The sequence below is a fragment of the Anguilla rostrata genome, chromosome 14 (genome assembly GCF_018555375.3).
Source record: "Anguilla rostrata isolate EN2019 chromosome 14, ASM1855537v3, whole genome shotgun sequence".
NCBI classification, from domain to species: Eukaryota; Metazoa; Chordata; class Actinopteri; order Anguilliformes; family Anguillidae; genus Anguilla; species Anguilla rostrata.
The window spans coordinates 26,471,892-26,685,225 of record NC_057946.1 but is presented as its reverse complement, the minus strand read 5'-3'; the positions used below and the strand labels follow the sequence as shown (position 1 = coordinate 26,685,225).

The 213,334-nt window shown below is 42.9% G+C and overlaps 1 protein-coding gene across 4 annotated transcripts; it reads right to left on the bottom strand.

Moving 5' to 3' along the window:
- Positions 1–8,655: 8,655 nt before the first annotated feature.
- cntfr (ciliary neurotrophic factor receptor) lies at positions 8,656–193,733 on the bottom strand. Of its 4 annotated transcripts, XM_064308251.1 has the most exons (9): positions 116,382–116,400; positions 116,055–116,136; positions 88,307–88,540; positions 39,741–39,858; positions 38,300–38,466; positions 34,735–34,898; positions 11,799–11,988; positions 10,224–10,347; positions 8,656–9,713 (listed from the first exon to the last, which is right to left on the bottom strand). In XM_064308251.1, coding segments are annotated over exons 2-9 (1,080 nt in total). In that variant the 5' UTR covers positions 116,382–116,400; the 3' UTR covers positions 8,656–9,712. The 4 variants fall into 4 exon arrangements, with proteins under 4 accessions (XP_064164321.1, XP_064164323.1, XP_064164322.1 ...); XM_064308253.1 differs by lacking the exon at positions 116,382–116,400 and adding an exon at positions 193,533–193,733 and having other exon boundaries at positions 8,656–10,347; XM_064308252.1 differs by lacking the exon at positions 116,382–116,400 and adding an exon at positions 179,573–179,753 and having other exon boundaries at positions 8,656–10,347.
- Positions 193,734–213,334: the final 19,601 nt, after the last annotated feature.

Here is a 213,334-nt window from a genome sequence, read left to right as displayed (position 1 = left end):
ACGGAGCAGGCCTGCAATCGAACCCAGAGGGCACCGTCCCGGACCGGGGAAGCGTGCCAAACCGTCCCTGGTGTCTCGCTCGGCTCCATCCATCCAAACCGTTCGAAAGGGAAAACAAGCTCCCGACGGCTTCCTGCGAAGAACGGCGTTGCCTTTGTTGGCTGAGAGTCAGCTTCCCTGGCTCCCGATTAGAAAACGTGATTCGCACGCAATTCCTATCAGGTGGAACATTTCCCTTAAAGCCAGTATGCACAGTAAGGCTTCAAATCTACAAGCCATTCTGTATTGATGGAACCACAACGCTCCTCTCCATATAAATGTGGCTTAATGCAAGGTTTGGAAGATGGAGGACAGTGGCACAGGGAATAGACCACAAGCTTCAGTCATCAACTGTAGGCAACATCTGTTCCCTGTAGTTACACATTCAGAAAGCTAGCTGCACAATAATACAGGTTTTAACGTATGCAGAACGTTTCATATGAGATTTCAGTAAGGCAACTCACTCATTTAAACTAAGCAATATTTACAATATTCCGATTAAATGCAAATGCAACATTAGCATCAAGGCTCTGCCTCTTATGACTCCCTGTTTGCTTAAGCCGGACAAAATTATAACAGGCAGTGACCACGGCAACCCCCCCCCCCCACCGTGGAGATCATATGAGAAGCAAAGCCCATAGGTGGACGCTAGGGTGGTGGGGGGAGGCATAAATACAGAGGTGAGCAGGGCAAGCAATGCATGGACAGCAGCAGCAGCAGCTGCTGTCCATGCAGGCAGGCAGGATGAGCTAATGGCATGAACAGGTGAAGTTGATTACATAGCCCTCCCATTAACACGGTGATTTGGGGTTTCTTGAGTTGCCTGCCTGAAATGGCTAAGCAAGCTTCCCGCCATTTTGTGGCCCAAAGTGCTTCATTTAAAATAAAGTAAAACAAGTATGTTCAGTGTAAATGTACCAGTGCTTGCTTGAAAAGCGAAAATAGAATAATCTTATCAACCATTTGTCAATTATCTTAATTTTTCATTTTAATTCATGCTATAAATAGAGGGAGACAGAGTATTGTGTGTACTTGGAGGTTTAGTGAGAAGTGTTCACTCACTAGCTTGTGTTGTTTGAGTATTCATGTCTCATCTCCTTAATTAGACTCTTTAGCTAATTTAAGTCATTTGAGTATTTTGTCTCATCTGCTTAATTTGAATCTTGAGCTCATTTAATTCATTTCAGTCTTTTGTCTCATCTCATTAATTTAAGTCTTGGATTATTTTGTTCTTTCAGGCATTTACCCTTATCTAATAAACATTTATAGCTAAATTTACCCTCAGCGAATTCATGTCTGAATCAGTAGTATTAACATTAAAATATATTCAACAGTGAGATAGGGCAGTCCATAGGGCAGCCAGCTCTCTCTGAATCCATATTCAAATCCCCTGCGCAGCCTGGGTTTTGACTCCTGGTTGTGACCCTTTCCATACCGTGTGGGTACAAGTACTCACATAGCCCAGTGGCCTATGGTTTAAACTGAATATCAAATAGCATTTTTAACTGTGGCATACATATTGACTGGATATATGTAGTGCAAAACTTGAATTCAGGACAAAACTTTAGCATGTCCTGTAACAATTTCATCATCAATCACTGCATTAATATCATTTACATCTGTTTGTATTCAACTTGTATGGATAGGTCTCATATTAAAAGAGTTCCAGGAACTTCAGATCTTCAGCACAAGTTATGTTCTTCAAGCTCAGTAAAATGCCTACAGGGAACTGGCAAGAGTACAGAAAAGCCATACTTCATCTACCGAGTGAAAGACAGCAGTTGGAAAGTAGTTATGGTTTCTTGCTGAAAGGTATTTATCTTTGCTTTAATCTGCATACCCTTATCAGGATACTAAAATACTAGCAGAATTTATGGGAAGCAATTTAGAGGGCAGTAACTCACTTTAAAATGACAGGTGGCAGGTGTAGCACAGGCCAAATGTCTATGCTACTGAAAATGTTATGGTCACACTTTTGAGCCATGGAGTCACCCTTTCATTTATTCAATTTCCAGTCAAATCAGCCAATCAGTGAAATTTTATTTTTCAGTGGCAGACAATAATGCGGGAAACATACATTTAACAGGAAATTACAGAAAAGCCTCCACCACTACATATAACATCAGATCTGTCAGTACACTCTTTCTTTTGTGAACCCTACTACCACTTTAAGTGTTCCATCCTTCCAATCAACAAACAAGTTGCACCTGTGTCCTCCCAACACTCAAATTGTTTCCAAAAGTGTCATTAACATTATGTTAGAACCCTCTGCCTTCAAAAGTGACCCTAACATTCAAAAAGACAACTACCCAACTACAGTGCAGTACAAGTGGCTAAAGGAGATATTTCTGATGTGATTAGATATAAGATAATTCCACTGCATAAGGAAGGAGAAAGTCAAAGGAAAATAAGTGAAAAAAACAGATGTTTCCAAAACAGGAGTTCAAAAGATTATAGCAAGACACAGATAAAAATAGGACTCCTAACTACTGTGAAAGAACAGGTAGACCACTGAAGCTATCGCCATTGCAAAGACAGTACTTAAAGATTTTATCTTTGAGAGAGAGGAAAAATTCAGGCTCTACTCTTGCTTCAGAACTGAATAAATCCACAGGTGTTTCTGTCAATCCTTCCACTGTGAGAACACAACTCGTTGCTATGGGTCTAAAAGGATGTGTAGCTGTCAGAAAGCCACTGCTGAGAAAAGGAAATAAACAAAAGTGAAGAAAATTTGCACCAGTACACCAAAACTGGACACCTGAGACATGATGTAAGGTTTTAGATCGATGAGTCTAAATTTAAGATTTTCAGAAGTGAGAGAAGGCAGTATGCACACCGCCGAAGCAATGAAAGATTGTTGGATTCATATCTATTGCCTATATTTATATATATCAGCCTAGATATATCTACACCTGGCCAAAAAAAAAAGAGTTGCCGTTTGGATTTTTTTGGACAGTGCCCACTGTACAAGGCTCTGGAGGCAGTGTTATGAACTGGGGTTGCTTCAATTGGTCAGGTCTAGGCTCAGCAACGTTATGCGGCAATAAAATGAAGTCAGCTGAGTACCTGAATGTACTGAATGACCAGGTTATCCCATCAATGGATTTTTTCTTCCCTGACGGCACGGGCATATTCCAGGACGACAATGCCAAGATTCATCAGGCTCGAATTGTGAAAGAATGATTATGGGAGCGTGAGGAATCATTTTCACACATGAATTTGCCACCAGAGTCCTGACCTTCACCCCATTGAATGTCTTTGGGATGTGCTGGAGAAGACTTTACGGAGTGGTTCGACTCTCCCGTCATCAATACAAGATCTTTGCCAAAAATGAATGCAATTCTGGACGGAAGTAAATGTTGTGAGGTTGCATAAGGTTGTTGAAACAATGCCATGACAAATGCGCGAAATATTAGAGTGTGCAACTTTCCTTTTGGCCAGACAGTGTATATCTATCAGTTAAGCATGGTGGAGGATCAGTGCAAGTTTGGGGTTGTATCACAAAATCTGTAGTTGGTGGTTTGGTTTTGATTGAAGGCATCACAAATGCTGATAAATGCTAACAAATTATAACATATCATGCATTTGCCTCTGGGCAACAATTGATTGGCAGCAAATTCATTCTAGATAATCGCCTCAAGCACACTGATAAGAAGGTCAAGCTGCCAGTGTTCTCAGAACAATGGACTGGCCACCCCAGAGTCCAGACCTCAACATCACTGAAAGTGTTTGGGATTACTTGGATCCGGAGAAGCAGAGAACACAACCAACTTTGAAGACTGAACTTTGGAGGTGTTTACAAGAAACATGGAAAAAAAATATCCCTGCAGATTTTTTCAAAAAGCTCAAAACGAGTCTTCCAAAACTAAATAACTAATGGTTTGATATTGTACATACACTGTAGGTTTTGTGTAATTTTGGTTTAAACATAATCATTTTCTGTCACTGAAAAATAAATAACTTGCACTTAATGGCTGTTTTCACTGGAAAGTAAATGAAAGAAAGGGTGGTCTCTGACTTTTACACAGTACTGTTTGTATAAAATGTTGCGGGGGGGGGGGAATTTAAATCCTACTCAGGGTCCCTCAAAGGCTAATACCAGCAATGTCTGAAAACAGAAACTCTGTGTTCTGCTCTCTGTACAGGCTTTATTAAAGACGGAGAAGGATGGATAACAGCATGACAAAATGGAGAAAACAAATAAAAGCTTCACCTGATGCCCTCATACATTACGAGCAAACTAAATGAGATATTCCCATCAGAAAAAAAAAACATATGAAATAAAAAGTCATCCTTTGGATTGTAATACACAACTCTTTGATTTTGGCTTTTTTCATCTTCTCCCCCTGTCAGACAGTGCTCTCCATCTTTATCTCTACCTCTGAAAGTACAAAGGAAAGACGGGCTCTTATAGTTTTGGCCGCTGCGCGAGTCGATTTTCTGACTCAACACAGCTGTGCCCCGAACGGGTTTAGGGATAGGGTTGCGTCTGTCCCCCATGTTCATAGCTATTTCGCTTTTTTCCCTCCTTATTTAGCAGGCAATGCACTCCACATACAGGAGGAAACTCACATATTAATAAGTTAGTAAGCTTTTGTAATGGAAACCATTTGGTTAAGCCTTGACTTCTGACGTAATGTTAGGAGGAAAGATTTTTTTGGACAGCAAAAACTGTGGTGTCACCTCAACTTTTGCAATGTGGAGCACTTCTGCAAAGAGGTGATTGCTGATTTTGTATCTGTCCTTTGCAATTTATAATCCAACTCTGCATACCAAATAGTACAATCATCATTTGACCATGGGCCCAGATCTTCAGGAAAGTTCTGCTCACTGACAGATTTATAAAATAGTAAACCTCAGAAGCGGCACCAAGTTAAATCACCCAGGTTAGTGCCAGGTATGGTTGCAAGCCAGAAAGCAGGCAAGTTCTGTTAATAAATCATTTGAAATATTGAAACTGTTTGTCAGATGTTCCTAAGTTCCTTAGATGTTCCTTAGATGTTCCCACTTTTGCCAGAACATCTAAAAAGTGATTTGCTGTTACTTCCTTTCTTTTGGTCCAGAATTTTCTTTTCAACGATCCAGCATTTTGCCAGTTCAGTTCTTCAGTAAAAACTCAGCATTGGCAGTATCAGAAATTGGCAGTATCTTTTATGACTTATCTCTCCAGCATCATGCTTGGAAGGAGGGAGCTGGTTGGGGGGCGGGTGGTTGCGGTGGGGGGGGGGGGGGGGTGGATTCTGGGTACCTGAGCACTTACCCATTTGGCTCAATGTGCCCCTTTGATTCAATTCTTTAAAATTGTGTTATTATTGTTGCTGCCATTAATTTCAATTAATTCATTTTGGTAAATGTACACATATATACTGTACAATAACTGGGTGCGATATGACAGTTTTTCTAGGTTGGGGGGCCCTTTTCTCACTTTGAGCATCTGCCCCTCTGAAAGTCACTGCATGGCCCTGTACTGTATCTCTCATTGAGGGCCAGGGTGACTTACAGTAAGTGAAGTGATTTGACATGCTGTACGGATGTTGGCGCTGATTCTCAGGGCACTGCTTCTACGCATTATGGCAGCACATCTTGATTGGGAAACGTCTTCACTCTGCATTTTCGTTTCGGGGCAATATTGCAGCAAGTCAAGCGAACGATCCTTGATGAACCCTCCCCATTTCTGGCGATTTCAGCAATTACAGTACACGGCATGCTCTGATAATCCTTCCCTCTGGTAGTTCATCTTCTGCCGTACATAGTCAAGTAAAACACAAAGGTTGTGCTCTGTTCTTTCGAGCTACTTTCTTATTCGATTATCTTGCATTTTCAGAATGACCAGTTCTCATATTAATGTATGTTTCCTCTCAAAATTATGTACCGTGAATACAGCAGCATTGTCTTTGCAAAGTAAGGACACAGATTTTCTGCTACATGCCTAAAACCTTCATTTGAAGTCTACTCAAAAAAAAATACCCTCTGAATTCAGCATCTACATCTTCTTCCACAAACTAGATTGAATTCTTTCCCTCAACTAAAGTGAAACAAATGCAGATTCACGCAGAACTGAAAGTATCTCTTTGTATACAAATCATGACTAATATGAGTGGGCCTCAATTCCAAACCATTAGCAATGTAATCATATCAACAAATCACAGGCCTGTACCCTGTACACAGACATAGTGTCTGGCATTTCTAACTAGTTCACAATACAGAGGTTCCTTCAGGACAAAACATTATAACACAGATCTTAACATAGCTATTATATGGTTTCTTCGGTTTATCACTGCGTGCCCGGATGTATTTAGGAGACAAATGGGATCGGTGAAAAGAGGCCTGCCGTTCTCCGGGACCTTCTGAAATTGCATGTTGCTTAAAGAGAGCCTGGGTGTATTGTACAGACAGCTCGAGGACCACATGAGGAAATTACAAAGAGGATTAATGCTGTGATCAGACTTCAAGTACAGAGGATACTTCCTACAGCAAGCCAATATTTCGGGCGCAGAAACAAGCGAAATGAATTTGCCCTTAAGTTATTCCAAGTCATTCATATAGTTAGCTCTCTGAAAAGGTCAGGGTTGTCATTAGACAGAGCAGAAGAAGGTAGCCGCGCAATGGCGTATTGATTTTTCCTGAATCCATCTTGGGGTTTAATCTTTATGTCTGATGGAGAACGTCAAAACGCCAGACTGCATTAACACTAGCGCGCACAACACTAAACAGTGTTAGTGAGGGTAAGAGTTTAATGGCGAAATGTACATTTGCAGGAAATAATGCATAAAAACGACATCCGAGTAATAAAAGCAATGGAAACGTCAATGTACGGTCAATTAGCATGGTGCTGGGCCACCATCTTTGGTCAGGAGGAAGTCAATCAACTAGCTGACAGAAGGGGAAGAACGTTCAAGGCAGATGAAGGTTTTTGAAAGGAGGCACATGGGAGAAGATCTCATTTGTATGGGAGAATATAAAAAATGGTAGGCTGGAAATATTCCAGGAGAGTATCTCACAACTCTTTTCTTTCTTCTCTTTTCTAAAAGGATTTGATCTTTCATTTTATTGGAGTTGCCTGTCACCGAAGATGTATTTTTCAGCTAATTTTTTCCATGTTGTTGTCTTTTGTTTTTGCTTGAAGGCTTCGTACATTCTGGTTCCCGAAGTTAGTTTTCAAATAAGTCAATTAACATATCATTTTTGCCTGTGTTTGAAGTTCTCACTGATATTACCATTCTCTGTCTTGGTGAAAATCACTTTTTCACATCAATTTAAATTGGATGGCTCCAAACATGTCTGCTTTATTAATACAGTCTAGATTTTTCTGCAAGAGGAGAAAAATGTAAGCAGCACAGAATCGGGGCATACTTTTCAAATTTGCACTACTCAAAAGTTCAAAAAATATTTGTCTTTCATGGTCTTAATGATGAAACAATTCCCCAGTGGTTCACATTCCCCAGCAGTTCACAGTATTGCAGATCAGGTAATTTCCAAAGAAACTTTAGGGCTGACAGTGGTACCCAATAAAAATGAAAAATGTGATTTCTGCACAACAAATAACTTATCTTTTATTAATGAATTTATTCTAGTGGAAAATGAGCTTGAAATACTGAAAACAATCCATTATTTGTCTTTTTAAACTTTCTGAGAAGGATCTCCTAGAAAATACATTTCACTGAGTGATTATTGAATATGAATATGATATGAATAAATGAAAATGCCACATTTGCTCTATGAAATCACTTCAGAATGCTTCTATTTTTGAAGTGAATCTGCTTTCTCCTCAATTCCTGTGCATCTCAGGCACTTCCCTCTGTACTGCTGGTAGAAAATGCAGCATTCGCTAACAGGGATGCAACTTAATTGCCACCAAAAACTTAACTTTGCTACACATTCTCTTCCAGTCCTGCGGAAATTTGACCTGCACCAACAGGGAAGCCATGACCTGATTATCTTCAACAAACCTTTGATTGACTCAAATCTACCTGGCCCAGTGATTTGTGAGAACAAGAAAATACTATGAATAGATGTAATCAGAAAAAAAACAGTGAATGTTGTATATTATTGCATATTAAATCAGGGAAATATTTGGTGCATTGACTTCTCCTGCCATGTTTTGTGAATTGCCTAAACTATACAGCTGTTCATATTGAAATTGACAGATCAAAATGATATTATGAAATTAGAGGAAGAAATTGTCTATTATAATATTATGTACATTTTTTGATGGATATAGCAATGCTAACCACATTAGCTTATATTAGGATAGACCATGCATCTGATGTCATGCAGTGTCGTTAAATAGCCTGGACCTAATTTCAGGATTAAAATGTATTGTTATAATGGTTAACCAATAGGAATTGGCCTACTAACCAAACAGAAAATCTGAACCAATAGCAGATCTCTACCATGCACCTTATGTGCTAGCCCCCTCCCCCACAACAGAAAACAGATTTTACAATAACAATACGATGCCAAGATACCTGCAAAACCTGTCCCCACCCCAAATAATTTCTACAAATTGAACTCATTTTGGTCATTTGGACCGACAATAACATTTCTTGTATTCATACCAGTAATATTAAATGATAAATGACGAAGACACAGGCTGAAGAATGACAAAACAGCACATTCAGTGTGAAATGGTCACATTTAATGAACAACCTCTCATTTTATATACATCTATAAAAAGAACCCAGATATAGGTTACAAGAATCTAAAGCTAATACATACATTATTAAATAATAAACTTTTTTCATGTTAAAGATACATATTGTAGTTTACAAAATATGATCTGGGGAATTAAGCAGTTATGAACGTCTGTAAAACCTAACATCCTAAATTGTACATTTTTTTGTGTAATAGTAAACAAATACATAAAGCCCAACTATATTTTTGAATAACATATTAACTTGAGATGCCTGCTAAAATGTAATTGCAAAAACAAATTTGCAAAGGCAATGAAATTGTAAGCGAAACGGCACGTCTCAGCCCAGGGCTTGTTCATAAGAGACAAACACGTCTCAAATTCATAAGTTAAAAAAAAACACAGTCCGTGACAGGCAGGTGGAATAGAATCGCTTTTTTCTTTCTTTTTTTTTTAATACCATCACGACACAAGTTGAAAAAAAAAATCAGTAAAAAATAAAACGCAATAGTTCCCCCAAGAAAACGGTTAGTTCTTTCATCTTGCTGCTAGCATTGGACACAGATTCCTGGTATTTCCGCTCTGGGGCTCATCCTCGCTACACAGGCACAGTGTTCGGGAAGCCAAGGATTATGGGGAAAAAAATTTCAAAATATGTCTTTGGTATGATGAGATAGCTGTATGTAACTGTAAAGAGTGAGAGACAAAGTGTACCATTTCTACAACCACTTGGCTAACAAAATCACAAAAAAATGATCAATATGACAAGAAAGAAAAGAAAAATGAAATTCCTTCTTCTGTGGCCGGACAAATAAGTCTTTTCAGTCGTATGTTCCCAAATCTTTTGCTTCCCCTTGATGTACACAACTGTGCCTGTGTGGGCATTTTTGCTGACATTGTTACTTTTGTCAAATATATTTGATCTTTGTTTTCTTTGCGACAAACTTGACTTAAATTATCAATGCACGATATCCATTAACATGTGCAAAATAGAAATAGAAGAGTTTCCTCAATTTCTTCCACAGGAATGAAACATAGACATCTGTATAAAACAAAACAAAAAAGTTACGTTAAAAAAAGAGAAACTCCATTCCTCGTGGAGTTTCAGATATGGAAAAGGTGTGACCATACACTGGCCAATAAGGACACTGTTTGAGTTCCCCTTAGATGATCAGTTTCTAACAGTGCATTCCTTTGTTGATGCAGCACGTCCTCTTCAAATATTCAAATTATGCTAAATTTGATTTCAACTCTTTAATAGGCATTGTACATAACATATAGTCGTGACTCACAACTTTAGTTTCAAGAAAGCACGTTTGGAAAAGTAACGAAAGAAAATTGTTTGCGATTGAAATTTAGGACCTGGTTCACTAAGACCTGTATGGCATAACACAACACAATAACACAATCAGTGATTGGTGCGAAACAAACACCACCACCAATCATCGATCACGTTATTGGTTTTGCATGTGCTAAACGGTTTTGCACCCGCTAAAAGTCTCAGTAAACCAGGCTCTCAACGTCAGACTGTTTCCACCTGTCTGTCACTCACCACATGACGGACAGAAGAACGGACGCCAGGAGCAGGTGAGATGACCACAGGAGCGCCGAGCTTCCGCCCAATGGGCTGCCCAGCTGGGGCTTTGCCGAGGGAGGGGCTGGGGAGGGTGTGGTCTCTGGAGGAGAGCGACAGAGCTACGTCAGAGCAGAGCGCTTATCCGGTTACAAACATTGAGTGCATCGCGAGCTAATAAAACCCATTAGCACGCATCATAAAAAAGCGTCAGCTCATTGGAACGCGTGGGCGCAAATCACAGGTCTCCTCATCAACTATCCATACCCTTTAAAATAATTACGCGAACATAAAAGTGTGTATGGCGCAAGCATTAATGGAGCGTGGCCAGAGCGGTGTAAATATGTATCGTGTGCTGTCTTACACTTTTCTGTGCATCAGAATAATAATTTCTGTCACGTTTCTTGAAACTCGACTAAATTTCGCACTGATGATGTGGCGATACATGTGCTATCTACTGGAGGGCGTGTTGCATCGTGCTGACGGTTTGGTATTGGTGCTAATACTGCAGGTGTGAGGCTGGGCATTCAAAGCAGCTGCATGTATGAATTAGTTTATTTATTTTTTTTTTTCCAATTATAATTTGCTTGTGTTATGATATTATTTGCATAGATTGGTGATGTGTGAAATGACTTGAGAGGAATGTGTGCGCAAATTAAATCACATTTTCGTTGGCTTCCGGTGAGACGCGTTATTGAAAAAAATATATATATATTACTCCAAGATTTATGGGGAACAGAATGGTACTGTGAAGCATTTCGCAAAGGGAAAACAAAAGTGCACTGGGAGAGTGTTGGGATATTAAACACCAACCACTGACAGTTCAAAGACTTTCACTCTGCTGACTTTTGATTTCCTTTTGCTAAATATAGACGGAAATAATATATAGAGCGGCGAGATCGGGAGTGAGCGACCAAATTCAATACCTTCCACAGAATGAAAATGATCACGTCAGCAGTTATAAGATAGCGCTTCTGAGCGCGGTCTTGAAGCTGTCCAGAGCTATTTATACAGTGAAATGCACACTACTTTCCGTGATGCGCTCAAGTCATGCACGATTGCATTCCGTCTGTTGGATTTTTGGATTCTTATCATCTTTCTCAGCCTTGTGCATAGCCGGCTGGACGCCGTTTCGCCGCCCTGGAGAGTGTTTATTTTTGGAGGAATTCCATTGTGCTGTGCACAATGTACGTTTTGTTTCATTTTAAACCCTGGAATGGCCTCAGTTTATTTTCTCAGGCCCTTTCAATAGACTCCGTTCAGAGCCCTGGATAAAGGGCATCTGCTTGCCCTTTCAAGCGCACTTGCGGCAGGAGACAGTAGAGGGCAGTGTTGAGTTACAAGTGCAAGATTTCGCTCCTTGTTTGATTACAGCGGCTTGGGTTCAGCTTAAAGTCTGAGGATTTAAAGGTGCATTGAGTTCAACACTAATGACGGCGCGAAAACTATGTGTTTGACTGGGAAACAATGAAAAAGATCTTGAATGGAGTTATTCTGGTACTTTGGTGGTGCGTAGGTAACACCAGGAGGGCCGGTCTGACGGGGAAAACGCACCTAAAATGGCCTCTGCCTCGGTGGTGGACGTGATCTGCTTGGGCTCCTCCATCCACGGAGTGGCGTGAACTGCCACGCTCCAGTCGCTCCACGTCCCGATCTCCGTGTCCTTAGCTGCCACCTGGATAATGTACTCCTTCCCCGCGTAGGCGTCGGTAATGGTGTGGGCGGTGCTGTCAGACAGTTCCACCTGAAACAACCAATCAAGAGCAGGGAAGGGGGGGGGGGGTGAGCACAATTAATGTCAGTCACAGAGGGCACACTGGAAGCGCGACGTCGAGCGCGGACGGATACGCCGTACTGCGGCCTTCGGCGACGCGAGGGTCGCCCGAGACCCGCGTGTGCTCATGGGAAACCGAGTCCTGGGACGCGCTGTGCCCGGGGAGCGCGCTCAGAAGGAGGGAAGGACTTCACACAAATCCGCGTTTCGATTCGCGTGGGGAGTGGGATGGGGGGTGGTGGGGGGGCAGGGGGGGAGTCGGGCTAATACGCCGCAGCTGAACGGAGAGTGTAAAATAAGGGACGGCGAAGATGGCCAAGGGTACATGACTCATCCGCTACATCCATCACGGCCCTGCGCCCCCCCCCACGCGCCGTCTGACATCACGGCCCGCTCAAGCGGTTACAGATGGGGGAGACGGTCCATCCGGTGCGCCACTCCTCACATCAGCGGAAACACGCAGAAAGAGGGCGGCTTGGCATTTCGGGCAGACGAAGAAACGAGTTCGCCGAGCCGACAGAAAGGAATCGGATAGTCAGCTGGGAACTCTCTTCCTTGCGGCAGCCTCCTCCGTGAGACTGAACAGCACAGAGGGAAAAAAATGTAGTCGTTTTTAAATAAATATAATAAGATTTCCATATCTTTGTTCGTTTCATGTTTCACAGCAACAACATTGTCACTTTTAATGGTTTCATGTTTCTCGTTCAGAGAGCAAAGGGTATTGTTTTTGGGTGAAGAAAAATATTGAGATTAATACAGAGTTTCATTTTTATTACTCTAAGTGAATGTTCATTTTTTCTGTGCTTCCTAGATTTGAACAACAACAGGGGGCTCATTTACACAAAAACTGTACATCACGCCACAAAACTATGCAACAGGGTTTCTGTAATAATTACTGCTTTAGTGCTTTAGTTTTATTGCTTTTTTAATATGATATAATTATTGCTTTAGTGCAGATGGAAGGCAGTCAGCAGTAACTTAAATTGATAGATGAACAACAGTTATGAGTTCCAGATTTTATTGTCTTTTTGCAACAAAATCCAGGTCACATGGGGTTTAATGTGACTTTAAAAAAATACATATAATTTTCAAAATAACTTCTTAGTACACACACAGTCAGTTGTGTTTAATTTTTAGTTTCTCTATCAAAACATGAATGGCTTGTAAAAGTACTGCTCAAGCATTGCACGTTAATTAACTCAATAAAGACAAGCTGATCCACTGAACTAGACCACCTATGGATGGGAAACCACCCAAATCCAAACTATTCAGACCATGCCATCCAGTAAATGTTTGACATGGCAATATCAAAGTCATGTTTAAACCATCATTTTAGGAGATAAACTAACCTCAATTGAAACCTTTATTGGCAAAATTTCTGCTGCTACCACTGTTTAACGAAACAATAAAATTAAAGTTCAACATTTACTAGTCAAACATCAATTTCTGCTGCTTTCAAGTACAGATTAAAGTTTGTTCATTAATTCATTATTAATATATTCCCAGACTAGTACATAAGATGGCTTTGTCATTTTTTGCAATAACAAAATAAAAAAATAAAAAATAAGAGTTGTAAATAATAGATCTTTGAAAACATGAGAGCAAGATTCAGGGACTACCGTGTAACTTTGATCTTCCACCAAATTCCCTGGATAAGCAAAGATGACACATCTCTGTGGCTGAGCGCCTTGAATATAAAACTCATCCTTGCAAAGCCTGTTTGTTTCTTGTGTAGTAATACAATTTCACCACCGATAAAGAATGTCAGTGATATGCAGAAGAATACACATGGCTCGCCTTAGACAAGCAAACATTTTCGCACCCAGATTGATTACTCGCTCCCCGTGGGGACACATGCACTTCTGGTTGAGAACCACTGACGTGCACGCGATTTGATCTCCGTCTAGAACAGGAGGGGCGTAATTCTCGTAGCTTATCTAGTCTGGGAATTCCATCTGATTCCAACCCAGTCAACTCTGCCAGAGACACGTCTTGTTATACGCACATATTTTACGACACACATGTTCCGATCCTGGAGTAATACCTTCCCCCAGCACGGCTCAGACAGCGGTCGGACCGCTCGGTGTCACACAAGCCAACGCGGCCTGTTTCAAGCACCTGCATGCAATAACACAGCCTTCTATGAGCAAGAGCCTGCTGTATACAGCCAAAATGACCTAACGTAGATGTCTGCAATGACATCACAATAATAAAAAATAAATAAAAAAACGTTTCATGTGACACAAAATTGTCTCAGAATTGATCTTTGTATTTCAGCATATGTATCCTCAAAAAAACATCAGCAAACAAGCGCTGCAGCTTGTTTGTTTTTCAATGCAAACAGAGCATCTGAAGGGAATTTGCTCCGGAGAATAGGCTCTAGCAGCCAGAGCTGGAGATGAAATCTGAGGAAGCCAATTTGTAAGGGAGCCAGACAGCAGTCTCCACTGTCTGCTGATAAGTTGACACATGGCGTGATGCTTTCTAAAAGCCCTCCTCTCCCACACCGCCCCAGCTGCGCTCTCAGCTATCTGCCCAGATCAGCACTGCACCTTTGGCCCGACCGCCGCACATATAATTCCCACCACTAGGGGGCACTGTGACGGTCTCTCTTGAATGTGTTCCGAGGAATGGCTCCAATTAATTGGTGGAGATGAAGGGGAGCGGGTGATGGGCATGGGGGGGTGCATGTCTACAAGTGGCATCTCAAACCCCATGGCCCACGATCTCAACCATCCCCCCTGCCCCCATCCTGGTACATTCGCCACTCCCCCCTCACCCCGGACCGCAATTACAAATTCCATCATCGCACCACATTCCCCCTACCCCCACTTGGTAATAGTAAGTCTACCCCCATGTCTGCAAAGGCAATTCCCCCCACCCCCACCCCCCCCCCCATATGCTCCAATCTTAAAGATATAAACAAATACAGTTTTTTTTCTTCTTCAAAGTTCAGTCAAGACAGGGAGAAACTTCGCAAACCACTTTTTTATATAAATTGCCTGGACTCCTCTTTCTTTCGGAAATAAAGTTATTGGTAAAATAAGCCATTTTCCTGCCTTCTCTTTGATTCCTGCCATTTGTGATTCCTTCCGCCAAAGCCCGTCATGATGACTGTGCTGCAATTAAGTGCTAAGACTGCTTTTTAATTTACTGAGTGAACCGCAAGACACGCCAAACTGCCACTTCCACACAACACTGCCAGTGTGGAAAAGACCAAATTAGTCCTGTTGAGTTGCACTCTTTATCTTCAAAGACAGACTCCCCACTTTGACAGGAAATGTGCGCCTTTATCTGAACACTCAAGCATTACGTTTATAGGCCTAATTTCATTAAGGGTATGCAATAACCAGCCAGCATTTTGTCATTTAGTTTTCACAGTGTCATTACTTTCTTGTTTTCATCCCGTGCGGTTAACTATTTGCATTCAAAAACATTGTTCACAAACATTGCAGTTGATTTGGATTGATACATTTTAGCTTTCTATTTTAAACCTGGAATATAATAATAATAATAATTATTATTATTATTATTATTTTTATTATTAATTTATTTATTTATATAGCACTTATGCAAATAAAAGTTACAAAGTGCTTCACACATAACATTCAAAACAATGAACAAATAAAAATTTTAAGATATTCAATAAGAAAAACAATAACAAAGTTATTGAAAAGGTTAAAAAAAAACAACAGAGTTGAACAACACTCTAACACGTTCAACTGCTCACAGAAATCTCACATTACAAAATAACTGTCATTTTTTTCCATATATTTTGTATCTCATCTGCATTTTCTTAAGAGGCAAAGTTTCTTTTAAGAAAAAGAGCACGTAGTTGGGTGAAATTGCATTTCTTCCAACATTTCTTCAGGCATTTTATACTGAGAAATATAAACTGGTAAAGGAGAAGACAAACAAACATGAATATTCAAGTAAACGAAAAACATAAATTCTAGAGTTTTACAGTAAAATGAATTTGAAATTACACTGTAAGACGACAGTGATACAAATAGGAGTGGTGTTACAGCAAGCTTTGAAGGCATTTTCATGGTCTTCAAAGACATCGTATCGACCGATTTTATAAATACATCGCATACCCCCCGAAAACCTTACTGTGAAGATTAAACAGATCTTAATCTGTCCCATTTACACTAATGTTTCGCCCAACCAGATGTGTGAACCACCAGAAAGGTTACAGCTGCAGTCAATAAAAGCCCAAATTGCCGAAACCGCAATGCGATGCGAACCATTCCGCCCCCCCACCCCCACCACCCCCCACCCCCCTTCCCATGAGCAGGCTTTCCCCAAACCAAAATGGCCAGTAAAACTTGAGCGGATTCTTAACCGCCAGTTTACGCCGCTTCATTCTAAATTTAAACGACTCTGAGGATGAGAAATCAGGCTGAGTAACTGTTTGCAGAGCCACACCACTAAACCCGGTCTCTTGGATGCTGTGTAGAGAAGCTTGGGTCCTGATATCGAGTGTATTGTGGTCAAGGCCTACAGGAAGAGGAGCCACCTCTTCATACGCTGTACACAAAAACACTTACTCAAAGGATGCATCGTGGCAACCGGATGTAATGTACTAGATCTTAGTTAATAAAAATAAAAAATAAGAGTACAAAAACTAAACATTTTTTTCGCCATGTTCCACCCAATAAAAAAAATAAAAAAACTTACCTAGATGCATAAAGCATATAATCTTCAAGGCTGTAGATAAACCCTTGCGAATATAGTTTTGTTTATGGTTTATTTTTTTAACGTATGAAATATTTATTTTTCCTTTTATTCATTGCGATTTCAATAATTCCCAGCAGGTTTGACTGTACACAGTAGTGGAGTCAGAGAATCCATCACACGCAGGAACAGAATCAACTCTCCTCTCATTCACATATCCTGTTCTATCAGGTTATACTCAGACCGAGCAGTTATGAAATATATATCACATCAGAAATGCATCTTTTCTAAATAAATTATTCATGCGGTCCTGTGAACAAAGAGCTAAGACTAAAAAAAGCTATCATCATATATCAGTACCTCAACACCTATGAATATGGCTGTCTCACCACCCACTCGTTCTTTGTGTATTTGTTTAATTAGTTCATAATTAACAATAAATAAAATATCAGTTAATTTAATGGATTTCACAGGCTAAAGCTACTGTATCAAAGGATTTTTGTGATTAATCGGTATGATTAGGGTAGGTTCTATTGTACACAGGTAAAAGCCAAAAAAGGATGCTGAGAGAATTGGCTTACCTACACCGTGTTTTACGAAAGTCAGTAAGCGCTTGAGCCTTGCAGTACTTATACACACAGAACTGAAGTGTTTAGCAGCAACTGTGCATGCAAGAGGGCCTGAATCTGCTGGTAACAGGAGCAGGTGTCGCTTCAAAATCAGGGTTACACATTTCTTATGGGAAGATTAATATCCTGACTGAGTGAAAACGAATGGAGCTGTTTTTGTCACTGTGAAACAAGTACTTCACAGAGTATGATGCCTCATATGTGTGTGTGTGTGTGTGTGTGTGTGTGGAAACTGAAGAGGTCAAATGTCAAGGATTCATCCTCAAAAACATAATATCACCTTAACACGACCGTCGCATCTGATCTATTTTTCTTCCGCGGTTCCTTAGAACATTACACCTACACCTGAACATCCTAATGAATTTCAGTTGCGCGGCATTAAAAGGGGCATTATGCATTCGCTCTTTGTTCCGGACAGCACCATTGAGAGGAGCTTAACCATACAGTGTGGGGAAAACAGGGAGTAGGGAGATTTGAACATTCTCCGGAGATTACATAAAGGAAGGGATACCGACCCCTTCTAACTCTGCCATCCCTTCAGATTTAACTATAACACCCGACCCTGACTCCAGGCTTTTGGTATGCAAATCAACGCTTTGAGGGAACTAAATTCTTTTATTCGAGACTCAAATTCTTGGGCTTCTTGCACGCTACTGTGTATCTAGGGCCGATTCAGCGAACGTCCCCTTTCCAAAAGCTGCTGGACAGCTTCTCTGGGTTCAGCGGGAACCCGAAAGTTTTTTTTCTTCCCCTCTCGCACACAAACACAATGTTCGGCTGACCCCGTAACCCCAACAGACCCCTGATGTAGTCTCAGGAGCCGTTGTTTACAGTAAAATAATTCTGACACACCGACCGTGCATGACTATCTTTAATTGGCTCTGTACCGTCAAATTTGGGAGGAAGTTTAAAAAAAAAAAAAAAACATCGCCCTCTCTCTCTCTCTGAAGTGCTGTTAAACCTCGCTGGGAATGTAAATATGTTCAGCACGCTGGGGGAGCGCGCGGCGCTACCGTCACGGAGAGAAAAGCAATTAAACGACACCAGCGCTTCCACGGCTAACTTTCCGCTGATGGGATGAAAGTGCCTGGGCAGAACGGGGCCTGTCCGTCAAGCTAATGAGAGCCCGTCCCACACAGGCGCCCAACACGCGCCTAAATCAAGCCCTGCCGCCGAGCTCACCGCCGCGGCCCCGGCCCGAAACGTTTAACGGGTGCCCGCCCACCGCGATCCCGTTAGCAAAACCCTCACCCCCCCCCTCCGCACCTTAATTCCTACGGTCAGGCAATTACTGCGTTTCGCCCGGGCGGCTAGCGAGTCACAGCCTCAGCACGCTGTTCTTAATCCGCCCTTCAGTCATTACCGCGGAATCCGCGCGAGCGCGCGGCTAGCAGCCGTACGGTACGTCGAAACGAGAAGAATCGCTCGTTTTATTCTGCGGCGTGTCGCCGATCTTGCGGACCTTCACGTTTCGTACAGAGGAACGCCGAGCCCGTCCCGCGTGGGGCGGTGGAGCTAAACCGTAGGAGGGCAACGGTTCACACGGTGCCCCACCTTAAGTCTTCGGTCACGGTTCAGAATATACTGTATAATAAAAGACCCAAAAACCGCACGAGGACCTGAAACACCAGCACCCATTTTCATTCACGTACGGTCTTCTCATGCAGCATCTTGAACGTATTTTCCTTCACTGAAATAATTTACCGTTTTTGAATTGAACTTGTCTAAACCCCTGCAGAATGGAAAAACTGGGAAATGAATCTCGATGTCACCAAAGTTTCATTATACATGTCACTGTAAGAGTAAAGATTTGGCTTTCCAGCATCCAAAATGGTGACATACATGTTATCGTAGTGAAACAGGACTGAAACAAAGTGCTGACTTTTTTTTACTGTTAACTGCAAAATGTTTACTTCCATAACATAATTTACGTATTGTTACACATGAGCCTGCAAGAATACAGCCCAGAATTATATTTCCTAGCCCCACAATGACATCTGTTCAGGGAATTCTAATTAATGCATTTTTAAAACATTGTGCTGCAATATTCCAGTTGAATCTGTTAAGAGGATTGTCTTTTCAAAGAAACAAAAAATCTGTGTTTGAAATAACAGCCACCCAAGTCTATGTGACTCAGTTAGATCTCACCATTAGTGTGGTAACAAGACCGTAATGATGTGCACATGTCATGTTCTATATGCATATGGGTTTTGGAGATGCGCACATTATTGCGCAAATGCGATTCGTTAAGTATACTGGTTAATTAACAACAGCCTGCACAATTAATTAGTGCTACAACAACAAAAAACATCAAGAACTTTAAAAAAGCTTCAATCAATCAATTCAGCACAAAGTCGGTTGCTTACTGAGCCATTCCAGCAAAACAGAGGCATCTTCAACAAATCAGAAAACCAGCTGAGAATATTTCAAACAAACAAGAGGTTTGCTCTTCCATCCGGACTGAAAAACAAATCGCAAAACATTGCCAGCTCAGACCTTTCTCCCCGCCAGTGACTAATCCACTTACTGCTCCACAGGTGATCACAGACACCTGTTTGTGAAGATTGCCGTGGATACCAACATCAAGCACAGCTTGCTTCTATAATAATGCGCCTTCTCGTCTCATCATGTGTCCATCTTGCGAATCGAGATGATCAAATTGATTCATAATCAGAAAGAATGGATTTTGTGCATGACTGAATTCTACAGCTGACTGCATTCATATTTCACCAGATGAGGGGTCACATCCATCATAGATATTAGCATTTTTCCAGTACTTTTCTCTTTGTGGAGCACACAATGCTTTAGTTAAGTCTCTGTTTTTTTCATAGGACTGTCTCTTCCACGATTCCAACTCAAATCAGCTTTATATTATCCATGACATGCCATATTAAGAACGAGTGTATAATTTTGTTTTTTTTTTAATTACTTATGCAATAAGATTTTTATTTATATAATAAACAGGGCTACTGTGAGCTATAAAGCTCATTGTTTGCAAGTCATTTTTTGGCACAAAATATTTGGTCTCCAATGATGGTCTCCAGTGACCAATGATGTTTGGTACTGAAATGAATTTGTAAACTGCTCTTTTATCTGCTCTTCTAACACAATCATATTGCAAAACTTGATGATAAGTGACATCAAGAGTAAACAAGAAAGATGCATATATTTTTCTCACTGTAAAACTTTTTTTCCATTACTGATCAAGGGCAGTAGTATATTAGACTAATTTCCGTGACTTTTCCATTATGCAAAAGGACTGCTTTTTATTAATTATGACCAGAACCAATGCATTTCAATTGAATGTGCAATTTGTCATTTAACATTAATAATTTCATGAGCTAGACATAGCTGGTTGCAGATACAATTCAGATACAAAAAAAGTTAGGAGAAGCTGCAATAACAATGCATTATTAATGAATCAGCCCTTAGATCTTATGATAAAAGGCTGTAAGGAGCCTCTGTCTTCTCAGTGACCTCTCCTATTTTTTACATTTTCTGCTAACCATTTGAGTTTCTTTAGCCATGTGTGTATATTAAGCACTGTTGACTTTCTAACATTGCATCCTTTTGCAGTACTGCTGACACATGCTCCTTATCTAATTTCGATATTAAATCTCTACCTAGATACAGAGTGGCATGGGTATTAAAATCATGTGGCATAAGGAATAAAAATAACCTGTAGTAGACAACTGTTTAGAAAAGCAATACTATCCGTCCTCTTCTCTCAGAAGCATTACAAACAGTGAGTCATAAAGAAAGAGTATATGTGCATCAATAACAGAGAGCCTGAAAGCTACTGACCAGAAAAAGAGCAGCAGGTAAAAGGATACGGAGACCGAACTGCAAGGTCAAAGCAAATTAGGGATGGTTCTTATTGTGCCACTAAGGACACCGTATCAGCAAAGGAACATTGGAAGGTGAGCAGCGGTCAGCTAATGAGCAGGTGGCTGCAGTCTACCCAGCTCAATGTAAACTGCTTCTATAGCACCGTAAAAGAACTAGTGTGCTTAATAGAGCGTTGAAAAACCACAATCACACGCAAACGTTTTATTGTACATGAGCAAGTATGTGGGTATTACTGCACGTAGGTATTGCAATATACAACTCTCAGAAACTTGTGCCCCTCAAAAACTTGATTTTAGATAGACTTGGGCAAGGGTAGTTATAGATGGGGTGGTGCATTTTCAGTATTTCATCAATCAAAAATGACACTTGTTTCAGTTTAATGACCACATTTTTGCATTCATGATAACATATTGATCATGCTACATCCAGGTTCATAATATGTTTGGTTATGAACAGTGCTTGGATTAGCCAGTACTTAACTCTGAGGTCTTACTGCACAAAAAAAAGAAATTTGTCACCTTTCTGTGTAGGTGTTTTGCTTATGAAGAAAATCCTTTGGTTGGTATTCATCTTGCATCAAAAAACGAAGCTAGCATTGACAACTAAACCGCCTCGCTATTAATTTGAAATTTCCAATGCGGTCCGACGTGATGCCAGTTTAATCTGGCTAAACGGCTGAATAAAGACGGAAATATTTAGTGTGGAAAAAAGCATACGGGGAACTGATAGGGTTGTTTGATTCATAATTTCCAACCTGAATGTTAGGTTTCACACGAACCTGTTCAAAGCAGTGATAAGACTCTGACAGGGTGAACAAGAGTCAAGAATGAATTCATTCACTGATTTGGTGCTATTACACCCACTTAAACCCCCCTGAAAGGCAAAAAAGATTATTATGACAGTGTGCTGCCACAATATGTAGCAAGAGTCTGATTGAAAGTGGAAAACAAGTTTATATGACATCCTAAGATCAAAACAAAGATACAAAAGTTAGGCATCATTGCAAGAATGCCTGTACATAATAATTCAAAATGAATTTTCTGAAATCGTCACATTTTTCTACAGCTCCAGATACTGAATTTGACTTTAGGAAAATGTAGTACTATGCTATATTGTATAATATATTTAAGTAGCTAGTATACTTCAACAAACAGCATTAAAGGGCAATGCTGTGTGTGTCTATGCTATGTGCGCAAATGTGCTTCATTTTGTAATTTCGACACAATGACCAACAAACAAAACATCTATATACTCTTTTTAAATAATATTATAATAATTAAATATTCCATCATGCAAATTACAATGCAAGCTACACTGGAGCATTTTGAAACCTTTTTGTTTTGATTCCTAAGGCCATTTTTGGCACCCTAGTAAATCACTATTTTGTCAATTCAAAAAAATGTAAATAAAATTAAAAAATAAATAAAACGTTTTAAATATTTTATAAGAATTCAGTTAAAATATAATTAAATAAGAGTGAGTATGAAATGGTGATGAAAATGAGGCTTTAAATCATCCACAATATTGTATAAGATCTTATGAGGCTAGATCAATTTTGGCAAAGCAGTCCCTTGCAATATGTACTTAAGGTCTTACGGTGCTCATGTTTTGTTGCTTTTAATGAGAGATTCTCTGGCTCTTACGTCATGCTTCAAGCGAATTGTTACCATGAAACAATACGATTCTTAAATTAACATGTAGTGTCATGGTTTTGTTCGAAAACGAGAGACATCTAATGGATAATTAATAATCTTTTGCCTTTTGATCAATACACACTCATGAATTTCCTTTTAAATGGTAATCGGGGAAGGAAATCTGAATTTTAAAGAAACACGTTTATAATAAGCATGCCTCATTAAATGATTGTTGTTTATTAGAAAATGCATTCAGTGGGATGGGGTAAAGTAGAGTGAATTAATGCAACAGGATGCAACAGGGAAAAAGTGTGTGCATGTGTGCACAAATGTGTGTGCGTGTGTGTGCATAACCCTATCTCTATAGCAGATGCACAACAAAATACATTTGCCCCTCTGGTTTACATGAATGCCAGAGAGAGTATTTATTTCCCAAACACCTGTATTATAGTGCATATGTTCCCTTATGTGTGTGTATGTGTGTGTGTGCATGCATGTGTGTGTGTGTGTGCGTGCATGTGTGTGTCTGTGAGTAAGGAGGAGACAGAGAGAGAGAGAGAGAAAGAGAGAGAGAGATGGTGGGTGCAAATTTCAAATGCATTGTTTGTGTGTGTGAGTGTGTGTGTGTGCACGCATAATGTTTGCCTATCTATTAGGGAGCAGGGGGATGGGAGGGAGTCTAGACTTTCATGAGCTAAATATCAGGGTAGACAGCTGAATAACCTTTTTTTCCCTCTAATTTCCTTTGCCATGCTAATGGTACTGCAGTACTGGGACTATTGATTAATCTAAGTGCTGGTTGGAGGAACAGAGTGACTTCTGGCAGATGCACAAAAGCCTATTAAACACATCGGAGGTAAAGGGAGGAGGGGGGGTTGCAGCATGTCAAGGAAAAGAAAATGAAAGGAAGAATGAATAAATGAATGAAAAAGAAAAACATCTAAGGAAAAGCTCTTTGTGTCTGTTTGGCTGAGAAGATGCAAGTGAATGGAATGCAGTTTTTATTTTTTATTTTGAGGGGTGTTGTATACACACACAGCAGATCCTGGGCAAATATGTATTTTCAATACTTTAACTCTTTAAATGCTGTTAAGATTTAAAACTTCTGCGGATGTTCAGAGAAATATGTCACCAAACCAAAGTGTATCATCATGGGAAATAATTCTGTTAATAAAAATGGTGAAAAAATTCATTCATTTTTTTGTGGGACCAGTTCTTTTGGATTTGTTAGTAATTAGCAGGAAATTCATTTGCATTTATAGGGTTTAAGTATGAAAGCATTAAGGTTTTACATTTAAATTATATATTCAGTGATCTGATGTTTTAGAGCTAATGTGCTCAGCCTCACACTCAGGGTGGGATAGCATTCATGCAGCCAATCATTTCTCAAAGAGAGGGGACTCCATTAATTAGGGAACTTGCCGCTACTCACGGCTCTGTATGGGGGAACTCTGGGCCCGATTGTGACTCCGGGAACTCTTTACGCACTCCCAGCTACACGCGACGCGCGCACATCTGGCGCAACGCGCTTCCTCGCTCGAGCTACGCGGTCGCTCCGCTGCCCGATGGGTGGTCCGCGCTCAACCGCACTGAATATATAATTAAATTAGTTCATCCCCACCCACGCCCACAGACGCAAAGTGTGCCTTCGACTCACAGCTCCAATTCCGTCGGCTTCTCCTTTTTAAAAAAACGATTTCTCGCCGCTACAAAGCACGGGCGACTTTAATTATGAAAACGCACGGCAGCGTGTGTACGTTTAAAGTTGTTTCGTTCCCACCGTGCACCGTGGGAAACACGACAGTCTCAGGCACACACTCAGATATATGTCTCACAAGCTCAATTTACATTTGGGCATTCAGGATACGGAGACTAAACTAAAATAAGAACGGAACGGAATTGGAATTGGAATTGGTCATTATTTCCAGCACTGCATCTTTATTTTGAAATGGGCCACTGGCGTCACGTTGTTACAGGCCTTAAATTAAATTGAAATTAAACAAAATAATCAAACTGGCTGGCAGGACATCGTTAGAACATTCAGTCATCGCTATGTCGACCTTTCCTTTTCTGAATGATTCATGCTGTTGTGTAGTTTCATTGTTTGCTGTCCCTTCTTAATATTGAATAGCATTCGTTTCCCACATGCTTTCCTTTCTACATTTGTGATAATACAGAGCTTGATATTGATAAGGTGAAATTGCAAATTGTACTTCCAGTTGCATAGACATTCGTTTTGAGGTTTTCGTTCAATAAAAAAGAAACATGAAACATTTGTATATACACGTAGAGTATAACTATATGAGGATACATTTTTTCCATATTTCATACAGTACATATTTGGTTTTTCACAATGATACATTTGTTTTTTCATGTATTCATTTGTACATTTTTTTCATTACTTTGCCAGAACGGTAGAAAGTCATATTGGAATAGTAAAAATGTTTTCCTAATGTTATGCTTTAGAGATGTAAACAATGAGCCTGAATTCTTGTGTTAGAAATATGAGACCCAAACAAACACTCTTTGCTTTCAAGGGTGGCCATTACCACTTAACTAGTGAGACATGACCCATGATGTCAAGTGATGAAAACAAATTTAAGTTGTCTAGAACCTCTGACTTTCAAAGCCACGTCTCTGTACTCTGCTGTGCGAAACAGTAATTTTATTGTGATCTGGTGCCAAATGAATCCAGCAAGGTTTTTTTTTTTTTTTGCTTGATGCCCTTGCAAATGTCCTAAAAACAACATAAAGCGTAATTGATTGAATTCTGTCCCATTTCTCACTGCTATAAGCACAGCTTAAAGGTGGAACTTGAAAGAAAAAAAGCATCGCTTGAAAGGATAAAAGAGCATAAAAATGGCCTGTCATATTTTCTGACAGGGCGCGTGACAAACGCGATGTGGTGCTGAAGAAGAGCAGGCGCCACACGGCTGTTTTCAGCCATTTCTTCTCCTTTTCTCCTGCTTTTTATCTACATTTTTCATTCTGAGTGAGACAGCGCTGGCTGCTCCTGTGTCGTCACTCCCATTGCCAAACAAGTGACGGCTTGGCTTTGAATGAAGTTCTAAACGTCTCCCCGTTATTTCAGTTTCTCAAAGGTTGGAGAAACAGACGATTCTGACGATCGACGCCGTATTTCGAACCTCTACGACGCTCAAAATATTGCCAGGAAATTGGTCTTTTGTCCTCATCACAGCTTTAAAGCAAATGAAAGGGAGAGAAGACTGTAAACCGAATGGATCTGAATCCGTTTTTTAAAACGTTTTGTACCACTTCTACTACCCCAATAACACTGAATAATTTCAAAAGTAAAGGATACACACCAACACACGGCGTTTTTTACCCGCAATTATTCATTTTTTTGATCTGTAAAATGCCGACGGCACTAACAACACCACAAACACAGTTCAGAATAAGAAATCTTCCGCCTGGGCGTAGCTGGCTGTGATGCCTTTATAGAGCAGCAGTGAGAGAGAGCGTGAGAGTGGATGTGGATGTTTCTGCCACCTGCGTGGAACAAAATGGATGTCGATGGCTGTTTGCTGCAGCTGGATACTGTATCGAAGTTTAAAATCACCTTTGTTAAATCAATCCCATGTGGCCACCGTGTTCCATATCTGCAAGAGGCCCATGGAGTGCACTTTTTGTCTGCAAGAAAAGCACCCCTCCCCCCCTTTTACCTGCCCAATTTTCATAGTGAGCTATTAGATGTGGGTGAGCGGCACAACCCTGAAATGCCATCTGGAACAACCGGGCGTGCCGGAGTCCACACGGTGACACGGGAGCAAAGGATTCCACAACCTTTTTAAAACCATCGGTCTTTAGCGGTTTCGATAGCACGCGCCGCAGAACACGCGCGCGGCGCGAGCAAACCGCCGGGAGGGCCAGGCCATAAATCTACGCATCCTCCCCCGCTCCGCGGCGTGACAGAGCCGGCGCGAGCCCCAGCGCCCTCGATGGCTCGGTCACATCGATGGCCGCTTTCCGAAATCTGCCTCGTCCCTTTCCTCCATTCGTCAGAGAGCGGGCGACGGGAGTCGCGTCGCTCTGCACAAACGAAGGGGGAAACGGAGTGACTTAACACCTGACAATAACCACAGGCACGGCTGAAGTATTTCCTTCACACCAACAACGTTTGGGGCATCTCAGTTTTACCGCTGCTACGCTCGTATTATGAAAAGTCATCTTCTCCCACGCGCACAGGTTGAGACTTGCATTCTCCCACACGAATCTATCCAAACACTAACTGCTGCTGTGTCCAGCATAGTGTGAGGTGCTGCCATGGTGATAAAAGCCCCCCGCAGTACACTGGGGTGCCAAACATCATGTAAAACAAATACACACCTGCTACCTCGAAGATGGTGGGCTCCCTTATACCATACTAATACCAAATCATACCTTTTCTCAGACACCACAATACAACACAATGAACAAGGGACCAGTAACCAGGAAATTCTTCTCTTTTTTTGGGGGGGGGGTGGTTCTTGGTGATTAATTTATGCATATTGTATACATATCTCTGAAATGTTCGCAGGGGGGGGGTCCGGTCTGACCCCAAAACCCCTTTGGCTATGTCTCTGCAATGGACAATACTTCTATAGAGCATAGTTGTGACCATGCACCGTACACTATAAATTAGCTGCATGTTATTTACAGCACTTCTGTATCCTAGCAAAGAAGACATAATCATACGTTTTATAGGCCATCTGAGGTTCCGCCTAACCCGCAGACTAAAAATCTATGGCTCACAATGCATTCCGCAGCTCGAGTCAGGCCCACTTATGCTTTATGAAATGGCCGGGGACTCGTATAATTCAGTTTTACGGGTGATCGCCAATTCAAATGGGCCTTAACTTGTCCCTTTTGTGCACTGGCTACCACTGGGTACGTTTATTTCGAAGACAGAAGGATCTTCCAAGATCTCCAAGGAACATTCTTTGTGGTATTTTTTTTCCCCCTCCATGCTGGAAATACGGTTTGGTGGTGGCCTGGGGCAAAAACTGCCCTTTCTGTTGGAATATAGCCGAGCAACTGCCCCCCTAAGGCAACAAAGGGGCAATACATCTGGTTCTCTTAAAATAGTCTGGTGGTGATAATCGTTGGCAGCACATGGTATTTACAGTTACGTGTAATAAGTGTAATGCGGTATACATCTCAGAAGCACAGCTTGTCGAACCGTTGCGATACAAAAACTGTCATCATGGGCTGTCTTCCGATCCTTGCCTATTGGCTCAACTTCACAGAAAAGTGTATAAGGTGAAATACAAAAAAGAAAACTGTAACCATAAGTGTTCTAAAAGTACAGGGTTCAGGCGGATACACAATGTTGTGGGGTGTACTTTCTGACAAGGTTTGGGTTCACTCATACCCCTACAATGAAAAGTTGATGTCAATCATTACTTAATGAAATATGCATGTCAAAGTTAGTTTTTTCCAACAGAGAGGGGTGTCTTTCAAGATGACAATGATCCAGAGCACAGGAAGTCAGCCGATGGTTTAATAATAAAGATACTGAAATGATTCATATGTCGTGGCCTTGGTCTCCAGATATGAACAAAATCAAGCATTCATGGGAAATTGAGTGAGAGACAGAGTTTTACATTTTCAAAAACTGAGTGGAAACTGACTGACTTCTCTTGTGAGTGATGTTGCATTACTTTAATAATAACAATAATAATATGAATAATAAATTGTTATGCATGTTTGATGGCCATTACTGTGTGAACTGAGAAATGTAAAGGCAGCTCTTGTTCACCTACTTTTCCAACCATTTAAATATTATCCAAGCGAGGTTTAATTGAGCCTAATCACCCATGTCAGAGCGAAGTCTTATGTGCCTATTTGAATACACAAGTCTTAATTCCAGCTTCCAGTATTGTGTCCTTAATTGATTAATCCAGGATCAAGGATGTGCATAAGGCACGGTGGAAGCTTAGGCTGCGACACCAATATAAAACATACTGTAGGAAAACTGGAAGCAAGCTTTCACACACATTATTTGGCCCAACACACGAATTGCGCGTGAATTCCCAAGGCTTCAAGGTCACCTCCCATCCAAACTGGCACTACGCACTAAAAGAAGAGATATTTCTGTTTTACGGCATACTGTGATATGCTTATGGGATGAGTGATGATTTTTTTTTGGGGGGGGGGGTTGGGGGGGTAATTATTTTGGAGAATGAACGACAAAATGAAGCAGTAACATTGGCAAGGACGCAATGTAACAATATCAATAAATTTTTGGAATACTAGTTTGCCAAGTGTAATTAATTACGGATAGTTATATATGCAGCATAATTCCGGTTTGATTCATATTATCCAGACTGAAGAGGAATTTGAGATTAAAGGGAAAGGGAAAAGGGACATTTTACCCAAAAAATGTTATGTTCAAACATTTTCAGAAACATGCAATATATATTAGTAAGCTTCTGGTTTTTAGAAAATGTGTCATTGTTATCACCAGGCTTCGTTAGGAAGTGTTTGGTAGAGCAGAGTGCCAAATTAGAAAATATTTGTCTTCTGAGACTGAGACATGGACAAGTGAATAAGTAACATTAAAGTCAAGCAATAAGCCAAATCCAATATCCCGATACCTCATGAAGTTCCTGTGGAAGACCACCGGTTTAGCATGTTATTTCTCTTCTGTCTTCCGTCATGTTAGTCACTGGATTTGCTAGCCACCAATGGAATGTAAAGGGAACATAACCAACAAAATACAACGCATTTTGTCCAGAAAAAAAATTGTTTTTTTAAAATGTGTACTAGAAACATTCCACACTACCCTCTGGTCTGAAACTCCTCCTATATGTGTTCATTTTTATATGAAACAAAATGTGCCGGCTGCAATAAGCCAAAGATGTGACAGGTGACATCTGAGGCATCCAGGTATAAACATATGATTTAATTTCTGACGCACTGAAAAGCCGTCGGAGACTGAAAGCGGGGACAAATTGCATTTCTCTCGACAGGTGCTATTGGAAATGTGTCACATTTAAGCAAATGCGCTCGAGCCAGATCCCTGTCTTTTTAACGGCTGCAGCGAGGGTTTGATGAATGCCCTTTGGTTTTTTTTTTTTTTGGTTTTTTTGCCCCTGGCTCATTCCCCCCCACACCGTGGGGCAGCCTATGGGCATGTCTCAAGAAGACGTTCATCATCTTTACACCGTGTTACGTCAGGCATGGCGAAGCAGCATATTAATGGGCTCGCCTTCGGAGAAAAATGCAAGCAGTTTACTGTATTCGATAATAGCCGGGATTTGTTTACTGCGATTGCCATAGAAACACAGAAAATCGCCGCTTGGCAGTCAGAGAAAATGGGTAGGCCGTGGGAATTAAATACGAAATTGCAGAGGCAGAAGTTTGTAATGCGTCCACTTGCGAACTCTTTATTTTGTTGGGCCAGGGTCATGGCATTTGAATTGTTTCATCATCATTAATAAACACAACTGAGCATTATGCATTTAGAAAATGTAGACAAAAGTTCAGGGTAGACAAAAAAAAAAAAGTATCGTTATTTGGATTCAGCCAATAGAAGAAACCATCATAGGGCAATAAATATGACCACTCCTATTTTTATATAGCACTCTTTAAGGTGTCTATTGTTGCTGAACAGTTAAAAAATGACCAAAATACAAAGTGAACCCACAGAGCTCACCATTATCTGACACAGTGACAGCCAATCACATGAAGTTCACATAAACGGGGCGGAGCCATACACATCAGTTTCATGAGTAAGCTCATTTTAACTTTTGAACCTCACACACTCCTAAAGTTTGTTGATAGCTGAGCCCACCAAACTGTATTTTGAGAAGAGAAAAAGGAACACCGCCAGTTAAATATAAATTAACAATAAACGTTTCCTACAGTGCACTCGATACACAGTTTACCTCAACTGCTCTCTGCAATACATTTTTAGAAGTTAATTGAATGGGAGGCTGTACTCTCTGATGGAACAGGGACATTTAAAAAAGACTGCAATACAATTTGAAAAGAAATGGGCTTAAATTAAATTATTTCCCATGGCGTGCTTGTCTTAAAATAAATGCGTTGTGGATGAAAGTAATTTCTTACAGGTTAAATGTTTTTTAAATGCCGTGCGTCACTCTCGGCAGTATTTTATTTTTATTTCAACATTTCTTTGTCAACCTCAAAGCACCGAGCACTGAGAATATCTTTTTTTTATAGAGATCGCCAGCTTTCACAACTTCTCTCAGGAACGGCCGGCTTCTCCTGAAGTGTTCCCCGCTCCAACGAGGCCCAGGAAACATAGAACGGATCGGCCAATGACGTGATTCTCATCGATTCTTCTGCAGGTTGAACAATGTCTTTCGTGTTCTGGAATGGGGGAAGTAAACTGGCTGTATTTTTGCTCTGTGTGGTGCAAGCTCACCTCCCTGTGGCTTCATCATCAGGATTGCTTTTTATATCGATCTGTGATTTAAACACTGCAAATGTCAGTCCTCCATCTTTTAAAAGTAATGACAATGTTCTGGCGTAATCCACCGATCACCAGTATTAAGAGCAATACTGGTAAATCAGTCATTATTCACAAGTGTGTTACAAAGTAGACTCCAGAGTGAAGCGACGAGAAAGAATTACATTTTAAAAGGGAAGTACTTGTCAAAGTAAACGCGCTCACGACTACAGTTAACAAATCAATGAACAGCACATTTTCAAAACAGGAAAACAAAATGGCGTGATCTATATTCTTGCATTTCCTTTTTTTATGACTGTAATTGCTTTAAAAAGTAAAATCTGCGTCCATCAAACGCCGCCGCACAGCGAATTCCTTAGCCGAGATGGTCTTTGAGAATTCAGACAAGTTGTTATGGTCTGGCTCATTAATCACCTCCTGCCGGCTTCCTGCTGCAGTTCTCATGCAGTCAGTCATTAATCCATTAGAGACACCAGATACACTTTTAGCCACAGATATGAAAATAAGAAGATAAAACGAGAAGGCAAGCGAAGTTTAAGTTTGACGATTCTCCGTTCGCGAGCGGCGACGCAATCGAGGATGGGGGGGGGGGGGGAGTGGCGGGCCCAAGCCGGGGTCTGAAGAAACGGCCGTGCCGAAAGAGCGTGGGGCGGGCTGTCGAAGAGCCGTCGCCACGCTGCCGTGCCGCGCCACGCCGGTGGGCTCGCCCTGCCCAAACGGACCGAAACAACCAACAGGGGGCAGCTCCACGCAGTAAGTGAAACTCAGCCGGGCACAGCGCGCATCAGACGCGGGCGTCGAGGGTCGTATCCGTTTCTGGGTTTCATGCCAACTTCTGCCCTTAATTACTTAATTAGTAATTACTTTAAAAACGTTAGGCATTTAGCTGCATTTCTTGACAAGCGCGTGGATGACAGCTGAAGTCTGTCCCTACATGAAAATTACTGTGATCCAATGGATGACTGAACCAGTGTTGGTCTATTCAGCCAGTTAGCTGAATTAGCCTGGGTAATTGGTGGAAACAAAAACCTGCATACACACTGGCCATCCAAGACCGGAACTCCCCCCCCGCCCCACCTTTCCCTCTCCACCCCCTGGTGTAGATCAATAGTGATGCACTCTACTTTCAGCAAAGCCGCCCCTGCAGTCTGTGTCTCGCAACCCCACTGGGTGACTCACAATTGAAGTTCTAAAAGTGGCACAAACAACTGGTCAACAATAAGGGCCTTATTTCGACGGGGAAGATGAGACAGCAGAAGGCGCAGGTGTAAATATCTGATGAAAACACAGTTAATTTGATGAGGTGCAAGCACAAAGAACGATAGCTGACCCAAGGCTGGGATTGTCATCCTATTAAGTAGTATACTGTATATAAGCTTGTCTACAGACAAGGATAAATATGCTGCTTAATACAAGAATTCTGAGGGTTACGATATTAGAAAAATAGTTATTGAATATATTGTCTAGGCATCTATACCCAGACACGATATTACATATAAATAGAATGATAAACACTCATGATATATTTGTTACCCAACTTTTTATGCTATATATGGTAAATATATGAGTTGACATGAACACATTGGACAGATTAACAATCAAATGTCTGCTGTAATAATGTGATATTTTGATATATTCCCCCATTTTAAAAGACTCAGTCATTCAATCATGTGACTGTAATTTTGCGGTAATGGTAGGCATGGAAACATATACTATGTCAACAGAGCAACAGTCTAATAACAGTGTTATAGTCTTGTGGAGAAGGCCAACCGGTTCAAGTGAAAATCCAAGATGTTTTCAAAATATTGGGACAAAAACGAACAGTTCTATTATCCTTACAAATATTTGACTCTTTTAAAGTAGCATGAAATTCAAGCCAGCTGTAATAAACCGAAGAAGTCACAGATGATTACTTGACTTAAGACACTGTGGGAATCATTTGCATATGCGTAATATTCTATTTCCAAAAACAAAATATGAAAGCCATACAAAACTTTCTAGATAGCAAACTTAACAGAACGGCAGGTGCCATAAATGAATATTTTAACAGTTCATTTTTGAAAATGAGGTCTATGAATTACACATGATGTTGATGAGGTAGCAGGAAAGACTAAATTATGATTCTAAAGCTTGGGATCGTTGACTCATTGATTAGACATGTAACAATATTGACATTTAGAAATCCTAACTAGTACAGTATAGCTTATTATGGCACTGCAAATTAATAATGTGCGCTTTGACGATGTGTCAAAACATGTATAACATCCAGTAAATATTGAAAATCCCTGATAAAAGAACATTTTTCCTTTTTTTCCATGTTGCTGAACTCTATGGAGCACCTTTGACACCTGTCTAGACCATCTTTACCAATTTTTACCTCTCTACAATCTTCAGATAATGACATGAAGCGAATCGGGTTCTTTCTACCGGTGATTTATAGTGTAAAAATTGATTTGAGGGTTAAATATTTAATCTGCGTCTCACTAATGCAGTGAATGAACTGAAGCGGCTGCTTGTAATACGCTCCTTGATCTTATGATATTTGCGAGACTAATTCCCCCCTGAACATGACAGCAGTTGCGCAGTGGCCATATTGACTTTTCTGAGGGGCCCTAGCAAAAAAAAATATCCCATGATCTTTATGCTGTCAGGGCCCGAAATCAGTCCTTTATATGCCAATTAATGAAAGGTTGACGATTATAACCCGTGTCAGGCCAATGAAGACTTCCAAGCCAATTATAAGGCGAGCGCGCATCGCTTGGAGCATCTATATAAATTGATTTCTCATCAGTCAGATTAGCGGCCCGAGCGGCGTGACTTTTAACACGGCCGGCTTCAACCTCGGCTCTGCTGCGACTCCCTCCAGTGGAACGAATCGCCAGGAGGTAGGCTTAACCAGGCTAGCGGGCGCGTCGAAGTTCACGGCTAGCGCGTGCTTTAAAGTTAATGAATGTGACTGTACGGTAGAAGCGTCGAGGTCTCGTCGTTTAATCCCCTCTGTGTCCGTTACGGAATTCAGAGACAGTGGCATCGGGTTTTGCGGGGTATGTGCGTGATGGTCAGTGCCGTCCCAAGTTTTGGGGAATACTGTATTTCCGGGACTAAAAACACAACTGGACAATCAAAGTTTTGACAAGAAGAATAAAAATATTATGTGATAAAAGACCCCCTGTTCCCATGAACAGGGTGGCACTGCAGCATAATTATTAGGGAACTGGGTTTGTCATTCAAAGTTTTTGGATTTGATACCCATCTCGCATGCTTCCATTGTACCCTTGAGGAGGGCACCTAACCCAAATCGCCTCACTAAAAATATCTAACTATATCAATGGCTTGTATGTCTATAACAAAAAGTTTAATCTGTGTAGGTTGCTCTGGATAACAGTGACTGGTAAATGACAAAATGTAAGGTAATCTTGTGACTGTATGAAAAAATGTGTGTAAGAACATGCCGGAATATTGCTAAAGAAAATGAATGAAAAACACTCACGTGCTGCCACTGTTCGCGAATGAGCGGTCTGTAGCGCAGAAAGTATTTGAGCGGAAAGTTCTCCACGTCGGGCCAAGTGGACGGGCTGTTCCAGGTCACCTCCAAGCGGCGCACGTTTTTGGGGACGGGCGTGGCCACCACCTTCTCGGGAGGGTCAGGTTTCACTGCAGGAATTACAGAGGGGGAAAAATGCCTGAGAGCTAATATACGGCAAGGGAAATATAGCTGACCGGATGAACAGGACTAGGCAGGTTGAGCTAGGCCCTGGGTATTACCAGGGGGAGCAATCTCTGCCATGAACTGTAGCATACGCCCTTCTGGTCATAAATGGTACTGCGCCCTTGTTTCCCCACAGGATCCAGAACACATTTCCTCCCCAGTAAGAGTCAATGAGACCTAGAGCTAAATTGGGCAATGGATTCAGTCAATTATAATAATCATTTTTAAAAAGCATGGCACCAAATGTAGCTTCTATCACGCCAAATATCTGTGCTTGCGCAGCTCGTTTGGGACCACACACCTGGGCCCACAGATTGAATGTTTTTTATTTTATTTATTTTTTTTATCAAGCACATCACATTTTCAGTCACCAAATAGCTAGTCTGGTTTCCAATGAGCCTATAAGGAAATTATTTTGGACGACTGAAAGAGAGGGTCCATTCACTGACCTGTGGGAAGAAAAAGCCAAATCATTTGTCATGTCAGTGATTATCCAAATGGAACAGCCGGATGAATTCCATACAAGATGGCTAAAAAACATTTATTTGGGAAACATTAGCTTTAGCAATCAAATCTGATTAATATGAACCTGATTCTAAGCATGCTATCACTGATGTATATATATTTTAAGTTGCTTATAGCTCTATTGAAAATATTTGGTGTTTTGTCATCAAATTATTCCCTGTGGCTTTGAAAATACTGAAATGCTTTCGCACACAAACAAAACAGTAGGCATCTTGCATTTAATGTGGGTTCGCAAAGTGTAGGTGCATCACTACACTGGAAAATGTCCAGTGCTAATTCAACTCTAACAGTGTTAATCCAGAGTGGGACCAAATGTTTTCTGTTGGAGTTAAATGAACAGCGGAAATTTTACTGTGTAGCCGCGCACATGCGTTTCAACAGCGTTGAGTAAATCAGTCACTCACTCAGTCACTCACTAAGTCGCTCACTCACTCAGTCACTCACTCAGTCACTCACTCAGTCGCTCACTCAGTCACTCACTCAGTCGCTCACTCACTCACTCACTCACTCAGTCACTCACTCACTCACTCACTCACTCACTCGCTCACTCACTCAGTCACTCAGTTACTCACTCACTCACTCACTCGCTCAGTTACGGACAAAGGCTGCTCTAGGCCAGTCACTAGGGTCCGGCAAAAACACAGGATGCCATACCAAAAATAACTGGTAGGCAAATACCAACAAAAGCACGACAGTAAAGAAAAACAAGCGGCCTGGTTTTAATAGAGACGACTCGTAGTCGGTGAGCGAAGGGCAGGCACGGTGCGGCGCTGGACGTTTACGGTGCGCACACAAGCCGCAGGACTCTTTCCAGTCATCCCCGAAATAGCCGCTTGTGCTCTCGAAACGACCTCAGCACCCGCCCGCTCCCCCGAGTTCCGCAAATAAATGTGTTTTTCGGCGCAGCAGAAATCTGTCTTCAAAGCGGGGTGGAGGGGGGTTTGGGTTCACCTCCGGAATGGGGAGCGAGGAGGTCGTGGTCTCGCGGCGGGCCTGGGAGACGCCGCCGGGGGGGGAGGAGCTGAACGGCGGCGCGGTGCGCGTCTCACCGGACCGCGGCGGCCCCGGGGAGGAGCGTGTTTGCGCAAATCCTCATCTGACCCCCCGACCCCACCCCCCGCCCCCCCAGCCGACGTTGTGTTTGAGAACGAGGGCCGCGCTAAACCGACGTCATGTGACCGAGGCTAAGCGCAAATGAATGACCCCTTTTCACTGACCGTCAAAGTCACATAATCGCGAGCGAGAGGAATTTCGATTATCGGAAAATAGTATGCCGGCTGAAACCATATGAACTTGCACAGTGTAGGAAGGATTCCGAGAAAACTGGGGATCGTTTGGAATGTCATTCTGTCATGGGACATATTTCAGGACTTTACTATCTCTTTGAGGTTTAAATGATAGAAATAAACACTAAATACTACTGGACATTATTCAGGCCTGTCCTATTTTGCATACGTTGAATGTCATGTCCAGACTTGGGTCAAATATGTATCTGTTTCAAATTCAAATACTTTTCTACGCTTTACTGATCTTGTCTGGTGTATTGGAACCAATGAAATACTCTCAAAAAGTGCAAATCCCGTCTTCTGGTCATATTGGCAGGCTCAATTACAACAGGCAAGATCAACCGAGCACAGAAAAGTATTTGAATCCAAAACAAATACATATTTGACCCAGGGCTGGTCATGTCATTAGACACCATGCAATATGCCACCTCTGCACTGATGCCAAATTGTAAAGGTAATTATCGTAAAGGCGCAAGGCTAAATTTACCTCGCTGTCATTGTCTTTCCACGCAAGTGCGACCCTTAAATACTTCCCAGCGAGCATTCGAGTCTCACGCTCAGAGCTGGGGACACATTCTGCCGTTAAAATCCGTGCGGGGGAAGTTAAAAACTCTGCACGCCGCTCCGCGGAAAAAAATATTTCCGAAGTTAATCCGGCGATCCAGATGGCATTAGCATTTTTATTGCCGTCCTGGACGTATGTAGCCATGCATGTAAACACTTCATTTACTCGCCGCGGACCGCAGAATTTTCTGCCTCTTCCAACCCCCCTCCCCCCCCCTCCCCACGGCAACGCTGTAGTGGGGTGCTGCTAGGGTTCTGCTGCAGCAGAGAGGCCTCAGCAGCTCATTAGAGGAAAAGCCTGTTAGTGTAATTTGCAATAAGTGGCAGTTGCTGCGGTTTCCAGATGTCTCCGTGTCAGACAAACAGGAGACAGATGTTCAGGGCACCTAGAAAAGCCTTCTATGGTGAATGATTATGGAGGCTAACACACGAGGCTCGAATTGCACAGAGTCTGCTCAGATTCAATACGGTTCCGTGAATCAAAGCTCATTTTTCCTGGCCTCGCGCATAAATAAGATAGGCTTTCTTTACTGTGCTGGGTACCTCTCACTTTTGCCGGTGTTCTCGTTTTATTTTTTAAATTAAGATTCATATACCTGACTTAGTCGACACGTAATGGGCTGGCTAATCATAGAGTGACATTCGGATTACTCCGCTGAAACTATTCGTTCTATCCCGGACCCACAGCGAGAGTATCAGCATAGGTCTGTAGAACATTTCACAAGGGTTAGCAAACACATGGGATTGTGGTAAAAAAAAGTATTTAGTGTAGAAACGATTCATCTGCCAAATGCCACGCCCCTCTCCCCGACCACAACCACCGCGGCCTTCTTCACATCTCCGCTTGAGTGGGAAAGGGACGCAGATGATTCTGAAAAACACTCAAGACCAAAATTCTGCAGAGAAAAAAACAACAACAAAAAACACGCACATTATCATTCGGCGTAAAATAATTCACGAGCGGACGCTACCTATGCTGTAATCATCAAAGGAGATGCCGCTGGATGCCCTGCCCAGTGCGTTCACCGCTGTGATGTTCACCCGGTACTTGAAGGTGGAGAAGAGCTGGGGAAACTTCACATGACACCGGTTCTTGTGAACTGGGTCCCTCTGGACTTCCAGGGTTTTCTGGTTGTGTCTGAGAAGAGAAGTTGAAGAAAAGAGAAGAGAAGATGAAGAGAAGAGAAGAGAAGAAAACATGAAGAGAAGAGAAGAGAAGAGAAGATGAAGAGAACAGAAGAGAAGAAGACAGAGGAGTCACGTTGTGATTCGGCGATTTGTGTTGTGGCACGGAGTCCTTCATATATTCCAATCGCAGACGTTCGACGATGAGAAGCCATCAATCCATTTCGGGGTCAGAATATCATTGGCCATCTGGTACGCTCGCTGCTTTCTTATGCTTTGCTGCAGTGGAATCAGCATAAGCATCAAGAGGGATGCAACCTGCGCTGCTAATCTGCTGACGGCCACATTAAAGAGTGGAATTGGCAGCGCCTTGGGCGAGCCCCAAGGATACCATCTGGCCGGAGAGGGGAGGCCCACGCTTACCTTCACAGCTTCCCTCATCACCTTTCCTCGCCCTCCAGCAATAAAACACTCCCAAATGTGATTTCTCCTCTAAAACCCCGGAGTGATTCTTCTCCTTTGAAAACACAGTGCGCCTTGCCTTCTCATGAAGAGCATCACCAACGCCGGCCCTTTAATGAGGGTACGAGTGCGTTCTACCACAGCTTCTGCACGTCCATTATTTGCGGGGCTGCTGGCAGAATGATCATAATCAAATGGCTTTAATATTTAAACGGATGGACAGATTATATCGAGCCGAATCAGCCACCATACGTCGCTTATGACTTATTAATGCGCTCTTAAGTGCTCTAATCAAGTATTACGAAGGTCTGAGTTTCAAAATGGAGCAATGTGCCACGTAACAATGTGCAGACCCTTGCAAAGTCCACAATGAAATATATGTTCGTTTTTAATTGAAGTGAAACATGCTGTACCAGTCCTACAATATTTATGAAGTGCTACCTGCTCTGAAATTGAGTTACATTTGCACTCTCTTGGATTTTATGAACAGGCCCAGTAGATAGCTTACCGCTGGCTCATAAGCAGAAAATCTGCACTTAGGAAAGGACTGTTTTAATCAGTGACTATTTTCCTAAGACATATCTTACCCTATGACTCACAGGAGTGTCACACTGTCATAATCTACCCATGTGAGATTACAACAGTCAACACTTGAAGGCTATGGGGAAGATTATTAGGCAATAAAGCACCAATCAAATGCAGACAGTGTCAGTGCTTGAAGATCCCAGGCTTGACTTCAAACACCTACTGCTCTCGGCACTCAGTCATTTTCAGTAGAGAGCACACAGAGGGAAAAAAAAAACGTAGAGAAAAGACGAGCCTTACTTGACATGCACTTCAAAATCAGTGGGAATGTTGGTGGGGCGCTGGAGGTGCCAGCTGCAGTAGAAGCCGTTGGGGAAAGTGTTGGATCGGCAGGTCACCGCAGGTTCTGTTGGCGGAGCTGGGGGGGAGGGGGGGAGGTTGGGGTAGGGGCAGGGTGGAGAGAAAGAGAAAGCTTAAAAACTAGCGCTGCACGAACCTGAAGAGCTCGCTCTCTGCCAAAAGATCAACCACCCACCCACCCACCCCCCCCTCCCCTTCACATGTCCTTCTGATGTAAATGCGTTCTCTTGATCAGTACCAAGCATGTGGGGTGGTGGGGGGGGGGGTTGAACATGCAAGTACATCTCCAGGCCTCCTCCTCCCAGATTAGACCCCTTTCTCACACCGCCACTGAACCGTGGCGCGCGCCCCGAAACTGGAACCGATGACCGGTTGCCAGATTGATGCGTGTCGCCTGATGTTTTGCTTATTCGTTCTCAGCGAAAGGCAGAAGGTTTGAGCCGTAATGGCTGACTCAGTGCACCGGCGTGCGGCGGAAACAGCGGCTCCTTAAAGCTTGACTCGCTCCTCCCGTATTAATGTTATTGCACTGGACAGGCAGCCGGCCTCTGCTTTCCCAGGCTCTCTTCTTCCATTGAGGGTTTGATTTTTAATTACTAGAGTGAGCTGGAAATGACAGAATTTATAGCGTATATGATATCCCCCCCCCACCCTCCCACCCACCCACCCACATCTCCTAATGATTTCCTCCCATAACCACATCCCCTCCCCACCCCACTTCCCACCACACACACACACACACACACACACACTCGCAGGCACAGCTGATTATATTCATTCCAAACAGTTTAGAGAGGCTGTCAATCAAAATTTATGTATCAATAGAGGGGTGACATTCGGCGTTAGCTGCATGACTCTCTCTCCCAGATGTAGCGAACAAATCAGAGGCAATAAATGACAAGAATCAATCACCGGAATGGATAATCACTTCAAGTTCATTACAATTTCCATTAATTAAACCAAACCAAAAAAAAAAAAAAAAAAACTGAGGGCATCTCAATAAATCAAATATAAAATCCAGTTATCCGCCGCAATCTCCCCATAATCATTCAGAAAAGAGAGTGGAAATTAAATCCAAACGATCAGCACGGACCGATCCATTTCACTCGCAGTCCCGCGCGCCCCGTCATAATTGCGTAGTTAAAAGTTTAGCGGCGCAAATGAGAAACTGAGAGAAAGTTCACAGCGCCGAACGGGGATGATCCCAGGATCTTTTTTGAAGAGAAAACACTTCGGAAACCCGCGGTTCGTTTGTATCTGATTTAACCCCGTTTGCTTATTTATTCACAGTCCCTGCTCAATCATTAGTCAGCAATTGAAAGATCAATTACCAATTTCGATGTGTCCTCTGCGAAGGAGTAAAACTGAAGTGCACGACATCGCAGAAGAACTGGTGTCGCTTTGCCGTTGCTTCGCGTGATGCGCGTTTCAATGGGGAAGCTCTGGACCAAGTGGTTTGTTTATTTCGAAACGTCACCGCGTGACTGCGATTCTCCTCTCCCGTTGCGACCGCTAAGGCAGCTCTCTCCTCTGTGCTCGGGTCCATCGTGGACAAAAAGCAGCGGGTTTGAAATAAAAAAACTCATACAATCTGCAAGAAAGCGCAAAAAAGCTGTTCTCTGAAATCTGAAACATAATGATGTTTAAAAAAAAAAAAAAAAAAGGCCTGATTGTTCTATTTTATGCCTTTATTGTTGAGTTGTTGTTGCTGTTATAGTCGTTTCTATGATCAGCAATTTTCCATCCAAAACAAGAACGAGATTGAACGATCCTTAAAGTGGGAGCTCAACCACAATTGCCCCCCAACAATGTACTCCGAAATAATTCTATGACAGAAAACTGATATTCAAGGCTACTACCATTATGAAAGACAGTAAGGTAATACAAAAAGCATGCACTAGACGTAGAGTTTGAGGTCTTATAGGTAGGTGCCCTATAGCACCCAATATCAGGAATAATCTCTCTCTCGCCATTCATTCCCAAGTCCAGATACATATGTTTCAATTCAAAGGGTTTTTCCCCACTTTTAATCAAAAATAATGCAACCAAATGTATAGAACTGCATAGAGTATCATATGTGTGTTTGAACAATAACATAAATAATGATGTTAATAGTAAACTTTAATTTAAAAAAATGCATTGTTCATAACAACAAACTGCAGGTAGTTTCCCAAACATACCAATTTTCCTACAGAAAGGGTATGATAAATAAAACTGGATAATCTATAAAGACAGACAGAGAATATTATTATCCGGGTCATCACACTCACCCCCTTCCCTGTATAAGTACTGCTTTTTTTAAAAGTGCTTCTCCAGGAAAAAAAAAGTGCCCCCACCAAGTCGTCACATAGCTGGTTGCCTATTTTCGTCGCAAATTGCCTGCAAACAGAGAAGGCTTTATCCGCAGATGTGGCCTGAGTCTTAGCGAGGCCTTTGGACAGATTCTCAAGATAATTTTATCTCTGGCTAACGGCTTCAAACAGAGAAAACGTCTTTGTTAATGAAAGCTTGACATTTTCGACACGTTGGTATTAATTGCATGCACATAGCAATGTTGTGCTTTGAACTGGAGAGACACACCCTAAGGGTATACTTCAAGGGAAGTAAAAAAATAAAAAAATAAAAAATCTAATAATAAATAGGCTTCATAAATATAATTTACTTCACAGTTCCATTCAATTTCCCTGAAAATAAAAAAAACTCTCCTATCAGGGTTAGTGTTAGTTCTACAGCCGTTCATTGGAATAAAACATTGAGATTGATGATAAAAACTGTGTTCTTTCTTCAGTTAGGGCAAATGTTTTAAAGTGATACAGCACATCTAAAAATCTCTGAATAGTCCCTGTACTCATTTCCTCCAAAATATGAAAAAAATTAATTCAAGAAGTCCGACGATCCTAAGTCGCAGTTTTAATTCCTCCTTTGGAAAGCTAACTGTGTGAGTGCGAGCTTGCGTTAAAAAGGTGCACTACAGGGAGAGCTAGTGCCCATTATAGTGCTAACATAGAGCCGGGGCAGTGATGTACAAAACAGAAAGTCATTTCAAAAGTCTGCTAACAGACATAACCCAAGCATGCCATATTGACCACTGGAAAACTGACTCCATATACAGAGATGAATATTACAGAAAACACCAGTTTGCTCATCTGATTAATTCTAATGGATCTTTTTGGCAGGGAGGGAGAGGGCATTATTATTTTGACATGGTGGCTTCTGGCCATTACTTTGCACCCATTGGGCATTTTCAGTTATTTGGAAAGTTTTCAGTTATTGTGCATGGGAAAATATAAAATGGCGGAAACAGCCCTGAATTCAGCTCTTGCTGTCTCAGATGCTCATATCGATTCTAAAATCTTCCCCAGTCACGATTGGAATACAACAAAAGAGAGGACAGAATAAAAATAATGGTCAGATTTGTAAATTGAACCCAAACGGCTGCAAGTTCAATTCACTCAAAGACATGTCAAACGCCGACTTTAGGCTACTATGAAAAAGTATTGATGAATTCTAAAAAAAAAAAAAGTTTTCATAATTAGTGGCTGACAGAATACAGAAAAATGGAAAGCGAGCTGTCTGGTACAAGTCATAAAAACACATGGAAAACATAAAAACTGCCAAAATAATGTACAAACAAGGCAGAATTTGACTCAAAAAGTAAAATCACCTTGACAAACAGAAGGAGCGAGTTAAGATGTTACAAGCATGAAAGGTACATAGTAGCCAGGCTGAAGAAATAACACTGTAACATTCTGAAATGGCTAACATGCTAACTGGAAGAAAGACTATACATGACTGAAGGACAGTAACCATCAGCAGAAATAGTTCGCCTGATACACCAATTTACTAATGTCATAGCCACACAGTGGATACAATGTAGGTTTTAAATTTGAGACTAGTTTGTATAAAAGGGTAAACATTTTGTTTTGTGTTTTAAACACAACTAACTACATATTTTATGCACTATATTACAGTAGATATGGAGCAAATAAGTGCTCTCCCATTTGACAATATATAAAATAAAATAAAAATTAAACGGAAGCACTTTTCTTTTAAAATGTGTTTGGTTGGTTTGGCCAGTTTACATGCTCTGTTTGCCTATTCCGCCATTTTGTATTTGATGGGTTCAGTAATAATCTTAAAGTTCATTTCCACCATACAGAAGTTGCAGATACAGTATTTTGAACTTCTTTTAGCCACACAAAATGGCTTTTCCGAGCTAAACTACTCTTTAAAAAAAAGGCTTTTTTCATTAACCAAAACACAAGTCTTAATTTCATTAATAGCCGTAAATGTTTTTCGCGGGGAGTTTTTTTGTGTAACAGAAGTAGGGTCACTCAGATAAATCCCCGAAACTGCTCACTGACTGAATGGTTTCAGCTGGTCCGCGGCTCCCCCCCGCTCCCCCCCCCCGGGCTCCGGAGCGATTAAAGGGCCGGGGGAATGAAAGACGTTGTTTTTGGGGTCAGCTGAGAAATGCGGAGCAGCCGGCGGACATGAAAGGGAGATAAGTGAAAGCCCCGTGACCCCGCCTATCATCGCCGGGCGCGTATCTGTCAGAGCTCTCCGCGCGGGGCCCCGCCCGCCGACCAGCCCGGAATGCCAGGAATGCGCCCGCCGATTGGAAACAGCGCGGAGGGCGATGAGGAGAGGGACAAAGCAGAGGGAGGATGGGGTGGGGTGGGGGGGGGGGGGGGGGTGCTCGTACCTGGAGAGAGAGGGGAAGGTCGACCCTCAATCTCCCAACCCCCCCGTGTCACTTCCAGGAAGCACCTCCTGCCCTGGCCAGAGCTCGGCCACACTGACCGTGTTTTTGACACTTTAAACATGTTCTGATGTCATGTGACACGCCAAAAAGGAGATTATGGGTAACAATCTGATTTTTTTATTTTTTTTCTTTGTCACTGAAACTGCAGTTGATGGAAGTGAAATTGCGTCTTCAGTATTTAATATTTTTTTAATGTTTCAAAATATCGACAATTGGTAGATATTGTGATTTGGTCACAGGGAAGCTTTCAATATTGCTGAACTTTGTTGATGAACTTTATTGATCGATGAAATTCCTGAGTAGAAATTTATCGTGTTGTCATTGTTGTTCGTGTTATGGCTCGACTTTGATAAAACACACCGGTTCTTTCAATTCCCCTCGGCAGTTTGGATCGAGGTGGACGTTCGATGAAACGCGCAAATTCCTAACATTCCCTCCGAATGTTTTTCAAGCTTAAAATTGATGAGCCACCGCCTCTGAAGCTCCTCTCAATACAAGGCTACTTCGCCCTGGCCTCGCCGCATGCATGCAGCCCATTGCTGGCAAACACTACGGAGTCTCGAGCCTCTTAATTTGAACAGGAACGGCTGTCGCTTGATATAAAGAGGAGGCAATAAATAACTCCCGGCACTGGTGGAACAGGAGATGGGCCGACCCAGTGGCTGCTGCTGCCGCCGCTGCAGCGGCAGCCAGGCTAAATGAAATGTTCCCATAGAAGTGCCAATAAATCATGAATTCACAGTGGGTCCATTGAAGTGGGCCGAGGGGTCTCAGGGAGCAAACTGCCAGCCGTTAAACCGCCACGGCTCCGTCCGTCTATTGCTGTCTTTGTCGAAAGGAAGAAAGAAAGAAAGAAAGAAAGAAAGATCACCGCACCGTTTCCTCCGCCCGAAACACCCGCACATCGCCGAGCGCCTCCCCTCCAGCGATTCACGTTCGCGAAAAACGGAACGGCCGACGCGACGGTGGGGGGATGGGGGGGGGATAAATAAATAAAATCGGCCCGGTCGTAAAGGACTTCTCCTGCTTCCTACGGGCAGAGACATCCTAGTTTGCTGCAGCAGGGAGACGATAAATCACGGAGCGCAGAAGAACCGTATTCACAATCTATTTCACAGCAAAAAAAAAAAAAACTAGGAAAAAGCAGGGAATACACGTGTACACGTGCATATATATACACGCGCGCGTACACACCTTTCTATATAAAAGAGTGACGTGTAATATAAATACCTTCGAGTGTGCTGAAAGCGCGTTTATTTCCATCCAATATCCTGTGTTTTAAAGTAACCTTTTAATAGAAAACAGCTTGTTCGGAGTCACTCACATCAAAGTGCTCCGGCTGCTGAAAGGCAAGGAGCCTTTTCTTAACACTTGCGGGAAATATAAAACACATTTAGGAGCAGAGCACCCTTTAAATTTCGGGGACCACAAAAACACCACATGTCAGACGACGGGAAGTGCAGGAACCGAACGTCCGAACGAACGAAGAGAGGAACAGCGGTCCGTGCCCGTTTCTGTCCGAGCACTCGATAAATATCTGTAAAAATGAAAAAATTTTAGATTCTGAAAGTTCGTTCGCATAACCTGTGCCTTGCATATAAAATTTAAAAAAGGAAATGGGCGCATTCACATTTAAATACATTTTACCTTTGAAATACCCTAGACAGTAGATGGATCAAAACAAAACCATCAAAAATGTCAAACGTGTATAAGACTCATACAAAATGCCATTACTAATGTGTATAAAACTGATTGAAAATGCCATTTAAACTAACTACTGTATCTATTTGTAATACATTTATTATTTATTTCTTCTTTCTATAAGTATCAATTAACTTTTTCAAGGAATATACAGGAGTAACACTGCAACAATAAAACAACAATTTTGTATGCTAACATATTACACAGTGCACAAAGCAAGTTTGAAGGTGTTTGGTTACACGTGTAAATAGCTGACAAACAGTAAAATGTGTCAATATTCATCATGCATGTTTCTTCTGTAAGAAGCAAGTGTTATCTTTGTTTATTTATTTACTTATTCATTCGTTCATTCATTCATTCATTCATTCATTCTGCTACTGTGCCTACATGCGACCAACATTATGTGTATACTGAACCACAAAATGGTGGTGCTTAAACTTTTGAGTTCAAAAACAAATTCTAGTATGGCTGTCATTTAGTGCAGAGGGGGGCTTGCGTTTCTGCTCTCAGCATCGCTTGGAGAGGGAGGGATTAGCAGTCTATTCCCTACATGCACAACAGCGACACCTCTGGTTGATTGGGAGCATTGATTCAGCCTCCAGCGGATCTAAGTAAGATGTCTACAAAAATACTGGAATGAAAGTAGAGTTGAGAGGAGGACTGTTCTGGCCCAGAAATGTGTCTTGTGCCTCCAGGGTGTCTCAGAAAATTTTTCAAATAATTATTTGACCCAGGCCCGGTAAGTAGGGCTGACCTTCGGTTTCGTGACAGTCCAGCACGGCCGGTGGAATGCCGATTGAAAAGAAACAACCTGGCTGGGAGAGAGCGGATTCAGAGGACCAGCCCTCTCCCAAATAAAGGAACCGTACTTCAGCAGGAACACATGATTGCATATTGCAAATATGGAAGCAAAAGAAACAACTATGTGTGTGTGTGTATGTGCATCTGTGTGTGTGTGTGTGTCTGTGTGTGTGTGTGAAGAAAAACAGAGGGGGGGAGAGAGAGAGAGAGAGAGAGAGAGAGAAACTAAGAGAGAGAGGAGAAAGAGTGAGAGACAGAGAGGCAGAGAGGCAGAGAGAGAGAGAGAGAGAGAGAGAGAGACAGAGAGGCAGAGAGAGAGAGAGAGAGAGAGAGAGAGAGAGAGCCCATCTTGAGGTTCACTGTCAGATCTCAGACCCTTCAGTCCTCTCTCATTAAGCTTATGGCTCGTTACGATGGCAGCTGCACGTTGATTGACATCACGGGAAAAGAGCGAATTGGCAAACTCTCCCAGGAACCAGCAAGGCCTACTAACACACGCTATCAGACCTTCAACCACACACCTACCCATCAACCCTCCCTGACACCTCACTAAATCTGCTGACCGAAAAATCACAGTCCCCTGAGCCGGCTGGATTGCTCATTAAAACACATCTGAAATGCGATGTGAAATTACCTCCGCGCTTTTAGCACAACAAGACGCTGTGTGCGATTACAGAGGCACAAACTTAGCAGTCACCGTCCGAACAGGGCGGAATACATGCATGAATAAAACTACAACTCCCAACCCCCCCGGAGGCTGTAATTCTATATGCAAGCCTTTATTGTGCAAAGTGGCAAAAAAATAACAAATTCTGGTCCAGGGAAGAAGAACAGGACCTTTTGAACGTTGTCTCTTGACTATCGATACTTCCACGGAGACGAAAAAGGGACGTTTAAGTGCGTGAGGAGGCCGCGAGTTATTTACATTCCGCGGGTGTTTCCCCTGATGGGTCCCGCTTCCGTGACCCAGGTCCCTCTGGGTTTGGGACCGGCCGGGCCGGGACTGGATCAGAGCGCCAGAGATCAAGCGTCCTCCACGCGGACTGACCCGCGGGGGCCCCCGGAGGACGCGGTGCAGAGATCACACGTAAGACGGTGATCTTTTTTTTTTTTTTCAGCGCGCGGAGCGAACCAGCACAAATAAATCTCTCAGTGCTGAGGCCTTTGGTGTCTGCTCTGTTGCTGAAATGTTCCGCCCCCCCCCCCCCCCCCACACAACATCATCTTCATCAGCTAATGACTCATAAAACCCTTCGCAAACTCCTATAATTATATCATAATGCCCACTCAAACAATTGTTTTTTTTTCTTTCAAAATGTTATACTTTTATGTCACATTTAAATTATGAAGTTATGTGAGTTTGTTTTACACGTTTCAGAGTATTTAATGATTTAATTGGTTTTGGGGGAAAAATTTCTAGTGAAAAAAAAAAACCTTTTAAATATCAGTGAAGCAATTTTATTCTGCACTGATATTTAAAAACTTTTTTTCCTACTATTAATGTTTTCCCCAAAACCAAATCTGTCATTAAATACGCTGAAAAATGTAAAATGAACTGCCCTGCAGCTAAATGTCAAACCTATTTCGACTTTTTTTTGCATAAAACGTCAAAAAGACCTCTGCTAAAGCACAACCTGCATTTGCCTCAAAGAAATACGTCCAAATGGGCATTCGCTATATTATCTACTTGTTGGTTTAATTTTTTAAATTTTTTTATTTGATTGTTTTTACTTTTTATTTTTTGTCGTTTCTACAACATCCTGTGCATACAATAATCGATCGAGTAAAAGAGACCATAAAAATGTGATCACAAAAAAGTTATGGATATTATTCAGGAAAAAAATGAATAAATACCACCTATACGTTACTTATGCATGATGAAAATACATATGCATTTGATTTATCCAGCAAGCAATGTGTACTTCCAAATAATGAACATTTCTGATGATAAGTGACACTGGATAGACAGACACTGGATTGTTTTTCAAGCACAGATTTCCAAAGGAAAAAAAATGTTATATTAATTTTTCTAATGGTTGGTATTTCTGATTTCAACCATATCAGAGGGCTTATTTGATCAACTAGCGAAACAACATTTTAAGTTCTGAAATACCTTTAATTCAGTGTTTCTCAAACAACATTTGAGTGAAAATCTGGTGGGAGTAATTCAGAATAAATATGAATTCATGAATATAACATTTAGAAATGTATTCTGTTCAGTTTTTTGATTATATTGCGCTCCCAGATTCCTTTAACTTTATTTTTATTTTCCAGCATTTGCTAGCACTTGATTTCCCCTTTGTATATCTAATCGTGTAAAGAAACCATTTTGGAAATTTCCTGTGGTGAAAGATTAGAAAACTAATCAAAGACCTTGGCGGTTTTTTTGTTCTATTTATTTGGTTCAAGTGTGCGAACTACAAACAAAACATAAAAAAAAAAAAACGCCTCATCTCTCAAAATACGATTATTCGACTTGATTTGTGTGGCTTGAAAGCAGCGGACGCGCCTTTGCCGAATTACTTCTGTTTTACGTCAGCGGGAGAATGGGATCCAGATTAGGGGCAGCTCGCTCATACGCGGCCGCTGGGGCCCCCGCGTTTTAAAGGAAGGGTTTCTCTGAGGGGGGGACATCACGAGGAGCTAATTTGACAGAAACGCCGGGAGGAAGATTGATGACCGGGAGGCATGTGGCAGAAAAACAAAAAGAGTTGAGAGAAGGGACTGACGGATGGAGGGAGGGAGGGAGGGAGGGAGGGAGGGAGGGAGGGCGGGGGGGGAAGGGGTATGGGGAGGGGGTTAAATGAGGAGTCAGAGTGGGTCGCGGCTGGCTTACGCAGCTCTAGAGAGATAGTGTTTGGGTGGTCCTAGGGCTACTGTCTTGTTTCCCTCCAGATAAGCTCCTCGTTTGGGGTCTGTGCCCTCCTCTGCCTTTTGAAGAGAGGGAAGCATTTTAATAGAAATTACTCCTGAATACAAATCCTTCAAAGCACCGTTAGGTGTTGGGCTGTTGGGTCTGGGCATGCGCGAGTGTGTGTGTGTGTGTGTGTGTGTGTGGGCGTGTGTGAGCTTGTGTGTCTGATTGTGCGTGTTTAGATGTGTGTGTGTGTGTGTGTGTGAGCTTGTGTGTCTGTTTGTGAGTGTGTGTGTGCACGTGTGTGTGCGTGTCTATACATGCGTGTCTATATGTGTGTATGTGTGCGTGCGTGTGTGTGTGTGTGCGTGTGCATGTGTGGGTGCGTGCATATGTATGTGTATGTATGTGTGTGCGTGTGTATGTGTGTATGTGAGTGCGTGCGTGCGTGTGTCTGTGTGTATGTGTGTGTGTGTGTGTGTGCGTGTCTGTGTGTGTGTGTGCATGTGTGGGTGCGTGCGTGTGTGTGTGTGTGTGTGTGTGTGTGTGCACATTGTCGTGCAGTGATGATATAAAATTATAACACTCATAGTGCTATTGTTAACCCAGAATGAAAGTGTTACTGCGGACTACAAATGGGACCAGCTGCATATATCTACACATTAGGTGATTCACGAAGAATGAAGAAATAATTGCAATAATTAATTACCTGTTTCGAGTAATTAGCCAATGCAAATGTGTAGTTCTCCTTAAGTACGGTGTCATTATAAAAGTATGTGTCATGGATAAAGAAGAAAAAAACGAGTTCCTAAAAGCAACTTCGAACACTAATGAAGCCAAATGTTTCAACGCATATTTACTTATAACGAATAAATGAAGGGCTGCTTGAGCAAACGCGATTCCATTGAAAAGACGTGATGTTGCCACTGCAGTGAAACAGGGCCAGCTCCGGGGGGGCGCGCCCCAGGGACCTGGGCTGCAGTGAGGGTGGGTTGCCAGAGCGGCTCCAGCGTTACACGGGGCGCTGGGGTAAGAAACGGCGGCCATTGTTCCCGCGCAGCTCCCTGTCACTCCACAGTGATGCTAATCGGCGTAATCTGACAGAGGGGTTCTGGCGGCTCGCTGAGCCCCTGCTGACCCCCCCCACCCCCCCCCACCCCTTCGTCCCCCCTCCCCCGATCCACCCCCCCCCCACCCCCGCATTCCTGTCCCGCCGTGTCATCCGGCAGAAACCGCCATTACATGCCCGTTTGTTCCCTTTGTGGCGTAGGCTTTCCCCGCTATTAGGAGCGGGCCGGGGGGGAGTGGGGGGAGGGGGAGGCTGGTAGGGGGCTAGCAGATGGAGGGAAGGGGGGCCGGGCGTGGCGTTCTTACTAAAGAAGCCCTCCCCGCGGCCCGGAGTTCCATCGGCCTCCCGTTTTTCGGGAGTTTTTTGGGTCAACGATGTCTACGAAAACTGAGATTCCCATCGATGGGGGGAAAATTCCACCCCTGTACTCTCCCCCCCGCCCCCCCCCTCCAATCCTTAATGCTTTTTGATAGAGGGGGGGGGGAGTGGATAGAACATCCTTTCCCAGCCAGCAGCAGTACGAGGGCGCGGTACTGTTTAGCTGACTTGATCCCCTCATTGTAACAGTGCGGAAGAGACCCTGACTGGGTAGGTGAGGGACCCATAATGAGACGGGATATTCAGTGAGGAGGAGCCCGCTGAGATGATTGTGCCGTCTCCATTACGAATGCGGCAGAAGTAATCGAGCTGAAAATTGAAAGGCCGAAGCGTTCTAAAACCCGTGAGGGAATACAAAAAGGGGCGAGGAAGCGAAATAGCTCAGGATGCTCGGGATAATCCAGCCCGGTGGCCCCCGATGCAATTGCAATTTAATGCTCAAGCGTGATTCGCGCGTATGTGAGATCCACTGCCGGTTTCTGGTTCGGGCGTAAACAACGGCGGGACCGAGAAGACAGAGCTTAGGCCTGGATTTCGACCTGGGTGTGGCAAGGGCGAGCGTAGTTTAGCCCGACGTGGCGGACTGACAGGTACGAAGCGTCGCACGCAAAAGCAGCCTTTCCCAGATGTTAATCAAACGCACGGATGCCAAAAACAGTCGTTTAAATTTTCACAGCTTTCCGACAAGGGGTACGATTTCCACGGGTAATAACCGGTCAGAATTACATCTGTGACTTATAAAGTAGAGGAACTGATTTCTGAACTCCGGCAACTGAGTGGTCAGATAACAGTACTACGCAGTTAAAATCTGCCAAGGCTTTGAGACAGAGTACTTTGCACACAGTACCTCTTGCCCAACACAACCAATTTACAATCCTTTGGAAATGAAATCGTATAGAAGTTTTCATATGGGACATCTGATAGGGTATAATATACCTCCATTGCCAGAGGACTGTTGTAGGGAGATGAAATCTCTAAATCAACAAAGCTACTGTTCTCACTTGGGTATAGACCTTTACCTTGCAAACAGGGATACAGCTGCATGGGAAATAAGATAAAATTGCAGACTTGTAGAGAGAGAGAGCAAATATTATGGAAGAGTATCAGAGAGAGCCCAGAAGGATGAGCAAACTTTGCATTAGAGCTGTTCACGTGCAGAAAAGTTTGCACCAATCCAAACTGGACCCATGGACCCATTTCTGCTTGAATCTGACGTGAATTAAATCACCTTGAAATGACAGAGGCTTGCATGCAAAGCGGACCTGCCTGATTTATCCAGACCCAAACGTGAGCAGACTTGTGGATAACCAGGCCCTTTCCAGCGTGGATTCAACCGGGTCTAGACTCGGTCCGAGTGAGAGACGCGGCATACCAAGCACAGACAAATAACCGAACGCTTAACTTGAGTATCTAGTCTACACATCTTGGCTCACTGAAATAGGCGCTGGGGAATAATTAACCCAAAAAAAATATTTAGTGTGAATGAAAAAGTAACACACGTGTCAGAATTAAGCCACTTCATGATATAAAGTGCACAAGCCAAAGTCAGCAGGCAAATAAACAAAGGTGTGCAATCCAAAAAATATTCAAAAGTTGCCCCAAGTTTCCCTCCTTCCCCAGTCCCTGTTCTATTTACAATCCTTGTTGACAAAGACCACAAAAGTATTCCGCACAGATGCTTTCTGTGCTCTGCCTAATGTGTGTTCTATTATGCAACAGAATGGCTCCATCTTGACTGAACATTCTTAATCTCACTAATAAGGGTTGTGTGAACTGAGCTGTGTGAGAGTTTGCGATTGGCTGACGGACAACAACAAGCACTGCCTGCACCATTTCCATGAAGATGGTGCAGAAGTCAGACCTGCTAAAATGAGGAGGAAGGAAAATATCAGCAGTAGCTGCATGTACCCGATACCTGTGACAATATTAAGGGTAAAGCCACACATCCACCGACAAAATCACCAGGCATCGCTCTCGCCTCCCATAATCTACGCCTTGTGGGCGTGTTTTTTAAAAGTGTTCCTTGAATGTATATCAACTGTATATTTTGGCAATCCCCACACAGCAACATGTCCTCCTTAACAGAACTATGTGGAATGGTGAATAAAAATTGAAATGGGACGCAGTTTACATGTCGGATCGTTAATCTGATTGGTTATCGCACCATGTTCCCCGTCTCGTCAGTCACCCCGCTCAGTTGCCTCGCATCGCCAGCTATCCCAGCATGCCCTGCGGACGCGAAAACCTGCCTCCCATTGAAATTAATGGAGGTGATTACAAAGCCGCTCCTCGTCTGAATTTTACACCGGGCCCGCTCAGATCCTCGGTTGGTTCCTGGGTTTTGTGTGACCAATGGAGCGCTCTTCTTTGCATCTTTTTAGTCAATCAGCAACTAGTATTTCAATCAGCGCACAGTGACTCAATGCAGCTGGACAAAGTGTGCAATATGTCCAATGAGACGTTTCAATCTGGCACCAATGCATAACACATGACAGATTCACTTGTCTCTTTGGCTGACAGACTCATCCACCGGGATGGGAAACCCGTTTGCACTGGATCCATTAGGGTGCACTGCCTTTGGGCTCTGAAAACTGAATTCAGACCTGCACAATACCGCATCTTAAAATAACCTGACTGTGTGCACAATATTGGCATTGAAAAAATGTTCATTGATCAAATGAAGATATTTTAAAAACATGAAATCTGAAGAGAGCGGCAGTTTTGTCGTTCAAGCTTGTACTGCTCACCAGTACTGGTAAAAGGCTTGCAGAAATCAAATGTGGCAACAGATTGATCATTACAGCATTAGGGCATTAAACCTTTACAGTCTTAAAGCCATTCCTGTTTCCAGCTTTTTCATGGAATTTCTGCAAGATGCATTATTGCCTGAGTATCCACAGACTAAAGCTACTGATGAGAGGGCTCAGGAAACACATCTGACACGCTGCCAATGACGATGGATTCTGGGCCAAACTGAAGCACAATTTACCTCCCGGTCCTCACTTTCATATCAAGCACACTGCAAGTCTGGAACGCGTCCGCACTCTGTGAAAACGAGCGACTGCTCAACGGCTCTCCGAGGAGACCTCGGCGTTAAACAAAAGGGTCTGAGGACACAAACATCAAATCTACCACCGCGCCGAAGAGAAAGAAGCCAACTGGCTCTGACGGGACAAATCTCTGAAAGATTTCAGAGCGTTGATCTGAATTACAAAACAAACACTCGGTTACCACTGGCCGGGTGAGGGGGAACGCATTTGAAATGTTACCCCGGGTCTCCCTGCAAAGAAAGAAAGAATTCCATTGATTCAGCGGACCATGAATGGACTTCACAGGATCATCCCCCCTCGAACCGTCAACCAGGCCCATCCCCCAATCCGCTCGCCGCACCTTCATTAATCTCAAGCGTGCCCTCTGAGAATTTCCAGTTTTCCCAAAGATTTAAAAATTTTCGGAGAAAGATGTAGGACACCTTTGCCCTGAGGTGGCTCAGAAGCAAGAGCAAAAAGACCCCTGTTTACAATCAGACCAACGCTCCCTCAATCACTCACCTGTCTGAATTAAAATCGCAGAAGCATTTTACCAAATAGTACAAGCATATACTGGGAACATTTAGCAGTGACAATATAGACACAATGTTGACAAAAACAAGGCAAAACACTAAGGAGAAACAGCCCATGAAGAAGTGTTGTTTCCAATTTTAAAAATTTTGAAATGAACTCATGCTCTAAAATAAGATGCCTGCAGTTTTCCATTTGCCTTTAGGTTCAGTATTTCTTTCCTTACTGATTCAATACAATATGTGCATATCCCATGCTAGGTATGTCTGTGCGTTCATGTGTAAGTATTCCATTATTTCGTACCCGGGATACAGAATGGCATATGTACATATCTATGAGGGCAAAGCAAAGATACCAGTATAAACCTAAAGACAGTAAAAATTACAATGTCTAAAATTGAAGGCGTGGGTTAGCCACAGATACATAACCGGTAAGAGTGACTAAGCATTAGACAGCCACGAGAGCAGAAGATTCAGGGAAGTGGCTCAGATGGGATAGGCTGTCAGTTTTTCTATACAGCTAAATCAATTCATAAAGGAGCAAGATTATGTTAAGTATTAGGATGTTCTTTATTTCTGTTTCAGGTCTTCAGCCTTTCAATATTCTCCTGAGACATGGCAATTCATTTCTGTCCCCTGTAGGGGACATGAGTCTGTGGTCATAATCTCATGAACCATATATTCTGCCATGCCGAAACCTACGCTATACAGTATGTGGCATTCAATAAAAAATAAAATTAGAAATTTTTTTTGTCATCCAAGAAACTTGTATTATGTGAAAACATTTTAAAATTCAGCCAGGTCTCAGAAGGATGTGAGCCTTTACTGATGCTGTTTTATTTCTCTGAACTCAACAAAGACTTTCAGTGTTTTGAGACATTTTTGAGGGGGTGAGAAAGAGGATATTTTCCTCTTTCTCACCCCCTGCAGCTTTTATATGAGTTTCAATTTTTTACCCTTTCAAATGCACCCATGTTTCCAAACTTGCTGAAGGGCAAAGTTAACATGCATATTTAACCACATAAACTGATCCTGGCATCTTATAAAATATATATATATGTACAATGTGTTGCAATGACTGGTAAAAGTAAAGGATGGGTGTGCAAGTAATAATGTATTCAGTACTGATAAGAAAGTGGCAGAACTAACTTGATCAAGGCATTTTAATTCTACCAGACAATTTGAGAAATTAAGCTTTGAAGTCCTCACATACCACATCTTATCACGTTGCATAATGTACATCTGCGTTAACAATGGCTATATACATGATGTCTCCCAGTTTATCTAGCAAGCAATGATGTAAGACTACAGTACATTACTGCCATTTGGCAAATGCTTTTATCCAGCAGGACTGACATTTTGGAATTCTTACATAGAATCCATTTACACAGCTGGATATGAAGCAATTTTAGGTTTAGTACCTTTCTCAAAGGTACAGTACAATGGCAGTGCCCTACCTGGACACTGAACCCATTTCCTTTAGGTTACAAGCCCAATTCCCTAATGTTAAAAGTCCAGGCAGCAAGGTAGGTTGTAAATTGAAGAAAAAACTTTGCCAGTAACCCACCGTTTCAGGTCAGATTTAGGACATTGTGTTTGACTTGAATGCCTCACCATGTCCTATTAATGGCTGACCCATGAAAATGCCTTTTCTAGCAGGATTGCTGCAGGGAAACAGCAGAGGTGTGCACCTCCACGCAGTAGAATGAGAATACCGCCTTAACGGGATGAGATACCCAACAGCCCCAAGCATTGGCGTCTAAATACAGTAGCCATTGTCATTAAGGTTTATTGATTGAGCTGTGCATATAACACTCAGAGATTTTACACTAGTACACTTTCTCTTTAAAAGGAGAGTTGTTACTCTAGTCCCAGAATTATTCTTTCATTGCACATTAGTAGATGGTAAATGGACTGCATTTATATATAGTGCTTTTATCCAAAGCGCTTTACAATTGATGCCTCTCATTCACCCATTCACACACACACTCACACACCAACGGTGAAAGGCTGCCATGCAAGGTACCAATCAGCTCGTTGGGAGCAATTAGGGGTTAGGTGTCTTGCTCAGGGACACTTCGACACGCCCAGGGCGGGGGATCGAACCAGCAACCCTCCGACTGCCAGACAACCGCTCTTACCTCCTGAGCTATGTTGCCCAGTTAGTACTACTCCAGTGGAACTGATTTAAAAAAATAGCGGCCATATCCGAAATATTTCCGACGCAAAAGCAAACTCCGAAATCAGAAATAACCTTTGAAAAAAAAGAAAACCCTAACCCCTACATTGTAACTGTGATAGCTGCCCTAATTAATTATGTGTGTGCGGTAAAATAAAGTCAATGAAGAGGAAAAACAGTAGCACTTGCCCATTGCTCTCCTTCCACAGACCATTTCCTTGTTTGATTGCACATTCAGGAACAACAGCAGCATGCTGGGTAATATCTCTCTTTCATGTATTAGTCATTAAGCGGGCACTGTGAGGCATTTGAGTCAAACAAAATGCGTAAGAATATATTACAGAACCAACACTCAAACTCACATAAGTACACTTCAGTCATTTCTGTATGGAGAGACACCATCACTTACCGCCTATTTTAACAGCAGAAGTGGAACAGCGGTACTGGTGTAGCCTAGATTCAGCGTCGGCCCTGGGGCTTTGGTGGCCCTGAGCAAGCGTGTCGTTGTGGCCCCAAAGTGCCCCGACATAAATCACTAAATCACATTAAAGAAAGGAAACTTGTATTGTGTGGCTCGGGGATGTTGGGGCCCTGAATGACCATACAGGCTCTGCCTAGATTGAACCAAACATCTAAAGGTACCAAGCAGCTATAAATGCACACTATCTACTCTCATGTATAAGTAAACTTCCATTGGACTTATTAATCTCATAGAATTATATTAACTTCGCAACAATATATTCTGACAAGACTGCAGATATTGAGTTTTGCGGTGTTATGAGGTACGATCGGTTGCTACTTTATTAGGCAAACCGCACCTAGTACTGCATAGAACTCTCTTTTTTGCTCAAGAACAGCCTGAATTCTTTGCAGCATTCAACAAGGTGCTGGAAACAGTCCTCAGGGATTTTGGCCCATGCTGACTTGATAGCATCGCGCAGCTCCTACAGATTTTTCAGCCACACAGTCATGCTGAGAAGCCTCCCATTCCACCTCATCCCAAAGGTGCTCTATTGGATTGAGATCTGGGGACCGTGCAGGGCCATTAGAGTAAACTGAAGTCACTCTCATGTTCGTGGAAACCAGCTGGAGATGATGTGTGCTTTGTGGCATGGCACATTACCCTGCTGGAAGTATCCATTTGAGAAAGGGTACACTGTGGCCATAAAGGGATGCACGTGGTCAGCAACAATGCCTATGTACGCTCAAATGATGCACAATTGGTATTAAGGGGCCTAACGTGCGCCAAGAAAGCATTCCCCACACCACTGCACCATAGTCAAATCTCTGCTCTGTTGACACAAGGCAGGACAAATCCATGGATTCATGCTGTTCATGTCCAATTCTGACCCTGCCATCTTGTGTCATCATGTTGAAGCGGAAATTGAGATTCATCAAAACCAGGCAAAGTTTATCCCGGACTTTAATCATCTAGTTTTGGTGATCATTTTCCTTTCCTTAGCTGACAGTAGTCAAACCCAGCTCAGCGCTCTGCTGCAGTAGCCCATCTGCTTCAAGGTTAGCCACGTTGTGCACTCAGAGATGCCATTCTGCGCATCACATCCTACGCATCACATTCTGCGCATCACATTCTGCGGCTGTTTCTGAGATGTTTCCGGGACCAACCACATCCGTCACCAGCACGGCCAAAGTGGCTAAGGTCAGACGTAAGGTAATAACTGGTTGAACAACAACTGAACCTCTACACCATGTCTGTAGGCTTTATGCAGGAGTTGCAGACACATCATATTCTGTTTGGAGGAGCAGGCTAATTGCATTAACGAGCAGGTATACCTAATAAAGTGGCCACTGAGTGCATGTCACCAGTAGAACCAATAGTGACTGCCTACTGCAGTGGTCGGGAAGAAGAAACGTGTTGCACCTCTAAATTTGTCTTGAAGTTTACCTAAAAAGGAGGACTCCTGGTGGTTAAGCCCATACTTTAAAGCCAATCTCACAGCCAATAAGACACAGGATTCTCTGCAGACTTCAAACAAAGACTGAATTTTATTTATTTTGAAAATACTGATGCAATGCCATTTTTTTTTTTTTTTGGTTGTCTGTCCATTCTGCGAATTTTTTTTATTTTTCAATGAGCACGTACTGAAAAAACAATCTACCAGTTTCATAACTGGATTCAGCTCCACGGTCGATTTCTCTGGGACAGAGAGATAAACCCTGCAGCAGTCTGCTATGTTACCATACGCTCCATTACAGTACGGAATATACTGCAGTATACCGTAGCTGCGTAGACGTTCTGCAATGCACAGCGGAAAATGTGTTTCACAGCGATGCATTGCATACAAACTCGGAAGTGCACAAAATGTACATCTTGCGTCTTGCGTCGCAATGCACTTTTTGATCTTGATGATGTATTTAGTGTTCGTACGGGTCACCCCTCAGCCCAAATTCTGCTTTTGTTTCTCTAACGGCAATGCGGCCCAACGCTGTATTGTTGAGTTCCTGCTGAGGCTGCATTTTGGCCAAACACATCGCCTCCCTCTATGGCCGAATTATGGCTTTCCCAAGAAGAGTGCCTTTCTGTCTTCATTAACATCAGACTGACCAAATGAGGACAGATCACTTGGTCAGCGAAGGCCTTGTATCTCTGGCAACTTGGAGAGGCTCACTTTAAAGCATCTGACCCATCTATAAAGTTGAAAACACAATTAAAAAATGCCTTTTGAGGCCTTCTTGATGTTTTCAGAAAATGAAATTGAATTTCAGCCCTGCGCAAATAACGTCTTATTAATTCACTTTTCTTTCTATGGGACGGTCGGGAGATGAGGAAGAGGAAACATGTTATTTGGTTCTGCTTTCCTTAATCACTCCTTTAATTTGGCATGGGACAACTCAGTGGCGCATGTGCAATTTGAACACTTAGAGCCAATCTGCGTTTGGTAACCCATAAGGATAATATTCCAGATTCATAAGAGAGTAATACAGTCAGTAATACAGTACACATGAATAAACAACGAATAAACAATCATATTCATAAAGATTAAGGAAAGGGGGAAATTGAGAATTCAAAAAAATAGTTAAATATCAGTTGTGCCATTAAATGTTGAATTGTCAGAGAAGTGGTAACATCTTATATCTTTGCAACAAATTAGATTCAGCACAGCTCTTAGAGCTAAGCTGGACCAAACTACTTAACTCTTAATCGCCGTACCAATTCTTCTCATTCTAGATTATTCTAATTCCCTATTGCTGTAATGGCCTCTATAAATTCAGGCAGGGCTCATGAAAGGCTCGTGTGCAACACAGTGACTTGTTTTCACTTTGATGTGCAACTGGTTGCACAGTCCTTGCAGTTGAGTGTTGCACAGTCATTGCAGTGGAGTGATGCACAGTCATTGCAGTGGAGCGATGCACAGTCATTGCAGTGTAGCGTTGCAGTGGAGTGTTGCACAGTCCTTGCAGTGGGGTGTTGCACAGTCCTTGCAGTGGAGCGATGCACAGTCATTGCAGTGGAGTGATGCATAGTCGTTGCAGTGGAGTGTTGCACAGTCCTTGCAGTGGAGTGTTGCACAGTCATTGCAGTGGATAGTTGCACAGTCATTGCAGTGGAACACGGCATGACTTAAAATTGTGCATGAATAAAATAATAAACAGGGATTCACCAATCCCTGTAAAGTAAATAAATAGATACAAAGGAATAAATAATAGATCGGAAATCTGCATTTAAAAAAGAACAGACTCATAAAACTGAGCCAGATCATTTCAAGCGTAACGGACCGGGGAAAAGCTGATGATCCAGTTAGGGTTGCGATCTTTTAAACTGGCAGTGATAAGACAGTGATAGATCATGTACTAGCTCCTCATTGCTTATTTCTCCTGTTCCATCTTTCTAAAAGGATTCTGCCACTTTGGGGATTACATTGGCCCTCCATAATGGCGGTGTGTAATAATTAATGGGATTATAAGATTACTCAGCCTTTGCTAAAAGCCAGACTGCCTCTGGTATCGCACAAGTCATTAGATGGGGAATCTAATTCTTTGTTATTTTTGGTTTTTTAATTATTAAAAAAAAAAGAAATTTAATCGCAGGCACGCAACACTTCCTCGGTCAATGAGAATCAAGTAAACAGAATAAACATGCGCAGATAATATACTGAAGTAAACTTAATCAGTTTTAGATTTACATTCAAAATGAGGGATGTGCCACACCATCTCTTACCAGATACTGTAAAAATATATTTTCTTCAGTGAAAAAAACGTTACTGGTGGCACATACGCCCAGATGAAATCTTACAAATGAAGGAATTGAACACATTTAAATTCTAGCTAAGCTTTACTGGTATTTTGACAGTAGTTGTGTATTATGGGCATCAGTAGTTACAACTTTTATGGTCCTGCACTGTGCAGAGAGTGCTTTCAAATTCACAAAATGATTCAATCATGGGGGGATGGTTATTACTACAAGACAGTAATGCTTAACCAAAAATATGTACGTCTATATTTGCAATTTGCCCACCACTGCCTTGCTTTTCATATTTTTAAAATACTTTTAATACCATTAAAATTATTTGTCAGTAATGTCATTTGGACATCTAAACAATGTGCTTAAGTTTCAGATGAAACAAACAAAAAAAAAACTGATAATTGTACAGACCGTAAAAGAAGAAAGTATATTTTACATAATAAAAAATAAAGTTGTGGGTCCCTGGTTTATAGCTCAAATTTAGTTTGTGTCCTGTTTACGGATGCGTAAATTAAAGGCGTATGCATCTACAGCCCTGCCACAAATAATTTGCCCAAACCATTTTGAAGACCATAAGATTTTCCAGACCTATAAAGAAAAAAGTAAGAATGTGCTTTAACGGAGTATTTTACCAGAGGAACTGTCAAAAGTATGTTTGCTTTCCACAACAGCTGTGCCTAGTTAAACTTTATTGACCTTAAAATTCAGCAGTAATTAAGGCAAACTAAAAACACAGTCTGAAGTGCTGAGACAGAAACGTTTTATAAATACGAATTAGGCTAACGGGCATTGCAGTTACTGTTTCTTTAAGTGAAATACTGAACAACATTGTTTCACTTAATTTCGTTACAATTTTCTTACTGACTCAAATTAAATGTTAAAATAATGAAAATAATTGAATCCACGATACCAAAGATACTGTCTTGTACAGCACATTAAATTTGACTAGACACACACAGTGGCCTCCATAATGTTTGGGACAAAGGCAGATTTTTTTTTTCTTCTTGTTTTGGCTCTATACTCCACAGTTTTATATTTGCAATCAAACAATTCACATCTAGTTAAAGTGCAGATTCACAGCTCTCTAATTTGTTAAAGGTTATTTTCACACATTTTGGTTTCACCATGCAGAAATGACTGTGTATAAGGGTACAGTTGAGCATCTTGACGTGTTCTACCACTCTGCTCTCATGTTTTCTGCTGGTGCCTCTTAGTGCGGGGGTGTACATTACACGATTTTCTCAAGGGTTACGACGTCGAGAGATCGGAGGCCCTCTCACACCTAACAAGGTTTAGATTTTGACAGCAGGTAAGATGATGGCATAGACTATACAAGCTCCTGACCGGATCAGACGACGTTACAGTCGGCAGTTGAGAGGTCATACACGGAGCCACCTCATGATTTGGTCAACGGGAATTGAAACACAGAGCTGGCTCACATAACCTCTCGCACCTGAGGAATTCAAGCCAATTGTGCACACATTTATCAAAAAAAGAAAGTCAAAAAACAATTGGGAGCCCATAAGCTAGTTGGATCAGTTTGGAATGGTATCGCATACCTTGCAAGTTGTGACGTTATAACCTAACGTTTTTCTTACTAATCTGGTCCCCATCAGAAAAAAAAAACAATAAGGAGCTTGCAACTCGTATAATGTACGCCCGCCCAGAACACACCGTTGCTAACTTGCATCAGCTAACTGGCCATCCATACGCACATGGCGCAAGATCCACCGGCTGAGGCGTATTTATGGGACTCGGCTTGATTTAACCCTTCATATCTGAGTAATCTCGCACAGAGACAAATCAAGAAAAAATATGTCTTTCTCCGAAACATTATGGACGATACTGCCCGTATTTACAGCAAGAGAATTGTTGCAAACAAAACAGGCTCCCTTCCAATTCAACCATGCCTCACATGCTAAACACAGTATCAAATAAATTTATTCACACACACACACACACACACACAAACAGATGTCTCGCGAATAGAAAGAGGATGCCCAGCGCACTTCAAGCCAGATAAATAAAAGATGACTGGGTAAGTGATCACCAGCTCTAGATGTCTTTACTCTGGATGTTTTGATGCAAAGTTGGCATGTTAGCTTTTGACAAACTATACACACGTTCATAATGATTAAAAACTGGAGCAGATCATGTGTGAAATAATGGGGGAGAAAGATAGCAGAACTCCTCGCTAGTTAATGGTGGGTAGTTCTTCTGCCCTTCGCTATCCCTGAAACTCGGACGGTACTACAGGATGATTTTACAGCATATCCATAATGGAGGGAGCTGACTCCCAAGAGCTGTGTAATATGGTGGCCTTGATCTTCGGGAACAGGAGGAGATGGTCTTACCCTCGGTTTCCCTCACAGCGCTCTTAATAGGACGAACACACTCTCATACGCACGGGAGATGGTAAGGTCTGGAATATCAGACAATGGTGGCGGTGTGAATTTTACATAAAACTATGCTGGATGTCATCAAAATATAAAATTAACACTACAAAAAGAGCACTCACTAGGAGTGACAGAGGGGGTTGCAACAATGACCTTTGCTGACAAATGCAGTCTGGGGAAAATAGCTGTAGAAATAAAAAAAAGTAAACAAATATATCATAAAAATACTATATGGTGGCCATGTGATACAAGTAAGTAATAGTTGGAATTTGTTCAACATTTGTCCTTAACTTTGAACAATTAAAAGTCAGAAAGAACACTCCTTAGCAAGTTCAGTGTGGTCACAAAAACCAACTTGACAAATTGAGTCAAAAAGTCAAAGTCAAGTCAAAGTTACGAACAAATGTTGACTGAATGATTATATGCGTGTGGAGAGGAATCTTAGACTTTATGCGAGAGTCAGTGAATATTTACACACGGAGAAATGGTGACAGAGCTTAGGAGGAGCGATCGGAAGACTTGCCCTGCTCCCTCCTCTGTATTCTGACTTTGCCCAAGCGAACCCAATCTGCTCCGCATGGCTAAACACCAAGGGCAAAGACGCAGCGCTGGCCTTCTGCAAACACACCGACGCATAATAATTGTACTCAGCCCATATATTAAAAGCAGATATATGTTGTTTTTAACTGACCTGTCAAGTTTGGCTCACATCCGTTTTTTTTTTTAAGCAACCGTTAGACTGCAACCATCAGCAGTATCCCTCATGAGGAAATGTGGGATTCTTGCAGAGGATTTTAAAAAACCCAGTCTTTTTTTTTTAATTCACGGTGGGGATTTGTACATGTTTCGCATGGCATGTGCACTCGCAAAAAATAATTTATTTTTCTATATTCTGTATTTCATGCAAATCCAACATATATTTTTGAACATTTATTTACATGCTGATTTCTAATGCATAAAAAATACATGCAAAATATTGCCATTGGTTAGATAGATGAATCTAGAATGAAGTCTTAAAAGGATTCAAAATAACTTAAAGCTATAGCTATATATAAGCTATAGAGCAATAAATATAGTATTGCACTTAAGAGAACCAACTTTAAACCCACTTTAAAGCAAACTCATTTCTAAATATTCCTGGGATATGCAGGAGTGCAGTGGATTCCACTTTGAAGCTTGGGGCATAGATTGTTCCTAAACACTTCACTTAACATTGTGCCTCATACTGCTGTTAATTCCAGCAACAGTTTGTGTTGCCCTTGACTTCCAATTTAGGACTTATTATAAAATAGTCCTTCAGTTAATCAAAATACCAATTAGTATTTTTGTAATCAGGCTCTAGATTGAGCCTCTTCGTTGTCATAAAACATCAATGTGACCTTAGTCTACTTACATACACTAACAAGGTGTATTTTTTGAATATCACTTTGTGATTTTGGCACTTCGGGAAGCTTTCATAAGGTGACCTCCAACATACAATGTTTTGTTTCTCTCCAGTCTGACTATAATTACTATAACCTAGCAGCTAATCTAGCGTGCCAACTACAAGAAATAACATATAATTATAAATGCCAGGTTATTGCAGTCATGGTGCAACTTGAGTTGTATATCGCATGTTCTATGTGATCAACTTTAGCCTCAGATGATTTGATATTAAAATGCACTCAAATGAGCAACTCTCTCAACATAACGCTGACGCCCCCTCACCCAACCCCACCCCCACCCCCCACTATAAAAGCAGAAAAGTGAGCATTTAATGCTGAGGTCATGCACCGGTATGGTAATGGCATGAGAAAAGAGGGGGGGGGCGGGGGAGGTCGCGTCTCTGTGAAAGCACAATGCATCACTGGACATCCTATAAATGAGACAGACACAAAGGGGATTACTTTACTCAGGGATCAAATTTCTTCTGTTTCTTTTAGAGCCCCCCCCCAAAAAAAAAAAGGAAAAAGAAACTGTGTCCCGGGTCTGCGCAGCCATTCTAATTTGGGCGAGGGGGAATCAAAGCCAGCCACGCTCGCCCGTGGACGGCGATGGAATGTGACACCGCTAATTATCGCGTGCGGAGCCGTGCAGAACTTAATTCCACCGGATAAAAGATTCTTTCTCCGCCCGCGCCACTCCGCTACAGCCGCTGTGCAAATCGCTCTCACTTTCGGCGAAAGGCGTAATGATACGACCATTTCCTTTGCTGCGTTCGATTCTCACCCCCCCCCCCCACCCCCACTCTACTTAAGACAGGCACACGGTCCTCAAAGAGCACAAACTATCAAAAGCAAGCCCAGGGACTTAAGATTTTTATAGTCCGGAATCCCTAGCAATAGCCCGTGGTGTTTATTCAAGCAAGGCAGCTGTCGTTGGCCTGCTGGTCCGAGAGAACTTTTTTAAAATTTTAACATTTCGAGCATGCGACTGGTAAACAGCCAAAGTCAACGAAAGCTGAATAAGGCTATTATTTCTAATTTGCGTATGAAATAGAAAAATATTTGCTGACTGCCTAGACAGCGATTAACCGTGTTGTTTCACAAATGTATTTTTGCCATTTGGTTTGGCGCCACAAAGAAGCATTAAAACCGTAGACAATTCAGGATGTTTTTATGCTATGCATGTTTGTGAAACATACCGAATGCATTAATGTGATTCATTTTCCTTGGCTTAATTTGAAGCGAAGGGTAGCAAACCAATATTACTTTAATGGCCGAAACAAACATTGAAGTTGGCCACATTTTCCGCTGATGTTGTTTTATTAAAAGTCTGACATAAAACACAAGTTGCTCTGTCGTCTTTCACTACGGCAAAAGGCAAAAGAGGATAAACATGCATTTCCAACAAAGACACATTACCTCTAATATGTTCTTGGTTATTTACAACCACTAACGTGGCTGAAACATTACTTCTTCTGTTTAGTGACCTTCCACATTTGCTAGACCCAGTGGAGCTGCTGACACAATCTCAATCGGTGAATCAAATTGTATCTATAAAGCATGTTTTACAAAGAATTTGTCACCATACGCTTCAGGCCCACACACTGACCTAAAACCCCACAGAGAAAGCCAGAGGCGACAGTGGCAAGGAAAAAACTCCCTGGAAACCATGTAGGGAGAAACTCTGGGGAGGAGTCAAACTCAATGGGGGGGGAGGGGAGCTACACTCCTTTGGTCAGCCCATAATGCAATGGGGGGTTTAAAGAGAAATCTAGTGTCAGGGTTTCAAGGTAGACAAAAGTAAAACTACAGTAGCCGTGAAGTTAGATGACTCGCAACTGATACAGTGCACTCGCAATCGGTCAGGTATAGCTACTGTTCAGTTCAGTTGAGAAGAAAGGGATAAATTGCTTGCAAATAAATGCATTACATAACTAACATTAGTTTAAAATATATATATTTCATTTAGAAAACTGAAATAAACATGGTTGTTTGTCATGGTTTAGTACAAGACAGTTTACTGCAGTTCATTTATGTTGTAAACGCTTTAACCCAACTGCAAACAACATTCAACTCTATTCACTTAAAACAAACTTGTTAATCCCTGTGCCAAGTTATTATAGTCCCTAAATTCCTTGCTGTTCCCTAGCAATACATTTATCAGTGAATTCATCCATGATACACCACGTCCTCCATGTCAAATTATTTTCTAAAAAGATGTGTGGATTGGTTATTGTATCATTTGTACAATATGCTGACACAAAAACGTAAGTTAAAGGCAATTCTGGTAAGAATTTGTGCATGGGATTTGTTTATTCAAGGAACCCTTGGCTACATTTATTCTGAGCAGAGAATTTAAGGTATAAAACTAAGGTGGCCGACCATGGTCCGGGAGAGTAATTTTTATGTTCATTCCTCAAAAACCACCACAAAAAAACTGACCCAAGAAGCCCAGTGAAGTGAGTGGACTGTGCCATCAACCACTTTAATTTACAAATTAAGTGCCAAGTAACAACAAAAACCAGCAGACCTTGCTCTCCCTAAGACCGGGGTTAGCTACCCCTGGAGCAAGTCAGGGACCTCCATTTATTATAACCACAATGCGTTTAGTCTGTAAATTTTGAATAGCAGTTTGCTCAGCTTGCCAACCGCGAGTGTGTAAACTCACATTCACAACTCCATCCAATCAGATAGCACTATTGGACAGCTGTCCAGGCAAGGCAGTGGGCCCCAACTGATCAAACTCTAACACAAAAAGACTTATTGAGTCTTGCCTGAAATGTAATTGCATTATGCTAAGTACACGCAGCACATCTTCTTTCCAATATCCTTGGCCATTTCATCTGTTCTAATAAAAACACTGGCCAAAGAGGAACATGTCCCACTGCATCCTGTTAAGCTGCTATTTTCGTATAGAGAGCGCAGTAGATATCTTCAATAGCAGGCAGTACAAAACCAGATTTTCCCAGATTTTCAGGCTTTGCAGTTCTTTCAGTTCAGGCTTTTGCAATCGCATACTGCACGCACACATGCTTCTTTGCCCTCGTGCTTGCACTTGATCCGTTTCTCTTTGATGGAGAGATGCTTGGACAAGTAGCAAGCCTTGATAGTTCCACTGGATAGCACTTCCGCACATCCCACACAGATCAGGTTTGATGACTTTCAATCACCCATGGCAACGGGCCTCATTCTTGATATATTTCTTTGTGCCATTTTCTCGAGATTGTACATTACCTACATTCTCAGCCTTTTTTTTTCTTCTCTTGAACTGCCCTTTCAACAAAAAGGCATTCATTGACATTTTTATTTAATTTTTACCATCTCCTCCTTATCTGCTGTCGCTGACCTGGAAATTACATTTGCAGAGTGATTATATTGAAGTTCAAAAGACTAATCCTGCCAATTGGCACGTTATCGCGATTGAAAAATCTTCCCAGTATCGGCGAATGTAAAATAGCTCAGAACGTATGATACGATATGCGCGTGTGCCGGTCACCATTATTCAGTGGCCTGGCAGCACAGTCTTCATGATTCAGCGCTGTTCCGTAATTGGTCCAACTGGAAATGGCCTTAAAATGAGACCGTTTTATTTTTTTCCCCCAGTCCTCCGAATGAAAAAAGCAATCTTTTTTGTTTACACTTGCACGTCATTTTTTTCCCTGTGATTTCGGGAGCCCGGCTGTATTTTTGAGGAGGGGCCTCATCACCGGAGCCTCACCGAAAATAGACAGAAAGACGAGTTCTCTGAGGTGAAGTGTTTGCAGCCGAGCTCTGCTCCTCTTCCTCTCTCTCCTTCAGCCCAGCGGCAGAGCTCTGTGGAGACTGTGGACACGGACAGACACGCTGACCGAAAACTCCGTCCCTGGGCGATGTTGACTCCGCGCCATCGGGAAATGGAACAATCCGGATTGGACACCTGACCGCGAGGCACGTCTCTACACCGGAAAAGTGTCTTTACATAAAGAGGCATTAGATTTATTACTTGAATATAAGAGCAGATTGTACTCTGGCCGCATTTATCCGCGGCCTGTCAGGTGACGTGCAGACTAAAATTTATGAATCCCGTTTTAGGAAATTAAAACAACAAATAATAGAGGTGATATTGCAGCTCAGTGTTAAAACGGAAGGAAGGAAGTTTAAAGAGTTCAACTTCGAGAAAAGGACAAAAGTTACAGACGCTGCAAATCTGAATTTGTTAGCCAGTTCTGTCAACCTGTGCGTTTCATGGTTCTGAAAGCAGTGTAAATCACTTACAATGATACCTTTGAATTCCTCAAGAAAAAGTGAGGCCCTTATTGATTCAGTCTTTAAGAGATCATTCATGTATTATGAATACAGTGTAGCGATGATACAAATGATATTGAAAATGTAATCCAGATTTAATTATAGAAAATGATGGCATTAACAGATAGCTTAGTTAATAATACAATTACAATTAACTTACTGCAGGGTACTGTGGCTACATCATAATATGCTTACTTGTATTAAATGAAGACCAAATTATAATGACATTTTCCAGAGTATATTTCTGTGTTATTGGGTTGTAATCTTGTGAAGGACACCTCCTCTCAGCACTCTATTTCGCATGCATGATTATAAATATGAGAATGTGTTTAATGTACATTTAATGTTTGCATTAATGCTGCATGCTCATGTCCCCGTATCCATTTGAATAGTTCAATGTAATTACAGCAATAATGAAGTCTCAATTTGGATAAACTACACTTAGAGATACATGCAAACATAAACACACACACACACACCACACACGCGCACAAACATGCAAGCATACACACACATGCATACACACATACACACACATACACACACACACACACATGCACGTACACATGCACACAAATATACATACGTACATGTACACGTGCACATACATGCATGCACACACATGCACACATACACGCACATGCATGCACACACATACACACTAACATACACATGCAAACACACACACACAAATACGCATGCACACACACACGTACATGCACAAATACCTGCACACACACATACACGCATGCACACACACACACACACACCAAACACACACACACACACACATACACGTGCAAACACACACACATACACACATGCGAACACAAGCACACACACACACGAACACACACGCACACGCACAAACACACACACACACGCGCGCACACACACACACACATACACACACACACACACGCACACACGCACACACACACGCACACACACACACACACACACACACACACAGCTCCACATGACCAGCTGCCTAACCTGCCCGAGCCCCTGAACTCTTGCACTCATGCATATATTGATCTTTTTAATGACTCTCATTAATCAAATCATCTGCTAAACCACTTAACTCTGGACATTGGGGGAGAAAGTAGGGAGGAAATCAATGTTCCTCGCATGCTGCAGCAGCAATGGCTAACAATGATGACCCTAATCACGTCTCATGAGCGCAGAGCCCATATTAGTGCATTATCGTTTGCCTCCGTCGGCCATCTTCCTCAAGCTCCATTTGGTGTTCAAGGTGTTGGCCATTATATAAACAGGAAATCATGTTTTATACTAATGGGGTAATCCTGCCACTTTGCTCAGATACATAATGCTTGGATAACCCTTTCTTGATTCATACATTATGGTCAGTAGTCACTCTTGGCTTTTTCTAGAATATATCAGTATTTGTGTTTCTGACTGTAAGTTAGTGAAGACATATGACTACACTTTGAAGTCTCGTTATTAGAATCTACCCTGATAACATTTTGGCACGTGAAAAAGGCAACTTTTATTGCCCTTTACTGTTGTAAGGCAATTAAATTGTCGCATACACCTGTGCAAAGTCGTTAATTGGTTTGCATTAACCTTGTTTACCCGGCTAATTATGACATTGTACACATGTGACAGATCATCAGAGTGTCCCCTTACTCACCAGAGAATTATTCACTTCAATTATAATTTTTTTTTCTCCAACAAATGTTAAATAATTAAGCAAAGCTGTGAAGCAATAAGAAAATACTCTGAAAACTGACTAATGTGCCATATGCTAGGCTTCCTGATGTGAACTTTGACTGAAGAGCTCGCCAACAACGAATGACGGAATCCATTTTAAGGTATTGGCAAATCTCAGGTGTCAATCATCGGACCCTTAGCTGAAAGGCTAACGGGCTTCAGCCTTCGTGGCATCAATCGTGTTGTCATCAAGCCCTTCGGTTTGGCTTCATCTCAAAACCAAGAAGGCTTTATGCCTCATTTGTCAGAGAGAGCGGCATCAGTCCAAAGATCTTCGACCAAGCAGTTTGATTTGATTAACGGAAATTTTACTTTTTAAAAAATGTTTAATATCTTTACATAATTCCTTAGGAATTTTGTCCAAACATGGCTATTTAACTAATTATTCATTATAACCTCTAATAGTTTTTGAACTATCATTTTTCATTTTTGAATTTAATTAGTTTAAATGCAAGAGGGCATAGATATTCAGTTTCAGAAAAAGAAGGACCCCAAAAAAAACAACATTAAATATAAATTATTTTTTTAATGTATTTATTTTTAACTCAAGTTGGATCAGGGCTAGTTTGCCTAATATTGTACCAATCTATAGCATGCAAATATGTCATAATTTGCCTATAAAGCCATTTAAAGCACCACTGCTACCAAGCATTGAAGTTTTCTTTTAACAAAAAAATATTATACATAGCGGCATTAAATAATTAAATAACAACATAGAAAACAGGCACTCAGTGAAAAGAATATCCTGTAAAACATAAGTAAAATGGGAATGAACATTCAAATAAGGCCATCCCATCTATAAAACTCCTATCGCTGCTCCAATCTTATACAATCTAAACCAATACAGCGACCTAACGCACGTCCACCTTCTTCCATTCAGCCGCAGAATTTACGCCAGAGGAGAAGCTGTAATGTAGCCTGACGTCGTGTGCGGTTTCCATCCTGTAGCCTTTAAAACGTAGCAGCCCAGCGTCCGGCCCTGACAGTTATTACAAGTAAAGCTCCGATTTATCAGCAGACTGCGGTTTACAAGTGTTCCTCCTTCGCCTCTGGACCCCGCCGAGGAAGGATACTCTGCCCGTAATCAGTGTTTGAGATTAAAGAAAGGGTTCCATTAAACATTCAAGCGCAGGGGAGCAAAAAAAAAAACACCGCTCCGCCTTGAGCAAGGCCTTGTGGGCGACCTTGTTTTGTTTACTGTTGCTACATTCAAGCTTCCAGGGAATTCAAAACAAATTGTATAGCTAAGGCATTATCACCAATAGACAAAAAACCATGTAGACTTAGTCGCACAGTGGTGCATGTAGATGTATTTTGGGACTCCTGTGCCATAAATTCAGGTTGAAATGTCATTCTAAGTATAAGCACATCAGCTCCTGCTCATGCTCCTGGTCTAAGCTAACAGACAATCAACACATTTTAAACACATTTTAATTAAATTTTTACTATAGCTTTCTATTATCAGATAGACATTTGGGATTATTTGTCCATTTGGGTTGATTAATAAATATTAGCGCACATTCCAAAAACAAAACAAGAGTTCAGTTACTAACGGTGCAAATAACAAAGAAATGGCTAATAGTGGCTCCAAAAATCTCATTAATTAAAAGTAGACTGTTCTGAATAGCGACAGCTGCGCTGAATACATTTAATGAAACGTGAGACAGGCTTCATGCTTATGTGTTTGAGATGCCTACCATGTAAACTAGACAAAGAAATTAAACAAGAAATCAAGGCTGCAGACTGAGGATTGCCAGACATCAATGTGATCCTAGTCTCTCAGGCAGTTTGTACAGTTGTTTGTTAGTTTCATTTATGGAAGTTATTAACAGACCAACAAGGATTGTAAATAGTAAGGTGGTAGATATGAAACAGTATGCGCATATAAATAGCTACAGGGTTAAAAATGATGAATTTAAATATGTATGCACTGTAAAAAATGTATTATTGTTACATGAAATTACTGTACACTTGGTTTAAACAAGCCTTCATAAATAGTACATGTGCAACGCAGTACATCTACACACAGTAGCCTGAAGACAAAATTCACACGAATGCTTTCAGATCACATGTATTATTTAACCTATCAGCTGTTAAACCATTCCGAGTGAAAATCCAAAAAGCTTCTTTTGGAATTAAGCTCTCCGGGTTACGCGGACATTTTCAATAAAAGCGCGTCTAAGTGAAAAGGCCGGACTGTTAGCATCAACAAAATGGGAAACGAAAGAGTAAGTCAGAGTAAGAGTTTTTTTTACGGAACTACCGTTAAATGGATTTTTACATCCCTTCTTGTTTTTAACAGGCGCAGTCTTGCATGAGTGGAAAACATACCCATAAATCAGAAATACACACCTTCCTAACTTGCCCACCAAAGTCAAAATTAGGATTGTGGGATTGCAGCATAAAACCTACCCTCCACAGGCCACTAAACTGTCATAACTTATTTTATAAATTATTATTCACATAAACCATTCTGCGGCAGAGCATGAAATATGTCAGTCGTGGCATTATTGCGGAAAACCTACCCAGTTTATTACAAGTCTGATTTTCTGTAAATGAATAAGCAAGTTATCCTAGCAAAGGCAAGTTTGTTGTTGATTTGTTTTTGGAAGTGCTGACTAAAACTCAAATTAACTGAAATGTTTGTGACCTTTCATTATTACATTTAGCTGAATTCCAGAAAATATTTCCAAATGAAATATTAAATGTTCATAATAAGGCATTAGGAAATATCCAAACATGAGGGTTGAATTGCATTAAATGAATCAACAAATTGCAACATTGATCATGAACAATATGAAAATGGTAAAAATTATTTCAACTAGTAATAGCAGACGTAATATTAACTGGCCAATTGACCAATGTTAATAGTATAAATAATGTTAATAGTATAAATAACAAATAAAAAATATGTACTTACCATACCTACATCCTGTTACAAAATTTAAATGTTTTTTTTCCCTAATTGCATGGGATTTTAGTCTTAGCTTAAACTAAAGTCTCCACATAAGTTTTCATGAGCATTTGACATTTAATACATCATGTTCATTTCATAGAAATCCAAGAAATACAATTCAATTGAATTGCTGAAAGTATAATGTTGTGTCACGAAGTGCGTGCATTGATTCATATGCATTTTATTATTTCCAGCATCTTAATATCAGATCATTAGCCAGGTAACCAAGATGTATTTCGGGTTGCATACCCATGATGTGTGTCAAATGATTGTGCTCATTCACTTGAAAATTAAGCTTCATTATATATATGTCATACAACCTGTAATTTAATTTTTATTAGAACATGTTCGTCCCACATGATTATACAGTGTTATATAGCACCATTATTCATTTGCTGATTAGCAGGGTGTGCGGTTTGGCTTGGAGCAGCCTATATTAGGGTCACGCAGTGGATGCTAATTTGAGGTGCCTTCCCATCGGTCCCTTTGTGAAAGTTCAGCAGTAGCCTCTGTCGCAAGAAGACTCAGTCGCACTGAGAGAGTTCTGCCGCTGGATTCTTAACATGCGAAGCCAAGAAGCGTTAAGCTACTGCGATGACTCCCTTCTTAACCCGTGGTCACGTCTTGCATCTTCTCCCCATTGCCGTTCGCTATGCTGTCCTTCACTGGAGACACGCCCACCATCGCAGGCCCCCATCACATAGGAACCCCCCCACCACCACCTACCCCCCAACGCCCCATGCCTCGCCGAGCAGACTTCATTTCGGCATGTAGCCTCCCCCCTCTCCTCTCCCTCGCCGAGATGTCGATCGCCCCACGCAACTCCGCAGCCCCCCCCCGCCTCCCTTATCTCCTCCTTGTCCTCCCGTACTCCCCCGGCCGTCTGGACCGGCAGTCGAAAATAGTCCGTCGATCTCCACCGCCAGGAAATTTTCATTCCCCCTCTCTTTCATCTCTCAATCTCTTCTTTCGAACGCCTCGCTGTTGCTATTAATAGCCCCACAAAATTGTTTATTGCTAGTCTCCACTGTCTACCAGACAGCCCATGGGAATTTCCTTTGTTGAACTAGACGCTCTGTTCTGCTCTTTCCGACACGGCGGTGCACCACCAATCCTGCTGGGACGCCCCAATGCCCAAATGGAAAGCTTCAAGCCTGCTCTGTTCCTTCCTCTGTTTCACTCATTGAAATTCCCTAAGCTGGATTCACACCTTACACACAGAACACGTCTCCTGCTAAGCCTGGCTACGCTGAGGAATGGCCCCGCCTCCAGTCACACAGTGACACCTCCTCACCAATCACTACAGAGACACCTTTTCACCAGTTACCACATTGTATCTTCCTACCATTCTCTGTTCTACTCCCATCCTCAGCCCCTCCCCCGACCCACCCTCTGTCATGTCGGCACTGTCCGCTGCACCTTCTCTCCCTCTACCATCTACTCCAAAGCCACGGCCTCGTTCCCATCGCTTGGGAGATTGGAGAGAACTTTATGCTCTCCGTCCCCTCATTTCCAAACCTACGCGACTCGCCTTCCAGGAGGCAGCTATCTGGCACCCTCCAGGCCAGCTGGGCTACAGAGTGAGGAACGTGGGCCAAATTTAACCGACCCAAATTTGTCCACCTGACAGTCCCTCCTCTAAGCATTTTCATCAGCTGTCCTATCTTCTATGGCTGACTTCCTCCAAACTAAAATTCAAAACTTGTCTTTAAACCCTCATGAACTGTTCACCTTCTCAAGCCTCTTCAGCATACCCTCCACCACACTCCCTCTCACTTCCATATTCCCTCTCAGCGCATGACTTCACCTACTTCAATGAGAAAGCTTACGACATCCATCTGCTACCTTTCCAGGCTCCTCCCCCTCATCCACCCTCCCCCCCCCTCCCCCACGCTGTCTCCTCTGATGCGTCTCCTCTCCCGTCCTCCCCGGCAGCAGCGGGGAACCGCGCGCAGCCCAGGCCTCGACTGGACCGCCTCCCAACACGCCGAACAGCGCTTCCAGGCTGCCCCGGTTTCCGGCTATCTCCCCCTCGCAGTCTCTCCAGAACGTTCCCCAGGGCCCTGTCCTCTGCCCTCTCCTCTTCTCCCTCGAGACAAAATCTCTTGGTCCTGTCATCTCTCCCCATGGCTTGTCGTTTCATTGTTATGCTGAACACTCAACTTTTCCCTTCTCTCCAGTTCTTTCTCCGCACGCAGCCTCTGCCCAGCTACCGCGTTCAGGCGTCTCCCTTTGTTACTGACCACCGCTGTCTATCTGAACATTGGTTCTAGCATACCAGGCTACTAATGGGGCTGCCCCTTTATATCTTCATGAGTCAGCGGACTGTACGCACCAGGAGTCAGAGGTTGCAGAGGATGGCAGAGTAACTGATACCCTGGGTGACGCACGCATGCAAACCGGCCTGATGCGTTCTGTGGTCGACGCACAAGCCGCCAGGTTTGTTTCAATTTTCAATTTTCTGTGCAGGACACCGCGGGCTCTAAATAAATTAACAGGTCAGCGTCAGCAGTCGTTATCAAATAGAAGCCCCGAGACACAATTCAGCCGTGCTTTCACCTGAAGCGTTTTTGTAAGGAGTCCTCTTACACCAAGAAAGCCCGACTGGGGCGAGAATATTCTATCAGGGCAATGATGCTGATAGTTCTGTCGCCTGAAATTCTGGACTATGCATAAAAAAAATTTGAAGGTTCCTCCCGGACGTCTGCCAGGACCCACTCAAACTCACTGGCAGCGTTCTTCATTTTATATGTGACCAATATCGTAGCGAGACTAATGTTCACGCATAAAGCGTGCATTGTGGAGCAGTAAACATGCAATCATGTTTTTTTTGCTTTTTTTTACAGCCTTCAATGTATAAGATAAAGCAACAATGGCTGTGTGTTATGGCAAGTTGTGTCATAAACACTGTTTAAATCAATTGTGTCATCGTAACAGTACAGTACAGCATGGCCATTAGCATTACCAAGACCTGTTTACTAGAAACCTTTCAAGTGCTCTGCAGTAGTTGAGCACCCAGAGATGATGTTAGTACCGTCATCCCCTACGTGCAAAGCAAGCTTATAATAAAGCCATTTCGCAATAATTGTTTCCAATTGTTTAGGGATGGTTCACATTCAAGTTCAAGTATTGAGTTTTTCCAAATAATTGGTCTTTCACTTTATTTTCCATCTTTCATTTGTTTGTGTCCTGTTGATTTTCAGTATCGACAGACTGATATTACGGTCACGCAAACCAGCCAACAGGTTAGGGGACATTATGAGCCCCTTGGGTCGGTTAGTAAAGCCAGTTAAATATGTATATTGAATGAGTATGTTACTCTTGTTGATCGTTGTACTCCTTAAGTGAGATTGAAACAGCTTGCAATGTTTTTTGTTGCATCAGTTATTGTTCCAGCGTATGGTAGAATTCAGTTTTTTCTTTGACAGTGATGCATAGATGTTCATAAAAAACATAATATTGGATGCTGGTGCTTGATATAAAGCAATGATAAAAACATTGACTTTTGAGAAGAGCAAGACTCTCATTATCAGATCATTACTGTGCGACCACTCAATAAATCACAGTATTTATGTCCTGTCGGGCTATTTTGTAGTTTTTATGATATGGGGTGTGGACAATAGGGTTTTTAAATACCATACCAAAACTAAATGTGAATGGCTATATTGTTATATACATTGAGTGAAGAATCAGGAAGCATACCGTTTCTTGATAATTCATCTCCTTAATTATGAACCTCTTTTTTAGTTAACCGCCACCATATACTGTATGTCTGGACAATGCTCAGTCACCGTCTCAAGCGACTCTTTGTTCATAAATGAAAAAATGCTCAAACCGCTATGTATTTGTAAATGAAGTGGAAATGAATCTGGAAAAACGTTTGCACAGGAGCTGACTGAGGGAGGCACGGACGCTATCCGCTGTCTTCCTCCCAATAGCGCCTCGTCTCCAGACCTTAAACCTCCACCCACACAAGCTCACGCTCACAGCCTCGAGTCCTTGGGGGTGTTTTTTTTTTTTAAATGCCACTTTATCATTGAGGTAAAGACAGAATATTACTCAACTCAGCAAAAAAAAATTATCTCCCCAAACGCAACGGCCAGCGTAGACACTGACCGACCGGGAAAAAAAATTAAAAGCCGTTGAAACGGTTCTCCGTGGCACGGAGCGCCTGTCATCGGAGTCTGGGGCTGCCTGCGGCCGGCCGGCCCCCGCCCCCCCCTGCTTTGCCTCCCGTCAATCACGTTTCACGTGCGAGACAAAATCAGACAGGAAGGACGGGGGTGAAATTGCTTTGTGCTGATGAGGTGAACCCCGGTTCCTGAGGGCCGGGACGCCTTCGGCATCCGAAACCAGGCGCGAGTCGGGGCGGCTCCGAGCCGAATGCAAAGCCCCTGATAGGGCCGGCGCCTCGGCATCTCGCCGCTCGTGCCGCGAGCTTTGAGATTCGGACGCTTACAGTACGACCGCGAGATGAGCCCAACAGGCCTTTTTGCGTTTGTAACATCACCGGCGCCCATTCGATCGTTCATACAATCAAGAGCGCCCACGCGATTACGCACAGATTTCTGTACATTACATGGCCGTCATCAGTAACTATCACACTGGTTAGAAATAAACACGTAATGCCGGCAACAATTCTAGCTCCGTAGAAATCATCAAATTGATACACTGAATTGCTCTGTTCCGAGTTACTACTGTATATAACATGGCGCTGGCTTGTTACTGGGTTATCATGGAGCTGTGGAACAAGACGTTCCTGGAACTCCACGTAGCGTCAGCGTTCAGTAATCACCGCTGTGCACAGCCGTAGCTCCGCGCGGATGAGGCTTCTGTGTGGGCCGCAAGCCTTTTGAAGTTAAGCCGCCGTAGATAGACAGCTACAGCGGGCTTTATTCAGGATGTGTGTACCCAACCAAAGGCAGGTTTCAGAGCTCCTCAGAATACGAGCCCTCCACTTTGAATCCTAATCAGGCCAAAATCAATAGCCCCGTGTTATGCAGTAATAAAACCGGCTCATCCGAAAGAACCTGCCCTCTGTTTTGTTTCGTTTCATCTGCAGGTAGCGCTTAGCATGGGATGCGCAACGGGCTTCGAGTAGACACGCCTTTTTCATCTTTCCTCATATTTATTTTCTATAAAGTTAATTTCCTCCTTAACCTAGGTAAATGTTTCTCAGTGTTCCAGGATACGGTAAGGAGGCCACGTTCGGCGACACACACAAATATTACGAAGTTCATTTCCGCCGCAGGTGGATAGCTTATGTTAAATCTAATTGCAATTGAGGGAAGTCATGATGCTCAGTGAAGAATAAATAATATAAAGCTATGTAATAAAAGAACAGCGTGACGACCCTGTCCCCAGTACGTCTCAACAGTACTCCAGCTGTTAAAGCATATAAATCATGGTGCATGGTCCTGACATCTTATGATCGCTTGTGGAATTATGTAATACTAGTGATCTATTTTGTATCCATTTTATAACATTACGCAATACACATAGAAATATCAACATATTTACTTTTAAATATGTTTACTGTCACTTCATCATAAACCATTGGATATGACCCCATACAATAACTGAAAGCAAAAAGGTCAGGTGATCTACAGTAATGGAATTATGAGAAAAAAAATTTACTAATCACAAATCTCACATACTAAATTTTTTTTTTTTTTTTTTTTTTTGCTTAGTTCTATTGAAAAAGAAAAGGAAAATATCAATAATTCTAGATGTAGAAGTTTTGGGTAGCCAATTACACATTCCACAGCCAGACAAACAAGCAATGAAGGACTCTGTCAAAGAAGAATCATTCATTTGTTCATGAGCTTCATCTACAATCCGAAAGCTCATATCTCAATTCCCCTGAAAAGAAAGAAACCCTTGTTTACAAAATGCAAAACTCATTTAAACTGCCGTTTCATGAAGCTAGTCACAGAGACACAAACCTCAGTGTACACAGGCAGAAAATTCACGAAACATTTTGTGGTTTTAACATAACATAACATAACATAGCATAGCATAGCATAACATAACATAATGATGAGAATGGGCCATTCAGCCCAGCAATGCTTGCCCTTTTTCCTACAACCATAAGGTACGTACTGTTCACCGTTTACCTACAGGCTTCACAGTACCCAGCACTGCATCAAGCCTGGTCTTCAAAGCCCCCAGAGTCTCTGCCTCTACAGCACGACATGGCACGCTATTCCACACAGTGAATACTCTCTGCTTGAAACAATACTTCCTAATGTCTGTGTGAAATTTACATGAATTCTGAATGACTTCAATTCCCAATGGGCATTGCAGTGACAAAGAGAAATCCCATAGAGCCACAATGTAAACCACAAGTTATTTGTTTTTATTACCATTTATATCACACACTCTGTCAAATTCTATGCTAGCCACATATTTTAAATGTACCAAAGGCAGAGTTCTGTAGACTATTGGCATGGATACATGTCAACAGATATCAATTCTCTATAATTTCTATAAATATTATTGTTTCTCAAATGATTTGTGAAATGAATGTTAAAATATAAATACAACCCATGTGAATGTTTAGCCGAGTACAATGCAGCTTTTAAAGTATAATTATATGTGGCTCTAATACTGTAAACCTTACTGAATACCAAATTATCACTTAATGCGTGAAAACGGAATACTGGCAAAGCAATGTTGGTGTCACAGGTGTATAAAAATTTAATAAAGTGTGAAATCTTTATCTGTCAGAAGGCTTAATTATTTACACAGCGGAGCACATTCATAAGTTTAAATACTCTGCATGTAATAATAAAGCGCATTTCCATAATAATTTTTGAATCAGTCAAAACATTAAATATTCAATGACTGCACAATCTATTAATACCACTTAATAATTTATTTTTCCCTTTCTTTTCAGAATAATAAAAGAGGCTAGGCTATGAAAGGGCTATTTCATCTGAAATCCGTGCATCTTCTTGCACAATCTATCCACACAGTCTACCTGTCACACAACCTCACGTAAAGAAGTGATGTAAAGAAGATAATGGTCGTGATTGCATAATTACACCAGGGAAATGTTTCTTCTTTTTTTGGCAACAGTGTGTTTTGGCCATACATGTAGAATAAATTGTGAGACCAGAAAACATAAAATTTATGTTTCAGTTGAGAGGACATTGTGGATCATGCAGTTCTAAAAGTTCAGATGTAGTATGGTGGCTCCAGTGAAATGTATAAAACAAATTATGCTAGTTTAACTGTGCAATACTATAACTGCTATATTATGTTAAAAGTGATGTTACAAACAAGCACGACTTTGTTCAATTAAATTATGTAAATAAGACATGTCTGTAATTCATTTGTTTTCTCCATACAAATTAGTTCTTTTCTTTCTGAATGCATTCCCCTCTGTTGCTAAAACCACTTGCAAGAATGGTATTGTCTGGGAGAGATGCTACTCTTACAGAAGGGTTGCACTGCGCTTAAAAGTGCAGGTTTCACAAAATCTGAACAAAAAAAAAATCTGTTTAAAGTGCTTTAGTCTGAACAGAAGTCTTTCTCCTTTTCTTAGGAAGGGCTGAGAAAGAAGTCTTTCTGAAAAAGACGGGGAAGGGGAGAAATCCTGGAAAAGTTCCAGCTTAAACTGCAAGTGAGAGCTCACATCTGTTTCTTCCCACGAGAGGACACAATGTAATAAAGGCGTTCCTGAAGGGTCTAGTTAAAAAGCACATTAAATGTCTTCCTTGTTCTCTTTGACCGTCTGCTCAGAGATAATTGGAATGTGAGAATTCTTTATTTTAAAACCAACAGAACCAAAATTTTGAGCTATTAATTTCATAGGACGTTGAGAAATTACAGCCAATATACATTTCTCATTGCTTATTTAGTGCACTCTGAGATTGTCATGAGCAAAACAGTCTTTCGTTACTGGAGAGAAGATACGGTTGCATAACATTTAATGCTGTTGTCATTTAAGTGCAGGGATGATCATCACTTTCATATTACTTCAAAGCAGATCTGCCAAGGCTTTAAATGAGATAGCAATTATTCAGCCAAGTATCTGCAAACATTTATGGCTCGTGCTAGACAGAAGATCCAAACTTTGGAAACGGCTTCTTTAAAAAATAATAATAAAAAAAAGTGATGAGTCCAATGAATGTAGTAATTTTAGTTTTGAGCCTGGCAGTCGATAACAATCTTTGAATCTCATCCCAGACAAGAAAATCTCGACAACCAACACATGAGCGGCAACAAAGGTTATTTTCCCCTTTTCAAACATGCTGGCGGCTTTCCACCCATAAAAGCTCCGTACAATGGAGAACAACACACGCACCAGTTTCAGCCACAACAGAAACTGAAGGACAGTTCTTGACCTACCGAGCAATTCTGGAGTATGGCACCCTCTCTCCAAGTTATTACTTGAGTAATGCTCCTGACCATTTCCTTCAATGATGTCTATTTTGTGGACCGCACTCTCAAACCTAATTGTGCATCTATTGTACTGCTTCATTCCTAAAAGCACTTACTAATGATTAAATTCCTAGTGACATCCACTGCGCTTTTATATGGGCTATGATAATTCACATAATCTTTCACAATGTAATTTCAACACAAAAGACTTCAATACAATATTGACTTTGATTCCTGCAGCATGAAGCACTACCTCCATTCAAACTTCAATCTTTCTGCAAAGCATGCGGGTGTGCTCCCCAAGAAGTCCAGAGATGTTTGGTTGGATGAAACCACAGTGGCATTGATAAACTGGCTTCGGTGCATGCCTAGAACATCCAGCCAAATCAAACAGCTATTGGTAGAGAATCTATTTTCTCCATGCCTAGGTCTCTGTTTACTTAAAGGCACCAAACAGCTATCTTTCAGTGAACGCTGTCTCCCACTCAAAACACAATGGAAGTACAGCCTGGTGGGCCACAAGTGAAATACATGAATTAAAATAGGCAGTGGGCCCTTTTAATACAGTAGTTTCACTTCGACATGTCACGTTCCTTGGTAGGTTTTCTTGTTAGCCATTTAAATATTAATGTGAAATTTGTAGTGGCAGAGTTAGCCAGCTAACAGCACCAATGAGTAGCATTACTGTTAGCCTTTTCCCAGCCAGACTAGCTCGTAGCTACTGCTAGTCGCATTAGTTCTGTCCCTGTAATCTGTTTGTGTGCGCGTTCACTCCTTTTGCCTCTCCTGGTTTTGTAATTTGGAAATCTGACCTTGAACGCTACATAGGGTTTCACAGACGCACCTCAGGCCAGAGCTGCTGTTTGCTAGTTATCACCTGCCATAAATCTCATAAGGCCAGGCGACAGGGGAAATGACTGCATCACTGTTTTCTCATTTCCTTAAATCAGCAGGAGGGTAACATTTGATATAGCTATCAAAGTTATAGTTGAATTTATTCCTGTTATTGTCTTTATCTACTAAATCTTCTCCTAGTTGGTATTTCATATGGATAAACATCACAGTACTTTCAATGTAAACATTTGGGCTGATAGATATTTCACCTCTGTACGCAGCGTATTGTACACTTCCACAGATAACTCAGTTTAAGCAGAGGACAGTAAGCTGTATTACCAAGAGTTCTTCATGCTTGAACTGAGCACCAAAAAACTGAAGGTGTAAGATCACTAATTGGTGAGCATTCTAGCGCTGATGTCTGATGTAACAGTCACTACTGGTAATTGAAGGCGACAGGATTCTAGAACACTGACTAAGAATTTTGAAAAAAAAAAAAACATTCCAAGAAGCCTACTCTTCAAAGGGTTAAAACAGGTCAGATGATTTAGGGGGTGAATTCAACCTGAAGACATTACTTTGACCCCAGGACACGTACAGCTGTGTGATGGCCGATGAGAGGGAGTGGGACAGCGTCAAGTACAGGAGCACAGATGGCCATTCCAAAAAGTGCAGTTAAAAGTGGGTAAGGAAACATCTGTTGATTTTCATTTATTTATTTTTAAAATAATGTAATTTTATTTCAAACTGAAATAAATGAACAAAAACGCTCGACGAGAAAATGCGGCGCCGTCTTCGACCGTTCGGCGATGTCCGGAACGAGCTTCGAATAGAATACATCCGAATAGCAACGCGTTCCCACTAGCGCCTCCCCACGGACGCCGCGCGTTCGGCGAGACCGATCATTCTGTCGGCGGCCCCGCGGCGCGTCCTGTTAGGCAGTGACCTCCCCGGCGCCCTCCCCGGCGACCGCGGGCGAACAGCCCACGTCGGCGCAGACATCCAGCCCCCGCGCGACGCGGCTTTGTCGAGAGCCCTCGACGAAACTCCCCGCCATCTGAGACCTCTTAAATCTGCACTCTCTGCTGTAAGCGCTCCGCTCTGAAGAGGTCAACAGCATTCAGCGGCACGGAATGTTATTCTCCCCTTCCTCTCCGCTGAATACGTATGAGAGAGAAAAGGGGGAGAGAAAAGAAGAAAAAAAAAGCAAGAATTTGTTCGCAATGATGTAACGGGATAAAATCATAAATGTTTTCTTATGGTCTTTTTAAAAAAAAAAAAAAAAAACAAACGTTATTTTATAAAGCCCAGCTGTGACGTGTAACAAGATCTAGTGCGACTGTAGGTGATAATTAAAGTGTTTTCTTGCGTTTTTTTACAGTCAATGATTGACTCTCTGTCTTTAATGTAAATGGACCATGATTCAAAGCTAGGGTTCAAAGTTTGCATTTGTTTTGCCAGATTTCTGTCAGATTCCTCAATATCAAAACCACATGGGCAGCGCTATGAGAACGCTTTATTCTCGTTTCACCTCAGGGTTGAGCAGAACTGCAATAATTAGCGCTACGCATTAGTTAAATACCTCAGGCAATTTGTTTGAACAAATATGTAAGGATTATCAAGGCCGTTCGTCGTGAGTGTATTAAAATTAGCAGGTGGTCAGTCTCAACGGTGTCGGGTCTCCATATGTTGCTAGATGCTGGGTTTTTTATTGAAAGTTTGTGGATAACAGCTGTACAGGAGGCACTTGGTGCAATGCTGTGATGAATGTCAGTTGAGCGATGGTGCCGACGATCTGGTAGCAACAACAGCCCTGCAGGACAGTGTAAGGTCAGTCGCCGTATGACCCAGGGAGGGAGGGCTTCCATCGGGGGGGGGGGGCTGTCCCGTCACGGAAGAACGGTTCCTGCGGCTGATTGGCCGCAGTCTGTCAGCACCATCGGCGTGAGAGGTGCACACAGCTCAGCCAGTGCACTGACATGACATGAAAAGAACTGGAAGAAGACTAACTGGATTTCAGAGGAGTCGCCAACTCTCCAGAACGGACAGAGGACATTGGGTGGATGGCACTGGCCTGCAATTGTGATTGGTCGCTTTTGATTAAAGAAATATAAGGGAATTATATTTCCCTAAATTAGTTGAAATGCCTCACCAACATGCAAAAAAATGGACATTACACCTGTATACAAGATAGCAGAACTACACAAATTGATAGAGAATCATACAAGTAAAGCTGGGGCACTGACAGTTTACGTTAGCTGATCTGCAAGCCAAAAAGAAGCAAAATGATCGTAGCACATCATGGAATTATTTCATTTTTCAAACAGTGAGAATGTGAGGTGCAAGCTGTGTGGCACTGTAGTAGATTTTAAGGAAGAACAACTAGCATGTGCAATCACGTGAGAGAAAAGCATCCTACCATTCATGTGGTAACGGTCTGAATTGAATAAACATTGATCTGAAGCTTGGCCAACTGTCATTTCCGCTTGGTAAAAATCTGCCGACAGGCACTTGGAGTCGTGAAGTGAGCATCGTTATGCTCACTTCCTCAACACATCAAGAGAGATAAAGAAGTTATAAGTTAACTAAATTCTCAGGGAGGGGAGGGAGAAATAAATTTTGGGAATTGTGGGACTGGAGTATTTTGATAACTTAATTGGCCGGAAGAAGAAGAAGAAGAAGAAATGGCATTCCAATACATTTACGGCCTTGAAAAGAGGGTTCACGTTATGAAAACCGTAACTTCAGTTAGAATTTCTTTATTGTCATTGTACTGGTGTGTACAACAGAATTCAGTTAGACCGCGGAATGGCCATGGCTTTCACGCTCAGCTCTATTGTGCGTATGTATTTACGCAGTGGATCCAGTCATTAAGCTGGGAAGGCTGTGATAGAGGAGATACTGTTGTAAAGACTACCGCAGAGCCGCCACAGAGTAACCAGGTCAAGATACCATTGTGTTACACTGTAGCAGAAGTGCGGCATTGTGTTTGGACTGATCCACACTCTTAACAGCAGAACATCAGAAAAAGGAGTCTTTGCAAGGGCAGCTTTAGTCATCTGAAAGGTTCTGCGTCCCTGTGTCTACGGGGAAATAATAATGATAATAGCTGTAACTGGGGCGAGAGAACGTTTGAATTACCAGAGAGCAGAAACCTAGAGCAGACGGGCCATTGATTTGTGAGCCTGTCTTGTCAGAAGTGAAGCCACACAAATTAAAGTGCCATTTAGCACATTTAGCAGACCAACCTGTCCAGGAAACATTGACTTGACACAGGGCAAGTAAATTCTTTTCCATGCTTAATGTTCGTGCTTGTTTCTCCCCACTGAAATTGAAATTTGCTTTATGCAGCGTATTTAAAAAATAATACCAAAGTATCCTTTGTCATTGTGTGCAATTCTAAGCCACTGTGATTTAATACACGGATGGCAACTGGAATTGAAAACACATTATGATATCACATCCACTCCAAGTTAGCAGCTACTTTTACAAACAGGCTGGCAGACAGAAAGACAGACAGACAGACACACGCACACATACACACACGCGCGCACACACACACAAAAGCAAACACACAACGTCTGCCATAAAATATTGGGCAATAACAACATCTAAACTGCCCATCTAAACTGAATCTGTTATAGGCTACACAAATGCACAGTGGTCCACAGCCAAATATACAACACATGGCTAAACTACTTTTAAAAATGAAGTCATTTCTTTTCCCCCCCGAACGGCCATACCTACAGTGCTGGCCCTACACATAACAACACCAATCAAAACCAGAGATAAGAAAGCAACAAATCTGCTGTGCTCAAGGACACCCCTGTGTCCTTTTCATTCCAGTCCATTACACCACTGCGACTCTAGGGAAGATCTCAAACAGAACATCAATACAGCTTGTACGTACATGGATGTATACAGTGTGTTTTGCCCTCTGAACCCTCACATAGAATTAAATTCAAAAGCATTTGGACGGTGGCGTAATTCCTCTCGTTTTGGCTCTGTACTCCAGCGCATTGGATTTGAAATAAAGTGAATAAAGTGCAGACTGTCAGCGTTCGTTTGAGGGCGTTTACACCTATATCGAATGATCTCTAAAGGAATTTCAGCCCTTTTATACATAGCCCCCCCATTGAAAGGGAGCAAAAGTAATGGGACAAATAATATACAATCTGAAACAGAGCCATCACATTTAATACTTGGTTGCAAATCCTTTGCATTCGATGCCTGCCTGATGTCTGTGTCTCATAGACATCATCCCAATATGGGAGTAAATAGCCTCAAATCAAAGCTGACAATCTGCACATTAACCTCTTATTTAATACAGAGCCAAAACAACAAAAATGGTGTCGCCGTCCCAATACATTTGCATTTAGCTGTACGCGAGTACCCATTAACGGTGGAGTGGGTGAAACTGGTGTATAGCACTGCGGATAGATATTAATTATGCTCCAAATGCTCAGTTGTTGTGTATAAACAAGCCAGCTGGATCAGACGAGTCAAACCGCTCGGAGGCAGACTGTTTTCCCACAGGCCCTAGCGAGATGAAATGACAGGCAGGGAGAGAGCGAGGGAAGGGAGGGAGCGAGCGAGCGAGCGGGAAAGTCTTCTTACGGCGGAACTTTTAAGCTCCGTCCCCGGCCTCGATTCTTAAAAGTTTTAAAGGGGAACTGCACCAAAAAAAACCTATTCTTAAAAATATATTTCCCATGTTATTTGGACGTAATATGCTAAAAAAAAAAAAAAAATCCAGCTTTCAAACTTCAAAGTCCACCCTTTAGAATAGAACCACCGCTTTCTCATATTCCGAATTGCTCTATCTAGGAAGCAGGTGAAGAAAAAGAAAAGGGGAACATATTGGTGATGGGCCTATAGAATAATGGGGAAAATATATTTTTTGGGTGCAGTACCCCTTAAAGACGGCAATGCGAGTCAACCCGGTTCACTGCACGGAGAGAGACAGAGAGCGTCACTCACTCCCCGTCCGCAGGATGATCTGGTCCCTCCTCTCCCCGTTGGGGTTCTCGAAGCAGCTGTAGAGGCCGTTGCTGCTCGGGTCGACCTCCATGAGGACGAGCCGGGGTCCCTCCTGCACCTGCCGAGCCTTCACGTCCGTCCCGTTCACCTTCCACGTGACCGAGGCCTCGTCGCCCAGCGAGCCGCACTGCATGGTCACGTCACTCCCGATCTTCTCATACTGTATCCTTCCGCCTGCAGGAAACAAATAGAGCCGTTAAATTTTTTTTTTTAAAACAATGGAGAGAATCCAGCTTCCCACTTAAGCAGGGGAACAGCTCACATCTGAAACAGGGATTATCTGCTTTTAAACTGGTCCCGAACATATCACTCAAAGCGCTGTGAAGAGATTACAGAAACATATGGAAGCAGCAACACAAATTACATTTCGAAAAGAAAAAAAAAAAAAAAAAAAAACAACAGGTCTGTCCCACTGCTCCTCAGAAAGGTCAAGGCAACGTTTCCCAAAGCCATTGTAGTGCCTGTTAAACACAGCCTTCCACAAATATCCCCTTTCTTCACATTTCCATTTGCTTTCATCCTGTTTGAATTTTTTTTTGGGTTGCTTAAAATCGGTTGACTTTTGTCTATGCCATGCGCATTTATATCTGATCATTGTGCAAATGGTTTTTGTCTCATTTTTAAACAAACACAATTGCGTGCACCATTGCTAACTGTTGTTAGTGGGAGGACTCAGGAAATGAAAATAACATTAGAATCCCCCGCTTGCATATTTTATACAATAAAATTACCTTTAACTGTCTTGGTAATACCAACCACTCAAATATATAGTGCTTCCACATGATAGCACCACCAGTTATACCACCAACCACCAGAAATTCCTCATGCGCAAGTGTCCTCCCATTGGAAACCATTGTATTTCTACACCAACACTCTAGGAAGACCTCTTCAGTTATTGGATAATAACCTGTCAGCCATGTCAAACCCCACTTTGCATTTACAGAGAGGATTCCAAAAAAAAAGACTAGGAACTGTATGTGTTTGCAAGCACCGTACGGATATTTTCAAGCTTAGAATCCAAGGTTTCACGTTCTTCAAACATCTTTCCTGTGACTGTAAAAATGTATATGGAGTCAAATAAAGTACAGAGGTGCCATTTGGGGGAACAGGCCACATTGTGGAAAAAAATAATAATCATTAAAAATATGTAAAAAAATTTTAAAGGTTTTTTTGAAGACTGTACAAAGGTAATGTTTGATTGCACAATTTGTTCTTACGAAATTGGGCTTATGAGATCATTTAATTAACGTTTTCATATTTCCAAACACTTTTTCTGAGATGAAAAATATTCAGAAGCACATCTAGGTGCCCTGTAATGTGTTTTAACCAGTATCTCCAGTAAACACATGCTCCTGCATCCTGCCCGTTTGTGTCTGTGTTCGATTAAAGGGTTTTTAAAAAAATCATATAAACATCCCACCGGGGATTATCAGGAAGAGGATTAAAACCCGAAAGGCTTTCCCTTTAACCAGCAAGTCCACCTGAAAGTCCCTTAATGGCACTCATTTAATGAAAGCATCCTCTGCGCCCAAATCAGTCCAGACAGGGCGGAAAAACACGTGGCCATTTATTATGTTTTTTCTCTTCTAAATGTCATAGACAGCAAGCCATTTATTTGGCCTCTGTTTCATTCCCTTTGAGAATTTTCATTAAGGGTCTCTCTCTCTCGTTCTCTCTCTCTCTAACTCTCTCTTCCCCCCCCCTCCCCCCCCTCCCTCTCTCTCAGCGTGCTCACTTGTCTCTGTGCTCTGGGAAGCCGGGCGCAAATAAATCCATTTCCTGTTTCCCTCGCTCTTATCTCCAGCCCTCGGAGGGCCTCGGCTGCGATACCGCGCCGAATCGCTGCCCCCGCGGCGAGAGAGAGAGAGAGAGAGAGAGAGAGAGAGAGAGAGAGAGGGAGAGACAGAGAGAGAGAGAGACTGAGAGAGAGAGTGAGAGAGAGACAGAGAGAGAGAGAGAGAGAGAGAGAGAGAGACAGAGAGAGAGAGAGAGAGAGAGAGAGAGAGAGAGAGAGAGAGAGAGAGAGAGAGAGAGAGAGAGAGAGAGACGACAAAACCGCGGGAACAAAAACGCGATATCCGCCACCTTTCTGAAAGCTCCGCACGCTTAATTCCGTCGCGCGGCTTAGCGGGTGCCGCCGCGCCGCCGCCCTATCAGATCCCGGCGCGTTTTCTCACTCAGCCAGCGGGACTCGCTTTCCGTGAGGAGTCTGAAATGAGAACAAGCGACTCTCTTCTGCTCGGGTTTGCCACGGGAGCGTCGTGTATTATCTTTCGGGAAAAAGAAGCGGAGCGTTTCCGCTTCGGAAAATAAAACCCCCGGAAAAGTTCCTCCAAAGGTGAACCGCTCGCTCAAAATGGCTGTGAAGAGATTGCGGTGAAAAGCGCCAAGCGACAGATATGCAGCTCGCCTCCTACTCTTCCCTCAGAAAAGGCTGGTGTTCGGGGGGCTTGCGTGATTGACCCTTCACATTTTGGAGGGAAACTGCACATAACCAGCCAGGTTCAGGAAGTAAGAGAGGGGTACGAGAGAGAACAGCACAGCCTTTCATTGGAGCTGAGTTTTAACAGCTCAGAGGAGCTCAAGTGTAGACAGCAGGGGGAAAGGGGACCCCGAAATGATGGGGACATCTGGACCTTCTTCGTGGAAAATGAGCGGGAACAGGACTATCCAGAACTGCGATGACTGTGATCATCCAACACTTGATGACTGTGATCATCCAACACTTGATGACTGTGGGCTATGTATTAGCATCAGCCGCTGAGGGAGGGTTACGGTCAGCGTGCGATGCCCGGACTCCGTTCATCAGTTCCCAGGCACGTATGGGTCCATCTGTTTCCCTGTGTGCAGTCCACCCCATCAGACTGATGACCATGCAGCTCAGCTGTTGAGCTTTATACAGTGAAAACGCATGATGGCTGAGGACACACATAGCGGTCTCTGTGCTCTCAAAAGGACTGGAGCAAGAGTAGCAACGGTGGAGGCCTACTAATGCAATCTGGAATTCCAAAAGAAGATGACTAAAGGGAAGAGAGAAAAAAACAGGTGGGAAATCTGCAAATCAGAAAGGCAGGATGGCATAATGCCATTACCAAACAAGGCAGCGAGCGCATTTTATTTATTCATTTTGCGGGGGCGTTCCAAGGAACATTTTTTGCCCCGCTGACTCATTTGCAATTCAGCCATTTTCACAAAATTTTAAGGCTACGTCGTAATTATTCTACAAGGCTGAAGCCCACAGAATATTAACACTTTATATTATTCGTAAGTATTGTATCAAAGATGGCTGACATTTACCAACCCCTCCTTCATATGGGAAGCATGCGCCTGGGCCGCACGCTAAATTGTCGATTTAGCACCGTCGTCGCAGATCCGCAGTTTGCGGCTAGCGCGCCTCGTCACAAACCCCCGGGGGATTGGGAATGACGGGACAGATGGAAAGCGTGACAGAAGAACGAAAGTGTGGCAGGAACCTCTTCACGAAACGTCAGGGCATTACCTTTGCTTCCACCCTGAAAAACACTACCAACAGACAGACGGCCATTTTAACAGATAAAAGCGTGTAAAAAGTACAATTTTAAATTCTATTTTACACATCTGACACTAAAAGTAAATAACAAAGAAAGCATAAAATGAAAAGGAGTAGATGTTATTCGACTTATTAAAGAGCTGTATGAGTGGAGTTATGTGCATTTGTGCTGGACTAAAGCACTAGATATGTCCAAATGCATTTAAGGACTAAAGGCATGAAATACTGCCATCATCAAAGCCTTTTGGAAATTTAACTTTCACGTTTAATAGAATACCAAGGATCTTTATCCCAAAGGTACAGCTTTCAATGAACAGGTGCTCTATAGAGACTAAGACATTTTTCTAAATTAAGAGGTTTATATTTTATTAATATGTCACCTTTGTAATAATTGGCCAACTTCGTCAGTGAATCTACTAGAAACATTCCATGCTTACCGAGCCCCAAACACAGTTCATGCGAATCAGGGCTTAAGGCTTGTGGAACTGGGAAGTGAAAGTTTGCCCTGGGTGTTTTTTTTCTAGCTACGAGGTGGGATTTGATTCACCGCACGAAACGAAGGGCGGTTCTACGGCGGGCGTCCCGTAAAGGTCATCAGGATTAGAGGCGCCCGATCGATCTGCCGAGGACCGGAAGCGTCCGTCCCGCGTCTCCAGCTCGGCGGCTCGCGGCCCCGCTCTGGGAGAACGCCGCTTCGGCTCGTTTGGGTTCGTTCTCCCGCCGGGGTAAAAGAAAGGGTGACTCAACCACCCCCGACACCCGGCGTCGCACCTGAGGTCCGAAGGCACGGGGTCAGAGGTCAAGGCCTTCGCCGTTCTCCTTTTTCCCGAAACCCGGTAAAAAAAACCGAAACGGAACGACGGTTTCGACACGAAGGCGGCGCGGCTGAGGTCGCGCCCTGCCCCCCTGCTCTCGATCGTTTTTTCTGAAGTGCGATTGGTTATTAATCAATGTTTGGCACGGCCAGAAACCGGCACTATTGGAGCAATATCTTTGGCTCAATTCTGACAATGTAACCACTCCGAATGATCACAGCGTTACAGAGTAGCAAAGCACAAGGCGTCGCTGATACCTCCCTAGGGTAATTCCAAGGGTAAATGTCTGTGTGTTCTATTTCCATTTCACTATTTTGTGGTAGGCACAAAAGGAGGTCACCAATTTTTAATTTCCTCTCCTGTCTCTCTCCTCAGACACTATTGCGAACAATCTAATAACAATCTATTTTTTAGGAGCACAACTTCACCTTTGAACCTAAACGCTGTGAGTAATTATTAATGCCGACTCTGATCGATTAGCTGGCTAACCAAGGCTACCTGTTATATAGCATGAAGCACAGAATATTGCACATAAAGCACAAAACATTATGAAAAACACACTCGTAGCATGAGCCACTGTTTTAGCCAAGAGGTGGTTTTGGCGGGCATAAATAAAAGATGATTGTATGTGATAAAAAATATGCCAAAACAACACTTATCCACACTCCAGTTAAATCCTTTACTCTAATGCCATTGGGAATGTTTGCATTGCAGACTGAGAAAGTGCCAATTTCACTGAGTGCAATTTTACTGTATGCAGGTGACTATTTGATGATGTTCAGATGTGTGCATTTGTGCTTTCAGACATGTCCAGATACGTTTCATACGGACATGAAAGGACATTCAAAGTACCTCTCTGCATGGATGCCAAAATTCGAGGGCAATGTAGTTATGACCAGGGTGAAATTCGTACTGCAATAAATGCCCTCGTCCATGGCAACCCACATCACAAATTACACGGTACCTTCATCCTTCACAAGACACCTAATGCTCTCAAGTTTATACAAGCCCACGGATTGAATTCATTCTGCAACACATACGATACATGATACAAGACTCTCCCCATCGTGGGCCATCGTGGGCCAAAAGCCAGCCGCAGTTGAAGCAAACCTCTCCAGCTACACAGGCTTGAAGTCAGCCTCCTCCCTACCGACACTGCCGCCTGTCTGTCTACCAACACACCGCCTGCCTCACAACATAAACTCAGCGTCATGTATCTGAGCTACGTTGAGAGTCGCAAAGAAATTTTTTAAATAATGTACGAGGACACGGGACAGTGACAGGCCAGGCAGTACAGATTTGGGAAGATCAAGCGCTAACCCCCCACCCCCTGCCCCGCACTCAGGGCTGGCGAGGTCAGGGGCGGGTCTAGATAAGTGGCCTTGCCTTTTTTTGTTTTTTTGTTGTTGTACGGCGCAACTAATCCAGTTTGAAATATGCGCACCGACTCCCTTCTGCTGAAATACACAGATCCCGGGGCCATTATGCTGATGGCACTGTATGTGTTCATTTAATAAGCCGCCGTCCTTGTCCTCAAACCGCAAGCCCCCTTTTAAGAGTTTCTCTGGAGTGTGGAGGAAGCAAACAAGCCAGATGTACGTGTAATTATTCTCATAAATTCAAAGGACAGCTCAAGATGCACAAGAAATCACAAAACGGAAGGCCGGGAGCAGGGAGACAAGGTCTGCCATACACGAGAGAGTGGAGGAGTTTTATTTGGCCTACATTAAAACAGCAAAAATAATTCTAACATGTAGTTTTCATTTATTATTTTTATAGTTATTTTGGTATGTGATATGTTTCCATCGGATTAGGTCATTTTGGGTACGTATCGGAATACATTCTGATTCATATGATGATGCAGTTTCGAATTTTTCAAGCTCTGTGTTAGCGGTCTGTATTATTGCGGTTCGTGGAGAGCGAATGACAGAAAACAAAGTTCAGTTTTTCTGGACCGAAATACGTGAACAGCAGGTGCGCGAGACTGCTGAGGTGCCCGGACGAGAGTTTGGCTCGGCGTTACAGGAGCCAAGGTGAGAGGAGGTGCCACACAAACAGGTGCGTTTCCACACTCTCAGTCTCTGGCAGAAGCTGGGCTGTGACTACCCGAATGAAATGGGGAGCTCATTCCACCCCTTGGGGGGGGGGGGGGGGTCAGGATAAAGCAGAGATGTGTTCCAGAGCCGGGCCCATTTTGGGAGGGGGCACTAAGGCGGTCAGTGGATGCGAGCCGCAGTGTCCCAGCAGGAGTGTGGAGTCTGATAAGAGATTTTCGGTAAGAGTATGATGTCCCTCTTGTCGCGGCGTAGGACAGGACTGGAGATTTGAGTTCCATTCCGGTCATAATCGGTATCCAGTGGAGGGGGATTTGGAGAGACGTCACGTGACGCGAGAATTTTGGCGGACTGTCAATCAGACGAGCAGAAACATCCGGAAACAGCAGGAGGGGACAGACTGCACCTGCAGTCAGTTCCAGTGGCTGTACTGCCTCAATTCCCAATAAATAATAAATTTGCTCACGGTGGTACATATGAAAGTTTTTCCACCTCCCCGACAAGACCAAACAATGGTTGCATGCACAGCATTATATATTTATCCATGACAGAAATACAATTCCATGCTAGGTCTGCTTCAGGACAAAATCCTGCCAGGTAATGTTTTCTAGTGTATTGTTGTCCAGTTTCTTTTTGCAGCAATCCATCTAATTGATTACAAATCCAAAACACAACACACATACATTCATATACTTAAATTTGCAGTCACTGCCAAGTTGAATCACCAGCCTCAGATAGCTGAAACAGGGCTGTTGGGTGGCACTTCCAAATAAAGCACCAGCATGCACCCTCTTTTGCTTTAATAAGGAAAATAATCAGATAAAATGTAGACTTTGCAAGTCTTCACTCTGCAAAAAAAAAAGTCAGTCTTAGCAAGTGTTTTATTCTTGTAATGAGACTTAAAATCCTATTTTTTCTCAAGCAGAAAAAATGTGCTTGTTTTAAGTTACTTTTTGCTTGACACGTGAAATTGTCTCACCTCAATGGCAAGCTTTTTGTCTTAATTAGCAAAAAGTTAACAGAAGTACGATTTAAAGTCTAAATATAAGACTGAAATACTCATTAAAACTTCTTTTTTTTGGTTTTTGCATTGCATAAATTGATTAAATTGGTCAGGATATAAATACATACTGTGTGTGTGTGTGTGCATGTGCGTGTGTGTGTGTGCATGTGTGTGTTTTAGATGCACATCCCAGTGTCCTAATGGACTTTAATGATTTTCTCATGTCTAGACGAGCTGCCACTCACTGTTCTGCATCTTCTGATCTGGTGTCTGAAGCTGCGAAGCCAGGCGAGTATGACCGACAGACCAGAGGAGAATCACGGAGGAAGTACAGGACAAAGCGGGACCTCTCAGCGAGGGGGGGGGGGGGGGGGGGGGGGGGGGGCGAAAGGGAGAGTCGGTGGGCGGAGTCCCACGACGACGGCACATTTAAGGGGACGGCTCCACGGGACGAGGGGCGGCGGCACCCAAGCTTCCTGTGCGCTCATTTGTGAAGGTTACCGTGATGGAAGGTGAGCAGTCATCCCGCAGACGTCCGCCTTGTGCTCCCTGCTAATGAGCCCGTAGGAAACCTTTCATACCGCGGCTTCCATGGCAACCCTCCTTCTCTCCCCCCCCCCAACAGCCATTCGTCTAAGCCGGGGTTATTTCTCCAAACCGCGGTCTGGCCAATCTACCGCGACTCGAGCCAAATCTCCACCGTGCCAGCAAACTGGGTAATTAACAGCCCTAATGCAGATCCCGCCATCCTTACCGGCGGGGATGGAACCTACGGACGCCCTCGCTCAGGAGAACAGGCTGTGCTCAAATTGTTTTTTTTTGGTTTGTTTTTTTTTTAGCCTGCTATTATTTGTCGGGAAATGTGTGAGTGTGTCCTTGAATGGTGTTTGTTCAATATATGCCTCTGAAGGGAGATTGGGACAAAAAACATTTTGCATCTTTAATGGAACGGTAATAACTGAGTATTTTCGCCAGACATTTTTTACTTCCTTGTATAATTTTGAGAAAAAAAACACTTTGGTCCGAGAAATACATCGCGTACCTTTTGATTGTTACACGAAGAACCATAACAAACATATTTATTAGTGAAAACAGTGATAATATTTGCCCGTCAATGTCAACTTGACATGGTTATTGCAAAAAAAAAAAAAAAAAAAGACAAAACAGTGAAATGGGAAAGCACTTGGCATCTTCCACATTATATTTATAATTTATTCTTTTTACCTGCCAATTATTGTTGTTTTAGATGAAGAGGAAGTACACAGGTGCAAGATTGGGGAGGGTGGCTCCTGTACAGATGGGCGAAGGAGACTTTGACCCCACTCCCCCCGCTCCCAAATGGGGGCTGGAACTCTGGCGCTCGCTGCAGAGGGACCCATCTGCCTCTGCTCACCGAGAGCTCCTCCGGCCGTTTGCTTGTCTGTTTTCCGCGGAGGTTCGCCGGTAGGTACGCACGAGGCTCTGTTCTGATTTCAGCGCGCGGGAGAGAGGCCTTGCGCGCGCGGTAGAGCCGCGGCGAGGGTCGCGAAGGCTACCCCGGCCCCCTCGGCTCACGTGGCGGCCCCGCCCTAATCGCAGCCGCGCCCCGCCGACGCTTCCGTTCCCGACGTCAGTGAGCAATCTTCCCTAATGGCCCGCCGGGGCGCGGGGTGCAGTCACGCCGTCATCAGCTCCCCAGACTTCCGCAAACAGCCAGCCACACGCCGGCCGGTCGGAGAGAAAAAAAAAACAAAAAAAGCGGCATCCTATGAACTGAGACCGATACAAACCGCGGCGCGGCCGTCTCACGGAGGCTACGATCACATCAGAATCGGCGGAATGAGCGGCGGAAACCCGTTACGGCTGAAAGTTATGACCGCGCGGCAGTTGTTTGTTATGTTCCAGCGCAAAAGGTTAACAGCTTTGGCACCGGGTGCATATTTTATGATGATGGAAGGTTAGAGGCCGACTCTCGCGCTGAAAGTTTACTCCGGTTCTTCTCTCCGACTCGTAATTGTTAGGAAACATCTGGGCTGATGGCAGTTTGGGGGGGGGGAGGGGGAGTAGGGTAGATTTATATGTTATGAGCTGCTATAAAAAGGAAATATCGTGGAAACTGATGTTTGTGGGTACATCCATTGTCTGTCCACAGCACTCAGCTTCTCTGGTAATTCAATGTCTGAAGGTCTCTTCACACCGATACATAATCAAACAAACACCGGGGATGGATAATAATGCTTCGTGAACAGCATTACCTCATTCGCACCTTTGAAAGGTGAATGAGGCCCACAGCCAAGCACCCTGTAGAGACGAGATGGATTATTACTCAGACAATATTAACGATACTGTCTCTCAATGCGATCAGCAGTTTCACACAGGCAGAAACCATTGCCACACTATTATCAGTATTACCACACCGTTAAACAGTACTGTTGATAAGGAGGGGTAACAAACTAGAGCCAGCAAACTGGAAAGAGTCACCATATGAAACACGGTTATGACCAATCCGGTGACAATTGCATTCTATGGGCTATATAGTACAATGGGAGATTCTGTATGTGCCTGCAGTGTCACTGGAAGAGGCCAGTTCTGCAGTAACCTGAAGTGCCATAAAGGTTCCAGCACTAATGCTACGACCTGCTCTACTCCACAAAACCAAAAAATAAAAGAGAATGTACAATTCTTTGGGTGCTGCAAACCTGTATAGGCTCCAGCACCCCCCGTGACCCTGCCCAAGAGTAAGCGGGTATAGAGGCTTGTCATCCTTTTTTAACATTTTTTGGGACTTTCAGCACCCATCCATCCATCCATCCATCCATTAATCTGTAGTTTCAAGTCAAGGTTCCAGCAGGCGGCATCGAGGCCGACGGGCTTAGCTAGCACGCGCGGTGCGGCCTTCGCCGAGCGACTGTAAGCAATTGATCATCTTCCTCCGGCGTGACTTATCGGTTATAGTATGAGCGAACGGGTTGCTCACGGCCTTTCAGTCGTATTAATAAACTTAATTAAAATCTATCGCATTTCATTTCATTGACCGTCGCCTCGAGGAGAGCCGGGACAGGTCGTAATGCAGGGGCGCGTGCTAGCAGTCACTGCCAGTACTGTTAGTTGATTGCCCGCCTGCGTAGAGGGCTTGCCGTGCTGTGCTTTGTCACGCACGGTGCCACCCTCAGCCAACAGACGGCAAGTACGCTTCACCTCACGCCCGTTTCCTGCCTCTTATTGTATGATTTACAATCCTTGCACTTTTTTTTTTCTTCCCATAGAAACCCACAACTCTGCCATATTGATCGTACTGTATACGGGTCTGTTTCACGGGGCCAATCAACTGTAGGGGATTGTAACACATGACACTGCCCATCATTCTGTGTCATAAACTTACGGCTTGCTTGTTAGGAACATGAAGAAAAACAGAATCAACGTTGACCGCAACAGAGACCAATCAACAGGGACATTTAGCCAGTAGCCAGACAGAAATCTCAGTGGACACTGACGCACAACCCAGCGTTGGACACGCTACACACAGTCTCAGCTTCAGACAGCCACAGCTAACCCAGACTGAGACAGCCTAACAGTCACACCACTAACGCATCCAAGCCGGTATCCCGCCCGCCAAACAAGACACAATGGACCCTGTCCCGCCAGGTTCAGACACTCTTACTGCACAATAACCTACTTATGGGACAAATGCACCATGGTGCGTTTTTACTGAAATGAGCTCTATCGATCTGCGCTGTTTGATGAGGATGAGCTAACAGGTTGCTAATTGTTTGATAAGTATGAAACACACAGAGATGCTCTTGAGAATCCTTTACTTTCATTGAAAGGTCCAATAACCCCCTTTAACTTATTTATGATGACCCATTCTATATCATGCTGTAATAACACACACAAAAATGTGTGATCTGATATGCTAACCTTACAGTATCCTTTGCACAAGGTTCATATCAGTGCATTTATTAAGAAGGTAGCAGATGGGGAAGTTGTAGCCAGTACTCCTATAATGGGAAAGTTGTATGATGGAAAGCAACACGTAATATTATTATTGGGAAGCGATGAAGCCAGTTCTTGTCATACTGGGTCTGTGGAAACTCCTGTGTACCCAAGTGTCCATTTTCCTCATTTATCCTGATTCATATATTTTAGTAGGCTCATGACTTACAGGCATTTCAAGGTTTAGGAGCTTGAATGAAGGACATTTTGGATCCCATATAATGAAGCTCCAGTCCACTAAAACTAGTTTTTCATGACAGAGACTGAGCTGGAAGGTATCCAAAGACTTGGTCTGCAGCCAGATTTGTAATAAAACACTTACTTCAGTAAATTTCTCCGTATTACTGCACATTTTATGTTTGTACTCTGGAGAAAAGAGCTTGTCCCCCCTTTACCTCAAAACTTCAACCTTCAAAAAAGGTTTCTCATGGCAAATCTAACTTGACAAATCTGACCACTGTTTGAGAGTGAAGCGTTTTACGCTGATAAAGTGAACTTGTATTCAAAAGTGGAAAGCTGTCTGTTTTTTATTCATTAATTTTTCCTTGCACATTTTGGCTGTATTGTTTGTATTAACATTACGGACTACAGTTAATCAATACATGTCAGACAATTACTATACATCTTACCTTATTACATTTGCATCGCTACAAAACAAACACTGTACACACTCCACTGTATATACTAAGCTTAAAAGCAGAGAAAGAAAGTCCTAAACTAGACAACAATTTAAGAGATGGCCCATTATGTATGCCCAACGGGACATTTTGCAGCTCATTAAGGGAGTCAATTTAAGTGAGAGAGTACACTTCACAGCCCAGATACAATATGTGCTCCTTTAATACACACATAAACATTCAACCGTACAAACACACACACACACGTATGCACATATTTCTCACACATACATACACACAAACACACACACTCACCCACACACACACACCCACGCATGCATGCATGCACACAATTCTCTCACACACAATTCTCACATCCACAATTCTTCCTCTCCTGTGGTTCAAGTCCCAAAATGGCGGCACCCTTCCAATCTCAACCGTGTTCACTGGGCCAGTCTCAGAGCTCTGAGCTCACAGAAAGCTCTGGCTTTCATTTCACGTTCAGCACTTGCCAACATCCAGGCACAGTGTCCACCATGGCTTATCTACCTTTGTCACGACAGGCTGGGATTCTCCCAGGCCCATTAGAGCCATCTTTGTTTTCAAGATGGCCGTATCAGCTATCTACAACATAGTGGTCAGTTAACTTCATTCAGCCCGTTTTCAAACCGATTTCCCACCGGAACTAAGCTGAAAAGCTTGGTTTCTGACTTAAATGATCTATATGAAAAATGCAGGTCAGTGGACTATTATTCCTGAATATTTACCAACTCCTTTAGCAGAATGACAAAGAGTACTCACAAGTAGCTACTGCAGAATACATAAATGCTGGACTACACCTGTATGAATGTGTGTTTGTGTGTGTGGGAAAGGGGGGCAGTGGGTTGTGTGCATGTGAGTGTGTGTTCGTGTGTCTGTGCAGGCAGGGGGATGGGGGGTTGGTTGTGTGCATGTGTGCATGTTTGTGTGTGTGTGAGAGTGAGTGAGTGTGTGTGAATGTGTGTGTGTGTGTGTGTGTGTGTGCATGTCTGTGCAGGCAGGGGGTGAGGGGTTGGTTGTGTGTGTGTGTGTGTGTGTGCGTGTTTGTATGTGTATGTGTGAGTGAGTGTGTGTGTGAATGTGTGTGTGTGTGTGTGTGCATGTCTGTGCAGGCAGGGGGTGAGGGGTTGGTTGTGTGTGGTGTGTGTGTGTGTTGTATGTGTATGTGTGAGTGAGTGTGTGTGTGAATGTGTGTGTGTGTGTGTGTGTGTGTGTGCATGTCTGTGCAGGCAGGGGGTGAGGGGTTGGTTGTGTGTGTGTGTGTGTTTGTATGTGTATGTGTGAGTGAGTGTGTGTGTGAATGTGTGCACGTGTGTGTCTATGTGTGCGTGTGTGTGCGTGTCTGTGCAGGCAGGGGGGTGAGGGGTTGGTTGTGTGTGCGTGTGTGTGTATGTGTGTGTGAGTGAGTGAGTGAGTGTGAATGTGAGTGTGTTTGTGTGTGTGTGTGTGTGTGTGTGTGTGTGTGTGTGTGTTTGTGTGAGTGATTGTGCGTGTTTGTGGGGGAGTGGGGGTTGAGTGTGTGTGTGCGTGTCTGTGCAGGCAGGGGGGTGAGGCGTTGGTTGTGTGCGTGTGTGTGTGTGTGTGTGTGTGTTGAATATGCTCAAGCGAATGCATGATTGCACGACTACACTAGCAGTGCTAATAGGGAAGCTTAGTGGCTTCGCCTGCACTGAATTTTGATCCATAACTACTTCGGTGTCTTTTGTCATATGATCGCTAAAATGATGACATGCACAGCTGCCCAATAAAACACATGCTCTCATTAGTGAAACAGCAGGGTATTGGAAAGTTAGCTGTGTAATTACAACAGAAAAAAAGCACACGGAAAGGTCGCTGGAGCATAGTTTGAGAAATTCCTCAAGAGATTATCCAATACATGAGGGATTAAGTTCAAAAGCCCCTTTAAGTCCTGAATCATAGCGTTTTCGTGCCCCTCTCCCTCCGGATTTCACAGTAAAGATCAGAAAGTACATGAGCAACAACGCTTTATCTGTAAGATCCTTTTCAACGGCGCAGGTATTCGGGAGAAAATTTAACCCGGGAATAAGAACCAAGCATTAAATATTCCATTTACACTTTACCAGGTTTTCATCTAATGCTCGTCCGCAACCGAAAACCCATTATGTATTAATTAATTCCTGCACGCCTTAAGGCACTAGCCACGGCTGCAAATGCAAATCACGTTTCGTAAATCCTGCTGTAGCAACTCCGAGAAAGAAGCCACTGATGCTTTTGTAAACTTACAGATCCAAGAACTTTTTAACTCACAGCTTTTCCCTTTCCTTTGTGTCATTTTCCTGCGAGGTTTGTGTCAGGCTGCAGGAAATCTAAAAGAATTGGGTTTGCAGCGTTCCTTTTTTTCCCTTACCTTTCAGTTTTACGCCTTTTATTACAATAAGCAAGTTAATTTTAGCAACAACAGACAGCATAACCGCGTTTAAGCGGTGAAAAACTCTTAGCACTTGAGGAAATTTAATATCCAAAGTTGAGGACAAAGCACGCAGAAGATGAAACTAGAGGCTTTCTTAGTCATAATCAAATTTTTGTGTCAAGAAAAAACGCAATAGAGAATAGCCTAAAATATATATGCGTGATCTCTCATGTAAATACGGATTTCCTGTAATAATTTGTCCAACAGAATGACACAAAGTAGAATTAATTTGCTCCAACAAACTTAAGAAATGGCTGTATTATTCCTCCCACACCACACCACTGTGTAAATCTGCTTATTCAGACTTTAAACAAACCCCTCACAGCAATATGTTCGGTGTTAAATCAACTCTTACAGATATTATATGGCCGGAGTGGACTCACAAACTGTTAGAGTTGAATTAACACTGAGCATATTGCTGTGCTTGTTCAAAACTACAGGGTCAACAAGATACCACCACTCTCATTTCTCCATCGTTTCAGAAATCAACCTACACAACACTGAAAAAATTAGCTTCACAAAAGGACACATTTTTGACATCTTGCCTTCTCTGAAGAGTCTAGCCACCTTTGGCATGGTCATGACCCTGAATTGTGACCTTGCATCGTCACAAAATGAGCTACTAAGCAGCCCCAGAAGACTGAGCTCCCAATTATCCACGAAAGTTCCACAAAAATAAAACAAAGTCAAACTTAAATTTCCCACAAACATTTTCTGAATGAGAACATAGTTCTTGTCTTACAAACAGAGCCACATGACACCCATTGATGAGGCTTCACCGTGGGGCTCATCGCTCATTTCCTGGTTCTGTGGTAGCGATGCATCCTGGTCAGTGCCTATGCCATCAATCTAAAAGTTCACTAATGCAAGGGAATGCATTTTATCTTAGAAGAGCTAAACCTGTGTTGCTCAATGTTGACTGCAAAATGCATGGGCGTACATGATTCCAGCAACTCTATAGCTGCCACACCTATAAACCTTTCATTTCAACATGTCACATTTGATATGAATGAAAAACCTTGTCACTATAAACACTACATGAAATTGTGTTTCATCTTTTTACTACAAATTCTTACCACAATTTTTCCAAATGTATAATTCCCTTTTTTCCCCCCGCAAATTTGAAATTCCCAATTGCACGGGCAGGACAGCCTGTTCACTAAAACCTCATCCATCAATTCAGGAGCGCACAGCATGCACTCCCCTCTGAAACACATGCTGCTGGCAGTCAGTTCCACTTCCCCACTCGCCAGTCCACTTGCGGAGCTGGAGCTGGAGCTGGAGCAGCCGCCGCCGCGGACGGTACCCGCCACGCGCCGCTTTCGCCAATGGACCGCGGGTGTCCGATCAATCTAAGCGGGTCACGGGCGTGCGATAAGGCGTGCTAGTCCCTCCCTGGGAGACGCTGCGGACGATTATGCACCGCGCCGCGGGGGCCACTGGCCACAGTTGCCTAAAAGGCCCGGTCTGGATTCAGTAGAGCCCATCCGCGCGCTGGAACAAATCCTTAACAGGATGAGCCACCCAGCAGCCCCATATTTCATTCTGACAAGGCAGCAAAGAAATTATTTTAAAAACCTACAGCCTTCCTGGGTGTCAAAAAGTACCAGAAATGATAATATGTATATTCTGTACATAAACTACAAAAAAAAAATTATATATTCACTGTCTCGTAAAATGAAATTTCCCTTCAGCTATAGCAAGCTTCTCATTTTTTGGTAAACAAATTGTAACTCATTCTTCCAGAAACAAGATGCCAGTACAGCCTCGTCAGTAAGCCACCCGTTTAGCAACCATTAGTGATAATCCTGCCGCGATATCTCAATCTTCTTAATTAGTCAATTCACATGTATTATGTTCAGTCGTAAATCAATGTAGAGTGTTTTTATTTCTAGAAAACATTTTTGCCATTTTATTCAGATGCATAATGATGACCGCTACCTACAGTTCACTGGAGGGGCAAAGGGGTGGGGTGGGGGGGCATTAGGGGTTCCCCAACACTCAGAAGAAAAAATAATTGTAATAAATCTTGTAAATTGTGTACACTCAAATTCTTATCTCCTCATCTCTCTGAAGCATAAAAGTCTTTATGATTGTCCCTTTAAATCAGCATCATGTTAAGAACCAATTAGCATCTAAACACCTGTAAACATTTAGTAGGGCCTATATGTGCCACGAAGGAAATGCATTGGTACACCGTCGTGCTTGCACATGCACACTCATAGACATGAGTAGACATGCATATACAAAGTACACATGTAGACACACATGCATATACATACAGTACATGAACATCTATGCAGACATGCATGTACACATGTTAGCACACATTTGTCAGAAATGTAAGACTCGAGGATATCCTCGAACCGACAGTGCCGTCCGTATTTGAACGCTGACACTTTTTGTTGTCGTTTTGGCTCTGTACTCCAGCAGATTGGATTTGAAATTTTGAGGACAATGAATATGAGGTTAAAATGCAGACTGTCTGCTTTAATATGAGGGCATTAACATCCATATTGGACAATCCAGGTTAGCATTTACACCCCTTTTTATACACAGTCTCCCCATTTTAGGGGACCAGACATAATTGGACAAATGAATGAACATAATCTGAAGCAAAGTCATCAAATTTAGCATTTGGCTGTGTATCCTTTGCATTCGCTGACTGACTGAAGTCTGTGACCCATGGATATCATCAGACATTGGGTATCTTCCCTGGTGATGCTCTGCCAGGCCTATACTGCTATCCTCAGTTTCCATATTTTTGGGGGGACTTTCTGGTATCAGTCTTCAACAAGTAATTAGTGATTGACTTAGCCAGTCAAGAATATTCCACTATTGAGCCCTGCAAAAACTCCTTGTTTACTTTGGCGGCATGTTTGAACTTGTTCTCCTGCTGCAAGGTGAAGCGCCATCCAATTAATTTTGCGGCATTTGCTTGGGTTTGAACAAACAATGCTTCTGTGCACTTCACAATTCATCCTGCTGCAGGTGTCAGCAGTCGCATCATCATCATCATCATCATAAAGACAAGTGAGCCAGTTCCAGTGGCAGCCATGCATGCCCAAACCATAACATTACCGTCCACAATGTTTCGTAGGTGAGGTGCCTTGCTTTAGATCATGAGCAGTTCCTTTCTTGTTCCACACTTTCCTCTTTCCGTTACTTTGATAGGTTAATACCCATCACGTGTCCATAAGACTTTGTTCCAGAACTCCTCAGTTTTTAACGCACTTTTTTATCAGTCTAACTAGGCCATTCTGTTCTTGAGGCTTCTAGCAGTGAACCCTCTGAGGTCGCGCCAGTGAGGTCTTCTCTTTGTGGCAGTGTTAGACACATCTATTCCGACATCATGGGCATTGTTCCACATTTTTTGGCAGCTGAAAAGGGGTTTTTCTTCACAATAGAAAGTATTCTTCGGACGTTCGCAACAGTGGTCTTCCGCGGTCCAGCAGATTGCTTGCCCTTGCTGAGCTCACCAGTGTGTTCTTGCTTCTTTAACAATGTACCAAACAGTTGATGTTGACTCAACCAATGTTTTGGCTACGCCTCAATTTAGCAATCCCTTTATTCCGAATTTTCAGCCTCACAATGGAGTGCATTACCGGCACTGAAACACCTTTGGTCCCTTTTTTTTTTGGTGTGTTATAGGTGTCTGTTGTACTTTACTTTTTATACTTCTATTATTAATGGGGTTTGGAGGGAGGAAAGGAGTAAGGGAGGGCATATAAACAAAAAATGTTATTCTATGCTGACCATAAATAATACAGCATCTGATTGAATAAAATCCAATTGAAAAAAAGAAGAACCCATTAGCAATCATTTTGAGGGTCTAGAAAGCTATTGTTTACTGGGCCATGCCCGCCAGCTGGAAGCACTTGGTTATTAGGTAGGTCACTGTATCCTGCTCGCAGTGAATGAACCAAACCCCCGAAAAAAACAGAAACAGCACAACCAACAAATTTCCCCTCAGAGCCTTATGAAAAATATGAATATTTAAAGGCTAGCAGAGACAAAACACAACTCAGACACTGCATTCTGAGGAAGATTGATCTCTCAGGTGCACACACGGAATGAGTGTGATGACACTATCTGACATTCTGACACGACTGACATGCTAACCGGTTACCCACTGACTGAGGCAAATGGCTATTTAACCAATCAAGTTAGCAAACCAGCTAATCATCAAGTTACTTACCACAGTCAGTACCTAATTTATGTTGGGGGTAAATAAAAACTGAACCAAAAATATCATCTGACACCATATTAGAAAATAATCTCATATTTTAGAATAGCTAAAATTGTTAATCTATTACAGTAATTTAAATGTTATAAACATTCTAAATTCAAGATATTACAGTTTCACAAGGTTCATAATTTGCTGAAATTCACAATGCATAGTATGGGTGGATGTGTAGCACATAGTTGTGACAACTGTACTAACCAAAAAACTACAGTTCTACTTGTTGTTCAAATATGTCGTAAGCACAACATGTCACCATGACACTGCTTTGGCATTACGGTGGTTTTGACTAAGATTTGTAACTGGCTTCCAGCTGTGCAAATCAGCATCTATCTGCACTTAGTCCATGAGCAACCGGACATCGGCAATCTCTCACTAAATTCCAAAAAACCTCACAGAACTCCCACACAGCACTGCTGAATTTCAGTGTGGTGCCTGTTCAACTGTATGAAATAAATACAAGCTGTATATACGACACAGGGAAGCATCTAAATAAAACAAACATATTGAAAGGAATATGACAATTTGTCTGTTTAAAGGAGATTCACAGCCTTATATAAAGGCAAGGGACTAGTCATGGACATATGTATTTATCATTCATCTCACATTAAAAAAGGCTACAGAGCACCATGTTTAGGTCAGTTTTATCTGATAGAGTCCTAGTGTTGCAATGACAAATCGATCAGCAAGTTGGGAGTGGTCCATTTTGTTCATCTGTTATCTGAATTTTTCTAAATTATACAATTTGCCCTCACTAGCCACCTTGGTATCTTCGTTTTTTATTTCATCCTCCGTTTATTTTTTTCCTATACGCATTACTTCCGTATTGATGTGGCAGGTCTGAAATGATTATTTTGGGAGGAAAGCATTTCAGGCATGTGATAGATTCCACTGTTTACATTGCATTTCAGCAGAAGCTCTCTTATCCGGACTGACCTCTGTGCATATTTTGCACTAAGGTGCACTTACACTGCTGGATATTGCACTGAAGCCAGTGAGGTTACATAACTCGCTCACGGGTGCAAAGCCAGGGCCTCAGCAGGGAATCGAACTCGCAACCTTTGAGGTTACAAGCCCGGCCCCCTAAAATTATACCACACTGCCGTACTCCCACTCACCTTCAAAATGCTACTTCCACATTTTATAGTCATCTGCCTTTTCATAAAACGTCAGTGATTTGCTTCATTTATGGACATGGTATGTACTCATATTCCTTGTAATCATAACCCAGTTGGCCCAGAATTAGCCAAATGTGCTTTTTATCAGTTGGCCTGATGTATTTTGGCAAAGCAAAGGGCTGCCAAGCATCACCTAGGCTCCAGCCTAATGGCATAATAGGGTTCTTTTGGGTGTGCTCTCGGCTGCCTTTAACAGGCATTGCAACACAGACAGAGAAATGCAAGGCATCATAAGAATCATATAACTTTGTGACACATGTCCTGTACATTTTTATTAAAGCCAGTGTATAGTATAAGGGAAAAATGATTCTCTCTTGACAAAGAAAAAAAAAGTATCTTTATTGCAATGATGACAGCAGAGAGAAATAATAGGGGGGGAAAAAAACCAGACCACACTCAGTGGAGTCTCCCTGAATGCGGAGAGGACACGAAGACAGATACCTATTCCATTTAGGGCGCTTTGTCTTAGAGATGCGTTCCCCCATTAATTAGGTTAAAACATTACACCTTCGAAGACGCACGTACGCGTCACTTAGGCACAGCGACGAGCGTAGCTGAATCTCAAGCCTCGTCGGCTGGAATAGCTCCTGGTCACTCACTCCTGGTCATTATCCTAGAATTGATTGCCATGCCCGTCGCTTGTGAAACGTTGTGTGTGCTTACGCTTAGCAACTACGACAAGTCGGCCAAAACTATTTGCAAATCAATAGAATGTCACTTTGCAGCCTACCCTGGGCTTTCCTGCACAGAATGTTCAGACACGCCATGTTCCCAAACACAAAATCTGCTTTGTTAGGATGTAGACATTCTGTGACCGGTGTGGAACCAGTGAATTCTTTTCAAATGTATGCACTCTGTACTTTTTTTCACGCTTCAAAGTCTTAGGTGGATTGTGCAAAGCTATTATTAAATGCAGTTAAACTTCGGATCTGTGAGAATGTGATGCAAATGTGGCAGCATATTTTTCATATAATACAGCATAAACAGAAGAGCAAGAAGTTTGAATCTGAGCAATTTTTTACTGTATGTTTTTTTCTTTGAGCATGTCTTCAGTTAAGTTTTTCTTTCTTTTTTCTGTAAATCCTTTTTTTTATATAAAGTTCAATAAGTGAAGGAAGACAAGGAGGAGCCAGCACGCCGAATCTGGCTTTTTAACGGCCTGACCCCGGAATATAAGCGGTGTTTATTTTAAATCTTTCAAGCAGCACAAGAGGCACTTCAAAGCGGGGCTGAAAGAGATCTCAGTGTCCCCGTCGGAGGGTGCTGACAGCATTAACATTTCGTGCACCTGGACCCTTTCAGAGGGTTTTCATCGGGGTCTACGGCGCGCGAGATTGCCCGGGCCTCGTGTGGAAACCCGCGCCGTGGCAACTGGAGGTGAACACGAAGAAAAAAAAAAAAAAAAGGCATCGCTTCTCTCTCATTCGCATTCGCGCGGCGAAACGGGCGACGCGGCGAAGCGGTTTCGCTAGCCTGAAGATCACACGCCGGGCGCATGTAAATTAATTTGCGAAACCTCGCGCGGCCTTTGATGGGGGGAATTCGCGAGCGCCTGGAACAAACCTGCGGGATTCGCGGATAAATCGAATCGATTTTCAGAAACGCGACGCTCGGCTGATTCGGCGGCGGACTGCAGCGAAGGCGTAATCAAACGGCGCCGATAAGGGCGGGAACGTCTAAACAAACGCCGCTGCTCTTCTGCCATTAACCCTTTTAAAGAGCTGAAATTCAGACATGTAATTCGGAGATGTAATTCTGTACTGGCCAATCACCACCAAGGTGTCTCACCATTGTTGCTGTTACAATTCCAACGTTTTCCACTCCTGCCATATGCAGTTCACTATCATGTTAAAAATGCACCACAGTGTATTATGGTTATTGTTCAAGTACCTAAATAGTATTGAGCCTTGGTTCAGTAACACTGTGCATTACTGATAGCTGATGGTTCAAAAGCTTGTATTGCTTTGTGGGTACGATATATGAATCATCCACAAACTTTTGAAAGAGGTAGCAATTACTGTAGGTAACGGGCAGCACGGTGGTGCAGTGGCTAGCAAGAAGGATGTTCCAGGTTCGAGTCCCTGCCGGCCTCGATACTCCACGTGGAGTTTGCATGTTCTCCCCCTTTTCACGCGGGTTTCCTCTGCAGATTAAAATTTAGCCTCTCTGGCTACCTCTGACACATTTCTGTAAATGTGAATTGACCCTGTCAAATAAAATGAATAAATAAATAAAACTACTGTCACCTGCTGAGATGGTCCTCAGTCTTTGTTGTTCTTGAGGTCAGATGGCCTGGATGATGGAGCCTTCGACAGGCCCTTGATAAGAACTCACATTATTTGCCATTTTCTCATTGCAAGCCTCCAGGATATTGATATGAAGGACCCCAATACCACGGTTGCTATTGAGAATAGTTTATGGCATCTAGGATAACAGGGCATTTCTATCCAGAAACCCTAGCCTGGTTTGATCTTGTCTGATGAGTGTCAACAGAAGTTGGGTGTCAGGAGCTTTCTTGATCAAGCCTAATTTTATGTGGCGTTGGGCAGGCCTGACAGCTGAATGACCTCCAAACTTCAAGCAAAGATTTTCACCTGTAATCTGACTAAACTCTAGATGAATCATTTAATAGCAATGGTATGAAATGAATATACAGTACATAGTAACATTCTTCCTGCCTCTCGCCCAGTGCACGCTGGGATAGGCTCCAGCACCCCCCCCCCCCCAAACCCCCCCCCCCCCCCAGGAATAAGCGGGCACAGATAATGGATGGGTGTATGGATAGTGACATCCAAGAGCAATGGGCAATTATATATAAATGTATATGTGAAAGACAAAGCAGAAAAACGGGTTTGAAATTGCAAGCTGATTGTTGAACTGAGATGTCATTTTCTTTCAAACTCGTGAAGCTGAGTCTAACCATATTGCCATGGACATAAACTGAAATGCCCTCAAATCACATTAGTAAATTAGAAATCAATCAATGGTAGGCCGTCTGACAATTTAAGTGCTGTGTGTCATTTCAGATTGATGCTGCAGCCCATAATGGCTAGAAATCAGGGTTCTCCAAAGGCTCTGACATTACAGTAGCTTTTCAAAGTTGCTTGAATAGATAACGGAATCATTTTTTTAATTGAAGAGAGGAGACAAGTGTTCTTATCTTCTTTCCGCACCCGGGACCGAATGCTAGTCGGCTAACAATGATGAACGATGATGAAATTTAAAGTAACTACGTAATATACGTTCAAATACCGCTTACGAAAAAAAACCCTTATGAAGAGTCCAAACCCATCAAACATTTACTGCAAAGAAAATTGCTCGAAATTGCCAGAAATTGAAGTTTCGTGGACTGCTGCATCGCAGTGGCAGAACAAAGATTTATCAGGCAAGTGGCAGATCTATAATCTGTGATTACAATGTAGGCCGTAGATTTACTTTAATCCCAGCGTAAGGAGGCGCAAATCGGACGCGTCTGACGCATCTCCGGTGATTACTCTCCCTTCGGACCAGATTAGCATATTGCCGTAATCTAGCAGTTTTGCATCAGACAAGAGGCGGCAATAACCAGCGAAAGCAAAACCCGTGACAAACGCCTGCCTGCCCTCGGGCTCGTCACAGCTGGGCATCTGGGGAAGAGTCATAGCTTCTGAAACGAACGCGGAATAAAAAACAAACAAGCCCCGCTTCGATGTTAAACGTTTAAAAGCAAGGGGGGCTCAACTGTGTCTGTGCTTTTAAGGTCTGCATCTCGCCAATATCTTACGCAATGTTTTTTTCTTTTTTTATGCCATCAAAAGTGTGTTTCTTGTTGACTAGTGAATGAGTGCTCCCAAGTAAAATGATCAAGAAATGAAGACAAAATAACATCACATATGGCAGAAAGTACAGTGCTTGCCAAATAAAATAAAATAAAAAAAAACACTTAAAATCAAATGGAAAGACAAAGCATTTCCATACAACAGTAATCAAATAAAATCGCATAAACAAAATCTCAATTTGACGGAAGCCTTACATTATATATCAAATATAGAAAATGTAACATCTGCATAAACTAGTGGAAAAAGGGAAACGTGTAACTGTCAGAAATATAATATCGTGTGTGAAATAGTTTGGATAAAAAATCTGACGTGTTGTCTAATTTAACTGTTCACTGGGACATTCTCATAGCAGCCTAAAGCATAACAATTCAATTCTTTTACTCATTTGTGTCTACACTAGCAGTAGACTGGCATAACATCTTTTTATTCACCACATTGTTTTTCTTTTTCTCCCGGATTTGTTATGCCCAATTGTATTCCTGGGCCCATCCTTCACAGCAACATCCCCTGTGAACTGGAGCATGTGTAGAACAGTGCTCCAAAAACGCCTTCACCCCGCTGCCATTTCTATCCGCTCTGCAGCCCCCCCGCTTCCCTGAATAACCCACCCCCACCCCCCCCCAGCCCCCCAGCCCCCCAGCCCCCCAGCCCCCAGAGCGGTGCGGTGGCAAATTACGTGCGGCCCCTGGGAGGCTGCTGGCCACGCCCGGCACCGGTGTTGGCGTTTGATAGCAGACTGCGGGGGGGGGGGGTGACTCAGGCAGGCTGGCTGTCTCGCACCCCCGAGAGACCGCGGGTGTGTTTTCACGTCTCGAGCCCCAGACCGCTCAGAGAAGCCCACGGCGCCTCCGTCTCCTCGGCTCGGCCAGGGGAACCGCCGAAACGGAGGAAAACAAGTGCTTATTCGAAAAAGAAAAAGTGTCTATTAAATTCGGAACCTCGCGCCCAGCGAATTTACGCTTAAGCCTTGGAGCTGTCGCGTGAGCTTCTCCTCGCCCGTTGCTCCGCCTTCCCGGGGCGTGAAACAGAGCGGAAATCCGGGGTCAGAAGACGCGCCGCACCGTAGCGCAGACGCCGCACTCGACAAAAAAACTCCACGCCGCTAAGGACCGCCCTTTGAAGCCGCGTCCCGCGCGCTCCCAATCAGAATGCACGCACGTGGAGCGCCGCTCGTGCTCATAAATAATTGCGCGCGCGTTGCTGCGGGGTTTACAGCGTTTGAGGAGGAGAACGCACTCTGACCCGGAGATGAGCTGCCCCCGTTAACTCCTCGAGCGGGAGGCGCGCGTTCGCACGCGCTGAATAATGCATCGGCTCTTTCTAAGCTCGCGTCTTCCGTCGCCCACGCCATCGCAGCATCGCATGTGGTTCGCAAGTCAACAGTAACAATCCGAATAATAATAATAATAATATAATGATGTTTTATTTACATAGCACCTTTCTCAAACCCAAGGTCACTTTGCAGATGACATACCATCGTCTTGGGTGAAACATATACAGCGTGTGTGGTTGCCGTCTTACATTAAAATACTCACGCACTGGTAATGCACTGGTACACATAATACAAAATATGGGCAGATATTTTCCTTAGATTCTATGACAGCATGTGTATGAATCGTGTTTAAATCTGCTGAAACTATGTTGAAAAAAGGTACACGTGCAACTGCACGTAGACATGTCAACCAATATTTAAAGCAAAAGATTTCAAGCAAAACATTATGAATTTCATGACGACCTTGTCCCAAGCACTTGAAAGAAACGGTGCATTAACTACGGCCTGTATCTTTTGAAAGTCGTTTTGATTGACAAGGCCATTTAGGAAGTTGGACAAAGGTGTCCAGGTACATCAATCCAAAATTTTCTGTATGTGTAAGAAATGTTTTGAAAGTACACCTACAGAATATAATATTGATTTAAGTCAACTGCTGCTTCAGTGAAATCATGGTCACTGGCCTAAACAATATAACAATTGATATGCTACCAACACTGCTGACAATTTAGTCAGTGTATAAGGAATACATTGCAGCAAGCAGAGAACCACTTAAACCCAACCACACAGCAGAAAAGCCCACGCCATCGATATAGAATGCTCTAGCTCCTGATAGGTGCCACTTTCTGGCCTGTATAGCCTTCGGGATCATTCTGATGAAAAACCCTGGCAATTTAGCGGAAAAGTCAGGAGAATACCTAGGCCGGCACATTTCTATAATAGATACCGCCCACACAGTGCAACAGATACATCCACATACACACACACACAGTCTGACAAACACCTGGAGTACGAACCCCAGTTCCACACGAGGGAAAGTCTTTCCGTGTAGACAAATGTGACCGACGTCTAGCTACCTCGCTGCGAGTGGAAAATGAGAACTGAGAAGGGAGTTAGCTTGAATCACGTAGCTGCAATCCTCCAGGTCTTTTGTGAAATGGATTTAATAAGTATTGTTGCTTTTTTTTTTCCAGCCAGAGCCGCTCAGTGTACTCCTGACCTCCCAGGCCAATCATGTTTTGACACAGTCGTCTGCGCGCAGGTGCTCCCCATTAATCTCCTCCATTGTCCGTCACTTACCTCGGTAATCAGGGGGATACACACAGTCCCTTCTAATAAAACCCTGCCTCGTTAAGCGTGAGTTTCAGGCAGTCGGGCTCGGCCGCTAAAAGCCGCTCGTCTCGTCCCGTAAGCATTTCAGACGAACACGTCTGCGCGTAAATCAAGTCAGGATGCCCGCGTCACTCCTCGTTCACTCCGCACGTTTACAGAAAGCGTTCGCTTAACGGTGCTGTAGGGCTGCGTTAGCCTAAGCCCCGTCGTGCTAGCCTCACGCTCCGTCGCTAGCACTACTTGATGAATTGCGAATAAGAACAAACAATCGAAAACAAACGAGAGTTCCGCATTTCTCTCAATACGTCTCGTAAAGCAGAGGCGCAGCGGTGTCCGTTAGAGCGGCGTACGCTCGCGACGCGATACTGTACACTCGCTATTAATCACTTTTTCGGGCTGCCGTTTTCGACAGGCGGGCGCATGATTAAAGAGCAGTCGGGGGGAAAGGGGTTTCAGTGCCGGGAAGTAACCGAACGTGACTGCTGACAGGAATCGCGGGGCCCGGTTCACGCCGAGGCGTGATGTCACGGGCGTGAGTAATACGCTGACAGCAGCGCCAGGGCCCGGTGATAAACGACGCCGCGTCAAACTGACGGAAAGTCGAGCGGCCGCAAACCCGGAGAGATCCGATCACCGGCCATCATCGCAATACCAATAAAAACGAGAGCGGCGAGAGCGACGACGTGCCAGTGCGTTTCGTCTCAGGAATTACTGCCGTGCTAAGTGCAAACACGTCTGCCGCTTTTCAGAAACAGAGTTCACCGGGGCTGGGCTGTGCCAATATATCGGAGCAAGAATCTCGTTCCCGCCAGACATTTCCAGTCCGGAAAATGCAGAACTTCAGGACTCCCTATAACACTCAGAAACATTGATATATCTTAGAAATGCCTCACGAAAGCTAGCTTTTATTTATTTTTGTTCACAGGAAAAGACGGGTGATTTTCAATCCGAATGTACATCATTAAGACATTTCGAACCTGATGTGCCTCATTAAAGCAACTGACAATCCCGCTGTCGTCTTCCTCTGTTATCCTAGACCCAGACACCCCGTGGACAGCTCATTAAGGACATTTGCCTCTCCGTGTCTGTTCTATCTTACTCTTGGTCCATGCCAATGCGGACAATGTTCTTTCTTTAACAAGACAACACGTCAAGCCCCGCCCACCGGTCAGGTGATGGGCGGCTGAGCCTCAGAGCTGTAACAGGCGGTGGAATTCTGAAAACTCTCCGTTCCGTCAGGGGAGGGACCGTGAAGTCACCAGGGCAAAGACAACAAATGTTCACGAGCAGCGGGGGGGAAAAAAAAAATAAACAGTGTGGAAAACAACACAGAGAGCAAAGACAATCTAACTAACAGCAGATAGCTTGGCGGTTGATGACAGCTTACCTTGTTGGCTGCGCCTCTGTGCGAACACTACCACCAGAGCAGCAAGAACCACACAGCAGACTGACGTTACAGCGTTTGCCATCTGTAGGAAAACACAGCAAAAAGGTTTTCGTGAGGGTCCAGCGGGAAAACAAATCTACCGGCTCCAATTCAGACAGGGAAGAAGTCTCTCTCTCATTCTCCCCTCGCTCTTATCCGCTCTGTCTCTCATTCTCTCTCTCTCTCTCGCTCTCTCTCACATGCTCTCTGTGAACTCCCCCTCATGCACACACACACACCCGCCTCCCCCCCACACAGACACACACACACACACACACACACTCCCACCCAGACTCCTTCCTTGAGCTGCTCATCAGTGAAATCACTCTCCTTGGGGACTGGCATTTCCAAAGCGCACTTTAAAGAGACAGCGTTTACAGACATCTGCCTTATCGGTGCTAAGCACGCCGCCTTGTTTCGTCAAATGTGAGAAACGTCTCCCGGCTTCACGCGGGCAACCTGGCATTTTCACAATACGTCAGAACGATCCGAATGTTCTATGTTCCATTATCTGTCTTCCGGAGGCAGTGAAATGGAACGCCATGCCTGTTCTCAGTCCAGCTTGGGTTTTTTGTTGATGGTGCCATTTTGTATAAATGCAAAGCACATGGCTTCATGTTTAACCTTTATGTTCTCGTGATGTTACGCTACAGTTCGAAAATGAAGAAAAAACAATCAAAAGTCAAGAAGAGAGACATGTTTACACGATACACACTCTTCACATGTTGTGAAGTAAGGAGAAGAAAAAAGATAAGAAGCAAAGAAGGGGGTAGAATACAACCTAATCAATTGGCTGATCATCGGGGATCAAAGGCTCCCAAAACAGGGGTCCAAAAGTTAAAAACCCTTTATTTAAACACGCAAGAACATATACTAGAAATGGCCGAGAACTTGTAGCTAATAAGCCTCCGTCAGGATCTGGAGCGCACTAGACAAAGGCATCTATTTATAATGATCAGAGATAACATACGACTGTCAAACAACAGGGAAAATACTGGGTAAATTGGTATATATTAACGAGCCCTTAATGCTCAATCCATCAATCAAATAACCATTAATTGGCTGAAAGAGACAAATGGTTAGCCTGATGGATAACAAGACCAAATTGCATATCAGGTTGAATGACAGTGGGGATCTGGGAACAAAATGATCTGTTCCATGCATCAGTATAGGACGTTACAAAAACAGACAATAATTGATTTCTTCATTAAGCCTTAGAAAATGGATTGCTCTGTTTAAAAGCTCAAACAGTTTCCCATTGTAATTACAGTTTTATCCTTGTGCAGGACCTTGTAAAGGACTTCCTGTGCTTTTTTAGAGATCTGGACATTCAATGGTTCGTCTGCTGATAATATGTCCTTTTCTTTTGTTATTCTTACTCTTTTTTTAGTTTTACGTTGTTAAATGGGGCTGTTCATTTTTATCAAAAGTAATAATACTATTCAACAACAACAACAACAACATCATCATCATCATCAATAATAATAATAATTCCTGTAACATTTTAAGATGATATAAAATAAAACAATCTCCACAGTATTTTTATGTGTCAAAATAAAAAATTAATGTGATTCTTTGTCATTGTCAAGACTATTATGTTCTTTTCAATGAAAATTTTAAATCCATTGTCAATATTTTGAATGCATTATGTGCTGCACACCACTGTAGTACTGATCTGCCACTGTCTCGCACGTGTCCCGCAAGCACTAGGAAAACAAGGAAGGAAATGGTAACCACAAAAAAGTCACATACTTTTAAATGCATACTATGTAGTACTGCACATACGTAGTCTGTTGCCACCTTTGTCAGTCAATCAATTGCTACTGCTTAACTGAAAATAGTAAGCAATGACAGATGGAAACCAATAAGGCTTTCCTGCATGCTGAAACCAGTGTAATTAACTGGTCTAATTAGTGACGGTGTAATGGATACACTACCCTCGCGTAAAAAGGGTTTGAAACAATGGAGTTGAGCAAATAAAACAGGAGCGAAATTAAATCGCACGCCAGTTTCATTAACTCTCTCTTTCCTCCCACCTGCGACTGGTCCTCAGCTGATTACATCACCGAACAATGCGCTCAGGGCATCGCTCTCCTTCATTCTCCAGCCCATCCATTTTGCCCTCAAGATTTCACAATATCGCCAGTCAACTGAAATAAACACCATTCACTTCCTGCTTCCTTCCTCTCGAGCGCTGACTTATTTATCAGACTGCTCCTGAATAGACGTATTCCGTACAGTGCTTAATTAAAATATACCATTCATTGCCGATTCAAATGACACCCACCCCACACACACACATACGCACACACACACATACACACCCTCCCCTTTATGTAATGCCCAGTAAAAAAAATTAGCATTTAAATGAGAAATTCCAGTCCGCAGTTTGTACAATGTGTCCCTAAATGGCGGGTCAAAGGGTCAGGAGCTGCCTGGAAAGAATCTTCTAAATCTTTGACAAATGAATGTCCGAAAACTGTAGTGCACGGCCAAACCCGAGCCTCAGATGAATAACTGAAAATTGTAGTACACAGCCAAACTCGAGCCTCCAGTTGAAATTGCATCCCATTATGCACACATTACTCATTAGAAATCTTTAGGTTTAACATATCCGTGTTCCAAATTGCAGTGTGCGGTTTCTGAAGAGAATTGATTTTTCCTACGGAGGACAGAATGAATTGAAAGCAATAGTGTAAGTTCAGGATTATTACCTTTTTATCATGTTTATGGGGCGTGACATAACAATGTCAGAAGACCCGCACTTTGAGATTGCAAACTCATCGCAGCACGTTCGCACACCTACTAACGCTACTCGAGATGTAGAGAGAAGGTTAGCGCAGGTAAGCAGGCTTTGAATGATGCTTTATGTACTAACACAGATAAAATACGCTTTTAAACAGTGGCCTAAGGGTGTGTGTAGGCTTAGAGTGCAAATACACTATTTATATTGCATTTATAGAGCTTATTTATTTTATTGGGATTGCTGTCATGTTCCTGTCAAACAGTATGAACCACAGCGCCTAGAAACCCTAGAGATTTACATTAATCTGCAGTATGACAGCAATGGATTTTTTCCCCCTATAATTGCACATGGTTCCCTGATTTTTGCAGTATGGTGTATTTACTTAGAGTCTGATTTACTATGAACTTTATCATGCGCCGAATGCACTCATGCAAAACTAAGAACGGAACCAATGATTGGTGCGAAACAAATACCATGACCAATCATTGGTCATGTTATTGGTTTTGCGCGTGCTAAAAGGTTTTATTTGTGCTAAAAGTATTAGTAAATCAGGCCCTTATTATAGAGGTGCAGGAATGCATGCAAAACTCCTCGATTGCATGAACACATTCATCACATCCACAATTTTTGAACATCACAAAAATATTTTTTCACATTAAAGGATCATATTTTAGAAAGCAGGATAAGCTACCTAATGGAACTCACTAGCTTTTTAAAGCCATAGGCAATGATATGGTTGTCTTGTTCAGTTGTTGATGACTGTGGTTATCAACAGCTGGAAACGTTGGACATTTCAGAAACATTTGTTATTGTGTCGGAATTTGTGAAGTAGAAACTATTACTTTCTGAAATAAGTCAGACGTTTCTTTAATGTTCAGAAGGTTTCAGCAAATGAGTGAGAGTTAATGAGGGATATGTGAATAATTAATACACGTAAAATTAAAATATAACCAGAGATCATGTGGCCTCAAATCATAACTTAAAACGCTGTGAGCAGACAGTGAGCCAACACTTGTTAATTTGCACCCAGAATTGGAGTCAATATCCACTGCCAGCTGCTAACCCATTTTTTCAATCTAATATCGTCCTGCTCTTCCCATTTTGTTACATTACCTGAAATTCCTTTAATCTTTTTTTCCCGGGACTTCCAATCAGAAATAAACTAGATAAAAAATGACAAGGTATTTAGTGACATACTCAATCCATGGCCGTCACAGGTTTTGCAAATAGTTTCTCCACATTATTATCTCTTCACTCCAGAAATACCGCTAGATCACCATCGCCTGAATTTTGACCACCTGCTTCCTGGAGCCCTCCTGCTATTAAATAGCACATAAATCATACCATAACTCATAAATCATGATAGCCGTGACAGATTACAAAAGACAGTCGGGAAGCACGTGGCATTTGGCTGTCCAAGGGTTTTCCAAATCGCTTTGACCTTTCCTCGACAGGCAGGTGGCGATTGGACGTTAGAAATGAGGCAGATCCTGTCATAATCTCATCAGTTGTCTGAATCCGCGTGGCAGTCGTAATTCTGGATTCAGGAACCGCAATCAATACCAGTCCGCCAATGAGGTTCGTGATGTTTCAGGCTAATAAGCATATGCTACAGACACCCCTGATTGTGTTTTTTTTTCCATTTGTCTTTGCTTGGTGCGTGTGTGTGGACACCGCGCGAGTGAACGGGCGGGTAGGGTTGGGCCGGCAGGGTTGGGGGCTTGAACTTCCAAGAGAGGACCGAGCAAATCAAAGCAAACGAGGCGGGCGCTAGGCTACGACCGAAAACGAGGCGGGCGCTAGGCTACGACCGAAAAGACGCCGCTGCCTTCTGCCAGCGTACGGGGAACGCATGTCTGGTGCGAGCCTGCTGTGTCGGACCGGCGCTTTAAAATCCCCCACAGTTAAGCACAGAGCCGGTGATTCATACGCCTCACCTCTCATCCGCTGCCAGACTCGGTGTGGAGTCAAACCGAATTCAGAGAAACGTTATTTTCCCCGGAGCGACCTGGGCGACCGCGGCTAACGACCGTCGCTGCCAATCTCCCGTTACCCGACATTGATGGATCTCACGGGCGAGGAAATTAAGCTAGCGCACGCGCCGGATAAGACCTCGCCATTGTGCTCCCGCCGAGCCCCAGGTCTCACAGTCCGTTCAGGGCGCAAGGCGTCGCGTGTTTTCGGAGGGTATCGATGCTAACGCGATGCCGAGCTCAAATGTTTGCTGATGGCCGCAACGCAAACAGAGCAGTCTGGCGCTCATAAATCCTCCCTTTGACCAGATGAAAACAGCCTATTCACTTTGCAGCTGTGGCACCATAAAATATGGTGCACACGCACACAGGCACGCACGCACACACACACACACCCATGTGCACGCACGTACACACACACACACGCACCCACACACACACAGATTTTCTCACTGCGGACCAATTTTATCAAGCCCACCCAGGCTGTGGACCTCATTACGGATCCTTGGCCATTAGGGGAATAAAAATAAGCATCTACACCGCACACTGAGTTGACCTGAAAATTATTTAAATGTATGAGAGGTCTGTTTCAGAAATATCAATGGGGGACTTTTCAACAGCTCGCCCTGCTGAAGTACAGGGTTCCAGTGTAGTGGCACCACGGCCCCGCGCTCTGGTGTCGAACCCTGACCATTCTAGGGCCAGCCCTTGCTAGCGGCCACGCTGGGGCTGATTAATTGGCCGCATCTTTGCCCACCCAGGCCCAGCAGGGTCATCTCCCCAGTTTATCGCTCTGCAGCGGCTGATCTGTCTCCTACGGTCTCTCCACATCGGCTCAAATAGACTCCTCCTCCGCAGTCCAGCCGGTGTAGCATATTACTTTATCAATGAGCTTCAGTCTTTATTTAGACTGCGAATGTAAAACATATCTAAGACATTTAAAGACGCCCGGATCAATATTTTCACATAAAATGACATATGGACTCAACGGAAAGTAAAAAATCCGTCGTGGCAAAGTGATTTTTGTCCTTGAAGTGTTTTCCATGTAATTAAGATGAGACCATGTTGCTGAGATGAAGCTTTGACACATACATGAATCTTGATGTGATTAATACCACCAGCTACAGCAACCAGGGCAGGCGGCCACTTTACGGCAGCAAGGCTGTCTGTTTAAAACTGGAAAGCTTTCAATTTCATTGACTCTTTCTCATCAACTCATTGAAAAGAACAAAAAGCTTTTTTTTATAGACATGCTGTCGGAAACAACGGCCAGAAAGAGGAGGGAAAATATTCTCCGCCGCTTATTTTCGGTTTCATTTTTTTCCGAATGCCTCTGCCCGTCAGTGTGTCTGTGCTCTCCTTAAGCTGTCCATTAACTTCTACTCTCGCCGCCTCGGTTGCTCGGTCACCAAACAGCACTTCAGTAAAAAGCTTTGAAGAATGAGCTACCGTGTGCAGAGACGTGGAACCATCACAGTTTTCAGGCGGCTTTGTGGAGGCCTGAAGCACAGCATCCGGGTCAAAGTTCAGGAAGGTCCACCTTGAGACCTCTCTCCCAAACCATAACCCAACAAAGAAAAATTTGAAAACTAAATTATAACTAAATTCAAGCCTTTTAACGATAACAAAATTTCATTTTGTAAGATGGTGGGCTTTTTTTTTTCTTTTAGTGAGCAGCAGTTCTGGGTCTCCCTGACGCTGACTAGGTGAGCTATGACTTGTAATATAATGATCTTTTCCTCCATCAGCAGGGTAGTCCTGGGAAGACATCTGTCACGGCAGGATGGGTGCCTCGGCCCCCGGACGCGCCCCCCCTCCCCCCCACGCCTCTGATCAGGGCTGATGACAGCACTTTCAATCTTCAAAGGCCCACTCAAGGCACTCGGCAACGCGTTTATAAATCGACCCCTCTAGCCGACGATGGGGAAAGTTGAAACAAAAAAATCAAGAAAGCCTCTAGTCCAGTTTTTAAAAATTTTTTTATCATGTCTCCCATTCTTCTGTTTCATCCATCACAGTTTTAGGCTTCCCTGCAGACGGTGTTAATTGTCAATGCGTACGATGGCATGCAGCAGTACTGCAGCTGTAGCATCTGCTGCAGGTCCTGGGACATGACCAGGAACCTGGAACAGGAACAACCTCACAGACTCAAACGCTGAATGGGGCACTTCCCGATAAGCGAAGGAAGGACTTATTTCCCCTCTCTGGCGGGCTAACTGCCGTACCTCAGACAAATCAACAAACGGAAACCAGCGGATTACAGTTTGGCCCAAGCAGCCAGAACACAAGACTGGGTAGTGCTAATATTACGGGGCATGTACAGTATTGTATATACATCAAATATTCAGCCTTCAATCTCATTATCATTTTTACCAAGGTCTTTGATTACCCCATGAACTGGTGAATCTGTCTCTATGGAGATGAATTTCATATGGAGCGCCCAAGCACCTGCAGGCATTACGCTCCCCTAATTCAAATGAACTCTCCAACATTAACTTTACACAACTGCTAAATACCACATAGGAAGACCTGGAGAGGGAACGCATTAGCTTTATTGCTAATGGCTTCAAACTAACGGCCTACGCTAGGCTACAGCCTTACGAAATGTTACTGGAATACAAAACACAGACTCTACATACATACAATTTGCAATTATAATTTATTTATTTATTTTTTTTAAAGTCTATGCCTGAATGTTAAAATGCATGACACAATGAACAGCTATGATCCAGATCCAGCTCTTCTTCATGGCTTTTTATTAAATGTCTGCATGTAATAAGCTCTCCATCAGTGACCTTCACAGATGGGACCATTAAAAGCATAGCTGATTCAAACATCACACAATTTCCGTCACATTAAAGCCCGGTGGAAAAAAATGTATAAAATATTAAAAAGTGGTTATTATCAGACCACTGGGGAATAGCCAATTTAATAAAATCTCAAGTTTCTCTTCAATAAAAAAAAAAACATTGCTATTCAAATTTTGTAAACAAAAAGGCAAATCATTTAAATGGTATTTTTAACTGAAGAATTGCAAGATGCGTACATTATACATTAAGTAGATGGAATGTATATTTCTGAAACTGAAAATTTTAAAATACTTGAAACCCTCCAACCTCAATCCTCACTAATAAATGAGCCAGAGACTAAAACATTTACAAAAATTCTATCGCCCGGAAAACTGTCAAAATGACATAACTCAAAGAGGAAATTAATCTAATAGAAAATACTTCACAGAACTCATCCACTCAAACTAAAATGATTTGTAATGGGACTCTCCAATATCGATACCTGCACAGAGGGCATGAATTTCTGACGACCGTTTACTTAAATGCTTCATGGTTCCACCATTTAGTGTTCTATTGAACACAAATACTGGTTTTACAAAGAGAATGATACTATACCGTACTACTTTTGGAGTTTTTGTAAGCGTCTTTAATGCATGTTCATGGCATAGGTCAACTAACAGTGTCATGGCCAGTATTTTATTTTATTTTTTTCTTTCCTTTCCTTTGTCAACCCTTATGATCGCTCAGAGCTTATTTTCTCGCTAGAATTTAAGAATGATTCCTTAAGTAAAACCGCATTGCGGCATATTCCGACAATCAAAGGGAGCCGTTCTGCATATAGGAAGCACCGAAGGAATGCTTCCGTCGCGAAGAAGTCCTACAAGTTCCAGTGCCATACTTTCACTCACTCGTTTCCCTCTTGCGCTTTTTAACACCTACGACCCGAAGGTAGGCGAACACAGGGGGCGGATTCGCCTCGTTCGGTCCGTACCGCCGCCATCTTTCAAACGTCCATCGTAAACCGTCCGCGCGCGCTCTGGGGGGGGGGTCCTGTTTGAGATGTCTAAGGGAGGTCTGCTGCATAGAGCGAAGCCGGGGTCCGTCCTACAGGCCCTCCAAGGTGCGTCACTCATCACGGCCCTGACAGAGTCATTAGGATTCTATTCCCAGCTCACCAGACCTTTCACTGTTTATTAGCTGGATAATCCATTATGGCCGGGCCACGCTACCAGCCTCCCCGCCAGCCCCCGAATTACTCACAGGGGGTGGGGCGGGGGTGGGGGGGAAATATTCCATCACAGCCGTTACATGGTCAGCCCGACTCATGATACTTTGAATACCTAAGCCTAACAAGGTCAAAAGCAAAAGAGTGGGGATCAGCAGATAGTGAAGACTTTGGCTCTTTCCCATTTTTCATTTTTACGTTCACGGAAAGGGGTAGTAATCTTGCCATTTAATATTCCGGGATTCAGTTCAAAGAGGCGTATTATCAGAAAATAATCTCAGTGAGACTTGTGTCCTAGTCAGGTAGGCTAGATTATTAATACATTATACCGTATTAAGAAATTATAATGAATGAGTACGTATATTTTACAGAAATTAATTTGAAGTTCAAAAAAAAGAATTGAATGGCTTGCGCCACTACTAGTCTTACTCTGCCATTAAAAATGAAGAGACTGTAACCTGCAATGTCATAAAGAGTTAGCCCGTGAATTCACAACAAACTAGGGATGGCTCTCGGCATAAGACAGGGCAGTGAGAGAATGTTAAAAGTGGAGTAGCGGTGTGCTGACTAACCATCTCAACTTAAACTGTTTTCAGCGCTGTTAGATTAATGATAAAATGCATTCATCAGTGTGTCAAAAATGCTCAAAAAAAAACTGTGTGCTATTGTAGAATAGGCACCATTGTTTGGTTTCATTATGTCTCTTCCTTGGATAATTGCTCCTCGGCTGATTTTAGACGGACACAAACACGCTGATTATAGAATATTGGTGTATTTCCAGCGGTCTGTCAATGGGAAGTGCGACTCATTTCTATTTACGGTGTCATTTTTAGCATCCGGAATAATAACGAAGATAATTGATGTGTTTTATAACAAGACAAGAAAGGCATAATCACATATTCCAGGTCCGTGCCCCGTTTGGCCGCTGGTTCACTTAGTAAGCCTGACGTGTGAATCTCTGCGCATTTGCTGGACATATTTTCGACTTGTGTTCATACATTTTGTTGAGGTTAGGTCAGAATAGTGTTCACTGTGTGAACTGTGTTCTTGGCTAGAAACAGCTGTGCAAAATAAGTATTGTACCTTACTGAACCTGTGTTTAGCAGTTGTCTATGACCATGAAATGCACTTTTTGTACGTCGCTTTGGATAAAAGCATCTGCCAAATGAATATAATGTAATACATTTTGTTGCTTTATGTCCTTTTCCAGGAGGTTAATCGGAAGAGGCTAGCAGAGCAATTAAACCCTACGTCTCTTCAGCCGCCACACACATCTGCGGAAATATTTTTGAACTATAGCCTATTATTCAGCGGCGCTACCTGAACCCATCTTTGACCAATTACAGATTTCACTGTAGAAGCCTCACAAGCCATCTCCCAGGCGTTCTGATCGATTGCACCAGAGGTACGATGCTGTGAACTTGTAAACTTTTGACTGACAGTTCATTGATTCGTGCTGATGGAAAAACAGAATCTCCACGGTTTAGTATTGGATGTTTAGAGCTTTAGCACATGTGAATTCCCAGGGAGCGGACAGACACTTTCTTGACCTTCCTCGGTAGTCTGCTTCAACAGTCAATGCCACTGATTGTGTGACCCTTTCTTACCCAGGTACCATAAAAAAGAAAAAATGGACTAGCTAACCAGTTAACTAACATTTTCAGTTATTCCACAGTTAATGCGGTACGCGAAGCTAGATGTAAAACCAGCCAGGATGTCATGACAAGACACCCATTGTAAATATTAAGGTTGTGTTCACAGAAGGCGATTTACTGTAAGGAACTGGAAGGAGGGAATGTTATTTACATGACAATGTAACAACTAGTTACCTGTAGAAACTGTAGCATATCAATAATGAACATGGAGAAAGGTGCATGCAAAGAGCGATAAGCACCTTTAATGTCATGTAGTCTGAGCTGTATTTCAGTTAGCACTCAATATCATTACAATGCGTTTGCCTCACTGCGATACCCACGTGGACTTACTGTAAAGATAATTAACTCCCAGCTCAACTTCAATGAATGATCAATTAATCATATTCAGAAATAACCCCTCCCATTGTTGTCCATTTTTTTTCTCGTAAGCCTTAAGCCTTACGGGGAGATTTATCTGACTGTACTAAACCTACTAACATAGTTTCCTCTGACATCTGCAGAATAGTGAAGTATCGCTAAGGCACTACAGGATGGATATGCCCTGTTTGCCCCCATAAATACAGAGTGCTATCACCCCCTCTTCCTCTCTTCTCTCCTTGGACAGATAATATTTCTGCTTTGTGATTTCTGTTCGCTGTTCTGTTGTTGCTTGTTGGCAATCGTTTTCCTTCCTGGGGTTCGACCCTGCGAGCTCCCTTGAGCTGCAACTTTACGTCACCTCGCCTGCTCAGTTAACACTCACCCTTCTTGAGGTTTGTCATCCATTTTATTTATTTATTTTTTTGCAATGTACATGCCAGGCTTGCCAACAAAATATAGCTCTGGGTACTCTAACACTGAAATGGTAAATTTCAAAACTTTCCATGGAAATCCATAAAAACCTTATCTTGGGGATTTTGCCTGGCAATGAAAGTGTACACATATAATAGCATGATAGCATATAATACTGTTTTTTGAATTTAGAGCAGGTCCTTGCCTAAAATTACTAATAGAGATTGATTCACTCATTCAAAACTTCCATAATTTCCAAACCACTACATCTTAAAATTTTCTCTTGCTTTGATGCTGGAAAATTCCAAGCGTCCTGAGGTCATGTATGAGGGATTAGTTCCGTGTCATGGTGACACAGCATTGTGCATCCAGAGATCAAGCTGTCAGCCAATGAGTGTGGGGGAAAAAAGAAAACATTCGCCATCCGCTGCAGTCTTACTGTTCAAGGAGGTAAAGGAGGTATGAATAATGTAGGAACTACTCAATGGAGAAGGTAAAGTGTTGCCAAGACCAAGTTTAGTGATATTTTGTGAAGCTATGATTTACATAATATGTGATATATATAATGGAATTTTGTTCACATTACAGAATGGTAAATGGACTGCATTTATACAGCGCTTTACAATTGATGCCTCGCATTCACCAGAGCAATTAGGGGTCAGGTGTCTTGCTTAGGGACACTTCGACATGCCTAGGGCGGGGTATCGAACCGGCAACCCTCCAACTGCCAGACAAGCGCTCTTATCTCCTCAGCTATGTCGCCCCTATGAAGCCACGGTGTACTGTTGCTAGCCGATGCTAGTTTGCTAGCTCACATGCAGGACTTTTAGCATAAAACCATGAACCTAGATTAGCTTTTTGTGTGTGTATGTGTGTGTGTGTGTGAACTTGTAATACTACCTTTGTGGGGACCCACATGGATAGAAAGATGAGGAACATTATGCGTTGTGGGGAACTTTCGCTAGTCCCCACAAGGTCAAGACACTGTTTTAGGGTTAGGACTTAGGCTTATAATTAGGTTAAGGTTAGGCATGTAGTGGTTGCGATTAGGGGTTTTGGAATGAATGTAGTCAATGGGAAGTCCCCACAAGGATAGCAATACGGGACTGTGCGTGTGTGTGCGCCAAAGTATTCCAGTGCCAGGACAGCTGTCCACATCAAAGAAGTCTATTCTGATAGGCCTGTACGTACCCTGCTGAAAAGCACGTACCACAAACCGCAGACTGACTGAAGGTATGTCATCTGTCACCAAAGTTTCGGCTTTGTCAATTCATGCACCACTTTTCCCTTTGGGGAATGAAATGAAAAGTACAGTGTTTTGGGCAGAGGGACACTTGGCAAGGCTTCCAAACAAGTGCTTATTATGAGAACACCTGAACCCTGAGATGTTTCATCAACAAGAACCTGTGCACGCGGTTCTTCAACCATGTGCAATATTGGACTGGGGGCACCAGAACAGCATCACACATACTCACCCATCCATTTAACTCTATTTGAGATTTTACTTTTTTTTAAAGCATAAATTCCTCTTCCCATGAGCTCTATTCAGAAAGATTGCTATACACGCGAGCAAGATGTAATCATTTTTTTCTTTCTTTTTTAGAGCAAAAATCTCAAAGAAATGGCCATTTTTATTCCATCTCGCAAAAGGGCATGCACGGAGCTTTTCAGGAGAAATCTGTCACTCAAATCGCCGTCGTTCACCGGCCCCATTTCAATGGGGACGAGTGGGTGCCTGTCTGAATACGTGAACACTCAATAAATTCCATTCATGCAGAATAAGTCCCTGTAGGTAGATGCAGGCCATTTTATTACCGAATCAATAGACTATAACTGTCGACGACAAAAACCTTATTTGTACAAATTTCAATACTCGTTCGCGAGGTCCGACATATTACATATAACGATAAAAAGGATATTTCGATGGCAGAAGTTAGGGTAGATATAAAGCGTAACAATGCGCTTTATTTAAAAGATAAATAAAAAAAACACACAAAAACATATTTAGGTGTGGGCGCTCAATCCTAGTGGTCTAAGTGCTGAACGTTAAAGAGATGCACAGGCATTAGCTAAGGGTTGTGAGCCACGTGAGCAGTCACCGGTGAATGGCACACATAAAGACATACTGTAGAAAGAGAAGAACGGCCATTCGGGGTGAACAATGACACGCCATTTAATTACTCGTCTTCCTCTCTGTACAAGCAGCAGGAAGGCTCCTTGCGCGGCTAGGTGGATTTGCAGTAACCCCGAAGCTGCAGAAGATTTGTGAATTGTGTGAAGCAGACTTTTGTGACACACATTTTGATAACAGCTTGGTGCTCTGAGATGGAAAAATGGTCGCGTATGGCTCAACAAGCCTCCGGCTAGCTTTGTTTACACAGTGAGGAGACTCGGCATGCTAACGCTAAGCTCTTCATCATTTTCCTGAATGATTTTCTGAATTTCCCACAGTTCTCTTCCAGGGCAGGAATTTGCCAAAAGGTAGATTTGTGAAACTCAGAACTGTGACAGACTTTCCTGATCAGTCAGGGCTGTACATAACTGGGGATAATTCTAACTATGATTACATAATGTGTTATATACTTACAGCTGCTATTTGGGCTTTTCTTGTGCTTCTGTGAATAGCATGTGCCAGGTAAAATACTGGCTTCTCGTTGCTATTTTCAATTAAAAATCAATGTTAATAAACCGTGAATTAATTGTGTTCTCTGTGTGTATTGAGTAATTCATGTAACTGGCCTGTAATAATAGTGTTTCGGAAGTTGGTTCTCTCCAGCTTATTGTATAAGGTTCTGAATGTGGAGCAGACTTTTCTTTTTTTTTACTTAGATTTTATTTAAAAATAAACAAGTGAGCACAAAAAGACTTTACACTTATTTAAAAAATAATTTAAAACATTTCTTCTTGAGAAGGCTTTTATATAACAAACGGACTGAACTGTGTTGCGGCTTTGTATTCTGCAAATTGTTTTCAACTGTTCAGCACGTAGGGCCACTTGGGTGTGAAGAGTGCTATATGAAAATGAAAATGAAAATGAGTTTTTTTGTCTTTCGTGTTTTCCTTATAACCCCCCAAGGACTGTAACTGCTTGTTGTATGAAAAATACTAAAAAAAACTTATGAAGTCTAATCACGTTCCTGTAAGTTGCATACTTTGTACACAAAGCATCCAGTGAATATTACTGAGCATGGCACCTATTGTGAAAAACTGTTGTAAATGGGATTGTTCATTGCCCGTTTCTCACCACCCCAGTCTCTGCATTTGATGTCTGGGATTTATGAACGGCAGTACTGTGCTTGATTTCGATGACAGCCACCTCTGTTTTCTTGAACACATTCCCTGGGATATACTTAAAATGGTAGCCTCACAACACGGCCTTTTAGAGCTCTGGAGTGCCCCTACGCCCCCCCCACCCAACCTTTCGCCTGACAAACTGAGCGCCCTTCCGGTAAAACCCAGGAATGATATGCGATGGCTTTTAACGCCGCGTTCAGCTGGGCGCAGCGGGTCACTGGCGAACACCGGGCTAGCGGCACCCCTACGCGAACCCAATTCCACAGTGTTCTAGAACCCAGGTCTCTGAGCAACGGCAACTTTGGAGCAAAGAAAAATGGCGGACCTTGAGATATTCGGACTGGTTTCGTGGGGACCGCTGATTCTTGGCACACGTTAAGTGAAGACCAACCTACTAATGCGAGAGTGCAGGCTTCATTACACGCACACTGTACGTCATTATGCGTTTCTTTCATTACATGCACTTTCGATGCAGCGCCCAAAACAAAGTTTTGTTTCCAGCGTTTAATTTTTAATTGTGAGGTTGAGAACATCAACCTCCCTGTTTGCAGCCTTTAAAAGCTATTAAAACCTGGCTATTTCCTCCTCAACTGCTGAATGTAGCTTCAGAGACCTTGTCCAGGGATAAGCCAACCCCTTGGCTGGGAGAAAGCTTCACCCAGACTCGGGGTTACGCACCTGACATCAGCTTGATGGAGGATACTTCATCAGGGAGCACACACAGCTCCGACAGTCTCAGGAACAGCTGGGCACGCTTCTACACGTAGTTTACTTTCTGGATATGGTCTGCTGCTGGGGTCACCCGCCTGCCCTTATATTGCTCTTGTATCGATAACATGACGTTGTAGCTCATCGTCATGCCTCCTAGTTTGACTTACCATAACTTTCTGGCCTGGCCTATGCTTACCGTGTGAACTGGAACTGATGTTCACGGCCATGGATAACTGTTACATAATGAGTATTGTACCTAATTGGACCTGTGTTGTGTAGGTGTTCCAATGACCTTCGGCATGCACTTATTGTACATCACTTTGCAGAAAAGCATCTGCCAAATGAATGCAATGTAATGTAATGTCTATTTGACTAATATCCCCATCCACTCAGTATAACCAAATTAGGCTGTATAGCTAATTTACACACTGTACATATGCATATTTACACATCAACATAACAACAATTCCCCAAAAATTTGGTTCAGCCATATGTGAAGTGAAGTGATTTACATTACAGATAATATTTCAGAGCGATGTTTGTTTGGATCCTGGGGCGTCTGACGGTTATTGCCGAGCTTGTTTCTCTTTCCCAGGGTCATTGTTATTCTCTCCAGGAAACTAAAATTTCTCAAATATAGTGAAAGGAGAGCCCTTATTTCCATTTCTAAATCTGCCTGTCTCGTATGCAATTCAACAAAAGATCCTCATAATTGCTAATGGCATGCTAATAAGACTGGCTAATGGAGTTTATTTTGAATGCCACTTTTTATCAGTAGAATTTTTGGGACATCGGCACTTGCTATTCCATACACCTCATGACTGAGAATACCTTTAGTTTGTAAGTTAATACATTTTGAGCTTCAGTGAGCTATTGATCTCCCTCAACCTGAAATTACTGTTAAAGAAAAGGAAACACAAGTGCTGCTTTCCAAGGTTAAACAATGTTTGTGGTTCTCTAGAACTTTTACCTAGTCCTAATACCTGATTTGGTATTTATTTTTGTCCATATGTTGTGGTTCTTTAATATGGTTTGATTAATACTCATTGAGGTAGTTTTTTCTCATTTGTGTACTTTATTTTACGGTTCAAAAGAGTAGTTGATAAGTTGCCAATCAAGGCTGCGCTTGCTGTCTCTCTAGGGTTTACACTTTCCTCTTGGAGGGAACTGCTGCACTTCAGTCCCTGATCTTTGCTCTTGTGTTTAAATGGTGAGTCACTCTGGATAAGAGCATCTACTAATTGAAGTTAAAGTGAAATTAATTTACTTGTGAGGAAGAGGGAAAAGGGTAGGCCTGTATCTCTAATTTCTATTGCGGTCTACTGAAAACCCTGGGGATGCACAGCGTTTTAAAATAAAAATAAAAAAATTAATAAAATAAATTAGCACCTAATGTTGGCAAAAGACCCAAAAAATTCAGACACAGAAGACATTACTGTCTTATGTTAATCCACAGAAAGGGGGATTGCAGTTTCTGTATATCCATACCCCTCTCAGGAAAATGAAATATGAATAATTAATAACAGGCTCATGTTGCAACCTTGCTCATCAGCAATTGCATGCTGTGAATTTCATGCCAAATAAATTTCACACATGTAAGTTATTTCATAAGAAAATAACAAGACTAGTGTACTATGTCAAGAAGTAGAAAACCAGGCTACTATGGGAAAGTGACAAAATGGCAGCTAGATAGACTGCATTCTCCCAAACTACCCATAATTCAGTTTAATTTGGTTTTGGCTAGATAGTCATACATTTTGTTAATATTTATCATGTTTTTCTGAAGGTGACTTTACATGAATGACCACTCCCATTACCTTAAAAGAGATTAGAGAAGCAGCCCAGGATAAATGCAGCAATAAAAGTCACCAGGGGTGGACGGCATCCCCACTGAGTTATTTTGAACTTTTTGGGATATGGTAGGTCCTCTGCTTCTGCACCTGATTCAGTCTTCCATAGAAAAATTAAGCTTTTTTTGGGGATGCAAATATGGTGGCAATATCGCTCCTCCTGAAAAAAGCTAAAGACCCAACTGAACGTAATAATTATCGTCCCCTTTCTTTACTCAATGCAGATGTTAAGATATACACAAAGGTACTTTCAATGGCAACTATAAGCCTTGTCTGCTCTCATTCACTGCATCCAGAGTGCTTTTATTAGGCTTGGCTAGCGTCAGATAATGTAAGGAAATTACTTCACATTATTCATGCCTCCGTGGATGGCAGCACTCCAGCTTCTGTGCTATCGCTGGACGCAAATGAAGGCATTTGATAGGTTGGAGCGGCCTTATCTCTGGTCGGTCCTTGAGACAATGGGCCTTAGAGATAGATTCATTAACATGATTAAGGTTCTATATTCTAACCCAACAGCGATGGTGCTTACAGGAAGGAACTGCTCGTCCTTGTTTAGCCTCTCCAGAGGGTCACACCAAGGATGCCCCCTAAGTCCCCGGTCTTTCAGTGGAGGCTCTGACTAAAATGATCAGACAGTCGGCTGATATCACTCCAATTAGCATCAACAATACTCAGCACTACACATCATGATATCACACCTTATTTTTGTCTGACGTCTGTCAGTCTTTCATGAATCTGGCACTTAATCAGGCTTTAAAATGAACTGGTCAAAATCATCACTTATGTCTTTTAATGGGGCAGTAAAAACACCAGCCTACCAATTAACATTCCTGTTGTCCAACTCCTGTTTCTGGGCCTTGATGTCTTTCCCACTCTGAAACATACTGCAAAGTACCAAATAAGGCCAAATCACCTGCAATCTCATACAGTATGTCTATTGTCAAGATAAAGCTTTACCCAGTATTAATTTAGAATTATATATATATATATATATATATATATATATATTTTAAAACATTTATAGTTCCATACTCCGTTTGTCCCGCCCTGCTGTGTACTGGAATAAGCTACACAAGTATTTCTAGATTTATGTGGAATAGAAAATGGCCGAGGGTATGGTCTTCCAACACACAGCAGAGGAGTTCCGATGGCAGCCTGTCAATTCTGCATTTTAAACTTTATTATTGGTCTTTTATTTTGCATCCGCTTCTCACCTGGTTCACCCCCAAGGCCACTGTGTCTCTTGGCATGCTCTAGAGGAAAGGATAGTGCATCCCTGGAAACTGGATAGCGCAATCTCACATATTTCAATCAAACAATGCAAGTTACGTTTCTGTTGTTTCCCAATTAATCACGACCTGGCAAGCAGCAGAGAAGTACCTCTTGTAAATGTCATTTGAGCTCTCCTACATTCGGTAACCCAGGGATTTTGATTGGAGACAGGCCTATTTCCCAGATGGGATTAGAGTGGAGTTCAAACTCTTGGGGATGTATTTTAGTGATGATGGTCTTTGCTGTTTTCAAGACATAAAGAATAAATTAGACCTGCCGGGTACCACTTTTTTCTTTTGCTGCCCAGGACAGCCATTAAGGCTTATGGCATTCCTTGGGCAACTCTGTCCAACAATACATTCCTTTTACAGAATTGTGATGTTAAGTGGGAGGGAGGATTATGATGTTAATACTGATAGATTGTGGGTTAATATCCACAATCTATCAGTTTTTGCTTGCAGGATCTGATAAAACTCTTCCACTCGATCAGTTGTAGAGGAAAGACTTCCCAAAATTTGACCCTGATTCAGACTGGGACAGCTTTGGGCTAATATTTCACTGTCATCACGAAACCCTGAACACCATCAAATTTGTTTTAATGATGCCCACTGGACATATATCAACCCTAAGAGGCTTTATAGCATGAACTTATTAGTGATGCTTCATGTTCATTGTTCTCATCACAAGTTCTCAGCACATTGCTACCCATGTGGAACCGCCCTCCAGTAGTTACATTCTGAGAGGAAGAAGTGTCCAATCTTTCAGTCATTTTAGCAACTATAATACATGCAACTGCTGCTATTCTTATTTTAAATGTTTATCCACTTCATCTAGGCTAATTCCCTCAAACGTACTTTGCTTTCTGGTTTGACAGCAACAAAGAAGATGTTTCACGTTTCATTGGAAACCACCACATCCATCTGACAGTGGTTCACATTCCTAGATATAAATTACTTGGAATTATCTACAGTGCACATCAACAGAGTTTAAAGAAGAGTCAGTGGCTCTTTACAGCTGAAACTCTGAAGGGATCATTACATTAGTCTGCACGCAATGTATATTTATCTTTTGCATTTTATAGTGTCCCTAAGGTCCTTGGGGTGAGGGTGGGAGGGGAAATAGGACGGGGGAGTGGGTGGACACCCGGGAGGTAGAAAACATATTGTCTGAATACAAGAAGTGTATATTTATTTGATGGTATCGCATAGTACACCTGTGTGTTCCAACAATAAAAATAATTTAAAAATGTGATCACAAAAGGAAATCAGGCTACCGCCTCGCAGCACCGTCAATTCTTGTACCAGGGGGAGGAGGCTGAGGAGGGGCGGGCACAGCTGCAGCCGCACGTGCGTCCGCCTGGAGACGAGCGGCAGGGAGACAGGGCCAGCCGGAGACGGAAGCTCAGCTTTCAGCACCGCGGACAGCGCCGCTCATCACCGGCGGCACACCTGCGGCACATTCCCCCGGTCACACAGCCGGGGGCCACTCTCCCCCATCAGCGCGGCTGCAGTGCGCCAGCGGAGCCGTCTCCTCCCACCACGAGGAGCCTTAAGGAGAATATTTTATGGGGCGACACTTGTGGGGTGCTAAGCAGTTCGCTGTAGGAGTTTACTTCATCTCAGTTTCAGACTTTTAGGACACTGTCTCACCACTCTTGTCAACTTTTTTCAAAAAGATCTTTTTTTTTCTCTCTCGCTGGGGTAATTACTGGGATTTAAAAGGACCGAAATTCAGCCGAACTGCATATGGCAAAAACTGAAATGCAAGCTTACCTTGAGGTTCAGATTGATAGTGCCATTCACGCGCACGTATTTTCCCCCACATCCTTTCTGTATTAGATTAGTATGCAGCCCATTTGGACCTCACATAGAGTTCTATTACTTATTTGACTTCTGTCTCGGTTCTAACTTGCGGTGCCACCAGCAATTATTTCCATGCGACAACCACATGTTGTCAGCTTCTTTTAACCGCAACACATTTTGCATAAGAGAAACCCTGCCACAAGAAGGCCTACCAGTACATCACAATCACTTAAGCCAGTAAAACTGTGTTATTTTATTGTACCGTTAGTTAAGTATGGCAGCAGGCTAATAAAAAAAGCTCTCAAATAATGGCTTTTCAATTCCCCAGAGAATTAAGGGGTGGGGGGGGGGGGGACACTCCAAATAAACGTCTTGAGTGTCTTAAATTCTGCCGCCGGGTAAGTTAGGTGTGATAGCTAACAGGTGCAAAGAGTTGTTATGTCTGTTAAATGCATCCTAACATTTTGGCAATTTGGTTTTGTCATGCATTTGTAAAACACTAGGATGTCCGACAGCATTTTTTGTTCTAAGATAACATTGTGTGTGTGTGTGTGTGTGTGTGTGCGCTCCTGTTCTAGTCAAGGTTGTGATACAAATACTAAAGTGATACTATAAGAAACATTAAGTGGTTTGGTACTGTAGCTTTGTAAAAACGTTCTTTGTTTCTTGTGGCCGATAGATAAACTACAATATGTGAGAGGTATTCTGAGGGGCAAGCAGGGGAGTGGAATTTTATGAAGTGTGAATATTGCAGTTTCCAAACGCCAGGCCGAATCCACGGCAATACACAATAAGAAATCAATGAGGATGAGGATACCACCTCCTACTACTACGCACGTTCCAACTGAAAAGCCCCGCCCTTTCTCATTCATATTTATAGATTATGTATATCACAACAGTATATACTCTCTCTGCCCTCTCTTTCTGCTTGTGCTCGCAACGCTCATTGCAGCCTGGGCCTGTCATGCTGAAGAACATCACCATGCCACGCATTAGCTGCCCGGGCTGAAGCCACATTGATTGCACTCACACTGGGTTTACAGGAACAGGGGTCCTCTTTCACATCTTCCAAAACTCACAGAGATGGAAGGGCTGAAAAATGGCCTTTGTGAGCACGGGTTGTTTTCTGTACCATTATCTCAGTACCCTATATGACGTCAAAGGACAGCAGGACAGAGAAAATGAGTGAGAGTGAGTGAGAGAGAGGGATAGAATGAGAGAGAGAATGGGAGAAAGAGAGAGACAATGAGAGATAATGACAGAGAGAGAGAGAGAGAGAGAGATCACAGTGCCCCAAAATATACCCCGACCCAGACAATGACCCATTTGGATCATAATCTAAAGTAAACCTTAACCTTAATAATCTACTGAGAAAATCTAATTGAGTAGGTCAGTGCTTAAGATACATTATATACACATAAACGTATCACGGTTACCATATTGGGCACACGTTATTCATATACTGTGAATACAGCACCAATGAAAGCAGCTGCCAGCCCACAATAAACGAACGCAGAAAACCAAACACCCCCAAACTAACAAACCTTTACATTTAAGCCGTTTAGCAGACGCTCTCAGGCAGAGCGACTTACACAGCTGCCATTCTTTACATACGGTCCATTTACACAGCTGGACTTTCGCTGAGGCGAGGCAGGTTAAGTGCCCCGCTCCAGGGTGCAACAGCAGCGCCCCACCTACACTCCGGCCCGTAACCTTGGAGTTAAGAGCCCGGCTCCCTCCCTCACTGTTACGCTCCTTCCCCAGAAGCACGGGCGGAAGCTTCGCCCCTCAAACGCCTCGCCATGGCGCGTTCAGCCGCGCGGCGCTGGGAAAATAATGACCTCCTGAGAAAAGGACTGGACTAATTTGCTCATTTGCGGAATTATGTTATTTCACTCTGACGACTCGCAAGCGGCGCTAAGTTATCGCGTACAAAAACACGGCTTTGAGAGAAACCGTTTAGTTTAACCACATTAGATGGCCTGTTGACTATTGCAGGGCTGCCCAACACTGTTTCTGGAGATCTACCATCCTGCAGGTTTCCATTTCAACCGAAATTTGGCACACCCGATTCTACTAATTAATGTACTAATTAGCAGCTCGATGAGAACTCTAGCTGTTGAATGAGGTGCGTTTTTTTAGGGTTGGAGTGAAAACCCACAGGATGGTAAATTCTCCAGGAACAGGGTTGGTCAGCCCTGGTCCATTATCATTCTTGGGAGATTTGTCAGATTTTGTCAGTCCACCTGTCACGCATAGTTTGTTAAAGGGACAGTCCTACTTTATTTGGGAAATTAACTTTTTGGCTATCTTACCCATAGTTAGACAAAATGATAAAATGCATGCAGCCTGTAGATATTGTCTAATATTTTTTGCACAGGGATGTCATCATTATCAAGATTATCGTCTAACTTGTTTGGCAAGACAGCCAAAATGCGAATTTCCCAAAAAGTAGCTCTATCTGATGAAAGGGTAAGGTGAAATGCAGGGTGCCAGTCTGTTTCGACAGAGACCATGTGCTAAACTGAAGGTGCTGTTAGCGCTGTTAGCGGACTAGATTACCCAGACTGCACTGTTACAGGGCAGTAATACTCAACGCAGAACGCTGGGTATTGTGAAAGATGTAAGATCAATATCTAATTTATTCTAAATCATTTTAAATTCCGTTTCATCCACCTGTTTTATCCCGGCCTATAAGACAATGCTCCAAAATGGGTCGTGGCTCTTTTTTCACAGAGTCTGGCAAACCCTGCAGACCACTGCCTGTGCAATGACTGTGCTGGCACTTTACCTTCTGTTCCTCTAGCTATGATGTCATAAACTTATTCTGCTCGGGTTTTTCCTTATTGCACACTGACACCTCTATCTGTCCTGCTCAACTCACCAACATATCTGTGTGTGTGTGCATGTGTGTATTATTATATATATATATTTTTTTTTCTCCTCTTTTCCCAGCTTCAGGCACCTGTCCAGAGCATTAGCCATAAGACCGACTGACCCACCCTCCTCCAGACACAGTTGGTCCAGCTCCAGCTCCACGCTCGTCCCCCTGCCTGACAGTGCCACCCGTTGGCCTCCAGACTCATCTCTCATCAAGAGCAGAGTCATCCTTCATAGCTTCGCTCACACGTTGTCATTGACATTTATGGGCTGTCGTTTTTCTGTTTATCATACAGCCTTTTTCCAATTAACCGCTGCCAGCCCGCGGTATACCGGCACCCCCCGCACCAACTGCCCCATACCCACCCAGACCCCTCCCCCCGCTCAAGGCTTCCTCCTGTTACCAGCCTGGCGGTTCTTCTTCACCCGAGGCGTGCTCTTGGCTCTTGGTGGGGGGGCGGGGGGGTAAGGGGGTCTAGGCCTGGATCTCTGAAAAGCCGCTTTGTGACAATGCCCATTGTGAGAATATTTTTTTGGGAAAAAAAGCTCCACACAAAACAGAAATGGGAATAAATTGAAATTTTAGCTGGGTGTGCCATCTCAGAAAGACACACCAGCATGCAGGCTAATGCTTATCAGCTCTTTGTATGAGCTCCTCTGGGACGGAGGCACGGATGTGAGGAGATGAGCGCTGGTTATCAGTTCACCCCGAAGGCACCCGAAGGAGGGGGGTGGAGGATTTTCAGCTGGCGGCATGTGACTCGGTGGCCCCCGCCCCCCCCCCCCAGGTCAGCAGGGTGGAACTAGCATGCTGCGGTCATGTGAACCGGCACAGTCCCCTTCCACGGTTTCTGTTGGGCTGGTCAGTTAAAGAGTGCAAAGGAGAGGCAGCTGGATGCATGTAAATAAAGGAGGATTCGTACAGTATATTATAGTTTCATCCGGAAAATTCTAATGACTCCGAATAAGATCTCGACCACTGTCGATCTAGATCGGCAAACATTTGCCATTAAAACTTAAATGTACAAAATTAAAATATTTATCAAACATAAATTATATCTCAGTTAATGTTATTTTATCTTAAATGCAGCGATGGCTATACGGGTACATACATAATAATAATAATAACAATAATAATAATAATAATAATAATAATAATAATAACCATAGCTTAGTCATATTACAAATTAAAATACATCTAGTTTAGATAACTGTGGGCCTACGCTCTGCTCAAACTTCAGGGCTGGGCATGCTTGCCGTGTTAGGACTGCTGTTGAAAAGCATAACAAAACTTCAACACCAATTTCTCCAAACGACTATGGCCACACTCAGTTTAACTTTATGTTTCATTGAGTCTATAGCCCTCTCTCACCTCCATTCACTCTTCAACTTGTTATCCATTACAGAAGCTTGTAGATTGTGTGCAATCTGGTTAACAAAGCCATGAAATAGGGCTTAAGAATAAAAAATATAATTAGAAAATAGCATAAATATTAGAATAAGCCTCCTAATTTTGTTCATAAATGTGGTAGGATATATAAACAGATTGGAAAACATGTTTGTCTGTATTTTCCTTTAGCAGTAGAGGTCCTATGGTCCAAGGGATACATTTAAAATAATAAATCAACATTCGGAGAAAAAGGGAAATGTCTTATTCTTATTCTGTCACTGTTCATAAAAACACAATGCGAGATAAATTCTGCAAGTACGAGCAACGCATTGAAGAGAAGGGATAAATAATATAACAAAACCATCCATGGCAGGAATGCTCTCACAAACAAAACTGCTTTGTTAAAACACATAACACTGCAATCATGGATATCTGTCAAAACACACAGATGTCTATGTACGCCAAATACAGAAAAATCACACTAAAAAGCATAAAAATAGAACTTCCTAGGCAGTATTAATAGGAAAAACAAGACTATTCACATCAAATGAAAAAATAATCCCCTTACATCAAGATGCAGAATAGTACAGTATAACAAATCACTGCACAACAGTGGTATTTAACCCTTCATGGTATGAGTTCCCAAATATGGGATTAGAATGTTCGTGACTGAACATTCTAATGCTGATGTTACAATAACAACTGCACTACTGGTAACTGAATGTAATGGAGTTCTAGAACACTGACTTTTTTAGAATACTGAATTTAGAAAAAAAAAACATTCCTAAAAAAACTACTCTTGTTTCTGGCCTTGAATGCATAATGAAAGCAACATTGCCCTTACAAATCCTTACAAACAAGGGCCATCTTAAAGGCCATCTCCAAGTCATGTTTCCCTGTATTCACTACACTGGTTATCACAGGGAATCTCCGATTTTAGCCGGCACTAATCGACTGTGGAAATCACATGACAGCCCCCCCCCCCCCCAGGACACGCATAGCCAGCCGAAGGCATTATCCCAGTGCGCCTTTCAATGGAAGCCCATCTCCACTGCGAGACAGGAAACAGGAGAACCGCACAACAAGCATTAGCAGAGCACTTTCCCTTCCTTGATGTGGCAATGCAATAAAGGCTTTTTAACTGATCGAAGCCGAGCCTTAAGAATGTCCTGGACATTCTTCCTCTTCTACTCCTCGCTTTCTTCTCCTCGGCCTCGCTTACAAACAGTGAATCACGCGCCTCGCGAACGAAAGACTCTTTAGCAGCCTCTTTGACCCTGATCTCCCCCGTGAAGTGGAAGGACGTTCACTGTTGGGAGAGCGACGATGAAAGCGTCCGCTTGCGCACGTGCGTCTACGGGCGCGTGTGCGGACTGGAACGCGGACAGCCCATCGTTCCGCCGCTGCAGATCTCGATCGCCGCGCTTTTATGTCGATATGCCTTGTAACATTAGCCCCGTTTCTTTATTCCAGCTTTTCATACGCGTTGCGACTACGTGCAGGTTTGCAGATTTATCAGTGGAATCACTCTACAAATATCAAAGGCAATCAACGGCCGTCGTGTGACTCATGAAGAGGGGGAAAGTGGGAGGGATCAGTACATTAATTTAGCGAGTGAATCTGCGCTCGTCCGTAACTCTCCTTTCCAACTGTGACTAAATAAAAAGCTGTGAAAATTCAGGAGATTAAAAATTCAGGGGAGCCAAGAAGGCTTAAACGAAGTTAAAGAACCAGCGTCCTCCAACTATTTGAGCACTCAAGTTTTTTTTGGGAGAACATTATGGAAATGGTTAATACGGTCACAACAGCGGAGAGGGCTAGAAGAAGGGAACGATTTCACAGCTCCTGAATAAACAAGACTCACTGGTGCGCACGCACTGCCTGCTCCCTACGAGAACCATCTGTTCGGCTCCTGGATCATTCTGTTACATTGTCAGGGAGAAATTATCACGCATTTCCCACAGGATTCCTCTCATTCCAAGTCTAAGCCCTCTTCAGAACAATGGCAAATCCACCAGTGACTAATTGGCTCCTTTCAAATTTGAAACCAATTTTGAAAAATATGATTATGAAATTAAAGCAAAACCATAAAAAAAAAAACTATGTGGCAATAAAAGGCCACTATGGAGCACGTTATTTGTACATAAATTATGAACTGCATAAGAGGGCTCTTGATTGGCATTAATTTTTAGAAATTAGTTTTAACGTCCACAGTTTAACCCAGTGTAGCAGATCACCTTCTCAGCACAAATGCTATTTGTTATGAACAACTCATTTTTACCAGATGATAGCTAAGACACTGAAAGCCTAAGACACTTTTATTTTTTACATGGCTGACTACTGGGCTACAAAATATGTTTAAAAAAAAGTAAAAAGTGAATAAATGATAAAATCGAGTATAATGGGCAATAGGGTGTGAGGTGAAAGTTCTGATAGTTTAAGTTCAAGGGAGGGAGTTGCAGCATGACTCTACACACACTGATATTTTATTCATGAAGAGCTCATTTTGGTTTCTAAACCACTCCCCCCAATCCCAGCCGTATCACACCGCTGCTAGCGAATTAGCCAGCACTAGAACCAGCACCTGTCGGGTCGGGTTCTATGTTAATAAACATCGTAATATAGAGAAGGCCTGATCCATAACACTCTAGGTAGGGCAAGTTGGCAAATAGCAATAAAACATATGTTTACAAAATAATTCCTTATGGCGTGGAAGTTTGGTAATGTAAACCTTTTATAGAAACTGATTGGACTTGAATCTGATGGAAATTGATTGGAATGAAATTCCTAATTGTTTCAAATGGTCAAACATCTCAATATTATAAGTACCAAAGGTCACATGTTGGTCCAAAGATGTCCACTAAAAATACAAAAATGTTGCAAATGGTCTTGTGATTAAATGTATAATAAAACACATAATTATTGTTGGTTCCATGGTCATTTTTAAGAACATTACACTGAAAGTAGAGAAATAAATTCATTAAATAATTTGCAGTGAATAAACCCTACAGTTTCCAAAACATCAAATCTTGCCTTAAGGTTTCCCAGCAATAAAAAGGGCAGCCCATGTCATTTGTGCTTACCACCTAAACCACCCATGGGGCGACATAGATCGGGAGGTAAGAGCGGTTGTCTGGCAGTCGGAGGGTTGCCGGTTCGATCCCCCGCCCTGGGCGTGTTGAAGTGTCCCTGAGCAAGGCACCTAACCCCTAATTGCTCCCAATGAGTTGATTGGTACCTAGCATGGCAGCCTTTCACCATTGCTATGTGAGTGTGTGTGTGAATGAGTGAATGAGAGGCATAAATTGTAAAGAATCAATGAAAGAGAGGCATCAATAAAAGCACTATATAAAATGCAGTCTATTTACCATATAAAATGCAGTCCTTAGACAATACTTAGTTGTTCTTCAGTGTGTGTGGTTACTGATAAACTGCAGAAAGCCAGCTCAAAGTATTTTTGACAAGATGCAAAGAAATTCAGAATTAAAAATTTGTTTTCTGTCATCCTGAATTTAATGGGAAAGGACACAGAATGCAAAATGCAGAAATTATTGTTATTTTCTGGGTTATTATTAGTAAGCAACCTTTAGCTAGCTGTCATTTCAAAAGACAGATGAAGAAGTATAATTTCCTTTCCCGTTGGCTCAAAATGAATTATGCGCCCATTCATACTGGTTGTAAAGCTCTAAAGGGGAGTCAGACTTTATGCACTCATTTGAACTCCTTGTCTTGAGTTGGCTATGGGCTAAATGAGATAACATTTAGGCCAACCCAACAGGGAAGGCCTTTTTGGCACATTAAAGAAGAGTACAGGAGGACTTTCTTAAAAAAGGCACACCTGCCCTTCTTGCCCCAAGTGCCCAATGCTCGTCATTATTTTATTATATTCATAAGCAGAATTAGCGGGGGAATGTACCCATAGGAGCAGCCATGGGGAGGGGGGGGGGCGTGTCCCTGACTGCCCACGTGTAGACACTAACTTAGGCCTAATTCATGAAAAACATTTGTGAATGTGCACAAGTAACATTGTATCTTTTGCACAAAAAATTATATATATTTGTAAATCAGAGTTGACGTTAAACCGCACTGAATCTCTAAAATGGACTCGCATTTCCTTTCTGTCATTCTAAGCACGAAGCTCCATTTCTCATAATGCCTAGCACCCGTATGTACGACAGGCTAGCTCCGCCCCCTGATTTTGGCTAAATATATTCCGTACATTAACTGGGAGTCATAAATCAGCTCTTCCAGGTTAGGCGAGCCCTTTTCTCACTTTGAGCCCCCCTCCCCCCCCTCCCCCACCCCCAACCCCACAAAATGTCTCCACGCGGCCCACGGAAGGAAGGAAGCGAGAGACAAAAGCAGGGGATGAGGAATAAAGGTGAAGACGGAAGGAGGGACCCCGCGTGCCGCTCGGCAGATTAAGATAAGCGGGGGGGCGGCCGCGCCGCGTCGCGTTTTTACGCCGGCTATTAGAGGACGACAAAGGATGCCTCTGCCCTTTCCAAACGCCGCCTCTCTCTCCGATCGCACGCGTTATTGTGGTTTTTTTTTTTGTTTTTTTAATCGGAGCGGCGTTTTTCGAGGCTCCTCGGCCGGGTCCTTCGCTCCCACTTTCGCGAGGACGGCGGTTCGGGGCCGACGCGCTGGAACCCGAGCTCCGCGCCGGAAACGTCGTCAGAAGTCAGCCGAAAGGCTTCTGCGTGTCCTCTGCCTAGGCTAACAAGTCGGAAAAAAAGATGGTTTGCAAGTCGGCGCTGGCAGAAATGTACTTTTTTTCCCCAAGACAAACGCAGCCTTGTTAAAATCCAAATCTGTAGATTTGTGACAGAAATTCATGTACAGTATAATGAACAGAGACATATCTCATCATTTTTGTGGCACGTAATCTATATATATATATACATTTTTTTCACATTGTGCATTCCCTGTTTACTGCATTATTGAAATGCTCTCTGAGTTATGACCTTTGTGACTCACAGATCAAGCCTGACATGCAGGGATATCGCAGGGCTTGTGTTTTTGGCAGTGTGAGAACCTTGGCATCAGAGGGGAAAAGTCATCGACAGAGCAACAGAGAGAGGGGACCGCTGTCGGAGCCTTGCTCCGAGGCCGAGGCTAAATCTGGTCTCACATTATCATTATGCATCTCCGGGGCCGACGCCCTGAAAGGGAACCCTCGGTTAAGTGGGAGCAAGATGGATCCTATAGCTGGGCAAGTCACCGGGGACCTGGAACAAGAAAGCAATTCCAGAGTCTCTACAACTCTGATAATTGGCGGGCCTTCCAGGACATCGACCTGGGAGGGACCGAGGAGACGTGAGGTGACAGAGGGGAGGGGAGGGGTTGGGGGGGGGGGGGTCTCGATATGTGGAAACGAAAGGGGGGGGGAAACCAGACGGACCGGTGAAAGCCCCCGCCCGTGGCACGGTATGAATCTGAAATGCTAAATGTTAGATTTATAACACGGCACTTGTAGCTTGGAAGCTCGCTGTGGTTTAAAAAAAAAAAAAAAAAAAACCTTTTCTGATTTGAAATGCTGGCTGTCAAATACATTTATGCAGTAAGTGGCAGTACAAGCCGTGGAGTACGAGATTGGAAGGGGGTGAGTGTGTGGGGGTGGGGGGGGTTCATTAATTTAAGAAGGAAGCAGATGGAAGACTTTGGCCAGGTCCAACAGCCTGGAACAATAACTATGGAGGATTAGGTAGGCCAATCTTCGCGAAGAAAATATTTTTGGCCTGTATAATTAAACCGAGAGTGAACCTGATTAAGGAAAACAAGACAAGGTTCCATTCTGTTGAAGCGCGCAGCTCCGGAGTTAATTGGAGAAGGGGTGGAGTGGATTAATAAGTGGGCATGCCTACATTTTCATAAATTTTGCATTATGACTGACAAGCGACTGGGTGAATACCCACAGTACAAAAAGTGAGGGCCTTCTGGGAAATTTGAAGATAAGGTACAGTCGCATATTCCGAGGCACCTGATTTGGGTGTGCAGATAGAACCCACACAGCAAAACCTGTCCAATCAGACACAGCCAGGCTTGTAAATATGGGCATGTGGAAAAATATTTACACTGACCGCACTGGCACTCAAGATAATGAAATCCAAAAATTAATCAAATTAACCATTTGTGTACACACCGTTTTACATGTACGCACATAGTCAATTTTTCCCTAAACCTGCGATGCATATTCCATTTCGGACGGAGGCTGTGCATATCTTGAGGAAAGTGAAACACTACACAAACAGGTGGAGACAAAAAACCCCTGGCAGGAACCGCACTCTGGTGACAACTTGGCGAATTTGTTGCTAGATTTACCAACTTCTCAGGCCCGTTTAGCAACTTTATTTCAAAAAAGAACCAAATGTGTGACAAATCTGGCAACTGTTTGAGCAGGCATCAGTTTCCTTGGAAAGCAGTCGCTGCGTGGTGCGTCTGCAGTCTTTCCTGTGCTCGTTATTGCTCCACTGCTCACATAAGAGTGGCTGGCTAGTGCAGAGAGAAGATACAGCGAGACACATGTTTCCATATGCAAATGAGTATGTGTCATAAATATGTAAAATTGTGTATGTCATCATATAGCAACTTTTTGTGCATGCTACATTCCGTAGAAAAACGTTGGTATCACTGGAACCACACACATGCAGTCTTCCTCTTCCCACAGATATATCCACAACTTTTCTGACTTCTGACCCTTCCCAGAATCCTTTCCATGTTTTACAGGAGTGATGAAAATAAATGTAAATTTAAATGTTCTTACAATAAGCGGAATATGCACGATTGGTCTGACCATTCAAGAAGATCTGAAAGGACATACTGGGAATCTGTCTCACCAAAAATGACTGCTTATCCTAAATGCTTAATTTTACCCTTTCAGCTTCATTATTTAAATCTTGAGTTTACATTTTTTTTTAGAAAGAAATACTGGTCAAATTAAATGAACAATCATCCTTAACATTGCTTTACAAATACATGTGCTTGTTTTTTATTTGCCATCTAAAATCATTTTAGTGCCGCAGTTTTTCAACGTTTCTTTGCCGCTTTGGTTGTTGGTTTTATTCTTTTGTTGTGAAGGCTTGGAAATAATTCACACAAAAAAAACAATGCAAAGCATCTCATTGAAAAGCAGTGCAAATCACCACAAGGAAAAGTATTACCACAACAAAAGAAAGCCATGTGATTTAGTGCATAGGGCAGTGTCCATCGGTTTCTCCCAAACAGCCCATAAAATCAATACAAATGACCGTCTCGGCCACTTGCGAGAACCAGCACTTTAACATTATAGAATAAAGCCAAACGTTTACGACATATACCAAAAGATTATTTTCTCATTACAGACCCCATAAATGTGAAACTGTAGGCCCATTACTTCCCTTGTCATAAGGCTTCCCAGTCCCCATCTGCAACCAAGCAGCAAAAGCTCAGCAAAAAAATCATCTAAGCTGGGCCGTGCGATTTGCTCTTCGCCTTCACCCTGGGCCCGCATTACAGGGTAATTTGGACCCGCTCGCATAACACGCGTCGAACCTCGCGAGGAGTTGTACAGAGGTCCCGACTCAGTGCAGTCATTAAAAATCCTGTGGCGCTTCTCAAAAAAAAAGGCTAGACAGTACTCTAATGTCCTGGCCAAATTCCAAAACTGGCTCTCCAAATCTGGCTCAACAAAAATCATCTCAATCTAATAATAATTCTGTCCCTCTTCATCTCAGCTGTTATATCAGTGAGCATTCTGGTCGGTGTTACACGTTGGTGGTGGTTGAAACGAACCTTCCTTCCCTCCGCCAACGTAGAGCACTGAGACTGCAAAGAGTGCAGAATACTTTAAATCACATCGACCAAAATGCTGCCATGTTGAACTTGCCTGCCCCTCCTTAATGAAGAGTTCAGGAATCATTTCTCGTGCGTAACACTTTCAATTAAGTGGTGTGCAACCAACCAGCATGCCCCATAAGTTATTCTGGTACATCTTACACTGTTGGTATATTCCTAAAATTATATTGGCATATTATCATCAGATAATTAAGCTGATAGCACAAATACTGGAGGCCACACGCATTTAATTCTGAAACTTTAACTCTGAACCTATGTCTAGCAACATCTGACAAGGTTCCGTTTACATGGATTCCGTTAGTCATGTGTTGGCCATGTGTTGTTTTAACATTTCTTTACGACAGAGAGAGGACACCATTTCATAATTAGGCACTTAAACTAAGAAGGCCATTCAGAATTCCTCATCGTATGACAAAAGACCATTGAGAACTGAGTGTGTCTCTCTCTTCCCGCTGTGATCATTGCCATTGATTTCCGCAACCCCACAGCCACAGCCACGCTACCGTGTCCTAGCGAGAGTCCAAGTGTCGAGCAGCTTCTGCAACTGCTGTCAACACCTTTGGTGCTAATCAGGCTGTTAAGACTGTTCCAGTAATGATGCGCAATAGCAACACCACCACCAGCAGTAGCAGGAGTAGTGGCAGCAGCAGCAGCAGCAGCTCTGGCAGCAGTAGCAGCAGAAGCAGCAGGAGCAGCCGTAGCAACAGCAGTAGCAGTAGCACACACTCATTAGAAACGTGAGAACTGCGCAACTGTTAAACAAATCCTAGGCAGAAAAAAAAATCACAGGGATCATTCCCCTGCTCGAAATAACAGATTTCCTGTTGCAGAGCATTGCGAAACGTGGCAAGGTTTTCATAACAATTCATTACACATTACCTTGAAGCATCCAACCAAACTACTTCACATATAGTCATTCTGTTGTAATCATGCAAAAATGTCAGTTATGCAATAAATTATAATGAGGGTTTCATTTACATTGAGTAGAAACAGGAAATGGGAAATAATGCAGATGGTCTGTGGCTCTTGCGCACATTTAAACTGAACACAATTACTGAACACAGGAGCTGAAATCCTCTCTCAAGACGGTATGTCCCACCCACTTACTGGAGCAGCTGACATTTTTCACTGAGGTGTAAAGACATGGCCATATGCGGACTGATTTGACAGGCAGCATTTTACCACTGTCCTCCTGTTAGGAAGCATGTCTGAAACAGTCTCATAATCCATATTTCTGTAATAATTGTGGTTCATATTTGCTGCTATAGCCTAACTAGCTACCATCCAGGGATTTCCTTAAAGAGTACGCAGAAAACCTGAGCGAATCCACAGAGATTAGCAGTACTGTCAGATTATCATTTTTCAACCCTTACGCTTACCTCATCATATCTGCTGATGAATATTTCTGAATGTTTGTTACTTGTGCAAGTAATTAGGGAACTAAATTAGAAGTATTTATTCTCCTGACAGCAATGCTAAATAGATATGAGAAATGTAGAAAAGAACCAAAGTGAGAAAAGAAACGTATAAAACAATGTTGACCACATTAACACATTCTTGATTCAAGGAGAATTTAGAACCCTCCAGTTCCCGCTTCTGTATTCCGATTAATTCCACTGAACCCAGAGTGCAGTTCACGGTTTCTCCACTGCTGCTATTATTGTAATAAATATGATTTTTCGTTCATCAAGGCAGAAATATATATTTTTTATTTCCATACAGTGACATTTGTTTAGTTTGGGAAATCCCATTAGCCTTTTGATGGATTCAGTCAGTAATCAGCAATATAATTAATTATATCATTTTAATGAGCATAAAGCTAACATACAGTACCATATGTTAAGTTGCTTTGAAAATACAGATTTTTAACATTTAACAGATTGAAGGTGCAAGAAATGCCTGTGGCTGTACTCTGGGTCAGTAGCTGTGCTGTGTATTTGTACGGTAATTGCCTTTTGCCATTTGAAGTACATACAGTGCCCTCCAAAAGCATTGTAACATTAGATTGAAATGAGTTATTTTTGCTACATAGTTAAGGCATTCAGATTTTAGATCAACAGATGAATATGAGACACTGATGAGAAGTACTGACGGTCAGCTTTTATTTCATGTGATTTAATTAAGTGCTTAATGTTTTACCATTTCACAGAAGCAGCTGTTTTTGTGTTGAGGCCCCCATTTTCATCTATGCAAAAATTTCTTCTTACACAGCCAGGCAAAATCTTTCTGTACACATTGGCATTCATCCTACTGCTGCCATCCTTCTGTTGCATCATCAATAAGGATGAGTGAGCCTGTTCCAGAAGCAGCCATACAGGCCCAAGTCATGACACTACCTCCTTCATATTTCACAGATGATCTCAAAAAACAAGTCTGTATTTTTTTTGGCGAATTCAATTCTGGTTGCTGATGATGAGAGGTTTGCACCTTGCAGTGTAACCGGCATGATTCTGCTGTCTAAGTCTTCTGAGTATGGTGGCTATCACCATTGCCCTCTGGAGACTGCCGTTGATGTCACTGACCTTTGCTTCAGAGTTTTTATTCACAGCTTGTCATCTGCCATCAACTGTAGTTGTCTCCCTTGACCGACCTGTACAACAACGTTCTATGTCCACCAGTGTTTTCTTTCTTTTTCAAGACTTTCCAAACTGCTCTACTTGATATACCCAGCTTCTATGTTACCCTTCTTAATGAGTTCTGTTCTCTCGGCTCACAGATTAGTTGTCTTTCAGCCATAGTTAGTTCTCCTCCTGATGCCGTATGCCTCTGACACCAAATGCATACAGATGAAAACAAAGTCTATATCCAAGAGTGGACACTCACCGCTCTTCTCCATGTGGACAAACCATGCAAAAGGAAACACCTGAACAATAATTAACACTGGCCAATCATCTATTACCTTAATTTTGCACAGATGAAAACGGCATGTTTTGGCTGCCCCTGGCCTCTCCCTGGGGAGCTCAGAGATTTCCCCTCACTGTCCTCCTTCAAACACTCCCTTAAGATCCACCTTTTTAAAATTACTTTTGATGTCTGATTGATTGTTATTTTGTCAATGTGTATTATATTTTATCTTCCCATTTTTGTCAAGCATCTTTCAGTTCCCTGAAAAGCATTATATAAATAAAATATTGTTGTTGTTGTTATGTAAAACTGAACGTACATACAACCTCAAAGTGTCTTCAGTAAGACTATAGAAAAATAATTTTGCACTGAATGGATTTGAATGAAGATAATGCACGGTTCAGGAGGTCTACTTTGCAGCACAGTGTGGCCACATGCATTCAATGGGACAACAGCAGCTAAAACCTTTATTGCCAAAATGGCTGGCTATACCCTGATGAACTTAATGTTCTTTGCTTTGCCCTTGTATTGCAGCATCCTAATTTCCGAGTGTGGCATTAATTGCTTCAGAGACAGTGGCGTTGTGATTAAAATTTTCTGTGTGCAGGAAACGGAGCTCTATTCTTATTATTTTAAGGATGCAGGCTGCTCAGCAGGTGGGGATGTACGCTTTGATGGCTAATCAGTTTGTTGAATTGAATTTCCTTGAGCTCTCCTCCACAGGAGGGTGTATCGGAGCAAACATTGCAGCCGCACAGTTTGTGGCACACACACACACACATTTTCTGTGGCAGCATTCAGACACATTGTTACATATGTCTTGAAATACTGTTCCTAAATTTATCTCATCAGATCAATAATTCCATTTGTGTGCTCAATGCATATTTAGTCGATGCAGTAAAAGTCACAGGGGGTGCATTTCCTATAGCATAACTCCATTAATAGATATTCCTGCGTCTCAATGCGGGACTCTTGGAATCTGAGAAATTTAAGGAATGAGCACTCCGTGCTGGGACAGTAACCAGGGAGAACACAGACAGAGATTCCATCATAGGAAGGTCTGGCACACAGTGATTGACAGTGCCAGAAAAACTTAAGAGATAGTTTATAGCTGATTCTAATCTAGCTCACTGAGCAGAATAAGGCTTTAAAATAGGTACCTACCCAAAACGTCCTCACAACAGTGCTGCCATATAGTGGCAGTGTTATAGCACTGACAAAACATTCCACCGACACTGACAGAACATTTTGTGTTAGCTGGGGAAGATAAAGAGGTTGGAGAGAAAATGCTTGGCAATTTCTCACTGCTGCCCTGACCAATGTGCCAAACTTGCTGTCCGGTACAGTTAATGGATTATGGTCTACTAGCCCCAATAAATAAGCATGTTTTTCTTCAGTTCCAAATACCCTGCTGCTCAAGTTCTAGGACAAATTGTGAAATGTAGGGCAGAGTAGTCTGATCCCTAGATGATTATCAGATCCCTATTACTTATGTTCAAAATAAACTTTTCAAACCAAACACTCAAAATAAATGCACTTACAATATAGGTATGCTTCAAGGTTTCTAGGTTGGAAAGTCCATCATGTGCAATGCATTCTGAAGAGTACACATTACCCAAAAGCAACTGGGAAGGGAAACATCTCAAGGATCACTACTGTACACCTGAAACTGATGTACCAGAGACCTTATCCGAGCCCATCAAATGTCTTTGGTCCCCTACCATGTACATTCACTTTAAATTAGCATTTTCCAAGGACAATGTATCTTAATTAATGGATTAACGAATAATGAGTAATTGACTCTTAATGTCGCATTAATGAAAGTATATTTGATCTGAAATTGATTTTTATAAGAATGATAATTGGATTAGCCAAATTGGTTGGTTTTTAAAAAAAAATCTATTAAATAATCTGTCTCTCTGTTTTCCTTACTAAGGAAAATTGCGATCACTTATTTAATGCAATTAATACTCTGGATGTAAGACATGCAAACTGCTCTTTGAATAATTACCATAGCAGACGGTATCTAGGGAAACGCGGGGTCATAAATTAGGTCATCAGCTCTCGAGTACTCCCTGTACTTCCTCAGACTCAGTGTGCAATGCAAGGCATCTCAGCGGAGAAGTGTAGATTTCCAACATCATAGAAGCGCAATGCAAACGTACACTAACCACAGACCTTCCTTCAAGCCTAAGACTGACTGGAACTGAATGGCAGAGGCTACTACTGATCAACCACCTGTGGTTCTTTTTAACCACTGTGAGACGAAGTCCCTTTGGTATGAAGAACAGTCGTTGGGTTTCTCAGCAATTAATTCTTTTTTGTTCTGATCCAGTCTCGCTGATGACGACCCTCGGTGATGTCGCGGCCGGCGGGATTTACCACAGTCTGCTGGCGAAGAAAAAACTGCCTTTGAAATGACATAGTTGCATCATACCTTTGCAACAGTCACCATGACAAAGCTATCCAGTTAGCACAAATGCTAAAAAGAAAAGAATGAACTCGGCGCAACGCTCTAAAATAAGTTATGCTACCCTGCAGCTGCATTCGTGCGCTGTGGCAGGTTCTGTGCTGTCAAAACGGGCCCCAAAAGCTTATCTTTCATGTGCCCTCTCTATTCCACTGCTGTGAAGTATCCGAACCCCGTTTTTATAGAATCCAGATGTTTTATTCTAGATACATAAGTATATCCATAAGTTACGTATGTTCGCAAGGTCTTCTCATAATATTTTCTGCAGGTACAGTAGTTGAAATATATTAGCCCAAAAGGATGTTCACACTTTAATACAGCACCTCATTTTCCTATTTCATAATAACAGGATATGATTTTATGATGCATGTAATGAAAAAAAAATAGTTTGGTGGTGCTTAAATTGATGTAAGAATGTTATTCTTTAAGACTTCAGTGTTAGAAGATAACAGAGAAGACAAGAACACGTGCAGATTTATAATTCACTGTACAGTGGAAATACTCATCTTATTCAGTAAAATACTAACAATGCCAAGAATGGTGCACTGGAACCAAGGTGTTTGGACCTATTCAGTGGCCCTATTTGGAAAATCTTTAGAGGAGGAATTAATTGGTATTGACGTTGTCTACAGTAATTGCAAGACTGAAGGTTGCCGATGGATTATGCTAAACTGCGCTTCATTACCATCACGAAGAGGTGGAGGTACGAAGAACACTGAAACCGTCGGAGAGCGTTAATTGCACAGTGTGAATGGTGGGTGAAGGACATCTGGGTGACATGACACTCAACTCTGAATGTCGTTTTATGCATTTCAATCATTTCCAGCTGTCCATCAAAATATGTTATGCGGCTTGAGGACAATGCTTATTGTGACAAAGACCCTGTACAATTAAATCAACTCTCCATTTTCGTTAAGCTGTATTATAAATATGTAAAATAAATGTAAATGTAAAATTAATTTTCATTTACAATAAGGAAGGACAAGATGTGTACATACTTGAACATATGGAATAAATCTTAAGTGTTGCTAATATTTTTGTGGAACAAACAATATGCACCACATTTACTGGTGTTAATGCGACATAAAATGTTACTCACAGATCAATCGGTTTCTCAAAACTGTTCATTTGCATCCTTGGTTCATAATAAATAGACCAAAAAAATAAATGCATGTCATTATGTATCAGGCTCTTTAAAAATACCTGTGAAAATTTGTAAAAAAAAAATTTAAAAAGAGGTTACATCTGCATGTTCTTTTCAGGACATAATGGTCAACATAAAACGGCTTTGAATTTAGACTGTAGCGAGAGAAAAGAAATTGCTCATCAGCATCAAACATCGTGCTACCTTTGAAGCTCAGCTAAAATTGAGTTTCTGATGTTCCAAAAAAACTACACCCACTGAAAAGATTTTGACTTTGAATCGGTCTGCCAATGTCTCTCGGCTCTTGGACCGATACAAAAATAATGTGTGGTGAGAAGCCATTCCCTCCAAGCCACAAAATTTCACACAGGCTACATATTCTTCCAATTTAGCGATAAAATGTCACAGTTGTTGATACATTTCATCAGGTATAAATCTGGACTTTCTTGCAAAAGTCTACGACTTCCTTTGAAAAGTGCATTTACCGAAATTTGTTTATCTCCGCACCACCCCCTTCCTCCCTATATTCCAGGGGTATGATTAACCGAAGCATTTAACGTTTTCCTGCAGTAATTAATGCTAACAGGAAAAAAGGCACTGCTGAAAAATCCATTCTGATTGGTCGACATTTTAAACAAGCGGTGTCCATTGAAAATCCTCAGGCTTCTGGCTTTGTGTTGCTTAACCGGAGCTTTTTGATTGGACGGCGTAATTAACTGTTTTAATTACAGATGTCAAAATCAGCTGCTGGTTGAAAGGCATCTCTAAGGCCCTCTTCAAACCATCTAAACATCTGTGTGCTGCACCAGGAATAGCGTCATCGCTGAAAAAAACGAAGTTTGAATATCGTGATCTGTAAGATGGGCTCTTGAGCAGCACTGCACCTCTTCAGTTAATGCACATAAACACTCCGGCTATATGCGACTCCTCTCATCGGAAAGCCCTGGCATTAGGGTTCATCTGTCAGAACTGAAAGAGATGACAGCAGGACAAGCTCTCTCAGATGATGCGCGGCTTCAGGCAATCAGCCCAGTCACGCAGTCGCCGGCTTGCACCTGCGTTGTGATTACGTTTCTAACCCCTTACCTGAATGCGGCTGACACAAAAGCAGCTGAGCGGCACATGCGACTGCACTGGTACCGTAATTCTCCATCGACAGGAGTGAATCTGAACTGCCGACGAGCAGAAACTGCCTGACAGTTTTCAGAGCCGGCTGTGGGCATAAACGCTCCACGCGGTCATTTAGGGCCACGGCCATCCCGGGGTCACACCAGTTCAAGCTTGAAAATTCATTTTGCAACAGTTTTTAATTGTAAAGCTATTGTTACTTACTGTATGCGCCTGCTGTGATCGGTTCTGCCCACTCCCCGCCCTCACCCCCCTCCCCTCCGCCCCCCAATCTGCAACTCCTGAAACCCCTCAACCCCCCCCCCCCCCAACCACCACCGGGGCCAGCTTTGTTGTTTTGGGTCGTTTCAGGTCACTAAAATTCTACAGCCAGTCTAACGGTTATATTTTTGTCTTAATAGTAGCATCAAGATACACTACAATGAATGGCAGACCCACTAATGCTAATTTCAAGTAGTTGGTTGCATTGCAGCCAGCCAAGGTATCATACGAGTAGAGTTCTGACAGCGGTATAAATGTATGAGGGTAAGAGTGCATATAGGACTATTAGAGACTTAGGTTTGGATGCAGCACAGATGAATTTAAGGCTTACTGCTACACATCACATTGGCTGTTATTTCAGCGACCGCTGCCCAAAACGTCGGCATTCCGGAAAACATTTGTATTTATTTTCAAATGAATGCAGGTTACTTAAACGTAAAGGACATTATGGCTTGGCCCGTGTTTCAGATAAATAAAAATATAAAAGCTTTTAGACTTGAACAGCAAAGACTCACGGCTAAATGTTGTGTGCTTAGCAGAGGCACTTAATGTGAATTGCATAGCTATCCTGTGTATTTATTTTACAGACTACACAGCTAACAGAAACCAGCTGAACACTTACTCGTGCTTACGTATAATTAAGAACCTGAACGTATGTTTTTTTATTTATCCAGTCCGTTAACCACCACACCGCACATCCATATTGATCCCGTGCCATGGATTTATGACCTAACGGGCCACAGCGCAGCTCGAACGGGACCCATTTAAAATCTGGGATTTGCGCCTGTTAAAACGTATCAATAAACAACATAACAACAAAACCAGCGAGCCGATACGTTCGTCATCAAATTCCGGCCGGATTAACGGCCCAGGTTTCCACGGTTTTCTTCAGGGTAACGCGCAGATTCATCAGCGTCCCCCGGGGACGGACTAATGACCGGCGCCTCCTCTTCCGTCTGGCGTTCGCCTATCACACAGCCGTCTCGGTTATAAATATCCACCTCTTCGCTATTAAAGGGTCGAGTTCGTCTCGTGTTCGTTTTACGGCACTCGCTACGCAACGCCAGCGCTCGATCTAAGTCACTCAGGACAAATTGGGCCTTTTTTAAGAGACACTCAGACGCTGGACTCTGGCTCTACCCATGTTCCTGTCCTGCAATCTGAATACAAGTAAAGGAATAGCGAGTTCAAAAGTTACATTAATCTGTCAGTTCAAAAATGTCGATAAGGCACCTAAGTTCATAGTTAGTTCAAATAAGCTGTATTTGATGACAACCTGAAGATAATACAGCTCAAGCAAATTTGGGTCCACTCAAATTTGTAGAATTAACAGTGCACAGCATTAGGTTTACTGCATTATATTTAGCAGATGCTCTTCACCCACAGTGACTTTCACAACTTTAGCTTTTTTTTTTTTTAACATCGTATTGATTTATACAGCCGACTGCATACTGAAGGTATTGAGTTTAAGCACCGTATTCAACAGTACAAAGGCAGTGTTCTACCTGGGAATCAAACCTCCAAACTGTAGGCTATAAGCCCAGGTCCCTAACCATTACATTACACCGCTTCAAACTAAAAGAGAAAGGAAAATTCCAGAGCACCCCCCCCCCCCCCGCCTCCTCCCCCCTCCCCCGATACTGAAGCCTCCATGTCAAAGATAATGCATGTGCAGCTGTGTTGTTCTGTGGTGCCTCTGTTCTGGCCTATGCCCTTTGAGCATGTTTCCTACAGGTGGGGATATTCCTACAAGTAAAATGTACTGAGGGAGCTCCCTTTGGTGAGTTCAGTCGGCAAACGCCGCAGACCCTTTTTTTTCTTTGCTACAGTGCCTATGGGAATTGAAGTCTTTAGCCCCCAATACGTAGAAAACGATAAGCAATAGCAACCACAGCCAAATTCTTCCAAACTAATTACCACATAAGCTCACTGGCCTGACACCAGCAAGCCATTTACTGGGATGAAAAAGCCTGCAGAGGGAAAACAAAATAAACATGGAAGGCACTGAAATGGCTTTGGTCGCAAATTCTGCTTTTTTTTCATACTTCACACTCCATAAACCATAAACAACAAATACAACAGCCACAGCAGGGGAGGCAAAAGAGATGCTGGTATGTTTTGCATTAAGCTGGACTGTTTAAACTATATCATTTAAAATGCAGTTTTATAAAGCAATTATATTATTGTACAACATTACAACGCAATCATAATGGCAGCCTGCTTATAGCTGGCCATAGCATCACCCAGGCAGGGCTTCCTTCAGTAGCCTCCAACCTGTCTTTCACATGCACGTACGCACACACACGCACGTACGCACACATACGCGCACACACACACACGCATGCACACACATATACTGATGCACTGTATATTGATTTGATAAATCGATACTCAATATATTTATTGAGAAGTGGTGGCGGATTACCATGTAAAGAAATTATTCAGTTTGCAACACTGCAACCATTTATATGTGTAAAGAAGCACCATTTGCAGGTGACACATCCCACACAATACTGAGAAATGTTCGATTTGTCTTCTCCAACAATCAATGAATCCCTGAGTCAAATTCCCATCTTTGTGCCTGCGGCTGGTCTTGAGGTCTCACTGAACCACCCAGCATTCACTGTTTGTCTTTTCCAAACCAAAACTGCTAGTTAAAATGGACCTGTTTGATTGGCGAAATAGCAATCATTCATTGGTCAATGGCCTGTCATTCACAATGCCTTTCCCACTGCAGTGACAAGCTTTTGACAACATCTGAGGTGAGCTGAAAAACCAGGCCCGCCACTCAATGCTTTATTTTTTTGGATTAAAAATGAAAATAATAGCTAATAGCTAATTAGTATCTTGTGAGCGGTTTAGCCCCGCCCACAATCCATGCAGTCAAGCTATGTAAAGTGAATTTTATTCAGTTTGTCAGAAACGTTGTTCATCTAGCATAAAACAAAATACTGCGATCGTTCTTCAGTCACTGGCTCCTTAGAGCCTGCAGAGGCCACGCTGATTTAATTCTCACAGCTCACAATCTGTACACCAAGGTTACGCCCTCGATCAGATGGATATAAAATCCCAGGAAATAACTTTTGCCTTTTCCTCCTCTCTTCTCTGAGCTCTTCATCTGTTCCGATCTGAACAGATACCAAGGCCCCGGCCTCACCCTCGCGATGAGACTCTCGCGTTTCCAGAGAGACGCTGCCTGGCGGACCGGAACTTTCCGCCACCGCCGCGAAGGCAAATTAAGCCATTCCCTCCGATGCCTGGATTTTTTTGGACCCGAGGAGAAGGCGGCGGATTTAGACAGGGCTAAAACCCCTGGCGGAGGGCTCAGCCGGATGAGCGCAGGAAGGAAAAGACAAGCCATCCTTCACAGGAAGTCCCTCTGCGTTAATGTGCGACTGAAGGACAGCGTCCAGCCACCTGGTCCGCTGCTTCACGGCAGACAAACGGGGGCCGTCCTGGCGGCCGGACAGCCAGGGACTCCAGACGGTCTTTAAGACAAGCAGCCGCACTGGCTGAGCATATCCGCCGCGACCGTCATGCCTGAGCAAAACGCGCGTCATATTTTCTGATTCTTCTGTCCTTTGTAAATATATGTGACAAACTGTGCAGTCACACATTCCAATAAGTGGGCTCCTCTGATGAAAACAAACATACAGTAGCAAAAATGAAATTTAGGCCTAAATATTGGAGTACGTAAAGAAAGAAATTATCTTATCAATCTCCCTCCCAATTAAATCAAAATGCAAATCCAGCCAAGATGTGCTTAAATTACCAAGGCACTATTTAGTGTCAGCAACTATTTCTATCTAGCCGTTTGTAAGTTTAAAGAAACTCATGACATTGCCAAAGCTCAGTACGGCCCTTATCTTCTGATTCTGTCCAATAAACGGTGATAAAACACATCTATGATTCACAGAGCCCATTTAATCGGTTCCCCAACAGAAATTCCTCAGGAACACCCAGCCATCACAACTTAAACACAGCCCACATACTCAGATTGTTATTAAATGCTCTGGCCTTTTCCCCAGCACACTTTGGTTCCAGTGTGTGAAATTCATAGTGACACATATTTGAAATACCACCACATTATGGCTAGCACTCAGACCCACAGGTTTTTTTAACGAACTTCCATTTTATAGCTATTTCTTGTTTGATTCACCAACATCACTCGGCATATCCACAGAACATCTTTCTGCTCGAATCTTATTTTGAAACTCACCTCCGCAAAATGGCTATTGTTGGTGTAGATGTAACTGAAATCGAAAGTGCTTATTAGCCTGGCAAACATCAGCCGCAGGATTTAGCAGAACCGGCAGTCGGCCTGATCGTCGTGCGGGTGTGAAAGCGTCAGGAGCAGGTGTGCGTCTCTTTCGCTCGGCATCTCCCAGTCAGAACCGCCGCTCTTAGCATTCATTCATGTTCCCCCGCCCACAGAAAAACAGATAAAGCTATAAAAAGAGAAGAGTGGGCAGACAGCTCATTGATTGAGACCCTTGTCTCAGGTTGCTTTAAAACCCCGGGCAGCCTGCACTTAGAGAACCTGTCCGCCCCGGTTTATCTGACAGACGTCTCAATCCGGCTTGTTTGTGTCCCTCAGAAAACCTGTCTGAAGATATAATTCGCGCCGGTGAAACAGTCATTTGGCCGCGCGGTTCCACGTCCTCGCCTCAGTTCAGACTTAATTTTGTTCTCGCTGAACCTCGCTGAAATGTTTGAACACGCAAGACTGGTTCATTAGGTTTTTTTTTTTCTTATCAAACAGCTTGTTCTCTGCAAATGTAAATAGTAAAATCTGGGCAGAGGAGCAGGTTATTAAAACGGTTTTATTTAAATGTCTGAACGGTGAGATTTATTCGTAAACCACAAAGCGGACCGACTACTGTCGATTCCACAGATTCCTATGAAATTACTTTCGGGGATTAATGATTAATGTTGTGTCATGTAAAAGGTTGGCTGGGGCTGCCTTTCTTTGAGATTATTTTTTCCACTGTAAATTGAGGTTCAGCTTTGCTCTCTGTATATTTTCCACAGAACACAACCTGTGTGCCAGACGTAAGAAGGGGTGTTAATAATTCTGCCCGGTGGGGTTCCTCGGTACTGTTTTGATTTTTGTTTCACTTGCTGGTGTTTTTTTCCACCCATTAAACATTGATATCTTTGGCACAAACGGTCTGTGTCAGAGGCTCATGTAGATCGATTGTCTGAATCGTCTCATGCTGTTTTTGATATCGGGTCAGTTCCCTCCGAAGTGGCCAACCGGTGAAGCAAAGCCCTAACATGCCGTCAGACAGCAATACAGCCCGTGACTGGAAGCTTCATCTGCTGCGAATTTTACGTTTCTGCCAAAAACTCAAGTTTTACAAGATGGCTTTAATACAAGAATCGGTTTTATGTAATCATGGATTTTTACTCTTTCTGTTCATTATTATTTTTAAACACTTTAGATTTTTGACACTTGTTTCTTTTCTTTTTGTCTGGAAGTGCTTTTTCAGTAGCTTACAATTATTATCATCACTAGAGGTCTTCCCTCCACGTGCTGAAATTACAACCTGAACAGCCTGGTGGTGGAATAAACATTTTTCAGATTGAAACTGGCACAGAACAATGCAAGGTCCAAACACAAGCTTGACGTTAATTTATCCAGGGCTAATAAAGTTTTTCTCTGCTGCCAAGGCAAACAGGCAACATCCGCAAGCCCTCCAAAGGTTTCCACGGTTCTACAGCAATCAGCCAGCATGATTAACCAATCTTTGCGTCATCAAAACAATGCCCTAGGTCATTTACAAAAACAGCCTTGACCTAATCAAACAAAGAAATACATTTTTTTAAATTAAAATCATGTCCATTTAAAACCTCATTTTAGTATTGATGGCTGTTGGGCAATGTCATAATGAAAAATGAATAATTCATAATGCCTTTTATCTCTATTTGCTCTTGGATTGTCTGATTAAATAGACATTTTGTCTCCTCAAAAATTATACTTTAAATTAAACTTGATTGCTATACAGAATCTCCCTTTCAAAACCATTTTCAAACCCTAGTCAATGGTTGATCAGGCTTATGAAAGTGAGACATTATTCATGACAGAATATTTTAAGGAATTGAGCCATTTGGAAAAAAAATTATTTTTTATTTTTAAATATTCATTATATTATAGTTTGGAATTATTTCTACAGATCCAATATTGAATTAACTGGGGCACAAAAACTTAATCATTAATCATAATCACTTAACCATTAATGCTACAATCAAACACTCAAGGAATGCAACAAAGAAAAAAACAGTCTATTTAAAATCTTTCATTCACTTAAAACAAAAATTGTTACACATTTTGATTTCAATGATGATTTCAAGGCAGGAGTTCTCGTGTATTGAACTGGGGCGAACTTGAAACCTGATTGGCTAGCCGTGAACGCCTGCGTACGCACACGCTCGTACACGCAGCAGCGCAGCAGCGCACACCTCCAAAACCGCGTTCAAGGGCATCTCCCCGAGTTCTTCGATTAAAATACGTAAACACAAACCGTCGGCGTCGGACGCAGCCAGCCGAGCGCGAGGCCTTCTGAGCCCTGCAGAGAAATTTGCATCCGGTCTTCAGAAAACCGCGCAAAGTAATGAAAATAAATGACTGTTTGAGGCTCCGGACCCCAAAGGGGGGGCAGCACTTAAGTAATTAATTCTTGAAATCACTGAACTCTGACTGGTTGCGTCCTATGAGAGCGCATAACTGACACATGCGAGAGCTACGGAAAAAAATAAGAGCCCTCTCTCCATTTTCTTTTGTAGGGCATAACTATACACAGTAAAATGTCCAGTGTTAATTCATACACATTTGTTATCTGTTAAGAGCTGAATAAACGCTGGACATTCTGGTGTGTACTTTCAAAACCTCCATGGGCAAAACGGACTGTTCTCATTATCAATTATGTGCTTGTTCGTACACTCCATGCTGCAAAGCATTCTCTCACTATGGAGGTGATTGTTCACTGAACTCCGGTACCATACCCCCACCCTCCCACCCCCAAAATTCAGATGTAGCCTAATAAATGTAACACGGTCAATTAATGAAGACTGAGAAAAACCTTATTTCTTAAACCCACAATTTATTTTGTTCTCAATTGCGCATCCAAACTCACAAGACATTCTAAAACTCCCTCTTTTAAAAACCGGCTAGCTTTTCCTGCTGCTCGATACAGCTGCAGCTGCGTTCTGGTTTTCGCATACCTTCGGAACGTCGTCTCGTTTAAATTTAGTATTTCAGCTCATTCAGGGTCACGAAAATGGAGTACGGCAGAGGAAGAAAGAAATAACGGCACTGAAGGGACACGAAGAGCTTGAAAGTTGGATTCTCAAGGTCATAAAGAACCTCACTGACAACACTCCCCCCCCCCTTTCTATTATGTTCCGTTCCATCCCCCCCCCCCCACCCCCCCTTCCTGTTGTTCCACCAAATGAAAATCTGGCATTGGACTGCCATAGCTGATCGAATACGGCATTCTTTTACTATGTTCAATTTGTACTGTCCTTCCTTGGTGAAAGACAAGAGCACAGTAGGCATTCTACCTGCGCATTTCCCAGGCATCTTATTTATGCTGCAGGTGAATGGCAAGCAAGCCAAGTGCGATGGAAAAACTTGTGAAACCAATTTATTTCTGGGCAGCGCACAGCATCAAACAGAGCAACCAAAGCAACTTCTATTCGTTCGAATGTTACTCCACGTTGGGTTGAGTTTTGCCTGAAATGAGGCGAAACGAAATTTATATACAGTTCATTTTGATGTGCACCAGGTTGTGAACTCGTGGAAGTGGCCAAAAGTTATTTATTATGCTTGTCAGGTTTCTTCAGCGCTACGTCAAACCGCACACATCTCTTTCAGGATTTCACACCAGTGCAATACAATAAACATGTTCGCTATAAAGGTCAGAAATAACATCCAACTCACACTTCGGGGTTTCCCTTTGCTTAAGAATCAATAAAGACCATAATCTGTCTACAAAACAAGTGTGAGAACACTTGCGCATACTCAAATATGTAAGGACTATCACAGAGACCGAGCAAAGAAAATGCATTTTATCAAGATAATAGACTATCCGTGTCCATTTAATAGCAAATAATGAGGACAAGAAAGCACGAGGCCCCATATGAATAGTAATAGATAATCATACACTCACTGAAAGAAATAGAGTTTGATGGTTGAGGAAGGGATATGTGGAGTTCACACAAAGCCTGACATGCACATCAGCTTTTTTTTGAGGCACTGATTGCAGATGCTGTACCCAGCAAGATTCATTACATAACATTACATTGCATTACAGGCATTTAGCAGACGCTCCAATCCAGAGGGACTTACACAACATTTTATATAGCATTTACATTTCACCCAAGTATACAACTGGATATATACTGACGCATTGCAGGTTAAGTACCTTGCTCAATGGTACAACGGCAGTGACCTACCCGGGAATCGAACCTGAACCTGCAACCAACTCATTACCCGTTATAACTGCACTGCCACCCACAGGCTGTCATGAAGGACTGTTACAGCAAAACAAAGACAGCGTCGCCACACAAGCAGCGCCGCGGCTCGCGACATGCCAGACTAATGACTGCACTCACTTCCTGCGCTAGCCCCGCGCCACTTCCTGTAAGAGAGATGACTTTACCTTTCCATGCTCCCTGTTTTTTGCACTCCCCCCCCACAACCCCCCACCCCCACCCCCATAAGAGCAGCCAAAGTGGGGGTTGAGAGAGGGGTTACCGTCCCACAAGCCCAACTGGTGAGAATTGCGCGGGGTGTCGGAATTACACATGGCATGTATAAAAGGGACCGGCTGGGGAGCGCGTACGGGGGGGGGAGCAATTCACCGGAGGGGTCCGTTACACATCAATAAAGCATGGGGGAGTCCGGCGGAGCCCTGAGAGTAAATCACTTCCTTCTGTCCCCCTCGCTCCGCTACGGATTTTTTTAAAAGAAAAATAATAGATAGTATCGGGTTTGCCGTTCTCGTTGGTACTCGTCCGCTGAGCGGGTCCCTCCGCGGGCGGGGGGCCGCGGCTGCCGCGGGGGTCGCCGGGGAGACGCTCACAGATGTCAGCGTTTACCGTAGGCGGCCGGGGCGTTCCCGCCGAGCGATTACGGGGGGCTTCGGCAGAGAGAGAGAGAGAGAGAGAGAGAGAGAGGCAGAGAGAGAGAGGCAGAGAGAGAGAGAGAGAGAGAGAGAGAGGCAGAGAGAGAGAGAGAGAGAACGCAAAGTGCAAAAAGATGGGAGATGGATGGGGAAGGTAACAGAGGGTTTGTGTTTCAGCTGGGATTACGGTAAGAGTAGTATCCTGAGGTATTTAATGACAAGGTCATTATAGTGTGTTTGAAATTGGGTTGAGGGTTTTTAATGGATTGAATGGAAGGTTAAGATGTTCACCCCCGTCAGTGTCGACATTTTCTGAAGGTTAAGATGTTCACCCCTGTTAGTGTTGGCAATGTTGCCGGTGCACCAGGGGATGGCATCTCTAGCTAGTTAGCAAGTTTGCTTAAGAAGATGAAAAATTTGAAACTGGTCGGGTTGTTATTTTTATGGTTTATATCGCCACTGAATGCATGATTCAGGTTTATTATTTTTGATATTTCAATTTTAACTTGAAGTTCAGGCAGGTTGCGCTGTCTCCAATCGACTCATTTCCGACTTTAGACTAAAGCTTGGACCCGGCACTGAACAGAGAAATCAGGAATATGAAACCAGAGAGGTATGTGTATGCTCTGAGGTGCATGAAATCATCTCTCCCCCCCATCAAACTGTCAACCAAGCTACTGCACTGGACAGCTGCCCAGCTGGAGTGAGGTCATCATATTCTGTCCAATCACCCGGGGGAGGGGGATGACTACTGTTTGAGAAGCGCAACCCCCACGGACTGAAATCCTCCTCCTGCGGAGAGTTTATTGCCAGTGACAGGTACGCGCATCACCAGCAGGATTCCAGGCTGTTCGACGCTGACGGTGTCCAGGTGGACTGTGGGATAGCACGGCGATCCCGAACATAGCACACGATACACTCTGCTCTGCACAAGCGCCTTAACCAGATGCGCCACGGACGAGCCCCGTCTAAAGTAAGGGTGACAGACTCCGGGCCTGGAGGTCCAGAGCCAGCTGGAGTTTTTCTGGTACATTTCAGTGATTCATTTTAGTCACTGATTAGCTGCATATCACACCTTTTTTATTTCCTAAGGCCTGTATTGGCTGCTGACTGAAAGTGAAAGCCCAAAGCCTGCAGGCCTGATGGCCAGGACGACTGACAACCCCACCCCCCCCACCCCGCGCCCGCATCCACCCCCCCCCCCCGACTACATCAATTGCATTTATTTCTTCGCTCATTTCTTCGCTTCACTATTAGAACTGAATCCACCTTTTTTTTTTTTCCCAGTGCAGATGATTCAACCCCAAAGCAAATCCGCCCACTCCCCTCGCTCCTTCTTTTTACACGGTCTGACGCACCGAACCGCTGGAAGTAGACACATTAAGCAGATAGAGAAAAGCACATACACATATTTATACACACACAGATATCTTACAGGCAGACTCCAGAACAGCAGGTAGAGAGAGAGCGCGTAAATGACAGGTTTTATCTGTAGAAGCCGCGCTGAGCACAGAGAGGCACAGTCAGGGCTGTGGTGACGCGCGCCCACGCACAACAGCGGCGTCCCGAAAACGTTCGCCGGAAACGGAACGCGGATGCCGCGGCGCGGGTTAGCGTCGTTTTCCCATCAGCGGCGGCGGCGGGAAAACAAACAGACGTTAGCGTCATGGCAGACCGGAGAGAAACGATCGCAGATTACCCTCTTCGCACCGCGGCTGCGCGGGAACCGTCGGCTGGGAAAACGTAACGACCGCGGAGGAGGCGGAGCGGACGGGCGAAATTTCAAACGCGTAGTCGCGACACGGTGTCGTAAAAGGTGCCGCAGAAGAACGCAGCAGGTGCGTAACGGACCGAGTGCGGGGTCCAGAGTAACAGGCACAGCACCACTTACAAATGATAACAAGTCTGACTTTTAGTATTTTAGGACTGTATACATAACGTTACACAGAAGCCAATCCTCGCTTTCTTGTCATGTTCTGTTTGTAGTCCATATAGTATTCGTTCATTTCAGAAATCAGCGCTGAACTGTGTATTGTTCTTTTTTAACTGTCGCAGGAAAGCATCCTTCCTGCTGAGGTTACTACATGAAGCCACGCATGGCACTAGCTGGCTCATCTCCTTGGGTGGGGAAGGAAACAAATTAGCGCTAGATATAAGTTACAGTATGGCGCACTTGAAGCATAGCTAGCCACTGTTCATCATTAACCTGGTACCTGAGTAGCCATCCAGTGAAGGTTAATGATGGCGTAATGACAATGCCTTTTTGGTTTAAGAGTACATCATTTAGCCTGTGTTTTTTTGCATGCTATGGTACTGCTGGTTATCACTACAAGCCAAATCATGATTTATATGTGAAATGATAAATATATTTTATGCATGTATTTTTTTCTGACTGCAGAAATTATGACTCTTAATGTAATGTAAATGTAAATCTTTTTTTGTTATTAGTGAGCAAGCAAGCTAGCTTCTACAGAAAAGAAACATTCCATAACTCACAAGAATTCTGTCATCAATTCATCAGTAAATCAATTCTCTGCATCAACATTCAATCCCTGTGTGATGAGGTGTACTTCATTAATTCTTCATTTTCAGAAGAGCTACAGTGATGAATTATTCGAATGTCCTTCTTTGACCTTAGCCAATTCATTTGAAAGACTTCCATTTTAGATGCATCTCCAACAATTAATCATTTGATTGTCATTTTGAACGCACCAAACAATATATTTCCCACGAAACCCTCACACCCATTCCCAAAGTTAGCTAGAGTAAAGCAGCTAAAATAAGGTTTCTAACGCCCTCAAACAGAAAGCAGAGGTTAAAATTTGAAGGGCAAAAAAAAAAAAAAACAGAGGTTTCTAGATAACAGACAAGCAACTGAAGTGGAGTGGAGTTGTTACAGGTGAAATAACTCAGGGGAATTTGTGGGGGCAAGGATGGGCCAAGGAACATGTTCTACCCAGGTGAACATGAAAAACCTCCTCACCCTTGAAACTCAGAACTCTGTCAGGCACACCTGATCCAGTATGGCCTACAGACTGTAATTTTACCTAACTGGACGCGCTGGTCCTCAAAGTTGGCAAAATGGTGTCATACGCATATAAGAATAGGAGAAGCAGCAGTAATTATTGAAATATGCATGTCTTATGCTGACTAGGAAACTTGGTTAAAAAAAAAGCTGGAAGGCTACTTTGATGCTTTTGTGAATTGTTCTTGCTGTCAGTATTGCCTTAAATCAACTACGTAGAATCGATGAACATTAAACGTAACTAGTTATAATGTTTCATGATACATTGACTATTGATAATTAGTACTCCATGTCCATTGTGCAGCTAGTAGTTACCCATGTCCGTTAATGTGCAGCTAGCACAGGAAGGCTACTCGTGACTGAGGATTCACAGGATTTGCTCTTGTGTGGTGGAAAGGCCAATTACAGGCTGGCCCCAATGGGGCTGCCAATCACTGTCAACACCGGCCCTGCTGAGACTCGACACCAGTCTATGGAGCACATCGTTACCCTGAAACCACGTGTCTCAGTGGAACGATCCCCCCGGCAGCCTTTGAATCCAGGCTTCCCACAAAAGTGCATAGCCCCTTCAGGATCAACGAGTCTGGTTTTTTGAAGGCCTCTGCCTGTTAACCAGCACTTTTTTTTTTCTTATTTTCTCCGAGAGGGCAATCATAAAAAGTGGTGTGTGGACAACGGGAATCGGCTACAGCAGGTTTTTTGATTTTTTTGTTTACAAAATCCTAACAATGACATTTGTTCAAACCCTCAAAGCTAAAGCTCCGTAGCATGGAATTTTATTCATGGTAAAATGCATTACGCTGCACTTCAGGTCCACACCCCATAAAAACTGGAGCCAGCATCACTCCCACTGACAGGCAAATGCTGGGGGATCAAAGCAGAGAAACGGCGAGCTTGCTATGCGCCATTATGTGTTCATCGCATTCTGAAGAATGTACGGTTTTAGAAAACAAGCAGCCAACATGCAAAGCGTAAAAAAAGCGGTGTCACGTCTCTCAGATCCTTGTGCTAAACGGCACCCACGGAAAATGTAAAAAGATGAGACCTGTTGGCAGCCATCCCAGTCCAAAAGATTGTGCTGCTTGTGCAGAAACGCAGAACACCGGGCTCTGTTAACAGGCAAATTTTGATATGGCACATAAATAAAATATATAGTCAGTTGTACAGTTGATCAAAGCTTCGTTCGCTGAGTTTTTTTCTTCTTCCCCATTTACAGTAGACGAGGTACAGCTATTTCTAAAGAACAAATAGATTTCTGCAAGAGCAGCTTTTATTTAGCCCGCTGTACAGATATGGAACTCGACTTTATGTTTTTCTGAGGGTTTTGAAAGCTTACTACTCAGTACAATGAAACAGATTTCAATTGTTACTACAAAAAATTCCATTCAGTAGTTTTTCTTTTTTACAATATGTCATGCCTTATTTTCTTTATTCGTTGTTCTGATGTCTTTACAAAAATGTGTGACTTAAAAAAATGACTTTTTCTGGAAAGTGGTTCAGAAAGGCCAAACAGTAGACCTGCGATCATTCTGTACAAACAAGGCACTTGTTTGGTTTTCCAAAGTACCAATGAATTGACACAGGGTCTTATTGGTTACTGAAGTATAGCCTACAGTGCAAAAAAAACAAAACAAGACCAGGTCAAAACCTAGTATATGGCTGGACCGGCCGACCAATGGTGTGACGTCATAACTCGGCCGACCAATGGTATAACTTCATCACTCACTCAGTCACCCACTCAGTCACAGACATTTGCGTTTGTAGGGCTGGCCCCGCTGTTGCGGTCCAGCCAAAAAAACAGCATTCATAACAGTTTTCCTTATTCTTATGTCCTATGCCTTTATATAGCCCATACAGGAGGCTTTTTTAGCAGGCATCCTTAGTGTATGTGTGTGTGTGTGTGTGTGTGTGTGTGTGTCCGTGTGCGTGCCTGTGGGAGGTAGGAGAAGGGGGGGGGGGGTTGTGAAGGAGACAGCAAATCTAATCACAGCTTCTCAGTACACAAGTTATAAACCTTGCTGATAAAACTGATCAGAAGGCTGAAACTCAGAAAATACGGGCAGCGGATCCATCGTTCGCATAACTATTAGAACAAACGCGTAACGACTGGAACAGATTTGCGCTCGGAGTTTGCGGCTGGAGTTACCATCGGCATGGTGCAGGCCCTGCAGGGCTGGAGTTACCATCGGCACGGTGCAGGCCCTGCAGGGCTGGAGTTACCATCGGCACGTGCGGTGCAGGGTGGATACCATCGGCACGGTCAGTGCAGCTGGAGTTACCACGCCGTGCGGTAATGCGGGAAGGATGCGAATGCGGAGAGTGACTGCGGCCTCTGGTGTCTGATTCCATTTTCCCATCTGAGGAGCAGACCCACTGACGTCGCCCGCATTGATTTTACATCTGCCCGACCATCCTCAGTGCCGAAGCCCAGAGAACCGTGCCGACCGAAAACCTCGCACCTCGACAGACCCCCCCCCCCGAACGTGACCGATATTCACAGGTAACGAACGTCTCAAAATGTCATCGCCTTCCGAATCATTATCTCCATAAACTCACGGTCCTACGTGTGAATGGAAATAAGAGTCTAACTAAAGCAAAAGTAGTTCCCCTGAATACAGTGGTCTGTGCATTCTGTGTCTGTGTGCACACACACACACTCACACGCACACACACACACACTCACGCACCAGGAAAGCACAAAGCACAAACTGGTGACATGTACACCAAGCCGGTGCCATTGTAGACACAGGTGATTAACTTGCCCCAAGAAAAGGGGCATTTTTCTTTACATTGCTTGATCTTGACTAAGTAAATTAGTACATTTTGCTATACAATAATTCCATTGCATAAGTGTACTCTTTTAATTTATTTTAATTTAAAAAATAATTTATCTAAAGTGAAATGGTCGTATTGGGGGCTTGTAACCCCTAGACGTACGACTAGTAATTTAGTCAGCCTAACAAAATTGGCTAGAACAAGCGCGTCAAATTGAATTCAACCGCTTTTGTGAAGTTTCTCACGTCTGGTAATTCCTTGCATTTAATTCGTTTAAAATTGAAATGGGTGTTTTCATCGTCCCTGGCTTCCACGCGGAACTGAACGGCAGCATCGTAAAAAAAGGCCGGGTTCCTCCCGAACAGGCCGCGGGTGAAAATCTTTGGCGATGAGTCACGGAGGGCCGGGGACGGGGGCGAACAGAGTCTCACTGGCCCTAATTGCAATCAATTAAAAAACTGCAGAAGCATGAAATATGAGCTCTGGCACTGGCCGCCCGCTGGGAGGGACTGCACAAGGTTTGATTAAAGTCAATACCAAACTCAGGACTGGGAAGATTACAAACAGCGTTGACCTTGCGGTGGCAGATTACACCGGGGAATAAGAAAAGACAGAAAAGGGGGAGTGTGAGAGAGAGAGAGAGAGAGAGAGAGACAGTTTTGATGATAAACGCCGTCCGACACCTTGACGGCACCCTTGATACCCATTTTATATTTAAATGAATTCCCATTGTTATTCCCTAATTCCTCCGCCCGGCCTCCCCAGCAATATCCCCGCCCGAAACCGCTTGGCAATCACCGGGCGATTGTGTCTGCTGTAAACACGGCGCGTAATTGCAAATGTCCTGTTGCCACAAATGTTCGGCGATGTAAACTTGGGCAATTTCATTTCGGGAACATTTGCATAAGTTAAATTAAAAAGCTGTGATTCATCTCGCAGCACAAGTCATTTCGGTGATCAACCGAACACAAATATCACATGCAAAGACGTCCATGGGAGATCCAAAGCGTGTTGTTTATTGGTTGTCACTGTTTGTTGTTCCAATCGATTTACCACATTTCAACCCCGCTGCACACCAATGGCAGTGCTTTAAAAAAAAATGCTTCGTTCGTACCGAGCCAATCAGCACAAGATTGGCATTATGGATTTAAGGCCCGGCACAAATGAGTCTGCCATGTCTCCCTCTCTAACAGATCCCTAGCTGTAGGAGAAAGCCAAGGCTTTCCCTTGTGATGTAACTTCCTGTATATCACAACTGAACATTATCTACTAGAATGTTAACTTCTTAACTCGTCTGTTCACTCAAACACTCGTAATGGAAGACTTCAGGTAAGACTGAAGTCCAGGCAATGGTTTCAGGGAGAAATCAAAACCAGACTCACGCACGGAAAGGCCAGACAGCGGTACTTCACCAGAGCACTCAGCAAGCATCAGCACACAGCCAAAGAATAATACTCAGCCATGGATCCAGCTATCCCACACAGGAACAAGGCCAGTTCAGCAGCAAACCAGCTGGACGCTCAGTCACTTTTCCCATAAGAGTTGAAGATATAATAATCGACATCATAAAAGACCTTGAGAATAAAACTGGTGTCTGAATAAAATGTATGTCATCAAATAATTATCTGCAGCTTGTGTAAAAGATCTGAAAGTGGTAGGTTTTTCTCTTACAAAGGCACAGTAAAGGTTGCAATGGATTAACCTGTTGTTAGAATTGTCAATGTTAATCGACTGGCAACCCAGGAGAGCAAACCTTTGATCCCACCATCTTAAATGAGAAAACTCATTTAGGCCATAATCACATTTACGAGTCGCTAACACCATTAAGTCTAATGTGGTCTCAATTTGTATTTTTATACTGGTATATAATCTGTGACTTATACATAAAATCTAGCGCTTTATAGTCCTGCATTCATCACAAGATATCTTGCCTTTTATTGTAACACTCTTTGCAAGATTTTTTGCATTTTACCAAGGCATTCTTTGCATTCTTCACAAAATGTCTAGATTCAAATAGGCTTGGGGCAGTATGACACCCATGTATTTTTAAAAATGCAATTTCTATTTCATGCCATATTTCCGACTAACAGTGTATAACTTGCATTTGGCTATCTTAAAATTTCATTTGTCAGATTTGAATTCTATTCATATAGTTTAATATTATCTTGGTAGTATAACTGTGCACTACACCCAAGTTTCCGGTCGTCAGAAAATTTCTAATTTCAAGTCTTTTCAAAGGTCATTTATATCACCAAGATAAAAAGAAGCCTCAAAACCAATCCCAACTTCCTGACAGCTTCCTGTTCAGATTATAGCTTTTTAGTTTTTGTATTCCACCCTGAAGCCAGTTTTTAGTACATGCACTACAGACGCAGTCAAACTTTGAATACATTTTGAGAAAACACATTTACTGTTTGCGGATTTAATTTTTAGTTTGACAACTGGCTTGAAAGGTGTTATGCATCCTTTTAACACTGCTCTTATAAATGTATTGAATGCATTTATTTACTTTGCTCTGGAAATTTCTCTGGATAAGAGCATCTCTTCAGCTAATGCAACGAGATGAGAGAGAACACAAGCAATTCAACCTCAAAAGCTTTTTGAAAATATAAATATAATAGCATACGCCCCGTTACATTTTGCTATCACAATCTACCTCAGCAAAAAAAAAGAAAAATGTGTCAGCTATCTACACATAATATATATGAAAATATTTGTCTTTAAAGATAGACTCCAAAAGTCTGTATGAGACCTTAGGCAGAATAACAGGTCTAGGTCAGTTTCTTGGTCCAATACAAACCCTTTTTTAATGGATTGGTAGTATATAATATCCAAGTAGCAGGTACTTCCTAGATTTTCCTCAATATCTTCAAAAACCAGTAATTGAATTAACTTAATCTACCCTCGATCTAAGAAGCAACTCGGTTCATGCAAACATGGCTATGCTACTTTCATATGTTTCTTCCTTGCTATATAAAATCACTCAATATCTTCAAAAACATGATTTAGCATCTGACATGGTAATAGCATATGTAACTGCATCCACAAACTAACTGTCAATGTGACCAGCCATACAGAGCACAGTATGGTCCTTTCTCTTGCACATGTCTTAACTCAATTGGCCTATAGTTACATAATTAAACTTGGAAAATACATTTTTGTGCCAACTGTCCAGTTGTGTTTAGTAACAGCATCTCCTCTCCATCTCCTCCATAGCGTTTGTTTAATTTCTCTCTCAGTCAATATTAACCAGTCAGGTGGTTTTTTTTAATATGGACATTCCACAACTGAGCAAGGCTTTGCTCCCATCCAACGTACAGACTGATATGGGTAGCTCTGTAAATAATGTTCCATATGCTGTCCATAATCTTGTAGCCTTATAGCTGTGACTGAAGTTCTCAAACTATTTATTTCTGCTGCTTTCATCTCACAGAGTTAGCATTCCCTTTATTAAAGAAATATAAATCATTTTTCAAATGGGGTTCAGTTAACGCAGGAAGCACTTCAAAGATACATAAACTGCACAGTTAGCCCTGTACACCTGCAGCTGGAAATGCAACAACAATTCCAGATTCTTCTATTTCCATAGAAACCACCACAGGCTTCAGACTCAGCTAGTGCGTGCTTGTGAAAGAAACTCCCTTACTTGTTTATATTGCCGATGATTTTATAATTCTTACTATGAGAGACTGAATATTGATTAATTAATTTTTTTTTAATTAAATGGAATGCAAACTGAAGAAAAATTCATGTTTTCTGTCAAAACAAGATCAGTGAACTATGATTAACGATTAACAATGGTTAACAATGGTTCAAGCACTCTACGTGAAAAACTATTAATAGTAATCACTCCAATTGTAAGATTAACACAAACCTAATTGTAAATAAACTATTCTAAGATATATTTTCAATATTAAACAGAAATGGTTGCCAGCGACCAATTCTACTACTGGTGGACCCAGTGATCATCAAAACTAAAAAAGTCAACTGAAACTGACCAGAAACAAAACAAACATCTTCTAACTCATACCTCCATATCATAAAGAGCAAAAATACAATGCAAAAATCTATCTACACAACAGTAGTCAATGTTTAAATGACTTTCAGTTCACTTTAACAGTTCACTGTTGAAGCACCTCATCACATTTTACTCTTTAATCTTTAAATTAAATCTCTTTGAAACACCCCCACCCCCCATCGCCCAGTCTGTGCCCCCCCCACCCCACCCCACCCCACCCCACCAAGTAGCAATCCCAGTCTTAAACTGATTTACAAGGTTAATATTCATGCAAAATAAACACGTTTTCTAAAATGATTTCACCAAAGCACAGCGAAGCCCCCCATAGCATGTATGTTTTCCATCTGCCCTACAAACACACTGCAAATTCAAATTTCCGCTTCAGTGCTCCGTTAATGGCTCTCCGGCCTGCCGCACGTGGGGTTTTAGTATGGATATATGCACATTAATTCAGCTCCATGCAAATCCCACACCGGTTCAAAACAAAACCTGGCTGTTTTTTTTGTTTTTTTTCCTTCCTCGAGATGGGAGTTCGGCGACGGGGAACCCGGGAGGGTAAAAAAAACAAACAAGCTCGGATGACTCCAACCGTAATACCAACGCGGCTAAAAAAAATAATTAAAAAAAACACACGGGAAGGCAGCGCCTCCTCTCCGAACGCGCGTACACACGCCACGCACCGCCGTCTACAAAGCCCCCGCCGACTCGGGCGATTCGCCGTTCGGGCGATTAGTCACGGCAAAAAAAAAGGGGAGAGAGCTTCAACCGAGTTTGCTAATGCGACCAAGACGGGGCGGGAGGATGGATTGGGCCATGCATCACCCGCGGGACGAGCGGCGAGGCCGGGGGAAGGATGTTGCGGATTACATGCTAGCCCGCCGAAACGCCGCGAGACCCAGATGCAGGGCAGACATGAATCACGCGGGGGAGGCCCGCGGCCACCCGAAACGCTACTTTCCAACCCCGGCTTCTTCCAAAGCGACAAGAAGGATGGCCGGACCACCAGGAGCAGCTGCCAGCGAGTTACGCACGGGGTTGTATTTATGCGCACATGTTTCACTCGCCATTTTCACGGTGTGCGACGGAAGCTGACCCGACTCCCACGTTTTGGGCGAACCATCAAAAAAAAAAAACGAAAGGTGCAAATGAATAGCCCACCTGCCGCAGAGAGCCGCTCTGTCTTCAGAGCTGTTCGGGCACGTCTGCCGTACATCTGCAAACGCTTCTGTAACGTGTGCACGCAAACGTGCTTTCCTTTGTAAGAAAACGGTATGGTGGAACACAAACTTTAGACAACATTTTAGGTGCAATCTTACAAATGATCTGTTAGAAATGTTTAAATGTCAGGTTTTCTACATAACATCACTTAGAGCACACAGTGTTATCTTTTTTTAATATACATCAAGACGTGTTCAAAATATTTAATGAATACGGCTTTATATTTTTATGTTTATTTATGTATTCTTATCAAAGAGGCTTAACTTAACCTTGACATTATTATGAGATTGACAACAATTGGAGGAGCATATTCCACACCTTCTGTCAAGGATATTAGCAAATAAAGTTAACTTTATGAAAATACAGCTTCAGAAATTTTTCCAACGGCGCTGGTACGCCAACCTTACCAGCTGTGGAGTGCTGTCCAGCTGTGTAGATGAGGCAAATGCATTATTCAGCATCCATCACCTCTAAGACTGGTTCTCTTTTGTAGCATGGTTTTTTTTTTTTTTTGACAGCCTAACATTGTACAAGTATCAAGTTCTGTTACAACAAACCAAGTGCAATTACACCACTTTTGGAGTTTGCATAACTATGCCCAAACCAATTGAAATGCACCAACATTCAGATTAAAATAGGCAAAAGGCAAAAGACTGTAATGGAAATTTGTGTTGAGGCAAATAAGAAAAAGAGTTTTTCTACTTGCCTTAAGAAGAAGCACCTTTATTCACCCTGTACTTTGGCTGCATTAAAAACGTAAATATATTCCTCTGCAAATGATAATCAATTTTCCAATCACGTTGGGCTTGACTAAATCACGCGATACCACTCGCAAAAAGTTGGGCAGAAGACCTCTGCGCTTTGCAACAATCGAAAGGTAAATTTGCTGAAAGGAATGGACGTGCAGTTACTGCTAGTGCAAGCTTTCGTACCGAGTGCACGTTTTCCGTGTGGTCACTTTTAGCATTTCAGAAACTTTGGCGCACACTTCACGTTTCAGGTTTCTTTTCATTACCCGTCATTATTTCCCTTTGCTTTGATGTGCCCAGCAGATGTCAGTTCAATCATTCCTTCTCTCCCGCACCCACTGTGTTCGGCTCAGTAGTGTGTGTAGTGTAAAGGTGTTTCTGACGGGCTTTTCATTTTAATGTTTTACGTTAAAAAAAATAAACAAAGGAGGCTCCTTTGAACATCAATACATAAACAGCTCTTGATTCTGCACACACCAGAGGCTAGTGGACACATCAGGGGTCTCTATGTCCTCTCCCTGCTCTACAAGCAATCACTAGCACTTTTTGTAAAATATAAGATCAGTGCATTGTTGCTTGTCGCAATTAACCAGTCTTTAAATCATTTTAGGTTTTTCATCACTGTGATGTGCTGATTTTTAGAACTTTTTTACAACTCACAAAAAAAAAAAAATCACCGAACACAGAGGTGATATTTTGGCAATTTCTGTTCTGATTCAAAACAGAACACTTAAATAAACAGAACACGTCGTAAATATTTCCCAAACGGCGCATAGAGACACTCACTGAGCCAGTAAAGATACTCATCTGAAGTACGAGTTAGGCCCTGTAGTCTTCCAACTTGGACACAGATACAGATTTCAGTCACTGATACACTATGCCGGAAACTGCGAGCTTTCAGTAACGCTTACAAAAAATACAGGTCAGAACGAAACATGAAAGTACGCAGGTCACCAAGAAAAGATGATCTGCACAAGAGGGAGCCGGGTTCGAATCCCGGCCGGGACCTTTCCGTGTGGAGTTCGCATGCCCTCCCTGCGTCCTCCTGGGTTTCTCCAGGTACTCTGGTTTCTTGCCATGGTCAAGCGGACATGTCCCAAGCCTGTTGTGCTATTCTTCATACTGCTCATTGTGCTTTTTTTTTTTTTTTTTCTTTTCTGCAAGGCCACCAGGCACCACATGCTCCCATTTTTTATGTCATCACACCAGGTAGCATAAGCCTGTGTACACAGGTGCACTTCATGATGAACTATCTCCTGACAAAAGCCCCCGCAGGGGTCAGAATGTACATCATGCTGTGGGGGGGGGGGGCGTTTTAAACTGAATTCTTGGGTTTTACAAGGGATCTGCTAATGCAGCACATGAACTGTATTACCAACAGTTCAGCGCAGTGTGGAACAGTATTGGCCTGATCCAAATGTCCAGTTGTTAAGCAAGGTTCCATTGGCTAAGCCTGCATTAGGCCTACTTCTTTCTGATAGCGGGCCGTGTGTTCACAGGTTCATCACTGAAACATGCCTGTCTGTCTCCCGGCACCACAGCGCTAACTGCTGCACTACTGTGAGGAGTACAGGACTTTAAATGGAGCAAAGGTGCAATGGTTCAAAGGTCACATTTAGGGATTCCATATTTTGGAGGAATCAGAGTTTTTTGTAATGATATTCGCTGTTTGAAGGGGGAGGGGGGGAAACATAAGTTTGAAATGTCATACTTTTGGGGTGCGGTGGGGTGAGGAGGGGGCAGGGGGTACAAAAAGGACATTGGGGTTGCAGGAGGCTAACAACACTTCCAAGGCAGACCAATAATCATAAGAGACCATTCGTAATAGGCCGCCTAATGTCTTAAAGCAGTACTAATGGATTTTATAGAATCCGCTCTTAGGAAAGAATTAGATGCAATGCATTTTTCAATTATGTTATTATGGTGAACTTCACCTTTACAACCTAATTAATGTTCATTCATTAACTGAATAATTGAGAACTCTAATATATGTTTTAAACTCCATCACGTCCATTGGAATTTTTATCACTCATTTACGGTACATACCTGCTTAAATACGGGAAAGTAGCTTGTTGGTGATCAAAGAGTTTTTAAGGAGAACGAACATTTTTTTCGATACCAGTGTGTGACTCACACTCCCGAATTTGTCACATAGCCTAAAAGTTTGTGTTACTCGCTTTTTGCTACGGCATATTTAGTCATGGGAGAAGTCATTAGTCATTTGGACAGGCTCGCTACCTGTGGGGGATACAGCGAGCGCAGCAACTTCCCATCAGCATTTATATGGAAATATTATTGCCTAGTACACTTCCGGAGCAGTCATATTTAAAAGCACAACGCATGTTATGGCGGCTGTAAATAAAAGTTCACCGTTATGCTACTCTGTTTCACCGAACGGAAAATGCACACTCCAGATCGGTTTCGCGATATATTTACGGACAATGATTTGACTGGTTTGCGGATTCAGAACATTACCCTCTGACGTTTTTTATAGCTTTCAAACTTTATTCATGGAATGTTACCTGCTGTGGATGCGCGTCCGTTGTGTAATGGTACTGTTCTTGCCTCATTGTCGTATTTGAAATAATGGTTGAAAAGCGTCCATCCCATGCAGCGCATGTGTAGCAGCAGTGCTGGTGAAGTTATATGAGGCGCAAGCGGAACGGGCAGTTGCATTGTGCTCCGTGCACAAATGCTCACGCATGGCCCATGATAAAAATTAATGTTTTCTGTTATGATGTTTTTATTTTCGGTTTATGCCACGATATATACTGTTGCATCCAGTTAAGTTAAAGGTGGCGATGTTGTGTGTCATGTATTTAATTTACAAATTTGTGATTTAAAACGACCTGTTTTAGAGCTTCTGATTGGGGCTTCTGAAAAGTGGTGGGTGGGGCTCGCACTTATGAAGGAAGGTGTCGTCTATAGGTGCCTGGACAGAGTGGGCGAGGACTGGAGCTGAGAAGACAGCTACTAGAATTTCTTTGTGAAAAAAGGATTACTGACCTCTGTACTGTAGTTGTTTTGTTTTGTTTTCCTTATCTTCTTCTGTCTTTTTCTTCTTGTGGGAGGGCTTTAAACTTATTTTATTTTGAAAATAGTTATGGCTATTCCACACAAGATAATGTAACTATTCCCCACATTTAACAATATTGCTGTCTGTTTTCTAAAGCTAAAAACTGAATACCTGTCTGAATACCTGTTTTCGCTATTTAAACTGCTACATAAAAAAACCTAAATTCACATTAAATCATGGCACTGTGGGTTTATTGAATGATACATCAAGTGGCAACAGGATTTTATGCTTGGGAAAACATAAGAAATTGGGTGTAAAGATGTAGGAGACTGTTACACTATTTTTTTTTTTCTCACAAAGGAAACGGATAAAAGGCGTTTACAAATAGTGAGAAAATGCTTGGCAAGAAAGCCAGGGAATTGCTGATTTCACAACCTTTCTTGAATGCTTTGTTGCACGTGATATCCCTGTGAAACCCGGCCTTGCCCTCAAAACAGCCTCTACTTCTCTGGCTTTTCATGAATTGTTTGTATTAATTTATTTACCTTTCAGTTCACCAGAACATGTCGGCGATTTCTAAAGTCTCTTTTACAAGAGACCAGGCCGAAAGTGCAGCATAGGTACCTAGCTTATATGCTTAAATTATTGAAACCGGTGCAGACTACAAAAAAACAAAATAATGCAAGAAGTGCAACAACACACAGGAAAAAATAAAACAACACAGTAAACACTAAATAATAAAGACAAAAGCGGTCTGACACCCTCCAGTGAGAATTCTGATTCATAAAGCCTTCGTAGAAACAGAATTACCTGCCATATATTGTACATACAGTATATAGACTTCCCGGAATATATAATTGTAACTATATTTCATAGAGATATTTTTTTAAATTATATTGTAATATCTGAAAGCAGCAATATTTTGTAATAATAATGATATATTTTATTAAATGCATTGCATTTGATTGTGCTTGCCACAAAGTCAATCCATAAAATGAAAATATACGTGAGTAAATATACCACCTGCTCCAAAAACAAAGAAATACATGGAACACATCCCATGTGATCACTAAAAATCAGTAAAGCAGAGCAGAGTAAAGTCTACCGTTCTGCTCAAGCCAACATAAAAACATGTTCATTTCCTGTTCAGGCAGATGGGGATATTACATCTACTCCACAAGAGCATATGAAAATATATACTTTAGCACAGCTGAACTGACATGTAGATGATAAGTTAACTGCACAGTAGAAGTCTCCCATCATGACACTGCAACATTAAAAGAGTAATCGTCCCACGTCCTCTTACCAACAGGAAGTGGAAGCAGGCACGCTTACCAAAGATAATAAAGCCAAAACAGAAAACGCATAATAATTCCTCCATCTCACTGATTCACAGTTTGTTTTTTTAACTTCTCTGTGTCAATTTCGGAACAATATGAGAACATTAAGGAAATGAAATCTGTGGCCAATGAGATTAAGAATAAATTGGACAGAGGTTGGTGAGTTTTTGGTCATCACTCCATCAGTCTGGAGGCTGAGACGGAAGCTTGGAAAAATCAGAAAACATAATTACCCTCATCTTTTTATGGAATGTTACCGACTATGCTCAGTCAAATCTAATTCACTAATTTCCTGAGAGAGTAATTGCTTGCTCCAATTTTTTTTTTTTTTGCTTGTTTTCTTCCTCTTTTTTATGTAATTTTCCATTCATTTTAATTTAATTGGATTTAATACAAGAAAATGAGCCGGTTTTTTGTCACAGACTAAGCCACAATCACTGAAGGACTAGTGCAGACGAACGCACAATGCAACAGGAAATGTATATTAACGGCTCGGGCCCATTCGCAATAACATTGGCCCCGCTTTCCTTTGCGCTGCTGAGAAAACCGCAAAAACCCTTCTTTCAGGCCTAAAACAATAAGCACAGAACCGTCCAGAACCACGGCGCAACTCACTTCCGCAGACACGTTTAGCGACACTGCTGCCATAAACAAGCACCACCTGCGCGCGCTACTAACGGCACCACTGCGCATCGCCTACTAAACGAAGCACCACCTGCGCGTGCGTCCTACTAACGAAGCACCACCTGCGCGTGCGTCCTACTAAACGAAGGACCACCTGCGCGTGCGTCCTACTAAACGAAGCACCACCTGCGCGTGCGTCCTACTAAACGAAGCACCACCTGCGCATGCGTCCCACAAAACGTCTCTCAAAGGTCGTCCGTGAGTGAGTGAGTGAGTGACCACAATTTTCCACGCATAGCCCACGGCGCCAGTTCCCGCGCGCCGTGGGAAAGAGAGAAAGACATCGGCGTTCCTGGTGAATAGGTGAATGGGTATTACGACCGGGTCAACAACAAAAAAAAGCTGACGAACCGAAAAGAGGTCGTCTTGGAGCAGCTGAAGCACGGCGTCATGGTGAAGCCCGCTCAGGTTCGTCCCGCGGTGCGGTCACGTGACGTCAGGGGCGGCATCACGCGACCAGTTTCCTCCGCTGTGATCTGAATGGCTCTCGGGCGAAGCTTATTAGAAGAGTTTAATAACGATTGACCCACGAGCTCAGACGATCAACACGGGAGCCCATCGCCCATGAAATGACCCACATAAGCCCTGTTCGCCGTAACCACCTAATTTTCTTCCTTAATTTTGCCTTTGTCTGACGCAATCCCGGAAGGAAGCCATCGCGCCGGCGAAGATAAACCCCTCGGCCAATTAGAGCCAGGCGTGATTATTCGCAGCGGAGATCGAGTCAGCGATGCCCTACATCCTCCGTGTTACGAAACAAATCCCGCACTTCCTCCGGCTGATGTTCCAGCTCCTTCACTTTACCGCCCTGAGTCAGAAGCAGAGCAGTGTGCATATGCGCCCAATACGTACCCTTCAAAAGCTGCTGCTCGAGCTCAGGGGGGTTGCAACACTGCATTTACTCACAGTGGTGGACATAAATCAATATATACTGTCAATAAACTATTATATTCCAAAATAAAAAATATGAACCAGACTTGTGATTTACTTATCGTTTTTAATGGTGACCGTTGTTGTTGGGACACACTTCTAATCTATTATTCTTATACACAGAAAGTGCCCTTGAGTGTAGTTTCCTCAAACTATTGAAATGACTATGGCAATGGTATTAAATTAGCTATATCTGGCCCATAAACCTGTAGCTTGTACATAATATTTCACTGGCTGTAAATGTTTGCCTAAGAGTTTTATTCTGCCTTTTGGCATTAACGTTAGTTATAAGGCTGTAAAAGAAATCCGTTTGGCAGAAAGCAAGCTAAATGATACATTTCACCGATGCATTTTAATTATCAGAGGCCGTATATTCAGGATGTGCGCCGAATTGAAAATGTTTTCCATTAGAAAAATTTGGCGTGCCATAAAAAAACATGCTTTATGAAAGCACAAACACTTGCAAACAAAACCCTCTGCCAGTGTCGATATGCTGCCCCCTGCCACACGCAGTCCGACCCACCAATCATTTAAACGGCTTTCTTCGGCGCGTTTTGAAATTCGGGACGGCTGCCGAGACGTTTGAGAAAAATACTCAATCTGTGAGGCAGGAAGTCCGGGGACCGGGGAGCTGGTGAAGCTTCCTTCATTAGCTTTTTTTATGGATCAGGGCAGCCCTCGAGGTTCCAATGATTTTACCCCTGGCTCCCAAATTGAAGGGAAGTGCTGAGTGGAGAGAGCAAGGGAACATCAGATAATGGATTGGGGCAGAGCTCTGGCGTTGCCTATATAGATATCATTCAATCTCCTCCAGGCATAACACTCAGCTCAAGGGCAGCCTAATCTCTCTCTCTCCCTCACTCTCTCCCCCCACTCTCTCTCTCTCTCTCTCTCTCTCTCTCCCTCACTCTCTCCCCCCACTCTCTCTCCCTCTCTCTCTCTCTCTCTCTTCTTCCTCTCCCTCTCTCACTCTCTCTGTTTCTCTCCCTCTCTCTATCCTTCTCTCCCCTCTCCCTCACTCTCTCTCCCTTTCTCTCTATTTCTCTCCCTCTCTTTCCCTCTCTCCATCTCTCTCTGTCTTCCTCTCTCTCTCACTATCTCTCTCTTCCTTTCTCTCTCTCCCTCCCTCCCCCTCTCCCTTTCTCTCTCCCTCTTTCTCTCTCTCTCTCTCTCCCTCCCTCCCTCGCTCTCTCTCAAATCATACAGTAGCTTTTTTATCGCTGTGCTGCGTTTCACTGCATCGCTGTCATCATAATTTTATATACTCTTCAATGTTTTGTATACTTAGGGGTCCCTCCAATTAAATTAACGCGCGTGTATTTCAAAGCGCGTTGCTTTACACCTGTTTTTTATTTAGCCGGAGGGAAATCACTTTGCATGATTGGGGAATTTAAAGCAGGCCCCTAATTCATATTAACTCCAAATGTTTTATGCTCGCTCTGTCACCCAAATGAACCTCAGTATTTATGGCCCTGGGAGAGAGAGCAGTGCCGCCTGAGTGTGAGGAAGAAATCATTTAAATAAGTCAGCCGGCTTCAATTCCCATTATTTGCCGACGGGGACAGCACTCACGACACACTCTCACCACGTCTACCTGAAACCCAGGTAATGCTTAACTGCTGTATGTGTAAATACGCAATCCATTTCTCTCCTGGAGAAACCGGTGCTGCATAACTCTGAATGAACGCAGCTCCATCCTACTGCCTATCGTATCAAAATACACCATAGATTTGCATATTCGCTCAATCCTGATTCGGATGTGCACTTGACGTGCCGTTTACACATTCGAATCGACGGGGGACCGAGAGAGAGTTAAAGCAAGTAAGAAAATGCTGTGTCCTGACATTATTTTGCGAGGTGTAAAACGAGATGACGGTAGACTTTGGAGAACAGCTATAAATCTAGTTCCTGTCAGCTCCTCTTCTGCTTTCATACTGAATTTTTCAAATCACTATTTTAGCACAAAAAAAAACAGTTTACTGTTTATCTCCTGTTTCACTGCATCAGCTGGCAGTTAATGAAGGTTTTGAGCAAACTGTGTCCTGCCCCTCCCAAGCCCCCCCCCCCCACCCCCTCACCCCCTCATAATGTGAAATGGATATCTATTACCACCTCCTGGCGCTGGCCTGGTGATTCCTCAAATGCCCTCCACATGTCACCCTCTTCCACATTAGGACTGAGCAATATCCTGCTATAAACGCGGGCTTGTTCTCTTCTCACTAATTGTGGAACGGGACCAGGAGCAGAACAATGCGTGGCAGACTTAAGGTCTTCCACTGGCATCGTTTGACGAATCATGAGGTGGAAAAAAAACAGTTTTGCCCCGATACGGGTATTTGTGCTTTCGCTTCTTAGTCCCCGTTGTTTCTTGTGTTAAAGCGTCTCGGTGTTTGTGTGCAAAGAACAAGCGATCTGCGGCCGCTTCGCGTCGGTTAGTCTGACGCCCCGGTTTAACAGAGTAAATTTCTCCGCATTTCACCGGAAACGTTAGCCAGTGAAAGAGCTCCATTTAGTTGCCATGAATAATTCTTTAGAAAAAAAAGATCTAATGGATTCCTTCAGCATATAAACCCCTTTCACAATTTGAGTTTTTCCTTATTCTCTTTGTAAGCGATGGGGTTCCGTGCTAACGCTGTCAAGTGTGCGAAAGCCCAACATCTATTTCAGACATTTTCCTCGTACGGATCTTGCTGGCGGAACGACTCAAGCTCCCAGTCGGAGTTAACAGACCTGCGCTGGGTGTCAGCACACGCATTAAAGTCCTGCTGGTCATCCGGGATACGGCCTGTAGCCAACCTGGGCGAACCGACGAAAAAAATATCAAAAGAAAAATACGTAAATCCGATATCCTGAAAGAACAGCACGGCCACGGTTGACTTTGCGTGCCGTATCGTTTTTTTTTTTTTTTTTAAAGACGAAGAATTATATAAACTCCGGCCGTAGTGGAGTAAATCCCATGCGGGGAAAACATCAGCGAAAATAGATAGATGATGCAGTGCGGTCATAACGCAGCCAGTGTAGAGTTATTAATCATGCCGGTCTAAAGAAATTCAGGGGTCCCTCAGCGGTATGCTAAAGTGAGCAAAATGTCCAGGAACCGCAGTTTCCTGAGTAGACCTACGCCGTGATGGAGAAAACACTGCAAGGTCAGGCCTGGGGGGGGGGCGGGGTTCGCGTCTGGAGACATCCACCGAGCCCCAGAGCGCTAGGCCGACAGCTGGACATTTCAATTACATAGCCAGCAAAAATTTGCCGATCTCTAGACCTTTTCGAAAAAGAAAAAAAAAATGTCGAGTTTGAGACCTATAATGAAACAGGCGAATTAAAATACATTAGCTGAACACCAAACCTCGTTTTGAACCTGAGCTATGTAGCGCGCGGAAAATTCCCACTTCAGTCGATTGCGTTCGCTAAGCCGTGGCCTGCAGATCGACGACAGCCAGCGATCCCGTTCGTTCGCTCGCGTACAGATGGGAACGGAGGTGTCGACCGGGGCCTTATCGAACGGCGCTATTTGTAGCTATCGGACCCTTCGGAGATAGAAACGAGCGAAATTCGGTCGAAAGCTCGCGCGGCTGTTCGGAAAGGCCTCGTTCGGGCCTCGTCAGCGGAATCTCCGCTGCGTTTGCCCGCGCTGCGGTTACACGTCGAGCGTTTCCCGGGTGACGGCTGGCCCTACACCCAGAAGCAGAGCGTCTCTCATACGCAGTCCGCTACACAGCCTGCCGCAGCCAGCTTCTTATTCTCCAGCTTACAGTGTCTCGGATTGGTCAGTTAACGTCAGGCTAATCTTTCCAGACAGGAATAGAGACCGTGCCACAAACAGTGAAACGTTACTTCCAATCCCGATCAAGCAATCAGTGGCAATAATTTAGAGGCCTCAGAGGTGGGAGGGCAGGAGGGGGGTGGCCAATCACTGAAAAATTTGGGAATATTTTATATATAGTTGTAATTTAGAAATACTGTTATCATCCATTTATGGGCTAACTGCTACTGTTTGTGTATTTAACTGCCACTGTTTGTGTAATTAAGCAAATACAACATTAATCAAGCAGGTTAACTACATCAGTTAAACAATTATACTACTACAGGCCACCCAGAGGGAGAAAAAACATTTTGAATGTATTTAAAATATATATATATTTATATAACTTGTAACATAATCAGAGTTCGATTTACTCCTGAAACTCAAAATTACATTTTCACAAATGGGCTAGAATGATAGAATGACATTTACAAAATCAAAACATCTGTCTGACGGTCTTTTTCACCATCTCCATGAATAATTGCCAAACTCATTGGGGAGATCTGAAATCCAATTAATTTTTTTATTCTTTTTTGTCAGAAATTTTTTTTTATCTTTGTTCACTACGTTTAGTTAGAAAATGGGACTCCTTTGTTTATGTAAACCAACCACCACATTTGCATGAAAAACAAAAAAAATAAAAAACAGGAAATGAAATAAATGTTTACAGTTAATTTACCCGCTAAAAATGCAGCAAATGCAGCAAATATAAAAATATGAAAACTGAAAATAAGTGGAAGCCAATCGAGTCCAGCGCAGTCCGATTACAAACGTCTCAGTGAAATATTAAAATTATTCAATAATTAATGAAGTTGTTACTATTACTGGAAGCAGTAACATTATTTTGAAAAAAACTAAAGCTGCTGAAATACAAGGAATTTAAATATATACCAGTAAATTGATATCATAGACAATGATGATAATTATAGGTTATACTTTGATCACTGTGTGTCCATTGTGTTTGGTGAGAACAATAGTCTTCCTGAATCTGTTCTGCTCATTGTGTTGTTTACAGCTTATTGCAACACATGAGATTTTGAAAAAGACACAAGTATAATGGTCATAGGGCAGCAGTGTAGTATAATGGGTAAGGAGCTGGTCTTGAAACCTAAAGGTTACAGGTTCGCTTCCTGGGTAGCACACTGCCGTTGTAAGGTACTTACAAGGTACTTAACCTGCATTGTTTCAGTATACATCCAGCTGTATAAATGGATGCAAAGTAAATGCTATATAAAAAGTTGTGTAAATCGCTGTGCATTAGAGTGTCTGCTAAATGCCTGTAATGTAATGCAATGCCATTCCATGTCCATGAAACCATTTTATAACTTTACATAAAGCATTAAAAAGGTGAATTCTGTTTCTATTTGTGATAATTATATTCAAATGTTTAAATCTGCCGTGGCTTAAAGACACAAATATTTACATCTGACTTCATCGGTATTGACTTAATTACTTCTGAAGTTTATTTAAGTGGATTAATTTACATTTGCAAACAAGATATCATTCAAAGGCAGGCCTGGTGCACCTACCAATGCACAGCATATGGAAACCATGCTTATCTGTGCTAGATTGTATTAATGGTATTAAAACAATAGGTATTGGACAGATGGAATCAGGCAAACAGATTGTTTGGACAGAAGCTTGCTCGCCCTTTTAAACAGCTCTGACCTCCAGCAGCGGGATTTTCAGGCTCCATTTTTATCCAGCTTCCTGTATTTGCAGTCCTTACGAGTGCAATGCTGGCCCTTATGAGTACTGGTTTGACTGAATCGGAAGAAACTAAAGTCCTTGTTTGATTGAATTGTGTTTGCCCTAAATGCGGCTAAGTGTGTTTGATCGAATCAAGGGGTTGATAACCGCAGCCACAGCCAATTTAAGTCAATAACATCGCTGGTACAGGAGCCCCACTGAGCACCCAGTACAATTATTATAATTTAGTTTTCATACGCCAGGACACAGTCAGTGTGCCTAACAAACAGAAATGAGTTGAACTACAGCCAGCATTTGCTCCAAACAAGCCTATATATGTCAGCCTGTTGCTGTCCTTTCCAACAGAACGGTGCATGCACTGTGTTTACAAACCTTATTAAGAGCATATTAAGTTTGTTCATAACCGTATTTAGGCCGTCAATGAAAAAGGCCTTGCAGAACTTGCTTTCAACACGCTTCGGTGGAGAGCCCAACTGAGAAGGCTCTCGCCAAATTCCCAGCAGGCAATTCAGCTCTAGTTAAGGGAAACTGGGGGGAGAAAAACACGAATGTATTTAGGGTTCTGGTTTAAGAGGAGCGTGAGGCCCCTATCTCAGTCGAGGATCACCTCTTTCCCACTCGCTGATGTGTTAGAGCACACGCTATCAACGCAGGCACTGCCAATAATCCGAACCCCCGTGTAGATTAAATAAAACGAAACGCGGCGCTTTGGTTTGTTAGCGCGATTCGCGGAGCTCGGGCGAAAGGAGCAGAAAGCCCTCTTCCGAGCGGCCCTGTCCGTTCAGCCCCACTTGATTTATTTATTCATTTCCTTTTTCCCTTTTAATGGAAATATAAAAGCCCACATTGATTACTGTTTAAGGATCAGCAGTTAATACATTAAAAGGCCACGGAAGCAGGGAAAATATATAGCTTCTCCGTATCAACGTTTCTTGCGATTATTATTCCTGTGATTATATTTGTCACGGAATTCCCCGAGGACTTCTCCGGACGGCGTGACTGCAGCTGAATGAAAAAGACCTGCCGTTGTCAGATCTTTCACGAGTGTGGCGATGGCTGTTGTCACACACGTTCTTTCGCATTTGTTGGGGTCTTTGTTCCTGCGTTTTAATCCATCATTATTAAATCACTTTGAGGAGGACAAAAAAATTAGCAAACAAGGAAACAAGCATGCGATGTAGGCCACAAGCAGTCCGGTGCCCGCTGACAATGCATTCATACTTGGTTTGATATCATTAATAATTCATGTTTATTGCGTTTGATTCCCCCGCTGTGAACCCATGTCTCCTAATAGCCACCTGTCTGCACTCTCTAATGCAGGTTTCACTGAGGGGTTAAAAGGCGCATTCATAGATCTCATACAGCCTGGGAATTGTAGTTCTGAGGGAAAACCAAACCTTCAAAGGTTCTTCAGAGAAAGGCGGCTTATTCAAAAAAAACGCTTTGATCAACCAGTTAGAAATATAATTTCCTTTGGTTCAAGCAGAATACTAGCAAGCTGCATTACTAAGTACTAAATATTACTACTAGTACTAAATATTCAGCAGTACCTGGGAGAACTACACTCTGAGCTCAACTAAAGATAAAACTCCTTTTATGTTCTGTTCATATTCGATGGGGTTTGATGCCCAACGTCCCAGAGATAACGACAAATTAAAAAGCTTGAATCAAATATTGTGAAAAGGTCCACTACGATCATAAGACTCAGACCTGCACCCTACTACAGTCATGCCATTCATGACATCACGTTTTAGGGGCTGTCATGTGACTCATCCAGGAGAGGCGGAGAGTATCGACTAACCCTGTAGCGCGGCATTGATTTGTGACCGTGCCAGTGCCGACCGTGGCCAGCAGCCCCAGGAGGGGGTGGGGGGGGCTTCACTCAGCAGGGTTTCCGCCAAAACGACGGCCCCCTTCAGGTCAATTGAGAGCCTGCAGTCTGACTGCCCCAGCTGCGCATGCAGCGTACTCCCCAACTGCGCAGTTCAGCAGGCGTAGTGTAAAATGACAAGAAATTAAAAAAATACAGTGCCTGGCAGCCTGCACATCCTAATCCCTACTTAATCTCATAATCCCAAATTAATCTCATAATCCCAAATTAGGAGGAAATAATGAGGATAAGAATGTTAAAAGTTTTTTTTAAATGATCACGCATTTCAGAACTGGGCAAGTAAGCACAGTTTCGTTACTAATGCGTATCGTCCTCTCGACCGAAAGCACACACTGTCTCGTTTTGACTACGAAAATGAAAATGAAAACAGAAAAAAAAGACATTTTAATAATTTACAAACGATTCATTAAACCTGAGAGGTTGTTTTGAGAAATAATGTGTTTACAGTACAATAACAAAATGGAAAATCCCTGGGGATGTACAGAAACGAAACGAACGATCATGTGATCCAGTTGTCTGCTGTATGTTATCAGTTCAGTCATGGTCCTTTTCAAATAAACATTCATTTTTTAAACATAGCTATCATATGGTTGTATAAAGGGTGTAAAAAAAGATTCTATAGGGAGATACGTATATTGCTTTATTAGATCATATTTAATTATCATTTAATAATGATGCCACAGCACCATTTTAAACAGGCCCCTACCCTAAAAATGTATTTTTATTTATTTCATTTTTATTTCATTTATTTTATTATTTCATTTTACTGACATTGCGTGCATACAATGTAATTATTTTATTTTAAAAATTATGTGTACGCATAAATGGTTTGCATGCGTAAAAGTAAGTGCATATTTCCCCAACATACCAAACAGTTTTAATTAGTTTTCTCAAGGGGAATGCTGACAGAATCAGTGTAAAGGCGCACATGTTCCATTGAAAATAGCTAAATAAACCCTACAAAGCAAATCTGTGGAATGTTTATGGATTGTGATCCATTGCTTGCTTGTTCAGTTCGGTAGTTTTCGAGAGACGAAAGACGATCTCGATACTCAGACACCAGCTTTCAATTTGTAGAATTTGTGTATGTAAGGGCGGGGAACATCAGTCCAATCGTTTCTCTGTGATCAGCCTAAATTCTGACATCTGTTTAAGGCTGTTTATCCAAGAGGTAAGTATGTTAAGGGAAATATTATGCTAGCTTTATTTTACCTTTCTCCTGTTTAAATGAAAAACATTGCGGAGGAATGTGCAAGGTGAAAGGACCGGGCACGGTCCTTAGGGTACAGGAGTTAGTCGCACCTCTGAAATAAAAGCCCTATTCCTCATTCAGACACAAAGAGAAATGTTAGTGAAATCTTCCACAGCGCTCACTGAGAACAACTTGCTTCTGAACTCGTATGCCATCGCACTAATCTGACAGTGTAAGATCCGTGCGCACACAGGACGAACATCATGTCACCACAGTTCACCACATACTTAACAAGAGTCCAGATCATAGATGAATGTTCATATCGTTCGACAGGTAATGAAACCTGTGATTCTATTGGCTCGTTTTCGCTGTTGGACAAAGACCGTAAAACGACTGACAGGACAACTGCAAAAGGGGGGGGGGGGGTCGCGTGCCCAAAGTGGTACCATGTGGAAACGCGAACGCGACCGAACAAAGGAAAGCTGTCATTCACAAAAGGAGCCGTCCCACACCTTTCCGGACCCCGGTCTTTTCTGCCGCGTCGCACGGACCGCCAATCGCTCAGAGGCAACGGCCTCGCCGCCGTTTGATGTCCGTGTTTACACTGTGAGATAAGTGAGGCTCCCTCTCCAGCTCCGAAGGGAGGGATGAGGAGCCCGAAGCGGCTCGGGAGACGGGCACGGCGTCCGCTCCCTCCCCCCCCAACCAATCCCCCCACCCCCCTCGCCCTCCGAGCGGAAGACAAACAGGGAGCCGAGAGCAGCTCTGGGGGAAAGAGAGAGAGAGAGAGAGAGATGGAGGGAGAGAGAGATGGAGATGGGCAACATCGATGCGATAAGAAAGGAAAAAAAGACAGGGCAGAGACGCAGAAAAAGAGGACCCCGGAGGAGGAGGAGAGGGGGGTGGAAGGGGATTTCCACTAAAACTAATTAATCGGGAGATGATAATAGGCTCGGCGCTGGAGCGCTGACACGGGGTCACCCCTCCTCTGACCCCCGGCTTCGCAGCAGCGCTCTTTCGGGAAAGACAACAGATAACAGAATCTTTAAAGGTAATTGTCTGGCCAGTGTCAGCTCTTTCAAAGCATTCCTCCGTTCCCACTCCTCCTCTCTCTCTCTCTCTCTCTCTCTCTCTCTGTCTCTCTCTCTCTCTCTCTCTGTCTCCTCTCCCTCTCCGTTCCCACTCCTGTCTCTCTCTCTCTCTCTCTCTCTCTCTGTCTCCTCTCCCTCTCCGTTCCCACTCCTGTCTCTCTCTCTCTCTCTCTCTCTCTCTCTCTCTCTCTCTGTCTCCTCTCCCTCTCCGTTCCCCACTTCTCTACTCCTCTCTTTTCTTTTGCGAGTGGCCACTTTGTGTCGGCAGAGGCATGAATTGCATTTTCGAGGCACTTGGGCAGAGTGCATCCCTCCACCGTCCGAGCGCATTTATACCGGATGAGCATTAGCCCGCCGCTACGGCGTTGCCCATTCCCGGCAGAGAGAGAGAGAGAGAGACAGAGAGAGAGAGAGAGAGACAGAAGAGAGAGAGAGAACAGAGAGAGAGAGAAAGAGAGAGAGAAAAATAAAGAGAGAGAGAGAGAGACAGAGAAGAGAGAAGAGAAGAAGACATACCTGAAGGATGGATACGCCGTTACAGATGCGGCGTCCAACAGGAGGGAAAAAAACAAAGAAAAAACAAAAGGCAAATTAAAGAAGACAACAGCAAGTCACTCTCGCTGCACATCTCCCAGCGCCACACACACACACACACACACACACACACACACACAGACACAGACACACACACACACACACACACACACAAATAGATTCAGCTCATCCTTCTTATGATAAACCTCCCGTCACTTTCCTCCTACATAAGACAATCCCAGCAAGAAAGACAAAAATAAGAACAGGGTTAGACCCCCCGGGTACTCACTTAAAAAGCTTTGGCCCGCTCCTCTCTCTCGCTAGCGTCCTCCTCGCGGTGGCTATTTTTTTTTGTACGCGCGCGTGTGTGTCTGCGTGCGCGAAGGGGGGGAAAAAAAAAAGGTTCCAGCCAAGAAAAGTTGCACGTGCGGTGGCCGACTAACGCTAGCTGCGCCTGCTCCACCAGCGGCTGGCTCTGCACTGGCTGAGGGGGAACTAAAGCACTTTTAAACTCGCACGAGCACGCCATGTGACCAGCCCCAGCCGTCAGAGGAGATTCAGGAGCGCGTTAGCAGCTCAGCGTGTCCACAGTGCACCCCCTAGCCACTGTTTAGGGTACTGAACCCACACACACACACACACACACACACATTTCACACACACACTGGGGGATGTGTGACAGATGGGTATGAGCGATTTAGTCATTTCATATATTGAATTTATTCTGCAAAGGTCAGCATATTCGTTTTCATGTTTTTTCGGAGGTGTTTTTTTTTCTTTTTTGCACAGAGCCGTAAGAGAGCACACGGACATTTTAGGCATAATTGCACGGTGCCGGGTGTTAAAGATTCATTTCTGACAGCTTATAGTTTTTCCCCTGGTATTTTAATGTAATTGCCTTTTTTTCATTGTTACAAGGAGACTACATAAAATATTAATCCAATATGAATACAATTTCACAGTACGGCAAAAAAATGAATAAATAAAATAATGTGGTGAAATAAAGGAAATATGTAAACATTATGCTTGCATCCTTCCCATAGACATACTGAATGAAATAGTAATGACTATAGTATTATTTTCCGAAACATTCCACTCATCAACAGACAATAGCATCGGTGGAAATTGAACATTTTTCCTGGTTCGCTGGACACCGACTCACTGATTAACAAGGAATTATATTTGGGCTACATGATGGTTATTTGGGTAAATCTCCATTTCACCCATTGGGAAGAGCCATTTTTAACTACTTACACATTTAAACAGGATGATAAAAATTATAAACACTTATAGACACTGTTTTTGCTGCCCCCCATGCCAATAAAAATGGTATCTTAAAGAGTAAAATACAATATATATGTTGTCCTGTTTGACTAATTTCCCATTTATTTGTTTATTTATTTATTTATTTGGTCATTTATTGGGATTCTGGAATTGAAATGTCACCAGCTTTAAATTAAAAGGCTATAGGATTTTACTATGTCTTTTGCAGTGAATTTAGTTTTAACAGCTGCATTGTATATTTAAACCTGTGCCTAAGGGTTTTTTGTATTTTTTTGTATTTTATTTGATCACTTCTGGTGTGATTCTTTATCCTCTATTGTATTCATTTACCCTATTGGTGATTACTAATAAGTAATCATCTATTTAAAAGTATTTACAGTGCAGTCCGTAAATATTTGGACAGCAACACAATTTTTGTTCATTTGCCTCTGTAGGTTGGATTTGATGTGAAACAGTGAATATGAAGTTAAATTGCAGGCTGTCAGCTTTAGTCTGAGAGCATTTACATCCATATCAGGTCAACCATATAGGAATTGCAGCAAATGTTATACATAGATCCCCCATTTTAGGCGAGCAAATGTATTTGGGCAATTATTAGCGTCTTGGCCAGCTGTATGTGGTTGCATCATTAGTTCATGCAGAAGAAAGCTAGGTAAGGATTCTAGGTGAGGCATTTCTTTTTTTGGCGGGGGGTGGGGGGGGTGGGCAACTGAGACCCAATGTGCCAGACCCAGACCCGAGGGAGACCCACGATACAGAGTGCAACTAATCTGTGACCAAATAAATTGGTGGGAGAGCCCTGAAAATTCAAAAATGAGAATAAATCGCCCAGGGACATAGCCAAAACATTGGGTGTGTCAAAATCAAAATCTCTTTACATTGCTGAGAAGCAAGAATACACCTGGCAGGACCGCTGTAGTGGATGGCCGAAGGATACAAACAGACCAAAAAAAGGGAAGACTACACCAGCATAACCCCAGAGGGTTAGCCACAAGACGCCGTTATACTGTACTGTTACAGATATGGAACAAACTCTTATGGACAGATGAGACAGATATTAAGCTGTACCGAAGTGACGGAAAGAGCAGTGTTGGGAGAAATAAAGAAACTGCTCAGGATCCAGACGCATATCATCTCATCTGTGAAACATGGTAGAGGCAGTGCTATGGCCGCCACTGGAACTGGCTCACTTATCTTTATTGAGGATGTAGGACTGCTGACAGGGGCGTCAGGATGGATTCTAAACTACACAAACACCTCATTGGCTCAGATCAAATACCTCAAAAAATGAATTTTAACGACCCTTTATCTTGCAGCAGGTCGACGACCCAAAACACACTGCTAAAGCAAATGCAGCAAACGTATTTTTTCAGGGCCAAAAAAGTGGAATGTCCCTGACTGGCCAAGACAATCACCTGACCTGAATCCAAATTAACATGCAGTTCACTGGCTGAAGACAAGTGTGAGGGCAAAAATCCACAAAAACAAACAGGAACTGAAGATGGCTGCAGTACAGGCCTGGCAGAGCATCACCAGGGAAGATACCCACCATCTGGTGATATCTCTGTGTCACAGACTTCAGGCAGCCATCAGCTGAAAAAGATTTTTAACCAAGTAGTAAATATGACAGCTTTATTTAAGACTATGTAAATTTGTCTAATTACTGTTGGTCCCCTTAAAAGGGGGGCTATGCATAAAAGGGCTGTAATTTCTACATGGATCACTGGATGTGCAATTAATAAATACCATTAAATTAAAGCTGACAGTCTGCACTTAAACCTCATAGCCACTGCTTCCTTCCAAATCCAATGTGATGGAGTACAGAGCAACAAAACAACAAAAATTGTGCCACTGTCAAAATACTTATGGCCTGCAACGTATTTTTGAGGATATGCAAAGCAGAACCTATGGCACATGTGAGGCTTATAACCAGTAATGAAGCAAGTAACATCCAGGATGCATTTAAACATGTAGGCATTTAGCAGATGCCCTTACCCAGAGCAACGTGCAGAGCACACAGACTTTTACATCCAATCCATTTAATTCAGGTTTAGTGCCTCGCTCAAGGGTACAATGGCAGTGCTTCGTCTGGGAACCAAGATACAAGGCCGCTTCCCTTGTACCACCTACAAGGAGTCTCCATTTTTGTTAACTGAATTTTTAACAATCAAAGTCTTTTGAAATTCCTAGTAGCGTGTATAATAAATCAAGCTAACTATTTACAAAAAAGTTTGCAGCAGTTGCTGATTAACTAGCAAGTAGGCAGTATCTTGTAGTTTGCCCTCAGTAACATCTGATGTCATGTCCATTGAGCCCGGTGGCTAATTAGCAATCACGCCTGAAAGCTTTCTCACTTCGCAAATCGTTTCATCCCTCTCTACGCCGACCCAGTCTAATTTCCGAACCATGGGTCAGGACCCTGCTGGTCACAGGAGGCCTAGCGGTGGATCGTGATAAAATAATAATAATATATTAAATAATACATATATAACACACTTTCTGATTTATATTCACACCAGGATAGACCTGCCCATCTTAAAACCATGTCTTGTTTCTCCTGTTTCTCTCAGCGTTGCAGCTGCCAAACCTGGGCTGTTCCTGGCTGGTACATACATGGATATTCAGTCTCACCCTTCCAGATCCCACAGCTGCGGTCACTTCTGAGAATGACGTGTGGAAAAAAACCCACAGTTGTTATGGCCGAGGCAGTCCTAACCATTAGAGTTACTCTTCATTTTGGAGAGATCTATGAAGAGGTAGCCAGGTTTGATTTAAATCGAGCATGTCCCTTTAATCTAAGTTACTTAAAACAATAGCCGTGAATCAAAACAGACAAGCTGGTTAACAAACGTAGGTAATTTTATTCAGACATGATATCATCCTATGCAATAGCTCAATAATGTAACACTGTTGAACTGCACGAAGCAGATTTGTGTGCCTATTTACAGACTGATATGGAATGTGTATCTTTCATCCAGCAGAGACGGTGAGTTTAACATTGTCTGTGAAAACCTGCTGTGTAAATCACCCTAATGAAAACCCTGTGTTGTAAAATAATGTTCTTTTCCCATTTGCCTTCTATCCGCAGGACTTTCAAAATGGACTCCACTGCAGGGCTGTGGTGCCCAGACAGTAGGTGGCAATAGAGAGGCCAAAAGTCTACGGAAAGAGCGAGGAAACATTTGCCTGGCTTCTTAATGCAGTGCAGTGTTGTGTCTAAAGATGAGGAGATTGAATACAGCTTTAGGCAAGAGACATGTTTACTGTCACATTTCACGCGGAACAACAACACACTACCGGGTACTGCTACGGTGGCTCAACGTAGCCAAAAAAGCGCACGTTCCAGGCGGTGTGTCCACATCCTCGTTGGCTGCAGCTCTGAGGTGTTTGTGGTCTACATCGCACTCCCACTCTTCTCATTCCTTCCTGACCGGGGACCAATGGCGGACAGGCGGCCGCCACGATGGCCCCTCCCTCAAAGACCCCTTGAGAAGTGGTCACGATGTAGAGGCTAAGCTAGAGAGATGGTGCGGGGGGGAAGGGGGGTTCCTAAACTCTGTCCCGGGGGCTACTGGCACCCTGGTTTTTGTTAGAGCCAATCTCTTAGGTTGCTGAAAACATGTGTTTTCTTTTATCATTTTTTCATTAGACTTGTTTTAACACAACGCAGGTTTGGCTCTTCGCCACTTGCTTTGTCTTTGAACTCCCTCGTTTCCAACAAATGATTTAGTTTTCGGTGTCCAGGTGTCCACGGCGTAGAATTCCGGATCCCCGCTGATTTCGACTGTCAGTCTATGATTTAATGAATTAAAAATGTAACTTATTTCTAGATCATTTGCCATATGGCACATAACAGGAAACGAACGCAGTAGGTGGCTAACAACCAATCTGCCTGATGAAAAGTTTGGGGACGTGAACATGCACTCTCCAACTGATACACTTTAAATAGACTTTGAAAGCGTCCAATTAATTCACATTAACAGCTCGTCGCGGTGAAGCTCAGACCGTGATGAACTGCGCTGTCGGTAATTTTTACAAGTGCACGAGTGGCGTAGTTTCACGGGTAAATAAACGGGGATTCGGCCGCCGGCGTGCGCGACCAGGACAGCGAGCGCAGCGATCGGACCGGGTCCCGGGGGCTCGACCAGGACCGCGAGCGCAGCGATCGGACCGGGTCCCGGGGGCTCGACCAGGACCGCGAGCGCAGCGATCGGACCGGGTCCCGGGGGCTCGACCAGGACCGCGAGCGCAGCGATCGGACCGGGTCCCGGGGGCTCGAAACCCTGCTTGGCGGCTCCGTTTCAACGCGAGCCGAAACTCGATCAGTCATTAAGCAGGCGAAAGATCGTTATTTACACCGGCTGTCAGCGAAGCCTTTTTAGTACCACTGGGGAGCAGATATTAAAACCGGGAGGTCACGCCTGCAGCACACAGCCAGATCGCAGACGGAAGCACGTTTAAATCTACGAAAAGCAAATATGACGCGTATTATCAACCTGATTACAATCAATCGCTAAAAGAATAACTTTCCATAATTGGGTCCTGCAGCATGTTTGATGTCTGCTACGACATCATTGGTTCATTTCTTTGAAGACTATAGCAGTATATTATGGTAGTAAATGATGGTGTTGTAAAATTTTAATGAAGGCATATGGGGGAAGAGGAGGGTCAGGGGTTTAAGGGTTCGGGGTTTGGGGGAAAGGGGCTGGGGGCTCATGACACCTCCCCCCAGAAATCTTTTGAAAAAGGTAACGTTCCATCCAGGTGACATTTGAGGAAAGGCAGTTAAGGTTAGAGAGCAAATTTGAAATGTTAATGTCGATGAAATATTTTCTCACATTTGAGATTTGGCTGTTACTCAGGAGTGTCAGGCGGAGAAGCTCGGTGAGTGAGGTGCATTGTGGGAAGGAACGCCTGAACCGGTGTCTTGAGAAATTACCTGCACATCAGAAGGAGAGGCGGCAGACAGACAGGGGGAGAGCAAGAGAGAGAGAGAGAGAGAGACAGAGAGAGAGACGACAAAGGCAGCCGATCCGGTGTCTGAGTGCCTTTTTCTGTCTGTGTCTTTTTATCACGCTCGTTCAGAGAGGTGACTCGGGCAGTGGCAGGCAGCGCCTGGAGAGATCTCTCTGACTGACGCTAGGTATTTTAGCGCCGGACGAGTCCCGAATGTTGGCGGGAAGAGCAGCGTGAGCGGCGGGTGCTCGGTGGCTGACCATCTGTCTTAGAAACACGGCGTCCGGCTCGTTAGCCGAGCGGCTCTCTGAGGCTCCGGGAAGCGCCTTCGGACCGCGGCGGCGTACGGCTGGCCGCGCGCCACGAACGGAAACGCACGGAAGACGGATGGCGAGCGGTGACGGCGTGCGGACGGGTTCGGGGACAGCGCAGCGGGGGAGAGCAAAGCGGAAGAACAGCGGGCAGCGGTGGCTCAAACTCAAATCTCCACAAGTGTCTGAACAGCCATCTTGACCGCTGGTAGACACATCAGCGGGAAGGACATGAAGCAGTCCTCGAACAGTGACAGACTGAGCGGTTAATAACTCTGGATTCAGTTCACTGTAGTGAACCCCAGCACTGCCAAAAGATGTGATATCTCTGTAACAATATTGTAAATACATAAAAGAGAAGTTACATATACAAGTGGCAAAAACAAAGTCATAAAAAATGGTTCACTCTGTTTGATCTGAAATACAATCTTTGAAAGACCACATTATCTTGAAATGAATGGCAAGATGAATACCGCACAAGGCCAATTCACTTGGGAATGCATGAAGGAACTATGGGTTATTAGTGCTCTATAGCCCTTGTTAAGTTTCCATGAGGCATACAGATCAACTTTTTTAATATAAATAATTTAATTCAATTATTTTTTATAAAAATTGGAAGGCAGATGGATTTTCATTTAATGACCTTTCGTACAGTAATATTGCAAAGACTACTTGCTTAACTGACAAGCAAATCACAATAGCAGTGGGAGGAGTGGAGAGTGGGAGGGGCAACAGCTCGGGGGACGCTAATGAACAGAGCTGTCGCTAAGCCTGCTGGGAATATGAAACGGAATACGGGCGGGGCCGCGATTCTCTTTCAGAAAGGAATTCAGGTTCACCTCGCACCCAATTCTGCTCACCGGCCATCTTCCTGAAGGCGAGCACAATTCTCTTCTTCTTTTTTTTTTAGAGCTGCACTCCAGGTCATTAAAAAAAGCACATTACCTCATTGATTTTTATGATGCCGTCTGTCAGATTCGCTACGGTAGAGTGTCTTTCAATCAGAAAGCCGAGTTCTCTTATTGGCCCCAGTAATTTAAGCTGTAAAACTAGTATTTAGTTACCTGTGACTGTTCTGACTCATTAGTCTGATTATGGATTTTTTTTTTTTTTTTTGGATTATAAAAAAATAAAAGGACAGTAATAAATCATCTATTTAATTGGGTCCGGCTAAATGAGAAATTACCGTGTCCTTTAATTTAAAAACCCTGGGGAAGCCCCGAGAACAACAGACAGTAAATGGGGAAGTACAATTCTGAGTAACATGCAGTGCCGAGGTGGTGTGTCCTGGGTTTTTTCTTAGGCTGGGTGGGGGGGGGGAGCGAGAGAGGGGGTACAGTTAATATGGCAAAACCTGGCAAAAATTCAAGGCACATCTGGTCTTCTTCAAGCAGAGATGTAGATGCCTGAAAAAGAGCAGATTAGTCAAAACACATGGCTGCATACCATATTGAGCGCACAGCGCCTACTCGGTCTCACATTTTTGCACATAAACTGATATTTTTTTCAATAAAATCATCTGATGGAGACAGAAACCGGTGCTACCGGGAAGACACAGATCTTTTTTTTTTTTGCAGGAAGTGCCAATGGTCTCAGTTCATGTTTAAATTTGGCATTAAACTGTAACAATAACAATAACAATACACTTTTGCAGACTGTCTGGACATCCACAGATATGATTGAACATTTCCGGAGGATTCAACTGGTTTATTTTTTGTAGGTGACGCGGCTCCGGAGCGTCGCGACAAAAAGCCGCGCGCGTCGCAGTCGGGACGCGTGGCGAGGGGGCGAAGAAACTCCAGACGACGCGCCGACGGAGGGCGTCTGATGTCCTCAGCGGCGGCGGGAACCCCTGGAGTACGGGATGGGAAACCCCGATGAGAACGTCAGATCAAGAAAAGAAAAACGAAAACACCGCAGAGGGCTGCGGAACTCCTGAAGGGTACGATTTGAAGGACGGAGGCGGTAAGCCAACGAGATCATGGCCGAGGAAAACGGGCATCACCGGTTTGGCTGCCGGTTTCAGAAGAGTGACGAACTCTGCAAAGTGCTGGCATTATATGCTAATGAGCGCTGAATATACTTCCTCACCTGCAGCTCATCCATTAATTAAGACTTCCCGAACGCATTTGCATTCGCAGACATTTAGCAGATGCTCTTGCCCAGAGCGACTTGGAGCACACAGACTTTTACATCCAATCCATTTAATTCAGGTTTAGCGCCTCGCTCAAGGGTACAATGGCAGTGCTTCGTCTGGGAGCCATGTTACAAGCCTGGTTCCCTTACCTACGCTACGGCTGAAACTGGTATACGGCCATGTATAAAAACGTTAGAGAGGCATGGCTGCATATAATTATGGCTAGGACAGGCCTAAGAGGAGGCTTTTGAAAGAGAGGTTTTTGTTCTGTTGCACATGGTGTGCCCAACATCCTATAAAACTGCATTACTTTACATCGGTGTTTTCATTTTTGCTTACGACCCATACCTAAGTCTTAGGGAATTCCAAGAAGCACATATAATATATCAAGCAAAATAATTACAAAAGGTTGGCAGCAGTTGCTGATTAACGAGCAAGTAGGCAGTATCATGTACTTTGCCTTCAGTAACATCTGATGTCAAGTCCAGTTAGCCCGGTGGCTAATTAGCAATCACTCCAGAAAGCTTGCTCACTTTTCATCCCTCTCTGCTCTGACCCAGTTTAATCTCCAAACCGAGGGTCAGGACCTACTGCTCACGGGAGGCCTAGCGGTGGATGATGATAAAAGCAACCAACCACATAAATAATACACTTTCTACTTCACATTCACACCAGGCTAGATCTCCTGAGCACGTCTGGCCTCCCCTGTTGCTCTCAGTGTTGCAGCTGCCAATCCTTTGCGGGCCAGTGCGGTCCGGATAAAGGAAAACAGGCATAATTCTCTTGACTGTCAGTTGCAGAAGCGCCATCCGCGTTTTTTAAATGTATTTTTCTAAGCGCTGGTATTACACACTAATGATGACTAAGGACGCCTCCTCGCCGCCTCGGTTCAGCCAGGATCGCCCCCCGAAACAATCCTTCTCAGCGGCGCGGCGCACGGGAGGGGATGCCTCCTAATGAGGCATCAGGTGGAGCACGGAACGGAGAGCTGGCTCCACGGAGACGGAGCCTGCCTCTCGGACGCAGCGCCCGCATCGGAAAGCAGTGGCCGCGGGTTAGACTTGGCGCCCGGGGAGCCGCGGTATTCCGACCGCCCGAACACCGCGGTGGTTTCCTAGCACAGAGGCGGCTGCAATCAATAGCTCCGCCGACTTTGTGGTCAGGAAAATGAAAAATATCTGCTTATCTTGTACCCTTGCGGTTATATCCGATGCCCAAATGTCTTTTTCTTTTTTTTTTGTGGCATTCAACAGAGGACTGCAAAAACCCTGCAGGAAGTTCAGCGGTGTGCTTCGCCACAGCGTACTACTTTCAGAGGTGGAAAGCTAACAAGGCGCCGAGCGTTTCTGTATTGTGTTTGTGCACTGTCATTTCCGTATTTAACATGTTCCCCAACATCAGCACGCCACACTCACAACTGCACCGGTCTTACGGGCAAGCGTGCTTATTGAATTATAAGGCTGATTCTGTGGAAAAATAGGAGCAGATGAACTAAAAAAAATAAAAATGAAAAACTCCTGAATTGTAACCAGATCACATTTTTATCTTCGAGCACAGATGTCACCGCAGTCCTGTGAGGTCACACCTCAACCCTCAGAGAGCAGCGCTAAATACTGGAAACTGGAAGATGAATTTTAACAATTCATCGGAATTGGGGAAGGTGTCTTGTCGTTACATCTTTTCTGCCACGAATTCATTAGATCTCGGATGTAGCTTTTCACCTTTAAAAGTGTGGTCTGAAGTACTTTTCTGCCAAAGTGCGGAGCAGAATTTTAAGGCTTCTCCACCTCTGCATTGCACTAGAGTGGCAAATGGAATATTCTGGAAGTCTTGTGTGAAAATACCCACAGACTGAAATCTCTCACTGGCATGGAAGACCTTGATATTAATCTACGAGCTAATTTTAGCCCAGAGTCGAACCCGGGACATTTCAACATTGTCATGTCCTCCTGAGACCTGCCAATTCATTCCTGTCCCCTGGAGGGGACATGAGTCTCTGGTCTTAAGCTGAGGAACCTTATGTTCCTCTGTGCTGGAAACTACACTACAATGGACATTCAATAAAAATAAAATGGACAATATTTTTGAAAATACTGTAATATGTTTTTGTCATCTATGTATTATGCTGGTGTTGGGCCACCACTGTTCGGACAAAACTGCCCCACCCCCAGGTTGAAATCTGCAGTCAGCTGATGTGAGGCCGCTCATTTCATTCGCCCAGCAACTTCACAGAGATCACAAACCTGGGGCGCGTGCAGCCCGTCCAGCTTTTTTTTTGCTGATGATGCCTTTCGCTCGGAGTTCCACGCTGACCTCAGTTCAGCCTCCAGTGCTTCCGAAACAGCTGAGGTGTCACTGAAGCCCCTGCCAAGCCCCCCCCACGCAGATGACCCCTGGTTAAAGCTCCCTCAGGTGTTCCCTCGCACCCGAATCAGCCGTAATTACAGGCTGCCAGGTCTGGGCCAGCATTTTTTAAATTTATTTTATTTATTTTTTTACACAGGACCTCGTGCATGCTGGGACGTTATTTGCTTAATTATAGCTGAGCCACACCTGTGTGGCAGTCACGGCTCTGATTTTATTAGTTATCCCCCATTAATAGGGGCTTGCTCAACTCATCATAATCATAATAGCTGTATCCGTTATTTGTATCATTATAGCTGCTGAATGTATAGTCAAAGTTGGGTTGGGGAAAAAAATGGAAGAACACGAAAAATACTTTTTTTTTCTAGTTTGGAACTGTCATGGTCCATTGATGAAAGCATTTTTTTTTGTTTGTTTGTTTGCTTGTCTCTTGCTGAATACTACGCAATGATCTATTATTGCGACGGTTTGAAGCCTAACCAGAAATTACTGACAGGGGACCGAGCATCTGAATTCATTTCAGCTTGCCGGTCAGGGTGAACTCTGTTCTGTCTACGAGCAACATAAGGAATCGAGCAAGCTGAGAAAAAGTCAAGACAACTGACAAAAAAAAAAAAAAAACTTCACTACTGCCTAGACGACGTAGCATGATGCATTGGTTTCCATTCAGGGGAACGTTTTGGTTCACAGGTAGTTCACTTGAGATACGTAAGACTACTCTGAGGAGACGGGAGTGGTGACTATTACAGTCACTGCGGCCCACCCCTCACTCACAGTACAAGAGGGAAGAAGGTCATTGGAAAGCAGACTGTTTTATTCTGTGGAAAATAATGAACTCGAAAAAAAAGGTATGCCTTTGGAAGTGATTAAATTTCACGACGATGAGTTAATAAAATATTTCATAATAATGTAACCTTTTCTCATGGTGGCAAGATAACCAGTTATTTCACAAAATGGAATCTTAGTTCTCGCATTAATGTCATTTTCCCCTCTAATAAGGAGATTAAGTAAAAATAATGACAACATGGCAGCACGGCCTTTCCATATACATGGAGAAAAAAACAAATGTGCCAAAATGACCCCAATAGTGCGCCACACTGAAATGAATGCGTTTTTTGATTTCAAAAATGTACAACTAGCTAGGTACGCCATTACTCATTAAGCCAGGTGTTTCCACTTTTCTGTCACTACCTAAAGGTTTACGCACTTATTCTTGCAAAGTGCTACATCTGGTGTGGAGGACGTCAATGCAAAAACGCTGCGTTATATCAGCATAAACGCACCCTTTGTACTGATTCTTGCTAGGCCTACGGCACAGATCCGCAATACTAAGGGTTCCTTTTCGTTGGGGCTTTATTGGCTGATATTGACGTTCCCCACATCGACGTTGCAAATAAATGGTTTTGGAGGGAAGACGACATGATGCATCTCCTTATGAAACCCGGGCCGAACTTTTTTTTTTTGCGCTCTGCACTTAAATTGAAAAGGCATTCCGCGCATGAACTCCGGGAGAAACATCAAAGGCGCGTTCAAATGAAACACATCGGGGAAGAGGAAAAACCACAGTTTAGCGGTTCACACACTCCGTTCATTGAGCCTGGTGTGGGGGGAGAAAGTGTCGAGAGAAAGAAAAAAAAAACCGTGTCTGAAAATGTTTAAGTCTTGGTTAAAGATAAAACAGATTGTAACTTAAACAGAGGACTAGCGGGAGAGCCCTGCGGCTGTCGCACATTGCATTAGCGGATAGGATTTCCACCCGTGGGTTTGCGCCATATGAATATAATCTTGGCTTCCCTTTGAGCTACACTTGACTAATGAATGTCAATATTTTGATAACACAGACTTCTGTGTGAAAACGAGAGGCTTTCGGATTCGTTTTATATAAAGTTACGTCTCCGAAATGCGGTTTTATTTTAACGTGTTTTATTTTTGCATTATTAGGTTTTCAAAAATGTTTATTTTGTCTCAGTAATCACCGTAAATTTCATCATATGGCCTAAAGGTTTCGGTAACATGCTGTGCAGCCACGTCTGTACACTGATACATGCCAGAGACGAGAGTATTAAATGTGATTACCTCCATTTTGCTCGAATAAACCAACAGATAAATAAATCAATTCCATCTGAACATGAATTTACATACAGGACATGAATATTATTTCAGTGCATGTGGAATATTCCAATACTGTATACAGACATATTTTTAAGATACAGAAGCTATGAATATGGTGCCTTAGCTTTTCATAGTATACACTGTGCAGTCATTTCACTAATTATATATAGAACCAGAACCCGATAAATAGAGAACAATTACTACAATATTTAGCCTATAATGCTTATCTTGATAATAATCTATTTTATTTAGTTCAGATTTTTTATTTTTTATTTTATTCTGAAAGCAAGTAGTCCTTATACTACCACTACAGGAGAACTTATTTTTTATTTTTTTAGAAGATGGTTGCTTATATCAGCGTTACATTTTAACATTTTAACCAAGCAGCAGTGTGTTTATTTTACAGGCTGCTGATCAGAATTGAAAGAGAACTGAAAACCACTACAGAACAGGCATGCCATCTCAGGCCTCCAGCTCTCATGTATACACACAAAACCCCTAATTATCAAAATGAAATTTTATTACTCTTCTGTTTATAAACATGAAAAGGGAAGTATGCGACCTTATCTTCGGGGTCACACACACACATTTTGTATTCCTCCCTAGAATTGTTTACAGAGACATAACATAAAGTCTGACTTATTTTCTTACAGCACATCAAAAAATTAAAGACTCAAGAGCTTGCCAGCTTACCATTGATTTCCCATTTTAACCTTGACAGCTATGAGCCCAGCTATCATTTTGTGTCATTTGGCTCTGAAATCAAATTAAAATACAGAACAAGCAAGGGCTCAGTGGAGACATAAACTACTCAGCTATTTTGCTACGTTATACTTGGTCCAGCTCGTCAATCATTTATTTTTTTTTGCAAGTCATTGTGATTCAGATCCCTGACCAAAACATAAAAAATACCACTCAAAATTGCACAGATATACTTGTATATTTTGGTGATGCCTATAATTTATTCAGTTGTCGTAATACATTTTTTGTCTGGAAGTACAAGATGAAAGGCAAGTATAAGCAATTGAGGCATTCCCGAGAAGTATTAAGGGCAAAAGAAGGCATTTCAGAAGTGCTGGATGCTTGAAATTAGGAAGAGGTTGCTGTTGATGAAGCCGGACAACCTGCACTGAGGCAGAACGGAACTTGTAAAGGCTTCTGCAGAAGAGAAGCCAGATGGCATTTTGATTACATGGGAATACACAGTTATACCACCCTGAAGACTACAACACAGTGGTTCCCAACCCTGTTCCTGGAGAACTACCATCCTGCAGGTTTTTAGTCCAGCCCTAACAAAGCACACCTCATTCAACAGCTAGAAATCTCCTTGAGCTGCTAATCAGTAGAGTCAAGTGTGCCTAATTAGGGTTGAAATGAAAACCTACAAGACGGTAAATCTCTAGGAACTGAGTTGAGATCCACTGTAATGACACAATTTTTTCCTTTTTGCCACTGTCACACTCGCATCATGACAGTCACCATTTACACTAATCCTGTACCTTCCTACCACTGGAAGTGATATTTTCTCCATTAAAAATGTCTCACGCTAAGCTAGGAGGCAGCATGGCGAGTCCTCTATTCACACGCAGCATCTATGGGGCACCCCCCCCCAGGTATTCCCAGTGAAAATGCGGAAAAGCCCCCTACTTCACAGAGGCCTTCCAGATGCATGGTATTGCACCTGGTAATTCTTTAGGCCATTTGAGAACTAACAGCACCTGCACCTGGTCCAACAACCAGCACCTCCGTTCAGGACTGCGCCCCCTGCTGGCAGCTGGGGAACGTCCGTGAAGGCACGACAGACAGACTTCTGACCAGTCACAGGCAATAAACTCCAACAACAGAATGGGAGTGGTGCCACATATGGAACTACCTCGTCTGCACAAACTAAGACAAAGAGTATTTCCTGAGTGGGACCACCACCAATGACCTTTACCTACAGTATCACCAAACGCCTCCACCTTACCACTAGTTCCACCCATTTTGCCAAATATTACATACACACCCTGCCTTGCTGTCTCTCTGCACCATTCTAAATATACATCCACTAACCGTTTATATTTTTATATCATTCAGAATTTAGTTTACAAATGTTTGTATTATTTATTATGATTAAATATGTATAATTTGTACAGCCCATGTATTTGAAAAATTATATCTCAAAATGGTGGGATTAAGATGAAAAAGTGGGGAAAAAAAACTAGAGCAGCTTCTTTCCCAGAGCACCAAAAAGAACTCTTTTCTCCAAATTAACTGAAAAAAGATTAAAACGTTTGCAATTGACAGCTTTGGGAATTACAGTTCAGCGCGGAGTGACAGCCCTGATCTAAATGGTGTCAAAGCGGCACAATACATCTTCCACTTTCTAATCAACCTTTGTTCAATATTCAAAGCCCAATGTTTTCAAATCCTTTGGATCTGTGCCTTTGTAAAACTTTATCCGTGAGTTAGACGAAGAAAGAAAAAGCAGTGGAAATTAAGATGTAAATATTGTACCAATTTTCTAAAGCTTCAAGACACTCTTGGTAGAGGAAGGAGCATATCCATAGATATATTAAAATTGACAAATTTTGTTAGCACAAAGTTGTCTTTTGTCATTTTGCCCCAAGTTGATTTGAAAGCTCCCTGGTCTTCATGGTGGAATCTTTGTTGGAAGCTCACTACCTGAATGGGGAATTTACCGAGTATGTATTTATCCCAAAATTATGTGAGCCACTCATAGAGGCCATTCAGCGAATTTTGTGACCTGACAAAGAAATGATCTGCTCCTTAACTATTTAAGACAGCCATAGCAATGGAACCGAATACTTACACGATCTCCCTTTTTTTAAATTCAATTTCTTTTTTTGACCATGTAGGGCAGCGTTTGCAGAAATATTAATTTATGTCTCGAAGGGTTACGACTGCAGTCTCTGAGGCAGCAAATTATGTGAACTGTGCAGCGGAACGCAAGACACTGTAAAATAGCGAATGAGTCATTTTTCTGCGGACTAATGTAAAATGTGACATCATAACGGTGCCGTGAATGCCACAGACCCGCATATTCACTCCGTTCTATTATTAATGATAGTTCATCTGGGAAATTTCAGGTCACAGAATGTTACTCGTGGGTACGGTCGCGCGGCGCAAGGAAGCTTGGAAGACCGCAAACCGAATGTGTCTATTTACTCCACAGCCACAGATGCGCCAAAATGTCAGACCGCGACATCTGACAGCGAGGTTCGTTCCTGGTAACGCAGGGGAGTCTTAATTAGCGGTGCCGTAATTGCATCAAGCTGAAGGTGTGTGCGCGGTCCTCCTTGTGCTACGACCAAGCTGTCTCGGCCTCTGCGCGTCAATACGTCAAAGAGCTCCGTTTCCTAATTTACTCGCATAAAAGCAAACTGTTTGTTTGTCCTTCAGCTGTAAAGCACTGCAGGATGCAACGTGACATCCCTTTCTCTCATCCGTCCCGTTCATCCATGCGATGAAAATGACAAGACCTGGCCATATTTATATTTTTTAGGTTTACAATATATACGCCATTGCGGAAAAATACCTTTTCTGCAATGATGCAACTGAAGACAATCTGATGCACAAAATGCTGCAATTGGGACCATGAATTCTTTTTTTTTTTTTTTTTTTTAATAAATAAATATTCCAAGCACAAAAGGCAATGCAAATACCTCGGTGAAAAGGAGGTGGTGAAGTATAGAGTTTGTAATTGCTTCTCTGTCTGCACTAAAACCCGCTCGGGCGACGGGGAATGCTCCTGAAAGATTAAGCCCTCCTGCTCTTAGGTAAAATAAACACATGTATCAAAGGGCCGTAAGCAGCAGTGTAATTATGCCTTTATTATTATCAACCAAATGCGCTCTATTAACTCCAAAAGTTCAACCAGCAATGCTGTTCTCTGGGTAGTAGAAAATGAATTACGAGGCGCTTGTGGTAATTGTCCCTTTAGCAGTGTCGTTAAGGGTCCTGAACGCGTAGTGTGCTTCCTCGTAGGATGAGATATCAGAGGTAGGAGAATGAGCCATGTGCCACTTCTGGAACATCGGTTACATGAAAGTGAGTGCAAAGAGCTCAGCCATGTAGATTTTTGTAAAGTTGTGTTGTAACGCTGCCCAACATCCATCCGTCCATCCATCCATCCATCCATTATCTACACCTGCTTATCCTGAGCAGGGTCGTGGGGGGGTGCTGGAGCCTATCCCAGCGTGCATTGGGCGAGAGGCAGGAATACACCCTGGACAGGCCGCCAATCTATCGCAAGGCTGCTGCCCAACAGTTCAACGATTAAAGGAACTTTTGAGGACTCGCTGTACAGTTATAGCACATCCTATAGCAAACCTCTTCTAAGCGTAACAATGCGTTTATGCCTCAGGGTTTTTTTTGTTTTTTTTTTTAAATGAATGTGGCACATTTCATTCCAAATCAATCAACAAGAAAAAGTAAACAGACTTTGTTTGGAACAAAACACAGGAACAAGGCAAACCGTTAATACACATTTAGCAATAACTGGAGGGAGCAGGAGTGAAAAACCATTTGATAAATAAATCTGACCATTCACATCAGCGTCATTCCTCCTTGTCAAACTCGCTTAGGAGGTCAGTTGAGCAGCTAATGGCATGTGAAAATGATAACAAATTACTCAAAATACGAGAGTAACGGTTTCACACTTAAGTGATATGGGATGCAGTTGCTATGTTTCCAAAAATAACGTTAACTTTACTTAACGCATCTTCCGAACAAGCATTCTCCTTCTGCGTCAGCCATATCGTGTTTGATGGTTCCCCGTGTATTAAATGAATGCAATTAGGCATGCATTCCGTTTATTTGTTTATAGGAGCAGGGTAACATGCATGCTTTGAGTTTGTTTGGTTACAGAAGCAGGGTAACATGCATGCATTGGGTTTGTTTGTTTATAGGAGCAGATGAACATGCATGCACTGGGTTCGTTTATAGGAGCAAGTGAACATGCATGCATTGGGTTTCTTTATAGGAGCAGGTGAACATGCATGCATTGGGTTTGTTTATAGGAGCAGGTGAACATGCATGCATTGGGTTTGTTTACAGGAGCAGGTGAACATGCATGCATAGGGTTTGTTTGTTTACAGGAGCAGGGTAAAATGCATGCATTGGGTTTGTTTATTTGCAGGAGCAGGTGAACATGCATGCATTGGGTTTTTTTGTTTATAGGAGCAGGTGAACATGCATGCATGGGGTTTTTTGTTTACAGGAACAGGTGAACATGCATGCATGGGGTTTTTTGTTTACAGGAACAGGTGAACATGCATGCATGGGGTTTTTTGTTTACAGGAACAGGTAAACATGCATGCATTGCGTTTGTTTGTTTATAGGAGCAGGGTAACTCTGAAGTAGAAAAGTAAAATCCACATGAGGACTGAATAAAAACAAAATAGTAAAATTAGATTCTTGAATAAAAGGAACTATGCTCCAATTATACATGTGAAAGGCATGATATGTTACATATTCATACTTAAAAAGCACAGACAGATAACTAAATAAAGGCCTTATACACTGTGCACAAATAAGTCATTTGACTGAAGTCTTAAAGCAGGGCCAAACTGATACAGGAAACCTATTTTATATCTCTTTTTATATCTCTTTTTTTCAGATTATATCTCTCTTGATTTCTTTAAATTTTGTGTAATATCAAAGAGACAAATCAATAAGTCTAAGTACAATCTTTCGCACGACGTCTGTATACTTCCTGTACATAAAGCAAATTTAAATGCTCTGGAGTTGATTCATACTTCATGTAATAACCTCAGAATTCGTCAAACAGTAAATACAGTGGTGAGACTTACATGATAAGACATAAGTACATACTTCTTTGACTGTGTCAACGTAGCGTGTATGAGACGCACAGCATCGGGCCTAAGATCACACAGATGCTGTGTGTTCCTGTTATTAGAGAACGCACTGATAATTCCATAATGTCGGGCTGAGCCCAGAGCGGTCTGGTAACAATACCCAATCAGGCAAACACAATTTCATAAAATACAACCCGCATTTAGCATTGAAAAAATTGACCAAATCAAATCGAAAGTGACACCACCCCTACATTGGAAACTCCATATCTACCTATAATAAAGACAATATCTTCATTAGACCTCCAATAGTAATAGTAATTGATTGTCCATGCATTATTAGAGTGAAAACCTACCGCCAAGAGATGGTGCTATTCAATAATAAATCAATAGATCCTGCTTTGCAGAGACAGTCAATATTTTTCATTTGAACATAGCAATAACGATTACCAATTCCTGCTTTTTCTTCTAGCATACTACCACATGTTTCCTTCAAAGCACACTGCCACAAGTCACTCCCACTTTTCAGTCTACTGAGACCTTCCAATATACACCCTGCTGATTGGCCCACACTAGTCAACAGTATGGCCAGTTCTCACCCTTTAGCCTCAGGATGCCCACCCACAATCTGTAGGTTACTGGCTCATTGAGGATTTGAATGTGTTTAATTTCTTTCCTTCAAGAGTTGCAGGATAGTTCATCCTGTTAAGACACTCTTCCAGTGTGTGGATGGGATTCAGCCACTGCTGAACAGCGTCCCCTGCTGGTCAAACGAGGGCCAACATTTTACTTGGTCAAGCTGCACATGAAGTGTCTCTCTCCATCCCACGTCTATTCTTGGGACTGCGATGAGAAAAGAACTGGCAGCTTACATCACACATCTTGGAGGACAGCCTGTACTTAGCAGCACTCCCCCGAACTGCTTGCAGACGTTGCAATCAAAGAGCGAGCCTTTTGAATACGACCAAGCTTTCCAAATTGGGAGAACAATGCATTCTTCCTTCCCTGTCTCGTCAACACCTTGAGACCAGATTAATAAATTAGGGATTAAACAGACTGCGACATATCCACGCATCGGTGCCAAACCTAAGACCAAGAAGCTTCGTTTGTT

Coding starts and splice junctions, on each gene's coding strand:
- cntfr (XM_064308252.1), bottom strand. CDS start 179,620: ATGAGGCAAGAACAGTACCATTACACAACGGACGCGCATCCACAGCAG. Junction 38,467..39,740: donor GATTTTGAAGTGCATGTCAA/GTAAGGCTCGTC, acceptor TTCTCTTCTCAG/ACACAACCAGAAAACCCTGG. Junction 10,348..11,798: donor CGAGGCAGAGGCCATTTTAG/GTGCGTTTTCCC, acceptor GCTCTCCTCCAG/AGACCACACCCTCCCCAGCC.